At 43.2% G+C, this 286,998-nt stretch overlaps 9 protein-coding genes, 3 non-coding genes and 1 pseudogene across 18 annotated transcripts; 5 read left to right on the plus strand and 8 right to left on the minus strand.

Annotated features, from left to right (window-relative positions):
* Positions 1–1,706: 1,706 nt before the first annotated feature.
* CATSPER2 (cation channel sperm associated 2) lies at positions 1,707–19,079 on the minus strand. Its single transcript, XM_070358837.1, has 11 exons — positions 18,240–19,079; positions 17,313–17,486; positions 16,652–16,720; positions 10,016–10,188; positions 9,324–9,479; positions 8,924–9,048; positions 7,412–7,590; positions 6,724–7,198; positions 3,737–3,948; positions 3,200–3,367; positions 1,707–1,823 (listed from the first exon to the last, which is right to left on the minus strand). The coding sequence occupies exons 1-11, from the start codon at positions 18,382–18,384 to the stop codon at positions 1,792–1,794; spliced, it is 1,908 nt and encodes a 635-aa protein (XP_070214938.1). The 5' UTR covers positions 18,385–19,079; the 3' UTR covers positions 1,707–1,791.
* Positions 19,080–19,241: 162 nt separating this feature from the next.
* PDIA3 (protein disulfide isomerase family A member 3) lies at positions 19,242–41,304 on the plus strand. The gene is made up of 13 exons (XM_070358836.1): positions 19,242–19,548; positions 25,254–25,332; positions 27,142–27,259; positions 32,422–32,529; positions 34,025–34,154; positions 37,134–37,250; positions 37,403–37,528; positions 38,017–38,199; positions 39,040–39,148; positions 39,673–39,801; positions 40,332–40,411; positions 40,760–40,817; positions 41,032–41,304. Exons 1-13 carry the CDS (start codon positions 19,382–19,384, stop codon positions 41,092–41,094), a joined length of 1,467 nt encoding a protein of 488 aa, XP_070214937.1. The 5' UTR covers positions 19,242–19,381; the 3' UTR covers positions 41,095–41,304.
* On the plus strand, positions 26,054–26,160 carry LOC138984537 (U6 spliceosomal RNA). The gene has a single exon (XR_011461823.1). It is a non-coding gene; the product is annotated as a U6 spliceosomal RNA (small nuclear RNA).
* A 123-nt stretch (positions 41,305–41,427) lies between the features above and the next one.
* Positions 41,428–46,900, minus strand: ELL3 (elongation factor for RNA polymerase II 3). Its single transcript, XM_070358835.1, has 11 exons — positions 45,663–46,900; positions 45,394–45,429; positions 44,930–45,045; positions 44,603–44,804; positions 44,434–44,513; positions 44,227–44,302; positions 43,874–44,048; positions 43,751–43,793; positions 43,473–43,644; positions 43,208–43,252; positions 41,428–43,130 (listed from the first exon to the last, which is right to left on the minus strand). Exons 1-11 carry the CDS (start codon positions 46,122–46,124, stop codon positions 43,020–43,022), a joined length of 1,518 nt encoding a protein of 505 aa, XP_070214936.1. The 5' UTR covers positions 46,125–46,900; the 3' UTR covers positions 41,428–43,019.
* Positions 46,901–61,564: 14,664 nt separating this feature from the next.
* Positions 61,565–63,407, plus strand: SERF2 (small EDRK-rich factor 2). Of its 2 annotated transcripts, none has more exons than XM_014477258.2 (3): positions 61,565–61,721; positions 62,341–62,449; positions 63,043–63,407. In XM_014477258.2, exons 1-3 carry the CDS (start codon positions 61,715–61,717, stop codon positions 63,326–63,328), a joined length of 402 nt encoding a protein of 133 aa, XP_014332744.1. In that variant the 5' UTR covers positions 61,565–61,714; the 3' UTR covers positions 63,329–63,407. The 2 variants fall into 2 exon arrangements, with proteins under 2 accessions (XP_014332744.1, XP_005892668.1); XM_005892606.3 differs by having other exon boundaries at positions 61,567–61,721; positions 63,066–63,288.
* A 957-nt stretch (positions 63,408–64,364) lies between these two features.
* SERINC4 (serine incorporator 4) lies at positions 64,365–69,034 on the minus strand. Its single transcript, XM_070358212.1, has 12 exons — positions 68,933–69,034; positions 68,277–68,453; positions 67,929–68,107; positions 67,448–67,527; positions 67,124–67,217; positions 66,658–66,869; positions 66,235–66,330; positions 65,987–66,113; positions 65,527–65,599; positions 65,058–65,106; positions 64,766–64,919; positions 64,365–64,572 (listed from the first exon to the last, which is right to left on the minus strand). Exons 1-12 carry the CDS (start codon positions 69,032–69,034, stop codon positions 64,365–64,367), a joined length of 1,551 nt encoding a protein of 516 aa, XP_070214313.1.
* Positions 66,932–70,871, plus strand: HYPK (huntingtin interacting protein K). 2 transcript variants are annotated; one of them, XM_005892608.3, is made up of 4 exons: positions 66,932–69,808; positions 70,127–70,182; positions 70,535–70,586; positions 70,719–70,871. In XM_005892608.3, exons 1-4 carry the CDS (start codon positions 69,647–69,649, stop codon positions 70,812–70,814), a joined length of 366 nt encoding a protein of 121 aa, XP_005892670.1. In that variant the 5' UTR covers positions 66,932–69,646; the 3' UTR covers positions 70,815–70,871. The 2 variants fall into 2 exon arrangements, with proteins under 2 accessions (XP_005892670.1, XP_070214939.1); XM_070358838.1 differs by lacking the exons at positions 70,127–70,182; positions 70,719–70,871 and having other exon boundaries at positions 69,609–69,808; positions 70,535–70,594.
* Positions 70,872–72,138: 1,267 nt separating this feature from the next.
* MFAP1 (microfibril associated protein 1) lies at positions 72,139–83,539 on the minus strand. The gene is made up of 9 exons (XM_005892609.2): positions 83,308–83,539; positions 79,504–79,723; positions 78,261–78,390; positions 77,784–77,971; positions 76,935–77,043; positions 76,671–76,831; positions 75,602–75,761; positions 72,913–73,002; positions 72,139–72,819 (listed from the first exon to the last, which is right to left on the minus strand). The coding sequence occupies exons 1-9, from the start codon at positions 83,384–83,386 to the stop codon at positions 72,637–72,639; spliced, it is 1,320 nt and encodes a 439-aa protein (XP_005892671.1). The 5' UTR covers positions 83,387–83,539; the 3' UTR covers positions 72,139–72,636.
* A 105-nt stretch (positions 83,540–83,644) lies between these two features.
* WDR76 (WD repeat domain 76) lies at positions 83,645–137,065 on the plus strand. 5 transcript variants are annotated; one of them, XM_070358843.1, is made up of 15 exons: positions 83,645–83,760; positions 85,451–85,550; positions 85,680–85,859; positions 86,668–87,078; positions 97,490–97,582; positions 98,632–98,687; positions 108,944–109,070; positions 110,424–110,525; positions 110,613–110,656; positions 113,081–113,234; positions 120,824–120,982; positions 128,281–128,498; positions 129,093–129,245; positions 131,158–131,211; positions 136,518–137,065. In XM_070358843.1, exons 3-15 carry the CDS (start codon positions 85,803–85,805, stop codon positions 136,771–136,773), a joined length of 1,884 nt encoding a protein of 627 aa, XP_070214944.1. In that variant the 5' UTR covers positions 83,645–83,760; positions 85,451–85,550; positions 85,680–85,802; the 3' UTR covers positions 136,774–137,065. The 5 variants fall into 5 exon arrangements, with proteins under 5 accessions (XP_070214944.1, XP_070214941.1, XP_070214942.1 ...); XM_070358840.1 differs by lacking the exons at positions 83,645–83,760; positions 85,680–85,859 and adding an exon at positions 84,097–84,119; XM_070358841.1 differs by lacking the exon at positions 83,645–83,760 and having other exon boundaries at positions 85,533–85,550; positions 85,765–85,859.
* Positions 137,066–138,179: 1,114 nt separating this feature from the next.
* TRNAR-UCG (transfer RNA arginine (anticodon UCG)) lies at positions 138,180–138,249 on the minus strand. The gene has a single exon. It is a non-coding gene; the product is annotated as a tRNA-Arg (tRNA).
* A 3,916-nt stretch (positions 138,250–142,165) lies between these two features.
* On the minus strand, positions 142,166–186,883 carry FRMD5 (FERM domain containing 5). Its single transcript, XM_014477252.2, has 13 exons — positions 186,770–186,883; positions 182,737–182,779; positions 182,432–182,510; positions 172,392–172,489; positions 170,050–170,173; positions 167,275–167,362; positions 159,049–159,137; positions 156,022–156,085; positions 155,384–155,475; positions 152,721–152,795; positions 152,096–152,164; positions 151,105–151,211; positions 142,166–144,828 (listed from the first exon to the last, which is right to left on the minus strand). Exons 3-13 carry the CDS (start codon positions 182,491–182,493, stop codon positions 144,251–144,253), a joined length of 1,446 nt encoding a protein of 481 aa, XP_014332738.1. The 5' UTR covers positions 182,494–182,510; positions 182,737–182,779; positions 186,770–186,883; the 3' UTR covers positions 142,166–144,250.
* LOC106700701 (large ribosomal subunit protein eL39-like) lies at positions 165,769–166,827 on the minus strand (annotated as a pseudogene).
* Positions 186,884–254,030: 67,147 nt separating the features above from the next.
* LOC138984486 (small nucleolar RNA SNORD113/SNORD114 family) lies at positions 254,031–254,104 on the minus strand. The gene has a single exon (XR_011461778.1). It is a non-coding gene; the product is annotated as a small nucleolar RNA SNORD113/SNORD114 family (small nucleolar RNA).
* Between the last annotated feature and the right edge of the window lie 32,894 nt (positions 254,105–286,998).

The following is a 286,998-nucleotide window of genomic DNA, read 5'->3' on the forward strand; positions in this document are numbered from 1 at the left end:
GAGTCTTAGCCACTGGGCCACCAGGGAAGTCTCCCTCTCAGACTTCTTTTTTTTCCCTCGCAGACTTCTTCCTGGCTCCTCTTTCTCTTCCTGTCCTTCAAACGTTCCTGTTTCCCAGGCTTCTGTGTCCAGTCCACTTTTCTTCTATTTGCACTAAATGGAAATCTTCTGTCATCTCTAATTCTGGCCGATTCCTTTGGGGTTGCTAGGTACACAAGTGCATCTAAAATTGTATCTGTAGTTCTTCGTTCCAAATACTGATGCCATCTTTCTTATTATACGATTTTATAATTTTATTTATGTATTTTTGGTTGTGCTGGCTCTTCACGGCTGCTTGGGCTTTTCTCTAGTTGTGGTGAGTGGGGGCCGCTCTCTAGTGGAGGCGCACAGGCTTCTCATTGTCGTGACTTCTCTTGTAGCAGAACATGGGCTCAATAGTTGAGGTGCATGGGCCTGGCTGCTCTGTGGCAAGTGGGATCGTCCCAGACCAAGGACTGAACCCATGTCTTCTGCACTGGCAGGTGGATTCTTTACCACCAAGCCACTAGGGAAGTCCATTATTACAAGATTTTAAATACAATACTGACGTTTATTTTTCAAACATTTGTGTTTTGTTCCATATTTTATGGGAAATGACTAAAATGCTTTTCCTTGAAACATAGTTAGTTCTTAGTTTTAGAAAATCTTTACTTACTTTATTTTAAAAATTGAGAATTCATATAATATAAAATTTACCAGTTTAGAGTATACAATTTAGTGTTTCAAGTATTCCTCAAAAATATATGTTCATACATGTTAACACTCAACAAGTGACAGAATTTTTAATAATAAACATTTCTAAAGATTTGAGTCATCCAACAGGATCCTCTCTAGATAATGTTACCAGTAACTAGAAACATCAAACATTGGATAACCCCCTTTCAGTGATGTTCTGTAAAGTGTTGCTACTTTGATGGGAGACAGATTAACTCTGAGGGCCCTTCTAACACTAAAAATCTGTGGGACATACTGATCTGCCCTGCCCGCTACAGAGTGGACTCAATGCCCTCAGAAATAGCAATGGAAAAAAGGGACGCAGTTTTGGCCCAGAAACAGGTGAAAACACTTTGATCAACACTTTGATTAAAGTTAACGGTGCACAGGAGAAGCAATGTTCTTAGAGTAGCAATGGGAACAACTGTTGTTGCTGTTCAGTCGCTATGCCCAACTCTTTTCGACCCCATGGACTGCAGCACACCAGGCTTCCCTGTCCACTATCTCCCAGTTTGCTCAAATTCATGTCCTTTGAGTCAGTGATGCTATCTAACCATCTCATCCTCTGTCACCCCCTTCTTTTGCCTTCAATCTTTCCCAGCATCAGAGTCTTTTTCCAGTGAGTTGGCTCTTTGAATCAGGTGGCCAAAGTAATGGCAACAAGAGTTCTCAATTAGTCACACTCACAGCTTCTGGGGTCTCCTCACCCCCAACCCCCAGGGACTTGTACTCACTAGTGAGGTAAATTAGGACTCTAGTAGGAAGTAGACGCTTCAGAAACGATGGGCTGTCGTGACAATGCCAAGGGCAGAGTGAGACTCAGGAGCTGTGGGAAGGGTAGAAAGCCAAGGACCGGGGCCCCCAGCAGCATCTGAACCAACTTTTCACCTGATCTGGTTGTCTTTCAGTATCCCCTCTGTCTCCGAGACAGATCACTGCACAATTATTAACAGGATTTATTAGATTTTGAATTCTACATTTCCAGCTATTTCCTTCATTTATGTTGGCCAAAAATAGTGAAGCCATCCACTGTCAGCTCTACTTGTCTTCAAAGTTCATCAGTGCCCGCACTGTAAAGAAACAGACTGTAAGGCTGGAGACCTAAGAATATTCGGAACATACAAATGTTTGGTGAAGATCCTGCTTCTCTGGGTTCCAGGTTCCTACTCACATCTTTACTAATCTTTACTCTAAATTAAGCTGTATGAGTCTGTCCTCTTTGCCACAGATGAATTAATCCGTATTTAAAGAAACCACCTTGCTACCTTTACCTCCCCTTCACCTTGTTCTCCCCAGAACACATTGGGAGGCAGGGCCAGGACCACTGGAAAAATGCACCGTTTTGAAGCAGGCAAAACCTGTCTGACATCCTGCTCTCAATTCCATGTTTCATTGTTACAAATTCCTCTTATTGCTCTCCTGTGCCCACCTCTGGGAGTCACATTCCTCTTCCCTCATTGATATTTTCACTTTGGGTTGATTTTAGCCAGGTATTAGGCGGAAAACACTAATAACATGCTAATAAAAGGAGGATAGGTATTAGGAGGTATTAGGAGGATAACACTAATAAAAATGCCCCTAACTCTTCTAGTTTTTTTATTTTTAGAGGAAAAACTCATTGATCCAAATTAATCTCCAGGTAGCTAAATCTCAAGTGAGAAAATTAGGAAAAATAATTTTGAGTAGGTAGTTCTCAGCTTAAATCAAACTCTGCTATTTCAATCACATATTGTCTCTGCATCGGCCGACTCTAGAAAGGACTGAAAGGAAGAGAATTCATAAATCTCTTGAGGACAGTGGGCTCTTGAGAGCTTTCTGCCAACTATCCAATCCTCACAGCTATCAAACTTGAGCCTGAGGCCCTTACTGCCTGGGCCTGAAAGGTGACCTTCAAAGAGAGGAAACTCGCATTTCAAAAGCGGGTGGGCTGCCCAAACAGAGCAAAAGCCCACCTTACTATCCTAATTCTCAACAGCTGGAACTGGGTACTTTTCTCTTGGGAAATCAGCTCTCAGACATCACAGGATTTGTGTCCCCTACCAGGGAGATTCCCACGTGGCACAGTGGAAAAGAACCTGCCTGCCAATGCAGGAGCACAAGAGACACAGGTTCGACCCTTGGGTCAGGAAGATCCTGGAGAAGGGGATGGCAATCCACTCCAGTATTCTTGCCTGGGGAATCCCATGGTCCATGGGGTCACAAAGAGTCAGATACAACCTAGTGACTAAACAATAACAACCAGAGAAGCAGAGTTGCCAGGTCCTCACTAGGTTAGAAGAAATCAGGACATATGCCCAGAAAGTGATATGCCAAATGCTGAATTTGCCTTTTTTAGGTGTGAGGTAGAAATTCAGAGGCTGAGATGCCACAACAGTGAACATACTCTCTCTCCCCAGGTATATATATGCTGCTCTGATGAACTTAACTCCTAGCATCCATGGCATACCTGCAAACTCTTGTAACTGCTTACGCTCCTCCAGGTTATACTGAAGCTTCTCTAGCAACTCAAAATACCGGAAGAGTGAATCTCTAGGCCAGACAACACGTTCATCCTGATCCATGTCCATTAGCCCAGGCAGATTCTGGTGCACGTGAGTCTCCCAGTCCAGCTGACCTGGAAGGAGGAATGCTTCTTAAAAATATATTGAGATTCATGGAAGTTGGATAAAAGCTGATAAATTCTATGGGGGTAGAGGTGGAGAAAGCAGGGATGAAAGACGATGCGGGAAGGAGAGAAGGAAAAAATGTGTAGCACCAAGAAACCACTTTTACAGTAAACAAAGAAAGCCACAACCATACTTTTAAAAACTGCAGCAGAATCACAGAGGAAATGAAGAGGTGTGAAGAAAGTAATCAAGGCCACAACATCGGACTGGTGGCGAAAATGGGGAAATACACACAGTGGGAGAACTCCTATTAAGATTTTGGGCTGTCTCATGGAAAAGAGGGGTCTGAATTCAACTGGAAGAAACCTTCTGCTTACCGATAAGGTCACAGTATCTGGAGCTAGAAACCGACGAGCAGGAGGAAAACGAAGAGGAGGAAGAAGAGAAGGAAGATGTAGACTTTCTCCTTTTGGACAAGGACTTTGTTCTTGACTTAGATGCTTTTGAACCCTTTCTAGTGGCACTCTGCTTAGACTCTTGTTGAGAAGCTTCTGTTAAGTCTGAAGGTCTCCCTTGTTGACTGGCATCTCTGGAAGTGAAAAGGGAAATTTCATTGCTTCAAATACATCTACACGATATGACTAGTTCTATCCCTATTCTAGTCCTGGCCCTGGCCTAAAAGTAGAACTTAAAGCGATGAGGCATCTCTGTTGTGGCATCTCAGCCTCTGAATTTCTACCTCACACCTAAAAAACTGCTGCCAAGATCTAAGTTTAAGCATATCCAACCTAAATTAACCAATGGGATGCGCTCCTTTTAGTGCCCTTCACTGCATAACTTCTGTGCTCACTCTTATCCAGGCTTTCACATTCCACACTCCATCTTATTTTGCAGAGTCTTAGCCCCACCCACAGCCCTTGGCCCTATGTCTATTACACCACAACTATGCCCCCTGAGCCCTCGATTCCATCTCATTATTAGAGGGACAGTGGCCTCAGGTCTTTATGTCTTCTCCATTTACGGTTGCTCCTTTGGGGATCTCATCTCCTGAGTTTAAATGCCTCCTAGATCTCTGGTGGCTCAGATGACAAAGAATCGACATGCAATGCAGGAGACCTGTGTTTGATCCCTGGGTCAGAAAGATCCCCTGGAGAAGGGAATGGCTACCCACTCCAGTATCCTCACCTGAGGATATATAGACAGAGGAGCCTGGCAGGCTACAGTCCATGGGGTCACATCAGACACGACTGAGTGACTAACACTTTCACTTCAGATGCAAATTTAAGTCCCTTGTCCAGATCTCACTCCTTAAACCAAACTTGTATATATAACATTTACTAATGTAGAAAGCTTGAATTTCTAATGGACATCTTAAATCCAATCAAAACTAAATTCTTTTCCCACCAATCTTCCATTCACAGTCTTCCCCATCTCAGGTAACTGACCCTTCCTGCTCAGGTCAGACTCTCATCCTTAAATCTTCTCTCATAACCTACATCCAACCCACCAAGAAATCCTGTTGACTCTATCTTCAAAATATATCTTTTCTCATTAGTATTGGTGCTACTCTGGCCTGAACCATCAACATCTCTTATTTGGACAGCAGCATAGCCTAACTCATCTCTACGCTTCTCTTTTTGTTCTTCTTATAGTCTATCATCAACACAGCAACCAGACCAATCCTTTTCTCTTTTGAAAAATATTTATTTATTTGGCTGCACTGGGTCTGAGTTGCAGTGTGTGGGCTTAGTTGCTCCAACACATGTGGGATCTTACTTCCCAGAGCAGGTATCAAACCTGCATTCTCTGCTGCTGCTGCTGCTGTTGCTAAGTGGCTTCAGTCGTGTCCGACTCTGTGTGACCCCATAGACGGCAGCCCACCAGGCTCCCCCGTCCCTGGGATTCTCCAGGAAAGAACATTGGAGTGGGGTGCCATTTCCGCATTGCAAGGTATATTTCTAACCACTGGACCACCAGGGAAGTCCCCAGACTAATCCTTCTTAAACGTAAGTCATTACATGTTGTTACTCTGCTATGTTCCCCTTTTCACCCAAAATCAAAGCCTAAGTCCTTACAGTGGTCCCCCCAGCCCTACAGGATCAGGTCCCCATTGTCTTTCTGACCTCATCTCCTATCACTCTCCCCCCTGTTCACTCTACTTCAGTCACAATAGTGTCCTTGCCATTTCTCAAACACCACCAGGCATGCTTCTTGTTTAGGACCTTTGCACTAGCTGTTCCCTCTGCCAATAACACTCCTCCCATAGATATCCATGTAGTAATGCCCTCACGTCCTCAAAGTCTTTGCTCAAATGTTACCTTCTCAATAAGGCCACTCTGTTTAAAATTAAAACCCATAATGAATCCCTACCCTATACTCCAATCCCCCTTAACCTGTTCTACATTTTACTTTTTCATAATGCTTATTATATTTTAAAATTTTTTAATTGAAGTATAGTTGATTTGCAATGTTGGGTTAATTTCTGCTGAACAGCAGTGACTCAGTTTTGCACATATACACTTTTTATATTAAATGCTTATCATATTTTAACATGTTAATTTTCTTTTTAATATGTTCATTGCTTATTGTCTCTTTCCTCCTCCTACTTCATATAAATTCTATGAAAACAGGCATTATTGTCTATTTTGTTCACTGATATGTTCCAAGCAACTAATAAGTATTCAATAATTATTAGTTGATGCATTTCTTCTTTTTCTTTCTGCTCTCTTGTCTACTGCTGCACATTCATGGCTTTGAATAGCATCTGTTTCATGGAAGGTACTGTTACTAGTTTCCTATGGTTGTGATAACAAATTACCACAAACTTGGTAGCCTAAAACAACAGAAATTTATTCTCTCACAATTCTGGAAGCTGGAAATCTGAAATCGACATGTCAACAGGGCCATGCTCCCTTTGGAAGCTCAAAGACAGAAGGTTCCTTGCTTCTTCTAGCTTCTGGTAGAAGAAGCCTGGCATCCACTGGCTTCCTTTGGCTTGTGGTTGCATCACTCCAATCTCTGTCTCTGTCTTGACAGCTTCTCCTATTCTATGTCCATGTCTTCTCTCCCATATCTTATGAGGCTCCTAGTCACTGGACTTATGGCCCACCTGGATAATCCAGGGTGATCACATCTCAAGATCCTTAATTTATTTGCATCTGCAGAGACCCTTTTTTCCAAATAAGGTCATGTTCACAGGTTCCGGGGGTTAGGACATGGACCTATCTTCTCGGAGGCCACTGTTCAACCCGATATGATAAGTGGTTATTGAAGGAATAGAATCCTCTCTCAAAGCCAATCTTCACCTTTGGTTTTTCTACCTCTTTCACGAGTGTGCATCCCACTTCACATATACACTCCTAACCTGGCATCCAGTTTGCTAATGCTTGACCTCTGTGCCTCAGGGATTAGGTTTTGTCTCCTGAAAAGAAAAAAAAAAAGCAAAACAGTGAAGACAGTTACACTGAAGCAGGAGGGTAGTAAGCAAAAAATAAAAGAATTCTGATCATTAAGTGAAGAAAAGTGGGTGAGAACAAGTTGCAGTAAAGGAGTGAAAAAGAGTAGGAAAGCCCTGAAAGTGGATAAAGAGTCAGGCAGTATTTTAGAGCTGGGGAATTCTAACTCTGAGGCAAATCTGTCCCACAGGGGGAAACGGGATGAAGGCCAAGGAGTAGAAATAGAGGGTGGGATCGGGAAACCCTCGAGAACTGAAGGTGTGTATGAAGATATGGCAGCAGACCTCTGGATAATCTGCCGCTTGAATATGTCGGCTTTGTGCTGGACCTCCAGGTGTGTCATCTCCTCGTTCAGCTCATTCCTGATATTCTGGAAGTTAGTAACTGCCCCAAAGGGCCATTAGGAGTCGGAAGGCAGCGGTGACTAGACCTGGGGAGACCGCTTGGGTGGGGTGAAACCAAGTGAAACATCCATTCCAGGGCCCACGCTTTCCTATTACATCAGATTCTCTCCCTCTGTAATCCAGCAAACCTCGCTTTCACTCTAACTTCTTCCCAGCCCCGCTGCCCACCAAGTTTCACCTCTTCTATGCTTACCCATCATGGCTACTATGATATTTCGAAAGATAATGGAACCAAGTAACAACCAGAGGATGACATAGATGCTGCTGAAGGTGCGGCTGACCTCAGGCACCTTCCAGGTGTCCTGAAGCAGTGCATACCAGTGGTCCAGGGTGAAGAGAATGAACACGGTTACTATGGAATTCAGTAGGTCCCTAAAGAAAAAGGAGATGTGAGTACAGAGGGAGCTAATTCTCTACGAAACACTACCATTTGTACTCTCACAGCAACATATGAGCACTTCTTTGCAGTTTGCTCTGACTTTGGCTCCTTTTCTACCATACTGGTTTTTTTTTTAACCTAATCTTCAGTTTGAAATTGCTTTACTTGCTTTTCCTTTGTTATGAATAATCTATGAATATCTCTAAGTATTCCATCAGTGCCTGAGGCACAGTAGGTACTCAATACATAGATATTAACTGAATGTTTAAAAATTCAGCATGTGATTCATGCTGATTCATGTGAATGTATGGCAAAAACCACCACAATATTGTAATTAGCCTCCAATTAAAATAAATAAATTTTAAAAAATTGAATCACCAACTACACATTATTTTTGCAAGTTCATTCTACACTGTTCTTTGGACTTCACCTGGTAGAGTCACAAAGTTAGCAAACATCATGCCTACTTTGTTTGCTGCATGAATTGATAGCCAAGTAAGTGGATGGATGTGTAGCATAAACATGTGATTCCAAATAATGAATAATGATAAGTATATCACAAAAGATCTCAGAAGATATCTAAATTTTCCCTCTTATCCCTCCATATACAAATTATTGAAAACATCAGAGCCTGAATAGAATGAATTCTATGACTTCCCTAAATCAATACTCTTACAAAACCACCTGTTAGTCTAAGATAGAGAGCTGAGAAGTGCTGACAAGATTGGATTCCAATTCATAAATAACTTTGTATCCTCTAAATCCAAATAGACTTTCTACTAGTAATCAGAGTTCTCTAGACAGAGATTACTAGGAGGTTTTACTTTTGAAAGAATGTAAGTGTGTTCATGTGTAATTTCTACACTGAGAGATTGCAGTAAAACCAGTGACCATGCTTGAGAGTCATGGTAACATTTATTGATGTGTGTGAAATGTGTGAAATGCTGTGTAAGTGCTTAAATAAATTACATCATTTATCCCTATACTCATGAACTTATGCTACTTTTAATCCCATTTTTCAAAAGAGGTAACTGAAGCATAGAAACCAGGGCTTAACCATGGGAGTATACTGCTTTTTAAAGATAGTTGATAAGGGTAAGTTTGAATTTGCAAAACGCAGAGCAAACCAGGAACTAGCTGCCCTATTCTCAAAATTGGAGCTAATACCACTCACTATTCTTTGCTTTCTCTTTCCTTCTCCCTACTGTGTTCTATTCCCATTTCTTATAATAGACTATACTTGTATTACTGCACTTTGGATTCGCTTCCCAGTCTCATGTCCAGATTCTCTCCCCCACCCCCGAGGCTCCCCCTGGTCCTGCCTACGAGAAGAACTCATGATACTCCAGGTCCTGGCGAGTTGAACGGGTGTAATTCTCGAAGAAGTAGACACCAGCCACAGCAAAAATGTAGAAGAAGATGAGCAGCAACATCAAGAGGAAGGTCATGCTCTAAAGGTCATGACCTTGAGTCAGAGCTGGGCCAGACTAGGCTGATTTCCACCTACAGCCCAGTCAGGCCCACCCTGGAAATCCCCCACCAGACCCTCACTTCTAGCCTGAGCCCAGTCATCTCTAGAACACAGTGGCTTGTCCCCAGCCCTTTCTCATGGACAACATTTCACAGGGTCACTTATTGCCTTCTTTCACCCACCCAGACTGTTTCATGTTATATCCCCATGTTTTTCCACTTTGCCCACCTGATAGAGCTGCAATAGTCAAATTACCTTGAGGGCCCTGACCAGGGCCAAAATGATGACTCGAACTTGATGGAATCGTGCAAAGAGTTTGAGAGACCTTAGTACCCGGCAGATCCTCAGCAACTGGAGCCATACAGGTTTGCTTGTTACCCCTGCCAGCACCACAATCTCAGGAATCAGGGACTGTAGGAAACACAGACTGTGAGTAAAATACACCCCTCAAAGCACCCAGTACAGCTGCCCTTTTTTTATCTCTTCTTTTCATAGTTCTTTGGTCATTATCCTTTGAATAGCATTTTCTGGGCACTGTTTCCTATTCAGTCTTCCTATAAAAAATTACTTAAACTCTGCATTTCAACTTGCTCAGATGTAAAAAGGGGATTATCTCAGTGCTTATCTCATTAGATTACTGTGGAGCTCAAATGAAAAAAAAAAAAAAAAAGCAAGTAAAACAGGATAGTTCCTGACATTTAATAAGTGCCTAGTAACTGGTAGAAGTTATTGCTGAGGTTAATGTGATTAGATTCTTCCTTGCTTCTAATAACAACTCCTGCAATGCCTGACTTTTAGTTTTAGAGAAAAAACAACCAAAATAAGGAAGTTAGGTACATTTCTATTTGTTTCTTCCTATACTGTAACCATCTTTTCTTGTCTTTGATTCACCTAGGCACATTTCTCCGTCCAGTAAATTAACCTTCAGGATATCTATCTATCCTTACCAATACTGTGACCACAAAGTCAAAAACGTTCCAAGCATTCTTCCAGAAGAGAAAAAAGCTGGATAGCCACATAAGAAGGATCTCCAAGATGAAAATAAGCAAGATGAACCAAGCTGCCACCTCCAGAGTCAGCTTCAGTGGCTCCAATTGGGTATTTGCAGATTCGAGCAGTTCTGTGAGAATAGAGCAAAGGATGAGTAGAGCTTAAAGAAGGGGGAAGTTGAATGATAGAGAATGATTAGCAACTGCTAAAAAGCCACAGTTGTGCCCACTGCTATGCCATTTTTCTTTTGGAAAATTAAGGAGTTTCTCTCCTTAATACTGTTGTTGGTTCAACCTATGAAACAGAACTGAACATGAAAAATAGCTTCAAGTCATCTACTGTTGGTTCTGGTACGTGTTAACAGCTACAAGTTACTGCCTTCTCACTCTGGGGTCAGAAAGTCACCAAGGAATTGCTTAACGACCACCAATGCTGTCTGCTGTCTGTTGTTTGGTGTTACCGGAACACCAAACTTCACAAAGCAGCAATGGGCCTTCAGAAAAGAATGCAAATGTAGGGCCATGGTATGGAAAGTGTTTTATAACGTATCTAGGAACAAGAAACCAAATTCATGGGATGTATTAGGCTATAACAAGAAATTACCTGGTTGTTATTTTTATTTATTTGGCTGTGCTTGAGTCTTCACCGGGGCATGTGGGCAGCACACAGGCTTCCCAGCGCAGGGGCCTCTCTCTAGTTGCGGCGCGTGGGTGGGCTTAGTCATGCAGGTGAGTTTACCTGCCTCTCAGGATGTGGGATCTTAGGCTCAGACCAGGGACTGAACCTATGTCCCCTGTATTGGAAGGCAGATCCTTAACCGCTGGACCACCAGGAAAGTCCTTTTGTTAGTTTTAAAACTTTCCCTTTCTATTTTGACTAAAATTGATTTTATTCTGCAGACTGAATCCAAATTGAACCCTCTGTAGAACCTATTTGCTAACTTTGATTTCTTAACTCATCTTTCAACCCTCTTCACTTCTTCTATACATTTAATAGATGTATATCATGCTGTAGAAAAAAGCATTAAGATCAAAATAGGTTTAAAAGCTAAATAATAATTTGTTTCTCTTTGAAACAGAATAATCTGAGAACCTCCAAAGGCACTATGACTGATATGCCTGGCGGTTAATAGAGACAACAAGAGAATAATCAATCACCTTGAACAACACAAACTGCTGTGTAATTTTGATACATACTCAGTTATAAATTGTTATTGTTTTTAGCAATGTTTTGGCTAATTACATCTATTATGAAGTAAGGAACACTGATATTCAAATACAACTTCATGGAGAGCAAAAGAATAATCCTGCAAGTTTATTTCAAGACAATCTTCATCAGATTCTATAAATTGCATTCATCTGATAGAAAATTTTATTTAGCACATAAAGATATCTCTAGAACCTCAAAAACCAGTGTTAAAATTGTGTTATACTCAGGTTTTTTTTTTTGTTGGAAATAAGGACTATTCACACTCATGATGTGTTATTTTCAGAGAAGGGCTTGCAAATAAGCCAAATCTTCTTTCTTTTCTCACTCTCACCATTTAGAAGCAAAATATGAAAAGTATAAAAATAAGCCAATTGGTGTCTGAAGTGCAAAGAATTACCAATATCATTCTAAAAGAAGATTAGTTCCTATTTTTTTATGCCCGAACACATAATTAAATTTTCACCTACACTTTAACATATATAACATGTATTTAACATATAATACATAATGTTGTAAACCTAAAACTAGTACATATCTAATTTTTTTGAAAGAAACAAAAACTATAAAAATATAATACATAGGGAATTCCTTGGTGACCCAGGGTCCAGTGGTTAGGAGGCACTTTTACTGCCACGGGCCAGGGTTTGATCCCTGATCAGAGAACAAAGATCCTGTTAGCCATCCAACACAGCCAAAAAAAAAAAAACAAACCAATAAAGTAAATATATTTGCTACCCAAACCAAACTTAACATATGTTGTTGTTCTTCAGTTGCTAAGTCATGTCTGATTCTTTGTGACCCCATGGACTGCAGAACGCCAGGCTCCCCTGTCCTTTACTATCTCTCGAAGTTTGCTCAAACTCATGTCCATTGAGTTGGTGATGCCATCCAACCATCTCATCCTCTGCCTCCTCCTTCTCTTTTTGCCTTCAATCTTTCCCAGCATCAGCGTCTTTTCCAATGAGTCATCTCTTCACATCAGATGGCCAAAGTATTGGAGCTTCAGCTTCAGCATCAGTCCTTCCAATGAATATTCAGGGTTGACATCCTTTAGGATTGACTGGTTTGATCTCCTTGCTGTCCAAGGGACTCTCAAGAGTCTTCTCCAACACCACAGTTCAAGAGCATCAATTCTTTGGTGCTCAGCTTCTTTATGATCCAACTGTCACATCCGTACATGACCACTGGAAAAACCATAGCTTTGATTATATGGACCTTTGTTGGCAAAGTGATGCCTTTGGTTTTTAATACACTGTCTAGGTTTGTCATAGCCTTCCTTCCAAGGAGCAGTGAAAGTCGCTCAGACTCTGAAACCCCATGGACTGTATAGTCCATGGAATTCTCCAGGCCAGAATACTGGAGTGGGTAGCCTTTCCCTTCTCCAGCAGATCTTCCCAATCCAGGAATCAAACCAGGGTCTCCTGCATTGCAGGTGGATTCTTTACTAACCGAGCTATGAGGGAAGTATAGGAGCAAGTGTCTCTTAATTTCATGGCTACAGTCACTGTCTGCAGTGATTCTGGAGCCCAAGAAAACAAACTCAGTCACTGCTTCTACTTTTTTCCCTTCTATTTGCCATTAAGTGATGGGACCAGATGCCATGATCTTAGTTTTTTGTTGTTGTTGTTGTTAATTTTGTACTTTGTAGTGATCTTAGTTTTTTGAATGTTGAGTTTTAAGCCAGCTTTTTCACTCTTCTCTTTCACCCTCATCAAGAGGCTCTAGTTCTTGTTCACTTTCTGCCACTAGAGTGATATCATCTACAAATCTGAGGTTGTTGATATTTCTCCCAGCAGTCTTGATTCCAGTTTGTGATTCATCCAGCTCAGCATTTTGTATGATGTATTCTGCATACAGATTTATAATCAGAGTGACAATATACAGCCCTGTATTCCTTTCCCAATTTGGAACCAGTCAGTGGTTGGGTTCTAACTGTTGCTTCTTGGCTGGCATACAGATTTCTACAGAGAGAGGTAAGGAAGTTACCTGTTTGTTGTGATACACACAGTCAAAGATTTTAGCGTAGTCAATGAAGCAGATGTTTTTCTGTAATTCCTTGCTTTCTCTATGATCCAACAAATGTTGGCAATTTGATCTCTGATTCCTCTGCCTTTTCTAAACCCAGCTTGTTCATCTGGAAGTTCTTGGTTCATGTACTACTGAAACCTAGCTTGAAGGATTTTGAGTATAACCTTCCTAGCATGTGAAATGAGTGCAACTGCACTGTAGTTTAACATTCTTTGGCATTGCCCTTCTTTGGGATTTGAATAAAAATTGACCTTTTCCAGCTCTGAGGCCACTGCTGAGTTTTCCAAATTTACAGACATATTGAGTGCATCACTTTAACACCATCATCTTTTAGGATCTTAAATAGCTTAATTGGAATTCCATCACCTCCACTAGCTTTGTTGAGTCAATATATAATGCCACATAAAAATTAATTTCTAGACAAATAATATACTTTCTTTTAAAAAAGCATGATCACTTATAAAATGGAAAAAGTATAAATTTACTCACATTTTATTATTAAAATTATAACACTAAAATAAAATAGTAACATGTTACTTTAAAATATTTTTACTTCAATTTACTTCTCCATATCACAGAAAAAAACATGATAAAATAAAATGATTATAATTACTCAGGAGGTTTTCAAAGTTATATATGTTTTCCTGGGAAACAAAGTCATAGGACAACAAAGATTGGGGAGCTTTGATCTAGAGAACTGTTACTTACATTACTATTTTTCTCCCTATCTCTAACAGTAATATTTATGATCTGGAAAACTGCTTTTAAAAATCTAAACAAAGTCTTAATGTTTATCACACAAATAAGTCTATTCAAAAAAACTGTTAGTCACAAATTATTTCCCTCTGCCAACTCCCTCCTGCCTTTCTATCATGCGTGCATGCTAAGTTGCTTCAGTCCTGTCCAACTCTTTGCAACCCTATGGACTATAGCCTGCCAGGCTCCTCTGTCCATGAGATTCTCCAGGCAAGAATATTGAAGTGGGTTGCCATGCCCTCCTCCAGGGGATCTTCCAAACCCAGGGACTAAACCCCCACCTCTTATGTCTCCTGCATTGGCAGGCAGGTTCTTTCCATGAGAAAGTATTTAATGAGCTTGCCAGGTGGTTGCCACATAGGCAGTCCACCGTTCCTTTGACACAATAATCATATTTCATATTCAGCTATTTTACCAAAAAGAATGGTTAGTGTTGTTCTATTTTGATTTGCCCATTAGATCCAAGGAATTCCATATAATTACTGCCCATTAGATCCAGGGAATCTCATATATTTACTTTATATTCTAAGGCTTAAGTCTATATCCCTAATCCTACAAGGTAAACACTTGCCAATTATCATGATTAACAAGAAATAGGAAATGTGGGTAAAATCCTCACCACTGTGGGGAGGAAATAAAAGAGTTCAAAGCATATAGTATACTGGAGTTGGCCAATGACACCAATTACTGTTGGGTCTTAAAATACTTCTGACCTGACTGCATTAAAACACTACTGTTAAGGTGGGAAACGTCTCCCAAATAGTGATGAAACGAGGAAGTGAGTTCTTCTACTCTCCTTTCTGAGTGGTTTGTTTGAGATGTAACCAAATGAGTTCATTGATTTTCCAAACATTCTTTTGCTTTTAATACGTTTCATAAAATTTATGACTGGTTTTAGAGTCATTTACTTTTTAAGCCACTCTTCTGGCTCATCTAACATCTTAGTTGTACCTTTACATACATTGTGAGCTTTCTTATTTGTACTTAATCTTTCTAAATCTATTTGTAAAAATGTAAATGTTGGATCACCTGCTGATAGGCACTCAGTATCTCTATTAGGAGATCCATTATATTAAAAACAAAAACCAAAAACCAAAAAACACCAGTATGTCCCCTACACACGAACCTTCAAGTTGCAAACTTTCAAAGATGCCAATTTGCGTTCACACATCCAATCACATAAGTTAGCTCATGTGTCTGGTGTACACGGTCATGTGTGTGCATCCTTTGCAAGTGGTTGTGCTTTTGTGTACTTTACTGTACAGTACCACATAGAGTACCGTATCTTTACTTCAAGACCAGGATGTCCAGAAGCAAGTGTAAAAACAGTGGTAATGTAGCTGGTACTGCTAAGAGGCACCAGAAATTGGAGGTCCAGAGAAAGGAACGAAGAGAGACAAGAGAAAGAAGTAACTGAAGAACCAGAGAGAGTCACAACGCAGGAAATGGCGAGGGGATTTTCTTTATTTGAGATACTTTTAGCTTTTGAGGCACAGAACCCGAACATAGAACAGTACACAAAGGTTGCAGCAGCCGTTCAGAACACAATCCAGTGCCCCCGTGTCATCGAAAACAAGAAAAAAAAAAAAAAGAGCTACGACCCAGACATCACTGGATTGTTTCTTTCATGAGCATAGATAGAATTGAATTCAGCAAGGAACCATCAACATCAGGCATGAATGAAATTGCAGCTTGCCCTCCATCTCCTATGTTTAATGATGCTTCAGCTCTACCATCTCCCACCTCCTCTCCCTCCTCCAGTCAGTACCTCTTCTTGCTTGTTCACTCGATGCCAACTGCTGTGTGCCAAATCTTGTAGTGTACCTTTCAGGGTACTGTACTGTGAGATTTAAAATGTTTTATTTTTTTTCAGTTTAAAAATTTTTTAATTTATTTTTGGCTGTGCTGGGTCTTTGTTGTTGCATGGGCTTCCTCTAATTGTGATGAACAGGGACACTTTCTAGTCGAGTGTACAGGCTTCTCGCTGTAGTGGCTTCTCTTGTTGCAAAGCACAGGCTCTAGGGTACACAGGCTCCAGAGCACAGGCTCAACAATTGTGGCACACAGGATTGTTGCTCCATGGCATGTGGTAGCCTCTTGGACCAGGGATCGAACCTGTGTCTCACGCGCTGGCAGACGGATTCTTTACCACTGCGCCATCAGGGAAGCCCTTATTTGTTTTTTCTTTACATATTATTTGTGTGAAAAGTATCATAAACCTATTACAGTATGTTAGCACTATATAGCAGATGGTGTTGGGTACCTTGACTAACTTTGTTGGACTTATGAATACACTCTCGGAATGACTCGTTCATATGTAGGGGACTTACTGTATTAGACTAAACTAACTAACACAAGAAATACAGGTGGTTTTCCCATCTCCAATTTCTTAGGAGCCTGCTACCCCTACCTCTAAGTGTCTGGACTACCTTAGACTACTTTTGAGAGCCCTCCCAATGTTTCTAGGTCTTAGCAGTTGCACAAATCCAGGGGACTTAATATAATTGTCACTATCACAATTCAAATAACATTCAAAAGTGTAAAGTGATCAACTTGAAGGAACAATGACCCCCATCCTTTCATTCAATGTGAGTTCTCACCTATTTCAACCATCAGTACAACTGTATTCAAGAAGATGAGGAAGATGATAAAGTTTCTGAAGATAGGACCTGTCTTCTCTTAAGAAAACATACAGAATGAAGTTCTTTCTAATTTATGCAGGCGACATAATTAGGGCAATAGAACCCTAATGAGAAGAAAATGGAGTTTGGGAAGGAAAAAATAAGTCCTTAGGCAGATGATGAGGCAAGAGTGAGTAAAATGGGATAAAAATGAGTGGCAAGAGGAACCTCCCTGGTGGTCCAGTGGTTAAGACTCTGCCTTCTAATGCGGCAGGTGTGGGTTCAATCCCTGGTCCGAGAACTAAGGTCCCACATGCCATGGGGCATAACCAAAAAAAAAAACAACAACACAACTCTTGTGGGGGGTGGGGAGTTTGGGAGGAAGGGACAGTTAGGGAGTTTGGGATCGACATGTACACACTGTTATATTTAAAATGGACAACCAACAGGGACCTACCGCATAGCACAGGGAACTCTGCTCAATGTTTTGTGGCAGCCTGGATGGGAGAGCTTGGGAGAGAATGGATATATGTTTATGCATGGCTGAGTCCCTTTGCTGTCTGCTATCACAACACTGTCAACTGGCCATACTCCAATAAAAAATAAAAGTTAAAAAAAAATAAGTGGCATGAAAGGATACGCTCAAGGACCCATCCAGCCCATAAGGAAAGAGGTGGCCTCTCGCTGCATCGCACTCGAAGGGTGCTCATTAGCCTCTGGGCATGTGTAATCCGTTCTACATGACGAGGTTTTATGGAGAAGCGTACAAGCTGGTGTTGATCTCCCAACATAAGCTTCTTCTGACGGGAAGAATCTACATCAAACATAAAAAAGGGACAGTGGATAAACATAAAAAGAAATCTTTGGGAGTATCAAGAGCAGGTAGGGTTGAGCGGCGGGAACACTTGTTAAGTAATGGACCCCTCCCACACCCCCCAGGGCTTACCTAGCTATTCCTTCACATAGCAACTAACACTAGTTTGAAGTAAGAGCTAACCTATTGCTTATGACCAACACTGTTCATGCCCAAGATAAGTTACAGGTTCAACCCTCAAAGTTCTCAGTGTCTTTGGTGGAAACATCCAGGCCAACCAGGGCTACTAGCTATCCTAGGCCTAAAAACGAGTGACATAGTTCTATCTCCTGGATTCAGAGCTTTATTTACTAAGTCTTTATCAAGTTTGGTGTAACTTTTTAAAAGCTGCAACCAAACCAATCTCCCTGAATTTTCCACCTTTAAAATTTTCTCTGCTTCCTACTCTTCGGAGGGTGTGGTTACATGTGTGTGTGTATTCAGTCACTCAGCTGTGTCCCACTCTGCGACCCCACGGACTGTAGCCGCCCACCCTCCCTCCCCCCGCCCCAGCCCCGGGCTCCTCTGTCCATGGGATTTCCCAAGCAAGAATACTGGAGAGGGTTGCCATTTCCTCCTCCAGGAGATCTTCCCCATCCAGGGATGAAACCCGCATCTCCTGCATTGGCAGGTGGATTCTTTACCACTGTGCCACCTGGGAAGGGTGTGGATGGGAGCCTTAAATGCATCTTAGTGAAGAAACAGGCTGCTGACCAAGTATCTCTCGGATTGTGTGCCGTGGCACAGCTTGGCTCAAGCCTTGCAGATGCTCGATGAGAGAGAAAGTATCAATGAGCCGGGAACGAATGGCATCAGCCCGGGGTAGTTGCATGTGTCCTGATGGGTGATAAGTGGCCATGTCTGTTAAGAAAATAAAAGTGTCATTTCATTTTTGGAGTTGCACCAAGGCTTAGAGATTCTCTTCCCTTTCTCCCAAGGTCTTCGCCCTTAAGAGGACAAATACATTGTACTCAGACTCAAGGCCTTTTGAAACAAAAGGAGACGGGATTCATTAAAGAATCTGCGTAGTTGACTAAGCGGCCAGGCGCCTTCACCCGTGTGACAGCAGTTCTAGTTAAATGCAGCAGCCACAAAAGGTAGGAGTCCCGGGTTGGACAAAGAGGAATTCAAGCACTACCTGGACCTGAGGGAGTCAGGTAATGCAATGAGATGGGACAGAGGGAGGGCTCAGGAACTGGCTCCGAAAAGAAAAACCCAGTTCCATGAGGAACTGGATAAAAGGCAACAGCCTGACATTTTGAAAATGTGTCCGATCCCAAGCGTGACCACTCCAACGCGCTCCCTCGGGTGCCAGCTCCTTCTCTCAATTCCCGCTCCTGGGCCTCATCTCAGCCCAGGCTCTCTTCCGCCCACTCAGCCCTGACTTCAACTCCTCCGCCTCCGGTTCTGGCGCCCCCTGAGCTCGGCTGTCCGCAGGCGGGACGAATTCAGGGTCGGCTCCCAGCTCCGCAGCGCCACACGTCCGGCTCCCGCCCGGTCCCGCCCGGTCCCGGGTTCCGGCTGGTCCCCGGACCCACCCCCAGCAGCAACCAGCGACCCGGGCCCCCCTTCGCGGCCCCGGTCGCCCCGGCGCTCGCCGCCTCGGCCCCGCCCCACGCTCCGGCCACTCGGCGGTTACCAGCTGGTCCCGCCCGCCCGACGCGGGCGCCGCACAGCCAATCGGCGGCTGCCACACTGCGGCCCGAGCCGGGCTGGGGGGTTGGGACCTCCGGGTGCAGGTCCGCCTGGGCCAGACGCGCGATCGCAGGCTGAGGGTACGTGGTTGCCGGCCCGGTCTCCGCAGTCCCCACCGAGCCCCGACCCTCCTGGCCGCCCCCTCGCCTTACCTCGTCGCCATGCGCCTCCGCCGCCTAGCGCTGTTCCCAGGCCTGGCGCTGCTCCTCGCCGCGGCCCGCCTCGCTGCTGCCTCCGATGTGCTGGAACTCACGGACGACAACTTCGAGAGTCGCATCACCGACACGGGCTCTTCTGGCCTCATGCTCGTCGAGTTCTTCGCCCCCTGGTGAGGCCACTCAGCCGGGGCGGGAGAGGGGCGGCCGGGTGGGCAGGGGGCGAAGGCGCGGGAACGGTTGGGCCTACGCAGCGTCGGCGCCCTCCATCATTCCGGAGAGCCCGGCTGCGGCCGGCAGGTTTTCCGCCCACGGAGACCCGAGCTGCCTCGCCGAGAGCGGAGAAGTCGGTGCTGAGCCTCCTGGAAGCGAGAGCCGAGAAGGAGAAAGCGAAGGCCCCTCTCGCGCAGGGCCACATCCTTACCTCGGTGCTCTTGCGGCACTTCCTATTTGCAGAGGGTTTGACCACCCCCTCCCCCGCAGCTTCGATGGTGTCTTTAGAGTTTCTGCGTGAGTCAGTGCTACTGTTTTCCGTTCTACAGACTAGGCTTCGCGAGGCCTTATATTGGAACCTAACGTTTCACCAAATGCAGAGGCCCTGCGCCCCAGGGTACTTCCTTTCTTCTTGCCCCAGGCAGCCGTTGGTTTCTAGCCAAGGTCACTCAAGTGGCTGCAGAATGGTCATTTGTGCTTCCTTAAGGCAGGCAGTTATTTTGTCCATCGCCTGGTGCACACTTTCTTCGTTCAACTGATGCTTCTCAGCACCAGCAGAATTCAGTTAGAAAGAGTAGATGGACAGAGTAATTCCACCAGAAGCTGTCTAAATGGTCAGTTTCAATTAGGATTTCTGGAAAATGCCGAAGAAGACCCCAATGAGAAAGTAAGCAGTGTTGGAGAAATACTCCACTTAAGGGTGACTTAACTAGGATGTAAGTTCCTTAGGATACAGCTGACTGGGGGTGGGGGTGGGGAGAGAGCAAATAGAATTTGTGGCTCAGGAAACTTGAATGTTGGCTTTTTTTTTTTTAACCCCAAGATATTTATCATAGCAAACAATGATTATCTTAACGCTGGTGATGGCTCAGTATAACCATGCTAATTACAGTACTTAATTTTTCTCCTGCTACAGTGACCCTTAATTAAAAACTATTTGTATTCAGAAGTCTAAGTAAAAGAAAGTTAGTGGATAACTTGCATTTACTTCTGTCAGTAACTCTGGTCTTCACTCTACAGGGGCTCAGCCGACTTGAGGGTACACTAGAAATCCTGTAATGAAGACCACCTGAACCAGAAGGGTGTGCTTAGCAACACATTTTCAACTTCTGATAGACTTTGCATCTAGGGTGTTCCCTCGACTAACTGGCAGTACTGGTTACACATCACAGGTGGTCCTTATACATCTCTAGAATTCACATTCTCTCAGAAACAACTGGTCTCAATCACATAACAATGACTTTGAGGGGGTGTTCCTGTAATTAGAATGGCTGTATGGAGCTGTATCAAAACTGGGAGGTGCCTGTGTGACTAGAGGGGTCAATATGAAGTGAATTGCTGGAGAATTGTGGGCTATCAGACTGTTAGTTTAAAGAAGATTTTTATTTTTACAATTGAGGTGTTCTCTGGTACTTTAAGGGCTTCCCTGGGGGCGCTAGTGGTAAAGAACCGGCCTGCCAATGCAGGAGATACAAGAGACTCTGGTTCAGTCCTTGGGTCAGGAAGATTCCCTGGAAGAGGGCATGGCAACCCACTCCAGTATTCTTGCCTGGAGAATCCCTTGGACAGAGGAGCCTGGCGGACTGTAGTCCATGGGGTTGCACAGAGTGGGACATGACTGAAGAGCCTCAGCACGCATGCACATGCTGCTTTAAATTGTTGCACGTGCTTCCCTAAGAACTGCACAGCCCATTGTACGCTAACTGTCCCTAAAGTTGGGTGGACCTCTGCTGTGGTGTCACCTTTTAACTGGTCTGGAAGGTAAAGAGTCATCCTCTGTAATGCCTGCAGGAAGGATCAGTTTGCTGAATGAGTAATTTGGAATCAAGGAAGTTACCTGTTGATGATGTCCTTATTTCTTCACATTCAGCTATTTATTAATATTTTAGCTGAAAATATTTTCCAGCTGCTATTATTCCTTTGTACTCTTGTTACATGTGAGATAGGAACAGTTAAAGAATCCTTGTTAAGAGTAAAATGGACCTGTTTTGAGCAAGTTGTTTTTCTCATTTGTCTTAGGGTATTGTTTCCACTTTCGTTTTACAAGTGAAAGTGACAGATATCTTTGCAGCTGATTCTGTAGCCTAATATTTCCATTATGGAGTCATCATCTATGTAATTTGGAAGAATGGGAGTATCTGAATTTCTGTGGGAATAAATAGAACTATTTAAATGTGATAATTTTTGAAAATTACTGGTCAGTGTGAAGTTTTAAGTCTTCAGCATCTGCGTGTGTTGTAGGTTTGTGCCCTGTCCTCTGGGGCAGTAGTATTAATTAATGATACTTGATACTGTTTTTATAGAAGAAGACTATGTGGATAGTATAAAGTGGAATAGTTAATATTTTTCTTACACATACTGATTTCTTTCCTTGGAATTCCCTCCTCCTCTCCCTCCCCAATTTGGTCTTTTCAATAGGATTTAGCTCAGTAGTTAATGTCTTACTTCTCTGGACCACTAACTGGTTGCTCCCTCTATTAGGATCTAATAATACTATCACCCCTGCCAGACTGATGTTTCTACAGGGTGAGGACTATATCAGTTTTTCTTCTGTCAAAAGCTAAAATAGCATATGGCACAGTGCAGTCATGAAGTAATGGTTGTTGGGTGAATATATGTTGGGATTCCTAATTTAAACTACCTGGATTAGTTGCTAGGTAGCATCCCTGAAGGTGAATGGGATTATTTGTGTTTTAGTATTATCCAGTAGTAGGTGAAAGAAGTAGTGGTAAAACTTGATGATCACCTTCAAAATCTACCTAAATTCTATTCCTGATGAATTTTAAAGAGGCAGTCTCCTCCACTGGAACTTGTCAGACAGGTCCTTCCTTTGGGTATTTGATGATATTGTGGATAGCAGCAGTGCTTAAGGCAGCGGTTTTCAGTCCCAGCCCAGTCCCTCTGATTATCTCCTGGATTCCCAGAGGAATCATTCAGTAAGTCCCAGGGTGGTGCCTCAGCACAGGGTTTTGGGTTTTTTTTTTTAATGCTTAATTGATACTTTGTATATGCATCTGTGTTGAGACCCACTGCTACTACTGCTGCTGCTAAGTCGCTTCCATCTTGTCTGACTCTGTGGGACCCCATAGACGGCAGCCCACCGGGCTTCCCCATCCCTGGGATTCTCCAGGCAAGAACACTGGTATGGGTTGCCATTTCCTTCTCCAATGCATGAAAGTAAAAAGTGAAAGTGAAGTCACTTAGTCGTGTCTGACTTTTAGTGACCCCATGGACTGCAGCCTTCCAGGCTCCTCCATCCATGGATTTTCCAGGCAAGAGTACTGGAGTGGGGTGCCATTGCTTTCTCCATGAGACCCACTTGTCTGGCCTAATTATTTTATACTATTCTCTTCAGATGTTTAAAGGTAGCTGAAGTGAAACTATTCATAAATCTGTTGCCTCATTCTTTTTGGACAATTACTACATATGTATTCAACAGAAATCTCTTAATACGTATAACACATTGTCTCTTAAAAAAAAAAAAAGCCCTTCGTAGTTCTCTTGAATGAATCATTCTTACTAGTAATTTTACTTTTGCTCTACTATTCCCTTCTGTAAAATACCCTATCCTGTCCTGTATGAAGCCTTAAATCTTTAAGACCCAGATCAGTTCCTTAACACACATTCATTTTTAACCTTTGCACCCCTGTATTATGTTCCCAGAAGCCTAGATTTCTCAGCTAATTTGGTTATTTTTAATAATCATTTGGGATTTGTGTATTTTTGTTACAATGCATGTGCATGAATTTTTTTAATATATTGTGGAATACAGAGGATATAATAATACCATATTTTATGTCTCACAAAGTGAGAAATGCTACCACTGAAACCATGATGTGATTGCAAGACATATCCCAGTTTCTGATGTTCTAATGCAGTAAAATGTGCATCTGTGAAATACAGTATAAGGAATACCATTAATTCACCACCTGCCCAGTCTGAAAAATAAAGCGAGGACAGTTGAAGTTTCCTGTGTACCCTTTCCCCAGGTTACACACTTCCTTGTCCTGAATTTGTTTTTTATCATTTGGTTCTTCTATACTTTTAGTAAATATGTCTGTGACCCTAGTTCTGTTCAGTCACTCAGTCATGTCTGATTCCTTGCAACCCCATGGACTGCAGTACGCCAGGCTTCCCTGTCCTTCACCAATTTCCCGGAGCTTCCTCAAACTCATGTCCATCGATTTGGTGATGCCATCCAACCATCTCATCCTCTGTCGTCCCCTTCTCCTGCCTTCAATCTTTCCCAGCATCAGGATCTTTTCCAGTGAGTCAGTTCTTCTCATCAGGTGGTCAAAGTATTGGAGCTTCAGCTTCAGTCATTCCAATGAATATTCAGGGTTGATGTCCTTTAGAATTGACTAGTTTGATCTCCTTGCAGTCAAAGGGACTCTCCAAGAGTCTTCTCCAACACCACAGTTCAAAAGCATCAATTATTCAGCGACCCTGCTGCTAAGTCACTTCAGTCGTGTCTGACTCTGTTCGACCCCATAGATGGCAGCCCACCAGGCTCCCCCCGTCCCTGGGATTCTCCAGGCAGGAACACTGGAATGGGTTGCCATTTCCTTCTCCAATGCATGAAAGTGAAAAGTGAAAGCAAAGTCGCCCAGTCATGTCCGACTCTTAGCAACCCCACGGACTACAGCCCTCCAGGCTCCTCCCTCCATGGGATTCTCCAGGCAAGAGTACTGGAGTGGGTTGCCATTGCCTTTTCCGTCAGCGACCCTAAGCAACATGTTATAGTTTTTTTTAATATTACTCTCTTTCTGTGTCAGCTTTCTAGTGATTATTTTTGAGTAGCACTTCTACGGACCTTGAAGAATATAAATTCTTTATTTTGTTTTAAACAAGTTTTGGGGGGCAAAGTGTTTCAGAGTTACTTATTCATCCATTACTAAATGTGTGACTTTTGACTATGAAATATGTCAGCTCAAATTTCTTCCTTGTTTCCTTCCTTATGTTTTCTGATTCTATTTTTGCTGTCTGTGGGGAGGTCAAAGAACTACGCACCTTCTCTAAGGGATCCCTCTGCAACCTGTTGGTTTTTGAAGAGATGATATATAGTGGTGCTAGATCTGCGCTGATATACTGCTCCCCACATTGCATGTACAGTGTGCCTAAGGGATTGGTAGGGCTTCTGGGCAGAGGAGCAGGTGTTATAATGGCCCTCTGGGAAAATACTCTAATTGACATAATGCTTTATCCTCATGAGCTGTTATAGTCAGGTGAACTGTGTAGCCATAAAAATCAGGCTTGCTTCTTAGGTACATCTTTTAGATTCTTTCCCATTATAGGTTATTACAAGATACTGAATATAGTTCCCTGTGCTATACGGTAAGCCCTTGTTTACCATATAGTATTGTGTATATGTTAATTCCAGATTCCCAGTTTATCCCCCCACCCCCATTGCACTTTTAATTGAAGATAGATGCTGTTCTGGACTGAGCCAGTCCTATAGAGTAGATCACAGGCTTGAGATAATAGTACCTTTACTTCTGAGGGATCTGATTAACCTTACCAGTACTGGATGTTGTTCAGATGATGTGTTTTCTTTTGGAAGCAGCTATTAGTCAAAAGTAGTAGTATAATTCGAAGTCCTTCCTAGAGAAACAAAATTAACAAACTTATAGGATATATAAGCTTTTTCTTTAATATATTTACGTAGGTGTGGACACTGCAAAAAGCTTGCCCCAGAGTATGAAGCTGCAGCTACCAGATTAAAAGGAATAGTCCCATTAGCAAAGGTGAGTATAGGCAAATTCTTCATTAAAGGAAACAAAGTATTTTAAATAGTAAGTGGTTAACAATTAACATTGATTTTCTTTGTTCATAATTGCTAAGAAGAGAGAAAAGGAGGTTCTGGGCAAATACACAACTGACTATTAATTATGGCTTTGAAAGATTAAAAGTGGTGAAACTGGGAAATACTGGTGTAATAAAAAAGTAAGATATATGGTAAATTAGAAGGGGCAAATGTGGAAAGTAAAATTACAGTAGACAAGGTTAGAGGAAAATTATCATTGAGTAAATGAGTTCCCTAAATTACCATACGCTAGTCACAGTGATGGGAATAGGAAGATGACAAGAGGATGTTAAATGAGTAACTGGTCAACTGTAAACTTAGTATTTGCTTTTACAGTCAAAGTAATGCTTCCAGAATTTTGTCATTGTTGTGTCGCAAACTCCTAGTTGCTCCAGTCTAAGAGTTCATATCTTACCAGTCTCTAGTAAATAATTCATACCTGTATAGGGCTGTTTTTGAAAACTGATTTTTTTTTTAAATTTATTACTTTGGCTGCGCTGGGTTTTAGTTGCAGCAAGTGGGATCTAGTTCCTGACAAGGGATCGAACCCAGGCCCCCAGTATTGGGAGCATGGACGCTTAGCCGCTGGACGATCGGGGAATTCCTGAAAGCCACTTTTAATCCTGATGTTCTATGGCAACTTGCCATAGAAAAAGAGTTCAGTGCTTGCTTCGGCAGTACATATATTAAAATTGGAACGATACAGAGAAGATTAGCATGGCCCCTGTGTAAGGATGACGCCCAGATTCATGAAGCGTTCCATATTCTTTTACAATACCATATGTAAAATGGATAACCAACAGGAATTTGCTGTATGGCTCAGGAAACTCAAATAGGCTCTGTATCAATCTAGAGGGGTGGGATGGGGAGGGAGATGGGAGGGAGTTTCAAAAAGGAGGGGATACATGTATACCTATGGCTGATTCATGTTGAGGTTTGACAGAAAACAGCAAAATTCTATAAAGCAATTATCTTTCAATAAAAAATAAATTAATTTTAAAAAGAAAAAGAGTTTCTGTCATGACTTTGTTCCTGCCTCATGTAGCTGTAGCCTACGTTACTGGAGATACATTACTTTTCTGAACTTCAGTTTATGTTAAGGCATTGAGATCATTCCTCAGAATCTTGTGTAGATTAAATGAGGAAATACATGCAAAGTGCTGGCTGCATTACCTTGCTTGGAAGAAATGGCTAAATAGATGGAAAATTGTTTTTCGTCTTCCTGGTAGGTCTCACTAGATCTATCTGTCATGTTTTAGTTTAGCCCAGATTCAGACTAGCTCAGGGAGCTTGTTTAAATATCAGTACCTTTGCTAATAACCATTTGTGACTTGCTAAATCAAATTATACCCCACCTGATGGTGATATATCAATCCATACATCCCATTGATGATAGTCATTATCAAAGTAAGCCATTATTACTAATTTAAGTGATTTATCTCTCACATATTCTGAGGGACGGGGAAAGGGTGGAATAATTGCTTTAGACAGTAGAGACTCCCAGAATAGAATTTCAATAGTCATTTGTGCATTTTATATGAGGCCCAGGAATCTAAATTTTAGAGTTCCTGTTAGGTGGTTCTGATGTAGCTAGACCAACACCAGTCTGCCTTTAAAATCTAGTGTCTGTGGGATGTGTGTCATGAATTGCTTGATATTTTGATTTGACCACTCTTCGTGTTTTGGGAATGTGGGAAAAGCCTGCAGTAGACTTTTGGATAATAAATGGTTCATGTATTTTCATCTTTAGGTGGATTGTACTGCCAACACGAACACCTGTAATAAGTATGGAGTGAGTGGATATCCAACCCTGAAGATATTTAGAGATGGTGAAGAATCAGGTGCCTATGATGGACCTAGGACTGCCGGTAAGGAACCTGAATTACATTTTGGAAACTGGAACTCTTTGGGTCCTCTGTTCTTTGTAGTGGAAATGACATTTTCTATACAACATACTTAAAAATTCCTCATCTAAGAGGTCAATTTGGACACTTGACAAAAGACTTCTCTAACTAAACAGATTACGTAAGTAATATAGAAAATACTTGAGGTTGATTTATAAGGTTTACCAGGCATTTTTTTATTTGACAAATATTTATTGAGTACTGACTCTGGCACAGATACTATAGTATGGTGCCCAGAGTTTATTGATGAATAAAGCAGCCATGGTTCTCACTCTTATGATGCTTACATTCTGGGCAATGAAGGCAGCACACAGGTTTAAAAATATACATACATAGATAACCACATCACATCCATCAGGATAACTACTACTAAAAAAGAAAAGAACAAGTGTTGGCAAGGATGTGGCGAAATTGGAACTCTTGTGCAATGTTGGTGTGAACTTGACATAAAATAGTGCATGCAGCCACTATGGAAAACAGCACAGCGGTTCTGAAAAAAATAAAAATACAATTACTGTGTGATCCACCGGTTCCACTTCTGAGTATATACTTAAAAGAATTAAAAGCAGAGTCTGGAAGAATTATATAAAAATTGTATATAATACAATGGAATATTATTCAGTCTTAAAAGTTAGTTCTGATGTGCTGTGACATGGGTGAACCTTGAAAACATGCTAAGTGAGATACGCCAGTCACAAAAAGACACATACTGTGTCATTCCACTTGTACGAAATTCCTTGAGTGGTCAGTTTCCTAGAGACAGAGTAGAATGTGCTTCACAAGAGTGGTGGGGAGTTGTTTATAATGAATAGAGTTTCAGTTTTGCAAGATGAAAGCAATTGATTTCTGCAGTCTGGAGATTAGTTGAACAGTGGTGTGAATGTACTTGATGCCACAGAACTATATACTTTAAAATGGTTAAAATGGCAGATTTTATACTATGTATATTTTACCACAATTTTAAAAGTGTGTATGCTATGTTGTTATACACATCAATAATCTATATGGATAAGATAAATTCAGTTAGTTATAAGAGCATTAAAAAGAAAAATGAAACTATATGATGTGATAGTGATTGGGGGTGGGAGTACCACATTATTATAACGGTGATTAGGGACATAACCTTTGAGGTGAATGCTCGGAAGGAGCTAGCCATGAGAATATGTGGACCAGAGCTTTCCAGGCAGAGGGAAAACAGGTGCAAAAAGACCCTAAGACATCACTGAGCTTGATGTGTTCAAAGGACAGAAGGACCTTGTGGCTGGAGTATAATTAGCAAGGATGACAGGAGAGGTTTGGGAGGTAAATAGTCTGGCCCTGTTGGTAGGGCCCATAATGGATGAGAAAATATATTTTGGACAGTTTGATCTTGAGTCTTAACAATTAACTGGGCATATTTTAACAGCTAAGAGGAAGGTTTGCTCAGTTCGGGCATTTTAGGTGACGTGGAATTTTTTCAGCATGTATGATTGTTACTTGTACACAAAGCTCTACATAACATGGCCCCTGCCTAACTCGAATGTCACCTCAAGACTGTTTGACTTTAGGGCCTTTGTCCTGGTTGTGTTCACAGTCTGAGATGATCTTCCCCCATGTTTGCATGGCTTGACTCTTTTTGTCATTCAGATCCTGGCGTAAATTTCACTTCCCAGGGAATTGCCTGGTGGTACACTGGTGCTTTCGCTGCTGGGACCTGGGTTTAATCCCTGGTCAGGGAACTCAGATTCCACAAACTGGGTAGTATGCCATGCCCTACCAAATTCTCTTTCTACCAGACTATCAAATCTAAGGTAGCCAGCCAGTCATATACTTAACAGCCTCTTCATTCTCTGCATAGCACTGGTTACTATCTGATATATATATTTTAATATTCTTTGTTTAATTTGTTAGCTGTGCTGGATCTTAGTTGCAACTCGTGGACTTTTGAGTTGCAGGATGCATGCGGGATCTGGTTCTCCAACCAGGGATCAAACTCCCTGCATTGGGAGCCGGAGTCTTACCCACTGAGCTACCAGGAAAGTCCCACTATCTGATATTTTAAATTGCTTGCTTATTTGGGGATTTAGTTGGATATTTACTTATATTGTAAGCTCCAGGAGATCAGTAATAAAGTGGTTGCTCAGCACTCCCATTATACCTCTCAGAGAATTGTAAATACTCAGGGAAAAAAGTAACACTTTTCATCATACCCCTGAGGTAAAGTTCTTTGTCTGGAGAGGCCTTACAAATAGCTGTGAAAAGAAGAGAAGCGAAAAGCAAAGGAGAAAAGGAAAGATATAAACATCTGAATGCAGAGTTCCAAAGAATAGCAAGAAGAGATAAGAAAGCCTTCTTCAGTGATCAATGCAAAGAAATGGAAAACAACAGAATGGGAAAGACTAGGGGTCTCTTCAAGAAAATCAGAGATACCAAAGGAACATTTCATGCAAAGATGAGCTCGATAAAGGACAGAAATGGTATGGACCTAACAGAAGCAGAAGATATTAAGAAGAGATGGCAAGAATACACAGAAGAACTGTACAAAAAAGATCTTCACGACCCAGATAATCACGATGGTGTGATCACTGACCTAGAGCCAGACATCCTGGAATGTGAAGTCAAGTGGGCCTTAGAAAGCATCACTATGAACAAAGCTAGTGGAGGTGATGGAATTCCAGTTGAGCTATTTCAAATCCTGAAAGATGATGCTGTGAAAGTGCTGCTCTCGATATGCCAGCAAATTTGGAAAGCTCGGCAGTGGCCACAGGACTGGAAAAGGTCAGTTTTCATTCCAATCCCAAAGAAAGGCAATGCCAAAGAATGCTCAAACTACCGCACAATTGCACTCATCTCACACGCTAGTAAAGTAATGCTCAAAATTCTCCAAGCTCAGCAATATGTGAACTGTGAACTTCCTGATATTCAAGCTGGTTTTAGAAAAGGCAAAGGAACCAGAGATCAAATTGCCAACATCTGCTGGATCATGGAAAAAGCAACAGAGTTCCAGAAAAACATCTATTTCTGCTTTCTTGACTATGCCAAAGCCTTTGACTGTGTGGATCACAATAAACTGTGGAAATTGTGAAAGAGATAGGAATACCAGACCATCTGACCTGCCTCTTGAGAAATCTGTATGCAGGTCAGGAAGCAACAGTTAGAACTGGACATGGAACAACAGACTGGTTCCAAATAGGAAAAGGAGTACGTCAAGGCTGTATATTGTCACCCTGCTTATTTAACTTATATGTAGAGTACATCATGAGAAATGCTGGGCTGGAAGAAGCACAAGCTGGAATCAAGATTGCCAGGAGAAATATCAATAACCTCAGATATGCAGATGACACCACCCTTATGACAGAAAGTGAAGAGGAACTCAAAAGCCTCTTGATGAAAGTGAAAGAGGAGAGTGAAAAAGTTGGCTTAAAGCTCAACATTCAGAAAACTAAGATCATGGCATGTGGTCCCATCACTTCATGGGAAATAGATGGGGAAACAGTGGAAACAGTGTCAGACTTCATTTTTCTGGCTCCAAAATCACTGCAGATGGTGACTGCAGCCATGAAATTAAAAGACGCTTACTCCTTGGAAGGAAAGTTATGACCAACCTAGATAGCATATTCAAAAGCAGAGACATTACTTTGCCAACAAAGGTTCGTCTGGTCAAGGCTATGGTTTTTCCTGTGGTCATGTATGGATGTGAGAGTTGGACTGTGAAGAAGGCTGAGCGCCAAAGAATTGATGCTTTTGAACTGTGGTGTTGGAGAAGACGCTTGAGAGTCCCTTGGACTGCAAGGAGATCCAACCAGTCCATCCTGAAAGAGATCAGCCCTGGGATTTCTTTGGAAGGAATGATGCTAAAGCTGAAACTCCAGTACTTTGGCCACCTCATGCGAAGAGTTGACTCATTGGAAAAGACTCTGATGCTGGGAGGGATTGGGGGCAGGAGGAGAAGGGGACGACAGAGGATGAGATGGCTGGATGGCATCACTGACTTGATGGACGTGAGTCTGAGTGAACTCCGGGAGTTGGTGATGGACAGGGAGGCCTAGAGTGCTGCGATTCATGGGGTCGCAAAGAGTTGGACACGACTGAGCGACTGATCTGATCTGATCTGATAGTAATTACTGTCCCTTTGCAGGCCCGAGAATTGTTACCTGATTCAATGTACCTATTTTTAGAATGTATTCCTTTGCCTTCTGGTTGCTGCACACAGGCTTTTTCTACCTAGTGCTGGGGTGCCTCTCTAGCTGTGGCGCACGGGCTTCTCGGTGCGTGAGCGCGGGGCCCTACGCACAGGGGCTCAGTAGCTGCGGCTCTTGGCCCTCAAGCATGCAGGCTTTAGTAGTTGTGGTGCTTGGGCTTACTTGCTCCTCAGCATGTGGGATCTTCCCCCGACAAGGAACCAAACCCTTGTCCCCTGCATTGGCAGGTGGATTCTCACCTACTCTACCACCAGAAGATGACATTTTGAGTGAAGACCTAAAGGAGGAGGAAGTGAGGAAGGAAGCCAGGTGGTTATCTGAAAGACTGAGGCAGAGAGCAGCGTGCACAAGGGCATCGTTTATGTTGTAAACACTTCACTACATGACTGGTAGGGATATAAATAAGTACTGTCTATTTGGGAGCCAGTTAAACAGTTATAAATGCATGTCCTCTTTTTGACCCAGTGAATCCACTTTTAGGAAGTTACCCTATAGATACACTCAATCATGTGTAGAAGGACATTAGTACAAGGTTGTTTATGGCAGTATCATAGCAGCAAGAAATTGGAAACAAATGTTCATCAACTGTGGCTGGTTAAATAAATTATGTTACATCCATACAGTGAAATACTATGTGGCAATAAAGAAGATTGAGATAACTCTTTATGTTTATTGACGTAATTATCTCTAAATTGTGTTAAATGGCAAAAACAAAATACAGAACAGTGTACATGTATGCTGCCTTTAGAGGAGCAAAGAAAGCATGTCTGGAGGGATATATAAGAAACTGATGTTTTATCCTGTGGGGAGGAGACTGGGTAACTAGGGACGGAAGAAAACGTAATTGTGTATGTTTTGTAACTTTTCGAACTTTAAATCATGTGAATGGTTGGTTACTTTTCAAAAATTATAAATTTGGGTTGCTATCATCTTTTGTCTTTTAAGATGGAATTGTCAGCCACCTGAAGAAACAGGCTGGACCAGCTTCAGTTCCTCTCAAGTCTGAGGAAGAATTTGAAAAGTTCATTAGCGATAAAGATGCTTCTGTGGTGGGTAAGTAGCAAGTTTGATTGTGCCACAAAATCGTCAACATGGTTTCAAAAGTCCTCTAAGTCTGAGTAAACAATCAAGTTAAAACTGTTTAGGAAGCCTTGTGGGCAGTTAAAAGACAACTGGCAAAACTAGGTCAGCATTACTATTAATGTAATATGGGGGGAAAGTGGTTTTATTTGAGTGGCTTGGTATTCTTACAGATGTAAGGATTTAGTCAAAGAACTAAAAGAGGAATAGCTTTAGTTTTTCCTGTTGCTTCTTAAACTCCTGAGATTTAACTCAAATAATAATATAAGACTGAAAATGGGGTTTTAAAGGGTGAGGGTATAGATAAATGATAAACCTCTGTAGCTGCTACTTCACAGTTGTAGAAGAATTTACAATTTAAGATTGAATTGCTGGCTTTGTGTGGCTTTGTGTGTATTTTTACAGCAATCTTTGCTTTTTCAGATGTTATCATATCTTATTATTTTTAAAATAACTTGAACCAGTTAAACACATTCTACATCTTGAGTGTTCTTTGTTTTGTTTTAAATGTGTTGTATAATACATTTGACTTAAATTTAAACATACAGTCTTGTGCTTCTCTTAATCTCCTCGTTATTGTAATAAAACTGATTTTCTGGCAGTAGAGGATGGTTTATCATTTAAGTTTGACCAAAAGTCACTTCTTATCCAGATTTTATTCATTCTGTGTATGTGTTTTATTTTTTTAGGCTGTTCTCCGTCTTTGTTGCTATGCAGACTTTTCTCTAGTTTTTCCTCTAGTTGCAGGGGCTACTCTCTGGTTACGGCGCAAGGACTTCTCATTGCAGTGTCTTCTCTTGCTGCAGAGCATGGGGTCTAGGGCACTTGAGCTTTAGTAGTTACAGTTCTCGGGCTCCAAAATCTAGGCTCAGTAATTGTGGTGTGCAGGCCTAGCTGCTCTGCGGCACGTGGGAGCTTCCTAGCCTAAGGATCGAACCCATGTCCCCTGCATTGTATGTGGATTCTTTACCTCTTTGCCACCTGGGAAGCCCTGAGTCTGTATTTTTTACAAGGAGTTAAACCATAAGTTGACATTTAATAAACACTTTACTAGATTTGAAGTTCTAAAGATATAAGACATAGAAAAAATATGGTGAATTAATTTACATTGTATTTTGACATACTGCCTTATTTACTCCTCTGACACCTAAAATAGTCCCCGAAGCGCTAAGGAGTTAAGCAGTATGCTCAAAATTTTCAACTGTGAAAATCTAGAATTAAGACTTGAACCCTGACAAATTATCTCCCTCAGCTTCCTCAAGAACGTTTTTTTTTAAGGGTAGAGAAAGAATAGTTCTCCTAAATATTTTGTTGAATATCCTCAGTAGTCATGGCAAAGCAGAACTGATCCTTCCTATCTTGCTTTGCTTATCCATAATAAAGGCTTTGAAGAATAGAGGAGTTTTAAAGTTTTGAATATGTCTCAGCACTTACTGTTTCTTCCTTGTGTTTGACGTTTTCTGTATAGGTTTTTTCAAGGATTTATTCAGTGAAGCTCACTCTGAGTTTCTAAAAGCAGCCAGCAACTTGAGGGATAACTACCGGTTTGCACACACCAATGTTGAATCTCTGGTGAACAAATACGATGACGATGGAGAGTAAGTAACTGAGTTGAATGCCCTTGTAGATATACACCTTGACCAAGTACTATTGTGTGAACTGGTGTTGTTTTTATTTTTTTAAGATTATTTTTTAATCTTTTGGCCATGCTTCATGGCATATGGGATCTTAGTTTCCCAATCAGGGATCAAATCCAGCCCCCTGCATTGGAAGGTGGAATCCTAACCACTGGACTGGACTGAACTGGTGGTTTTTAAGCCTAGTTTTTCCAAAAGCTTTATTGAGCACATATTAGGCAGTAGGCTAAGTTCTGGAAACTGTTGCTGCCCTTGAGGGGCATCTAGTAGCAGGAGATAGTAAATATATTTAAAAATACAAGTGTCAGTGAGCATTACAGGTATTGTGATAGAAATTAGGCAGAGTACCAGAAGTACATAGGAGGGATCAGGAGTAGTATCAGGGGGAAAAAAATCATAGAGAAACTCACTCTTGAGGTGTATCTTGAAAGATAAATTTTTCTGGCAGGTTATGGTGGGGGATAAAGATTATTCCATGTAGAGCAGCAGGAGGGAAGGCCTCGAGATGTGAAATAACCTAGGTGTGTTGGAACCTGTATTACTGCTGAAGTATTGTTCATAGATGAGGTCATCGTGAAAGGTAAGGTTGGAGAGGTCAGCAGAGACCAAATTAGAGAAGACCTAAGTGCCATACAGAAAAATGTAGATTTTATCTTTTAGACACTTGAGAGCCATTGAAAGACTTTGAGCTAGAGAGTAATGTGATGAATTTTGTGTTTGAGAGGAAAAGTCCCTGGCACTCATATAGTGGACGTTTGAAAGGGGAGGGATGGCAAAGCAGTCAAGAGAGTCTAAGGGTGGCACACAAGGAGGTTAAGCTTTACACGCTATACGTGGCGGAACTAGGGTAGAACCTTTGCTGCTAGACGATCTGGCTGCAAAGTTGTTGGGCTTTGCCATGAGGCTCTATGCTCATTAAGCACACCACATATCAGCTTGTTAACCTTAGATTTGTTCACTGTGTCCGCCTCTCACACTTGCCATTAAAGGTGGCAATCAGCCTCTGATCAGAAGTCTTATTTAGAAGACCTTATGAGAAGGGTGTCCTAAGGCCTTCATGTGTATCCCAATGCCATATCATCATTAAAGATCATATCTGGAACTGATTTCAATTTTTTGACAGCAGCTGCTCTGAAACTTGGTCAGTCAGTCAGTTCAGTCGCTCAGTCGTGTCCGACTCTTTGCAACCCCGTGAATTGCAGCACGCCAGGCCTCCCTGTCTATCACCAATTCGCGGAGTTCACCCAAACTCATGTCCATCGAGTCGGTGATGCCATCCAGCCATCTCATCCTCTGTCGTCCCCTTCTCCTCCTACCCCCAATCCCTCCCAGCATCAGAGTCTTTTCCAATGAGTCAACTCTTCACATGAGGTGGCCAAAGTATTGGGGCTTCAGCTTTAGCATCTGTCCTTCCAAAGAACACCCAGGACTGATCTCCTTTAGAATGGACTGGTTGGATCTCCTTGCAGTCCAAGGGACTCTCAAGCGTCTTCTCCAACACCACAGTTCAAAAGCATCAATTCTTCGGCGCTCAGCTTTCTTCACAGTCCAACTCTCATATCCATACATGACCACTGGAAAAACCATAGTCTTGACTAGACGGACCTTTGTTGGCAAAGTAATGTCTCTGCTTTTGAATATGCTGTTTAGTTTGGTCACAACTTTCCTTCCAAGGAGTAAGTGTCTTTTGATTTCATGGCTGCAGTCACCATCTGCAGTGATGTTGGAGCCAGAAAAATAAAGTCTTCCACTGTTTCCACTGTTTCCCCATCTATTTCCCATGAAGTGATGGGACCAGATGCCATGATCTTAGTTTTCTGAATGTTGAGCTTTAAGCCAACTTTTTCACTCTCCTCTCTCATCAAGAGGCCAACACTGCTTTAAAAAGTAAAAGTCTTAGATTTAGATTCTTGGTTGCCAGCATGTTTGTATTAGGTCCTTTTTCACTATGTAGTTTCCCTGTATGCTATGAAAATACCTGTGTTTTAAAATTGACATAAAGTTCATAGTTAATGTTGGAAGAGTTGAGAGGGGGCTATAAGGACTTAAAGGTGCTGACACCTAGCCCAAAACAAGTGATCTAACTATATATGGGTGTGTGTAGTATGGAGAGGAGGAATGAATTGAAGGAGAAGCAAAAGCAAGAGGCAAGATATTAATGGTTAGAACAGTGATATTTTCTGGGAATGTTTGTATTAGATACAAATCTGTGACTCAGAACCAAATTGGGGTTCAGTGTTATCTGAATAAAAGGCTAGAAAGTAAAAAGGAATTTCCTTCAAATGTTCAGTGGAATGAGGAAAACTTGGCTTAGGGAGAGAGGCAAAGTATTACCAGCAAGGGAAAATTATGTGAACTGGATTTACTGGGATAGAAAAATCTAGAACCAAAAAATTTCTAATGAATTCAACCTTAACATTATCTATAATCATATAGAATTATACCTATAGAATTTCTATAACTGGAAGGGATCTTATCTATATTTTCTCTATTGAAGTAATTTTCTTACTGTATGGGAGAGTTGAATTTTCAAGGAGAGTGTCAGGGCAAGGTACCTTCCAATAAGAGCAAGTTCTACTTTCTCATATTTGTACATATTAGGGCTTTGGGGTAAGTTGGGTACTTTTTTCTGTTGTTTTTAAAGGTTTGGAAATTGTCTACTCTAACCCCCTTTTGTACTGATGTAAAAGCTGAAGCGCTGAAGAATTAAACTGATAGCTGGCCCAAAATCTTTGAAGTTAGTTGGTAGAACAAGAATTAGAACTAAGGTCTCCTAACTTTCCAACCTAGGTTTATTAAAACCAATTTTTGCATTTGAGATTAAAGTGGTAAGCTCCTTAGCGTTGATGAGAGGATCATGTTGTAGATAGTTTGAGCTTTAAATAATAAAAGGTGGGAGATAGTTCTTCTGCTGTCTACCTACTAAATTTTTTTTTTAAGGGGTATCACCTTGTTTCGTCCTTCCCATCTGACGAACAAGTTTGAAGACAAGACTGTGGCATATACAGAACAGAAAATGACCAGTGGGAAGATTAAAAGATTTATTCAGGAAAACATGTGAGTACATCTTTATACTTTTTTTGGCCTTTCTTGGCTTCATTTTAGTTTTTTTTAATCTTGGTTATTAAGCATACTATCAGTTACTTAATGTTAATTTCATAATATAGATAAAAACCTGCCAAATTTGATGATGGATTCTGTCATTTCAGTTTTGGTATCTGCCCTCACATGACAGAAGACAATAAAGATTTACTACAGGGCAAGGATTTACTCATCGCTTACTATGATGTGGACTATGAAAAGAATGCTAAAGGTTCCAACTACTGGAGAAACAGGTAATAAGAATAATTTTTCCCCTTTGTAGACAAATTTACACAGTACATAAACAGTTTCTTCTAACTATCCTTTTACCATGTGTGATCATTTGAAGCTATAAGGACAAATTATTTCCAAAAACTATCGGGCATAATGTCCTTTAACACATTGTGCCTTGTTGCCCATTGAGACCCTCAGTGCACTTGATCCTTAGAGATTTTCATTCTGGATTAGTTATTAATGCCTGCAGTATTTTATATTATATAATATGGCAGCATTCAGTGGGAATGGACTGTTTGCTTGAATACCACTAGTTTGGCAGTGAAGTTCAGTAGGACATCAGAGTGCACCATAATCCTATGTCAGTGCACAAGAATACAAGTTCACACTGATTCCAGAGGGCTGCAGGGACTCTTAAATGTTGCTTTCTACTTTCTTGCTTCTTGGTTTCAGAAGTGATTTACCATCCTGGTGTACTCTTCGCATAAATCTCCCTTGTTTCCCACAGAGTAATGATGGTGGCAAAGAAATTCCTGGATGCTGGGAAGAAACTCCATTTTGCTGTAGCTAGCCGTAAAACCTTTAGCCATGAACTTTCAGATTTTGGCTTGGAAAGCACTACTGGAGAGATTCCTGTTGTTGCTGTCAGAACCGCAAAAGGAGAGAAGTTTGTCATGCAGGAGGAGTTCTCGTGAGTTACAAGTTAGCGTGGGTTTGGGATTTGATTCTGCAAAGACACCGTTAAAGCCTTAGACACTACTGAGGATGTATAAAGAAGAACATTGGAATGTGAAGCTAGGTGAAGACCCATGACTGTCATTTTTCTCAATTAGTTATAGATATATTTTAAGGATCATGATTCTTAATAAATTTTGAAAAGCAAAAAAGATGGCAGCTTGGAATTCTTACATGACTATTTCCACCCTGCCATTATATATAGTAAATAGAGAACACTAGATAGCCTCTTTGAGACTGATGTAATTTCAGACCAAACCAGTCCCCTCCCATCCCTACAGAATGTCTTTGTTCTTGGAATACCACATTGGCCTAAAGTAAACTCAGGAAATTGGAGACATCTTAAGACAAAATCAGACAGTTTTGACCATCACCTTCTGAGACTTCGGGAGATTAAAACAAGAGAAAATTTTCCTGTGAGTGAAGCCAGTAAAACAAGATACCATAAATAGGCACTGTTCTCCAGAGCAACAAAGTAAGACCTGGTTCTTTTGCAGAATTGAATTTCCAGAAGGACCGATGTGTTCTTCTTTCTCTGACCTTTCTAATCCACAAAGAACACACTAGAAATACAAGAAGGTGGTGGTTTCTTATTCAGTCTGTAGTTCTGCATATTGAAAAATGAGGGCTCCCTTTTTTTTTTTTTTTTTTAAACTTCCAGTTACTTCCTAGGGTTGAAACTTAAGCTAAAACAGAAACAATTAAGCTAAAGTGGAAACTATTCTAAAAAACTGCCTTTAGTTCTCTCATTGGTAGGAGTATGTTCACAAGCTCATCCTTGCCTTTCTAATACCAGGCGTGATGGCAAGGCTCTTGAGAGATTCCTGGAGGATTACTTTGACGGCAACCTGAAGAGATACCTGAAGTCTGAGCCTATCCCTGAGAGCAATGATGGGCCTGTAAAGGTGAGGGGTTCACAGGGTCCTCAAACCCCTACACAGCTGCCTCTCCTCACTTTTTTATTCCCAAAATGCTGGGTCTAAGTGAAGATGAGGTTGGCTGTTGAGTTCTGTTTTGGTTTGTCCTTACGTCTCTCATCATAAATTAAGCATTGGCAGAGCTCATAATGCTTAATAGGGGAATTTTATGATATTTGTATTAGGGCTCGGTGACTTTTTGGGACAGAACAAGCTAACCCCTGAGAGTAGTTTTAACATTGTTGCTGTAAGATTATTTTAAGGAAGAGTTGGGTAGCACTTGTTCCCTGTGATTTCTTGAACTTAGTCTGATAGGTGACAGACATGGGAGTGAGTTGCTTTCTGGGGAAATGGTAACATCTTAATAAAGCCTGTAAGTGCAAGTTGGGTTTCAGTAATGTACTTTGAGTGGCAACACAACCAATTTGAGAGGGATTGAGTCCAGAAACAAATACAGCTCATGAATGTATTCAACTGGCCTTACCAACTAGAGAATCTTCTGTGTTTTCCAGGTAGTGGTAGCAGAGAATTTTGATGAAATAGTGAATAATGAAAATAAAGATGTGCTGATTGAGTTTTATGCTCCTTGGTGTGGTCACTGTAAGAATCTGGAGCCTAAGTATAAAGAACTGGGAGAGAAGGTAAGTGTGAAGTATATTATACAGTTGAATTTGAGTTGGAAGTTAGCATTGGCTGTTGATTAATAGTCACCCTAATTAGTTCACAACTTAGGCACTGGTGGATTTTCTTTCAGCTGTCTCCTATGTGCTGTCTCCTGACTGCGTTCTGAGCCTACTCAGTGCCTTAGATACCTGCTTTAACTTTCCACTCCTCAGACTCAATCTAGATTATGATTAAAAGTACTTTGGCTTCTGAATTTGGTAATGGCTTATATGAATTCGTTATATTCCTCCATCTTAAATCACTTGTCTTAGCTGATGTCTTCCTTAGGCCAGGTAATTTTGCAGGTGTCTGTATATAGTCTTAATATGTAGGAACCAAGAGCGAAAAGGGAAGTTTATGGGAAGTTTGATACTTGTGAAAGTATCACTACTCTTTCCATCTCAGCAGCAAAACCTATCCAGCTGTTAATGGTTTTAAGTCCTAAATTGACTGTGTCCCTCTGTCACTGAAAACTTGAAACTTAAAGACCTAACCTTTTTATTAACAGCTCAGAAAAGATCCAAATATTGTCATAGCCAAGATGGATGCTACAGCCAACGATGTGCCTTCTCCATATGAAGTCAGAGGGTAAGTAGATTAAAAGCTGGTAAAAGTGTCTAGGCAATTGATAGGAAAAAATGAGCTTGTAAACCATGTGTGTATTGGGCATGGTTTGGAGAGTCCTCATATTCCAGTTGAACACAGAACCACCAGTGCCTTCCTGGCTTAGAGTTTGTGCAGCATGGGCCCTCATGACTGCCCCAGACCTGTGAGCTCTCATATTCCTGTGTTCTAATAGGATGTAACCTCGTCACTGATGGACAATAGTATCTGGTCAGATTAGAAATCATGAAGAAAAGTTATTCCTAGAAACAGTTATTAGGGAAGTGTACATTAGAGTTACTCTGAAATTTCATCAACTCTTTCTTTTCCCAGTTTTCCTACCATCTACTTCTCTCCAGCCAACAAGAAGCAAAATCCAAAGAAATATGAAGTAAGTGCATTGTCTTATCTCCCCACAAATACAGACACACACATACAGATCCAGTTCTTTAACTGAGTTTATATAAGTAGAAACTCAACTCTCATGGTCAATATATGTGGTTGCTAATGTGCTTTTTAAAATACAAAAGGCTTCCTATTGAGGGGGGAGAAAATCCACAGTTTTTTAAAAGGTTAAATTTTCAGAGTTATCTTTCTGTTTTCAGGGTGGCCGTGAATTAAGTGATTTTATTAGCTATCTAAAGCGAGAGGCTACAAACCCCCTGTAATTCAAGAAGAAAAACCCAAGAAGAAGAAGAAGGCACAAGAGGATCTCTAAAGCAGCAGCCAAACATCATATCACTTTGTCAAAGGACTTTTCCACCAGAGATGGGAAAACCAATGGGGAGGACTGGGACCCGTATGGAATTACTGCCTCTCAGGGCTGAGAGGGCAGAATGGTTATAATCTGAGTCCTGTTAAATTTTCTCTAAACTGTTTCTTAGCTGCACTGTTTATGAAAATACCAGAACCAGTTTATGTTTGTGGTTTTGGGAAAAATTATTTGTGTTGAGGGGAATGTTGTGGGGGTGGGGGGAATTGAGTTGGGGGGTTATTTTCTAATTTTTTTTGTACATTTGGAACAGTGACAATAAATGCGCCCCCTTTATACTGTCTTTTCTCCATGAGGTGGGAAACCAAAGGTTCTCTAGACCAGCACTGTCCAGTAGAACTTTATGCTATGATAGAAATGTTCTCTAATCTTCATTGCCTAATACCTATTGCTGTTGAGCATTTGAAATGCAGCTAGAACCATATTTTAGATTTTCATTAAATAGTTATGTGTAGGGCAAGTAACTACCATGATGGTCCGTTCAGCTGTCTGCACTGGGTCCATAGTTAATCACCTGCAAATGATTTCCAAATTTCATCTCCTTCTATCCTTATGTGTTTATTGCACAGGACCCTAGCCTGATGATTAGAACAGGTGAAGGACCTTTCTTGTTGGGCTGTTGCTGGCCTCCCATGCCCTAAGGTTGGGTTGCTATTTATCCTTGCCATGCAGCTGAGCATGTTTATACCTCCCAAGGGCTATTCCTTGCCCAGAAATGCCCTGTGTGGGTGTGGCACCAGGTTGGGGTTCATTCAAGCTGTTTCAGGAATTGACAGTGCCGGGTACAGCTCTCTCCCGCAAAGCCCAGGGTGTGTTTGTTAACTTCCTTCTCCAGTGGAAACGGGAAAGGCAGTGTCCTTGGTTGTGAGTGAAATATCCACTTTCTTATGCAGCAGTGAGGAACAAAAAGGATAGGACTGGCAAAAGAATTGAACCATTTCCCTCTTCCTTTTTTGGGTAAATCCAAATCCTATCTACAGTTATAGTTTTGAGTTACTGGATAATTGTAGATAGGAGCCCTAGTTGCAGGTGATCCTCATCCTCCATGTTTGGAGAAGGAGAGTATACTAACGTTCCTAATGCAGAGGGCCCAGGTTTGATCTCCCTGTTCAGGGAACTAGGTCCCACATGCTGCAACTGAGAATTCACATGCCACAACCAAGACTCGGCACAGCCAAATAAAATAATAAAATACATATTTTTTAAAAAAGACCTGGGCTGGGATCTAAGGATCTAATTTTTTAGAGAGCCCCAGAAGTGGTTCATATACACAAGCAAGGGTGAGAACCGCTACCTTGGAGGATTTAAGGAAAACAAAACTTGACACAGAAGCAATCAGTTTTAATTTTTTTAGCCATGTTTGTAAAAGAATTCACTTCTAATACATGGGTAACGCCCAAGCCCTTTCCCATTATGTCCTGTTGTATTACAAGTTCCTTTAGCTTTGTTACCAAAGGTTTTTTCAGGGAGGCTACCAGGTAAATTCTAATGTTCTCAAGGTATCTTGTCTTGGAAACGGTGTCATTTCTCAGGATTTGAAAATGACTTGGCTGAACTAAAGGTGGAGAAGCCAAGCGTCTGCTACTTTGCCTAGTTTTCATTACTGGATAACTCCTGGGCACAGCTGTGGAGTCTTGGCACTGTGCCCATGCCCTAACAATTTAAATATGGTAATAATGAAAACCAAACCTCAAGAACCTAGAGCAGCTCTCCTAGTTGCCATTATGGACTCAGCAATATGAACAGCAGACAACTGTCCTCTTAGTTAATAGCTGCTTTTTTCTTTCATATCATACAAGGGTAAAGAGCCATGTGTCAGCTTCAGCTGCCCCTGTTCTTTTCCTCAAACTCCAAGATGAGACCTTTGATGTGGGACAGTTTCTGATGCAAGTACTCACAGCGGCGCTTCTCTTCCCTGTAACCTGGGTACCGCTGCAGAGAAAAAGCGCCCATGTCAAAAAAAAAAGTCACTTCTGCCTTCTTGCTGCCATTCCCAGGCCCGGTCTTACCTTCCTGAACTTTTTATATTCCTGGACTATCTTTTCTTCCAGCGCCTGAAACAGAAAATGTTAGCACCAAGTTTAACCTTGAGAAAAAAATCTCCAGCTCTCTTAGCGACTAAAGTTACTTCTCATAAATTAGGCAGACTAATTTTTCTCTCAAAACAGACTTGCTTGTCTCTTTGGTCATTGAACAAACACACTTATGGGCAATTAGCAGGGAGTTTATGGCCAGTAGAACTTGAAAGCCAGCCTGGGTTCATCCAGCCCTTACCTTGTGTTCTGGAGTTCCACGCTGAACATTGTTCATCTCAGCTGCCAGCTCTATAAACCTCTGGCTTGCAGCCGCAACGCGAGCATGCAGGATGCGGTATTCGGCATAATCTGTCTCAAAGTCCTGCTCATAGGCATGTTGCTGTTCTGCACTGTGGATGGCCCTGTATTGCCTGCCAGGAGCAGAGTGTTGTCACCATCAGTATCATTGACCCCCAAAGCTTCCAGCTCCCAGGAATGCACAAGGCTTGAAAAAATTAGAAATGGCAAGGGACTCACAGGAGGTAATCTGGTACTTCTTCAGGGCTTAGGGATTCAGAATCTAGAAAGGAAACAAGACATGAAGGTGATAACACTTCCCCCCCCCCCCATTATGGCAGTTTCACCCTCTCTTTAACTCACCTGCTTGAACTGAGGGACTGTGCTCCAGCCTGGGACCCATGTCTTCATCTTTATCTTCTTGCTCCCAGTCTTCCTCTTGTAAGTCCTGACTGGGCAGTCCTTGTAGGGGACTTGGAGCTAGAGTTCTGAGCCTCTTTTGTTTTAATTCTACCATAGCTGCAGGCGCTGGACGTTTCTGTTGGGAACATATCCGGAACATAAACAGTAATCCAGAAGCCTCCTATTCTGCCCTTCTCTCAAAAATTACTTCCATATAATGATCTCTGGGAGTATGAAAATGGTAAGCTCTCAGTTCTAAAATGTTAGCCTCATTGGACACAACTCTTAGAAAAACCCTTGCTATTACAACTTACCTTGTCCACATGTTTCTGGCTAGCAGAGGGAGGCAGTGCCTGATCAGGATCTCTGTTTGGAAGAAGGGTCTGGTTCCTAGGAGAGGGAATAGGAGAGATCAAGCCCAGGGTAGAAAGTAGGGCTCCATCTCTTACCACAGCATTTAGAGTGGTGATTAGAGAAGAATACCAGAGCGTCCTGGGTTAGTCCCACCCTGCCCCAAGTACCTCACTTCCCACTGTGCCATGTGTTCCCTCGAGGATCCTGGGAGTGACTGTCCTTGGCTGCTTGCCAGTGGGTCTGGCACCTGGCAGGGAAAGTGGCAGGGGCACATGGCTCCCTAGGCTTCAGGCTTTGCCCCACCTTATCCTAACTCCCTGCACTTTCTGGCCTCACCTCTTCTAGTCCCATCTGTGACTGTGAAATTGTGTCTGCTTCAGGATAGTCTCCCACATTCTGCCAGCTCTCACGGTCCCTGGCATCTTCAGTCCGGTTGTGTCTCTGAAGTGAAGATGGAGCTGGGATAGAATCCATAGCTGCCCAAATCGTGAGGCGCTCCCTGAGTGGACCCAGGCAGTGGAGGCGGTTAGGCCCAGACCTGGGAAAAGGTGGTTAAAAAAAAAAACCACACATAAAACAGGAGGGTGGAGAGCTTTTAAGCAACTGTGGACATCCCCTTCCCTGACCTACCACAAATTCTTACCTGCTACCCATTTTCCTTACCTGCCTGGGCACTGGCACACAAGGTCCAAGCCTGGACCACCAGGGCCCTCCTGGCCACACTGAGACACTATGAAGGAAAAGAGGCAGGACCAGTGGGGACCTGGGAGCCTCAGGTACTGTGGGTGAAAGGAGACAGTAAACCCCATGAAAGTCAGTTCCTCCTCCCCAACCAATGCTGTTCCTCCCTGAGCCAGCGGAAGACTGAAGATGGGTCCCATGGGGCTCGTTAGCACACGAGGTGCAGCTGGGCCTGAGTTCCTCAGGAGGTTAAGTCGCCGCAGTCTCCTCAACTGCAGCCTCTTGGGACCAACTCCAGCAGCCCCGATTTCCCCCATTTTGGGTTCAGTTCTCGAAACTTCATCAGACCGTGACTGCTCTCAGCCTCCCGCCCTGACGATCCCTTCGTGAAGCCCATGTCTGTTCTCCCTGCACTTCACCTCCACACACCCCAGACCCGCGCTTACCCCTCGGTTGCCTTGGAAAGCAATCACTGGCCGAACCTGCGGGCAGAGCACAGACTTGAGCCAAGAGCAGCAGAAAAGGCGTCCCCAGGATCCGGCGTCGGGAGCCCAGGGTGGGGGGACTTGCCTAGCGGGCTTCACTTGGAGAGTTGGGAAGGCCAGAGCCGAGGATGCTGCTCTCCACCCCCAGGTCCCTTCGCCAAGGTCGCCGGCTGAGACCCGACCTCCGGAGAGGCAGGGGGTAGAGAGGATGGGGCCCGTGCTAGCCGTACCTGTTGCCGATGACACTCTTGCAGCGCTCGCAGCGCTGCGTCGTTGAGCTTGAGCAGTAGGAAGCTGGTCCGGGCAGCCGGGGTGAAGCAGAGCCGGAGCTTCCCACTCAGAAGCTCCTGGGGTCCCTCCATGGCTGCGAGGTTCAGGGGCAGGTAGAGCGCGAGCCACAGACCCGGGCCACTACCACCTCGGCTGTGCAGGACTAGGCTGGCACACCCTGGCGCCCAGGTAGGCCCCGCCCTCCACCGGGACCCCACCCCGGCCCCACCCACAGCCGGCGCCACCCCAGGATTTCCCAGTAGCCGGGGGTGGCACCTCGCTCTCCCCCAGATGTTAGCAGCACCAACCCCAGCAGTTTTTTCATGGATGAGCGGGCAGCTCTTTGGGCTTTCCGAAGAGGCTCTCCCAGTTCCGGAGAGAAAGTCTGCGGCCAGCTTCAGACACCTCACCCGAGTCCCCATTCCTGCCTGTGTTTTTCTAACTAACTTGAACTCAGGAGCTGCGGTCTCTAAGTGAAGCTGAACCTGCAACCCCCTAGAGGGTTTTAGGTGCAGAAGGGCGGGAGACAGCGACTGGTTGCTGGGCAGGGCCGGCTCATCACGCCAAGAGCCCCAAGGAACCAGAGGAGGGCAGACCCGAGGGGCGATTCCCGAGGCCAGCACCTGGCGTAGCCCTTTGGCTTTTCCCAGCCAACAGTACCGCTGCTGACCCGAAACCGGCTTCTAACTAAGAATGAAGAGGAAATCGAGCCCAGTGGGTGTGGCGGCAGGAGAGAAGCTTGACTTCTCAAGCTGGAGCGCCCCCCATCGATCGACAGAGATGCGAGCAGTGGTTGATGGCAGGGGGTTCCTCCAGGTTCCTTGCCTGTTGCAGGACAGGCAAGAGAACTCAGTCCCAGGTCTCCCCTCGTGGCCTGTACACGAGAGATTGGTGGAGACTGGTGTGAAAGAGAGCTGGCTCACTCCCTCGTGAAGACCAAGAGGTGCCGCGAAGTTGCCAGACATCCCAGAGGTTCAGATCCTGCTGCAGTGAAGCCCCAGGACCAATAATCTCCTGTCGGCCCTTGACGTCTCCACTTGGTCCTGTTTCCCAAAAGCCCTGGTGGTGTTCTCTTTCCTGGCCAGTATACCTCTGCTAAATCCCTGATGACCTTAATGCCCTTACATTTGTGAAAACTCATCAAACTGTACACTTAAAATGTATCTATTTTAATGTCAGTAAATATACCTCGATAAAGTTGCTTGGTTTCTTTCTTTTTTTAAAGTGAAAGCTCAGAGTCGTGACTACCAGGGAACTCCCTAACGTTGATTTTTAAATCTAACTTCAACAACAAAACATTGACCTAGCCCTCTCCTCAGGCTGTCTACTTCTCTGGGTAACAATTTCCTAATTTGATAAACAGTTGTGGCAGTGGGTAGAGCTGGTCTCCCAGGGTCCTTTTGATTCTCAGATGATATCTGTGGCCTTCTGTTGGATTTTCCTGGATTTAAACTTTAAGTTGGTTAAAATGTCCAAAGAGGCGGGAAGAAGCAATGCTGTAAGAGGCAACTAGGGAAGACATATGAGGAAGAGATAAGGAAGGTGGGTATCTAACAGTGTGTCAGGATCTCTGTATGTTACTTAATCTCTACAGTAACTTTTTAGAGTGAGTATCATTATCCACATTTTTCATTTATTCATTCAACAAATATTTACTGAGCACTTACTCTGTCCCTGACACTGTACTAGATCCTTGGGATACATCAATGAACAGATTCTTGTTTGGGGACAGCTTATATCCTAGAGGGGAAGGAGACACTGATGCTGCTACTGCTGCTAAGTCACTTCAGTCATGTCCGACTCTGTTCGACCCCATAGACGGCAGCCCACCAGGCTTCCCCGTGCCTGGGATTCTCCAGGCAAGAACACTGGAGTGGGTTGCCATTTCCTTCTCCAATGCAGGAAAGTGAAAAGTGAAAGTAAAGTTGCTCAGTCGTGTCCGACTCTAGCGACCCCATGGACTGCAGCCTACCAGGCTCCTCCGTCCATGGGATTTTCTAGGCAAAAGTACTGGAGTGGGGTGTCATTGCCTTCTCTGAAGGAGACACTAGATATGCATCAAAGAAATAAACATAAGAAATAAGGTGAATATTAGAAAAAAGATAAAGAAAAATTTAAAAAAAATTTTTAAGTAAAAACAAAACAAAAAATATAGTATATGTTAAAAGGTAATAAGAGCTATAGTTGAAAAAAAAAAAAGAGAGAGAGAAAGCAAGGTAGAAGGTAGAAGGTTTGGAAATGGAGGAGGAAGAAGAAGGTGGAGAGGGCTGACTGTATATTAAGTAAGATGATCCAAGAAGGCCTTCTGGAGAAAAGGAAATTTGAGCAATGTCTTTTTTCTTTTTTTTTTAATGGCCATGCTGCGTGGCTTGCAGAATCTTAGTTCTGCAACCAGGTTTTGAACCCAGGCCCTCAGCAGTGAAACCACTGAGTCCTAACCACTGGATCACCAAGGAATTTGCCCCACACACAGGCACTTTTTTTTTAGTGGGAGCAATGTCTTAAGGGAAGTGAGGGGACTGGCCAAGATACACAGTTGGAGGAACTGTTTTCTAGGCACAGGAACTAAGTGCTGCTGCTGCTAAGTTGCTTCAGTCGTGTCTGACTCTTAGCGACCCCATGGACTGCAGCCTACCAGGCTTCTCCGTCCATGGGGTTCTCCAGGCAAGAACACTGGAGTGGGTTGCCATTTCATTCTCCAATGCATGAAAGTGGAAAGTGAAAGTGAAGTTGCTCAGTTGTGTCTGACTCTTAGCGACCTCATGGACTGCAGCCCACCAGGCTCCTCCATCCATGGGATTTTCTGGGCAACAGTACTGGATTGGGGTGCCATTGCCTTCTCCCAGGAACTAACTAGCCAGTGCAAACTCTGTAAGTCAGGAGTATATGTGGATAGTGTGAGGAATAGCCGAGGCCAGTGTAACAGGAACAAGGTAACTGAGGAAGAGAGTAGTGAGAGATGAAGTCAGGAAAGTAAGAAGCAGGGGTGGGTCCTTGTGGGCCACTGTAAGGACTTTGGCTTTTACTTGGAGTGAAATGAGGAGTCAAAGTAGGGTTTTGAGCAGAGGAATCACATGAAGTCACTTCTATTTTTAAAGGCTCACTGTGGCTGCTGTTAAGAATAGACTGTAGGGGACAAGGATAAAAGCAGTATGACCTGTTAGGAGACTATTGCAGTAAGCCAAGCTAGAGATTGGAGAAGGAAATGGCAACCCACTCCAGTGTTCTTGCCTGGAGAATCCCAGGGATGGGAGCCTGGTGGGCTGCTGTCTATGGGGTCGCACAGAGTCGGACACGACTGAAGTGACCTAGCAGCAAGCTAGAGATGGTGGCAACTTGCACCAGGACCAGACGTGGGAGAAGGGATAGGGTTCCGAACATATTGAGGGTAGAGCTGACAGGATTCCCTGATGGATTGAATGTGATATGTGATAGAGAAATGGCATCACGAATAACTGGGATTTTTGGCCAGAACAACTAGAAGGATGAAATTGTCATCAACTGAGGTAGGAAACACTGCTGGTGGAATAGGGTTAGTTCTGAATATGTTGAGTTGTCTGTTAGAATCCACATGGGGGTGTGGAGCATGAAGTTGTATAGATAAGTTTGGAGATGGTGAGGGATGACTGGGCTAGAGATGTAAACTTGGTAGCATTAAACAAATAAATGGTATTAGGTTGGTGCAAAAGTAATTGCAGTTTTGCATTGTTGAACTTCACCATTTGATATTGGAACCACCAATTGAGAGACTCACTGAAGCTGATCCTCTTACAACTACATGAGAAGTCACTCAAGAACTCAACGTCGACCATTCTACAGTCATTTGGCATTTGAAACAAACTGGAGAGGTGAAAAAGCTCGATAAGTGTGTGCCTCATGAGCTGACAGAAAATTAAAAAATCATCATTTTGAAGTGTCGTCTTATTCTGTCATCAACAACGAACCATTTCTTGATCAGATTGTGATGTGCAACAAAAAGTGGATTGTATACGACAAACAACAACTGGCAATGACCAACTCAGTGGTTGGACCCAGAAGAAGCTCCAAAGCACTTTCCAAAGCCCCACCTGCACCAAAAAAAGGTCATGGTCATTGTTTAGTGGTCTGCCACCAGTCTGATCCACTAGAGCTTTCTGAATCCCAGCGAAACTGTTACATCTGTAAAGTATGTTCAGCAAGTCAATGAGATGCACCAAAAACTGCAACACCTACAGTTGGCATTGGTCAACAGAAAGGGCCCAATTCTCCTCCACAACAATGCCTGACCACACGTGTCACATGCTTCAAAAGTTGAACAAATTGGGGTACAAAGTTTTGCCTCATCCGCCATATTCAACTGACCTCTTGCCAACCAACTACCACAACTTTTTTGCAGGGAAAATGTTTCCACAACCAGCAAGGAGGCAGAAAATGCTTTCCTAAAGTTCCTCAAATCCTGAAGCACGTATCTTTATGCTACAGGAATAAACCAACTTATTTCTCATTGGCAAAAATGTGTTGACTGTAATGGTTCCTATTTTGATTAATAAAGATGTGTTTGGAGCCTCAGTATAATGATTTAAAATTCACAATTGAAAACCACAATTACGTTTCCACCGACCTGATATTTAAAACCATAGGACAGGATGACTCATCCAAGAAGAGAGAGACGAGACTAAAGGACAACACCCTAGGGCACTCCAATCTCTAGAAATAAGTCAGGGGGAAGAAAAGTAAAGGCGATCGAAAGGCAGGGAGAAAGGAGGGAAAAGAGAGTGCGATGTTCTGAAAGCCAAGTGAAAACCACGTTTCAAAGAAAAGAGAACTGTGTCAAATGCCACAGCGACTTCCCTGGTGGTCCAGTGGCTAAGACTCCAAACTCCCAGTGCAAGGGGCCCTGGCCAGGGAACTAGATCCTACATGCCACAACTAAAGATCCCAAGTGCTACAACTAAGACCTGACGTGGCCAAAGAAATAAGATATACATTTTTTAGAATGCCACAGACAGGCCAAGTAAAATGAAGATTAAGAACTGGCCATTGTGATGAAAATATTTTAAAACTGACAGCAGTGGTGGTTGCACACATCTGTGGATTATACTAAAAACCATAAAATTGTACGTACACTTCAAACGGGTTAGTTGTATGATATGTGAATTACATTTCAACTATTACAGAAGGAAAAAAGAATTGATCACTGGGTTTAGCAATGTGGATTCACTGGTAACCTTCATAAGAGCAGTTCTGGTGAAATGATAAGGTGAAAGCTGATTGGAGAAGGTTTAAAGAAAATGGTAGATAAGGCATCTACAGAGGATGTAAGGAACTTAAGCTTTGCTAAATATAGAGCAAAGAAATAGGGAGTCAATTGTTAGGGGAAATAGGATCAAGAGAAAGGTTTACGGTGGGAGAAAGTTCATATTTGTATGCCGGTGGGAATTATTTGGGGAATATCCCCCAAACTTTGATGATGGAGGAAAGAGAAGAGGGTTGCTGAAGTTGGGGTTCTTGAGTAGAATAGAGGCAGTGGGATCTGTTCAGGACTGGCTTTCTAAAGGAGTATTGATGGCTCATCTACAGGAGAAGGCCACATGGACAGAGAAGGTAGGTGCAGGTGAAAAAGATTGGTAGAGGTCTGGAGTTCCCTGATGGCACAGTGGATAAAAATCTGCCTGCCAATGCAGGGGACATGGGTTCAATCCCTGGTCTGGGAAAATTTCATGTCCCATGGGGCAACTACTGAGCCTGTGTGCTACAACTACTGAAGCTCAAGTTCCTAGAGCCTGTGCTCTTGCAACAAGAGAAGCCACTGCAATGAGAGGCCCAAGCACCGCCACGAAGAGTAGCCCCCGCTCACTGCAATTAGAGAAAGCCTGTGCAAAGCAACAAAGACCCAGTGCAGGCAAATATAGAAATAATAAATAAAGTTATAAACAACAAAGACTGGCAGGTGTGGAGAAAGTCTAGGGGAGTGCTCTTCTGATTGCTTCTGTCTTCCCGGTGAAGCAGGAAGCAACTGAGGAAGAGTATGAGGATGACGGAGGAGCAACAGGAGTTGACAGATAAAAATGGTGTGAAGTTATTGCCTAGAAGGGTGAGTGAGTTAGGAATGTGCCCAATACTAAGGACTGAAGAGAAAACTGAAGTATAGAGAAGCTTATCCAGGGTCACGGGGCAGAGGTTCTAAAACTGTGTCTGCAGACCATAGAACTCAGGAATTCTGTGAGCTTGGAAAGGGGAAAATTATACCCTTTATTTTCACTAACCCTAATAAAATGTAACATTTCTTTCAGTTATAAATGTAGGCACAAACCACTTGTACTGGCAGTAATGATGTTCTCACAAAGAGAAATGAGAAATATTTTCATTTCATATCACATTTATTGGAGCGATATCTAAACCCAATTTGCACTCATCAGTTCAGTTCAGTCGCTCAGTCGTGTCCGACTCTTTGTGACCCCATGAATCGCAGCACACCAGGCCTCCCTGTCCATCACCAACTCCTGGAGTTCACTCAGACTCACGTCCATCAAGTCAGTGATGCCATCCAGCCATCTCATCCTCTGTCGTCCCCTTCTCCTCCTGCCGCCAATCCCTCCCAGCATCAGAGTCTTTTCCAATGAGTCAACTCTTCGCGTGAGGTGGCCCAAGTACTGGAGTTTCACCACTTTATAATTACAATTGTTATTACCATTACAATTCTTATTGCCTCGATCTTTTATATTATGCTTTGATAAAAATGCAGTTACTATATACCAGAAGCATTTTAATATTTTGATAACTATATATGAATATAATCAATTATACCATTTATGATCCCATGTAGTCTTAATTTTTTATTTTAATTGTGGCAAAATACACATAGCAAAATTTACCATCGTCACCATTTTTAAATGTACAGCTCAGTAGTTTTAATAGTACAGTAGTGTTAGTAGGGCTTCCTAAGTGGCTCAATGGTAAAGAAACTACATGTTAATACAGGAGACCCTGGAGACACAGGTTTGATCCCTGGGTCAGGAAGATCCCCTAGAGGAGGAAATGGCAACCCACTCCAGTATTTTTGACTGGAATATCCTATGGACAGAGGAGCCTGGCAAGGTACAGTCCACGGGGTCGCAAAGAGTTGGACATGACTTAGCAACTGAGCGCACACACAGTGTTAGTTGTACAGAGCTTGCCGTTGCTGTGCAACCAATCTTCAGAACACTTTTCACCTTGTAAAACTGAAACTCTGTACTCGTTAAACAAGAACTCTTCATTTCCCCCTCCTCCCAGTTCCCACCAACAGAAAGTCCCCTCTCCTTCCTGTTTCACTGAATGTGACTACTCTAGATACCTCGTACTGCAGTCATATAGTATTTGTCTTTTTGTGACTGGCTTATCTCACTTTGCGTACTGTCTTCAAGGTTCATCCATGGTGTAGCATCTGTCAGAATTTCCTTCCTTTTTAAGGCTGAATACAATTCCATTGTATGTCTATCCCACATTTTCTATGACCATTAATCCGTCAATAGACGTCTGGGTTGCTTCTTATTGTTTGGCTATTGTGAATAATGCTGCTATGAATATGGATGTACAGATACCTTTAAAAAATATTTTATTTATTTGTGGCTGTGCTGCATCTTCATTGCTGCCCTTGGGCTTTCTCTAACTGCAAAGAGTGGGGGCTTCTCTTGAGTTGTGGTGCATGGGCCTCTGCTGGGATGGCTTTTCTTGCTGTAGAGCACAGGCTCTAGGGTGCTCAGTACTTGTGGGGCACAGCTTTAGTTGCTCCACACATGTGGAATCTTCTCGGAGCAGGTATTGAACCCAGGTCCCCACCATTGGCAGGTGGATTCTTAACCACTGGACCACCATGGAAGGTCCCCCACTGGTGTATTTTAAACCTTTTTTTAGAAGGGATCCTTAAGCTTTACCAAACTGTTTTTTGGCCTAATTGTCTGGACTATTTCTTCAACTTTTATCTTCCAACTCTTCTATCATATTTTTAATTTCCAAGAGCTGTTTATTCTCTGAAAGTTTTATTTTTTTCCTAGCTCCCCTGTTTTTGTTCAATATCCTCTTCATTTCTAAGTATACTAATTATAGTCCCCTCTCCATGCCCTCTCCCCCGCAACTTTTTTTTTTGTTCCTGGAATTGTTTCTAATCCTCTGAGAGCTTACTTTCTGTTTCTGTTTTGCTTTGACCTATTTTTATGTTGAGTGTTTTCTTCAGTGCTTGCTGATCCTTGGCTATCTACTCATCTCTACAAGGCACTAAAATCTAACTAGACGTTTAGTATGCATGGAGAGGACTGATTGCACTTTACAATAAATTTACTGGATCATTTCATTATGTGATCCCTCCAGTTAATATATTTATTCAAGCTTTTCCTCATCTCAGGGCCTTGGCATATGCTATTTCTATTGTTTGTATATTGCTTTAAAAGTATTTGGAGGAAGTAACAGAAATCTGATTCAAGACACTTTACTCAAAAAACAAATATGGTGGTTTTCATAGCAGGAAGCTCAGAGAGAGAACAAATGTTACAGTTGATTTATTCAGTGGCCCAAGAGCATCATCAAGGACCCAATTTCCTTCTGCCACTCACTTTGCTTCAACTTAAGGATTGTGCTTCAAAGTCAAAGAAGCCAAAAGCAGTTAAGGGCTATGTGAATGAATCCTTATTCAAGTTAATGAGAAAGAGCTCCACGGTGGAAAAAAAGTCCCTCCCTTTGGTCTTGTTACCAAAAGCTAGGCTTCTCTGTACACTGGTGGCAAATCAAATCCTTGAGACAGGGTTTCCCTCATGGTTCAGTGGTAAAAAATTCCTCTGCAATGCAGGAGATGCTAGGTCAGGAAGATCCTTTAGAGAAAGAAATGGCAACCCACTCCAGTAATCTTGCCTGGGAAATCCTACGGGAAGAGGAGCCTGGCAGGCTACAAGGGGTTGCAAAAGAGTCACACATGACTAAGCAACTTAAAAAACAGTAACAACAACAACAACAAATCTTGGAGACAGAGTTTTGGGGTCGATTTTGTAGATCTTTTTTTCTTCTCTTGTATTTCTTGACTATATAAGTCCCTTTAACAGGACATAGAGTTTTGGATGAAGCAGAAAAGGATAGCCTTATTGATGCACTGGGCTTCTCTCTTGAAAAACTGTGTCTCCACCCCGGAGAAGTTGATGAGGGTTGTTAAAACAGTGGGTCAAAGGTGGGGTCTGACAAGATTAGGGTGAGAGCAGGGCTTGCACTCCTTTAATATCCTCTCAGGTGGTAGATCTCCTAATCTTTTTTAAAAAAAATCTATTTATTGTTGACTGTGCTGGGTCTTCATTACTGGGTGGGCTTTTCTCTAGTGAGGCAGGGCTCTAGGGGCTAGTTTCAGCAGGTGGATTCAATAGTTGCAACTCCCAGGCTCTGGAGCACAGGCTCAATAGTTGTGGTGAACTAGTTGCTCCGAGGCACGTGGGATCTTCCTGGATCAGGGATTGAACCTGTGTCTCCTGAATCAGCATGTGGATTCTTTTACAACTGAGTCACCAGGGAAGCCCCTCAATCTTATGAGCTTCTCCGGTCCCTTTAATCTTGCCTCAGCTGGTTTCTTGGCTTTTCCTCCCTCAATTCTCAAGTGTTCCAAACACGGAGGCTGGAGTCTTGCCTACAAGAAATGGGGAACAGAAAGGCTTCCATCTTTGGGAGCCCCAGAGGGCTCTGCTAGGTTTCACTCTGATCAGACCTATTTAGGTAACATGCTAACTCCTGAACCAATAACTGTCACCAGATGAATACCATGCACGGTTTAGGGAGGGATTCCTGAGCTAATCAAAGCTAAGAGTGATGAATTTACTTTGATTGACTTAGTGATTCAGTTCCACCCTTGGAACTTAGGGAGGAAGGTAAGAAGTTCCTAAAACTATTGCTCTTCCTTGTTAAAGGTGATATGTTAGAAATGTTAGGGATTCAGCTGCATGGCTGGAACCCTCTTCTACTTTCCCTACAACTGGCTCCAGGCCTCAGTTTAAAAGTGACCACAGGGAATTCTTTGGTGGTTCAGTGGTTAGGATTCCATGCTCTAACTGCAGAGGCCCTAGGTTTGATCCCTTGTTGGGAAACTAAGATCTCATAAGCTGTGTGGCACAGCCAAAAAAATAAACAAAAAACCGTCAACACGGAAGTGAGTTTTTCCCATTATTCTTTGTCCTTACGCTTTTGTTTCTCTTCTAACACTTAAAGTAAGCTATAATTTCATATTTGGTTTGGCTACTTGTAAATTGTTAAGTCTCCTCCACTAAAGTGTTGAGCTACCTTGCTAGCTCAGATGGTAAAGAATCTGCCTGCAAGGCAGGAGACCTGTGTTTGATCCCTGAGTCAGGAAGATCTGGAGAAGGGAAATGGCTACCCACTCCAGTATTCTTGCTTGGAGAATTCCATGAAGAATATGAATGAACCCAGGAATCAATAGTATCTTTCTCTATAACTGAATCTCCAAGTATATATATATATTAATATTTCCTTTTATTTATTCATTTGGCTCCATCGGGTCTTAGTTGCGGCACACAGGATCTTCATCTTCATTGTGGCACGTGGGATCTTCAGGTACGTCACGCAAACTCTTAGTTGTGGCATGTAGGATCTAGGTTGTGAGTTCAGAGTCTTAGCCTCTTGGACCACCAGGGCAATTTCTCCAAAAATATATTTTGAAGCTGTACACTCTTGCCATTTCTGCTGCCACCATTTCAGCCCAAGTGACTATCTCCTGTGCCCTGAGGGAATGGACATCTTTTATCTGTCTAGCATCCTCCTTTTCTGGGGAGCAAACCCTCTTTCTTTGATAAACCTGTTCCTTCCCCATACTAACCAAATAGTTAGCAGAAACAAATGGTTCTGCTGGGAGCTGCTCTCATTATATTTTCTGCTTCACAACCACCTTCCCACCACAAAGGTGGGCACCTAAACCATCAGAGCTCTGACCTGGGGTTTTAAACACTGAATTTAAAGGAAGAGACTCAGAACTTCTCTCTTGGACATGGTGTGAAATTTGAGGGTAGGGACCATTTGTAGCCATTTGCTATCATGTCAAGGGATCTGGATCTGAGAAAACAGAGCAAAAATAAGAGATGGGGAGGCATCCCCCTGTTATTGGTTTTAGTTTCCCCTACAATCATTCATGGAATTCCAGTTGAGCTATTTCAAATCCTGAAAGATGATGCTGTGAAAGTGCTGCACTCAATATGCCAGCAAATTTGGAAAACTCACCAGTGGCCACAGGACTGGAAAAGGTCCGTTTTCATTCCAATCCCAAAGAAAGGCAATGCCAAAGAATGCTCAAACTACCACACAATTGCACTCATCTCACATGCTAGTAAAGTAATGCTCAAAATTCTCCAAGCCAGGCTTCAGTAATATGTGAACCGTGAACTTCCTGATGTTCAAGCTGGTTTTAGAAAAGGCAGAAGAACCAGAGATCAAATTGCCAACATCTGCTGGATCATGGAAAAAGCAAGAGAGTTCCAGAAAAACATCTATTTCTGCTTTCTTGACTATGCCAAAGCCTTTGACTGTGTGGATCACAATAAACTGTGGAAAATTGTGAAAGAGATGGGAATACCAGACCACCTGACCTGCCTCTTGAGAAATCTGTATGCAGGTCAGGAAGCAACAGTTAGAACTGGACATGGAATAACAGACTGGTTCCAAATAGGAAAAGGAGTTCGTCAAGGTTATATATTGTCACCCTGCTTATTTAACTTATATGCAGAGTACATCATGAGAAACGCTGGGCTGGAAGAAGCACAAGCTGGACTCAAGATTGCCGGGAGAAATAGCAATAACCTCAGATATGCAGATGACACCACCCTTATGACAGAAAGTGAAGAGGAACTCAAAAGCCTCTTAATGAAAGTGAAAGTGGAGAGTGAAAAAGTTGGCTTAAAACTCAACATTCAGAAAACGAAGATCATGGCATCTGGTCCCATCACTTCATGGGAAATAGATGGGAAAACAGTGGAAACAGTGTCTGACTTTATGTTTTGGTGCTCCAAAATCACTGCAGATGGTGACTGCAGCCATGAAATCAAAAGACACTTATTCCTTGGAAGGAAAGTTATGACCAACCTAGATAGTATACTCAAAAGCAGAGACATTGCTTTGCCAGCAAAGGTTCGTCTAGTCAAGGCTATGGTTTTTCCAGTGGTCATGTATGGATGTCAGAGTTGGACTGTGAAGAAAGCTGAGTGCCAAAGAATTGATGCTTTTGAACTGTGGTGTTGGAGAAGACTCTTGAGAGTCCCTTGGACTGCAAGGAGATCCAACCAGTCCATTCTAAAGGAGATCAGTCCTGGGTGTTCATTGGAAGGACTGATGCTAAAGCTGAAACTCCAATACTTTGTTTGGCCACCTCATGCGAAGAGTTGACTCATTGGAAAAGACTGATGCTGGGAGGGATTTGGGGCAGAGGAGAAGGGGACGACAGAGGATGAGATGGCTGGATGGCATCACCGACTCGATGGACATGAGTTTGAGTAAACTCTAGGAATTGGTGATGGACAGGGAGGCCTGACGTGCCGCGATTCATGGAGTCGCAAAGAGTCGGACACGACTGAGTGACTGAACTGACTGACTGACTGACAATCATTCACATTGCAGCCCATGCCCTAGTTTGGTTATATAAACCAATAAATTCCCCTTTCTGCCTAATTGGTCTGAACTTCATTTCAATGATCTGTTACCGAATTAGGCCTAGCATCCTGCATGTCTGTGAGAGCCTCCTGACTGGTCTTCCCATTTCCATTTATCTGTTCTAATCCACTTTCCTCCCACAGAGTGATCTCTTAAAAAAAAAAAAATTACATCCTGATGAATATCAGTGGCTGGGTTAAATTTTCAGCCTCACCTTTTACTATCTGTGCTTCCTTGGGAAATTTATTTAACCTGACTGTGCCAAAATTTCTAAATCAGTAGAAAGGGGATAATGACACCTCAAAAGGTCATTGTAAGGTCCAAATAAGAAAAGTATACTTAATATACTTAATAAGCACTCACTTAATGTTAGCTAGTAGTGAGGGGTATTAGCAATAGTGACTCAGATCATATAACTACCCTGCCTACTTCCTGACCTAGTTTCATACCATGCTCACCAGGCATCAGTTGGCTTGCCTATTACTTGTCTCTACTATCTATTACCTATCTAACTAACCCAGGTGGCATTAGTGGTAAAGAACCCACCTCCCAATGCAGGAGACATAAGACATATGGGTTTACACAGGTTTGATCCCTGGGTTGGCATGCAACCCGATCCAGTATTCTTGTCTGAAGAATCCCATGGACAAAGAAGCCCGATGGGTTATGGTCCACAGGGTCGCAAAGAATTGAACACAACTGAAGCAACTTAGCACACATGCATGCATACTTATATGTGTATTATATATATAGAGAGAGCTTCTTCTTTTTCTCTATATGTTCCATGAGTCTGGTGATACATATGTTTTGTTCATCACTGTAAACCTAGGGACTAATACAATAGATCTCTGGTTCCTCTGCCTTTTCTAAAACCAGCTTGAACATCAGGAAGTTCATGGTTCATGTATTCCTGAAGCCTGGCTTGGAGAATTTTGAGCATTACTTTACTAGCATGTGAGATGAGTGCAACTGTGTGGTAGTTTGAGCATTCTTTGGCATTGCCTTTCTTTGGGAATCAAAACTGACCTTTTCCAGTCCTGTGGCCAGTGCTGAGTTTTCGAAATTTGCTGGCATATTGAGTGCAGCACGTTCACAGCATCATCTTTCAGGATTTGAAATAGCTCAACTGGAATTCCATCACTTCCACTAGCTTTGTTCGTAGTGATGTTTTCTAAGGCCCACTTGACTTCACATTCCAGGATGTCTGGCTCTAGGTGAGTGATCACACAATCGTGATTATTTTGGTCATGAAGATCTTTTTTGTACAGTTCTTCTGTGTATTCTTGCCACCTCTTCTTAATATCTTCTGCTTCACCTGCTGCAATTTATGGGGTTGCAAAGAATCTGATGCAACTGAGCGACTGAACTGAACTGAACTGAATACAATAGATGATACATCCTTGGTGCTTAACACAATGAATATTTGTTCAAAGAATGAGTGACTTCTTTGGCAATTTCAGGAAAAGTTAGATTGGAAGGAGTTGTGGCAATCAGCCTAGGTTTTGTTAGGATTGGAAATAGACCCTTGAACAAGGGGATAGTGTTGGGTGAGTTAAATAAGAGGAGACTGGTCACAGGGTTGTTTTACTCTCTCTCTGCTGGAGCTGATAAAGAGGTAGCATGTGCCAAGAGAGAAATTGCTTCCTCATCCTGCACTATTTCACTCATCCTTGGCTAGCCAGGCTTTCTCCATGGGGCTGGCTCTGTAGTCTCTCTAAATGCAAGGGGACCATGGGAAGCTGGGGCTAGGAAACCAGAGCGTCCAAATTCTTTTTGTGAACTATGGTCAGTCTGCAGCTCTAGGTCTGCGATGCTGTCCCTATCCTTGAAGTCCAGTTTTCTCATCTACTCACTGTATATGTGGGATCCTTAAATCCCACCTCACCTCCTTCTCTGCTTCAGAGCCTTGGATCTCCATTTTCTCTAATTTAGTCCCTAACTCTCAACTCCAACTTCCATCCTGAATTAAAGTGGAAGTACTTCTCTACCCTCTGACTGTTGGCCAGTGACGATAGTTCTTCACCCAATGGGCCTCTCCTCCTGACACAGCAGCTGACTCTCCATGAGCCAGTAATCTGAGAGAGAGGAAAGCAAAATTCACTGTGTCTTTTAACATCAGAAGTGATGAATCACCAGATGCTTTTTTTTTTTAATTTACTAAAGAAATATGAATTTTGCATTATATCCTGCATTTGAAACTGATACAGGGAGTTCCCTGGTGGTCTTGTGGTAGGATTTGGTGCTTTCAGCCCAGGTTCAATCCCTGGTCAGGGAACTGAAATCCCCACAAGCCCTGCAGGGCAGCACAACTTCTGCCCTCCAAATACAAAAGTTTCAAGTAATAAATAGTAGTAGTTCAGGTGATACCTGGGTATGGAAAAACATGGGGTTCAGAGCGAGAAACGACTGAGCAACTAACACACTTCTCCTTTATCCAGTGAATTCCTCTCTACTGGTGGGGAGTTTTGCAGACATATTAGTGAATCTGGGAATGAGAGGGGGAAATCTAAGCTTCCCGCCCTATTCAACTGCCAATTAAAACAGGTGTTGCTGGTAGATACAGTATAGTGGGGGAAATGCCGAAGGAGAAATGAACATAGTATGTGCATTTCCCAGTCTCTGGGTCCCTGATACAAGGCCACAGTCTGTGACTTTGGGGTCCTCAAATACTTCCAAGCTGCATATTTAGAGCTTCTGTGGGCAAATGAGCAGGGCCATGATTTTTGTACATACTGGATGTGGCGGCGAATTTCTGTATTGGTGTTTGGGATGGGCGAACAATAATGTTGGAAGGGAGTTTGTTAAGTTGTTCTGGTACATGATTTTGTGCACTCAAGTGTTCAAATAGGTGGTTAGTTGGGAAGGATCCCAAGTAATACCGGCGTTTTGTTCCAGTCTTGGTTAACAGCACCAGTCAGACCATCTCAGTCCCCGCGAAGCCTCCCCACTCTGTTCCCCAGGCGTTCCCTCTGGGTGAGTTTGTCTCCCAAACCGTCCCCGTATGAGGTCACTCTGCCAGGTCACGTGCCCGAGCCCGCGGGAGTGCCACATCGCCAGCCGCACCCCTCCCTCCCCCGACCCTGGTCACATGACCTGGCCTACTTTCTCTCCACCCGACCTATCGACTTGCTCGGAAAGCCCCGCCCCACGCAGCGCGCTCGGCCTGCGAACCTCCCCTTCTCGTCCGCCGGAGTTCCAGCGTGGCCCGCGGCCACATGTGTTTCTTCCTGGCCAATAGGAATCGGCGCCCGGGCGCGAAGGGGCGGGGAGGAAAAGACGACTTCTTACGTTGCGAGAGAGGGGCGGGGCCTGTAACGTCGTACTGAACGAGGGGACGCGACGGAGGCAGGCCGGAGCCGTTGCCGTCGCCATGACCCGTGAGCATTGAGATCCTCTCTCCTTGCCCTTTTCTTCCCCTTTACCCTGAACACGACTGCCGAACCTCGGCATTAACCTCCTCTTGGCTTCCCCAGGGAGACCTTTCTCTGGGAGCGCTCTTTAGCCACCCTCACACTCGGAGCCCGGAAATCGACCCTTTGCCCACCGCCACTTCTTGAGAACCTTCCCCGCCAACCCTCCCGCTCCTCGGCCTGCAAAGGCCCTCCTCGATTCTCCGCGGTGTGGGAAGAGTTGCGCGCCTGTGATAGACCCAGAGCCCCCTACTCCGGATCCCTGCCCATCCCCCACAGAGACCCAGACCGTCTGCAGACACCGCCACTACCTGTCTGGGTCCTCATGCTGCGCCGAAATTCGAAACACGCCTCTAGCAGGCTCCTCAGAACCGTCCTCTGTCCACTCTCCAGTTTGACCTGCCCCGTGGCAGCTCCCCCCACCTCACCTCCCCCGCCGAATCTGCAGCCCAGGGCCCAAACGGGCCGGTGTCGGCGCCCCGGGAATGAAGTGTGGGAGCCTACTGGTGTCTGGTGAGGGGAGAGGGTCGCCGGTGTGCGACCGCAAAGGCCCTCGCGTCTCATCTTTAATTTTTTTTTTCTCTAGGCGGTAACCAGCGCGAGCTCGCCCGCCAGAAGAATATGAAAAAGCAGAGCGACTCGGTTAAGGGAAAGCGCCGAGATGACGGGCTTTCTGCTGCCGCCCGCAAGCAGAGGTAGCCCCAGGGAGGGGAGGGGAGGCTGGGGTGAGACCTGGGTTTAGACCGAGGGTTGTACCTGGAAAAGTTAGCTCTGAGCTTACATCTGGACTAGCCGTGAGGGGCAGAGTGCATTGTTTCCTCTAGGGTTTTATTCCTCTCACCCTCTAAATTGTTAGTTCACAGAGTTACAGGAAGGGACTGGGACGGGTGCTGCCCTCGGTCTGGTTTCTGAGTGCCCCCGGGTCTGACCTTAAGGGCAAGGGCAGGGAGTTTCACATTTCAAATGCAGTAGTGGTTATGACAGCCCCGTACTTTTGGCCCTCCTTGCTGTTCATTTGCCCTCCCTTCTCCCAACCTTCTCACTGGTGTGGCGGGGTGTGGTACTCGGCACAGAATAGCCTTGGGCCTGTGTGGCCAGACTTCTGACCCCTTGGGCAACAGCCAGATAGAGACTGATTGCCTTTTGAGCCTCAGCTCTCTTCCTCTTGTTCTCCTAGGGTGGGAATACAGCAGCCATATGCTGAATTTTGTCCCATCCACTTCCATCTTATCCTTTGTGCCCTTCATACCCCTGCATCTTGTCCTTTTTGCCCTCTGGTACCTCCCAGTGCCCCATCATCTCTACCCCTAGGGACTCGGAGATCATGCAGCAGAAGCAGAAAAAGGCAAACGAGAAGAAGGAGGAACCCAAGTAGCTTTGTGGCTTCGTGTCCAACCCTCTTGCCCTTCGCCTGTGTGCCTGGAGCCAGTCCCATCACGCTCGCGTTTTCTCCTGTAGTGCTCACAGGTCCCAGCACCGATGGCATTCCCTTTGCCCTGAGTCTGCAGCGGGTCCCTTTTGTGCTTCCTACCCCTCAGGTAGCCTCTCTCCCCCTGGGCCACTCCTGGGGGTGAGAGGGTTACCCCTTCCCAGTGTTTTTTATTCCTGTGGGGCTCACCCCAAAGTATTAAAAGTAGCTTTGTAATTCCTTGAGCGCCTGGTTTGACTGGGGATTTGGGGGGATGGGGATGGAGGAATGGCTGCCCTTTCCCACCAAAAGGGAAGGGAATTTCACACTCTAAAAGGTTGTGAATATGTAGGTTAAGTTTAAACATCACAGAAAAATTCTTTATTGTACTGCAACAGACAGGTATTGGGTATGTGGTAGAGAAATCCTCTAAGAGCTGTAGGGACTTCTTTTTTGTGGTTTTTGTCCCCCACTCAGACCTGGAACATCATCCTAAGGATGGAGTTGAGGTCCTGAGAAGGAAGGCTGCAAGACCTAAATTTATGCTCCCTCTTCCTCATTCTTCCTCAGTTTGTTGCTATGCTTGAAAGTTGGCCCAGACCCTGCTGTTGCCGGAGTTCCCATGGTTAGCTGCTCTCAAGTGTTCACATTCTCTTCTGTCATTCCTCATGGAATGAGGGTAGATTTTGTCTTCCCATTTCCTTTGCCCTCAACATCAGGAGTAAAACTTAGGGTAGTATCTGTGCGCCTTTCTTCCTATGTCCTGGTTTGTTCTAGGGTTCTGGGCTTCTTACATCCCTGTACCCAGAGGTGGACTCCTGTTTTCCTTTTTATCGCCAAAGGCAGAGCCAAGTAAGTCTTTGGTCCCCTTTGGTCTTTCCCTGCCCACATTTCTACCATAAGAGCCAGGAATGAGCTGGTGCCCACTGTCTGCTGGGTTAGCAGTGATTGCTGAGCTGCTGACTTGGAATCAGGCTCTTGAGCTGGGTTGAAGAAGTAACGGTAGCTCCAGTGAGTCAGATACTCTGCCCAGGGTATTAGGGTGTGTGTGGCCACTTTTTTCAAGTCAGACATACTACTGACTTCAACTTAAAGGGAGGTAACTTCCCATTGTGTCTTCGAGGAATCTCTTGGGCTGGACAGCTCCTTTGAGTTAAGACTAGGGGTACACATTCAAGGGAACTCCAGTTTGTTGAAAGTACCTAGATTGGATATTTGTCATTTGGCAATACACGATGACAATGTCGCCTTAAGATAGGATGCTGGGGGTCTGGGGTTGGGGACCAACAGAATGGTGCTAGTAGCAGCCCCAGATAGAGGAATACACAGGCCCAGCATGAGGCAACCTTGACCCAGAAGGTAGCCCAGCTACCTGTGATGAAGGTCTTTTCCAGCTCTGCTCCCTCATAGCTGTGGAACCAAAGTCTCTGGTTAGAGAGTCGGCAGGTCCATGACTTTCAGAGCTTAGAGCTATCCTGCTGCCCCACCAAAGAATATGGTAGACTCGTGTGTCTCGGGAGAACTCCGGACTGGCCTTGAAGTGCTCTTTTCCCTAAAACAACTAGGTTTTCGGAAGAGTATCCCAGGCCCCCCTCCATCCTACCTGAACCAGTTGGTGAGGGTAACCATGACATAAAGTGATGCAAGGAAGAAGACGAAGTGGAAGGCAGAATAGCTATAGGAAAGCTGCTGGACTTGCACTGGAGGAGCTGGAGAGGTCTCTTGGTCAGCTGGTCTTGCAGCCACACCTCTTGGTCCTGGAGAGAGAGAAAAGAAGTGCTGGTAGCAGAGCTGCTGAAACACCTCTTCCCTTCTCCAGCCTCTTTCACAAAGGCATTTGCACTCTTTGGCATTCTACAGAAGTCTACACTTACGGATCCTCACTTGACACTCGCCTTCCTCTGGCTCCCCTGTTTCAGGGCAGCAGAAGCAGAGTGAGGGCTTCTGTGAAATGAAAGGCAGCATGTTGGAAAAAGAATGTCTGGGAAATAGTACAGGAAACTCCTCCTCTAAAAAGATGGGTGTGGGGTGACAAGTGGAGGCACACCTGGGTTCAAATTCTAGCTCCAGTATATGACTGGCTATGGGGACTTTGGTAAGATGTTTAACCTTCTGTGCCTCAATTTCTCCATTTGTAAAATGGAGCAAACACCTACCTCACAGGGTTGTTGTGAGGATTAAATTAAATGAGATTGTGTATGTAAAGTATCTAGCACAGTGCCTAGCATATTGTGGGTACTCAATAAAAGGTAACAGCAGCTAGAATCTGAGCATTTTGGGTAGAGGTTGATAGGATGTGTGTGTGTGTGTTGCTATGTGTGAAGGGGGTTGGGGTACTGGGGATATTGAGCTACCCATCCTCACCTGGAACTCATAGCTGTAAACCTTGACAATCCACAAGGGCCCAAATACCTCAGCCAGATAAGAAGCCTCGTTGCTGAGAAGAGATGGTTTTCAAGTTGATACAGTCAAATAGCAGGAGGGTTACCTGACAGCATTTACTGCCAGCTGGTCCATATTAGTAACTCAGGAGGGTAGTGATCTCCCAAAGCCCTTTCCCCGCCAAATTTTGAAATTTTTTCATGTGAGGGCCCTGAAATCTTTTGTGCTTTTAAAGTTTCTCAAGTCATTTCCCTTGTCCCCTTCCTCAAATACAGATCATCTGATGGGTGCTATTCTTAGAAACTGTTTTTGTTCGTGGGGAGATTTCCTCTTACCTTCCTTTAAAGTTTAAATAAACCATGGCCCCAGACTATCTCCTAACCATCCCTGTCCTTGTGAGCATCCTCCCTTCTCACACCTTTCCCTTGACACTTTTACGCACCAAGCAAAAAGCACGCAAGCATACATGATGCCAGCACTCATCACTGCCAGAGAAGTATCTGGTGTGTGGGATTCCATTTTACTCAGGCCAGGCAGGCACAGAGTGTGATTCTGTCCTTGAAGGATTACTGAGAAAGGGCAAGGCAACAGAAGAGAAAGATGATGAGAACAAACAGCTAGGTATTTGGCAGGAGCGAAAACGGTTTTAGCATGGGTAAACCTTGTTAAGAATCCGGGTCCTTTCCTTACCCCTCTCTGGAGGACGGCTGGACAGTGCAGAGAATGTCAGGTACATGATATAGCAGCTGATGATAGAGGCTTGTAGAAGGCCAGAGCGAGGTTGCTCTGGGGAGAACGGAAATCATTGCTTTAGCCTACTGGGTTCTAGTTTCCTTCACCCCTACCCTCATCTGTGCTTCTGTCTCCCCACCCTTTGGAGGAAGCAGAGAATGGTTGAGATTAGGGAGGCAAATGAAATTTGCTATCTGGGCTTCCCTGGTGGCTCCATGGTAAGTCTGCCATGGGAAAATCTCATGGACAGAGGAGCCTGGTGGGCTGTGGTCCATAGAGTTGCAAAGGGGTTGTAGAGAGATGACTGAAGTGACTAAGGATGGTGGAATTTGCTATACTAAAGGCCTCCCAAATCTTTAATGCTGTAAGGCATGTACCCACTGAGGCGGATGCAGGGAGCGATGGAGAGGAAGGAGAGGAGGCCACAGAAACAAAGGTGCAGACTGAGCAGCATCTTGTTGAGCAGGCAGCCAGCAGGGTGCGTGTAGTGGTGGAATAGGAGTGCGGCTGCTGCGCCCGCCATGCTGTAGAATCCTAGGGTGGTCAGCAGCACAGCCAGGAACCAGCGGCAGTCTTGGGCTGCACCTGTTTGCCTAAGGGTGGGAGGTGGGCAGTGGCTTGGGGCTCCAGCTCTTGTTTTTACCCATTATCAGCTATTCCCCCTCTCCCAAAAGACTGGTGAGACTTGCCTATCCCACTTGGCCTACAGCCATCATATTCCTGAGTTTTTCCATACTGCTTAATTGGAAGCTTTGGGATCATCAACCTGTCATGTCCTTTGCCCAACCTGACTGGGTCTAGTAATGTCACATTTCCCAGGAAGCTTTCAGGGTTATGTGCTCCTTACCAGTTCTTGTTCCAGGAATGAGCAAAGGCAGTAATAAGCACCAACTGCAGCAGGATGAATGTGAAGCCGCCACATATGCCAATGTAATGCCAGGCTGCAGGTGAGGCACCAGTAGGAAAATGTAACTGATCATATCATTACTCCTGGTCGTCTTCCTACCTTTTTTTTTTTTGGCTGTGCCACAAGGCTTGTGGGTTCTTAGTTCCCCAAACAGGGATCAAATGTGCATCCCTTGCATTGGAAGTGTTTGGACTGCCAGGGAAGATTTTTTTCTTAGAAAATCTTTGAGCTTACACCTGTTAATTAGGATGAAATAGAACGTACCTGGAAAGAGATGCTCATCAGGGATGCAGAAGGCAACAGCACAGAGACCTAGCAGGAGTAGCAGCTTGAGGAGCCAGAAACTGGTTAAGAGGGAAAGAAAATGTCTCAGAATAGGCAGGAGAAAGCAGAACTATAGGAAAGGGGAGAAGAGAGACTAAGTAGAGGAAGGGAGGAACCGACAGGCTGATCACAGCCTATTCCAAATTCTGACCCTGATACCTAAATGACATCTGGACAGTGTTCTAGAGTTGACAGAGGGTTTGCATATAGTAACTCCACTGTTACCTCCATTTCAGAAAACTAGAAGATCAAAGAGGGAAAGTGTGTGGCTTGTGGTTACACAGCAAGTATAGTGGAAGCAGGGACTTAAACCTGTTCTCTGTCTTTTTACAGTGCTATGACTTCATCTGGAAATTTCCTTTACTCAGCTTGTGTCTACTTCCCTCCCTGTCCTCTCCCCACCCAAAGAGTACACACAGACCTATTATGTAGCTGTGCTCTTAGGCTGGTGCGGGAGTGGAGGTCGATCAGCAGCACAGCCTGCAGCAGGTGGAAGGTGGCAGTTCCTGCACATAGGCGGTATACAGCCCCAGAGCCGCGCAGCACTGGGCAGTGAGAGTGGCCAAACAGATGGGCACACAGCCCTGAGGGCATCTGGATCTGAAGGGAAGGCACATGTGAGAAATGGCTGGACAAGTCGTCATGCACAGAGAAGTACCTACTCGTGGGTGCGTCCACTCATCTGTCCCCTACCCTCAGTCCAAATCTCGTTTACCTCAGACTTTTCTCCTGTTATCCTTTCCTGCTGCAGCCCAGCCCTCCCACGTACCCCATGTGCCTTGCCCCAAACTCTCTCCACCACTGTCCTTGACAGCAGGAGGCAGCAGACTGCTGAGGTCCCCATGTGGAGGAGGATGTAGAACAGGCGGCTACAGGGAGGCTCTGTGAGAGGGGGCCGCTTAGAAGGGCAGCAGCAGGTACAGGGAACAGGCCCGCAGCAGGACACCTGAGGGTAGAGCAGATGCAGGGCAGCAAGGTAGAGACTTGCTGAGGATAGGCTTACATCACTACATTTGTGAGGTCAACCCATGAGGCTGAATTCCAAAATTTTCCCCTCCCCTCTCTTTGATTTAGGAATTCTCAGACTGTTTGGTTCCAAGCTATTTAAGATTGCTTTACACTGACGTCAGGTAGAGCTTTCATCGTAAGAGCTTAACATAACTGGCAGAACTTCCTAAGAGCCTGTCACATCTGGCCTCTTAATCTTTCCCAGGACCTAAACATCTGGTACCAGGAACATGGGAGGAGAGGTTTAATGATCAGTAGTCTTAGACCCAAAGCAGCAGAAGGGCCTCAGCAGTAAATGGCAGGTCAGCCATATTTACCAGCTCCCGTGGGTTTTCCTCCACAGCTTCAGCCACCATTCCCTTCCCCTTTTCAGACAGCTCTTGCTCGGGGGAGTTCTCTGCCCACGTACCCTCTCACCTGATAGAAGGGAGGACTCACTATGACACTGTTGACTCCCCTGCGTTGCGGTGCCAGGCGGAGGGAGGTGTTGGGACTTGTGACCGCTTTTTCACCCACCATCCTTATCCCAGGGATTAAGCCCAGGTCCACCAGATGGAAGGCAGATGAGAAAGTAGAATCTTTCTTTCGTCCTCAGCCTATTGGACTCCTGCAGTCCCGGGTTGTTTAAGGCAGTTTAAGGCAGAATGGGAAGGGATACCAGGAAAAGAACACCGACCCCCCGGGTGGTGGAAAATGCAGATATCCCTGTGAAACTACTTTCTTCCCAGGGCCCTTGGGTTTCTCAGGCTGTTCTCCCCAGATTAGGGAGCAGTTTGCCTATCTGGTCTACAGATTAGCATTCTTAATTGGTTTAGGATTAGACGTCATTCATCTTGAACAGAGTTCCTTGCCGTGTGTGGGCTGGTCCTAGTTTAAGAAAGGCTGGGATGGTCTGCAGTGGTGATGGGTTAGGTCTGGGACACGGCCTGGCAGAAAACACTGTACAAACCCGAAAGGAAGTCTGAAAAACGAACTGCTTTGCTTGCTGAAGCTTCTAGAACCAGCGCACTAAAGAAGGTGTGGCCCAGGGCCAGCCCCGCCTCCCCGCCGTCCCGGCGGAAGTTGCGAGGTAGTTGCCGGAAGTCCTTCTAAGGCGGGGCCGGGTCCGTGGGGCTGCGCGTTGGGATCGATATGGCGACGGAGGGGGACGTGGAGCTGGAGTTGGAGACAGAGACGAGCGGTCCGGAGCGGCCTCCGGAGAAGCCACGGAAGCATGACAGTGGTGCGGCGGATCTAGAGCGAGTCACCGACTATGCGGAAGAGAAGGAGATCCAGAGTTCCAATCTGGAGACGGTGAGGTTGGCCGGGCAGCGTGTCTGGGCGGGATGAGAGCAGACGGGGCTCGGAGGCCGACACGGCAAGCCTGGTTCCAGGAGGGGCCCGCATCCCGCTGGTGGGAGGAGGCGAGAGGGAAACTGAACCGTCACTGGGCCCCTCCGCTTGATGGAGATGGGGTTTAAAATGGGTCTCAGGTGCGCAGAATTGAACTAAACGTAGGCCCGAATCCTACGTTTGTGAATTGTGAATCCACACCTCACTCGCTTGTTACTGGTATTAGGTTGTTAGGAATTGTGAGTAGCAGAGCAGTAACTTGATCTGTCTTTCCTATAGGCCATGTCCGTGATTGGAGATAGACGGTCCAGGGAGCAGAAAGCCAAACAGGAGCGGTAAGTCTTACCTACCCGCCCCACTCTACCCCAGAAAAAAAAGGCATCGTTAGGCTTTTGTACTACGTACTGTTTGTTGTTCTTCAGCTCTATCACCAATTTCTGAAGACCTAAGATTTACAACTTTACTGTTTTGTTGGTGGAAGGAAAGGCCACCTGGCAACACCTGCCTGCTATAAATATTCCAGGGGATGGGGTGGGATGGGATGTTAGGCGAGGGGGAGTCCTTTTGTATTTTCAGTCAACAGTGTTTATCAAGTCATTTATTTGTAAGGCACAACTGGGCATGATCCTTTCTGGGAGTTTATGGTGGAGGTAGAAAATGAGGACTAAAGTACCTGAATATTTTCAGGGAGAAGGAACTGGCAAAAGTCACCATCAAGAAGGAAGATCTGGAGCTGATAGTGAGTAGGAATGCCTAACTACTGTGTGGGTGGGGAGTATGTCTTGTTTCCTGAACAAGTGGAGTCTTTACGTTTTGCTGGCACCTTATTGCCCAGGAGACTTCGGTAAAATCATTGATCCTTTCCCTGCAGATGACAGAGATGGAGATCTCCCGAGCAGCAGCAGAACGGAGCTTGAGGGAACACATGGGCAACGTGGTGGAAGCTCTTATTGCCCTAACCAACTGATGTGGGTTTTCTCAGGCCCACTGCATTAACTTATTTCAATAAAGACGTCTTTTTTAAGTTTCAGTTTTATCATTTTGGACCAAGTATGATGCATATTTTATTTTACTGTGGGAAGTTTACATCTTGGAGTATAACCCTTAATGAACCTATGTTGAGGATCAGTGTAGAAGAGTAACTCATGTTCAGATGTTAGGTAGCAGACCAGGCTCATTCATATGACTAATTCTCAGCAATATTCAAGGTGCACTAATTGGCTCAGTAAAGTTTACCCCATGGCATGTGTCTCTAGGGTAGCTCACCAATAGCTGAAAGGCCAACACCTGTCTAGGAGCCACTGTATACAGATAAAAGTCACCAATCCAGTTCATAAGCCACTGTGAGTTACAGTTTAGGTACTGAGGTGGGAACATGGTAACTTCAATAAGAAATTATCAAAGGTTATGTCTTAGAATTAATTTATGAAAAGATTTTAATCGATTTAATATTTTAATTCTGAACCACAGCACTTACACCTTGAGATTGCATTTTCTAAGGTAGAAAGCAGTTTAAAAGCTGATCAAGTTCGGCCAAGTCACCCTTGCTAAGCTTCTGTTTCCTCAGCTGTAAAATGGTACATATCTGATAGATTGTTTTAAGAAGTGATGAGCAGGCCAGTAGCTCTGACTTTCATTTTGACTCTAGGATAATTCTTAGATTGTATCTCCTGGCACATACAACAGTGACTTACATACATCTTTGTGTTTATTACTTCATAGTAATTATTGCACTCATTTTTATTCTAGGACATTTAGGGATTTATGGATGATTCTCCTAGTGGGGCATTGAAAGACTGTGAAAAGACCTTGCCCTTCTCATTTTTAAATGCAATATAGATACGTCTTCCCACTGGTTAAATGTCATTCTTTATAACCCCCAGGCCTCCTAATGTTCTGCCGTATGCAGGGTGGTTATGTAGTACATATTAAATGAAAAATGTAACTCTGCCAGTGATGTCACTACATTCCAGCTCAAGAGCACTGTGCCCTCCTTGGTACACGAGCCGGGCAAGCAGGTACTGGTGTGCTGCTTGGATTCTGTGTTTTGTGTGTCCTGTTTTCTATATACAGCTACGATTTAGACAGCAATGACAATCACATATTTGCTCATGGAATAAATCTAGGTGCCACTTACAATATAGCTTATCTTGCATCTGTGCTTATTCCTGAGATGAAAGGGTATGATTAAAATGTGAAACATCCTTTGCCTGACAACTCCCTGCTGTCTTTTGTCTTAGTTAATATATTTGTCAGCTTGCACATTTTATTTCTGATATGCTAAAAAAACCTCTTGGTGTATGATTTTTTTATTTCTTGACACTTGCACATAAATGGATCAAAAAGTATGTTTGCCTAGAAAAATTTACCCAAAAATGCAAAACAGGTTTTCAATGACTTTAGATTTCCTGTAAGGTAGAAATAATACATTGTCCACTTAGATGCCCATCCATGTTTCTAACCCAAGCTCAGAGCTGGTAAAAGAAACTTGGAACAGTCCCAAGTGAATATGGGAAGCCAGAGCAGTAATGACATTCAAGATTTCTCAGAAATAGTCCTAAGTGGGAGCCTCTAATCCTACCTGACAGTGCTTTTTTGCAGGCTTCTCGGCATGAGTCCAAACCTCACAAAGCACTTTCAAACACTGGGTTTGCCCAGTGCCACAAGTATGGCAGTAGGTTCAGCAGGCCAGATACAGGGGCCATGTGAACAGTAGTAAAAACAAATCAAGGACCAGATGCTGAGATTTCCCCTTGTGTCCAACAGCTGGAAGAATAAGTAGTTGAACTCTAAGTAGTTTTCCGCTTCTTGGCAGATGGCCGTTCAAATACATCTCGTACCCCGGCTGCCTTTTGTTTAAAGAACTTTGTATTCTGGGCACTCTCTTGGCCCCATGCTGAGTCAAAGGAGGTGGTGTCTTGATCCACGAGGTGGGTGTATTTGGTACGACCAGAGCGTCCAAAGTTCTTGACCTGTATGGACAGATGATGAGTTATACCACCAGATTTATCATGGTCCGGCCTCAATACGTTCCTTTTCTCTCATGTCATTAAGGTTCCCCATACCTGCATGACTTTGGGAAGAATGGTTTTGTTGAAATGATCCTCCAGGGTAGGTGCACTGAAATCTCTCTTGTATACTTCTTCATCCTCATCCTGTAAAAAAGAGTCTTATCAATCTTGTGGTTTTATTTCTCATGTATCTCTCATTTTTTAAACCATTTAAAATTATTTTTATTTATTTATTTATTTGGGCAGCATATGGGAGCTTAGTTCCCTGACCAGGGATCAAACCCACACCCCACCCGGCAGTTTAAGCACAGAGTTGTAACCACTGGACCCATCAGGTAAGTCCCTCAAACTACAAATTCATTAAATTTTACAACAAAGGATAAAAAGAAACCAGAGGGCATTGAACCTACTGGACCAAAAGCTTACATCAAGTTAAGGAGATGATACTCCTTGTTTTCCTTTGTGTTGTCTTTTTCCTTCTTAAATGTAGCTATTTCCTGAAGGTTGGCTATATTCTTTTCACTCAATATGTTCATTCAGTCACATGATTTCAACTTCATACAGGCCTCTCAAATCTCCAATCCTGATTCTTCTACTGCCCAATATATATCTTACGTATTGTTGGGATTTCAAACTCACAACTAAAGTGAAAACTACATCCCTGAAATTTTCCAAATCAGCCTCTCCCTGACTTAATTTCTGTAATAGGACCAACATTCTCTCTAGATTCTCATTACTTTGGTTATTACAGTTTTTCCCTGCAATCAACCTTACACATTTCTTTAGATTAATGTGTTTCCTAAAACACAATCCTCATTATACCTTTGTCCTGCTCAAAACCTTTCAGAGGTTCTCTCTTTTATTAAATAAGCATAATCCCTCTGTGTACTGCTGCTGCTAAGTTGCTTCAGTCGTGTCCGACTCTGTGCGACCCCATGGACCGCAGCCTATCAGGCTCCTCCGTCCACGGGATTTTCCAGGCAAGAGTACTAGAGTGGGTTGCCATTGCCTTCTCCACCTCTGTGTGCTAGTCAAGGCCAAATGCTACATAGCCTTAATGTACTCCTTGCCTTGACAGATGATACTTTCTGCCTCCATTTCTTCTGGTTCTTTTACATGGAATATCTTCCTACCACTGAATGTCAGAAAGTTTATACATCTTACATGTCATCTCCTTGATATCCTTTTCAATCCTACCAAATATAACACCTCTCTCTTCAGAAGTCCTTTAGTACGTTCAATCTTCCTTATGTTACAGTACGTATTTGTCTTAGCTCTATTATTAGATTGTAAGCCTTCTGAGGGCAAGGAGCTATGGCTGTGTTAAACAGTACTACCCTTCATACACTAAATGCTCAAAAGGTTTACTTAATGAACTGTATAAAACAACTATAGAGAATAGTTTCAAATCAACATATAAATACAACTATAATGTTATGATACAGACCATAAACATATGTACTGAAAGAACATTAAAACAGTACCATCTTAAGGAAAGTTTCATGGAAGAGCTGAATCCTTTAACTGAACAGTTTTGGGATACTCTCTTCCTATCAGCTCTTGAAAGGCCCAATTTAAAGGTAGGCCTTTCATGAGACCAATTTTTCTCCTTGTTAGAGCCTGAAAGTCCCTTATTTAATCTCAGAAGCTATTTCCACTTCACCCTCCTCGTCCAGATGAGAAGAGTTGATATTTGAGTATGTGCACCAAAAGACTTATACATGAACCTTTCCTTATGTATCTTAGGAATGCACTGCTTCTCTAAGGAGCTTGATTATTAAAACTGTTGAAATGCTAAAGCAATGATATTTTATGACTTTGAAGCAATCTAAGAAGTAATTAATCTCCACTGACTCCTATCTAGAAAGCTACGTGGGCTGGAAAACTACATAATAAGCAAATATTTCCTGCTGACTAGATAAGACTGATTTTGGTGGGAGAAGAATAAGGAATCCTCCTTATTTTTACAATTTTTTAAAGTTTTACAATTTTACTGGTATCTACAGCAAAAGGCAGGAATTTAGCTGCAGTGGAGATACTAAGGTTTGCTAAACAGCATCTCAAAAAGCTATATTACTTTTTGATACAAACTTCTTTAATATCAGGAAATAATTTAACAAACCACAGGCCATTGGAGTAATAACTGTCATCAATTCTCCCATTTCCTTTCCTGCTATCTCTCTATTAAGGAATTACCACTAGTGCTAATCCAAATAATTTGGAAGCAGTCCTTTTCATTTTATACAGGGTTAACAGACTGCTGTTTTGACTTACATAAAGAACAGAGATCATGGCATTACAAATAATGGTTAGATAATTAACAACTTTTGGGTCAGATTTAGTCACTTTCTGTCTGCTGAGAAGGAAGTGAATTAAACTTAAATCACCCAAACATGAGTTAGTGTAAAGCTCTTTGCAGAGCTTGGTTTTCTCATAATCAAAATCTCTCAGCTATGCAAAATGATATCTAAGTGATCTGGGGGACCTAAATCGTCTAGTCTAGTCTAGATCACTCTCTCTTTCACTTCCTCAATTCTGCAGTTACATCATTTCCTCCTGAGAGCTGGGGCCAAAAGGGAACAGTTGCTGCCATTTCTGAAATCCTGCTGCCAATGCTTTCCTCTATTGGGTTTTATATTCTTCACAGGCAAAAAGCAAATAAGAAAGCTGACCACTGGTAAGTGGAGGTAACATCCCAGGACTAGGAAAATGGGGGTTATTCCAGTCTCTTTTCACTTCTTACCATGAAGAAGGCACCCCGGTGATAATACTTCTGTAGGAACTTATATTTGCCCTTAACAGCTTTGTTGGTAATGACTTTGCCATTTGCCCGAAGCTCAGCTCGCCTCTCTTCCTCAGTTAGGTTTCTCATTCGTTCAATTTCTGCTTTCTCCTTCTCGAGTCTGTTCAGAGAATGAAAACTATTTATTAGTTTCCTTTTAGTTTCATAAAGACCCAGTTATCTGAATATGACACAGTCCCACCTCCTTTCAAGCATTACTTATCTTCATTGATTCTAGTTACGATCTGTTAGGAATTAAGATTTGAAGTTTAATAAATAAAAAGGTCAGGGAGTCTTCATTACGCTCGCAAGACCTGGTACTGCAAACTTCTGAAAGTTTATTCTAGTCTTTTTGAGGTTCAGACATAACTACTACTGCTTGATTTTATAACATTACGAATTTCCCTTCCCTGAAGAGCCTTCTTTGTTTAAAAAAAAAAAAAATCAGAATTAAATTCTGTGTAAGACTTGACTGGTATTTTTTAAATAATGTGCTTACATATCACAAACCAAGGGTCACCATCATTAACTAGATTGCAGCAGTTTTAACCTTTTTTAGGGGGTGGAGAGTCATAGGTCCCTTTTCTTCAAAAAAAAAGCATTCCTAGTAGTTTTTAGGAATTGGGTGGTGCAGCTCCAAGATGATTTTGGTCTAACTGAGTGTGGTAGAGGAACTGCATAGCAACCTCCAAAATTGTGAGAAATAATTGTTTTAAGTCACTTACTTTTGGGTTGGGTTGTTATGCAACAGAGAACTGATTACAGCTAGTTAACTAGTTTGTGTCTACTAGGAAACTACTAAAGGGAGTATCAGCTGCACTCTTACCGTGGAGAAACACTGACAAAATGTGTTTCTCTTCCCTGATTTTATTATAATAAGCCACATTCCAATTATGGGGAATACACCTAGCTGTAGGAACCCTAAAGAAAGCTAGAATGGAACTCACAGTAGGTGTGGAGCCTAAGAGCTACCCTACTAGGAATATGACCACCCAGTGGTATTAAGCTCTAAGCTCATCCTGTTACTCACGCTTCTCTGTCTTCTCTGTCCCTCTTGATTCTCTTTAACTCCCGAACTTTCCAGGCCTCATATTCCTCCTCATCATTTTCATCATCAGTATTGAGTGCATCCAGGGCAGCCAGAGACCGCTTGTTCTCCTCCAGCTCTTTCTTGGTTTCCTCCTCTACAATCTGGATAGGGAGAACAATTCAACTGTTGGACTTCCTTATTCTCCCTCAGACAGACCGAAACACACAACTCCTCACACTCAATCCTCACAGCCACGCCCAGCACCTTGAGTGTGTACTTGCGCCTCTCCTCAGCCATGTGTTTGGCCTCCTGCTCCAGCTCCTTCTGTTTCAATGCTTCAGCCTCACGTTCTTGAACTGTCACCCGGTCCTTCCTGCAGCACAGAGGTCCTGTTAATTGCCCAAAGTCCTTTGAGTAGTGCTGTTTGTTCCCTAAATCAAGTCTCATTCAAACCAGACAAAGCCAAATGGTCTCTGGCTCTATTATTTGCAAAGAGCTAAAAGTGGGAATCATTTCTGGTCTTTAGAACATCAAAATTCCATTATCTTTGAACTGCCTGAATATCAAGAAACCTGCTGGACTGTAGGATTTCTAGCCATTAGGAAAGGAACAGGAATTTGCTCTTAAGCTTGATTTTGTATTTAAAATAATATAAGACCTTGGCAAGTGTGTTTTAAGTGGAAAAGGAGACGTGAAAACTAACTCAGACTGCCACCAAGATGCGTGTGTGCGTGCTCAGTCGCTTCACTTGTGTCTGACTCCTTGCGACCCCATGGACTGTAACTTGCCAGGCGCCTCTGTCCATGGGATTCTTCAGCAAGAATACTGGAGTGGGTTGCCATGCCTCTTCCCCCTGCAAGAGGATCTTCCCAACCCAGGGATCGAACCCATGGCTCCTGCAATGGCAGGTGGGTTCTTCACCCACTGAGCCACTTGGGAAGCCCAACACCAAGATACTCCTCAGCAAATGCTCTGCTGAGCTGGGGCACTGGGCAGAAGATTTTTACTTAGTGCCTACATTTCAGAAGAGCATGAGCGAGAAAAGAGGCTTCCATCTTCAGACCCAGAAAGCAGTAATTATGTGGATTCAGGCCTGGTTTGTGAAATACTTACTTCCGAATGAAGACTGGCTTAAGGCGAGGCTCCATCTCATCCTCACTGTCTGTGTACTCCTCATACTCAGACTCTGATTCGGACTCCTCCCCAGAACGTCCCTCGTCTTCCACCTCCATGACTTCCAGCTCTTCATTTTTTCTCTCCTGTGCTCTTTGGCGCATCATGCCACGGCGCCGCTCTATTTCCTATCAAGTTACATGTCAAACCAGTCAGCCAAATGGCCTGTGCTCTGCGGTGGCTTTTTATTCTTACCTCATCAAGCTCAACAAATTCTGGTTGAGTAAATGCAACTTAGTACCACTCTATTTCAATCCTATCCAAAACAAGTAGGGAACACTGGATCAGACTTCTGCCAAAAGCAGATATCTTGCGCTTCTAAGGCCTTAACAAAGGAGCACTGGCCCTTAACAAAGGAGCACTGGCCCTAATTTCTTCTGCCACCCAGAAAGAACTTCCCACTTTCCTTAATCATACCTCTTCATCAATCTCTTCTTCCTCTTCTTCACTGCTATCTTCTCGTTCCATGCGCCAAGGATCTCCTTCTACTTCGGAGTCACTTTCTCCAACCACTTCAGGCTCCACTATTTTCCGATGTCGAGCCAATCTGAAAGACAGTGTCCGACTGTAATACCAACCTCACAAAAAGGACATTTCCTGAGTCACAGAGCACCAGGACATTATGTTTCCTTTTATTAGTACTGAAGCCTTGAGATGAGGAAACTGAGATGCAGATTAAAGAAACTAACTCAAAGTGTCAGAAGAAATAGTCAAGTTGGATCTAAAACATTACGTGTATGCTGAGGCACCCTGGGGCACTGTACCAAGCTTAGATGGGTGCACTGGGATATACTATAAAGCTCAAAGTAGTTGAGTTTCAATGGCAGATCACATTATGTTTCCTTTCAATGGTATCGTGTCTTTATAAAACTGTTTTTTTGGGCTGCTGTGATAAAAAGCAAGTTCTGCATGAAAGTCAATATAGAACAGGAAATGAGTGACTGTGCCAATGTGACTCTAAGGTTTGAGAAGTTGTTAGTGCCCAAGAGGCACATAAACCCCAAAAGTAATTGTGGTTATGTAAAAATGAAATAAAAATGTTTTTTCTTTTATAGGTATTAAAGTTTTTAAGTATCTAAGTTGCTAGGACATAAATATTTATTAAATCACTTAGCTCTAACTACTTAATAAAATAAAGAGAATTGTTTGGGCCCAGAGGCTCTGTGAAAAAACTCCTGAGACTATGTGAACTGTGAAAGTTGGGAACCTCTGGCTACTCTGTAAGGTAATGTCTCAGTCAATACAAAATAAAAATCCCTCGTCGGAAGGGGTCCCTTTCTGACATGAGACCACTCATCAGTCCTTTTCTCCTACTTTATCAGTATCATTTCTCCTCCTTAGCTTTTAGAATAACTACCTGGAAAAGATCAATTTCTCAAATTTTAGAAAACATCTCTGTGCGAAAAAGACCCCTCAACAAACCAACCAGCGATCTGTGCTTTCAATCCCCTTAATGAGTCATTTTCCAAACCCCACTCTGCTTTAGTTTCCTGGCTTGTAAAAATGGGGATAATCATACCCTCATAAAGTCATTATGTGGATTACAACAATTAGTTAAAGTAATATACCAGGAACAGTGCCTGGTGCACAGCAAGTGCAACTCAAGTATTAGCAGTTATTGCTGGGTTCACGCCCAGGATAACAGAACCCTCGTCATTACCTCTCCTCCACATCTTCACTAATACGGTTCTGCAGACGCCGCAGCCGAGGGTCACTAGATGAATCCTCCTCCTGTTCCTCGGGCTCCGCTTCTTGTTCTTTGGCTTTCTTAATGAACTGAAACTCTTCATCCTCCTCATCTGAGGACTCCATAGGGGCATAGTCTGGCCTCTTTCCCGACACATAACGTTTTACCTTCACTTTTTCCATCGAAATCTCACCTGGGTAAGAAACAGAACTTACGTTTCAGTAACCTCTTTCCCAGTGTCCCTCAACCCTTGGCCTTTCCAGGTAAAAAAGCCCTGTATTCCTGGCAAACCAAGTCCAAGGAGGAGAAGGAGCCCTGACCCAACCATCTATTCAACTACATCTTTTTCCTACAAAGGCCAAGGCATGAGAAGGCGTTCCTGTGAACACCAAAACTAATGATAATGAGGTTTAGCTTGGGTACAATGAGTGGAGGAAGGGTGGGCAGTGAAACAATACAAAGTCCCTCCTAATAGGGAGACTACATCCACCTTAACTATATGCTTAAGTGAATTATTTGTTTAACAGTGCCCAGCACACAGGGTGACTTCAGTCGGAATATAAAATTAAAATAGTGTTCAGTCATTCTTTTAGTTCCTCAAGATATTTCTCTGGCAGTCTTTATATAATCTATTACCACATAACTCCATCTTCTAATCTTTATTTCTACCTTTTCTTTTAGCTATGTGCTACCAAACCTGCAAGAGTAGATTATATTTCTTTTACAAATACCAACAATTCCAGTGAACAGAAAATCAGTGAAAACTAAGCAACACATTTTCTAAGAGGAATATCACCTGGATAACCAAGCTGGACAGTTCAAGGGAAAACTTTAGGTGGACTTCACTTACAAACATAGATACAGGCAACATAAAAACTAACCAAGAAGCCCCTCTAAGCTATAGGGACATAATTAAAATTTAGCCCAGGACTACAAGGATGGCTTAACCTTAGAAAATTAACAGGGAAAAAGTAATATACTTTTTAAAGTTTATATACTTACAGTCACACAATCTTAACAGTAGATACAGCAAACATTATATTTAATGATAAAATATTAGAAGCACTCCTTTAAAAAACAGTAGGCATCGTTACGTTGTCCCTATCATACCTTCTAATCAACATTGTATTATGGTTTCAGGGCAATAAGAAAGAGATAAAAGGTAAGAATTAAAAAGGAAGAAACTGCCAAATTTGCAGCCAATATGATTACTTACGTAGAAAATACAAGATTACCAGAGAAGCTTAAAAAATTCAAGTGGAAAGGTGTATAAATGCTAGATAAAAATAAATGTACCTGTATATTGGCTACATATAATTAGAAAATACAGTTTAAAAATTCTATTTACAATAGCAACTAATCTATAAGATACTAAGAAGTAAATATGTCTTCGCGCATGCTCTGTGGCTTAGTTGTGTCCGACTCTTTGCGACCGCACGGACTGTAGCCCACCAGGCTCCTCTGTCCATGGGGATTCTCCAGGCAAGAATACTGGAGTGAGTTGCCATTTCCTCCTCCAGAGCATCTTCCTCACCCAGTGATCAAACCTTTGTCTTCTTCATTGGCAGTATTTTTTTAAACCACCTGGGAGGCCCTTATATGTCTTCAGGGAATGCAAATTAAAAAAAAAAAATACAATGAGATGTTGCTACACACAGAATGGCCAAAATCTAGAGCTCTGACAATACCAAATGCTGGTAACAATGTGGAGCAACAGGATCTCTGATTTATTGTTGGTGGGAGTGCAAAATGGTACAACAACTTTGGAAGATAGTTTGGTGGTTTCATACAAAACTAAGCATCAGATCAGATCAGATCAGATCAGACGCTCAGTCGTGTCCGACTCTTTGCGACCCCATGAATCGCAGCACGCCAGGCCTCCCTGTCCTCCAACTCCCGGAGTTCACTGAGACTCAACATTCTCTGTCGTCCCCTTCTCCTCTTGCCCCCAATCCGTCCCAGCATCAGAGTCTTTTCCAAAGAGTCAACTCTTCACATGAGGTGGCCAAAGTACTGCAGTTTCAGCTTTAGCATCATTCCTTCCAAAGAAATCCCAGGGCTGATCTCCTTCAGTATGGACTGGTTGGATCTCCTTGCAGTCCAAGGGACTCTCAAGAGTCTTCTCCAACACCACAGTTCAAAAGCATCAAACTAAGCATACTCTTACCATATGATCTAATTTCTGCTCTTTGGTATTTATACAAAGGAGCAAAACACAAAAACCTGCACATGGATATTTATTGTAGCTCTGTTCATAACTGCCAAAACTTGTAAGCAACCAAAGTGTCCTTCATGAGGTGAATGGATAAGTAAACTATGGTACATCCAGATGATGGAATATTACTCAGCAACAACAAAACAAAAAGAGCTATCAAGCCATGAAAATACATGCAGGAACCTTAAATGCATATTACTAAGTGAAAATACTGTGTGATACCATAATGATGGATATATATCCCTATACATTTGTCCAAATCCATAGAATGTACATCAGAGTGAATCTTAATGTAAACTACCGACTGAATGATAAATGATGTGTCAGTGTAGATTCACACTACCCTAGTAGAAATTTTTACACAAGTGCACTAAAGAGACATGTTTAAGCACTATTTGTAAAAGGAACAAAATGACAACTAAATGTCCCTCAACAGGGATCAAACTGTGGTTTAATTATACAATGGAACTTATAAGCAGTTAAAGGGGCTTCCCTGGTGGCTCAGAGGTTAAGAATCCACCTGCCAATGAAGGAGACACCGGTTCTATCCCTGGGTAGGGAAGATCCCCTGGAGAAGGAAATGGAAACCCACTCCAGTAATCTTGCCTGGGAAATCCCAAGGATAGAGGAACCTGGTGAGCTACAGTCCCATGGAGTCCCAGAGTCAGACAGGACTTAGCAACTAAACAACAAGCAGTTAAAATGAATGAATAAGACCTTCATGTATCCAAAGGACACTTCTCCAAAGTCATGTTGACTTAAGAAAAAAAACAACAAAAGGCAGAATGCACAAAGATAGATACTGTATATTTAAAAGATAAAAAGAACTGACATTATTTTCCAAATACTTTACTGAAAAAACTCGGACTTTCAGTCTGACTCCCCAAACAAGTACAGTTTTCCTTCATCCATCTGCACTCATTAGAATCCTACCCATCCTTTAAAGATCAAGTTAAATATTCCAATCTGAAGAGATTATTTCTTCTCTGTCCTCCCAAAGCATTTCGTTTATATCACCTATGTGACAGGTTTTATAGGTGGGAAAGACCATAAACTTGTTCAGAATGTGCGTCTTTTTACATGTCTCACAGACTATGAGTTCCTTACACCACTGTTTTACACCATTCTGTATTCAATTTAACAAATACAGTCACTGCGATGGCTGAAAGGGATAAAAAGTTTTAAGATAGAGTTCCTGCCTCAAGTAGGTTCTTAACTTACGATATAGCAGACGGAGGTGGACACGTAATTACAATGATACGAGTTATAAAAGCACCATAAACAGACAATGGACAACAAAACGTATGCCACACAACGCCACGCAAATAGCAGGCATTCACTATATTAGCTTAACTTATTGGTGGAGGAGAGAGCACACGGGTTCTACTAACGAGATGAGTTCTAAGTAGCAACGCGATCGGATCCGATTTTGACAGGGAAAGTAGAAGAAATAGGGGCAGGGTCTTAAGGATCGTTGGAGATAAGGTGGTGGGCCCGGGGTAAGTTTGGAATATATTGGCGAAAGAGATAAGATCCGACTGGAAAACCGCTCAACACAGTACCTTTCTCATTGCGAACCGGGACGGCCCCAGCCGTTGACTGAATGGGCGGTTGTTTCATGAGTGAGCTTGGGACAGACATGTTGACGACAGCGTCGGTGACTCCCGAAAGTCGACTGATTTCAAAGTGAACAGCTACAATGTCAAAGAACAGATAAAACCCACTCCTCCTAGGACCACTGGAAACTGCTGCGCGACTGATAGAAAGAAACACCACCTACGGCTGAGCTAGAATAACCGGAAGTATACGACCAGAGGATTGTGGGATTGTGGAGGACTTCTAGACGCCTACGACTAGAAGGTGGAGTCTGTTACTGCGCATGTCCGTAGGCTGCCCCGGCGTTCTCAGTCTTGCAGTGTTTGTACGCGTCATCCCGGCGGGAAGTTGGTTCCACTGGGATTTGCTGTTAAGACCCTGCGACGAGGGAAGTCTCAAGTAAAGGTTTTGTTCGTTAGGTTGGTCTAAACCCGAGTATTACAGGGTAGTGATGAATGATGAAACTCAGGAGATAATGAACTGCAGTTTGTAAAGACTGTCAAATTTGAAAGCTCAGAGTTTAATCGGAATAGAAATCCCGTTAACAGCACTTGATTAGCTCAGTTGATGAGGCTGAGCGGATTGTGGTGAGGTATTTTTTGGTCACTTGAGGGCAAGTGGTGGTAATTTAGGCCAGTGGCAAGAAAAAAAAAAAAAATCCCCAAGCGGCTTAGAATAATGTCTGAAATCCGAACACTATTAAGCGTTCCAGTTGTGTCCATTTCTGGAGACTGCCTATTATAACATATTCCTGGCTGGAATGTTTGTATATGAGTCCGTAAGTAATTATTAAGCACTTGTGTTTACATCACTTAGATCTCTCTAAGGAGTATGGAATATTGTTAAAAGGCTCGTGTCCTCCAGGAACTTGAATTTTATTTAGTAAGCCTTAATGGGAGGCCTGCTAAGTCGTTTCAGTCGTGTCCGACTCTATGTGACCCCATAGACGGCAGCCCACCAGGCTCCCGCGTCCCTGGGATTCTCCAGGCAAGAACACTGGAGTGGGTTGCCATTTCCTTCTCCAAAGCGTGAAAGTGAAAAGTGAAAGTGAAGTCGCTCGGTCGTGTCTGACTCTTAGCGACTCCATGGATTGCAGCCCACCAGGCTTCTCCATCCATGGGATTTTCCAGGCAAGAGTACTGGAGTGGGGTGCTATTGCCTTCTCCAATGGGAGGCCTGGCATGCTGCTGTTCATGTGGTCGCAAAGAGTCGGACACGACTGAGCGACTGAACTGAACTGAAAGGGTTTATAGAATAGGAACAAATAGACCCAATTTTCTAGGTGGATCGTGTTAAAAAAAAAACAGGCTAGTTGGTAGAACACATGCACTGTAGAAAAGATATTATAATTGCTGTGTAGGGAGAGAAGGGACAGTGTGAGCAAAGTCTTGAAGTCCAGAGATACGGCATTATATCAGGCGCTGTGAAAAGTTTGATTTTATCAGTAATTTTTGAGTCTAGGAGTGAAAATTGCTGAAGCGAACTTTCCTGAAGGTACTGTTAGTAGCATTACTTCTCAAGTGGTTTCACCTGTGCTACAGTTGGGCCTCAGCTGGGAGAAGAAATAAAATTGGGCAAGTCTCAAAGAACAGTGCACGACAAAGTTTTGAGCTATAAAGGACTGTAAAAGTAGAGTTGATAGAAATTTGTATTGTAAATTTATCAGCTCCAAAACTATGCTATCCCGAGTGAGTAAATCTGACGGGAAGGCAATTCTTTCTGCTCTTGGCAACCCAGAAAATAGAAAACAACAACAACAAAACAACTTTTAATATGGCAACGACTAAAATACAGTGTCCTAAAATCTTATTTATGATGCTTTGTGATACAAAAGTTATTTAAGACTTTCCCCCTGTCCTTGGGCTTTGTAAGGTCATCACTAGAATCTTAGTTAACTGGTGGGTGAAGTTTAAATCACCTTATTAGCTCTTGGGGGGAAAAAAATCAAAATACTTCCCTTCCTAGGAAGAAGAGAATACGGTAGCCATAGGGCATAATTTTCTGGTGGCGGGATCACAAGGAATCATCGGGTCGAGGTAAAGCCTGCAGGTTGATTTCATTTCTTCTCTAGTTCATCTGGCCAACTAAATGCCCCTGAATCTTTTCCAGGCTCACTGCTAGGCGAGGTGGTTTTTCTTTAGGAGAAGCGCAAGTGTTTTTCAAAGTAAGATACAGGCATCAGCAGCGTCAAAAACCACCGGGATCTAAGGTAAAAATGGCGATTCGGTCCCTTCGCTTCCCTAAAGAATTTGAGTTTGGAGTGAGGCTGGCAAGCTTGCGTACCTAGGCGAAAATGTAACGCCCCGTGCCCCTTCCCCCTCCCGTCGGCTGGGATCAGCGCCCGCCTTCGCCGCCCGAGCCTCGCGGGCGCCGGGCTCCTCCTCGCCCCTCCCATCTCCACTCCTCCCCGCCTCTCGCCGCAGTCTTGGCGGGAAGACGCCAGCGGCTACGCTGCGGAAAGATGTCTGGGTCCCGCGCGGAGGCTGAGCAGAAGGGGGGTTCCAGACAGCGACTTCAGGTGAATGTTAGAAACGGCTTGTCCTTTTCGGGTGTGTTGCTGCCTCATTGTTCGTGAGGGATATGCGTGGCGTAGGCAGGGGAGGACTTGCCAAACGGCACCTCCTCGCTGCAAAACTATTTCCTGCTCCTTGGGGCATCTCTCAGTGTAACGGGTTTTGGGTTTTTCCGGGTGTTGCTTCAAAAGATAAGCGGGGATGCCTGTCCTGGTTCTCCTCTGTGGAAACTGGGCCCTTAGCCCCAAGGAAGATGCCTGTCAGTAACCCCAGAAATAGTGTCAGGCTGGGATCAGAAAGTCTGCGTTTGTTATTGCAGTCGTTTTGGTCAGTTTCCCACTCTTGGAACAATTCCAGTTTTCAGTTTCCTCAATAACAAATTGTAGTCATTTTTATTATTGGTCTGGCGGACTCATGGGTCAGTGCCCAGTATAATAATTCTATTTAGGTTAATGAATAGGTATCTAGATTTTGGAGGGGAAAAAAGTTTCCTTACAGGCTGTCAGCTGGGATTTATGTTGTTATTTTGAAATAGGAATTAGATTTATTTACACAGATCTCTGGGACTTCCCAGGTGGTGCTAGTGCTAAAGAACCTGCCTGAGAATGCGGGAGACCAGAAGAGACGTGGGTTCAATCCCTGGGTTGGGAAGATAACCCTGGAGGAGGGCATGGCAACCCACTCCAGTGGTCTTGCCTGGAGAAACCCATGGATTGAGGAGCCTGGTGGACTGTAGTCTATGGGGTTGTGAAGAGTAAGAAAAGGCTAAGGACCTGGAATTTTAATACTGTTTTCCTTTATTGACCTGAATAGGTGAATGAATATAAGGAAAACCAAAACATCGCTGATACATCTCTGAGACCGGTACAGACTACAGTTTTAGGAGTAACAGCTAAGGTGTGTCTTGTCCCCTTTTCACTCAGTAACTACAATACAGGCCAACTTAAGCGCCTCAAATCTCTATTAGATAAGAATTCTAACAGTGAAGTGACATGTAAGAAATCTAAGAAAGCTGAAATAAAGAAAAGTTGCAGAAGGATTTTAACTCCAAAGATGGAAGCCACATCTTCCAAGGAAGAATCCACTCTGCAAAAATCATCCTTGGATGTTCATGCTGAAAGCAACAAGTGGCAGTACAAGAGCCCTTCAGATACGGTGGTTCTCAGTCCTGATACAGAAAGCAGCCAGGAAGGAGACAGTGACGAAGATGCCACACCAGGCCTGGTAAGGATCTAATTACTAGCTTATTCAAATTTTCATGTGTAAAAATTTAGAGCTTTGTTAAGCTATGGTTGAAGGGCCTCTTTAGCTTAAACAGATTATTTTATCATCTAATTTATATTTAAGTGAAATTTTATTTTTTAAATGTACAACAGATAATTTCCTTGGTTTTATTTGGCTCTTGTTTTCTTTTTTGTGGGGGGCTCTTGGTTTTGATTTGTGAAGGAGAGGATTGTCTTTGCTTCTCATTCTTTCTCAGTTTGCTGCACTTATTTTTGAGCTTACTCCTACTTAATGGTGTCTTGCTCGCCTTTACATGTTTATGCATGGTATACCAGAAGAAGTTGACTTGTAAAGGACATATAGAACTTGAGTAACTCTTGATGTTAAGGTGGGAAAATCATCATTAATTGACTGCATTGATGTGCTGAATAATTCCCTTAATTACTTAAAGGAGACAAACGATGGAATAGAGAAGATACATGAAAAACACTAATTCTGTTTGAAATGATAGTTCGAATCAGTTTAAGGAATTAAGCATCTAATTCTTTTGGCTCTTATTGCCTACCAGGAATGTTGTACCTCATTTAAAGTGACAAATTTTATGACCCTGTCACATGGTAAGAAGTAGATGGAACTGGAACAGAAAATGATGGTAGGGAAAGGGATATAGGATAATTGAGGCGGTGTTGTAATGAATTAGGACCCGTGGTGGGACAGTGTGGGCTAAGTCAGAAATGCATTGGACTGGGGGTTGGACGCCTAGGTTTTAGGCATGGCCACTTCTAAGAAACCTTGTACCTTTAAGCAAGTCACTTCTGTGGTGAGAGAATTAGATAAGATTGGTAGTTCTCAAACTTTAGTCTGTATTAGAATTACCTGGGGGGCTTGTTAAAACCCTATTGCAGGGCTTCACCACCTGTTTCTGATTCAGACGTTTTGTGTGAGTGTTGAATTTGAATGTCTAAAATAGCTTCCTAGAGACTGGTCCAGGACTGCACTTTGAGAGCCAGTGGACTGGATTGTCTCTTTTTGCCTCTTAGACTCTAAAATTCTGAGTGTTTGAGGCTTAATATAAAGCAGATTTTGTTTTGATGTAAAATAAATAGGGCTTCTCCCTATGGCTCAGCGGTAGAGAATCTGCCTGCCAATGCAGGACACTCGGGTTCAATACCTGGGTTGGGAAGATCCCCTGGAGACGGAAATGGCAATCCACTTCAGTATTCTTGCCTGGAAAATCCCTTGGACAGAGAAGCCTGGCGGGCTACGGTCCATGGGGTCTCGAAAGAGTCAGACACGGTTCAGCAACAAGTAGGGTCAGAAATTAGAACATGAGATAGTGAATACTGGAGATAGTCAAACAGGGCATAGATGCTCAGCATACATTTTCTTACAACAAGCTGAAAGATCTCACATCTTTTTTAGAACATTTCATTCTTTTTTTCTCTTCCCTTTCATTAATTATCGTTTGGGGGTAAAAATTTATGGTACCATGGTTTAGGATCAGTATTTAGTTTATAAGCATATTTCTTTCTAAATGAAGGATGGCTTTTGTCACATCAAAGACATATAATGACGTATAATGTCCCTCAGTTTGTGTTGTTAAGTCAGTAGGTTGTGTCTGACCCTTGGTGACCCCATGGACTGCAGCCTGTCAGCCTCTTCTGTCCATGGGATTTCCCAGGCAAGAATTACTGGGGTGGGTTGCCATTTCCTTTTCCAAGGGATCTTCCTGACCCAGGGATTGAACCCAAGTCTTCTGCTTTGGCAGTGGATTCTTTACCACTTAGCCACCTGGGAAGCCCTCAGTTTGGGTTCATCTGCTATTTTCTCATGATCAGATTAAGATTTTGCATTTTGGGGAAGGATACCACAGAAGTGAAGGTGCCCTCCTCAGTGTATCATATCAGAGTGTACATGATGTTGTTGATACTTTACTGGTGATGTTGACCTTCATCACTGCTACAGTGGTGTCTGCCAGGATTTCCCAGTGTAAGCTTAGTATTTTTCCCTTGGTAATTACTGAATGCTTTGAGGAAGGTACTTTGAGACTATGTGAATATCCGGTTTCTGTCATCAAGCATATATTTATTTCTTTATTAAGACAGAATTCACATAACATATACTAAAGTGTATAATTCAGTGTTTTTTGCATATATACATGAAGCATATATTTATTTTTTTATTAAGACAGAATTCACATAACGTATACTAAAGTGTATAATTCAGTGTTTTTTGTATATATACATGAAGCTGTATAGCCATCATCACTATCCAATTTCATAAATTTTTATCACTCCAAAAAGAAACTGCATACCTGTCAGTAGTGATTATAAACCCTTCCCCTCCCTCTCTCAGCCTTGGAAAATCACTTATCTACTTTCTGTCTCTATATATTTGCCTATTCTGGACATTTCATAGAAATGGAATTATACAATATATGGCTTTTTTGGTCTGGCTTCTTACATTTAGCATGTTTTCAGGATTCATTCATGTAGCATGTATTGGTACTTCATTTCCTTTCATGGCTAAATACTATTCCATTGTATGGATATACCACATTTTGTTTATGCATTCATCAGTTGATGGACATTTGAGTTTTCATTTTTTTTTTTTTTTGCTGTTAAGAATAATGCTGCCATGAGCATTTACTTGTGAGATTTTATGTGATGTTTTCCATTCTCTTGGGTGCGCACACACACCTTGGAGCAAAATAGGGTAACTGTGTTTAGCTTTTTGAGGCATTGTCAAATTGTTTTCCAAAGTGACTGCCCCATTTTTACATAACCAATAGCAATGTATATATAAAAAAAATCCAATCTCTGTATACCCTCAGCAATACTTATGTCTTTTGTAACATTTAAAATTTTTAATTGAAGTAAAATGCGCAATGTAAAATTTACCTCTTTGCCATTTTTAAGTGTACAGTTCAGTAGTGTTATGTAAATGTATATAGTTGTAAAACCAGAACTCTTCATCTTGCAGAACTGAAACTATACCCATAAGGGTTTCCCAGGTGCCACTAGTGGCAAAGAACCTGCCTGCCAATGCAGGAGACGTAAGAAACGCAGGTTTGATCCCTGGGTTGGGAAGATCCCCTGGAGAAGAGCATGGCAACCCATTCCAGTATTCTTGCCTGGGGAATCCCCAGGGACAGAGGAGCCTGGTGGGCTACAGTCCATAATGTCGCAAAGAGTCGGACACGACTGAAGTGACTTAGCACACATGCCCATACCCATTAAAAAACTCCTCATTCTCCAGCTCTTCAGCCCCTAACCAGTCTACTTTCTGTCTCTATGGGTTTGACTACTGTAGGTACCATGTATAAGTGGAAGCATACAATGTTTGTCTTTTTGTGACCGTTATTTCACTTAACGTAAAGTCCGTAACTATTTTGGTTATAGCCTTACTAGTGGATATGAAGTGGTATCTCATTGTGGTTTTGATTTGCATTTTTCTAATGACTAATGATGTTGAACATCTTTACATGTGCATACTTGCAATTTGTACTTTGGAGAAATGTCTATTTAAGTCATTTGCCTATTTAACAAATTAGGTCGTGCACATTTGAGTCAGGTCTAAAGAGGTGGATGAACCTAGAACCTATTATACAGAGTGAAGTAAGTCAGAAAGAGAAATACAAAAAAAAAAAAGAGAAATACAAATATTGTATACTGATGCCTCGGAGAAGGCAATGGCACCCCACTCCAGTACTCTTGCCTAGAAAATCCCATGGACAGAGGAGCCTGGTGGGCTGCAGTCCATGTGGTCGCTAAGAGTCGGACACGACTGAGCAACTTCACTTTCACTTTTCACTTTCCTGCATTGGAGAAGGAAATGGCAACCCACTCCAGTGTTCTTATCTGGAGAATCCCAGGGATGGGGGAGCCTGGTGGGCTGCCGTCTATGGGGTCACACAGAGTAGAACATGACTGAAGTGACTTAGCATAGCATAGCATAGCATACTGATGCCTATATATGGAATCTAGCAAGATGGCACTGATGAATTTATTTTCAGGCAGCAATGGAGGAACAGAGAAAACAGACCTATGGACGTTGAGGGAGGGGAGGAGGGAGAAGGTGAGATGTATGGAAAGAGCAACATAGAAATTTACAATACCATAAGTAAAAAAGATAGCCAATGGGAATTTGCTGTGTGACTCAGGGAAGGCAAACGGACTCTGTGACAGGCTGAAGGGTGGGATGGGAGGGAGGTGGGAGGGAGGTTCAAGAGGGAGGGGACGTGGATGTACCTATGGCTGATTATTGTTGATGTATGGCAGGAAACCACAAAATTCTGTAAAGCAATTATCCTTCAATTAAAAAATTAAAAAAGAATTAAGTTGTCCTTTTTTTCTCTCTCTTTTTATTGTTGAATTGTAAGAGTTCTTTATATATTCTGGACACTGGATCTTTACTAGGTATATTATTTGCAAATATTTTCTCCCATTCTGGGACTTTGTTTTCACTTTCTTGACAGTGTCCTTTGTACAAATGTTTTGAATTTTAATTTAAATTTAAAAAATTTATTTTTATTTTTGGCTGCTCTATGCGTTTTTGGTCTTCATTGCTGTACGTGGGCTTTCTCTGGTTATGGCACATGGGGACTACTCTTTGTTGTGTGTGGGCTTCTCATTGTGGTTTCTCTTGTGGGGCATCGGCTCTAGGCACACAGGCTTCAGTAGTTGTGACACTTGGCTCGGTAGTTGTGTTGCATAGATCTGGTTACTCCATGGCATGTGGGATCCTCTTGAACTAGGGATCGAACCCATGTCCCCTGTACTGGCAGACAGACTCCCAACCCTGGACCGCCAGGGAAGTCCTTAAATTTAATTGTTAAAAATGTTATCAGTAGTTTTAATTTGAGTCCAGTTTATTTTTTCTTTTGTTACTGATGCTTTGATGTCATATCTAAGAAACCATTGGCAAATCCAGGTTTATAGAGATTAAAACGTATATTTTCTTCTGAGAGTTTTGTAGTCTGGCTTTTAAATTTAAGTCTTTGATCCATTTTGAGTTAATTTTTGTATATCACATGAGATAAGGATCCAAATTCATACTTTTGCATGTGGATATACATTTGTCCTAGAGCAATCTGTTGTCAAAACTCTTCTTTCCCATTGAATGGTCTGGACTTCCTTAATGAAAATAAATTCACCATAGGTGTATAGATTTATTTCTAGACTCAGATTTATTCAGTTGATCTATCTGCCTATCTGAATGCCAGTATCACACTCTTTTAAATGCTGTTAATGTTGTTCTTTAGTCACTAAGTCGTGTCTGACTCTTTGCAACCCCATGAACTGCAGCACACCAGGCTTCTCTGTCCAATACTTTCTCCCAGAGTTCGCTCAGACTCATGTCCATTGAGTCAGTGATGCCATCCAACTTCTCATTATCTGTCACCCCCTTCTCCTCTTGCCCTCAATCTTTCCCAGCATCAGGGTCTTTTCCAGTGAGTCAGCTCTTTGCATCAGGTGGCCAAAGTACTGTAGCTTTGTACTAAGTTTTGAAACCAGGAAGTGTGAGTCTTGTTTTCAAGATTGTTTGGTTGTTATGGGTTCCTTTCAATTCCGTATGAATTTTAGGATCAGCTTATCCATATTTGCAAAACTGACATTTAAAATTTTGACAAGAGATTGTATTGAATCTATAGATCTATTTGGGGAATACTGCCATTTTAAAAATATTAAGTATTTCAGTCTATGAACATGAGCTGTCTTTCCACTTATTTAGATTTTCTTTAATTTCTTTCAATGTTTTATAATTTTCTGTGCACAAGTCTTTACTTCTTTGGTTAAATTTGTGTCAAAGTATGTTCTTTTTCAAACAGTTTTTCTATGTATTTGTGGCTGAACGGGGACTTTGTTGGCTGTGTATAGCTGTGGCTTCTCATTGCAGTGGCTTCCTTTGTTGTGTCTTGAGGGCTCAGTTGCCCTGCAGCCTGTGGGATCTTCCTGGATGAGGGCTGGAACCCACGTCCCTTTGGCAGGCAGACACCCAACCGCTGGACCACCAGGGAAGTCCCCTAAATATATTATTTTTTTTGATACTATTATGGTATTTGTTTCTTAATTTCATTTTCTGATTGTTCATTGCTAATGTACAGAAACACAACTTATTTTTATATGTTGATGTGCGATTCATGGGGTTGCAAAGAGTCGGACACGACTGAGCGACTGATCTGATCTGATCTGATCTTACAACTTTGCTGAAATTGTTTACTCTCATTTTTTTGTGTGTGGATTCTTTTTAAGATTTTCTACAGATAAGATCATGTCATTGGCAGTAAAGATTGTTACATTTCTTCCTTTTCAATCTGGATGTCTTTTATTTCCTTTTTTGCCTAATTCCCCTGGCTAGAACTTCCAGTACAGTGTTGAATAGAAGTGGTGAGAGCAGACATATTTATCTTGTTCCTGAGTTTAGGGGAAAAGCTTTCAGTCTTTCACTGTTAAGTATGATGTTAGCTGAGCAACGTATATTTCTTAAAATTTTTATTTCGAAGTGCTTAACAGATTCATAGGAATTTGCAAAAATAGTACAGAGTGGTTTCATTTACCCTTCACCCAGTTTTTCCCCAATGAGTACATCTTATTTTATTTTTGATCAGTTAGTTAACTCTTTTGGCTGTGCCACACAGCTTGTCGCATCTTAGTTCCCTGGCCATGAATTGAACCAGAGCAGTGACAGTGCAGAGTCCTAAGCACTAGGCAACCAGGAGATTTCCCCCAGTGAGCACATGTTAAATAACTACATTGCAGTATCAAAACCAGGAAATTCATACAGATGCTAGGTGTGTGTCCTGTTCTGTATCATTTTATCACATGTGTAGATTCATGTAACCACCACCACAATCGTGATACAGAACTGTTCCATCTCTGCAAAGATCTCCTTTAGACTACCCCTTTATAGTTAAGGCCACGGCACTCCTTCCCACCAGCCTTAACCCCTGGCAACCACTGATTTGTTTTCCATCTCTACACTTTTGTCATTTGGAGAACATTATATATGTGTTCATACAGCTGGTAAATTTTTGGCATCAGGACATTTTTAATTCAAGTTATTTTTCTTTTGTTTTTTAAAGGTAGCATTTTCCCTCTTATTTTATATATGCAGTAACTGCTCAAATGTCTCTGAAGATAAAACATTAATGGGGTTAAAAACATTTCTATTTCCTATAATATATATTTACTTTGAGAACCCACTTTGATATTCTTTGCTTGGTCTTTGATGTTGCAAGTCCTGGAGGGGCAGATAATGGGTGAGAATAGTTTGAACGATGCATACCTCGAAAAAAGTCTTATTTTTCTTAATAAATTTTCTTATTTTTTCCTGTGGTAATTAGAATCATTTAAATTTTGTTCCTTTGATCTCCAAATGCAGCGTTTTAAGATAGATTCTTAGGAAGTCTGATGATGGTGGTAATGTTTTCCTCTGAGAGGCATTGTTCAAGGCAGTGACGAAATAACCATTCACCTTTGCTGTCACTATGATGTGTGTGAGAAGATTCTTCATTTTGGTCACACTGATACTTGTACATACTTGTTTAGGTCATAGTAAGTCATAATTCTGTGTGTGTATATATATTTGTTGTTGTTCAGTTGTTCATGTCCAACTCTTTACAGCCCCATGAACTGCAGCATGCTAGGATTCTCTGTCCTTAACTGTCTCCTGAAGTTTGCTCAGACTCATGTCCATTGAGTCAGTGATGCTATTTAACCATCTCATTCTCCTCTGCCTGCTTCTCCTCCTGCCTTCAATCTTTCCCAGAATCTGGGTCTTTTCCAGTGAGTCAGCTCTTTGCATCAGGTGGCCAAAGTATTGGAGCTTCAGCATCAGTCCTTCCAGTGAATATTCAGAGTTGATTTCTTTCAGGATGGACTGGATTGATCTCCTTGCAGTCCAAAGAACTCTCAAGAGTCTTCTCCAGCATCACAGTTTGAAAGCATCAAGTTTTCAGCACTCAGCCTTCTTTATGGTCCTACTCTTACATCTGTACATGACTACTGGAAAAACCATAGCTTTTACTGTATGGACCTTTGTTGGCAAAGTGATGTCTCTGCTTTTTAATACAATGTCTAGGTTTGTCATAGCTTTCTTCCAAGGAGCAAGCGTCTTTTAATTTCATGGTTATAGTCACCATCCACAGTGATTTTAGAGCCCAAGAAAATAAAATCTGTCACTGTTTCCACTTTTTTCACCATCTCTTTGCCATGAAGTATTGGGACTGGATGCCATGATCTTAGTTTCACACAAAGGTAATTCCATATGTGATGGTGGTTTAGTCTCGGTGTCGTGTCCAGCTCTTTGTGACCCCATGGACTGTAGCCCACCAGGCTCCTCTGTCCAGGGGATTTCCCAGGCAAGAATACTGGAGTGGATTGCCGTTTCCTTCTCCAGGGCATCTTCCTGACCCAGGAATTGAACCCGCCTCTTCTGCATTGCAGGTGGATTCTTTACCACTGAACCAGTGGGGAAGCCTCAATTCCATATGCACACACATGTATGTATACACAGAACCAAATCAAAACAGCCAGCAATTTTCTGTTATATACCTATTTGTGATCACTGCTCAACAGACAAATTAGACTTTAGGCCATTTTAGCTTTTTTCCCCCACATCGCCTATTGACTTACTGTAGAAGATTAAGTTTACACATGTGCTGTTTCCTCCTCCTTCCCATGTTTTACCTTCCGTGTTACATATAGTCCAAGCTTTACCTCAGGTGTAAAATTTTTCTCAGTATAAATCGATGAATTCTAATGGCTTTATATATATTATATATATGTGTGTATGTATGCTGCTACTGCTAAGTCACTTCAGTTGTGTCCGACTCTGTGTGACCCCATAGACGGCAGTCCACCAGGCTCCACCGTCCCTGGGATTCTCCAGGCAAGAACACTGGAGTGGGTTGCCATTTCCTTCTCCAGTGCAGGAAAGTGAAAAGTGAAAGGGAAGTCGCTCAGTTGTGTCCGACTCTTCGAGACTCCATGGACTGCAGCCTACCAGGCTCCTCCGTCCATGGGATTTTCTAGGCAAGAGTACTGGAGTGGGGTGCCATTGCCTTCTTTGGTGTGTGTGTGTGTATGTATGTATATAATTCATGAAATGTTTTCTGGTACCCTCCATCATTGTGGACCATTTTCTCTTTCTTGGCCTTCTCTTTACTGTTTTTCTTTAAATTTCTTTTTTCTCTCTCCTGTGTTGGACTTCTGTAGCCTGGATCCTGTCTTTCTTTTTCTTGGTTTATTGTCTAATTTTGATGAAGTGCAGCTTATAGTAACTTCCTGAAAGCTGGTGTATGACAGATAGTTTTCTGCTGGTAAGTGCTCAGTCATGTCTGACTCTTTGCAACCCCATGGACTGTAGCCTGCCAGGCTCCTCTGTCCAGGGGATTTTTTCAGGTAAGAATACTGGAGTGGGTTGGCTTTTCCTTCTCCAGGTGATCTTCCCAGCCCAAGGATTGAACCTGGGTCTCTTGCATCTGCTGCATTGGTAGGTGGATTCTTCACCACTCGCACCACCTGGGCAGCCCGACAGATTGTTTGCATGTCTGAAAAAGTCTTTATGCTTTACATTTGATTGTTGGCATTATTGGATTTAGAATTGTAAGTTGAAAATAATTTTTCCTTAACATTTTTAACATATTCTTCCTTTGTCTTCTAGCTTCCTGGATATTGTGAAGTTATCATTCTTGGTTCTTTGTGGTCTGTTTTTCCCTCTGCAAACTTTTGGGATCTTCTCTTTATTTCACTCATCTTCAGGTATTGAGAAATTTTGTGATGATATGCCTGGGCTTGAGTCTTGTTTTCATTCATTGTGTGGTATACACGTTGGGCCCTTTTAATCTGGAAACTCATTTCTTCTGTTTTCAGAAGCTTTCTTGTATTATTTCTCTAATGATTTTCTCTCCTCCATTTTCTCTGCTCCTTTCCCCGCCCTATAGTAACTATTAGTTGGATATTGGACCTCTAAGATTCTCTAGTTTAAAACTGTCTTTTCTGCTCATGTGATTCTCTTTTTTATTGAATTTCTTTAATCATCTCAGTGAATTTAAAAATTTCTGTTTTTGAGTTCTTTCTTGTTTTGCTTAATAAAAAGGTCAGTTTGTGAAAGGGCCAGTAAAAAGTAATGTGCTATTGGGCTGTCCTACTTGACTTCTGATATCAGATCACTTGTTATTTAATTGGGAAGCTGTGCATATATCCTGCAATTATCCCAGACCCAAACTCTTTCTCTCAGTATCCAGTGCAGCAAAGTTTATGTGCTGTTTGGTAATACAACATAAAATAACCATAGTAGGTGCAATTTGAAGGAACATATACATGTGGAGAATGCAACAACTAGTTTTGTGGGGTATTTTTGCTGTGGATTATGTAAATAATAGAATCTTTTTGGTGTGATTTTATAGGATGATTTTTCAGAATTGTCACCATACGAAAGGAAGAGACTGAAGAACATATCAGAAAATGCAAACTTTTTTGCTTCTCTTCAGTTGTCTGAGGTTTGTTTGAAGTTTCTAATCTAAACTGAGACACTATTCCTCTTGCTAGTAGGTCCATAAAATACTCATTATCAGGTTTCATAGTGTCAAATGAGGGAGGGTAAAATTAGCAAGATCTACACTTAATACAGTTTACCGTATTTTATTGATTCCAAGACTTTTTTTTTTAAACTGTTGTATTAAAGCTGTAATTGGAAGCTTCCCCTCACTCCTTTCTATCCCTGATCAGGGAGCTAAGACCCCACACGCCTCGAGGCACAGCCAAAATAAAGAATAGAGGAAAATATGGTTAGTATTGGAAGCTTTAAGGGTTAATGGCCATAAGTATGCTAATGTTTTCTAATCATTATTACTAAAGGTATAATTTACATTGAAGGTCTTCACACTGCGGTCAAGCTTCTATGTGTGTGAGAAGAGCTGTCCAGGAGGGTGTGATATGTTTCACCCCAAAATACATTAAAACCCTTGGCTTTATTAAATAGTTTCTGGGCATACCAGATTCCTAAATATTCACTGTGTATTTGCATCTTGAGGGGAGGGAGGGTGAGTTAATATAAGGCACTAAATTGCTGAGTCACTCACTAACAGTTGAAAATTCATCAGAAATGGAGACAAAAATACCTCTGATTTTGACTTTAGTTAACAGAAATTACTATTGATTTATGGAAGTATAACCTGTAACTTTTCTGGAAAACACCCACAAAGGATTGCCTGAAGTGGAAGTTGAACTTGGAAATTTGTAATAGTATATTCAGTAAATGTTTGCTTATGTCAACTTGTTAGTAGCCTGGTCCCAGGAATCAGAATGTCAGTACTTTAGATAGTATTATATACTACTCTTTATTATTGATAGTGTATTTGTCTCATGTCTGCTACCAAGAGCAGTTGTCACATCCCAAGGTTCTTTACTTCCTGTATAGATCTTGGCTTAGTGTGCATACAGTAGCAGATACTCAAATGTTTTAGAAGGTAAGCTATGTAGTTACAGTATTACTTTTTTTTTAATAAGATAGTATTTTTACATGTATTATGTTTTGTGTATTTTACAGTCAGCCGCAAGGTTCCGTGAAATGATAAAGAAGAGACAGCCTCCTGAGTCCAAAAGGTAAAAGATTGGGTTTACATTTCCTATACCATGATATATTGCTGAGTTGTTTTATAATTTGAAAAAATGGTTCTACATAGTACAATAAGTAGCAGATCAGAAACAGTAATTTGGTTTAATCGTTTATATCTCTAAGGGAATACTATCTTTAATAACTCTAAAGTTCTCATCTTCATCAAAGGACTGTAGAGGAAATAAAATCTTGAGAACTGAATTTTATTTATATTTATTATCACAGCTAATGGAGGGAAATCTTTTTTTTTTTAACATTTATAATTTTTTTTGGTTGTACTGGGTCTTCATTGCTACGTGGGCTCTCTAATTGTGGCAAGCAGGGCTGTTCTCTAGGTGCAGTGCGTGAGTTTTTCATTGCAGGGGCTTCTCTCGTTGTGGAGCATAGGTGCTAGGCACACAGGCTTCAGTAGTTGTGGCACACGGGCTTTGGTTACTCCGTGGCATGTGGAATCTTCTTGGACCAGGGATCGAGCCCATGTCCCCTGCGTTGGCAGGCGGATTCTTATTTTTTTGTTTTTTCTTTCCCGTTCCTAGAATAAAGGAAGGAAATTAACATTTGTTGCACATCTGTGAAATACAGTGCATGCACGCATGCTAAGTTGCTTCGGTCGTGTCCGAGTCTTTGTGACCCTATGGACACAGGCTTTGCTGTCTGTGGGAGTCTCCAGGCAAGAATACTGGAGTGGGTTGCCATTTCTTTCTCTGAAATACAATGCAGTGACCTAAAAAATTTTTAGGTCCTATATTATCTACAGGACCTAACATCCTATATTATCTCATTTAATTCTGGCAAAAATTTTGTGAGATATAAAACAGACTCAAAGAGGTAAAGTAATTTGGTCAAGGTCAAAGTAGCTCTTAAAGACTTCCCCAGCAGTCCAGTGGTTAAGAACTCCCCATTTCCAATGTCGGGGGTGCTGGTTCGATCCCTGATTGGGGAACTAATAGCCTACATCTCATGTGGCATGGCCAAAAAAAAAAGGTAAAAAAAAAAATCAGCTTTTAAGTGGAAGCTTCAGGATTTGACCTCCAGGATGCCTTAGGTTCTCTTCTCTGCATTTTAACAATGCTGATGTATAAATGAAGAAACTGAAAATCTTGGCATCATTAGATCATTGTTTTAGTACTAGATGCTAATGTAACATCATTTAATTGATTTGATTCTGGTATAGGTTAACTAGCTTGAGAAAAGCTGAACCTTTAATTATGACCAGGTATTTGCAAGTGTGAAAAATTGTTATAAGAGGAACAAACAGTGTTTGACACTGGAAGATAATAGCAGCCGTCCTGTTGTCAGTTGATCATTAGCTTTATATTTGCATGCATCTATATATTTTTGGCTGCTGCTCAGTGTTGCATGTGGGATCTTACTTCCCTTAGTATATTATTTTATTAGTAGAGATGAGTGATTTTTTTTTCCCCTAAATCACCTAAGTCACAAAGTTACAGCACTTAATAGTTGTGTCAAGATAAGTGTCCAGCAGCTAGAGCAGAAGTTATATAGAAAAAAGGGCATAACTTCTGAAATTTCGCAAACTTACTTTCAAGCTTCAATTCAGCAACTTATAATGGTGGTATTAACTTTGGACAATTTATATAATCTTTCCTTATCTATAAAGTTGAAGTTATGCCAATCTAGAGGGGTTTTAAAAAATTACTAAATATACATACAAAGAAGCACATATGAATATTTATGTAATTTAAACAATAATAATAATTGAAGGATCCATCCTTATACCTGCCATCCAGGTCAGTAGAAATTTACAGTACCTTTTAAGGCCCTCCTCGAGGTAAGAGTCATTATGCTGAATTTTGTGATAATCACTCCTTGCATTTATTTATAGTTTTACCACCAATGAATGTATATTAATATTAATATAATATTAATAGTAATACAGTGTTTTACTTATTTTTACCTGTTTTTTATATTAACGTATAATATGCCATTTTTATATTCTGGGGTTTTCTTTTGCTCACTTTTACATCTTTATATGTTTTAAAATTCGTTCATGTTGTTGTGTGCAGCTTTATTCATCCTGTTTTTTCTGCTCTATGAATGCACTATGTTGACTTGAGTATGGACAGTTGAATTGTCTTTGTATTTCCTTTATTATAAAGACTGCTGCTCTGATCAGTCTTAAGTCTGTTGGTGTTTATGTGTGAAGAGTTTCTCTCTGAGGAGGATTCTCTAGGAGGATTATATATTAGAACCCCAATTTTTGCATATGCTGAGGATTTTTTTTTGAAGGTTAAATGAGGTATTAAATGCTTAGTATAGTTTCTACCACACAATATACTTTAAATAAATAGTTATCACTCATTCTTCTAAACTAATGTGGACTGTTGGTGAGATTTATGCATGTGAATTTTTGGAAGTAATTTCAGAGGCCTCTCTTTCCCCAACATTTTTTAATGAACTACTTTTTTTTTAAGATTTAATTTTTTAAAGAACAGTTTTAGGTTCACAGCAAAATAGAGAGGAAGATACAGAGATTTCCCATTTATTCTCTACCCCTGCCCCTTCGAAGCTTCCCCTATAATAAACATCACGTATTAGAATGGTACGTTTGTAGGTTACCAAGGCTGAACCTACACTGACACATCATAATCACCTAGAGTCCATAGTTTATCTTAGGATTTGTTGTTGGTGTTGTATTTTCTGTTGGTTTTTACAAATGTCCAATGACATGTATCCGTCATTAAGACAGCATACACAGTATTTTCACTTCCCTGAAAATCCTCTGTGCTCTGCTTTTTCATCCCTCCCCACAACTACCCTCCAACAACTACTGATGTTTTTACTGTTTCCACAGTTTTGCCTTTTTTAGAATGTCACATAGTTGGAATGATACAGTATGTAGCCTTTTCAGGTTGGCTGCATTGCATTTAAGTTTTCTCCCTGTCTTTCCATGGCTTGATAGCTCATTTCTTTTTAGTGCTGAATAATAGTCTGTGGTCTGCATGCATCACACTTTATTTATTGGTTGTTTCCCAGTTTTGGCAGTTATGAGCAAAGCTGCTGGAAACAACCGAGTGTGTGCTTCTGTGCGGAGTTTTCAGCTCCTTTGAGTAAATACCGAGAAGCACGGTGGCTGGACTGTATGTGACAAGTTTGCTTAATTTGGTAAGAAACCACCACACTGTCTTCCCAAGTGACTATATCATTTTATATTTGCACCAGCAGTTAATGAGAGATCCTGCTGATACACATCTTTACCAGCATGTGGAGTCATCAGAACTCTGGATTCTGGCTATTCTAATATGGCTGTAGTGGTCTCATTTCTCTGATGAGATATAATGTGAGGCATCTTTTCATATGCTTATTTCCCATCCGTGTATCTTCTTTGGTGATATGTTTGTTAAGGTCTTTGGTCCATTTATAAACGAAGTTTTCTTTATTGTTGTTTAGGGTTTTTCAAAACAGTTTTTCATTTATTTTGGCTGTGCCTGGTGTGGGATCTTTAGTTGCAGCATGTGGGATCTAGTTCTGTGACCAGGATTGAATGTGGGCCCCCTGCATGGGGAGCACATAGACCACCAGGGAAATCCCTAGTTTTAGTTTTTTAAGGAACTTCCGTACTGTTCTCCATAGTGGCTGTATCAATTTACATTCCCACCAACAGTATAAGAGGGTTCCCTTTTCTCCACACCCTCTTCACCATTTATTGTTCGTAGGTTTTTGGTGATGGCTACTGACTGGTGCCATCACATATTTAGAATCATACAGTATGTAGCTTCATTCAGATTGGCTTCTTTTTCTTAGTACTATGCATTTAAACTTCCCCCATATCTTTTCATGGCTTAATAGCTCATTTCTTTTTTTTTCCCCATATATTTTTATTATGAATCTTTTGTTATTTAGATCGTTTTAGCAAAAAGACTGAGGCTAAATTACATTGGAACTGCCATTGACTAAGTAATGTGACAGATCTACTTTTCTCCAACTGCTAGTCTTCTCACTTTTTTCAGAGTTCAGTTACCATAGGTCAAATCCTTTTGGAAATAAATGTCAGTTTTAGTAATATGTGATATTAGGTTTTAGTTCTGTTTATGATGCTATCATTATCTTCCTGACAAAAGATTTAGAGGACTCTGAAGTTGGCATATTACCTATAATATTTTAATACTATGTAAATTCAAAGGGATTCCCTGGTGGCTCAGATGATAAAGAATCTGCCTGAAATACAGGAGACCTGGGTTTCATCCCTGGGATAGGAAGATCCCCTGGAGAAGGAAATGGCAACCCACTCAAGTATTCTTGCCTGGAGAGTCCCAGGGAGAGAGGAGCCTGGTGGGCTGCAGTCCATGGGTTCACAGAGTTGGACGTGACTGAGCAACTAACACTTTCACTCTCATGAAAGTTAATAACGAATGTTAAATCTACCAAAGACTGCTACAGGAATCTTCGGTAAATTTAACCAGTATTTAACTAAGTATATAACAAGTATACTTGGTTTTGTTTTATATTAATACTTCATTGTTAAGCTAAAGTGATAACATTTATTTCTTAAATTATATATTTTTGGCTGCACTGGATCTTCTTTGCTGCAGGTGGTCTTTCTCTCGCCACGGAGCTTGGGGGCCACTCTAGTTGTGGTGCACGGGCGTCTCGTTGCAGTAGCTCCTTCTGTTGTGGAGCACGGGCTCTAGGCACACAGGCTTCAGTAGTGGCAGCATGTGGGCTCAGTGATTATGGCTTGCTGGCTCTAGGACACTTGGGCTTTAGTAGTTCCAGTGCACCGGCTTAGTTGCTCCATGGCATATGGAATCTTCCTGGACCAGGGATTGAACAAGTATACCCTGTGTAGGCAGGCAGATTCTTCTGTGCCATCAGGGAGCCCTAAAGTGGTAACATTTAAGTTAAAAGGAGCTGGTTACAGTCCTTTTAAGGCCTTGGGCAAGAAATCAGTCCCATTTTTGGACTTCATATTAGATTTCATAGCAGTACAGTTTGCTGTGCTGCACTTAGTCGCTCAGTTGTGTCTGACTCTTTATGATACCATGGACTGTAGCCCACCAGGCTCCTCTGTCCATGAGGATTCTCCAGGCAAGAATACTGGCTTTGGTTGCCCTCCTTCAGGGGATCTTCCCAACCCAGGGACTAAACCCAGGTCTCCCTCATTGCAGGTCTGAGCCACCAAGGAAGCCCAGCAGAACAGTTTAAGTACATATAAATAGGTCATATACTTCATTAAATTGTGAACCTCTCTCACCAGGGGGAAAAAAAGCATTACCTCTGGATCTTATTTACTCAAGATCATATTAAAATTCCCAGTATGTGCTCAGTTCCTGTTGACTGATCATAATAATGATGGGAATGAATGGGAAGCCAGGCTGCAATTGTAGTCGGTTCTCCTAGGATTTTTTTGTTAATGTATATGATAGTTCCATATAGATGGAATTCCAGTTGAGCTGTTTCAAATCCTAAAAGATGATGCTGTGAAAGTGCTGTACTCAGTATGCCAGCAAATTTGGGAAACTCAGCAGTGGCCCCAGAGCTGAAAAGGTCAGTTTTCATTTGAATCCTAAAAAAGGCAATGGCAAAGAATGTTCAAACTACCGCACAGTTGCACTCATCTCACATGCTAGAAAAGCAGAGCTCAAAATTCTCCAAGCCAGGCTTCAGTAGTACGTGAACCATGAACTTCCAGATGTTCAAGTTGGATTTAGAAAAGGCAGAGGAACCAGATCAAATTGCCAACATCCGTTGGATCATCAAAAAAGCAAGAGAATACCAGAAAAACATCTGCTTCTGCTTTATTGATTATGCCACAGTCTTTGTATAGATCACAACAAACTGGAAAATTCTGAAAGAGATGGGAATACCAGACCACCTTACCTGCCTCCTGAGATATCAGTATGCAGGTCAGGAAGCAACAGTTAGATCTGGACATGGAACAACAGACTGGTTCCAAATAGGAAAAGGAGTATGTAAAGGCTGTGTATTGTCACCTTGCTCATTTAACTTACATGCAGAGTACATAATGCAAAATGCTGGGCTGGATGAAGCACAGGCTCAAATCAAGATTGCCAGGAGAAATATCAATAACCTCACATATGCAGATGACACCACCCTTATGGCAGAAAGTGAAGAAGAATTAAAGAGCCTCTTGATGAAAGTGAAAGAGGAGAGTGAAAAAGCTGGCTTAAAACTTAGCATTCAAAAAATGAAGATCATGGCATCCGGTCTCATCACTTCATGGCAAATAGATAGGGAAACAATGGGAACAGTGAGAGACTTTAGGGAAACAATGGGAACAGTGAGAGACTTTGTTTTTTGGGGCTCCAGAATCACTGCAGATGGTGACTGCAGCTATGAAATTAAAAGATGCTTGCTCCTTGGAAGAAAAGCTATGACCAACCTAAATAGCATATTAAAAAGCAGAGCCATTACTTTGCCGACAAAGGTCCATCTAGTCAAGGCTGTGGTTTTTCCAGTGGTCATGTCACCCTATTTATTTAACTTATATGCACAGTACATCATGAGAAATGCTGGGCTGGAAGAAGCACAAGCTGGAATCAAGATTGCCGGGAGAAATATCCATAACCTCAGATATGCAGATGACACCACCCTTATGGCAGAAAGTGAAGAGGAACTAAAAACCCTCTTGATGAAAGTGAAAGAGGAGAGTGAAAAGGTTGGCTTAAAACTCAACATTCAGAAAATGAAGATCATGGCATCTGGTCCCATCACTTCATGGGAAATAGATGGGGAAACAGTGGAAACAGTGTCAGACTTTATTTTTCTGGGCTCCAACATCACTGCAGATGGTGATTGCAGCCATGAAATTAAAAGACACTTACTCCTTGGAAGGAAAGTTATGACCAACTTAGATAGCATATTGAAAAGCAGAGACATTACTTTGCCAACAAAGGTCCGTCTAGTCAAGGCTATGGTTTTTCCATTGGTCATGTATGGATGTGAGAGTTGGACTGTGAAGAAAGCTGAGCACCAAAGAATTGATGCTTTTGCACTGTGGTGTTGGAGAAGACTCTTGAGAGTCCCTTGGACTGCAAGGAGATCCAACCAGTCCATTCTGAAGGAGATCAGCCCTGGGATTTCTTTGGAAGGAATGATGCTAAAGCTGAAACTCCAGTACTTTGGCCACCTCATGCGAAGAGTTGATTCACTGGAAAAGACTCTGATACTGGGAGGGATTGGGGGCAGGAGGAGAAGGGGACGACAGAGGATGAGATGGCTGGATGGCATCACCGACTCAAAGGGCGTGAGTTTGAGTGAACTCTGGGAGTTGGTGATGGACAGGGAGGCCTGGTGTGCTGTGATTCATGGGGTCGCAAAGAGTTGGACACGACTGAGCGACTGAACTGAACTGTATGGATGTGAGAGTTGGACTGTGAAGAAAGCTGAGCGCCGAAGACTTGATGCTTTTGAAATGTGATATTGGAGAAGACTCTTGAGAGTCCCTTGGACAGCAAGGAGATTAAACCAGTCAATCCTAAAGGAAATCAACCCTGGCTATTCATTGGAAGGACCGTTGGTGACGCGGAAACTCCAATACTTTGGCCACCTGATGCGAAGAACTGACTCACTGGAAAAGATCCTGATGCTGGGAAAGATTGAAGGCGGGAGGAAAAGGGGACAACAGAGAATGAGATAGTTGGATGGCATCACTGACTCGATGGACGTGAGTTTGAGCAAGCTCCGGTAGTTGGTGATGGACAGGGAAGCCTGGTGTGCTATAGTCAATGGGGTTGCAAAGAGTCAGACACTGACTGAATGACTGAACTGAATTTTCTGTTGTCTGGAGATACCCCAGTTTATCTGTCCATTGGTTTGTTGAAGGATATCTTGGTTGCTTCCCAGTTTGGCAAGTTGTGAGCAAAGCTCCTATAAACATATGTGTAGGTTTTTGTGTGGACCACCCTGGAGTTTGTTTTTATTTGTTCTGTTGCATATCTTTTTTAAAATTTATTTTTATTTTTAATTAAAAAAATAGAGGTATAATTTATTTACAGTAATAATTTCAGGTGTACAACATCGTCATTTAAAATTCTTATAGATTATACTCTATAGTTATTATAAAATATTGGCTATATTTCCTGTGCTATAAATATATGCTTATAGCTTATTTTTTACAAAGTAGTTTGTACCTCTTACTCCCGTACCCTTATATTCCCCCTCCTCTCTTCCTTCTCCTTACCAGTAACCACTAATTTGTTCTCTGTATCTGTCAGTGTGTTTCTGTTATATTCATTCATTTTATATTTTAGAGTCCATATGTAAGTGATAACATACAGTGTTTGTCTTTTTTTGTCTGATTTATTTCATCAAGCATACTACCCTCCAGATTCAGTCATGTTGCTGCAAATGGCAAAACTTTGTTCTTTTTTATGGCTAAGTAGTATTCCTTTGCAGAAAAGGCAATGGCAACCCACTCCAGTACTCTTGTCTGGAAAATCCCACGGACCGAGGGGCCTGGCAGGCTGTAGTCCATGCGGTCGCTAAGAGTCGGATACGACTGAGCGTCTTCACTTTCACTTTTCACTTTCATGCATTGGAGAAGGAAATGGCAACCCACTCCAGTGTTCTTGCCTGGAGAATCCCAGGGACGGGGGAGCCTGGTGGGCTGCCGTCTATGGGGTCACACAGAGTTGGACATGACTGAAGCGACTTAGCAGCAGCAGCAGTATTCCTGTGTGTGTGTGACTGTGCTGGATGTTTGTTGCTTTGCCCAGGCCTTTTTGGGTCTAGTTGTGGTGCGTGATCTTATCATTGTATTGGCTTCTGTTGTTGCAGAATTTGGGCTCTTGGTCATGCTGGCTCAGTAGTTGTGGCACATGGGCTTAGTAGTTGGAACTCTCAGGCTCTAGAGAGAGAGCTTCAGTAGTTACAGCACATGGGCTTAGTTGTTCCATGGCATGTTGAATCTTCCAAGACCAGGGATGGAACCCGTGTCCCCTTTTTTGGCAGAAGGAGTCTTAACCAGTGTATCACCAGGGTAGTTCTGAACTGTTTTCTAAAGTTAATTTCGGCTGATTATAATTATTGTTTCATAATTTTATTTAGTTTGTTTACTTTTGGCTGTGCTGGGTCTTTGTTGCAGTGCAGGCCTTTCTCTCGTTGCTGTGGGTAGGGTCTGTTCTTCACTGTGGTGTGGGCGCTTCTTTTTGTGGTGGCCTCTCTCGCTGTGGAGCCTGGACTTCTGGCAAGCAGGCTGCAGTAGTTGCGGCACGTGGGCTCAGTAGTTGTGGCACACAGGCTTAGTTTCTCTGTGGCGTGAAATCTCCCTTGAGAAGGCATCCAACCCATATACCCTGTGTTGGCAGGAGGAATTCTTATCCACTGTACCTCTAGGGAAGTCCAAAAGCACATTGTTTTTATTTCATAATTGCTGCATCTTATCTCTCTGAGGTTTTTAATTTATATTTTATTTATTATTTATTCATTTATTGGCTGTGCTGGGTCTTTGTTGTGCACAGGTTTTTTTTTCCTCTTGTTACAGAGCACGTATTTGGGAGTGTGTGGGTTCGGTAGTCTTGGTTCATGAGTTCAGTAATTGCAGTTAACAGGCTCTAGGCTGTGAGCTTTAACAGTTGCAGGACATAGGCTTAATTGTTGCACAGCAGGTGGAATCTTCCAAACCAGGGATTGAACCTCTGTCCCTGCATTGGCTTATGTATTCCCCACCACTGAGTCACCGTGGAAGCCTCTGAACTACTTTTTTAAATGAAAAAATAATAAATAAAAAGTAGGGTATCTATGATTTTACAAGGTAAACGACATGGAAGCAAATGCAATGAAATAGTCAAGGCTTTTTTTTTTTTTGTAAGTTTAGACCTTAGTTCTCCACCCTTCTTCCTAGAGTAATCCACTGTTAATATTTTCATGGATATTCTTCCATTGGTAATTTTACCAGTTACACATGTATATATTTCGTAAAAAAGCAAATGTAACCATATTCAACATATACTGTACCTTCTCTTTTGCTTCTTATATCTTAGAGTTCATGTCGCACATAGAGATCTATTTCATTCTTTTTTTTATGGCTGCTTAATAGTTGACTAGATATATATGTCTTAATTTAATACCCCTTACCTCCCCATAGTGAACAGTTACCATGTTTCCAAACTTTTAATTAAAATTAATGTAGGTATGTATATATATCTTTGCAATGTTTGACTATATGTGTGAGATACATTACTAGAAGTTATCTCCTTGGTAGTAATAAATACATATAACTCTTCTATGAGTATAACATGATTTTCCTTCCACTCCTTAGGAAGAAACCCAAGAAAAAAGAAAATGAAACTGGATGTAGAAGGTCAATGCGATTACTAAAAGTTGATCCTTCAGGAGTCCCATTGCCAGCAGCCCCAATCCAGACAGTATTAGAAGTAGATGAAAATGTAAGAAAGAGTACAAATACAATATACTAATAAAATACTGAAAAATTTGAAGTGTTTGAAAGTAGAGTAAAAAGTCAGTAAAGTATGTTTAATTTGTACTTCATTAATTTAATACTTGGCTGTTATATGGTTTAATATGGTTGGATGACATCACCGACTCAATGGACATGGGTGTGGGCGGACTCCGGGAGTTGGTGATGGACAGGGAGGCCTGACGTGCTGAGGTTCGTCGGGTCGCAAAGAGTCGGACACAGCTGAGCGACTGGATTAACTAACTAACTAATATGGTTTAATGAGTAAGATTTCAAACTCATGAAAGACTGGATTATATATTTCTGCAGACTTACCTATGTCGGATTGTGGGTAAATTGCTTAGCCATTCCGAGCCTCAGTTTCCCTATTTTTAAAATAGCAACAATAACAGAAACCTCTCACAAGGGGTATCATGAGGGATAAAGGTCCTTACATTATATTGAATGTATTATATTATTTAGTAAGCAATAAATGGTAGTATTAATAATAATACGTGATAATAATGATGGGGGTCCTATACTGTGGTTTAATTTATGCTGTCAGTGAGTGGAAAGAGTTTATTTACCAAATTTATTGTCTGAGTAAGATTATTTTTTATTCAGGAGCATCTACTGTTTTTAATACTCTACATCTAAGTGCTTAGTTATAACTTGGAAGATAGTACTCATTAGCCTGGTGCTTTGAGAGCCAATTGAAAATTAAGTTGCTACAGAGAGAGTAGCTCATTTTTTGAAGCCTCTATGCATCCATGATAAGAAATAATTTACATTGAATCCATTCCACGTGCGTGTGCGTGCGTGCACACACAGACAAAACTGAAACAAACCTTTTGTGAAATGATGCTTAACCCTTACTACATATGATGTACTTTTGAATTTTCTGGTCTATTCTTTTCTCATTCAATAAAACACAGTGTTGGTTATAACATATTAAAATGATTTCATGACTTGTGGGTTATAATCCTTGATATAAAAAAGTGATACAGAGTAATAACTTTTGAGTAATGAAATTGAACTGATCTGAATCAATTCCTAGCAACTCTGTTTATAGGCAGTGTAACTATGGATAAATTAACTTCTGTTTCATTCCACTGTTTTTGAAATGTGGTATCTCATTCACTGGATTATTAAGGGAATTAAATGAGATAATACATGTTTTTACTTTACAGGATACTTGGCATTCATTCATTGAACAACTGTTTTTGATTGCTAACTATATGGCACCCCTGTTGTAGATGTTGAAAGTAAAGAGAAACCTTAAGCTTGAATTCTAAGGCAGAGTGAGAACCAAGTTTTTTTTTCTTCTTACTTTTTATAACAGCCTTTGATACCTCCTGGGCCTTTAGAAATGACTCCTGAAAATCAAGATGATGACAATGCACTATTTAAAGGATTTTTGCAGACTTGGGCAGAAATGAGCAAGGTATCACTTGGGAGGGTAAACCCAAGCGTTTAAGCAAATTTCAGTGCATATGTTAATTTAGTACTTTCGTTTCGCTCGTTGTTTCAGACAAGAAGTAAAAACACTGAGAAGGAATTATCTAGCATTAAAAGGTGAGTTAAAATCCCTTGCTTTTGTTTTACATTTCCTGAGATCTTTAAATTATAAAGACTATATACCATTAGAGGGAATTTGAAAATGAGGTGAAAAGAATTATCCATCATGTTTCTACCCTAACAAGATTTTGTGTATTTCCTTTCACATATTGCTATATAAAAAACCACTGGGACACAAGCTTCATGAATGCATGGATTTTATCTCAGTAACCAGAAAAGTACATGGCGCATAATATATATATATTCAGTGTTTAATAAACGAGTATAATTACATACATTTTTGCTTCATTATGTTTTAATATATGTACAGTTTTGCATTATGCTTTTCCATTAACATTGTGGTTGGATGTTACTAGAGTCTTTAAATTTATGGAATAATTGAGTAATATTTCATTCAGTAGATGAAATTTGCTTAACCTCTTGATATTTGGAGTTGTTTTCTGTTTAGTTTTGAGTGTTGTGTGTTTGTGTATCTGTTGAAGTTTATATTGTGATAGTGGATTATTTCCTTAGGATAGATTCCAGAAGTGAGGTCAAACATTGTGGATGTTTTTATAGCCTTTCAGTTCAGTTCAGTCGCTCAGTTGTGTCCAACTCTTTGCGACCCTATGGACCAGAGCACTCCAGGCCTCCCTGTCCATCACCAACTCCCAGAGTTTACCCAAACTCATGTCCATTGAGTCGGTGATGCCATCCAACCATCTCATCTTCTGCCGTCCCCTTCTCCTCCTGCCTTCAATCTTTCCCAGGATCAGGGTCTTTTCAAACGAGTCAGCCTCTTTGCATCAGGTGACCAAAGTATTGGAGTTTCAGCTTCAACATCAGTCCTTCCAATGAACACTCAGGATTGATCTCCTTTAGGATAGACTGGTTGGATCTTCTTGCAGTCCAAGGGACTCTTAAGAGTCTTCTCCAACACCACAATTCAAATGCATCAGTTCTTCGGTGCTCAGCTTTCTTTATAGTCCAACTCTCACATCCATACATGACCAATGGAAAAACCATAGCCTTGACTAGACGGACCTTTGTTGGCAAAGTAATGTCTCTGCTTTTTGATACACTATCTAGGTTGGTTATGACTTTCCTTCCAAGAAGTAAGCGTCTTTTAATTTCATGGCTGTGGTCACCATCTGCAGTGATTTTGGAGCCCCCCAAAATAAAGTCTGACACTGTTTCCACTGTTTCCCCATCTATTTGCCATGAAGTGATGGGATCAGATACCATGATCTTCGTTTTCTGAATGTTGAGCTTTAAGCCAACTTTTTCACTGTCCTCTTTCACTTTCATCAAGAGGCTCTTTAGTTCTTCTTCACTTTCTGCCATAAGGGTGGTGTCATCTGCGTATATGAGGTTATTAATATTTTTCCCAGTAATCTTGATTCCAGCTTGTGCTTCCTCCAGTGCAGCATTTTGCATGATGTACTCTGCATTTAAGTTAAATAAGCAGGGTGACAATATACACCCTTGACATACTCCTTTTCCTATTTGGAACCAGTCTGTTGGTCCATGTCCAGTTCTAACTGTTGCTTCCTGACCTGCATACAGGTTTCTAAAGAGACAGGTCGGGTGGTCTGGTATTCCCATCTCTTTCAGAATTTTCCAGAGTTTGTTGTGATACACACAGTCAAAGGCTTTGGCATAGTCAGTAAAGCAGAATTAGATGTTTTTCTGGTATTCTCTCTCTTTTTCGATGATCCAACGGATGTTGGCAATTTGATCGCTGGTTCCTCTGCCTTTTCTAAAATCAGCTTGAAAATCTGGAAGTTCACGATTCACGTATTGCTGAAGCCTGGCTTGGAGAAATTTGAACATTACTTTACTAGTGTGTGAGATGAATGCAATTGTGTGGTAGTTTGAGCATTCTTTGACATGGCTTTCTTTGGGATTGGAATGAAAACTGACCTTTTCCAGTCCTGTGGCCACTGCTGAGTTTTCCAAATTTGCTGGCATTGAGTGCAGCACTTTCACAGCATCATCATTTAGGATTTGAAATAGCTCAACTGGAATTCCATCACCTCCACTAATTTTGTAATGATGCTTCCTAAGGCCCACTTGACTTCGTATTTCAGCATATCTGGCTGTAGGTGAGTGATCAAACCATTGTGGTTATCTGGGTTCCCCTTTAGGACATGCCAAATTGTTTTCCAAAATCTTTTTTTTTTTTAATTTCTGAAAATCTTATATGAATTTACTCTGCTGTTAGTATATATGAATGTTTAGTATATATGAATGTTTAACTATAGCCTATTAACTTTTATGAGTGAAAAATAGTACTCTGCTGTTTAATTTGATTTCCTTGGTTGCCAGGAAGTTGAATATTTTCCCACATTTATTGTTACTTTTCTTTTTTGAATCACCTTTTATTGTTTTGACCATTGAGTTTGGTTTTATTTCTCAAGTTTAACTTTTTAATGTTCTCAGCTACAAAGTCCATTTAAATGGCATGGTCATTAGTGAAGATACTGTCTGTAAAGTTACCAGAGGCTCAATTTCCTCAATGGCCATCCACCCATCGGAAATGAGAACTTTGGTGGCAGCTGGGGCCAAATCTGGGCAAGTTGGACTTTGGGATTTGGTAAGTTATTATTAATTTTTTGAAGGTACTGAAATTCGACTAAAGGAAATAGTCTGCGGAAGAATAGCCTAGAGCCATGTGTTTCTAGATGTTACTTGAGATATATAGTTTTGTGCTTTGTGATTTCAAATTTTAGAAACTTAGAGGAATTTAAATTTACTTTATAAAACTTCTAACATTTTTAGCTTGAATATCATTAGTCATCTGGGCATAAATGCCTGCCAGGAAACTTTATTACAGCTTTAAATGTATATATGAAAAGATCATAGCAAGTTCTTAGTTTTCTAATTATGTTTAAAATATAATTTTCAAACTGGATCAAAATATCTTCCCAGGGATGATCTTAGGATGATCCTAGTCGTTTTTGATGAGTCAGAAACTGATATTAAATTTCGTTCATTGCATATATAATAATGCATTGATTGCTTTTAGTGGTTACAAAATTGAATAAAGTCAAGTTAATATTCTCTGAATTTATGTATTTATTTATTTTTGGCTTTGCTGGGTCTTCGTTGCTATCTGGCCTTTTCTCTAGTCTCGGTGAGCCGGGGCTGCTCTCTAGCTGTGGTGCTCAGGCTTCCTATTTCGGTGGCTCGCCTTGTTGCAGAGCATGGGCCCCAGGGCGCTCAGGTTTCAGTATCTGTGGCACATGGGCTCAGTAGTTGTGGCTCCCGGGCTCTAGAGCACAGGCTCAGGAGTTGTGGTACACTGGCTTAGTTGCTCTGCAGCATATGGGATCTTTCCAGATCAGAGATTGAACTCATGTCTCCTGCATTGGCAGACCACTGAGCCACCTGGGAAGCCCTGAATTTATTTTCTAATTGGGGAAGTAGAACAAAGACATGAAAAATGCCTTAAGGACAGTTAATGGAGACGGAGAAGCCATTGTGACTTGTTGAGGGTTGGGGTTAATTTGTCGAGGGTTGGGGTTAATAAATAAAATGAATTTTGTGAGAAGAGAAGAAATAACAACCAAGTTCTCTTTTATTTTGAGTGCATAGGTTCTTGCTTATTTTGATAAGATGTTAGTAGGGGTAGGAGGCGAAAGGATTTGGTAAAGAAAACAGAAGCAGGGAAGTAGGACGAGGACCAGAAATAGTATAAGATTGTATAAGCTAAGAGATGAATTTCAAGCATGAGAGTCTGACAGGGCTTTTTTTCAGAGGAGGTAAGAAGAATGGGTGGCTTCACTTGTAGATCAGTTGGTAAAGAATCCACCTGCAATGCAGGAGACACAGGTTTGATTCCTGGGTTGGAAAGATGCCCTGGCAAAGGAAATGGCAACCCACTCCAGTATTCTTGCCTGGAGAATCCCATGGACAGAGGAGCCTGGAGGGCTGTAGTCCATGGGGTCATAAGAGTTGGACATGACTTAGTGACTAAACGACCACCAAAAAGAATGGGAACAGAAAAAAGGGATGTTAGTTTCGACATAGGGTGTGATTAGTGAGTTGAGAGAATAGCTTCAACAGTAAGGTAAGGAAGGAACAGAGACTTATAGGAGATTAAAAAAGTATGGGGTCGGGGACTTCCCAGGTGGTGCAGTGGATGAGAATCTGCGTGTGAACGCAGGGAACACGGGTTCGATCCCTGTTCCAGAAGAGTCCACATGCTGTGGAGCAACTAAGGCTGTGAGCCAGAACTACCGAAGCCTGAGTGCCTAGAGCCTGTGCTCTGCAACAAGAGAAGCCACCGCGATAAGAAGCTTGAGCATCCCAAGCAAGAGTATCCCCCACTCACTGCAGTAGGGAAACCCGCATGCAGCAATGAAGACCCAGTGCAGCCAAAAATAAATAAAACAAAAATTAAAAAAAAAAAATGAAGTAGAAGAAGAAATGAAAACTGTGGATAGACTATTTGTTGAAGAACTTAGGAAAAACAGAATTAGCATAGTCAAGTGAGTATCTTTTCAGGGTGCATGTTGATATATAGCACAGAGTTGAAGACATGTAGAACAGTCCATTTGTCATGTCTTTTCTGATCTCCAAAAATCTTTTTTACTGGATGTCTGCAGTCCAATGTTTTTATCAACTTTCTAGTTTTTCAGGACACCTGGTTATCTCAACAGACTGAGCAAGTCTAAAGCCAGTGTCTTAGCTATCCTGTTCTCACTCCCCAACTTCCTTAGGTTTTTTTTTTTAAATATTTATTTTTATTATTTAACTGTGCTGAGTCTTAGTTGTGGCACATGGGTTCTTTGCTCTTAGCTGCGGAACGCGGGATCTTTAGTTGAAACATGTGAACTCATAGTTTTGGCATGTGGAATCTGGTTTCCTGACCAGGGAACAAACCGACCACCCTGCACAGGGAGTGGGGCATCTTAGCCACTGGACAGCCAGGGGAGTCCTCCCCTAGTTTTTGTTTTTAAATTAGTTTTGTTGAGGTATAATTCATATTTTATAAAATCCACACATTTAAAATGTACAATTTAATGATTTTTAGTAAGTTTATTGAGTTGTGTAACTATCATCATAATTCTGTTTTAGAACATTTTCATCATTCTTGTAAGATTCCTCATGGCTATTTACATTTAATCCCTGTTTCTACCCTTATCCCTGGGCAAATCTCTACAAATTTGCATTTTTTTAGGTAAATTTCATATAAGTAGAATCATAGAATACATGGTCTTTTATGTTGGTGTTTTTCTTTTAGTATGGTTTTAAGGTGTATCTGTGTTACTATAACATGCTCGTAGATGCTAATCTATCAGCACCTCTGTCTTTTATTGTTGAATAGTATTTCCTTGTTTGATTATACAACATTTTGTTTATGCATTTATTACTCGGTAGACATTTGGGTTGTTTCCACTTCCTGGCTGTTCTGAATAATTTGATTTTATTTGTGTACACATTTTTGTGTGGAAATGTGTTTTCATTTCTTTTGAGTGGGTCCCTGGGAATAGAATTGCTAGGTCATATGGAAACTGGTTAACATTTGAGGAACTGCCAAACTGCTTTCCAAAGAGTTTGCACCATCTTCTGTTCCCACCAGCAATGTATGCGGGTTCTCCATGCTCACCAACATTTATTATTGTCTGTCTTTCTGATTATAGTTTTTCAAGTGGGTGTATTTTCCTAGTGAAGTTTTATCTCCCTGTGGTTTTGATTTGCATTTGTCTAATGAATAATGATGTTGAGGCTCTTATCCTGCCATTTGGATGTCTTTGGTGAAATGTCTATTCAGATCTTTTGTCAATTTTTTTAATTGGATTTTTTGTTTTCTAATTGAGTTGTTAAGAGTTCCTTGTATACTCTAGATGCGAATCCTTATCAGGTACTTGATTTACAAATATTTCTCCTTGTCTTTTCATTTTCTTAATGCTATTGAAGTGCAAAGTTTTGAGTTTTGATGAGGTCCAATGTATCAAATTTTTAATGGATTGTGTTTTTGGTGTCATCTAAGAAATCCATGTAGCCCAAAGTCAGGAAGTTTTTCTCCTATGTACTTTTCTAAATATTTTTATAGTTTAAGCTTTCACACTTAGTTCACTGATCCACCTTGAGTTAGTATTATTTTTATAATCTTTGAATTGTTTTTGTATATGCTCTGAGGTAAGGGCCCCAGTTCCTCTTTTCATATGTGTATGTCCAGTTGTCCCAGCACTGTTGAAAAGACTCCTTTGTTGCATTGAATTGCCTTGGTACGCCCTCAGCTTTCCACTTAACTTTTCATAAGATTCCTAGTCTCGCCTAGGGTCAAAAGTTGCGTTGTCATTCATTTGGTCACCCGTGTACCCATTCATTCATTCCACACTAACTGAGTGTTTTGTGTTAAGTACTCTTCTAATGATGCCCCAGCCATATTTGTGAGGAAAGACTGTCCATGTTCTCATAGGGTTTGGAATTTAGTGGCAAAAGCAGCATGAATGAAGTAATTATATGTTTGATAAGTGGAGTGGATTATATACTCTGATTAATGGAGTGAAGGAAGAGTGGTATTATCACGTAACAGGTAGACTGGCCTAATTTGGAGGATCAGGGAAGGCTTCCCTGAAGAAGGGAGAATTGAGTTGAGATTTGAAAGCTAAGTAGGAATAAACCAAGCAAAGAAAGGGAAAAGAGCATTTCAGGTAAGAGGGAACAGCATGTTAAGGACCTTAGGCAGTAGGGTGCCGGCTTGATACATTCAAAGACCTGAAAAAATGCCTGTGTGGCTGGAGCATGGACAGCAAAGGCATAGATGGAGGGGATGAGTGGAGTAGGGGGGAAATACAGAGGTGGGAAGAGGTCAGATGTATACCTTTATACATTTTGTTGAGAATTTTGCTTTTTATCCTAAAAGCAAGAGGAAGCATGGAAGAGTTAGGTTGTCCCTTCATTCCTTGTGTCTAGTAAAACCCTGTAATGATTTTGCCCTCTCTTTCCTGTCCTGGCTAACAGCAGATTAGTGAGGGCTCCATTTTCTTTTTTGGGATTACTGTAATCGTCTTTACTGGTACTTGTACTTTCAGTTTTCATATCCAATCCAGTGTGTACAGTCATTTCTAGGCACAAAACAAACTGGTCCTGGACACATTTTGGTTTGAAGTTGTTAGATGTACACCTAACTTGGTATTTTTGGACTGAAATGAAATTTGAACTGCAGGTTTCCCTCCTTATCCAGAGTGAAAGTGAAGTTACTCAGTCGTGTCCGACTCTTTGTGACCCCATGGACTGTAGCCTACCAGCTTCCTCCTCCCATGGGATTTTCCAGGCAAGAATACTGGAGTGGGTTGCCATTTCCTTCTCCACCTTATCCAACAGTAGAGTATTACTGTGAAACAGTTTGTAAGCTCAAATGGTGTAATGCAAGAAGCAATTACCTTAAGGTGTCTTGCTAATAAATGCACAGAATAAATCAAGATAAGGTACAGATGCTGTCAGACACAGTTCAGAGCTAAGAGCGGCTTCATGCTGAGATCCTGAGTGTAAGTTCCCTGGGACAGAGCTTGGTGGTGCCACTCTTGCTGCTTGGGGTGCGCTGCCTCTGTAACAGCTTCCTGCAAAACAAATGCTGAATACTATTTTCATTTTTCACCTTTTCTCATAAAAACGAAAATCCTTTTTGGATTCCCTTCAGTTAGCGAAAATAGTTGTTAACATAGGTGTTTTGTAAGAGCGAAGTGGTATAAAGCACAAAGCAAACTTTTGAAAAGCAAGGTTACCTGTGTTTATTTTTAAAGTAATTAAAATAGAAAATTCAGTTCTTCAGTTCTACCAGGCACATTTCAAGTGCTTAATAGCCACACATGAATAGTGGATACCATATTGGACAGTGAATACATATATCATTTTTGTCATCTCAGAAAGTTCTTTTGGACAGTGATGCTGTGGAGCAAGTTAATAACAGCATTAATTTTGGTAAAATAAGGCTCAAAGATAAGATAACAAACAACGGAATGAAGGAGACAGCAAAACTAAGGAAACAAATTGAAAATCAGTGAAACTAATAAATTAGAAGGAACAGAATAAACATTGCTGAAAATAAAATTACTGATATTAAAGGAAAGATTTGAGGTTATCTTAAATACAGATGAAAAAAGTCTTAAGGGAAAAGCCAGAATTGGATTGGCACATTTGAAAATGTATGAAATGTTCTCGGAAACTTTGGAGCTTAAAGGACAAAGAATTCTTCAGGTAGGAAAAACAAATTATATTCAAGGGGAGAAGCCAGGCTTGCCTCAGTTTTCTACAACATTTTATGTAATGTCTACAAAGTTCTGAGGGAAGGAAGTGTGGCCTGGAATACATAGGTAGCCCAAGATATTATTCTTATGTAAAGGCAGCAGGTAGGTATTTTCACATGTGAAAAAACTCAAGAAATTCAAGACCTATGAGTTCATCTGGAAAAAACTACTTGATAGAAAATCTCAGCCAGTTAAAAGTAAGTCAAAATTAAGAATTCACAAGTGAAGAAGCTTGACAGAAGAATCAATGATTGAGTATTGAATCCATTTAAATGAAGAACTAATATTAAACAGCAATATGAATTATGGTTACAGAACTAGATATGAATGTTGTTAAACTGGACAAAATTAAATATAGAGATGGAAAAAGGGGAGATTGGAGGGTGGGAGGAAATAGTGTCCTCAATCAATAGAAATTTAAAATTGAGACATCCATAGTTAAATTTAAAAATAAAGCTTAATGACTGTAAGGGCTTTATGCTTTATACTGTTTCCTTCTTAGATAACTCTTGTAAAGAAATACTTGAAATTCAAAAATTCCTTCAGCTTGCTTTTCTTTTATTATTTTAAAGTATAGTTAAATTTAATACTATTAAAAGTGGCCTTCCCCATCCCACCCCCCAAAAAATCTTCTCTGTCCTTCTGTCTATATAAGTAACTACATGTAAAGACATCTATAATGATTGCTCAATATTTCAGTGATAATTTTGGTCAATTTTGGGTTTTGAATGATTTTTCAGAACTTTTGTCTGGAGCGTATTGTTTTTCTAAAAAATATATGCTGTGGACAAATATGCCAAAGTGTTAACAGTGGTTAACTCTGGGTAGGAGAAGGAGTATGTGTGGTTGTAATTTTTTTCCTTTTTTTAAAAGGAATTTTTCTTTCTTTCCTTTAAAATTTTTTTCTCTTTAAAAACTTAAATAAAAAAGACAAAAACAGTGCTTGAGTATTTCAGAGCAGACCAGGCTAGATTTGGAGATGATAGTTGTTGGTTCATAGTATAACATGTGGTATAGGAATATAGTGTGGAAATTCGAAACATGATGATTTCAGAGTTGATAATCCAGTAGTGAGAGGATAATCTTTAGAAGCAGTAATATTACTACAGAAATTCAAATACATGCATTTTTCATGGGGTATTTAGGTTTTTTTTTTTTTTTCCAGTTGCTAAGTCGTGTCTAACTCTTTGTGATTCCATGGACTGCAACATGCCAGGCATCCCTGTCCTTCAATATCTCCTGGAGTTTGCTCAAACTCACGTCCATTGAGTCAGTGATGCTATCTAACCATCTTATCCTCTGCCGCCCCCTTCTCCTCTTGCCCTCACTCTGCCACCCCCTTCTCCTCTTTCCCTCAATCTTTTCCAGCATCAGGGTCTTTTCCAATGAGCCAGCTCTTCGCATCAGGTGGCCAGAGTATTTAGGGGATAAAATATTTTAAAAACTATCATTTTGGGCCAGAACCAAACAACTTAGGAAAATTGTGCTCAGGATGATATACTCATAGAGAAGCATACTTAGCAAGCAAAGTAGAAGTAATGTTGATGTATTTTAGTAGGAAGGAACTATCCTGTGTGTGCAATAAAAAGTAAATCTCACATTTCCTGAGGATTTCATGAAATGAAGTCAGAATAAGCAGTAATTATTTCCCCTCTGCATTATGAAAAACTAGTTGTCTAGTGGTAAAAAACTGGAAACTTAAAATAAATGAGACTTAATTCTGTTGGATTGAAAATTAGGAAAATAGCTTAGAGTCTAAAGTTTCTAGTTCTGACTTTCTAATTGGGAGGTTGGGTATATAATAGACTGAGAAAAGACTGAATATAATACAGACAAAAATATTTTAATGACTTAATGACATAGAATATATTACTGTTTCTCACCAGTTTTTGTCTCTCTCTCCCTACCCCTAACTCTCTTCCAGACTCACCAACCTAAAGAGGATGGAGTTTATCTTTTTCAGCCCCACAGTCAGCCGGTCAGCTGTCTTTACTTCTCACCTGCCAATCCGGCTCACCTGCTGTCACTGAGCTATGATGGCACATTACGCTGTGGGGACTTTTCCAGGGCTGTTTTTGAAGAGGTAAATGTTAATGTGTTTACTTATTGACCTTAGATGATATTCTAGATTCTTTATGAAATGCCACATGAATGATTATTATACCATCAGACTGGATGAGATGGGATGGAACAGGGACTTTAGAACTATTCTGCCTAAATTCATATCCCATCTGGTACTCTTTGTGTGACCTTGGCAAGTTCCTTTACCTCTTTGTGTCTCAGTTTCCTTAGTTTTGAAATGAAACAGTAATAATATTTACCTTACAGGACTGTCACGAGGATTAAGTGAGTTAATGTAGATAAAGTACTTAAAACAGAGCCTGGCACATGAGAGATTTTTGCTCTTATTTTTTATTTTTGCAAAAATCTTTTAAAGACAATAACCTATTCTTCTGTTTTAAGGCTTAAAACTTGTCTTTTATTCAGGAAAAATATTAGAATATTATTATATTTTTGTTTATTATTTCTAGCCTTTGCAGATATGAATTTTGTGAGGCTGATTCTTAGATGTGACAGAAAAGACTATAGAGAAATTCATCACATAACAAATAGTACTATAGCACATTATATCTAAAACATATGGCAAGTCTACATTAACTCACTTAATGTATCACAGAAACTATAAAATTTGTTTTTTTTGTCTTCTAGCTAAGATTTATCAGGCCTACATGCCATATATATATCTGATAATAGATTAGCTCAGCTATTTTTATCTGGTGAAGTTAGAATGAAATACTGCAATTGGATGTGATAAAATTGTACTCTGGCAAGAAATGGACACCCAGGCAATTTCGTTCAGAACATCTTAGGCCAGGTTTATTCATAACCACCTGTTGAGGATAAGGTCTTTTCCTGGGCTAATCTAGCCTCTATGAGGTCAGATTAAGTTGAAGTCTGTTTAAGAATAGTTGAAAGATGTTAGGCTCATACTTGTGACTATCCATCTGCTGAAAGATACTCTACCAAGATAAATAGCCTTTACCCCTTGAAGGTTTTCTAATCCATTTGATCTCTGGTTGGGTAGACCAGAAGCTTCCAAAGGCCTGAGGAATCCTCACAGTATTTGATCCCAGTGATTACATTTGGTCTCCTACTTAAATATCTGCTACTTAATGCTTACAACAAACATGTCATTTCAAGTGAGCTTTCACATTTGCTCATTAACCATATTAGATTTCCTCATTAAGAGAATTCTTATAAATTAAACCCTTTTTCAATGTGAATTTTAATCTTTATGAAGTTTAGGATGGTTTAGATGTAGGTTTCTACCCTTTAACTTATTTTGAATGAAACTTTTGGAGTTTTTAGACATCCTCAGTATAAGGGCAATTTTATGTGTGAAACAAGAAAACATGATATCATCACTTATGGTTTATTGTCATAAATACTAATTTAATTGATCTAATTTTATGTATGCCTTAATTTTTTATGTAAGCCAGTACTCAAAATTAACACATTCTGATGTCTTTGTAATTATTCTAATGTTCTGTGTACAGATTATTCATAATTACTTACATGAGTTTTTCTTAATACATGTATTTATTGAAGTAGAGTTGACTTACAATGTTTCAGGTGCACAGCAAGGTGATTCAGTTATACATATTATTTTTCAGATTATTTTCCATTATAGGTTCTTAAAAAATATTGACTATAGGTCCCTGTGCTATACAGTAAACCTTTGTTACTTGTTGCATCTATTTTTTTTAAATTAGAAATCTAGCATTCTCTTCATACTAAGTCAAACAAGTGGAATCAAAATGTCATAAATTTTTTAGTTAGGTGAAAATTCATAAGTTTTCTAAAATACATATATTATGCATAACATATATATATGTATACAAAAGTTTTTCTGCTGTGCTTGATAAAGGCTTGAGAGAGAGCATAAAAAAATATAGATGGAGAAATTGGAAAACCTAAACTGAATGAAATGGAGCACTGAGTATGAAGAAAAGATGAAACAAACTAGATGAAAGTAAAAGATCATCATCTAGTCTGGTTGGTTTTAAACATGGCTGCTCATTAGAAACATATCTGGAGCTTTGGACAAAAAAAGCAGTACCTAGGCATTTGTAATTCTGATATGCATCTGGATTTTAAAAAGTGATTATAGGTTTTCTTATTAAATGGTAGCTTTGGTGATAGAGAATTCTATTATTTTTCTGTTGATCAATCATGATACAATGGTATTAAGTGAGTAATAGTTCAGTTCAGTTGCTCAGTTGTGTCCAACTCTTTGCGACCCCATGGACTGCAGCACGCCAGGCTTCCCTGTCCATCACCAACTCCTGGAACTTACTCAGACTCATGTCCATTGAGCCAGTGATGCCATCCAACCATCTCATCCTCTGTCATCCCCTTCTCCTCCCTCCCGCCTTTGATCTTTCCTAGCATCAGGGTCTTTTCCAGTGAGTCCGTTCTTCACATCAGGTGGCCAAAGTGTTGGAGCTTGAGCTTCAGCATCAGTCCTTCCAATGAATATTCAGGACTGATTTCCTTTAGGAGGGACTGGTTTGATCTCTTTGCAGTCCACCCTGTCCACCCTTCAGCCTTTCCCAGAATCAGGATCTTTTCCAGTGAGTCATCTCTTTGCATCAAATGGCCAAAATATTGGAGCTTCTGCTTCAGCATCCGTTCTTCCAATGACTATATACAGGGTTGATTTCCTTTTGGATTCACTAATTTGATCTCCTTGCAGTCTAAGGGATTCCCAAAAGTCTTCTCCAGTATCACAGTTTGAAAGCATCAATTCTTCAGTACTCAGTCTTCTTTAGGGTCCAGCTCTCACATTTGTACATGATTATTGGAAAAACCATATCTTTGACCATACAGATCTTTGTTGGCCAAATGATGTCTCTGCTTTTTAATGTGCTGTCTAGGTTTGTCATAGCTTTTCTTCCAAGGAGCAAGCGTCTTTTAAATTCATGGCTGCTGTCATCGTCTACAGTGATTTTGGAGGCCAAGTAAATAAAATATGTCACTACTTCCACTTTTCCCCTTCTACTTGCCATGAAGTGATAGGACCGGATGCCATGATTTTAGTTTTGAATGTTGAGTTTCAGGCTAGCTTTTTCACTCTCCTCTTTCAGCCTCATCACGAGGCTCTTTAGTTCCTTTTTACTTTCTGCCATTAGAGTGGTATTATCTGCATATCTGAGGTTGTTGATATTTCTCCTGGCAATCTTGATTCCAGCTTGTGCTTCATCCAGTGTGGCATTTCACATGATGTACTCTGCATATAAGTTAAATAAGCAGGGTGACAATATATATCCTTGATGTACTCCTTTCCCAATTTGGAACCAGTCCATTGTTACATGTCCGGTTCTTACTGTTGCTTCTTGACCGTCATACAGGTTTCTCAGGAGAGAAACCATCTTTTTAAGAATTTTCCATAGTTTGTTGTGATCCAAACAGTCAAAGACTTCAGTGTGGTAAGTGAAACAGAAGTAGTTGTTTTTTGGAATTCTCTTGCTTTCTCCATCATCCAGTGAATGTTGGCAATTGCATTTCTGGTTCCTCTGCCTTTTCTAAACCCAGCTTGTACATCTGAAAGTTCTCTATTCATATGCTGGTGAAGCCTAGCTTGAAGGATTTTGAGCATAACTTTACTAGCATGTGAAATGAGTGCAATTGTACAGTAGTCTGAACATTCTTTGTCATTGCCCTTCTTTGGGGTTGGAATGAAAACTAACCTTTTCCAGTCCTGTGGTCACTGCTGACATATTTTCCAAATTTGCTGACATATTGAGTGCATCACTTTAACATCATCATTTAGGATTTTAAGTAACTCAGCTGGAATTCTGTCACCTCCACTAGCTTGTTTGTAAGTAATGCTTCCTAAGGCCACTTGACTTCACATACTAGGATGTCTGGCTCTAGGTGAGTGACCATACCATTTTGGTTACGTGGGTCATTAAGACTTTTTTTTGTACAGTTCTTCCGTGTATTCTTACCATCTCTTCTTAATCTCCTCTGCTTCTGTTAGGTCTGTATCGCTTCCATCCTTCATTGTGCCCATCCTTGAATGAAATGTTCCCTTGATATCTTCACTTTTCTTGAAGAGATCTTTAGTCTTTCCTATTCTGTTGGTTTCCTCTACTTCTTTGCATTGTTCATTTAAAAAGGCCTTTTTTATCTCTCCTTGCTGTTCTCTGGAACTCTGCACTCAGTTGGGTATATCTTTCCCTTTCTCGCTTGCTTTTCACTTCTCTTCTTTCCTCAGCTATATGTAAAGCCTCCTTAGACAACGATTTTGCCTTTTTGCATTTCTTTTTCTTTTGGATGGTTTTGGTCACTGCCTCCTGTACAGTGTTACAAATCTCTGGCCATAGTTTGAAGAACTGTGGCACTCTGTCTACCAGATGGAATACCTTGAATCTATTCTTCACCTCCCCTGTATAATCATACAGGATTTATTTAGGTCATACCTGAATGGTCTAGTGGTTTTCCCTACTTTCTTCAATTTAAGTCTGAATTTTGCAATAAGAAACTGATGGTCTGAGCCACAGTCAGCTCCAGGTCTTGTTTTTGCTGACAATATAGAGCTTCTCCATCTTTGTCTGCAAAAAATATAATCAGTCTGATTGCAATATTGACTACCTGGTGATGTCCATGTGTAGAATGGTCTATTGTATTGTTAGAAGAGGGTGTTTGCTATGACCAGTGCATTCTCTTGGCAAAACTCTATTAGCCTTGCAGTGCTTCATTTTGTACTCCAAGGCCAAACTTGCTTGTTACTCCAGGTATCTCTTGACTTCTTACTTTTGCATTCCAGTCCTCTCTGATGAAAAGGACATCATTTTCTTTTTGGTGTCAAATCTACAAGTTCTTGTAGGTTTTCATAGAACTGTTCTGCTTCTTTGGCCTAAGTGGTTGGAGCATAGACTCAGATTATTGTGATGCTGAATGGTTTGCCTTGGAAATGAACCAAGATTATTCTTTCATTTTTGAGATTGTACCCAAGTACTGTATTTTGGACTCTTTTGTTGACTATGAGGGCTACTCGTTTTCTTCTAAGGGATTCTTGCCCACAGTGGTCATCTGAATTAAATTTGCCCATTCCCGTCCATTTTAGTTCATTGATTCCTAAGTTGTCCTAAGAGTTTTTAAAAAATGTCAGTGTTGTGAATGAAGTCATAGTTTAAAAAACATGGTGAGAGTGAAGTTTATGGTATAGGAAATACTACATCTCAGTAAAACTGTAAAAAGAAATTAAGAAGGGGAAAAAAGAAATAGCCCAACCCACGTGCAGACTTGATTCTCTCTGACAGATGTCAACAGACAGCTGTCAGACGCCTTGAAGTTGAGGCAGAGGTGTCAGTAACTAAAGCTTTAGTCTCCTGGATTGTGGTCTAGTAAAATGGTGTTGAGGATAAATAACACCATTTTGGGGATTCTCGATCTGTAGATCAATCTTGCCATCTCCTACTTGAGTGTGTCCAGTTTACCTTGATTCATGGACCTAGCATTCCAGGTTCCTATGCACTACTGTTCTTTATAGCGTTGGACTTTACTTTCACCACCAGACACATCCAAAACTAAGCATCATTTCTGCTTTGGCCCAGCCGCTTCATTCTTTTTGGAGCTATTAGTAATTGCTCTCTGCTCTTCCCTCATAGCATGCTGGACCCTTTCTGATTTGGAGGGGGGCGGTGTCCATCTTCCGGTGTTCTGTCTTTTTGCCTTTTTATACTGTTCATGAGGTTTTCCTGACAAGAATGCTGGCTTGGGTTGCCATTTCCTTCTCCAGTGGACCATATTTTGTCAGAACTCTTCAGTGTGACCTGTCTGTCTTGGGTGGCCCTGCACAGCATTACTCGTAGTGTCATTGAGTTAAACAAGCCCCTTCGCCATGACAAGGCTGTTGTTCATGATGGGGATTTGCTTATTAGTAATTATTGTAATTATTTAAAGAAATGTCTGTCTGGATCTTTGCCTGTTTTTAATTGGGTTATCTGTGTTTTTAGTATTGAGTTGTCAAAGTTCTCCACTTATTTTTTTAAAAGTCAGGTTTATTGAGGTATACAGTACATGCTATAAAACTTACCTATTTTAGGTGTGCAGTTTTATGAATCTTGGCAAACTTATGTAACCACCAGTGCAATCAAGACACAGAAAATTTCCTTCACCTGAAAAAAATTACCTCATGACCCTCTGCAGCTAGTCCTCTTTTCTTTCCCAAGCCCCTGGAAACCAGTGATGTGATTACTGTCCATATAATTAAAAAAATTTTTTATTGGTGTATAGTGGATTTACAGTGTTATGTTTCAAGTGTATAGCACAGTAAATCAGTTATACATATTATCCACAAGATTCTTTTCCCATATAGACCTTTACAAAGTATTGAGTACGGTTCTGTGTGCTATATAGCAGGTTCTTATTAGTTACTTTATATGTATTAGTGTGTATATGTCAGTCCCAATTTATCCACCCCCCCATCTCCTGGTAAACACAGTTTATTTTCTACGTACATGACTCTACTTCTGTTTTGTAAATAAGTTCATTTGTACCTTTTTTTTAGGTTCCACATGTAAGCAATATATGATATTTGTCTGTATCTGATTTACTTAGAATGACAATCTATAGGTCCATCCATGTTTCTGCAAATAGCATTAGTTTGTTATTTTTTGTGGCTGACATTCCATCAGGGTGTTCCTGGTGGCTTAGATGGTAAAAAATCTACCTGCAGTGTGGAGAGACCTGGGTTCGATCCCTGGGTTGGGAAGAAACCCTGAAGAAGGGAATGGCTACCCACTCCAGTATTCTGGCCTGGAGAATTCCATGGACTGTATAGCCCATGGGGTCACAGAGAGTTGGACATGACTGAGTGACTTTCACTGAAACTGAATATTCCATCATATATATGTACCACATCTTCTTTATCCACTCCACTGTGGATGCACCCTTTAGGTTGCTTCCATGGCTTGGCGATTGTAAATAGTGCTGCTGTGAACATTGGGGTGCACATATCTTTTTGAGTTTCAATTTGTATTTGAGTAGAATTCAAATTCAGTCCATTTCCTAGTAAGTTTCAGGGTAGATCTGCAACTGAGTTTTATTGGATTTAAGAGATTTAGGATGTAGCCCCAACATGGGTGGATGGGCCGTTTGATTGCAGGCAAGTCTTAGAGTTGATCAGTGCCTTCGATTCCATCTCTGCAAAAGAGGATGACCGTTTTGTCCTGTGTTTCTTGTGGGGATGATGGGAGGATAAATGAGGTATTTGGAGTAAAGTGTTGTATTACTTTTTTAACGAAGAATTTATGCATTGGCTTTTTTTAAAAGAAGAGCGTTACTTAAGTTGATTGTTCCTTATATCCTTAGGTATATAGAGATGAAACAAGAAGCTTTTCCTCCTTTGACTTCTTGACAGAAGATGCCTCCACTTTAATAGTAGGTCACTGGGATGGAAGTATGTCACTAGTGGACAGGCGGACTCCTGGAACTTCTTGTGAGAAACTCATCAAAACTTCTTTGAGCAAAATAAGAACTGTTCATGTGCACCCGGTGCAGAGACAGTATTTGATCACTGCAGGATTAAGGTATGTTCTTCATCAAATTTTATGATACAGATGTTTTAACTTTAGGAATACTGTTTTAGTTTGATTGACAAAGACTTTTTTGTGATACCCACGGACCAAATAATTTTCCTTTCTATGCTAATTTCAGGGTGTTTTTTTTTGTTTTGTTTTAGTTTTTTTGTGATTCTTTAAAATGAGATTTAATACATAGTAAAAATATTGAAACAAATATACATTTTTGTTTTCCCTGGTCTCGTGCATTTACTTCAGTCTTTTGAGAAGAAAATCTGTAAAAAAAAAAAAAAAAATATATAAGTTAAATGGGACCTACAGTTTCTTAGTCTGTGTTAACTTTTTTCTTGAGGCGATGAGAAAACTAGCTAGAATCTTGTCTCTCTATACCCACCTGGTTACATAGATATGCTATAATTTTGGAATTTTTCTAATTTTTAATCTATGCCCGTGTTCTTAAAATGAATACCGAAGATTAGAGGGGCCTGTCTTAACTGTTCTTCAGCGTAGTGTGTATTTGAGTGTCTGATTTATGTTCCGTGCTATTGTAGAAGCTTACTCTGTGTACTGTGATAACACTGAGAATTATTCCTCCTGTTACAGGGACATTCATGTTTATGATGCAAGATGCCTGAATCTCAGTAGAAACCAGCCTTTGATTTCTTTAACTGAACACACAAAGAGCATTGCTTCAGCCTATTTTTCACCTCTTACTGGTAACAGAGTAGTAACCACATGTGCTGATTGTAAGCTGAGGTAAATTGGGAAGACAGAATACGTTGTTAAGAGTCTGTAATTACTGTGTTAACCAGTAGCTTTCTTTACTATTACTCCTTATTAAATCACTAGCGTTAACTGTTTTGTAGCCATGTCTAGGTTCCCAAAGATCAACTATTTGTACTTAATAGCATTTCAGCAGTTTTGGAATCTGTAAATTTCCTTGAGATTGGCAAGGAAGGTCTGTAGCTACCCTGGGGAATGATGTCAGGCTTTCCTTTTAGCACTGAAATCTGATGAAATCAGGCTTGTGATATCTTGTGTGAAAGTCACTCAGTCGTGTCCAGCTCTGTGACCCCATGGATTGTAACCTGTCAGGCTCCTCTGTCCGTGGAATTCTCCAGGCCACAATACTGGAGTGGGTAGCCGTTCAGGAGATCTTCCCAACCCAGGGATTGAACCCTCCGCATTGCAGGAGGATTCTTTACCATCTGAGCCACCAGGGAAGCCTAAGAACACTGGAATGGGTGACCTATCCCTTCTCCAGTAGATCTTCCCGACTGAGGATCAAACTGTGGTCTCCTGGATTGCAGGTGGATTCTTTACCAACTGAGCTACCAGGGAAGCCCTTCTGTGTGATATCTTGGACAGAAGATAATTTTAGCATAGGAAGAAGCTCTTACTCTGGGGATAGTGGGATCCCTCCCACAAGTCAAGTGCTGAATTGAAGTTTCAGAGCCCTTAGCCATGGGCAGGCAGAAAAGATAGCAAAAACTGGGTCTCTGTACAAACTACTGGATAAAATTTTATGATTTTAGCTTTGGTACCGTTCTATAGCTACTACCTAAAAATAGATTTTAAAATGTAATATAAGCCAGTTGAACAAAAATAGAAAATAATGCCAATTTTTAAAAATGTGGAGAATGTTAACGCAACAATGAAGGAAATAATTTTGTTCTCTTCTAAAATCCACAATTTTGCTTAACATTGCAAGCAGTTCTCAATTTATGAGACTTTTACCTTAAGTGATTTTGGAATGTGTTCATTATTCACTCAACAAGTATCTGTTGAATGTATACTGTGGGCTGGGCTCTAGAAAATCACCTAATTTCTGTTTAGACCCATATATTGGGAAGAACATGGTTTATAGTGTGTGACAGGTGCCCTGTTATTTCCTAGTAAAGTCTGTGAGCATTACCAGGTAGTACATTAAGAAATTTCATCACTGGGCAATGACAGCCCAGTGTCCCCTTTCCACCCATGCAGTTTTCTTTGTCTTAAGGACCACTTAACTTGTCCCATTCCTGTTCATTTGCACTGCAGACTTTACTCTTGTGATTTGGCTTTCTGGTAATCTCATTAGAGTTCTAGTGCCAAGAAATGGCAGTGGGATAGCTAGGCACAAGGAGAAGGGTGAGGTGGTGATGACATGGCTACTTTCTGCCAGGGTGCTTAGTGGAGGCTTCTGAGCTCCTGCAGTTGCCCCACAGAGTTCCTCCCCTTAGTTGCTGGCCAGTCAGTCTTGCCAGAGCCTGGAAGTGACGGTAGGACGCCTTCAGTCGATGAGTCTCATAGGCAAACTGCTCGTGATACATGCCTGCACTTTTAGGTTATTTGTGCATTTTCAGACAACATCCGTTATGTGTGACCTATATTACTGTGAATCTGATTATAGAGTCTGGATTATCACTGTAGAATGTACACTTAAGTTTGGAATAGTGTTTAGTTTCCATACTAAACTCTAAGAACTGAATTTTACGATATTCTTTGTAACATTTATAAATATATTAGCTAGCTGAGGTTTGTTAGAACCTGATCCTATATATTTTAAAACAACAACCATTATCATAAACCAATGAAAAGCTTGTTAAATACCCTGATGATATTTCAGAAAAATCTCAAGAAATAATAAAAAGAGTGTGCTTCTTTATTCTTGCTGTTTATTTTGCAGAATCTTTGACAGCAGCTGTATATCCTCGAAGATTCCTCTTCTTACCACCATCAGGTCAGTGCCCATATGCCAAATAATGTGGACCCTGGATTACTATGAGCTCTTTGTTGGACTGCATACATTAGACATCTGATTATCGAAGAGATGTATAGGTCTGATTTTATATTACAGTGTTCCTGGTTACTTGTTCCTATCCCATCCGGAAGAGTTCTTGCTTCCAGGTTGCCTGTGTCTACAAAGAGGTTCTGTCTCTTTTAGTCTGTAGCTGTTCTCCGCCTCTGAGTGGTTATTTTTGGTTAAGGTGAATGACTTTATTCAAAAACTGAATTAGTCATGTTACCATATTGAGACTGACCTGCTCGTGAGACTAACTGAAGCACTCTTTATTTGTGCCTGTTTGTTCTGGGCTTAGCTTCCCCATCTTCCTGTTTCTTTGTTTGGTTATCCTCCTTTTGCATCTGCTACTTTTAATATATGTATTTTACATCAAACTTTACTCAATGTCTGCTTCCTACACATACTTCTTTATCAGCATTTATAAAGTTGGGGACAGGGTATGCAATATATGTTAACTGTTGCTTCATGAGTTTTATAATCTGTAGCTGCTGCTGCTGCTAAGTCGCTTCAGTCGTGTCCGACTCTGTGCGACCCCAGAGACGGCAGCCCACTAGGCTCCTCTGTCCCTGGGATTCTCCAGGCAAGAACACTGGAGAGACTATATTTAATATGCTTATTTTCTTTGTCACAGAATTTCCCCTCTTTGTTTCCTTTTTCAAACTTTATTAACTATAGTTTATTGACTTCTAGTGTGTATTTTAAAAAAATTATCTAGGGTGATGATTCTGGGGTCAGTAGAGATACGGTCATTGAATGGCAGTGGGAAATGAGGCTCTCCATTGTTCATCCTTCTTTAATAAGAAAGGGCTGTTGGTGGTGTTGCAATGCAGAGAATAAAAGGGCAGTGCTTTGTTTTTTGTTTTGGAAAGCAGTGAAGAGCCCCACATATATCTAAATGGTTTTTTACCTTATTTTTAGTTGTGATTATAAACACCTAACAGTAAGTCAGCCACCTTAACTATTTATATGTATACAGTTAAGTAGCATTAGGTGTGATCACGTTGTGCAACAGAGTTCTAGAATTTTCTATCTTGCAAAACTGAACCTGGCCCATGAGACATTAATTCCTCTCTCCCTCTTTTCCAGATTGTGGCAGCCATCTGTCTAGTTTGCGTTTCTATGATTTTTACTACTTTAGGTATTTCATATGAGTGAAATCATATAGTATTTGTTTTTTTGTGAAGGGTTTATTTCACTTAGCATAATGTCCTCGATGTTCATCCATGTTCTGGCATGTAACGGGATCTTCTCCCTTTTTAAAGGCTGCGTAATAATTCCATTGCATGTATATGCCATATTTTCTTTATCCATTCACCTCTTGATTGACATTTGGGTTGTTTCTACCTCTTGACTATTGTGAAAAAGGCTACAGTGAACAAATGGGTGTAAAGGTATCTCTTCAAGATCCTATTTTGAATTCTTTTGGATAATACCCAGAAAGGAGATTTTAATGGATCATCTGATAATTCTATTTTCAATTTTTTGATGAACCTCTATACTGTTTTCCCATAGCTGCCAAACCATTTTACATTCCAGGAGTGCACTAGAGTTCTAATTTCTCTTTATATGTATCAATACTTATGCTGATGATTGTGAGGTAATATATCATTGTGATTCTGATTTGCATTTCTCTAATGATTAGTGATGATAAACATCTTTTCATATGCTTATTGACCATTTGTCTATCTTCTTTGGAGAATTGTCTATTTAGGTCTTTTGCTTATTTTTGAATTACATCATTTTTGTTGTTGAGTTACAGGAATTCCTTACATATTCTGCATACTGGTCCCTTATCAAATATATGATTTTCACATGCTTTCTACCATTTTGTGGGTTGCCTTTTCAGTCTGTTGATTGTTTCCTTTGCACAGTTTATAAGTATGATGTAGATTTGTCTATTTTTGCTTTGGTTGCCTGTACTTTTGGTGTCATATCCAAAAATCATTGCTAAATCCAGTGTACTGAAACTTTCCCCTTCTATGTTTTATTAAGAGTTCCAAGTCTTAGGTATAGGTCTTTAATCAACTTTGAGTTGATTTTAGTATATAGTATAAGGTTATGCTTGGAGAAGGCAATGGCACCCCACTCCAGTACTCTTGCCTGGAAAATCCTATGGATGGAGGAGCCTGGTAGGCTGCAGTCCATGAGGTCACTAGGAGTTGGACACGACTGAGTGACTTCACTTTCACTTTTCACTTTCATGCATTGGAGAAGGAAATGGCAGCCCACTCCAGTGTTCTTGCCTGGAGAATCCCAGGGACGGGGGAGCCTGATGGGCTGTTGTCTATGGGGTCGCACAGAGTTGGACACGATTAAAGTGACTTAGCAGCAGCAGCAGCATAAGGTTATGCTGGTTTAGTCACTGCATCATCTGTGACTCTTGCAACCTCATGGACTGTAGCCCGCCAGGCTTCTCTGTCCATGGGATTTTCCAGGCAAGAATACTGGAGTGGGTTGCCATTTTCTCCTCCAGGGGATCTTCCCGACCCAGGGATCAAACCCCCATCTCCTACATTGCAGGCAGATTCTTCACCACTGAGCCATCAGGGTTACTGTCCAATATTATTCTTTTGCATGTGGATATCTAGTTTTGCCAGCAGAGGGACTCTCCTTTCCCCATTTTGTGGTCTTGGCACCCTTGTTAAGTATCATTTGACCGGGAACGTGAGAGTTTCCTTATAGGCTCTATTCTGTCCCACTGGTCCGTAGCATCTGTCTTTATACCAGTACCATGCTGTCATGGTTTCTGTTGCTTTGTCTAGTATATTTTGAAATCAGGATATATGAGGCCCCCAACTTTGTTCTTCTCTTTAAAGATTATTTTGGCTGTTTGTAATCTCTTGAGCTTTCATATTAATTTTAGGATTTTTTTTCTATTTCTGTAAAACATGCCCTTGGGATTGATTGCATTGGTTGAATTCTATAGATCACTTTGGGTAGTACAGACATTTTAACAATATTGAGTCTTCCAATCCACAGATAATTTATTTGTGTCTTTATTTGTTTGTGTCTTATTTGTGTCTTTTATTTGTTTTAGTAATGCTTTGTAGTTTTCAGTGTACAAATCTTTCATATTTTTGGTTAAATTTATTCCAAAATATTTTATTCTTGTTGATATTATTATAAATGGGATTTAAAGAAATATATTTATTTACTTTTGACTATGCTGGGTTTTTGTTGCCGTGTGCAGACTTTCTCCAGTTGTGGTAAGCAGGAGCTACCCTTCACTGTGGCACATGGGCTTCTTCTTGTGGTAGCTTCTCTTGTTGAGGAGCACGGGTTCCAGAGCACAAGCTCCGTAGCCGTGGTGCACGTTCTTTGTTGCCCCATGGCGTGTGTAATCTTCCCAGACCAGGGATCGAGCCCCTGTGCCCTGCACTGGCAGGTGGATTCTTGACCACTGGACCACCAGGGGAGTCCTGGAGTTGTTTTCTTATTTTCCTTTCTGGATTGGTCATTGTTAGTATGTAGAAATGCAACTGATTTTTGTGTGTTGATTATATCCTGCAAATGTGCTGAGATTTAGTTTTAACTGTGTGTGTGTGTGTGTGTGTAGTTCCTACCCAGTTTTCTAACTTCTACCAAATTTCCAGTGTTAAATATGTTGACTAGATGGCAAGAAAGGCATCATTGCTTTTTACCAGATCTTACAGGAAAAGCTTTCAGTCTTTCATCATTGAGTATAACGTTAGCTGTGGGCCTTTAATATATGACCCTTATTTTATTATATTGAGATAGTTTCTGTCTGTTCCTGGTTTGTTGAGTGTTTATCTTGAAAGGGTATTGAATTTTGTCAGATGGTTTTTCAGTACCAGTTGAGAGGATCTTATGATTTTTGTCCTTCGTTCTGTTTATGTGGTATGTCAATTAGTTAGGTTTTGTGTTTTGAACCTTCCTTGCATTCCAGGTATAAATTCAACTTAGTTATGGTATATAACCCTTTTAATGTGCTGTTTGAATTTTTTTGCTGGTATTTTGTTGAGAATTTTACACCAGTATTCATCAGGAATATTTGTCTGTAGGGCTTTTTGTTTTTTTTTCTCCCAGTAGGGTCTTTGTCTGGCTTTGGTATTAGAAGTGTTTGCCTCATAGAATAAGTTAGGATGTGTTCCTTCCTCTTCAGTTTTTTGGAAGAGTTTGAGGAGCATTTGGTGTTAATTCTTACTTCAGTGTTACGTAGAAATCTTTAGTGAAGCCATCTGGTCAGGGGCTTTCTTTGATGGGAAGTTTTTGGTTATTATTTTAATCCCCTTACTAGTTACAGTTCTAGTTAGATTTTCTGTTTCTTTATGATTCAGTCTTGGTAAATTTTATGTGTTTGGGAATGTATTCATTTCTTCTGGATTGTCCAGTTTATTGGTGTATGATTGTTCATAGTATTATAACCCTTTTTCTCTCTGTAACATAAGTTGTAATGTCCCACTTTCATTTCTTATTTTAGTTATTTGCACTTTCTATTTTCTTAATCTAGCTTGCCAGTTTTGTTCTCTTAAAAAAACCAACTCAGTTTATTTTTTCTATTGTTTTTGTATTCTCTAATTCTTTTATCTTTAATCTTTATTATTTCCTTCCTTCTGCTGAGTTTTGGTTTTGATTATTCTTCTTTCTCTAGTTCCTTGAGATGTAGTTAGATTGTTGATTTTGATATCTTTCTTCTTTTTTGATGTTTACTGTTAAAAATTTCCCTCTTAGTATTGCTTTCATAGCATCCCATAGATTTTGATAGTTGTATTTTTATTTGTGTACAGATATCTTCTAATTTCCCTTGTGATTTTTTTCTTTGAGCCTCCAAAGTACTTTTTACCTTAAGGTTGTATAGACTATATAAAACGATTGCAGGGTTTGGTTATTAGGGGAATACAAATATGGGAAATAGATTCTGTTAAATAGCAATAACTTAGATTGTATATTCCTTTATTCTAGGTCTTGTATTTGCATGTGTTAAAAAAAAGGAGGGGCGTGCACTGAGGAAGCTGAACAAAAATGTTGCCATTTCAGTGTGTTCAGTGACCATCCACTGAGCACAAACCACTGCACTCAGCACTGGAGATTCAAAAATGCAGACATCATCTCTCTCCCAGGTTTCAGTCTTGTAGGAAGGATAAGATTAGGTCGTTGATGACTCAGTAACTTGAAACTTGGCAGCGAAAACCAGCATTTAGGAGCAGTGCCATCTTTACCCTCTGCCCATGCTATTCTGAGTTTCTTAACACTGTCTTTCAAAAAAATTGTTTTTTCATTAGGCACAACACCATCACCGGGCGATGGCTGACCAGGTTCCAGGCCGTGTGGGACCCTAAGCAGGAAGACTGTATCGTCGTTGGCAGCATGGCCCAGCCGCGGCGGGTGGAGGTCTTCCACGAGACAGGAAAGTGGGTGCACTCTTTCCTGGGTGGAGAATGCCTTGCCTCTGTGTGTTCCATCAATGCTATGCACCCAACTCGGTATATTTTGGCTGGAGGTAATTCCAGTGGGAGGGTACATGTTTTTATGAATTAAGAAAGTTGTGGAGTTTTGGGTTTGGAAACACCAATTTGTTCAAATTAATCTGTCTAAGGAGCCTAGTAATTCGTGTGGCTTATTCTGTTTGCTTGGTAATATGTACTCTTTAGCGAATGTAAACTTGCTTTGTAAATAGGAATTATGAGCAGAATGTACTCTTAGGAGGACAGAGGCCTTGAAGGTGTTTCTGTAGGATGTGGAGGGCACTGGGGGGGACTGTGATGCTTTCAGCACTTTTAACCAGGCCGAATGTTGAGAAATTCTAGCATTATAAATTACAAAGCTTTGAGTGATCAGTGTTTTGGTTGTTTTTGTCTCCTTGATTCTATAGTCATATATAGATTTGTGGTTTATTTTACAGTTTGAAATACATATTTATTTCTAGACTTATATACACTGGAAGGGATCCTGAAAGGTTATCTCATCTGAGTGATTTTGAAACTTAATTTTTTAAACTGAGCACTTTTTCCCCCTTGCCTCTAAATTAAATCTTACATGAAATCCCAAGATAATTGCTGAGAAGCTGTGGTTCACTTGGGCAGGGCCTGGGTCCCTGTGTTGACCTTCTCCTCACTCCTCTCCGTGGCTCCTGAGACACAGCCAGGAAGTCCCAGGGCTTGTAGGCACAGGGTGGGAATATACTAACCCCTGTCACCCAGCATGAGATTACCGTCAGACCAATGTTTCCCAGACTGGGTTGTAGCTATTGATGTGAGTTAAGTGACCATGACCAGTGTCTAAAAAAATGAAAAGGAGATGAATAGTAAAGAATAGCAAACATACTTAGAACAAATATTCTTTTGTGAAACTTAGTTCCATATGCATACATAGCTGTAGGTGTACATGCACATGTATTTTATGATGTAAAATGTATTTCTTTATTACTGTGGTACTGTGGGTCATGGTTAAAGAAGTAAGAGCTCCTACCCTAGAAGGTCCTGGCCAGCTTTATGTGTCCTTGTCTTTTAAACTCTCCAGAGGAGATTTAGTAGCCTGGGAAAGTGTTATGGAATACCATTTCTGGCGTGTATTCATTAAAAATACTTGTTTTCAGAAGCTGTGGCAACTTGAATGTGTCTGTTGGACCCTACTAAATCAGCGACAGAGAGTACTGTGTGTTATTATTGATGCAACTTTTTCTGTTGTTCTTCATTGCCAAACGACTACTGAAAGACTGTTCTAAATAGTTTCAGCAATATGCCTGATTTCTAAGAGGAAATACGATTTTTTCAGAATTGTATGTCACAGAAATAAAGTGATGTGTGTAATTTCCTTGAATAACGTTTTTTTCTTTTTAATATTTATTTATGCATGTGGCCAGGCCATGTCTTAGCTGTGGCACGCAGGATCCTCAGTCTTTGTTGCAATCCACAGGATCTTTAGCTGCAGTATGTGGGACCCAGTTCCCTGGCCAGGGATTGAACCTGGACCCCTGCATCGAGAGCAGTGTCTTAACCACTGGACCACCAGGGAAGTTCCTCCAACGTTTTGCTTCAATAATTTCCTTCTCTGTAATTAAAGACTAAGCAAGTTTTGAAGCTGATTAAAAGGTTGTGGGTATTTATAAGGAATAAGGTTTCTCTGTTTTCTTGGTGCTGGAATACAGGAATTGATAAGCAAGGTGGAAATATTCATTTATGAAACACAAAGTAAGGCTGTGTGAAGTTGCATAGGTGCATGTGCTTAAATGCTCAATTCTGTCAGACTCTTTGTGACCCCATGGACTGTAGCCTGCCAGGCTCCTCTGTCCATGGGATTCTCTCAGCAAGAATACTGGAGTGGGTTGCCATTTTCTCCTCCAAGGGATCTTCCTGACCCAGGGATCGAACTAGAACTCACACCTCTTATGTCTCCTGCATTGGTGCCACCTGGGGAGCCCTGTGTGAGGTTGAGGTATGTTATAAACTGTTCTGGAAATAGTTAAATAAAGACTTTAGGCTCCCTTTCCCTTTTCCACATCACTTAATTTTATAGGTTCTAGTCGTGGCTGGTTCAGTGGGAATTGTTCTTTTTCTTAACATGTTGAAAACTACTCTTAATCAAATTAGTACTGTCATTTAAGCCTTGAATACTTCGTGGTAATTACCTGGCTTCTGCTATAAATGTTAAAAAATTCTTGATGGTTCTCACTTTTGTGGTCTCTTGCCATTGAAACTTCATAAGCTGTGCTATTGATATCCATTCAAGAGTTCTGTCTTCTTGAGGCAGTGCAGGAAGGAGAGTGAGTAGGGGGCTTGTTTCTTCATGGTAAGCTCTACAATGAAACAGCTGTTTAAATCTAGAAAGCACATAAAGGACAACTGTTCCCTTACGACATCCTTAAACTGTATTCTGTTGTGAAAGGCACTTTTCCCAGAGACTTGCTTAAAGCCATGTGGCTTCTGTCATTCTGTGTATGTTATGTTTGCTCTCTCTCCTTCCCAGATAAACCTTTTGTGTGTGTTGGCCTTTATAATATCTCATAACCATGTAAGCCCTGAATTCTACTGGTGTTATTTTCTTTGCGATGCCTTTTTTTTTTTAATGTGACATTAAGGAGGAAGGAGATGATCTCGTTTGGGGTGAATGGAGACTTGGTCAGACTAAGAGAAACTGCAAGTGACTAAGGACTGATAGACTCTTAATTGCTTAAGACCTGTTTTAGTATTCTGGCTTTTGAGTTACCTTTCCACAGAGATTTTGCAAAGGCACTTCTCCAGGAAAGCAGAGAGCTTTAGGGCTGTGGTTCAAAGATTTAAATATTTCCTCATCCAGGGGACGAGGAGGAGGGCAGAGAAGTGCCTTCTGTATCAAACGTGAAGGAAAAAATAGATGCCCTCTGTCTTCAGATTCCAGAAACTTAGGCATCTCATTTGTTAGGCTGTCCCTTCTGATTTGTTTTGTTTTTCCTTTTTAATACAGAGTTGGGCTTCCCTTGTGGCTCAGCTGGTAAAGAATCCACCTGCAATGCAGGAGACCTGGGTTTGATCCCTGGGTTGGGAAGATCCCCTGGAGAGGGGAAAGGCTACCCACTCCAGTATTCTGGCCTAGAGAATTAATTCTATGGACTGTATAGTCCACGGGGTTGCAAAGAGTCGGACACAACTGAGCGACTTTCACTTCACTGATGGCCAATCTAAGACAGCATAGACCCATAATTCTGGTTCATTTGGCTGTGTTTGACTTTTCAAATGAAAAGGTGGAATTTTGTGAGGAAGGTAACATTTAGTACAGTTACCCAGAGTGAGAAATAAAACATCTTAATATATGTTTTCCTAAAATAGAATCTATGTGAGGAAATGTTTTGTAAGTATCTTTGGGGTGTCTTACTCCACTCCATCAGCAGGTGGTAGGGGTGTATAGAGGAATCCTGTTCAGGAGCTGAAAGCAAATGTGTTCAGGTGCAGCAGCGTGGTGGTGGCTGAGGAACCCCAACGGACAGGGGCCCTGAAAGGATGTGCACACAGGTGAGTCCTCATCAGTTATCCAAGGGCGGCAGCTGTGACTCTGTAGCATCATGGGAACCCACTCTCATCCAGTGGTTCTCATGCTTTTTCCTCTTCAGCTCACTTTAAGCAAAGATTTTTGTCGATTAGAAAAAAAAAAAAACTTCACTGGGGACAGGACACTGGATATCATTTTAAAGCTAATAGGAATCTCTTAAAATGAGGTAACTGCTTTCGGAAGATGATCTAGTGGCAGAATGGAGGGTTGGAGGACAGGTAGAATTGAAAACAAGATTGGGTAATAAGTAGCACAGTGGACCTTAGTTTCACCTTTTATGCTCATGGAGTTTAGAAGACCATTACCAGCCTGTAGTCATAGAGTGGTTACAGAATGAGATGAGATAGCGTTAAAGGAATGGATGCTGAAAGTACTTGTGAGTATGAGGTTTGTCACTGTGGTGGGGAGGTCATCCTGTTCCCTCTATAGGAGGTGTTTTCTGTTCTTTTTCTTACTCCAGGCTTAATACCAGTTCAGAAGTTGGACCGTCTAGGTTCTCCTCTGGGCTCTAAGACTATGTAACCTTGGGGAAATAATTTGTTTTTTCCTCATCAGAAAAACGAGGTCCAATTCATATTTAAAATCATTCCACACTTACAGCTTCCAAGTTCTTTTTTTAAAAAAAATTTTTTAATTGAAGGATAATTGCTGGTACAGAATTTTGTTGTTTTCTATCAAACCTCAACATGAATCAGCCATGGGTATACATATGTCCCTAAGTTCTTAATAGTATTTATCTGGGGGGGGGGCCAGGAATAAAGATAGTAGATGACTCTAAGCAAAGTGATTCTTTTAAATAACTTCAGTCACAGACAGCAGTCAGCTGTGTAAACCCCACTGGTGTCCTCTTATCTATGGGCTGTTAACTTTAAGGAGGAGAAAGTGAGACCGGCTGTCAGTTAAAAAGAAAAAAAAGAGTCCACTCTCTTCTATGATATTTAAATATTTATTTAAGTTTAAAAATAATTTTCATGGCACCAGTGATTTTATGCTAACTACATACTGCATATGTAGAAAAAGGTACATTGCTTTGAAGGAAAATGTAACTTAGAATTTTTGGCACACGAAAGGTTAACAACTATATATATATTTTAATGAAACTAAGAAATTCACATTTGCAGGTAGTTTACCTTCTACTGCTTAAAGATGCAGTACACTATTCTTCAGTAAGTTTTATTTCCTCTGATAGATGAAGCTATGGAAACCATTGCTTTTTCTACAATGAGATCAAACTAATTTTGAGAGAAAATAGACGTAGTGGAACACAGTAAAGCTAGGTTAAAAAACGTGAACAACTTTTGATGATGGGGGAGATAGCAAAAAAGACTAGTCACCAACAGAGGAGGTTTGTTGTTCAAGCATTATGTGAAAAGCAAATTGAAGGAGACTTTTCTATCTGTATTTTGTAGGTGGGATAAGCTCTGGAGAAATATAATCCACAAGTTTCTGTTCAGAAAGCAAATCCCTCTGTTGGAAGTGGTGTGGACTATTGTACCGTTGGAACTCTAGATACAAGTAACATACCAAGATATGGAATACTGCATCTTCCGTTAATGTGAATATGAAAGGTCAGAGTTGAGTCTATCACTCACTGCATAGAAACACCATATTCTACAGACTGAGGTAGGAACACTACACTAAAAGGTAATCTGCTATGTTGCATAAGACAGTAGATATCCAGGGTAAAACCAGCCCCGTGTCTCCTGACAGCCTTGTCGTCTTTGAGTCTACTTTTCACTCAAGTCCTCTGCTAGTAAAGCCTTTCCTGTGTAGATGACAAGTGGCAGTGGCTATCTGGTTCTGAGTGATCCCTAATCTTTACTAGGATCTCCCTCAGTTTTTGTCTTGTCACTTGGAAAACAGATGTTTGTAATTCTGCCCAAATTGTTGCTGGTATGGAAATGGTCAGACAGGCTCTCCTCTTCCAGGCTTCGATTCTGGCTGCATATTAGCATTACAGTACTTGATCTTGCTCATCGTGGCATCAGGCATCTCTTTGCTGGTTGGTTGTTCGAGCACCCTTTAAACAAGCAAGCCCAGCGTCTCTACTGGGAAATGATCCTGGATCTCTACCTGTCAGAAATCACAGCAGAGCTGGCCCTCCTGCTCACACACTGGTAAGAAACAGTTCTGTTGTCTAGATCGGGGTTGGCAAATTCTGGCCTGTGGGCCAAATTCAAACTCACCATCTGTTTTATAAATAAAAATTCTATTGGAACAGAGCCTTGCTCCTTTATGTATTACCTGTGGCTGTTTTTGTGCTCAGACAGCAGAGTAGAGTAGTTGCCACAGAGTATGGCCTTCAAAACCAAAATTTTAAAATATTTACTACCTGGCACTTTACAGAAGAAGTTTGCCGACCCTTGGTCTAGATAAAAGGGCGTTTAAAATTTCGTAATACCCACCTTAAAAAAGAACTCTGTTTATTCCATGGCTGTTATATTCTGTACATGGATATGGTTCTGCCACCTCAGAGGACACACTAGGGCAAAGCAGACCTGCACGTGACTCTCTGTTCTGCGCGCCCCAGCAATCTGTCCACGGACCATCTACCTACGTCCTCCAGCCCCACATGACTTGGAACTCTCTCCCTGAGATGAAAACAAGTTCTTGTGTGTGAGCGGCTGTAAGTGTTGCAGAGCTTGGGCCGCGGACCCCACACTCGCCCTTCACACTTCTGCCTGCTTCCAACGGCTCTCAGCCAGGACAGCCAGCGTTTTCCTACAGCTTTCGTCTTCCTGGTGAAGAGGATGACCCTAGGGGGCAGTGTTTCTACAGCTAAGTGTTGGTCTCTGCCACGTTCACCTTTTGGAGGCATCTGTTAGAACTCTTATTTAAAGAGATTCTTTTCCTGGTCCCTTCCAAGGCTGGTTGATCTTGGAATTCTATTTTCTGAAGCTTTTCATTCTCAGGATCAGTTTCTTTCTTGCATCTTTTAAGTTCATCAGGCTCTCTTTTTCTTACTCCATAAAGTAAAAACAAAAGGTGAATTGATAAGAAAATAATATTTTGTTGTTAAAATATAAATTGAAATAGTCTTTTCTAGGGGGAGAGGGGTGTACAAAATAAGTACTGCTGTGTGATCTCAACAGTCTCTCCGGTACCTCAGCTCTGGTTTCTGTTAACCGTACTTAGTCCAGCGTCTGACAGTGCTGTCTACTGCTGGCGCCACTGAATTCACCTATTGCTTCTGGAGCACTGTAAAAGTCTTGAGGTCCTTAGAAAAAGTCACAGGAGTCTAAGTTGATTATACAGAACTCATGGTGATGCTCCCTAGGATCTAGTCTAAGGGGACAGACTTATCCCACCCCTGCTGCTGTAGCAGTGGTCGTTTCAGATCCCCACTCTACTCAGATTTGAAAGAAAGAAAAGGAAAAGAAAATCCAACTCAGACCGTCATAAGAAGCAACTTTCCATTTAATCGTTCTACATGGATGTTTACTTTTTTTTTTAAAAGCTCTGTCTGGGAAGAAAACCTAGACAGTCCCCATTGTCCAGGCCCCTGACCTGCCCTGCTGAGGCTGCAGTGATGAGTCTGCTGGGCCCCCAGCAGGGAAGCTCCTGCGGTAAACAGAAGACGACAGCCCTCTAGTCTTCAACTAGTGTCTCATCTGCTGGGTGACACTACTGTGAGAATCAGTAATAACAAAATAAATTATTTTTGATATCTTCAAAATAATACACATCTATGAAAAATCAAAATTCAGAACCAAAAATTATCCTGCAAATTGGGAGGATGAGAAACGGAGTTGCTGAGCCTTTCTTGAGAGAACCTCTGAAGGAAATGAGTTTTCCCAGTTAGTTTAGACAAGGCGTGTGCCTAGCCCCTTTCTTCTTCTGGGAAACGACCCTCCTAGGCTGTGGACTTTCTGAGTCATGAGAGGAGGACTTGGAACATGTGCCGATGGTTCCGCGATGGGCCCCATTGCTGGGAACGGGTAGCCGGGCTCCTTGGTCCACCTGGCTAGTTATTGGGAGGATTCATGCCTTCTCAGGTGTCAATGAGCAGGCTCACCACTGAGCGGATTTTGCAGGCAAACCATCGCCTGAGGGGACAAAAGTATTGATAGTGGAATTGTTCAAACTCGGGGGTCTGGCGGATATCGCGGAAAAAGGCAATGTCAAGGTCAGACTCAGTAAGGATGATCAGGAGGAGGAGCAAAACAAAGAGGAGTCCCATGGTCACAAGGAGCAAACGGAGGACACTTAAAACAAACTTATTCACCTGTTCCTCCTCCGGCCTGCCGTGCCCCTGACACAGGGCCCTCAGCTCGCCCCCAAGGGCCTCCAGCTCGGCAGCAGTTGGGGTGCTGGCCTCAGACTCCTTCTCCTCCTCGATGCTGCAGGTTGCCCCGTTGATCTGCCGGGAGAGCAGCATCAGCTCTAGGCTGTGCTCGGCCACAGGGGTGGGCAGCACGCTGTCCGCAGGGCTGTAAGCCTCGTCCGCGATCACGGCGACTCGCTCGTTGCTGTCTGCCCGGCTGCTTCTCGCGTGAGGCAGGAACGTGTCCCCGTGGGAGGAGGCACGTACTGGGGTGGAGTGGGCGCTGTCCCGCAGGGACTCGAGGCCTAGAAAGACAAAGGGGAAGTGAGCAGGCCTTTGTGTACCAGCGCGCTTTGTGTGGTGGAGGCAGCCCCGTTCCGTTTGGTCACTGATGTCTTTGGAAGCCCCTCTGCAGCCCCACGTCGTCGCCCCTGCTCTCTGTTTTGATGCATCAAGAGTATGACCAGAGAAGCAGCAGGAATCAGGGTGTCACTGGCTGTAAGTTTCTGTTTTGTTTTTTTCCTCTCTTTGCTTATAGTTTTGGCCATAGTCGTTACAGACTCTGCCTTTCCTGCCTTTGGTGTCCTGGCTCAGCCCAACCTGAAAGAGAATTGCAAACTATCTCTGACCCAGAGCTGGGGTTTTGGTTCAGGGAGCTGAGGGTCTTGAGAGGCAGGAATGAAGAGGAGACTGTTTTGCCCAATGGGGCCTCATCAGTTACCTATTCTGGAGCTGAGTGTCCTCCTGACACCTGAACACACTGCTCCTTGAACTCGTGAGTTCATCTTTTGGACTTCTGCAGTTGCTGTCAGTCTCTTCAGCCTCCACTCTTAGCTGTACTGACCTAGAGTGGGGTGAAAACCCAACCTGCTCTTCCTAAGTGCTTGCCCTCTCTTTTCACCTTCGAATGAGCCGGGTCCAGAACAGGTGAAGCCAGGGGAGTCAGCCTGGAGTGTAGACTGGTCTCTGAGAAGAGGACCAGTGGGAAATTCCCTTACGTTTGTCTGGAGGAAGGGTCTTCTGGCCCTAAAAGTGCTCATTATTCTCTTTCTCAGAACATTTCTCACTTTCCAGAGCTTAAGCTCTGGTAGGGAAAAACAGAAACTGGTTACTTCCCTCAACCAAACAGCCGCCACCCAGGCCTGAGGATGTGGACTCAGACTGGCTGAGCACCCTGTCACCGTGCTCTCTGTCACCAAGCTCCCAAGAAAAAGGCTTCTTGTTTCAGGCTCAGTGTCTGCATTTCCCACTCCTGGACACACTGGTGCTGCCGGAGTGGCCCTCCCTACCTTTGTGGTCCACATCAAGAGAAGCTTGTCCCTTTCTATTGCTCTGAAATTGACCTTGACTGCCCCAGACTGAACCAGATTCCCAAGTAGTAAAGATCTGACCTAACCAGGGCTGCTTAGGGAGTTTTCTGGCTCAGGGTTAGCTTCTTTTAAAAGGTGCCAGTCACCTTTCAGAAGCAGTGTGTCTCATCTTCGTTAGCTTCCTTGTAGGGTAGTCAGTTGCAGCCAGGCCGCCTGCCTGCCCAGGCTGCTTCAGCCGTTCTCAGCATATGCACAGTTACAGGTTCTCCAGAGGAATGAACGAGTGGCTGGGGTGAGTGGGGCAGATGGCAGCCCCCCGTTCTCCGCCTCTGCTCCCCATCACATCACCGTTAGTGTACTCGCCACAGCTCTCAGCTCCTGCTTTCAGAAGGTTCATGGGTCCTGGCTGTATTTCCTTTGTCCCTATGCTCTAAACTCTTAAATCTGTATAATGTTTTAAACATTTCAAAGCACTTTTATCTTTCAACATTCTTCATGAAGTAGATAGGGCAAGAGGTTATAAAACTTTCCAGAGTCATGTGGTTGGTTGGTACTGGCAAAGGCGATGGTAGCGTCCTAGCATCTTTCTATTCCATGGTGCTGACGACCATCCAGCTGGATTCCGGGGAGCGGAACAGCGGGCCAGGATGAATTAAGTGAACAGCCTGCACCTGGCTTAGATTTAAGTTGCCCAAGAAACTGTCATGAAATAAGGTAGAATTAAGAGCCTGTCCCTTGTTGCAGCGCCTTCGATGTTCCTCTGCTCTCTGTTCCCCTCTTCTGCCCCCACTGCACGTGTAGCCTGAGAAACACGTGCCTGCGAGTGTGAAGTGGGTTCCTGATAGAACAGAAGCCTTTTCAGGCCCTGACTACACGTGATGCTGGCTCAGCTCCTTTCCCAAATCCTCTTGTGGCTCTCTGTTCTCGGGAACCTCCTCTCCCTTGCACCTCACAAGGACAGCTCTGATGGCAGATTTTCCAGCACATGACCAGATTAGCTGCCAGAAGCCACTTCACTGCAATCTCAGCTTGGCCTACAATTCAGCTCTGAGCTTGCTGGGGAAGGTGAGAGGCAAAGGCTGTGACATGAGAAAGCACAATCAGAGGGACCGCAGAAGCCACGTCACCGTGAGTTGTTGGTGCTCTCAGTAAGCAAGATACTGGCTACGCATGCATTTTTCCCCTAAGGAGAGCGCCCGACAGACAAAATTATTCAGTAAATATTAGTCTTCTATTCCCCCAACAGCAGGCTTCCCTGGTGGCTCAGACAGTAAAGATTCCACCTGCAATGCAGGAGACCCAGGTTCACTCCCTGGAGAAGGGAATGGCCACCCACTCTCAGATCCACCTGTAAGGTGATCTTAAATCATCACTCCTATGCCACGTTAGTCCTGTACAGAGCTTCAGGTTTCAGTAGAAATCATCACTCGCCTCAAGCCTGTTGTTCTGGGATGGCTCAGGTGGGCGGCACAGCAAGACAGAGGGTGTCTCTTTACCTTGGAGGTGCTCCAGCTGATCGCCTTGCCTGGAGTCGGCTCCCAGTGGGCTGGGGGGCACAGCGGTCAGGAGCCTCCCCTGAAGCCGGGGCCCCAGCCTCAGGATGCGCACGCTCAGGGGCCGGAGGCAGTGATTAGTCAGCCGGAGCTGAACTCGGACTCGCGTGTGAATCTTAATCAGGCTTTTCCCCATGGTGGCCCAGGAAGGCAGGCACGTCTTCAGTGGAAACCAGCTGGTCTCCTCATGGGACCAGCCAGGAAGAGAAGGTACAGGGGGTCACGGAAGGAAACCCAACCAGGGACGCAGGCTTTTTCACTGATCACACGCCATGGCAGCCCCTTCACAGTGCCTCCCGTGCTGGAGACAGCAGAGCGGCTCTGAGAGGCCAAGCTTATCAGGGCCCTGGATTCAGTTAGAAGCACTTAGACCCATAAAAAGTAATGTTTTCCCAGCCTGTAGAGCTGGTTCCCTGAGGCCCGTTATCAGGGCCCCAGGCCTCTCAGAGGGTTAGGGACCAAGAGGGTAGGGGTGATGCCAGAGGGGAGAGGAAGCGGGACCGCCCCAGAAAACCCAGGATGTGAAGCCACAGAGGCAGGGGGCCTTGTGATGTGAGGCTCTGATGTGTGAGGAGGGGGCTCTGCGGCTGGAAATGGGCCCTGTCCTCTGCTGGGCTCTGTGCAGGCTGGTTGCTGACTGGTGCCCCCGGGGGTACAGTGAGTGACAGGAACGGACATACCTCTCTGGGTCAGGCCTGTGCTAATGTGTTATCTTGGCATCCCTGAGAGCAGAGGGCAGGGCCAACCAGTGCAGGCTTCTGTTTAAAGGTTTCAGTTCAGTGAGATTACATGGTTTCATTCAAACTGCAATGTTACGTTAATGTTTTTGCTGTTTACCCCCATTTTTGGAGAAAAACAAAGCTTTCCCCTGGAAAAGGCAAATGGTTTCTGTGATAACAATTTATATGGTGTATGGACTGCAGGAAAGACAACCCCTGATGGAGCATGAGCCCATGTCAAATGTCCATAACTTCCTGAGAGTTGTGCTGGTTTGTGCCCTTCTCTGAGGCCCCCGTCACGTCCCTCCCACCCTTCCCTGCCTGGTTGGGTGGACAGTGGGGATCAGCCATGTTAGGGGCTTTAAAGGCAAAACTGCCCTCAGAGATGATGCAGCTGAACTTTCTCCTCCTGAAATGATCCATTCTTTATTTCACTAGGTTTCATGACCCCTGTACTTCCTAGGTGGCGCAGTGATAAAGAGTCTGCCTGCCAGTGCAGGAAACACAGGAGATGTGGGTTCGATCCCTGGGTCGGGCGCCAGTCCATGGGGTTGCAAAGAGTCGGACGTCACTGAGTGACTAAGCACATGGCTCATACCTCTCTCCTGCTCTGCTTAAGAAGTCATGTACTGTCTGGGCTTCCCAGGTGGCGCTGGTGGTAAAGAACCAGTGCCAGTGCAGGGGACATAAGAGACGTGTGTTCGATCCCTGGGTCAGGAAGATCCTCTGGAGAAGGAAATGGCAACCCACTCCAGCATTCTCATGGAGAATCCCATGGACAGAGGAGCCTGGCAGGCCATGGTCCATAGGGTCGCAGAGAGTCGGACACGACTGAAGTGACTAAGCACGCATGCACGCACTGGTAAGAGCCACTTAACTGCTGAAGTCTTGTATTTTTTCCAAGGCAGATGTCCATCTGCCTCTTCTCACACTGACTTTCATTCTGCCTGTGAGTTTATTCCCACTGGGGCAGTTCTGAGCTGCCTGCTCCCTCCTGGGTCTAAATGGGCCCTGGGTGGGGATGGAGGCTGTGCTTGACTGTAGGCAGCCTGGGGCACAGGGTGTGAGGAGCAGGGTGGCTTGGGGAGGAGCACTGGGACGGAGGCCTGCTGGGCTGTCATCTGCCAGGTGTCAAGTTCTGAGGCTGAGCTTTTGAGGCCAGGCCCTGGCCTTTGGGGGAGAGGGGTTCTCTGCTCTAACGGCTTTCATGTGGCCTCTGCCCTCTGCATCCTCCTTGGCCATTTTGCAAGCTCAGGTGACTTTTGGATGTTGAGGAGCTTACTGCTGCTACGATGGGAGGAGGCTGAAGGCATAGCCAGCGCTGGCTGGGAGCTGAGGCGGCCCCATTGCTTGTCTTGGAGAAGCCTGAGAACAGTGTCCCCACCCCTGGGGTGTTGCTAACCCTGCTTGCAGCTACTCCCGATGACCTGTATCCCCACCTGGATGGCCCCAGTCTCCCCTCTTCTGGGAATGCTGGTTTTCTTGATATTCTTCCCTATACTGGGGAGCAGTAATGCCCGAGGCTGCTCTGTGATTCCTGTATTAGTGCCAGCTCCCCCTGGGGGTGGCCCTTCTCTCTGGGAGGACAGCTGTCCCGACTTTCTGCAGGAGTCCTGGGATGGACCTGATGGCAAAAAGGGCCTCAGAGAGGGGAGGAAGATATGTATCCTCAAAAGATGAGAAGACATTCCGCTTTGCTGAGATGCACACCCCAGAATGAGAGAGCCGGGCTCAGTTCTCCACTGAAGAGTCAGATAGGAAAAACCCAGGGGCAGTGTCTGATGACAGCCAGAACTCAGTAATTCCATACCTGCTTGGTACTTTACAAGGCCACCCCACCCATGACACCCATCCCCCCCTACAGTGGGGTCAACAGGCTCAGGTTAAGCAAGCTGCCCCAGAAAATGCACGGCAGAGCTCCTGTGCTGACCTCAGCTTTCTGTCTGGACCAGGGCTCTCTGCAGTGCTTGCTGCTGCCAGTCAGTGCTTTCGTCTCTTTACTTGCACAGGGACTGATCCAAATCTGCCTGCCAACGCAGGGGCCATGGGTTTGATCCCTTGTCCGGGAAGACCCCACATGCCTCGGAGCAACTGAACCTGTGTTCCACAACAGTAGACCACCACACAGAGAAGCTCGAGCACTGCCACAACTGGAGAAAGCCCGCACGCAACAAGGAAGATCTGGCGCCACCAAAAATCATAAAATAATAAAGTACTCGCACATACACCAGCTTCTTCACAGCCCCATGGAGTTTTACAAATGGAGCACTATGGTACTCCCATAATTAAGGCAGCTGATGGTGGCTGCCCGGCCGGGGCTCTTAACCCCTAGCCTATTAGTAGTTCTGTGCCATACTCAGGTGATGCAGTCACTGACACATCATTAAATTCTAAGCACAAGCCAGGGATCCTCCTAGAGGAGCAGCAGAACAATGTCCTTCCTAACCTAAGGGATTCTCCGTTTTCATTAACAAACAGCATTCCCACAGAAAGGGCTGAGGGCCTTCCCTCCCCAGCCTCCAGGACAGAGAGGTATGAAGCAGTCATATTCCGTGTCCTGTTCCTTGACACCTTCTGAGGCCTTCCAAAATGTCATCTTCAGGAAGGAAAGCACTCAACTTTATACCCGTATCAGGCCTGTGGGGCAGCCCGGGTCAGTGACCACAGCTGACAACAAGAGTCCTAGAGTCTCCTCATGTTATTAACAGTCCAGAGACTGGAGGGGTGTCAGCCTCAGCTACGGGGGTGTCTGGTTTGGTGAAGATACATAGACTTTGTCGTTCTTCCGCCTCCACCAAGAGGACAGATTTCTACAAAAGGAGAAGGTGGTGGCAGCTACTGGAATGCTTCAGGACCATGCAAACGGGTTTTCATTTCCTGGTGAACTGCCTCACCCACCTTGATCCTTTAGGCTGTAGAGACCGGGTATCAGATCTGGAACACCAGTGAAAGCCTGCAATGTGGAGGGACCCTGGGTCACCTCCAGAGCTCGGGCTCACCTTCCATGATGGAGATGTGAACAGCTCTCCTGCGGGTCCTGGGGACGCTGCTCAGCCTTGGGCCGTGGGTTATGGAGGGACAGCTGCGGCTGGGGACCATCCCCGCTCTGAGGTTAAAGAAAAAGAGAACTCTTGACTCAGTGCACAGACAGATAGAGAGTTGACTAGTTGTATTCTAGTTACATAGAATTGCCTGGCTGTGTTAAGTTTTGTTTTTTAAAATCATTATCCCCTTTAGTCCCTGGATCCCAGTCAGAGACACTACTTCAAACCTGTCAATCTCCTAACATCCCAGACCCACCAGAACCTTTCTTTAGTGTGGCAGTGGTGCCACCAGTCCCTGGGCAGGACTCAGGGGGGTAGAGCCCAGGATATGCGGCACTCCTAAAAATGTGCCTAAGACCGATTCTGCAGCCTCCCCTGACTTCCCACAGGGGCTGCTGGTGGCTGCGGCTCCGTGTGAAGGCAGGAGTAATGACCTCTCCCATTCACAGAGGTCAGGCTGGCGGCAACCCCAGCCCTCTTAGCCAATCGTCTTCTCCCCGGGTCTCATCAGGTTCTAGGAGATGGACTCCTGGACATGCCTGATTTACACTTACACATAAAGCATGGATCCTGAAACTATTTCAGACCTAGTGTGACTGACTTCCTTTCACGGACTGTTTACAGAACCCATGAAATCTTGCTGCTTAGGCGTGTCCGCTGAAGTCTGTGACTAATCTGAGGACTTGGGATGACAAAGAGAATTACCCAGGAAGGAGGCTCCTGGGTCCCATGTATTGTCTTGGCTGCATTCACCCACCTGCCCTCATTCTCCATCAGGGCTCAGGGAACCAGGGTCAGCCTGTTCTGTAGGCCTTTGGCCGAGACTGGTCTCCTCAGCCTCCTGCCTGGTTTGGGAGCTGTCATGGCCAGAATCTTCATAGCGCTCAACTTAAGATCCTGAGATCTGATCTGGGACCTGGCTGGGGGTAAGCCCCTGGCAGCTTACCTGTGTATTTCTGGTGGCTCCCGCTTGATCTTGGCACTAGACTCCATTACTTCTTTCGCAACTCGGCCGCTGTAAGTAGTAAAATAAAACATGCAGCAGGAAGTGAGACAGTGTTCCAGGACGCGCTCTCTCTAAGATCTCAGATAACTGGCTGCACTGGGAAGTAGCCTCTTTGGCTTACCCCATCCCAGTGTTCAGGCCACTGAGAAGGGCTTGCTTGTGGGGGTAAAGAGCCCTAAGGCGTCCTGAAAGCTCTCTATCTGGAGGCTTTGGGATCTTCCGTTCTCATTTAAAGAATGATTCTTCATTGTCCAGCATGTTCCAAAAATATTGCCTCAAAAAAAGATCTTTAGACAAAAATGAGAGGCATCACTGTTACAGTTCTTATTTTGCTGCTTTTGTAAGAGGAGGAGGAGAAGATACATATTGTCAAGCCCTACAGGCAAACAGCTGCAGAGAAGGAAATAGTCAAAGGGTTAGGAGATAGGAGAACCGGATGGAAACCACAGGCTTTTCTGGAGGTTCCCAGCATCTCTGTTCTCAAGGGTAAGGACCACTGAGCCACTGTGCTCCAGGGAAGGGTCTGAAAATAGGTCCATAGTGGTTACTTACTGTCACTATTTACCTGTATCGGAACCGGCTCCCTTTAAAGAATAAATTGCTGCTGGACACTGTGCGCACTTGGCTTGACTTCTCCAGCCTGCAGCAAGGCAAAGTCCAGTGTGACAGACGGCCTGCGAGGCCTTACCGCCTAAGGCAGCGCGTCCCCAGCTCCTTCCAAGGGCTACTTGAGGAAACCCTTTGGGAAAAGGCCCTTCACAGCCCCACTTGTTTCTGACTCTCCTTCAGCCCCTGAGGGCCACACTCACGGCCTCAGTGCTGGGGGTGGGCAGGCTGCAACCTGCTTCCATATCAGGAGTGTACGGGCTCCTCAGGAGTGCCGGCTGGGGCTCCCCAGGAGGACCGAAAGAATAAACGTTAGGGCCAGGGGCTGGCCGAGTAAGAGAATGCCACCCGCTGAACCTCAGCCAGGCCTCTGTTAGCAGTGTGCCCTGGGCAGGTGTCTCTTTCCTCTCCCAGTCTTCTCTATAAAATAGTGGAGCTGGGACTTCTTGACCTCAGGAGTCCCTCCCAGAACCAGCATCTGAGAGTTCATGTGGATATCTGGGTAACTGTGGGTGGAGAAGAGAGGAGAGTCTGCCTTCCTATTCTGTCTCCTCCTTGGAGAGAATCTACAGTGTGGTATCACTTTAGAGACTCTGAAAAGCCCTGAAATGAAAAAACTAGCTGAACTTTAGTACAAGTTCCACCATTTATTTGAACTCGGACCCATTCGCCCTCTCTCAGAATACCTACTAACACCGCTGTCCAGGCTGTGGACAGCCTATCTATCCTCTTGAGTGACCTCTGTGACCTCTTTAGTCCTCTCACACTTGGACAAGAAAGCTTGGATAGAGCTCCCCAGATTGAATCTCCTAAGACCCAGCTCCACCCACAACACGCCCTGGGTTGCATGTCGTGCTAACCCAGCTGGGAACCAATCTGGTCCAAAGCCTCTGTCCTGAGCGGTCAGTGAACATTTAGGGAGGCGTCCCTATATCCAGGAACAGCAGTTCCTGGGGACACCATCCCCACCTGTGTCAGGGCTCCACGAGCCTCTGAGCCTACCTGCCCTCCTGCCTAAGCACATTTTTTTTTTTTTTTTTGCTTCAAAATATTTAATACGTGTCAGATATGCAGTTACATTTTTATCGGAGCACGTTCTTGAGTCTGACCCAGCCAGCACCTTGTGAAACACTAGGCCAGACACAAAGCAGGGATCTGAACGCATGGCAGATGCTGAGTGAGGCCAGAGCGGCTCTTGATAGAGACTGGGCATAAGTGGGGATCGGACCCAGGATGCAGGCTTCTAATACTTAATTAGTAGTCAGTGGAAAACAGTGGCAAGCAGCCCTGGTTTCCACTGTGGGTGCTGTCAGGGTGTGGAGATCTATTCATGAAAGACTCAGAAACTGAGTTTGGTCACAGGTTCAGACCATGGCACAGAGGGAAAAGCAAAGGTAGGCCTCCAAAAACAATGGTGAGATGTTCTCCTGGCTTTCCTTGGACAGCCAGGGATTGAAAAGGAGGGAAATGGGACCACATGAAAGTCTTCCGCGTGCCTTCTCCATGAGAAGAAAGAAGCCCACTCAGGTGAGAGTTCTGGCTGTCAATTCAGTTCCTCCCCCCAATTCTGGTATCAAATGCACAGAAGTTATTACACAGCTCAGAAAACCTGCCCAAGGAATAGCCTCTGGGGAGGAGGGAGGAACAGGGAGGAGACATCCCACAGCAGGCAGCAGAGTCCTTGGAGTGGGGAGGATGGGGCCCCCTGACCCCCTCCAGCCCCCTTCCCCTGACAGGGAGAACTATGGCCTGTCAGAGGAGAAATATACTACACATCCTGTCTTTGTTGTTCTGATCAAGATGCAGCTTATTAAGGGATAAATCACTACATTCTGTTTTAAAAACAAGACCAAGAGTTTTAGCAAACATACTTTTTCTGGCATCACCCCAGTTTGTTGATGGGCTATTTCTTTGCTTCTTGATGCTTTTATAACCACTTTCTTAAAATTGGGCACAAAAGCCTCAGTATAACTTTACAAAATCATTTAGTAAGCTGTGCTCTAAGCTGGTATCTCAGTAACAGACAAGTCCTTGCTCCCTCCAGCTACCCCAACGCCGGGCTCCCGGGCGCTTGGCCTGTCACTGGCAACATCTCTGTCAGTGACACGCCAGGAAGGGCTGGGCCTCAACTGCAGCTCAGCACCAGGCCACCCACTGGGGAGTGGGCCCCAGAGTCTCTCCAAGACTTAGGAAACTGTTCTGGGTTGTGCCTGTTCCTTCATGGAGCTGTTGTATTCTGGGTCGCCCATGCCTCTGAATGGCTCCACAGGGCTAGCTTACAGATACCCATGGGCTTTCTCTGGCCCAAGCCTTCCCCTAGGAAGACATAGAACTGCTCTGCCACGGGGGATGCGGTGGGTGCGGGGGGCGGGCAGCTGTCCAAGGACATCACAAGGTAGACCCCTTGGGCAGCTCTGCTGAGGCACTCTCCCAGACCTCAGCTTTGACCCTCCAGCTGGTACAGTCACCTGGAAAGGACTCTGGGTTTTATAAGGAAGCCCAGCGCTGTCATCTCGTGTTCGCCTTTGTCAGTTTCTTGGTTTCCTGCCCATCATTGCTCTAAAAGTTGATTCTCTGACTCTGCCGTGATCAAGGCAGTCCCCACCCCAGGTATCCACTCACTTGTAGAAGGCTTGGTTCTCGATTCCACATTTCCAGAGGTGCTTGCAGGCTTCTGGAGTTGGAGCAAAATATGTGAGAATAATTTTCTTTTCCTACAAAAAATCCCACATAGGAACAGCTGAGTGTGGATGGAGACGCGAAGGGTGAAGTGGGCCAGGACACTGACCCCGGGGCTGTCTGAGGGTTCCCTACCGCTCCCAGGGATCGGCTTCAGGTGGGGAGAGCAGCCTCAGCACCCACGGGCAGAGCTCAGGTCAGTGTGCAAGGGCACGCCTGGCAGTCAGGTCCCGTCGGAGTGAGTCTCCGCTGGCCTAGCGTGAACGAGACGAGCCCTCCCCAGAGAGAGTGGCACTCTCATCTGGAATTTTCTTCTTCTTTTTGGGGGTGTTTATTATCTTCCTGGAATTTTCATATGGAAGCAAAAGAATCTTACTTTGTACTTTCTGGAGGTATGGAACCTTAGGGGTCACCAGCGTCCCTGACGAAGTCCCTGTGCTCCAGGGCCTAGCCACCTCCATTCCTCACCTCCATATCTTGCCCTTGGTCCTGACTTAGCCTGCAGGCGGCTTAGCTCTACCTTGGTGGGCCACCTTGGTTCAGCCCCGGCCCTCCCTGAAGAGAAGGAAACTAGCACTCACCTCTTTCTGACTTACGTATAAATAAAAGGTCTTTCCTTCAAATTTCAGCTTGGTCACCTCATTCCTAGAAGCACAAAGAGAGCGCCTGTCAGCTCGCTGTGGGCCGCCTGTTGACAGCTAAGTCTCGTAGATGCACAGCCCACCCCGACTGGAAGGGGCTCCAGGCACAGACACAGTTTTAGCCAAAATTAGAACCGAAACAAGACAGCAGCGCAGGGGCCTTAGAGAACAGTCGCTGAAACAGTTCACCCCACAGTTTCTGGTCAATCACTATCATAATAGGGTGATAGGAGGATTTCGGGCTCATCAACAGTGGCTGTAAAAGGGAAATGTCTGCACGGGCAGTGAGTCTAGGTAGAGTGGTCCTGGGCCATTTCAGGATTTGGTTCATAACACAGGTGCATTATCTAGGTGGGACTGTCAAATGTAAGGTGCCACAGGTAGCTGATGAGGCCAAAGTTCAAGATACAGCAAATAATGAGAAACAATGCAACCGGGTTCTGAGGGAGCTGAGTCTTTCAGGTGACGGTGCCACTGGATGGAGAATGCAGTTTAATGCAGACAAATGTCAGACGATCTCGGGGAGGGGGCAGGGCAACATACCAGAGAGAGGACAGATTACATGGAACAGTCATGCAGCGTACTGACCAGGAAAGGGGCTTAGGGGTTTGTGTAGAAAAATCCTTGAAGCCACCAGCCCAGTGAATGGCTGCAGTAAAAGAGGCAAACAGGATACTGGGGTACATCGCCCGCAGGACAGACACAAATCAGAAGAAGTGACATGGTTACTGTACATGGCACAGCTTCGACCTCACCTCCACATCCTGCTCTCAGCCTTGGTGACATTTACAAAGTGGGAAAACGGACCGGGGTCTTAGCTTAGGTGGTTGTCCCTGAGAGCCAGAGGACCAGGCCTCTGCATCGACCGAGGCCTCAACTTCCCTTCCACTGATCTGCCTGACAGCTTCCCTGTGGAGCCCGAAGGCCCCCTCCTACCTCACTGGGGCAGAGTCTATTTTTCTACCCTCTCCCCGCGCAGGGAGGTCTGACCACGCATATCTGCCTCCACTTGGCTTCTTCCTCTTTGCGATTTCTAGGGAGCTTTTCCTCAACATCCTAGAATGGCAGCAGAAATAAGAACAGTGTACCCGGCTTACTCCCGGACAGAACTCCTGGGGCAGAGGAAGGCCACTTGTTCCCTGGAAGCCACGGCCGGGTCAGGATGAGAGCTCGCACTGCTGACCACCAGTTCCGAGCTCATACGAGCCACGTGGGGTTCCTTCCCTGTGAGGCTCCCTCCCAGGCAATCCACCTCTCGTACACGTACAGAATACCGTACTTATCAATCGACTGATAACATAAACAAGCACATGGATCATCTCGGCTTCAACAAGCAAGGTAGGAAAGGAGAAAATTTTCTGTTGGGAGTCAGATTGAAGTTTACATCTGTTACTCTGACGTTGAGAGAGATGAAGAGACTTCCTGAAGAAGTGGGCTGTGAGAGAAGCCAGAGAAGGAAAAGGGTCTGGGGCAGCCTGGAGAGCTGCAGTAGGGCTTCTGGAGGGTGAGGGTCCTTTAGGGACCACCGGCCCTGGTGACAGGCGAGTCCTCCATGTTTTTAGCTAAAATGTTCCCTACCAGTTGCCTCATGTGACAGCTGGCCTGGTCGGAGTGTGGCCAGGATGTGGGTGCTCTGGGAACGTCAGACCACCCAGAGGCTCCATGTGGCAAGTGCCCCTCACGAGGAGAGCGGTGCCTGACTCTGCTCAGTGTCTGAAAAGATCTGGTTGGACAGAAGACCCCAAACCCTCACCATCTTCACCTAGAGAGTGCAGTGAGTGAGGCCAACTTGGGAAGGTCGGGCAAACTGGAGTGTTGGGGTGTACCCCAGTTAGTGCAGTGCAGCAGGCCCACCCTGGAAAGGGGTTTTCTGGGGAACGCGGCCTGATTGGGCACATTTGGGGAGCAGTTTCATGAGCACTCTCATGATGACTGTGTCTCCAAGCTTCACAAAAGTCACGAAGGTTGGAAAGGGGGTGTCTGGCCTGCAGCACCCCCGGCAGAAAGCTCGCCAGGGAGAGCTCTGTCCTCGGGTTTCCCACCAGCTCTTCTGGAGAAGGCCAAGGGGATAAGCCAGGAGCAGGCTTCCGTGGCTAGCCCTGCTGGGCCAAGGAAAGCTGCTTGTCCAAGCCCCTGAGGAGCGGACCAGCTCAGACCTGGCAGCCTAAAGGGAGGTTCAGGGGTCGCAGGGGCCGAGGAGAATGTGCAGCATGGTCTGATGAGGCTGCACGGTGTCTGCGTGCCCCCGAGAAAGATTCTCTTAGAGAGCCACGTGTCCATCAACAAACCAGAGTCTGCGGCTTCAGCTCACAGAGCCCTGCCGCAGAACAGACCTCGGCAGATGAGCAGGGAGGAAGCAGTCCGTGCAGCTGCAGTGGGGGCTCCTGCCTGCCGGAGACGGGAGTGGGAGGGGACAAAGGGGAGGCATGTGACTCCTGGAGGCCGAGGACCCCTAAGCCCTGAAAGGGGATGGGAGACAGCAGCGTCTGTTTCCATAGGCAGTGCCCCCCGAGAGGTTCAGTCTGAGGAGAGTGTTTTGCAGAGCACCAGGGTAACTTCTGTCTGCTCCAGGGTCACTGCAAGCCCTCCTTTGTTAGGAGAGTGGGTAAGAAGTGACCCTCCCTGAGATGCTATTGCCCCCAGGAGAGGTCAGTCCCAAGGACTCGGTTCTCATAGGAACTTTGCTTCCCTGACACTGGCTCCAGCTCTAGACCTCATCCTACACAGGAACCAAGTATCCACACCCTTTCTCTCTCTGGAGAGGCTGATGGCTCTCAGGAACACCCCTTTGGAAGAACAGGATCCCTAGAAGAGACCGCTACCTTCACCAGTTACCATTACGGACGCAAGGCTTAGGAGAGGGTTCAGAACCAGAACTCGCCCACTCACAGACAAAGGACATGGGAACCACAGCCCTCCCCAGCTGGTGAGGGGTAAAAAGCCTGTTTTGGAAATGAAGATACTCACCATTTAATGAAGTGGACCCTCTTGTTTCCTTGCAGAACAACAAACCCAAAAGGAGTGAAGGCCAGAAACGCAGCATTTCCTGACACGTCCTGTAACATAAAGATTTCTCATAGGACCGTGCAGGCATAAGAACACAGCTGTCCTCTGAGGATATAGGGTTAATACTTGGCAACCAGTCACAGAGGGAAGAGCTTGGCATTTGAAAGGAACAGGCAAGTTTCTTACCTTTCCTGAGCCTCAGTGGCCTTAATTTAAGTTGTAGATTATAATACCAGTCTTAGAAAGCTGTTGCGAATATCCAGAGAACACATTGCTGGGGGGATTGTAAAATGGTCCAGTCACTTTGGAAAGCAGTTTGGGAGTTCCTCAGATTGATAAAGGTAGAGTTACCATGTGACCCAGCAATTCCACTCCTAGGTATGTGCCCAAGAGAACTGAAAACATACGTTCACACAGAAACTTGTGCATGAACGTTCAGAGCAGGACTATTCATAGCAGCTGCAAAGTGGAAATAATCTCAATGTCCATCAGCTGACAGATGAATAAACAAAATGTGGCACATGCATACAATGGAATATTATTTGGCAGTAAAAAGGAATGAAGTTCTGACACCTGCAACAACACAGATGAACCTTGGAAACACTGTGCCAAGTGGAAGAAGCCAGTTAATCAGAGAGCACACGGTGTACGCTTGCGTTTATATGACTTGTCCAGAACAGGCAAATCCACAGAGACAAAAAGTGTGTTTCCGGTTGCCAGAGGCTGCGGGGAAATGGGGGTGGGGAGGGACAGCCAAGAGGTACAGGGTTTCCTTGGATGACGGAAATGCCCCACAATTCAATCGCTGTGACGGTTTCACAACTGTTAACGGGCTAAAAACCATCGAACTGCACACTTTGAAAAGGATGGGTTGTTTTGATGTGTGAATTGTATTTCGAGAAGGCAGCTCTGAGTGAGTGAGAATAGCAGTAATCAGTATCATGATGGCCTTACACACTGGACTCCCTCAGGAAAGTTTAGCTGAAGAAAATGTAAGACGCAACCAGCCAAGTGGAACAGTTACCGCCAGCCCTGTGTCGCCTGAACCAACCAAGAGATCACCTGTCACTTTCAGCCGGTGAACAAGAGGCTTGAGGCTCTGCTGGGCAGAAAGGGGAGAAGGTGCGGCAGAAGCTGTAGGTCCTGGTTCCCTCCCATGGGATATGGGCTCCAGAAGGCCCGGGCCTTTTCAAGGCTGGGACGGGGCCCAGAAAGCTGGCTCCTGGGGTACATTCTCTCAGAGGTGCTTCCTTCCTAATAATGGCCACAGGTGAGCATCTCTTCTGCTGGGGGGTGAGGGTGTGCAGGGGGCCAGAAATTATGCCTGGATGCTGACTGAATGGGACTGACCGCAGGACAGTCATCTGAGGTGCAACTCAGATGGTGCCGCAGGGTCAGAGTCGGGTCCCTGGTGTGATGTGTGCAGATGGGAGCTGTGGCTGTGGGGTTCTCCTAGCCTCTCCCACCTTCCAGCTTTGCCTCACTGGCGCAGACCTTCAGCCTGATCAGTCCTGAGAACAGTGGGGGCTCTGCAGGGGCTCTGCAGGGCCTCACGGGCCTTGCCTCAAGAAAAAAGTACAGTTTTGCCTTAAAACTGTCTCTTCGAGCCAGGGTTACAGGTGTGAACACTGGGCCCAGGGAGTAAACCAAATGTACATTTTGCAAACATCTGAACGAACATACAGCTGTTACTGTCCTTTCCTCTCGGTCTGTTGTGACCCCAACACTTGGCTGCAAACACAGCATCATTCAACCCATGGGCACAGCAAAAAGCTGTTTAAAAATAACCTGAATGGAGATACTGTGAAGCCATGGGGCTGGGCTTCCCCCTGCCTGTCATCAGGGCTTGGTGGTGGGTGCTAACGGCTGAATACACAATGCAGTGTGCCAGGGGGTGCCAGCACTAACTGGGCGGGCTGGAGGAGTCAGACCTCTGTGAAGGTCATCGTGGTGACAGTGAAGGGAAGGGCAGGCCCTCCCATGAGCTGGGTGGCGCTGGCTGGGTTCCTTGGTTGGCATTGGTCACCGCACCATCCAGATACCCCAGGGCTGGCCTCTGAGTGAAGGATGTGTTGGACTTAGAAACAGTCTCTCCTGACCAGACTGGCTGACTAGGAGCAGGGAGCAAACATGCGAAGAAACCCCGATTAAACGCCAGTAAATATTACTCATCTTTCCAATAAATAATAATAGCACCTGTGCTATATCCCCATCCACCCTCTCATTGGAAGAGAGCAATTATCCAGACTGTTTCTGATGCAACAGCTGCAGACAGAGCTGCTGCAAGGCCCTGGCACCTGGCATCCACTGGGCGGGGGCCAGGCAGCTGGGGGGTTTGCTACTTGTCTCTGCACGTGAGGAGCGGGACTGGAATTACAGCATGAAACCTCACACCTGGGCCAGCGTGAAAACGCACAGGCGGCCACAACGACACCATCTCTGGAAGCTTCCTGGTTTCCTTCCTCTAACGAGCCATTCTCCTTGTGAGCCTGCCCCTGGGGTTTATATGTGAAAGGCCTGCCCCTGGGGTTTATATGTGAAAGGACGAGTTACTGACAAGAGAAGGAGATGAAGACAGGGAGAGAAGTGACAGACGGCCATACCCTGTCCCTCAGGCTCCCATCTCAGCCATCTTTCCTGCCTGTCCCCTCCATGCTGACGTATCAGCGCCCCCCGGACTGCGCCATCAGTGACCTGGGAAGTGGAGTAAACACCCAGGCCTTGCCAGCCATGCAGCAGTTACCACCAGCCCTGCTCCGTATCCGTCCTGCGCCTCATCCCTGTGGAAGGAGCTTCAGTCCTGGTTTAGGACCCTAGCGATGCTTCTTAATTTGCTCCGTAACTTCCTTGCTCCTCTGGGCCTCAGTTTCCTCATCTGTAAGATGAGGACCACCATACATACTTCAAAAAATACTACTTTCAGGACTTCCCTGGTGGTCCAGTGGCTAAGACTCCTCACTCCCGATGCCAAGGCCCAGGTTCCATCCCTGGTCCGGGAACTAGAGCCCACATGCCGTAACTGAGAGCCCACGCGCCGTAACTAAAGATCTTGCACTCTGCAGCAAAGATTAAAGATCCCACGGGCCACAACTAAGACCCAGGACAGCCAAATAATTTTTTAAAAAATCATTAAAAAAGGAAAAAAATATATTATTTCTGTCTAATTTTAGGAAGATGGCCTAAATGATGTACTGCCAGGACAAGGCCAATGGTGATTTGGGGAGGGGATGGGTTTGCAGAGTCATTCACGTGTTCATATGGAACCCATCATGAGACCTAACCTGCATCCATCAGTCATCAACTGTTCACCCTGAGATGATCACTCTGCCCAGAAAAGGAGTTTTGGAAATCAGTCCTGACAGCTTCTTGGAAATGGGAACACTGGGCCACCTTTGCCCAGACCCACCTCTGAATACAGTTGAAATAGGCTCTGTCTGTACCACCACCCCCCGCCCCCGCCCCGGCCCGAGGACATCCTGGGGGTGACTGGGTCAGGACCACAGCATTCTCAGTTGTTAATGCTGCTCAAGGTCACACAGTCCTTCTTCTGGACCTGACGGAAACTAATTCAATCTGGGTGGATGAAGCCTCTATTATTCTTAAAAAAAACAAACAGAAAAAACCTTAGCAAAGAAGATTGCACATGCTCTTCCAGACAGTGATGCCCATTCCTGAAAGAGCTTGGAGCTGGGGGACCTTCACACTAAGCCAATCATGAGAGTCACCCAGTTTCAACATACTTAAACACAGTCATGGTATTTTCCTGGTGGTTTAGTGGTTAAGACTGCACTTCTACTGCAGGAGGTATGGGTTTGATTCCTGGTTGGGGGACTAAGGTCCTCCAAGCCATGAGGCATGTCCAAAAAAAAAAAAGTAAGTCTAAACAAACAAACAAAAAACACGGCCACAAGAATGTACAGTGGCAATAAGGAGAGCAGGCAGCCCCCTCTAAGAGGCTTGGCATCCACCCACGAGAGCTCAGAAATGCAAACCTTGGCAGAAACTTGCCACTTAAGTGACTTTAGTCAAGTTTTTCATTTGGGCAGTAAACCTAACATTCTCTGCATGGTAGCCAAGAGGGGCCAACCTGAGGGTGAGGCGAGTCAGCACTGATCCCTCTTGTTCTGCTTTTCTAAGGTCGGGGGGCGATGTGTCAAGATAGGGGGTGGCTTTAGAGAGGAACCTGCTGCTGCTGCTGCTGCTAAGTCACTTTAGTCGTGTCTGACTCTGTGTGACCCCAGAGATGGCAGCCCACCAGGCTCCCCCGTCCCTGGGATTCTCCAGGCAAGAATACTGGAGTGGGTTGCCATTTCCTTCTCCAATGTATGAAAGTGAAAAGTGAAAGTGAAGTCGCTCAGTTGTGTCCGACTCTTAGCGACCCCATGGACTGCAGCCTACCAGGCTCCTCCGCCCATGGGATTTTCCAGGCAAGAGTACTGGAGTGGGGTGCCATTGCCTTCTCTGAGAGAGGAACCTACGCAGCTGGATTATGAACACAAATGATCCCACTTTAAGAGCAAGGAAACGGCACCACCTTGCATTTGTGTGGTTGATCTAATCTAGATCCTATTGAAGTCAACTTTTTTCTTGGTCTGTACAGAACAGGCATAAAACCACCTCATCAATTTCTGTTACATTTTTCTACAATGATTTCAAGTCTCATGGGCCTTTTTGTCCTCTCTTGATCAGAGGTGGTGTGAGTCCTGCTCTGTTCCTAAATAAACGCCATCTCTCCAGGTGGAAGACCATGACGACAACTGAAAGAGCACAGCACGGAGACATCGAAGCTTCGTGTCCCAGTACCGTCCCTGCCAGTAACTCTGGACATGTTAGTCCCTCAAAGCTCAGTGTTCTTATCTTAAAGAGAAGACAAGAATGAATTCTTAGCAGAGTTGTAAAGATGAAATGAGATACTGTGTGTACGTGCCTGGCATGTGCTGGCTCTCAATAAATGGCACCTTCAAGACTCATGATAAGGAGGGACTCATGTGATGAGTTCGACCAGTCCATGAGCCTCAGCAGGGCAGGGGGCCACAGTCTGGAGACCAGGGCAAAGCACCAGGCTCAGGCTCCCTGAAAGGAGCAAGATGGTATCCCCTGATATTGGAGAGGTGTCAAGCTGGGGGGGCAGGCACAAGGCTGGGCCATCAGCAGTTTGCTCCATTTTTCTCCTCCAGCAGCCGTAGGCTTGGTCTGTTGGGGGCTTCTGCCGGGAGCTGGGGCCCAGGGAAAAGGCTCTCTTTTGCGAATTCAGGGTTCGTGTATTAGTGTAAGACAGCTAGCTAGAGAGGAGCCCTCTGGCTGTTCCACCCAGAGTTGGTATGATCTCCTCTTCCTAGTCCCAGGGCCAGGCAAGGACATCCTGGGCAGAAAGAAACCATCAGCATGGACAGGAAGAGCAGCAGCTTCTTAATCAGTCCAGGAGAACAGAGCCCAGCCGAAGCCTTGTTCTGCTCTCATTTAATTATCGAAACGATTCTTTTTCTTCTGTCCTCCCTCGGGCTGCGTGCCCCAGATTCCCAGGGCCCAGTAATTGCCTCTCTGTTAATAGAAATCATCAGTATTTATTACACCGAGTGCTCCAGCTTATTTCGGCTCCCCTTGTAGCAACGTCAAGGCGAGTGCTTGGGAGCCTATCACCAAAGTGACTCTACTTAGTGGCAAGAGTAAAAGGCTCCCAGACTGTTCTCCTTGCCCAGAATGGCTGAGGAGATCCTAAGCTGGAACCCAAGGAGATGAGCCGTGGGGCCTGCAGCAGGGCCCTGCACCAGCAAGAAGTATGGAGCCCAGGAACACGGGCGTGGAAGCCCAGTGAGATGACTGCTCCCACCTTCTCCACGAGGAAGTCTCCTGGGCGCTTCTGCTCCTTAGAGATGCACAACAGGAAGGGACCTTAGTTCATATTCCTGCTCTGCCACTCAGGGCCTTGCGCACTGCGGCCTGCCGGAACCTTTATCTCCTTGTCTATAAATCAGGAAGAATAATATCCACACCCCAGTGCTGGCATGAGGATTAAATGAGAAAATAATGTGAGAGGATTCCAGTGGGCCTGCCTGGGAAGACATGCCACAAGCCTCTCCTCCCTCCCTCCTCCTTGGAGTTGATGCCGCGGGGGTGAAATGATGTGATACATGGGATTGGGCCTCGTGCAGTGCCTGGTATGAACGCTGGTTCCTTCACCTCTGTGTCTGATGGTGGACAGGCTCAAAGACAGGGCTGAACCAGGAGCCCCACAGTCCCAGGGTGCATGTGGATTTGGGCTGGACACCAAGCGGGCTGCTCCTTGGCTTCCAGATCTCCGGAGACAACAGGAGAGACCTTCATGCCTTCCACTCAGTTGTCATGCTCAGGTTACATGCCACCAGGTGACGGCCCTACCCAGGGACCCTCCTCTCCTCACAGGGACCAAACAGATGTGGGGTCACATGCAGAGGTGACCTGGTATCTTCGGTTGACCATATGCATCTTTAGGCAGCTATGTCTTTTTTTTCCCCAACAAAAGGCCTCACGTGTTTATTACTAAGCCAAAAGCACTAGTGCAGAAACACTTGACACAGAGAAAAATCATTTTCCCAATAAAACACCCAGCAGGTCAGACAGTACGTGCTCTCAAAGTGATAATGATAAGACGCAAGTGACCTTGACACAGCCTAACGTGTGCCGCTTCACGTGCAAGACTCCTCAAAGACCCAGCTTGGTTCTTCTCCAGTGTCTTCTCCTGCAGTGGTACCTGATTTTATTACCAGTTTTCATTTGAATCCATTGGGAAATGGGACAATTCTGTTTTTGCTTCTTGGCCAGGAAACTGCTCAGTCCTGAAAGTCTTGTGAGAAGACCTGGAGCAAATTCAGCCATGCACAGGGTGGCGGAGAAGAAAAGAAGGCAGCGGTGTCTCCTGAGGTCCTGAAGTGACTCAGGAGTATCTGCTGAGGACTTTCACATGGACAAGGCAAGGGAGGCTCAGAGAAGCCTCTGAAGGCCCCAGTAAGGAGGAGACCAGCACTAAAACCAAGGCCAGTTGACCCCAAAGCTCTCTTCGGTCCTCTGCAGCCCTCTGCCGTTGGTATCCAAGCCATCAATGCAAGTTAAACTACGCTGGTGGTGCAGAAGGCATTATTCGGGAAGCTTTGCGAATTCACTTGCACATACCCGTATGTCATTTGTTTTTTCGGTATAAACCGGCCTGAATGTGTTTTCTGACAGTGCCCTCAGGAACACGGGTTATCTGTCAATCGGCTGTGCTGTGGACAAGGAACTGTGGAGGTGGGAGGGTGGCCAGGTTTCTGAGTGCCAGAATGTTCTCAAAGTTAACTGAAGTTTCGGCATATAATCCTATGCAAGAGCATCTCCTCACCAAGGGGCCACGAGAAAGGTAATTCTGTCTTCTTTGGTTTCTGTTCTGTTCTTTCTTGTTGGAAGCCTACACTACCCCTCACTTTTTAGGAACAAGAGGTCAATGTTAAGAGTCAGTTTTGCTGGGGTCTCTCTGGTGGTAGAAAGAGGCACAGATCTGGAGGACTGAGGCAGAGACCAGAAGCGTCAGAGCTGGAATGAGATGACATGCGGGGGGATCCAGCCACAGACAGACAGGGAGAGAGGGCCACGGTCTCCACCGATCTCCTCAGTGTCCACGGCTGCCCGAGCTCATCTCCCAAGTGCCAGACGCATGTGAGTAATTACAGAGGGTTTCTCTGGGCAGAGCCTCCTGGGCTGGTCCCCGTCCCGCCCTCACAGGCGCATAATGGAATTAAGTGCGACTCCACTGCAGCTCTACAGTCAATAAAACCCACTCCTGGACAGAAACTAGATTACGGGTCACAGAAGGGTGGGCTGTGCGCTGAGCTGCCTCTGATCATTCCCTGGGAGGGGCAGGGCGCCCACCTTCCGCCTCTACTCAGTTCCACCAAATTACCCACGGCTCCCAAAGGGGGGCCCTGGTTTCAGATTTGTTATCTAGACGGACTGTGCCTGTATGCTTCAGCTCTGATGTGGCACAAGATTCCGCAGAGTGGAATCCAGAGGAGTTTTCACAATGAGATGTTTTCTCTGCCCTCTGTCACTAATGAAGCCAATCATCCCAATATTGAAGGGGTGGGGGGGTGCAGGCATGAGGTCCCTCCCTGCCTGTCATCCTCTGGTGGGCGGGGGGCAAGATCGGTGCAGTCTCCAGCCACAGGGGTGCCTTACCTTACACGGGTGCGGGTCCACTCCATACGTCTCCAATGTCTGAGCTTTCCTTAAAAAGTTCAGCTCTGAAGTTGCTGGTGTTTGACCACTGGAATAAAGAAAATGAAGCAATTCAGGATTTCCTGCTCCTATAGGTTCCCCTGAGATGAACTCAATTAAGAAGTGCCCAGGGTCTCTCACGCTCCTATTTTTTCATGGGGTGTGCTCCCGGCTCTGTCCTAGGAACGACTTCACAGACCCTCTTCTAGGGTCAAACCCTCAGATGTCTTCAGAATGAGGCAGGCTGTGTGATGAATGACATGGGCTGAGTGTAACACCATAGGGAGTGGTGGGGACTGTGGCTAACTGGGAATGCCGCCCCATCTATAGAGGGAAGTTGCTCTCCAGCTCCAAGATGGTAGTGTTGGAAAGCACGGCCCAGCATTGCTGGGTGTGATTTTTAAAGAGAATTCAGACATACTGATTTTTACGTGGCATTTCCCAGTTTTAAATACGATGGGGGCAGGAAAAAATACATCTATAGGCTGGCTGCAGGCCATCTGATCTGGACTGAGACACCAAGACAGGACCTGTGTATCTTGTTGCCTAACCGTCTTCCTTTACAAAAAGGGAACATGGGACTGGGGAAAAGAGACGCAGCGACAGACGCTGCTGAGCTCCCCAGACTCCACAATAGCTCTGTCTGCCCACAAAGTGATGACTATGAAGAGGAAACAAACAGAAAAAGGAAGAAACCAGTGCTGGCACCAAGCCCTCTGAAGAAGGAGCCTTGAGCATCGTCCCCCTCCTGCTGGCTCCTCAGCAGAGGTGTGGACAAGCTCCGAACAGGACCGGGGCAAGCAGGGTCACATGGGGTCTCAGTGTCCAGCGCCCTGGCAAGCTGACGTCCTTCCACTGATGCGGGGTGGGCTTCAGGGTCAGGAGGGGGCGGGCAGTTTGTGCAGTCAACAACTCCGACGGCTGCTGGACAGGACTGGAACTCTCTAAGTTCATCATCTGCCTTAAGTCCTATGGCAGGGCAAGAAGACAAGCCCGCCCAAGGAGGAACAGCCCTGGATTCCCGCTCCTGTCTTTCTGGAGAGGCAGCAATCCATCAACACCTCAGCAGCCTTTGGGCGGCCAGGTGTGAAACATACCATAGAATTTAATGCACAGCCGGGGCCCTCAAGGATCTCAGAATCCGGGCGAGGAAATGCAGACCAGTTCTATGTGATGAAGATGAGGCTGAGCCTGTGTGAGCAGTGAGGGTTCTGTGGAATGCAGATGCGTACCTCCACCAGCGCACCAGAGACACAGGGAAGGTGTTGGGAAAACGCTGGCACAGCAGACAGAAAGCCAGGTCCCAGAGGCCACTGAACACTGACACCCCTTCCAGGGAGGCTCTGTTGCCTGTCTGGAGGCTGCAGGGCTCCGTGGGCTCCATTCACCCGGGGAGTCAGCCCAACCCTCTGGGGTCCTCCAAGTGGACATCATTTCCTGGGGGATCCCCCTGACTTCTGTTAGGTTTCTGGAGGACTGTCTCCACTGCTCTGACGTCTCTTAAAACCTTCCTGGCAGAGACTCCAGGCAGCCCCAGCACACCCTGGGTCTCTCTTTGAATGAGCCATGAGCCCTCATCATCTGTGTCTATTCTGACTTTTACCACAAGGGGCCGCTATTCGCTAAGAGTGATGGGAGGAGCCGTGGGAGGGGCTGGGGTTCCACCTCTGATGGGGGTCTTCATTCCTCTAGGCGGGGTGGGGTCCAATATGGCCACACACGGCGGGCAGGAGGTCTGTTTATAAAAGGAGGCTTTGGGGACATATTTCTTGGTAAAATTTTTGAGTGAAGGTGAAGGATTTTTTTTTTTGGGGGGGGGTGGGGAGCCATCAGTTAGGAATTAGTTTAAGCTTAATATTATCATTAGGAATATTTTTCTCCCGCTCCCCTTGAACACTGTCCTTCCCCAGAAAGGTAGTTACAAAATATGTTAAAAGAGTAAAAAAAATTGTACTGTATTAATATGCTGTATTGTATGTAAATTTTTTCTTCACAGTTTAGCAGTTGAGCGTCTGCTCCAGCATGCCATACAAAGTAGAGCCTAAATACCCCTTTGTTTTGCTTTTTTAAATAAAAACCTTTGTAGAAAACCCTATTTCATATGGGTGAAAGGATGCATTAATACTATTTTTATGGACTTGGGTATATTCTGGGTGAACTAGGACAATCTGAGGAGGACAGTTACCTCCTGTTTCTGGCTGCTTCTCCCCTCTTCCCTGGGTACAGCCATGTGGGGTTGAGGGAGGCAGTGTTAAAGTCACAACCCCCGAACCAGGAATCTCCCGGCACCCAGAGCATCTGGCCCTGCTCAGTCCTATCTGCTGACCCAGAAGTCACAGACCAGGGGTGGAGGTGTGCCCATTTTCTTAACCCTCCTCTCTTCTCTCTGTTCTCTTTTGCTATTTCTTTTATTTTTCCCTTTTCCCCAGTTCATGCTTCTGCTCCACACCCCGCTACTGCCCTGCCCCGACCTCCTCCCACCCCCACCCTGGTCTCTCTCTCCATTTATCTTAGTGAAGCAAATACCTTTCAGAGGCAAATCCTTCACCGTTTTCCTTATAGTATAGCATCTCTCTTGCCTCTAAGCCTCAGCCTACACCACTGTTCTTAGAGAGGGAGCCTTAGGGTTGTACCAGCAGTGGATCACGGAGGATGGAACATCGTCACATCCTGGAGTGAGGAGGGCTGGGTCTACCGGAGCAGACAGTGGCCTGGCCTGAACCCAGGGACACGCACCTGAGCTCTGTCTTGTGAATCTCAGCAATCTTCCTTTCCAGCTTCTCTGAATGTTTAGGGAAAAACTGGAACTTGGAGCTGTAGCCTTCGGGGTGTTTTCCTGGGTCATAATCCCCGATCTCCGCTTGCAAAAGGAAAGCAGAGGAAAACAATAGGAGACAGGACAGGTAAATCGTCACTGGCAACACAACAGGAGACTAACACGCAGAGCAAAAGGCAAAGTCTGCACCAGATTTGCCAAGAACAGTGGATCCTGAGCACAACTGTGGGTGGGGCGGAGGGCAGGTCCTCAGGAGCAGGCCCAGCTTTGTTTTCCCTCATGTGTCCATTGACTGGGTTGGTTTCAAGGCCACGTGGAGACAGTGGAGCTGAGCCCGTGTTCTGAGGCCACCACATGGAAAACTGCTGTGAAAGCTCAGACCCCTGCACCACGCCCACATCCATTCAGCCACTAGGAGAGCACCTGGGAGCGAAGCTCTTTGTGGCAGCGAAGAAAACTGAGCTGGATCAGGAGATCAGAACCTTCTGGGCCTGTGGCCACATACAAAGTCTAAATCTCGTTTTGAAGATTTTAGCAGGGACACAGCCAAATGATGACTGACTCATGATCCAAACTCAGAACTCAACTCTTGGTCCAATCAGATCAAGTGAATATATTTGAGTAACTATTCACTGAGGGCTGACCAGGTGCCAGGCCCCTTGGAGAAGCCTGTAGAGTGGGAAGACTGGCTGTAACCAGATAGTGCCACGGAGTTCAGGAGCATCGGGTCCCAAGGCTGACTTCCCAGTTCCCTGTGGGGGTGGGGCTGGGCTTTCTCCCCCTGAAAATTTACAGAGTCCGTCCCCTAACTGCTGAGACCTCAGATCAGTGAACTTCGGGGGGTCACTGGGCCCACACTACTCCTCACAGTGTGTCTCCAGGTCAGAACCCAGCCTTCTCCACACGGAGCATCCCGCAGGGAACGCTGTGTGTGCGTGAGGAGGAAGGGTGTTGAGCAGTTCAGCCGCTGTGCGCTTGTCTTTTCTCCTTCCCTAGTGAGAACCACAGCCAGTGCAGGTGAGAAGTCTTGAGTGAGGAGTAAATATTAAGGGGAAAAATGTGCCTTTTTTCACAACTGAGTATTGTTCTGTGGCACTAGTCTCCTGATAGTATCTTCCAAATTACTTGGGAATTTCTATCATTTAGAAAGAGACTAAAGGTTTCCTGGGGCTTAATGTCTGAAATGACCTTGAGCCATGGGGTCCTTTATTATAATTTTACTTAGAAAGCTCCCAGTGGGAAACATCGATGTTGGATATCAGTGACTTCTTTAAAACAAACAAAAAAATTTCAATATGGCTGTCAGGGTAAAACTAAAGAAAAGACTAGAGTTTAAAATTTCACTTAGATGGGACCAGCTTTTCCTTTAAAAATGAAAGGGATCTCGTTGGGTCCCTTAAAGTTGGCAAGCACCTTCTAGACTTCCTACTTGGGTGGTTTTTTAAAACAGGAGTCTCAGAAGTCAAAGTTGCAATAAAATGACTTTTACATTCATAACGCAGCTGTGACATTTTTCTTGCCGGAAGAACTTTAGTTTCTTATTGGCAAGCATTTTTTTTTTAGGTTCTATTCACAAAATAGCTTCCTGGAGTTCACAGATTTCCGATTACGAGTTCAGTTTCTTTGGGAGAAACTTCACGATTTTAGCGCTATAGTCCAAAATAACCCAGTGACAGTTTCAGGCTAAAGGACTAAGAGAAGTCCAGGAAGTGGCACTTAGGAGTCTCCTGCATCTCATGAAAGGAGAAGGGATGATGTATGAAGAGTGCATACCTTTCCCTCTGTTTTGCAAAAAAAAAAAAAAAGCCAGTCTGGGTATCGGCTGGGTACAGCCCCAACTCTTATTTGCGTGTAGAAAATGGGTTTGTAACTTGGAAACATTTTCAACTTTGAGCAATCTGAATGGGAAAGTCTCTGAAACTGACACCAGAATCCCAAGGCGCTTCACATCTTTGAGATTTGCACAAAAGGACAGGGAAAAAACAGAACAAACAGATTCGGATTACTCTCCAGAGGCTTAGTAACTTTATCAACCAAGGGTGCAGGGAAACACTCCCTCCTCCCGACACAAAGAGAGTCTGAATGACTTGAAGGGGCTTCCAGAAAGACTTGAACTGTGGACAACTTGAGGCTGAGTGGTCAGAGCTTCTTGGATCAAGGGAGTCCAGGCAAAGCCCTTTAACTTGGACTCTGTTTCAAGTTAGATACTGTTTGTATCCAAGAAGTAGTCATCTGTGGTAACTGAAATAATGTAATCAGTACTTAGCATGAAAAGCAAATTTATCCTGTCAAAAGTCATTACCTTGAAGGATATAAGCGGCTAACAAGGCTGCATCTGATGTTTTACAGAGGAGGCGGCCATGGTAGAGATCCCTTTTGATCTGCAGGAAGACTAAATACCTGGAGAGAAAACAGAGAATGAACTATAAAGGATTTCTTTGATTGCTTTAAAGATATAAATATGTAGTATCAGCCTATCAAAATCTCTGTCAGGACACTTTTACTACCTCAAAACAAAAATCTCAAAACATGTCCCAGAACAAATACATTTTTCATATCCCTGAGGACTAGACTCTTTCAAGCGCTTTGCCCTGAACTGATTTTGAGGTTCAATTCCAAATAACCTGTCAGTTTCCTCCTGCAGCTCAAAACAGAAATGGTATCTTCTGGTTAAAAGCACTGTGCCCAGTGTTGGACTCTGGAAGGAGCCAACTCCAGTCTCTCAGCACCAACAAAGCAACCTGTGTCATGAGAGGGGCTGACGGAGCCGCTCTCCTCCTCGGACTCTCGCTGATATCTCCTAAGAAGCAGGGGACTTCCCTGCTGATTCAGTGGCTAAGACTTGGTGCTCCTCATGAGGAGCCCAGGTTCGATCCCTGGTCGGGCACTAGATCCCATGTGCCGCAAGTAAAGATCCCGTACGTCATAACAAACGTTGGAGATTCTGCGTGCTGCAACTAAGACCCAGTGCAGGTAGGTAGACAGGTAAGTAAGTAACCAATAAACAAGCAGAAATGTGGGGAAGGAACGAGCCCATGGGAGGGATCTGCCTCTGCTCGCCAGTGGACCTGTCCTTATGTGGAACAGCCCTCGTTATTGGCAGAGGTCAACCAGATCTCTTAGAATTTGAATAAGGTGTAATAAGAGGCACCGGTGAGGGATGGACAGAAACCTGTGGCTAGCATTTCTTCAACCACAGGGCACTCTCACCTCAGGTGGAAGTAGGCTGATTCTCAAGAGCAACCCATAGCAGCTGATGCGTATTGAGCACTTACCATCTGCCAGTCCGGGGATTATACACTTTACTGCAGCCTCTCAGCTAATTTGCACATACCACTCTGAGAACAGATACTGTTATTGTCCCCTTTTTATAAGATAAACTGAGGCTTCAGTGATTTTCTCAAGGGCACATAACTGGAAGATGGCAGAGCCAGGATTCAAGTTTAAGACGGAGGTTGGCTCTTCATCACCATGTTATTCCTCCCTCTCGGTGCTGTGCTATGGCTGCTTCGTATTCTCACAAGTAGTTAGGTGGACCCTGTGACCACAGAATTGTTGACGCTCCATTTTGAAAGCTCTTTGCAAGGAGTGGAGTCTCTGCTGTACATTACATCACAGATCCCCTGAGAAGAGCAGAAGCCAGGGGTATCAAGCCCTTAAGTGAGTCACCCACCACAGCAGTTCTTTGGCCAGGGGGCATCTGTGGTGGTTTAAAACCATGTCCACAGGGAATTCCCTGGTTGTCCAGTGGTTAGGACTCTATGCTTTTACTGCTAAGGGTGCGGGTTCAACCCCTGACTGGGGAACTAAGATCCCACAAGCCATGCAGTGAGGCAAAAAACAAAAAAAAGTCGAGAAATTCCCTGATACTCCGCATTTCCAGAGGTAGAGCTTAATTTGCTCCATCTGAGTGTGGGTTGGACTCGGTGGCTTGCTTCAAACAAGCAGAATAAAGCAGAAGTGATAATGTCTGACGTCTGAGACCAGGTCATAACATCCCTACAGCTTTCTCCTCATTCTCTCTCTCTCTTGGATCACTCATTCTGCTCGAGGATACTTAAGCAGTCCTACAGAAAGGTCCATGTGGTGAGGAACTGAGGCCTTCTGCCAACAGCTAGAAGTGAACTGAAGCTTTCTGCCATGTGAGTATACCATGGTGGAAGTGAATCAGTCAAGACTTCAGATGACCACCGGCCCAGCCCACCTCTTGGCTTCAACCCCAAGAGAGACCCTGAGCTGGAGCCACCTAGCTTAACTGCTCCTGAATTCCTGACCTGCAGACACTCAGAGATGAGAAATACTTGTGATTTTAAGCTAAGTTTTGTGGCATTTTGTTAAACAGTCATAGATAACTACAGCATCCCTACAGGAGTAACGGGAATATAGTGAAAAGGAAAATGAAAATCACTTAGTCATGTCTGACCATTTGCAACCCCCTGGACTATCCAGTCCATGGAATTCTCCAGGCCAGAATACTGGAGTGGGTAGCCCTTCCCTTCTCCAGGGGATCTTTCCAACACAGGGACCAGCTGAGCCACAAGGGAAGCCCTGGGAATATAAGTAAAATTCCCTTAAATTCCATCAGCTTGAACCAAAAAGAAATTAGGCTCTTCCTGGACAACTCGAGGTTTCCATTGCTTCTGTTTTCAGGCAGAAGAATAACACCGAGGATTCCATGCCCACCGGATCATGTGAAAATGCTCAAAAGCAAGCAGACCAGTGACAGCACAACTTCTAGGGTGAGGAGGGTCACCAGCAGGTGACTCAGAGCCCGGGGCTTGGTGATTCAAGTAATTAAATAGAAACAGAGTAATCTTCATTCTCTTCTAAGCCCTGCTACCCGAAGTGTAGCCCACCTTACAGAGGTATCAGCAGCAGGTGGGAGCTTGTTGGAAATGGAGAATCAAGCCCATGTGAGACCTAATGAATCACTGTAACAAGATCCACAGATGATCTGGACATATATTAAAATCTATGAAGCACTGTCCCTAAGAAATTCAAAAGCATCCTTCTAACCACATTAGGGTAGACCACCCTCCTCAAACCAAAGGGAAGATGACTGCTGTAGTGTGGAAGTTAGTAAGAATTCCCCTCCTTTTCCCACCTACTATACCCCCAATCGACCCAATATTTGCCAAGGAAAACCGAAGGAAAATTACATCATGCAGTGAATAGTAATTTTTTAAACTGAATCTAGCACATCAACCCTGAATATTCATTGGAAAGAGTGATGCTGAAGCTCCAATACTTTAGCCACCTGATGTAAAGAGCTGACTCACTGCAAAAGACCTTGATGCTGGGAAAGATTGAGGGTAGGAGGAGAAGGGGGCGACGGAGGATGAGATGGTTGGATGGCATCACTGACTCAATGGATGTGAGTTTGAGCAAACTCCGGGAGATACTGAAGGACCAGGAAGCCTGGCATACTCCAGTCCACGGGGTCGCAAAGAGTCAGACATGAGTGAGCAAGTGCACAACTGCTAAGTCACTTCAGTCGTGTCCGACTCTGTGCAACCCCATAGACAGCAGTCCACCAGGCTCCCCCGTCCCTGGGATTCTCCAGGCAAGAACACTGGAGTGGGTTGCCATTTCCTTCTCCAATGCATGAAATGAAAAGTGAAAGTGAAGTCACTCAGTCATGTCCAACTCTTAGCGACCCCATGGACTGCAGCCCACCCAGCTCCTCCGTCCATGGGGTTTTCCAGGTAGGAGTACTAGAGTGGGGTACCATTGCCTTCTCTGAAGTGAACAACCACCACCACCAAATCCAGTTTGTCTACACTCTGCTTCCCATGGTGGAATATCACAAGATGTGTGGAAGGGAGGGGCTGAGCCCTTTTCTTCCTCTTGCCCCTCCAGCCCTACCTGTCCCAGGCTTTGGGAGGGCATGATAGCAAGCCTTTGGCCTCCTGCTCGTGGATCACTTCCTGGACCTGAGTTCATGCATTACTCCGCCCACAGCCCTCTGCTTGTCCAACATTCAGTGACAGCACATACTGGACTGAAGGAGAGGTTTCAGAGGCCCTGGGCAGCAATCCTCAATGTGGTGGTGAGGACAACACCCCCGGGGGGGTGGGGAGCATGTGACTCTGCATATGAGTGGTCCTGGGTTTGAAAAGGCTCCTCCGGAGCTTCTGATTTGCTCCCCAAGGACCCTCCTCACAGCGAGAACCACGATTGATGCACGACAGGGACCTCGGGTGAGCTGGAGCGGAAACATGGCTTTCCACTGCTGGGCAGGCTTCCTTCAACCTTCTGAAGTTGGAAGAGCTACAGGGAGCTCAAGGGGAAGGCTGTGGGAATACGGTCTGGTGACGGGGTCATCACAGGATGGGAGGGTCAAGGGAGGGGCAAGTCAGCATCCTAAAGCAGCACACCGCAGTCTTCAGAGGACAAGAGACAAGCTCATGAAAGAACCAAATGATGGCTCCACGGAACGGAGTTCCACAGGGGTCCCCCCTTCCTTTTCTGCCCCAGCGACTTCCATCAAGCTTTGTGTTTTGTTCATTTGAGAAGGTAACCAGTGACTCAGTGTTGTCGGTCATGAAATCCATCCCACATGACTCATAGCATCCTTACACTTATCCCCAAGATGCCGTGACACGTTCTCCCCTGCCACACAAGGGCCTAAGGAAGCCTGTCCAATTGCTGGGGACACTGTCACCAGGGCTGCTGGGCTGCCAGGCAAGGGGTCAGCTTGCTGGGCTGCCCAGACCAGCTGTTCATGACGATCAGGCAGGTTGGGGTACCCAGGCTCAGAACCTCATAGGAGGAGTCACACAGCCTAATTCCCACATTGTATAGCTGAGGAAACAGAACCTTTTTCTACCTGATACTTTTTCTACCCCTGTGGTAATTTAGTGAGCTATGGTTAGGGAGATCAGATCAGATCAGTCGCTCAGTCGTGTCTGACTCTTTGCGACCCCATGAATCGCAGCACGCCAGGCCTCCCTGTCCATCACCAACTCCCGGAGTTCACTCAGACTCATGTCCATCGGGTCAGTGATGCCATCCAGCCATCTCATCCTCTGTCGTCCCCTTCTCCTCTTGCCCCCAATCCCTCCCAGCATCAGAGTCTTTTCCAATGAGTCAACTCTTCGTATTAGGTGGCCAAAGTACTGGAGTTTCAGCTTTAGCATCATTCCTTCCAAAGAAATCCCAGGGCTGACCTCCTTCAGAATGGACTGGTTGGATCTCCTTGCAGTCCAAGGGACTCTCAAGAGTCTTCTCCAACACCACAGTTCAAAAGCATCAATTCTTCAGTGCTCAGCCTTCTTCACAGTCCAACTCTCACATTCATACATGACCACAGGAAAAACCATATAGCCTTGACTAGACGAACCTTTGTTGGCAAAGTAATGTCTCTGCTTTTGAATACAGAGACATTCCTCTGTTCAGAGGAAACAGAACCTTTTTCTACCTGATACTTTTTCTACCCCTGTGGTAATTTAGTGAGCTATGGTTAGGGAGAGAAAGGTCCTAAATGAAGTCAGGGGAACTCCTTGTCATCAGAGAGAAATTCTCACTGGAAAAAAGAGAAATCAGCTTTAGATCAGATTTAAGACAGAAAGGCTTGCTCTTTAGCACACCTTTTTGGTTGAACTCTGCCTCTCTCCTTTTTCGCTTCAAAGAGGCTTTACCTCATGTCCAGTTTTGTTTAGATGCCAGGCTGTCCTAAAGTGATGGAGGACCATGCAAAGGCAGAATGTGTGAGAGCCTAAAAGATGACGGAGGAAAACCCGAGCGTTTCTGGAACACGCACATCCAAGGTATTGGCATTGGCACTGGCATTGTGATTTCTGACATCAGAGGGTAGGGATTAATCCAGAGATATTCCCACAATTAGAGGTTCTGAACTCTGGAAAGCACTGGTGGCCCCTGAAGAGTTTCTTCCAGAAGACCCTTTGGCCCTGTCTTCCTCTCTGCCCCTGGCTTCCTCTATTTTCTGCCCTTCTTTTCCCTGACTGTAATCAAGTTTAGTATATCTTCCACACCAATACTAGATTGTGGGCTCCTTGGAATTAGAGATTCATGTTTCATTACCTTTAATATTCTTCTAGAGAGCCTATGACTTCCCTGGTGGCTCAGACTGTAAGGCATCTGCCTGCAACGTGGAGACCTGGGTTCGCTCCTTGGGCTGGGAAGATCCCCTGGAGAAGGAAATGGCAACCCATTCCAGTATTCTTGCCTGGAAAATCCAGTGAACAGAGGAGCCTGGCGGGCTACGGTCCATGGGGTCACAAAGAATCAGACACGACTGAGCGACTTCACTTTCACTTTTGGAGAGCTTATACATCCTGTGCCTCTTCACCTTCCCTCCTTCCCACCCACCCATCCAGTTCTGAGCACATGCATGTGCCAGGCACTGCCACAGCGGCTGGGAATGCAGCAGAGAACCACAGTCCTCCTTCTATGGAGCTGACATTCCAGTGATTTACTCAGGTTTTCCTCTGTCATCTTTTAGATAGGCTGTATGCCGTTTAACATGCACTCTTTCATTTCATCCTCACAGCAACTCAATAAGGTGATTACTGTTTTAATCCCTGTCTCATACACGAGGAGAGGGAATGATCAGAGGCAGTGTTGCTTGCTTTGTCACATATCCAGCTAAAGAACGATCTGGGATTTGAACTTGGGTCTTCTTGATTCCTTCGCTCAGAGCTGGCAAACCAAGCCTGCCACCAGAATCCCGTGAGATAAAATAACCTTTGATTGGAACACAGCCATGCTCATCATGTATGTGTTGTCTACGGCTGGTTTTGCATCACAATGGCAGAACAGAGTAGTTGTGACCGCGACCATATGGCCCACAAAGCCTAAAATACTTCTGATCTGGCCTTTTCCGGAAAAAGTTTGCCAACTCATCTTAGCCTAAGCTAAGCTCAAGTGACATTCACCGTTGGAATAAATTACCTATACGCTTTATTAACATTTTTAAAAAATGGCCTAAAAAAATCTATGAACATTTTTTGAGCACCTGTTCAAACATGTGTCGGGGCCCTTTGCTTCCTGGGAAGGTGGGGCCCCATTTGCACTCAATCGCCTTCTATCACTTGATCTTTCAACCAGTTCGAACACCTGCAGCCGTTGTTAAAAGCTAAGTCTGTTGCCTAATCCCCATTTTCTCTGCCTTGTCTCTAGCTCAGACAAGAAAATCTATTTATTACTTTAAAAAATGACAAAAGAGATTAATCAGGATTTGGCAACTAAATTTATCATCTGGGAAGAATCCAAGAGATAAATTGAAGCACAGTTCTTTACTCCCTACTTCATCCCTCCTCTCAGCCTGGCTTTATGGGGACAGCCGAGACGGTGGTGAAATTTAGGACCAATAATGCCCGGAAAAAACACACTGATGGCTAAATTAGTCTGGCAGGAAGGTGGGGTACAGGGCTCTAAGCCAGGAGTGAACTGTGGGCATTGAGTGAGGCGAGGGCAGGCACCCACTTAGGTGCAGCTGAGCCCAGGCCTCCACAGAACGCCCCAGGGAGCGGGGACACAGACTCCAAAGCAGACCCAGGCGCCCTGAGAGCCACACTCCTGGCAACGCCTGGAAAAAATGTGCCCGAGGGAAGGAGGGCTACTGAGGCGGAGAGCAGCAGGAAAACAGTAGAGCGGTGGTCCCCAGCCTTTTGGCAGCAGGAACTGGTTTCATGAAAGACAATTTTTCGATAGACCAGGGAGGGTGGGGGGTGATGGTTTCTGGATGATTCAAGCTATCACCTTCTTATGCACTTTACTTCTGTTATTATTACCTGAGCTCCACCTCAGATCATCAGGCATCAGATCCTGGACGCTGGGGGCCCCAGTGGAGGATGGTGGGCATGATGTGTGCAGAGAGGGGTGGAGTTCACACTCTTGCCAGTGTCTTTAAAGTCTGCTGACTTGGAGAGAAGCCTGACCCTGGCTTTCTCAGGCCTCAGTTGCTTAAGTGTCAGGACGCTAGCTGGGACAGAAGAGGAGTGGGGATTATCACAGCAACAAGGGAGCAAAGCCAGAACCAGGTGGACTTGTGCCCTCTGCAGAGCTGCTGGGGTCCACAGGCCATGTGACTGATCTGGCAATGAACAGTGTGCCTCGGCTCAATGCCAGGCTCCCTGGGGGTGCATTAGAAGTACAAGACCCCGTGTAGTGGTTAATCCTCCCGACAAAGCTGTGGGGTACTATTACCATCCTCATTTTATAAATAAGGAACCTGAAGGTCAGAGAAGTCAAGGATTTTATGCTCAAGGCCACACAGAAGTAACAGAATAGGATCTGAGCCCCCAGGTCTCTGCTGCCTTTAGTCGGGGGGCACATTAGTATTATGCAGTGACATTTGCTTTAGAAGAGTCTATGGTTAAGACCTCCTAACGCCCGAGAGAACCGTGTACTTTTGTCCTTCAGTCAAATCAGAAGGCCATGTGTCTGCCGTGCTCTCGCAGGCAGCCCTCTGGGTTGTTAGACCAATCCTTCTCATCCTCTCTGTTAATCCACGGAGGTGTGGACAAGGTGATCCTAACGCTGGGTGTTAGAAGGCGGGGAGTCAGGCTTTCAACAAAGATGTGTTAAATGTTTCTGCCATGTGGACAGGAGCCTGGTCTTCAGGGTTGACCCTGGCCTCCTCACCTCTTTCCAGAGGGAAGAGGGAGGGAGGGAGGAGAGAGAAGGGGTAGAAGGGGGAGGTAGGGGGGAGAGGCAAGGGGGAGGGGAGAAGGGGGAGGGAGGGGGGAGAGGCAAGGGGGAGAAGGGGGAGGGAGAGGGAGAGGCGAGGGGGAGAAGGTAGGGGAGAGGCACGGGGGAGGGGCAGGGCTACGACAAACACTCTGGAAGTCACGAGCAGGGCGTGCTCAGTCACTTCAGCTGTGTCTGACCCCGTGGACTGCAGCCTGCCAGGCCACTTTGCCCATGGGATTCTCCAGGCAAGAATACTGGAGTGGTTGCCATTCCCTTCTCCAGAGGGATCTTCCCAATCCAGGGACTGAACCTGTGTCTCTTGCGTCCCCTGCCTTGGCAGGCAGGTTCTTTACCACTAGTGCCCCCTGAGCAGGGCAGGCCAGTGCTTTGCTCAAACTCTTCTCTGCTTAAATGGTTAAACATCATGGTTCTCCCCTCACTCTCCTGCCTGAAGCTACAGGTTTGCTCTTGAATATGGATGAGCTTGGTTTTCAAAAGACAAGTGGGAGCCACACCCACTTCCGTGTGGCCGAGCGGGGCCTGCACTTTGCAGGCGCCCAGTTCCGGAGCACGAGATTTGGCTCTAACTACACAGGGCACTGTCCTCAGCGCTTCAGGCTGGGCGGGTTCAGGGTTTAGAAACAGGTCTCAAGGCCTTAGAGGACAAGCAGTCTCTGCACTGGCAACGGCCTCCTCCAGTCTTGGCTGTCTCTAAGGTTTTTTGGTTTTGTTTCTCACTGCACTGCTCTGTATGTGGGATCTTAGTTCCCTGACCAGGGATTGAACCCACGCCTCCTGCAGGGGACCACTTGGGAAGTCCCTGTTGTCTCTAAGACTTTAGGGAAGGGGTTAGAGCTGGCAGAGCCGTCTCCTCCTCGGCTCTAGGACTTCCTAGCATCACATCTTTACCGAGGGCTCCACCCTTCACAGGGAAACGTAAAGGTTTTGCTAATGTCAAAATCAGATCTTTCTAATATAAAAATTAAGAGTCTCAGTTCAGAGAGTGCCTGAACCTTTAAGGCAAGACTTTTAGAGTGAATTCGGCTCCCATGTACCAAGCCCTCGAGGAAGCGGTGCCTCTCCTGCTCGCTGAGCCTCTTGTAGCGTGGCGTGGGCACAGAGGCTTTTTCTCATCCTCAAGTGGTGCTGGATGAGATGCAGTTCATGCCATGCAGCTGCCTGCCTTCCCTGCAACATGATCCCCACAATGAAGAGTTTATCACGAGCCTGGGCCATCAGCACCCTGGAGGTCACCCACTTGAATTCAAAATCTTCAGTGTTTCCCGGCTTGTTTTCCAGTTTCCTGCTTTGCCATTTAGGCTGCTGGAGTCTATTTCAAGCCCCCAATAAGCAGCAATACAGCCCTCTCCCAAAACATCCCCGGTGGCCACATCACTGGTGAAAGAAAAAAGTGCTTTTGAGTAATTACATTACTCCAGCTACCTTTGCAGATGGCCAGATTAAGGTGAAGCATTCACACTTCTTGAAGGAAAGAACCTCACTTTGTTGCAGTTCTACTGAGGAGATGAGCAAAGAGAGCATGCGGAAGTGAAATGCAGAAGTAAGGCTATATTTAGGAAGAATTCTTGCCTAGGAGCTTTCCAGGGGACCTAGGATGTTACGGCCCCTCTTTCCTATCCTTCCCAATAGGTCTTGGAGGCTGAGGGATGTAATAACCAGCCTTACCTGGTTATTTCTTCTTTCAGGGCCGCAGGGTCTGCAGGGTAAAACTTCACACGGAAACACATGGTGAACGGAGGCTGGGCTGCACAGAAAAAGAGGTGTCCATCAGCAAAGACCCTCCCCGGCAGATGACAGGACTCACTGCCCCCCTGGATGCACAGGACTCTGAACCATCAGAAGATCCTCTCGTGTTTAGGGCCAACTTCTGCTCAGAACAACAGAAGGTTCCCAAGACACATTACAAGGAGGTGGTTTCCTCCCACCCTCCCCAGGGGCGAGGCTTCTGTCTTTTCATGGACAGTACTTACATCTCAATTGCTTCACCACAGACTTTGTAAACTCCAACCAATGCTGAAACAGAACACAGACCAAGAAAACCCTAATGAGAAGCAGTGTCAAATATATCTCGCTGTATTCGATTTAAATAGCTAGACAGATTGTAGCCCAGGGTGAACGCGGCTCAGAAGCCTGTGATATGTACGTTTGGAGAGTAGAGAGTGATAGGATTTTCTGAAATAAGCTCCCCATGGAACCAGCTGTGAAGGGGGGAAGAGTTCCAGCTTCAGATGCCATTTTGGGGCTCCCTGGCAATGTCGCCTTCCAAGATGGGGCGCCAGAGTTCTGAGCCATGTTTCTGGTGTGCTGATGGGCAGCAGTGAATGCACGGATGTGTTCTGGGGACAGAGCTCCACCTGGCCTGAGTGGCGAATGGCTCCCTTTCATGGGCTGTGCGTGTCTGTGTGATGTGGTGGGGTCGTGAGGACACACAGAGGCGATTGGGAGCAGCTCTCGAAAGCACTGGCAGGTGGAATTTCATAAATGGTGAGAAGGCAGGGATGGCTGGTGTATGTTTCGTTTTTGTTTGAGCAACACATTGCCAGCCCTTGTGTGAGGGAATACATACTCAGAATTCCTTGGCATCCAGGGATGTTTAAAATGTAAGTCTTGTAAGATACCCAACCACAACTAATGTAGTATCCTGTTTTCCCTGGATTTTCACAGAGGCTGGACACAGTAGCAACACATTTCCACCCCCGCCCCCTGCCATGGTACTTCTGTTTGGGTCAGGAAGCAAGGAGATGGTTCTATATCATTTTCCCACTTCTACATGGATGCCTTATAAAATGCATTATTGATATTTGCTGCTTTTGTGCTCATCAGGAAACTTGACAATTTGCAGAGAGCTAGAATAGCTGATATTTGGGGCTTGATTATCGGGAAGCAGCTTAAAAGCACTGACCATAAGCTCTGGGAGGGCGGGAAATTCTGCCTGTTTCCCACTGTGTCACTGGTGACCAGCTCAGCGTTCAATGTTCAGCTGTAAGACGGATGGAGGAGCTAGTCCTCACCTCCCTCTTTTCTGGCGACTTTTGCTCAGTACAGTGGAGCCTCTTGGCTGAGTCCTCTCTCTGGCAGGAGAGCAGCCAGGGCTGTGCAGACACATCCTGGCCTCCCTCGGTTTCCAGCTCTCACCTTCTGGGCTGGACCGTGGTTCGTGCAGTTAATGGACCCACTAAGAGCCAGTTCTTCCATCAGCGCCACATGGATAATCTGAGCTGACACTCTGCTCTCTTGCTTCCCTCTGATCCGAGTTCCCACGAGGCTGGCAACTCATTATAGCCACTCAATGTGGTTAAGAGGTCCTTCTCACATTACACGGCCCACCGCAGCGTGGCTTCCCAGGGAAGGAAAGGCAAGGGATGAAATTGCATGGAAATGACTGGGGTTCCAGGCCGTGCCTGGGAAGGCGGCGGAGGCTGGCCTGTGCAGAGCACACCGGGACTGTGGACAGTGAGATGAACACAGCACATGTCTGGGGCTCAGAAGACAGAACGCCCTGGGGCACGGGACCCATAGGTTAAAATGAACAAAGGGAGATAGACAGTGGGCTGCCCCGGTGGCCCAGATGGTAAAGAATCTCCCTGCAATGCAGGATCCTGGGTTCAATCCCTGGGTTCGATCCCTGTGCCGCCCCTGGAGGAGAGCGTGGCAATCCACTCCAGTCTTCTTGCCTGGAGAATTCCATGGGCAGAGGAGCCTGGGCTACAGTCCATGGGGTCGCAGAGAGTCGGACACGCCTGAGCGACTGACACAACAGCAACCACACAACTAAATGCAATGACAGATCCATTAGCAGCAGAAGGCAGAGAGGATAAACGCAAGAGGCTACTCCTCTTGGCAATAGGTGGAGACAAGAGTTTGTACTGGAGTGAGACTCCTGAAAGAAGTGAGGCTGGAGGAGACTCAGAGGGGTGGGCAGGCAGTGGAAAGCTTGTCTAAGAGACTTCAAGGGTCTGGCAGAAAAATCTTGAGAGCATCCCCCGAAATATGGTGAGGGCCAGGGTGACCTTTTGCAGCTGTCTGGCTAAATCCAGGTCCCAGAATTACTAGCAAATTGATAACACTGGCTTGGGGAGGCGGGGTTAGGAGAAGAGTAAAAAGAAGGTTCAGAGACGGGAGCTTCCACCTGTATTTGGGTGAGTGGACCAGCGTGGTACAGTCTTCAGATTTGGGAGGCTTGAAGGGCAGGCTGAGATCAGGATGAGCCCAGGGCCTGAGGGGCAAAAGGGAATAGGGAATGGGGAATGAGGGTAGCTCATCCAAGAGTGGCCAGAGGAATCCCAGACCCTACAGAGACCCCTGAGAAGTGGGCAGGGACAGCATGGGTGTGAGCGCCAGGTTCTGCCTCGCTGGTGCTCAGGGGAAGGGGTCTAGGGGGAGCCGGGGAGCTCACCTCCTCCATCTCTACTGTGATCAGTAGATACAGAAGGACAGTTCTCTACTGGTCCATTTCCTCACAATGCTCAACGACCCTTGCAAGCCCCCCTGCTTGGCTTAAACCCTCAACAAAGGCACAGAATCAGGTCACTTTAGAGGCCATAGAGCAGGAATTCAGCAGGGAACCCCTGAAACCACACAGGCTCTGGCATCAGGCAGGTCCAAGCAGGACCTTTGTCACTTGCCTTGGGCAAGTTAGGCAACCTGCAGGAGACTGTTCACTCGTCTGGAGAGTGGATGGTCAACTGCCGGTACGCATCTCATTCATGGGAAGGATCCAGTAACTTATGTGAAGCTCTCAGCTTTGTGCATGATAACACCTCAGTGCTCAACATCCATCGGCTCAAAGCTCTAGGTGTGTGTCCAGCGTGGAGCCTGGCACATGGCAGCCACTCCATCAAAGTTTATTTCTCCTTTCCCCTACTTCCTTATTTTTCTCTGTCTCTGTTGGCTTTAAATCTTTGCAATCTCAACACACTCTCTTATTTTCCTCAAACACATTCTAAGTGAAAAACAATGGACAGGACACACTTTACGCTTGAACAGGATACATTTTACCCTTTTTTCTTCACACGTCACTGTCTTTGGAAGGTGAAGAACTGCAGGATTTGCAAGGGCCGAAAAGCCTGTGTCAGTTGGGCTCCACCTCTGTCCTGCTCGGGGAGGGTTGCTGTGGCACTCAGGCAAGGCCCCTCCTAACCAGACCAAGGTGAGCATGCCCATTTACCAGGGAAGGGGCAGGACAGCCTCAGCCTGTGACCTGGGCTCTGGGGCCACCACACCAGCCCAGCCGCTCTGCCTCTAACTGGGCAGCTTTGGGCAAATCTCTTCAGCTTTCATGCATATTAAAAAGCAGAGATGTCATTTTGCTGACAAAGGTCTGTATGGTCAAAGCTATGGTTTTTTGATTTGTCGTGTATGGATGTGAGAGCTGGACCATAAAGAAGGCTGAACACCAAAGAATTGATGCTTTCAAACTGTGGTGCTGGAGAAGACTCCCGAGAGTCCCTTGGACAGCAAGGAGATCAAACCAGTCAATCCTAAAGGAAATGAACCCTGAATATTCCCTGGAAGTACCGATGCTAAAGCTGAAGCTTCAATACTTTGGCCCCCTGATGCAAAGTGCTGACTCACTGGAAAAGACCCTGATGCTGGCAAAGACTGAGGGCAAGAGGAGAAGGGTCGACAGAGGACAAGATGGTTGGATGATCATTGACTCAATGGACATGAGTTTGAGCAAACTCTGGGAGATAGTGAAGGACGGGCAAGCCTGGTGTGCTGCAGTCCGCAAAGAGTCGGAGACGACTGAGCAACTCAACAGCAACAACAACTTCAGCTCTCCAAGTTGCCATTTCAGTGTCTAGCAATCGATGGAGCACGCCAGGTGAGCTCTGCTGCGGGGTGTTCCAGGTCTCACAATATGATCCGAAGAGATGATATCCAACTACAGGGTCCAGTTGGTCCCCTGACTCCTGAGGCTAAGCTCTGAACATGAATGACAGTTAGTGCCTCAGGCTAACCGACCGACCCTCTCCCCCATCCATGCTTTGAATATGGACTTACCCGCTGCTTATCAGGGTCCACAAAGCGGATCCCAAAATAGTCTTTCTCCAGTAGATTCAGGTGGTGGCAAAGAAGGTCAAACAGGTATTGGCCTTTGGCATCTCTCTGCAAAGAAAGCAAGCTCCACTGAGAAACAGAGTGTAACTGTGTTTTGATGGTCATTAAAGGTCACTTGTGACAGTTCCGTGAGGATATGAAAGGGATACATGTCCATAACCGTGTCCTCCACGTTGTGATGGATTCAACATTCTTGGGAATTCTGAAGCTTTTAGCACCTGGAAGGAGCCCAAGAACCCTTCCTTCCACAAAGATAAGGCAGATAGATTCAGGTAGGCCCAGTCCCCGTTGGGTGGAACATGCTGAGTCTAGCTTGTCTCCATCCCCATCACCCACCCCACAGGTGAAGAAGAACCGTCTCTCACCGCGGCCCCGGCCAGAGCCTTCTAGCCGGTCCTCTGTTTCTGGGTTCACCCTCGCTCCACATGATGGCCGGGGTGACTACCATTTAGACAAACTTTTTTTTTTAACTGAATAAGTAATGCAGGTACATGGTAAGATATTCAACCATACAAAAGCATATACTACTAAGAGTAAGTCTCCCTTGGACCTCACTCGCCCTGTGCCTTGGACCTCACTCCCGACCCCAGGAGCTTTTTGGGCATCTTTTTTTTTTTGACTTTTTTCTTTTTAATTTGAAGAGGATTATCTGGAAGAGAAGCCTGATGAGGAAACTAAGACAGAAGTAAAGGAAACTTAGTGAAAAATCACTAAGTCACGTTTCTCAACTTTTCTACCATGAAGATCCTTAAGATATATTTTTCAAACATTTTCAACTGTAACGCTTAGTTTAAAACATTTTATACCAAAGGAACATTTCATGCAAAGATGGGCTCGAGAAAGGACAGAAATGGTATGGACCTAACAGAAGCAGAAGATATTAAGAAGAGATGGCAAGAATACACAGAAGAACTGTACAAAAAAGATCTTCACGACCCAGATAATCACAATGGTGTGATCACTGACCTAGAGCCAGATATGCTGGAATGTGAAGTTAAGTGGGCCTTAGAAAGCATCACTACGAACAAAGCTAGTGGAGGTGATGGAATTCCAGTTGAGATATTCCAAATCCTGAAAGATGATGCTATGAAAGTGCTGCACTTAATATGCCAGCACATTTGGAAAACTCAGCAGTGGCCACAGGACTGGAAAAGGTCAGTTTTCATTCCAATCCCAAAGAAAGGCAATGCCAAAGAATGCTCAAACTACCGCACAATTGCACTCATCTCACACGCTAGTAAAGTAATGCTCAAAATTCTCCAAGCCAGGCTTCAGCAATATGTGAACCGTGAACTTCCTGATGTTCAAGCTGGTTTTAGAAAAGGCAGACAAACCAGAGATCAAATTGCCAACATCTGCTGGATCATCGAAAAAGCAAGAGAGTTCCAGAAAGGTATCTATTTCTGCTTTCTTGACTATGCCAAAGCCTTTGACTGTGTGGATCACAATAAACTGTGGAAAATTGTGAAAGAGATGGGAATACCAGACCACCTGACCTGCCTCTTGATAAATCTGTATGCAGGTCAGGAAGCAACAGTTAGAACTGGACATGGAACAACAGACTGGTTCCAAATAGGAAAAGGAGTACGTCAAGGCTGTATATTGTCACCCTGCTTATTTAACTTATATGCGGAGTACATCATGAGAAACGCTGGACTGGAAGAAACACAAGCTGGAATCAAGATTGCCGGGAGAAATATCAATAACCTCAGATATGCAGATGACACCACCCTTATGGCAGAAAGTGAAGAGGAACTCAAAAGCCTCTTGATGAAAGTGAAAGTGGAGAGTGAAAAAGTTGGCTTAACGCTCAACATTCAGAAAACGAAGATCATGGCATCCGGTCCCACCACTTCATGGGAAATAGATGGGGAAACAGTGGAAACAGTGTCAGACTTTATTTTTCTGGGCTCCAAAATCACTATAGATGGTGACTGCAGCCATGAAATTAAAAGACGCTTACTCCTTGGAAGGAAAGGTATGACCAACCTAGATAGCATATTCAAAAGCAGAGACATTACTTTGCCAACAAAGGTTCGTCTAGTCAAGGCTATGGTTTTTCCTGTGGTCATGTATGGATGTGAGAGTTGGACTGTGAAGAAGGCTGAGCACTGAAGAATTGATGCTTTTGAACTGTGGTGTTGGAGAAGACTCTTGAGAGTCCCTTGGACTGCAAGGAGATCCAACCAGCCCATTCTGAAGGAGATCAGCCCTGGGATTTCTTTGGAAGGAATGATGCTAAAGCTGAAACTCTAGTACTTTGGCCACCTCACACGAAGAGTTGACTCATTGGAAAAGACTCTGATGCTGGGAGGGATTGGGGGCAGGAGGAGAAGGGAATGACAGAGGATGAGATGGCTGGATGGCATGACTGACTCGATGGACGTGAGTCTGAGTGAACTCCGGGAGTTGGTGATGGACAGGGAGGCCTGGCGTGCTGCGATTCATGGGGTCGCAAAGAGTCGGACACGACTGAGCGACTGATCTGATCTGATACTGCAAGCCAACACATGTACACATATGTACATGAATGTATGTACATGTCATTTATATACATGTACACACGTTATGTATCTACACACATAAACAATTAAAACAACTTTCACAAAATGCTCTCCTTACTATGCAAGATGGAGGTTGATATTTTAAGTGCTATCTGTGACTTCACTAAGGTAATTTCAGAACCTCTCCTGAGTTGTGACCTACAATTTGAAACTCACTATGTTAGAAGTTCTCTTCCCAAAAGTTCATCTCAAGCTTGGATCCTCTTTCTCCTTCATTTCTTTTTTCTTCTTCTTTTCTTGTGTATCCTTAATGTGGTTATATTTTATACCCAGGCAAGCCGATATATACATATACATCTTCTCTTAAAAAAAAAACGTCAGCGGCCTATTTTATACTGTGCTCTGTTTCTTGGGATTTTCCCCCGCGTAGGGTCTCTTGTGACTCTTCCTATAGCAGCACATATACATAAGCCTCACAGTTTTGAACTGCAGTGAGGACCCCGTGATCTTTAATTACATTATCGCTCCTGCATAACGCTGTCAGCAAGGAGCCTGTCTTGCTCTCAGAACAAAATCCAAACTCTGACCGTGGCCTCAAGGCCCTGCATAACCTGGTTCTGGCCTCCTCTCGGAACTCCCCCAAACCATTCTCCCTCCTCTCCGGCCACAGTCTCCCCACTCCTGAGCATGCCAAGGCTCTTCTGCATCTTTGCATCCTCTCTGCCTGGGATGCCCTCCCTCCACTCATCTCCCTGAGGTCTCAGCTCAGATGTCTCTGGTGCAGAGAAGTCTTTCCCCTACAGAATGACCCCTCCTCGTCTCTTTACAGGTCCTTTGTTTATCCTGTTTATTTCCTTCTGGCACTGACCAGCCTGTCAGCGTATTGTTCATTATTTGTTTACTGATGTATCATCTTGCTCCCTTTCTAGACTACAGTTTTCATGAGGGCAGAGCCATCCCCCAGAATCCAGCACAGGGCTTGGCATATGGCAGGGACGTCCTCAATGCTTATTTGCTGAATCAATGAATAGCAGGTGGAGGGGTGGCCAGAAGGTTTTACAGACTGTCAGGAAATTAGGTCCCTCGCTTCTAAACCCATAACCTTCTTCTTCAGGGACCTTCCTGGAGTGAGCTGGGAGGAGAATGGCTTGCAGGTGAGTGTCAGGACAGCAGGAGCTCTGCAAGGCAGCATCTCTGGGCCTCTCCCCAGTGGTCTCCGCAGCTCAGCCAAGATGCTCGTCTCTGGTGGATCTATGTTTAGTGCTGCACCGAAATCAAGGTGGTCTTGTAAGATCCGAACCATCTCACCTGGGGCAAGGCCCAAGGCCATGGGGCGTTATGGGAGGGCCTGGCCCTGCTCCAAGAATGGGCAGGTCTTCAAGACCTCTTCAGAAGATTTACCCCTCAGGGACTTCCCTGATGGTCCCGTGGCTAAGACTGCATGCTCCCAATGCATGGGGACCAGGTTCGATCCCCAGACGGGGAACTAGATTCCACATGCCGCAACTAAGAGTTTGCATGCTACATCTAAGACGCGGTACAACCAAATAAATAAAAATACATTTTAAAAATATAAAAGAAAATAGTTTACCCCTCACTATTTCCCTTCTGCCAGCTTACCCGATACTTTTCAAAAAGAACTAGGGCAGGATAGCAAATCTCTCAGCGTGTATATTAAGAAGCTTATCCTTGCAGGACTGGAAGGATGAGCGAGGGGACAGCTCAACTAAGGAAGGTGGTGGCACGTGGGCACCTCTCCCTCCTCTTCTGCAGGCCTTGCGCTCCCTCCCACGACACAACCCTGAGGCAGTGGTCCCCATTCTTACACCCTCGGGTCTCCCACCAGAAAAAGCTACTCTCACAACAGAGCCTTGTCGTGAATCACCCTGGAACTTCAGCGTGACGGGCCATAAAACCAGGTCTTTCAAAGGACTCTAAGAACAACGGTCATTGTGGGCATGGCTGTCAACTCTTACTGATCCACCTGAGGGTGAGAAGAGCTTAAACTCATTTTTAAACAGAAGAAATAGGCTTAACCCTATCTCAAGCAGCATATCCTGTACTTATTCTCTCTCTTAAAGCAACTGAAATGGAATACTAAGAGACAGTGCATATTATGAACATTTTTCTCTACAAATTTTCCTTTGTACCAAGCTGGTTACTACACTGTGATCAGCTGGGGGAGAGGTTTCTTTCTTTTTTTTTTTTTTTTAATAAAAGTATAGTTGATTTATTAATTATGTTAGTTTCAGGTGAACAGCAGAGTGATTCAGCATTTTGGCAGGTTATACTTCATGACAGGTTATTTCAAGGTAATGGGTATAATTCTCTGCACGATGTAATACATCCCTGTTGCTTACCCATTTTATATATGGTGGTGGTTTAGTCGCTAAGTTGTGCCTGAGTCTTGCAACCCCATGGACTGTAGCCTGCCAGGCTCCGCTGTCCATGGGAATTCTCCAGGCAAGAATATCGGAGTGGGTTGCTATTTCCTTCTCCAGGGGATCTTCCTGACCCAGAAATTGAACCAGGGTCTCTTGCATTGCAGGCGGATTCTTTACCAACTGAGCTATGAGGGAAGCCCTATAGTCATCTGTTAATCCCACACCCCTCATTCGTCTATCCTGGGGTGAGTTTCTTAGATGTATTATTTATTTAGGCTGTGCTGGGTCTTCATTGCTGCGCCCGGGCTTCCTCTAGTTGCAGGTTTCTCATTATGGTGGCTTCTCTTGTTGTGGAGCTGGGCTCTAGGGTGTGTGGGCTCAGCAGTCACAGCAGACAGGTCTAGCTGGCCCTCGGTGTGTGGATGTCCCTGGACCAGGGATGGAACCTGTGTCTCCTGCACTGGCAGGTGGGTTCTTAACTTCCCTGGCCCTGCTGCTGCTGCTGCTAAGTCGCTTCAGTCGTGTCCGACTCTGTGCGATCCCATAGATGGCAGCCCACCAGGCTCCTCTGTCCATGGGATTCTCCAGGCAAGAACACTGGAGTGGGTTGCCATTTCCTCCTCCAATACACGAAAGTGAAAAGTGAAAGTGAAGTCGCTCAGTTGTGTCCGACTCTTAGCGACCCCATGGACTGCAGCCTACCAGGCTCCTCCATCCATAGGATTTTCCAGGCAAGAGTACTGGAGTGGGGTGCCATTGCCTTCTCCTCCCTGGCCCTGGGGGGAGTTTTAATAGCTGAAGAAGTTGGCTTTCTTGCACACAACAACCATATTAGCACAGGAGCCCAAGGCAGCCATGGGGAAATTGTGCTTCTGTGATAGAAATCACATGAACTTTTAAACAAGAACCATGTCTTCCATAAAAATAACTTAGTCACATGAGTTGGTGGCTCAAATACACTTGCATGGCTCTTAGCTGGTAAGAATGTTAAGTTCAGTAGATCCAACCTCGGAGTTGTTCCACTTCACAGGAAGAAAAAGGAAGCACTGGCTTTTCTCCAGGTAGTCATAAAAAACAACAATAACAGCCACACATGTACATCGTTTATATCAGTACAAAAGGGTCTTTTTCTATTTCCCAGCATCTGGTGAAAGCCCTGCTCCCCACCATGAAGTGACCCCTCCCTTGGAGCACTGGGCCTGTGGCTGGTGGCCGGGCCCCAGGCAGCCTTTGGGGGAAGTCACATTCAGGTGGAGCTCGTGGTGGGTTCCCACAACAGACCTCTGGCAGGGCCTAGTGTTTGGAGATTGAAAACTTCCTGGCCTGCACTGACAGATACCCGCCGTGTCCTAGGAGTCCCTCTCTGTGGTCTCCCCACCTGAAGCTGGGGCTTTCTGGACTATCCTCTGGCAGCCAGCCTTCTCCTCTGGGGGGACGGCAAAGCCCAGTGAGCCCACCTCCTTTCCCCTTGGCCGCAGTCGCCCTGGCACTACTCCCACCCGGGTGCTCCGAGCTGGATGTTGTGCCATTGATTACACTGGGGACACAGGCGCTCACGCTGACAGGTGATTACGGTTTAGTCACCGAGTCGGGGCTCTAAGCCCCAGGCCGTTTATCTTCGGGACAAGCGAGTGGAGGCAGAGCACCTGAATCCAGCTAAATCTCGGAGGTTATTCTCCTCACAAGGACATGAGTAAGGGCAAAACAGCGCATGAAGCACCCATCTAAAACATAAATATACATTTTATGAACCATAGTAGTACCTACATACATATTTTAAAATGGTAGTGCATAGACAGGCCACCTCTTAATTCTGTCTAGACGGTGCCCAGAATGATGCATGAGCCCCTCGGAACCGCTCTGCAACTCTGAGGTCTGGAGAATTCAGGTGCCTTCCTGGAGTGCCTGGTCCAGTGAAGGCATGAGGCAGGAGGCAGGCTTGGGCTAGTGACCTATCCTGTTCAAGGTTCATCACATTTTCTGCCTCACAATCAATAGCCCTGGGCAGGAGAACAGCTTTTTTTTTTTAAACCCATCACAGGGTTGATTCCAGGGACTCTGGCCTGGTGCACTCTGATCAGAGGGGCTAACATGTAGAAAGCCCCCTACTCACTGGGCCTCACCCTGGGCAATCCCATTTACCCAGAAGGCAGGCAGACTGTAAGTGCCAACTACCTGAGTCATGAAGAGGGCAAGAGACATCACAACCTCCTCAGATCCTGGGTCCCAGGCGGTTAAGGGGAGCTGCCATGGCTTCATGGCCCTTCGAGAAGGCAGAGGGGAGAGGGAGGGTTGCAGGAGGTGGCACCAGCTTCCCCATCCCCAAAACACAAGAGTCCAGGGGTGTGGAAAGGCCATGCCAGGATGGAGGGAACAAGAGTGGATGGAATGAGTTGTCCTTGGGGTGGGATGAGGCACCAAGGGTGGGAGGAAACCCCAGCCTCTGTTCTGACCTAACTTTACACTTCTTGTGGGCCCAGGACTGGCTTTCTCATCCGTGTCTTCCAAGGGCATGCGGGTGCCGCCAGCTGCCGGGTTCAGGAGCAGATGCTGAGAGAAAGCACTTTAATGTCACAGGGGGACAGCCACGGTAGCTCATCTTCTCAGGGCCGGGGCACGAGCACGCGGAGCGGAAAGTGTGAATCAATTCCCGGGGCGCCATTCTGCCCTGGTGTTCACACACTACAGCGGCCGGGCTTCTGGGGCACAGGGAGGAGAGGGGCACAGACACAACCAGCAGGGCACTGGATTTCTTCACTGCTGCACTTTCCATTTTCTTTGAAGGGCCCGAACTCCTGCCAAGCTCCGGGCCCAGGAGCCCACTTTTCTTTCTTAGTGGTAAACCAACAAAATATGTCCAGGAACTGCTGAGGCTGCAGCTAGACAAGCAGCCGGCTCCCTCCAAGAGGAGATGGGGGGTCGGGGGAGATGTTCAGCTCCATGGAGAAATGCCAGGCAGCTCAGCACAGGGCTGGAGAGGAGCCCTCGCTCCTGACTCTCAGCGGAGACAGACTCCAGGGCTTGGCAGCAAGGCTGGGGCCCATGCAGGCAGTTGGTATCTAGACTGTAGCACCAGGAGGTCCCAGCACTGCAAGGGGACCAGTGGCGATGTGGCTCCTGGGGGGAGAGACGAGGGCCTAAGGAGGGAAGTCGGAGTTCAGATGGAGAAGGAATGGCACGCACCCGGACTCCTGCAGCCACCTGCCCGGCTAGTCCTTAACAAACGCAGCGCCTTCTTGAACCAATAGCCTGCTCCTCCCCACTCAACAGGCAGGACTGAGAGAGTCGGGGTGCTTTCCATGATGCAAAGAGCTATCTGTAGGTTCCGATGCCAGGCGTGGAGCCCCAGGGAGCCCTGCTGGCAGTCCTGGCTCGGGTCAGAGAACTGGCCGAGCTCGGCGCCACGAGGTGTGGTGGGCAGAGGACTTGCACACAGGGCAGGGCAAACGCATTCCATCTGCAACACGGAGGGCACCGTGCCAAGTCAGCGTCACGGGAGGGAGGGCTGCATGTTCTGTCAGCACAGGTGACCCACGCCAGACTCCACAGGGGCCATCAGGATCTCTGAGCAGACCCCTCAAAGCGGCTGTCAGCTCGTAAGAGCAGGGCTAAGGACAGCGCTAGACTTACTGAGTTATCAGTGATGATGTTTCCACAGCCAAGGCACCCCTGCTCCTGTGCGGATTCCTTGTACTTGGGGAAGTTACCAGAAAGAAAAAAAAAAAAATCTGAGCTGAGCCTGAAAAAGAGCAAGCGTGTCCATCTTTCCTACAGCGAGGCCACCTTTATAGTAAAGTGACTCTCAGAAGTGTCATTGTTTCTTGCTGCTCATTGCATAAGTTTCGGTTGTATTTTTCCAGCCAGTATTGAATATCTCAGTGGACTAGTCATGTCACAGCTATAGAATTACAAAAACTCAGCCAAGCTTGTTAGGGGGGGAAAAAACAACAACTCAGCATTTTGTGTGAAGCTCATATTCTCTCTCTCTCTCTCTCTCACACACACACACACCCTCTCATAAAACTATGCCTTCTCTACAACATGACGTCAGATGTCAGATAATTTGTAAGGAAAGCCCAGCATTTGGGGGGCAAATAAACACTCCCTCGGAATGTAAACTGGTACAGCCACTACGGAAAAGAGTGCGGAAGTTCTTCAAAAAACTAAAAATAGGGTCTTCCTTGTTGGTCCAGTGGTTAAGAATTCACCCTGCACGCAGGGGACATGGGTTTGAGAAACTCAGCCTTCATGCTACAACTACTGAAGCCCATGAATCGTAACTGGAGTCTGTGCACAGCAGTGAAAGACCCTGCACACAGCAGCTAAGACCCAGCACAGCCAAATACATAAATTAATGTAAAAAACAGAAAAAACTAAAAGTAGAGTTGCCACGTGATCTAGCAATCCCACTCCTGGGCACACATCTGTACAAAACTACAATTCAAAAGACGGTAAAGAATCTGCCGGCAGTGCTGGAGATCTGAGTTTGGTCCCTGGGTTGGGAAGATCTCCTGGAGGAGGGCATGGCAACCCACTCCAGAATTCTTGCCTGGAGGAGAATCCCCATGGACAGAGGGACCTGGTGGGCTACAGTCCCTGGGGTCGCAAAGAGCTGGACACGACTGAGCGACTAGGCACACACAACTCAAGAAGATGACATGCCCCCCTACACTCACAGCAGCTCTATTCGCAACAGTCAAGACGCGGAAACCTAAATGTCTGCTGACCCACGAGTGGGTACAGAGGACACGCTGCACATACCCAAGGGAATACTACTCAGGCATGAAAGGAGGGGATTCTGCCACTTCAGCTACGTGGATGGATCTAGAGATGGTCATACCAAGTGGAGTCAGAGAAAGACAAATACCATACAATATCACTTTTATGTGAAATCTAAAACATGGACAAATGAACTTATCTACGAAACAGAGACAGACTCACAGACAGACAGACTTGTGGTTGCCAAGGGCGAGGGGGGAGGGGGCACAGATCGGGAGTCTGTGATTAGCAGATGCAACTGTTATATACAGAATGGATAAACACCAGGGTCCTGCTGTATAGCACAGGGAACTATACTCAATATCTTGTGATAAACCATAATGGAAAATTATATGAATAAGAATGTATATGTGCACAACTGAATCACGGTGCTATACAGCAGAAATCAGCACAACACTGTGAATCAACTATACTTCAACAAAACAAATTAAAAAAACAAATTACTTAAAAAAAACAGGCATCCCCTTGCACCCAACCCTAAAGACAGTAAACTGACAATACATTTTATTGTCCTTTTTTCCCCAAAGGACAAATGCACATGCTCTTTGACAAGCCCTGGAATTTCTGGGGTTAAGGGGAGTGGCCTGTGTGGCCAGGGTCAGGAGCGCCGCGTCAAGCTCACATTCTCACTGGTTCTCATAATCCTGCAGCCTTTCTCTCAGCCTCTCTGACCCTCAGCGGGAAACTGTTTATTGGCTACTACCAACAAACGTGGTGAATTCTGAGTGGGACACATCCCGTGATGAAGGAGGCCAGGATTTCTGAGTCCTGGTACAATCTCCTTTTCAATTTTCCTATCAGGTCACTTGTATTCCCTTGGAGTTGAGGTGGAGGCAAAGAGAGCAGAGAGGGGAAGGGCCCTGGGAAGAGTCACTGAGGATGAGCCCTGGGCTTGGAGCCAAAGCCCTGCTCTGACACTCCTCAGCTTGTGACCTTGGACCTGTCCCTTAATCTATCTGAGCTTCTGTTTCTTTAGCTACAAAACAAGGTTAACACTACATCTCTCAAAGGATTACTGAGACATAACAAAACCAGAGACATAACAGGCATAAGGACCCTGTGCATTTTTCCAACTAACTTCCTCTGCCTCCTGTAAACTCTTCTTCCTTTAGGCGGAGTGGACTTGTACATGACAAGGCCTTAGTGACGAGGCTGTGTTCTCCCCAGACAAGAACACTCAGGTGGGGCCTGGCTACACGTTCACCTTTGCAGCACCCCTGAGCTGGTGGGGATGGCCACCACTTTGGAAATGTTCTGCAGGGGCTCTCAAGGCACAGTTTGCATCTTTTCCTTATCCCAAAGTTATTTTTCCCAGACAAGGTCAGAAGTAGAAAATATCAAATATATGCAATTAACCCAAACCCTTTGGAGGCTTGGCAGAACAAATAAAACTCAAAGTTAGTAGAAGAAAAGAAATCATAAAGATCAGAATAGAAAGTAGAGATGAAGAAAACAATAGAATGGATCAATGAAACTAAAATCTGGTTCTTAAAAAAGATAAACAAAATTGATAAACCTTTAGCCAGACTCATCAAGAAAAAAAGAGGTCTCAAATCAAGAAAATTAGAAACAAAAAAGAAGTTACAAGGGAAGCACAGAAATACAAAAGATCATAAGAGACTACTACAAGCAACTATAGGCCAATAAAATGAACAACCTCGAAGAAATGCACAAATTCTTAGGAAGGCACAAACTTGCAAAACTAAAGCAGGAAGAAATAGCAAATATGAGCATTCCAATCACAAGTACTAAAATTGAAACTGTGATTTAAAAACTCCCCCAAAAAACAAAAGTCCAGGACCAGATGGCTTCACAGGTGAGTTCTATCAAATATTTAGAGAAGAGTTAACATCTATCCTTATGAAGGTCTTCCAAAAAATTACTAAAGAAGGAACACTTTCAAGCTCATTCTTCAAGGCACCATTACCCTGATACCAAAACAAAAGATATCACAAAAAAGAAAATTATGGGCCAATATCACTGATGAAAACAGACATAAAAATCTTTAACAAAATACTAGCAAACCAAATCCAACAACACATTTAAAGGATCATAAACCATGATCAAGTGGGATTTATTCCAAGGATGCAAGGACTCTTTCAGTTCCGTTCAGTCACTCAGTCGCATCCAACTCTTTGTGACCCCATGAACCACAGCACGCCAGGCCTCCCTGTCCATCACCAACTCCTGGAGTTTATTCAAACTCATGTCCATAAGGACTCTTTAATATATGCAAATCAATCAATGAGATACACTGCATTAACCAACTGAAGAATAAAAACCATATGATCATCTCAATAGATGCAGAAAAAGCTTCTGATAAAATTCAGCACCCATTTATGTTAAAAACTCTCCAGAAAGTGGGCATAGAGGTTTCTCCAGAAATCTACCACAACATAATAAAAGCCACATACAACAAACTGAGAGCTAACATTCTCAACAGTGAAAAACTGAAAGCATTTCCTCTAAGTTTAGGAATAAGACAAGGGTGCTCATTCTCACCACTTTTATTCAACATAGATTTGAAAGTCCTAGCCATGGCAGTCAGAGAAGAAAAAAAAAAGAAAAGGAATCCAAATAGGAAAATAAGTAAAACTATTAACTATTTTCAGATGACATGATACTGTACATAGAAAATCCTAAAGACACGACCAGAAAACTACTAGAACTCATCAATGAATTCAGTAAAGTTGCAGATACAAAATTAATACAGAAATCTCTGACATTCCTATACACTAACAGCGAAAGATCAGAGAGAGAAATCAAGGAAACAATTCCATTTACCATTGCATCAAAAAGAATAAAACACCTAGAAATAAACCTAAGGAAGCAAAAGACCTGAATGCAGAAACTGTAAGATGCTGATGAAAGAAATAAAAGATGATACAAACAGATGGAGAGCTATGCCATGTTTTTAATTGGAAGAATCAATATCGCCAAAACGACTGTACTACCCAAAGCAATACATAGATTCAATGTATTGTCTATCAAATTACCAATGGCATTTTTCACAGAATTAGAACAAAACACTTTACAATTTGTATGGAAACACAAAAGACTCCAAACAGCCAAAGCAATCATAAGAAAGAAAAAAATGAAGCTGGAGGAATCAGGCTCCCTAACTTCAGACTATACTATAAAACTACAGTGATCAGAACAGTTTGGTACTGGCACAAAAACAGAAATATAGATCAATGGAACAGGATAGACCAGTCCAAAGATAAACCCATATACCTATGGTCAACTAATCTATAAAAAGGAGGCAAGAATATACAGTCTCTTCAATAAGTGGTGCTGGGAAAATTGTAAAAAATTGTAAAAAAATGAAAATTATAAAAAATATGTAAAAAATGAAAATTAGAACACTGTAACTCCATACACACAAAAAATTCAGAATGGATTAAAGACCTAAATGTAAGGCCAGACACTATAAAACTCTTAAAGGAAAACATAGGCAGAACATTCTCTGACACAATTTCGCAGCAGTATCTTTTTTTGATCCACTGCCTAATGAAAATAAACACAAAAATAAACACTTGGGACCTAATTAAACTTAAAAGTTTTTGCACAGCAAAGAAAACCATAATCAAAATGAAAAGACAACCCATAGAAGGGAAGAAATATTTGCAAATGAAGTGACCAACAAGGAATTAATATCCAAAATATACAAACAGCTCATGCAGCTCAATATCAAAAAAAGCAAACAACTCAAGCAAAAATCCCTGATGAAGGTGAAAGAGGAGAGTGAAAACGCTGACTTAAAACTCAATATTAAAAAAACTAGGATCATGGCATATGGTCCCATCACTTCATGGAAAATAGATGGGGAAAAAAATGGAAACAATGGCAGATTTTATTTTCTTGGGCTCCAAAATCACTGCAGATGGTGACTACAGCCACAAAATTAAGACACTTGCTCCTTGAAGAAAGCTATGACCAACCTAGACAGCATATTAAAAAGCAGAGACGTTACTTTGCCAACAAAGGTCTGTATAGTCAAAGCTATGATTTTTCCAGTAGTCACATGTGGATATGAGATTTAGACCATAAAGAAGGCTGAGCACCGAAGAACTGATGCTTTCTAACAATGATGCTGGAGAAAACTCTTGAGAGAGCCTTGGACAGGAAGGAGATCAAACCAGTCAATCCTAAATTATTCACTGGAAGGACTGATATGGAAGCTGAAGCTCCCAATACTTTGGCCACCTGATGTGAAGAGCCGATTCACTGATAAAGACCCTGATTCTGGGAAAGACTGAGGAAAGAAGGAGAAGGGGGCAACAGAGGATGAGATGGTTGGATGGCCTCACCGAATTAGTGGATATGAGTTGGAGCAAACTCTGGGAGATGGTGAAGGACGGGAAGCCTGGCATGCTGCAGGCCATGGGGTCATAAAGAGTCAGACATGACTCAGTGACTGAACAGCAACAAACAAAAAGTAGGCAGAAGATCTAAATAGATATTTCTCCAAAGACACTCAGATGGCCAAAAAACACATGAAAAATGCTCAGTAATTGCTAATTAATAGAGAAATGCAAATCAAAACTACAATAAGGTATTACCTCACATGGGTCAGAATGGCAAAAAAAAAAAACCCTACAAACAATAAATGCTGGAGAGGGTGTAGAGAAAAGGAACCCTCCTACACTATTTGTGGGAATGTAAATGGATACAACCATTATGGAGAACAGTATGGAGGTTCCTTAAAAAACTAAATATAGAACTACTATATGATCACAATCCTACTCCTGAGCATATATCCAGAGAAAACCATAGTTTAAAAAGATACATGCACCCCAGCGTTCACTGCAGCACTGCTTTCCAGCCAGGACACAGAAGCAACCGACCTGTCCACTGACAGAGGCGTGGATAAAGAAGGTGTGGTACATATATACAGTGTAGTATTACTCAGCCACAAAGAAGAACAAAATAATGCCATCTGCAGCAACACGGATGGATCTAGAGATTCTCACACTGAGTGAAATCAGTCAGAGAAAGACAAATATCATATATTGCTTATACGTGGAATCTAAAAAACAATGGTACAGATGAACTTATTTATAAAACAGAAATCGAGTCACGGATGTGGAAAACTAACTTATGGTTACCCGGGGGGGATTGGGATTGATATATACACATTACTATATATGAAACAGACAACTAAGAAGGACCTTCTGTACGGCAGAGGGAATTCTACTCTATACTCTCTAATACCCTACACGGGAAAAGAGTCCAGTGGACTTCCTCCTGGAGTCTGCAGACGACTGCCCATCCTCATGGCAGGTGAAGGGCGAGGGAGGGACAAGTAGAGCTTACGGCTCCCAGTCTGATGCCCGAGTTCCCCAGAGCTCACCCAGTCATTCACACATGCTGGCATCCTTAGCTAGGACCAGACTGGTCGTTCTCACTGTTTCCCCTAAGAAGGACAGCCAGGCCTCCCTTGAAAAGTCTCTCCTCAGAGCAGACAGGACTCTGAGCGCTGGCTCCAGGGCTGGCTCTTGCTCTACGGTCCCACTGATGGATGCCCTATGCCCTTTCCCAGCACTAAGTGGAGACAACCTCATTGCAACAACAAAACTGAAGTCCCAGGAGAGGAGTGAGACAGCTGGGGCCAGAAGACAAGCAGGTGGTGGGAAGATGGTTTACTGTGCAAATGCTGAGACCCGGGGAAGCAAAGGGCAAACCCCTAATCTCCCAACAGCAGCTATGTCAGTGGTGGAGCGGGGTGGAGAGGAGAGGTGAGGTCGGAGGCAACGGCTAGCTCTCTTGAAAACAGTTTCCTTAATAAATTCAGCACCATACCATGCTCTGGACCAGTGGTGCCAACTGGAGCCTGCACTGGAGTCACCTGGAAAGTCGTTAAAACAGAATGCTGGGCCCCTCTTCTAGACTATCTGGTTTTGTGGGTCTGGAGGGGGCCTAACGAGATCCAGTGATGCCAAAGCTGATGGTCTGGGCTCACAGGACTAGATCCACCCTTCTCCAGCACCTGGCGGTCACCAGCAACTTACAGGGCAAGGCCTGCAGGAGTACGGGGAAGAGAAAGTAGGTATTTGAACTCCATGACAATCCAGGTCTGTTGGTACAATTCTCACTTTTATTTATCTTTCACGTTCTCCTGTACCAAGAGTACCAACTTCAGTGCCCTCGGCTTGGGAATTTAATACTACAGAAGAACTCTGTCCCTCCCTGCCAGGTTTCCCAATTCTGCCTTTTATGCCAGTGGGCAGCTGCCCAATTCTGGCTGCAAAGTTCAAGTCCCCAATTACCATCTACTTTCAGTGGCTAAGCAGCACAAAATTCACTGCCCTTTTGCCATGAACTAGATCATCAGAAAATAAAGCTGGCAGGTATCATCAAACCCAATTCGGAGAAAGAGCTGCCTTCTCGCCTCAGTTCTGCCAGTGGCCAAAGTCTGTTCCAGAACATTTCTCTCTTGGCCTGCAGGATCTCTTGCCTAGGAGGTGGGCTGGGAGCCGCCCCAGACCTCTGCCTGCTGCTGCCTCCTCCCCAATCTGTGCTCCTTCAGCTTCTCAGTCCGCCCTGTGTCTGGGCTGTCATGACCAATCAGTCTTCTCCTTCCTCTTTGCTAGGCGAGGATACAGATGTGCCTCTATCAAGGGATGGGGAAGTGGATGGGTATGAGATGGGTTCCATGCCAGGGAGGCAAGTCTTCTGTGTTCAGCTTTGAGCAGGGAGCTGGGGCATGAGGGAGTAAGGAAAGGTGAATCCTGAGTGCCATCATCTCTCTCTCTCTGAGCCTCAGTTTCCCTCTGTCTAAATGATCTCATGTCCCCTTGTGGCCCAGAGTCTTTGATTCTCTTTTCAGTTGACCAGAGTTATCACACTCTAGGTTTGTCTTAAGTGAGGATTAAAAAAGGAAGTGGGAAAAAAAAGGGTAATCCAGTAATTTTACAAAGTAATGTTTATTAAGACATTTATCGCTAGTTTAATTAATTTAAAAAAACTCAGGGCCATTGCTCAAAGTAAATGGGAAGAGTAACTAAACAGAATTCATTCAATTCTGGAAACTGCCTCTAGCAGGTCTGAGACAGTGAAGACCATTTACGTGAAACTTATAACACAACAAGTCTGGTCATTTTACATTCCGCTGTGAACTAGGAAAAGTCCTCTTAGATCCTTCCAGGGAAAGGGAAACACAGCTCTGCTTCCAGGAAGGTCTCTAGCTGGGTCCCTGCCATTGGAAAGGGAATTAAACGTTCAATACTGGGAAAGACTAATCATTACATCTGTGTAATTATATTGATGTGAATCTCAGAGCCAAGTTCCTTTCAGGGAGCTGATGTTGGGAAACACTGCCCTACTCCTAGGATCATGGGGAATAGGATTTAGGATGTTTTTAATTTCTAGAAATTATCAGACATCTTCCTACGGGCAAATTTCATGTCTCTACGTGTTTCTTCTTTCTCTCTCAGTTTTTCTGATGTTCTTCCTGTCTTTCTAAAACACTTCCTGACAGCTGGCCAAGATGCCCAGGATCTTTGGGCTTTAGATCAACAGGAGATAAATAACACAGGATTGAATACCTGCCTTATCACTTGTCACAGCTTACACAGGAAGTGGCTCTGGAATGGGGTTTAGCACACAGGATGTTTTTAAGGAGGGCTCGTGGAATTGACACTCATGGCAAGAAAGCTGGACTAGGCAGAGGGAGAAGGCGAACTGTGATGCAGGCCTGGTGTCAACCCGGCTGAACCACATTGAGCTCTGGAGCTAGAATGGTCCTTCAGAACCAAAACAGCCAGGCCTTGTATAGCCCTCCCTGGGCAATCATGGGATATGGACCGCTGCCAATGGCAGCACCCCCCGGGGGATTGGGTGGGACATCAGAATCCATTATGTCACTCTCAACACAAAACCCAAATCATAACTACTATTTCTTAAGAGAAATGTGCAAAACATTCTACAAACATTCTAATGTTAACAATTCCGTTAGAAAGGTTTCTATTAATCTTATTTTACAAAAGAGAAAACCAAGGCCTAATGAGTTAAATGACATATCTAGGGCCATACAGCTAGTATACGGGGCTCAAATTCAGGCTTGCCTTGCCCCAGAATTCACATGCTTCCATTATGCTGGACTCCCATCTATCGATTTTTCTCATGTGGCCCCTGTGGAAGGAACCTACGGCTCCATCCTTCATGCACTTTGGGGTTGAATTTATAATTCTTGGACTTTACGTCCAAATGCATAGCTAAAGCCCACTGCTTGAAATTTTTTATGACTCTCAGACCTGGGCACTATGGGCCTGCTTCAAGCAGAAAACCACTCCTGGGACCTGCTCTGGTGGCCCTGTGGTTAAGAATCCAGTTTCCAATGCAGGGGACATGGGTTTGAGCCCTGGTCGGGGAACTAAGATCCCACATGCTGTGGGGAAACTAAGGCTGTGTGCCACAGCGAAGACCCAGTGCAACCAAAATTACAAAAAAAGAAAGCCCTTTGTGCTGGAAAAAGCGATGCCAGGCTTTTCCATGAGGCTAACCAAAGGGGGAAAACTCTTCAAAACCTAACAGGAAACCAATAACTTAGTCGACAGTGTTTGAAAATGATGAATAAGAAATAAGCAGCATTTAAAGCCAGATTTCTTACGTTTTTTTCTTTTAGATTTTTTTTTTGAGGGGATCACAACATTTTCAAATCTTTATACACAGGATGTTAGAGATCGTCTGGTAACGAACCCTGAATCCCCTAGATGGGGGAGCTGAGCCAGGCTCGGTGTCACGAGAGGTCACATGCATTCTTTCCATCCCCCTAAAGGCTATTATCAATCTTGTTATTCCTTTGCACACTCTAGATATCCTTAATCTTTAATACAAGTATAGGCCAGAGGAAGTTATCAGCTCATGGCAAGACATGTTGCTGCCCCAGAAAAACGACGCATCGATGGCAAGTTTATTGGGCTCAGTGGGTCTTTCTCCTCAGGTAGAGTGTCTAATGTTGTTCTCCAAGGTGTTTTTAACTTATCAAAGGTGCCTACCTAGGAAAGCATGTGACATCAGACTGGGTAAGAGGACAGAGCCAATGGAACGGGGTCTAAGCAGCCTCTCTGTGTGTTCAAGTCCTTCCTGCACCTCAGGTAAGAATTCTTCTGAAGCTGTATGATTGATACCTCATCTCCCTGCCCAGGAGGACTCCAGAGATGAAGAGTGAAGGGGTGATCCTTTCCATTTTCCCTTCACTAGAGGTGAACCTTATTTTGGCGAGGGGAAGAGTTTCTCACACATTACAGTGAGGAGATCGATTTCATAACAGAGGTATGTGCAGGGAAAGTGGGACGGAATGAGACTACCAGAAAGATCTCACAAAGGAAGGGACTGACACACGAGTCCCGTAGGAAGCACAGAGCTCGCCAGCCCACGAGTGGGAGAAACGCATGGGGAACGGCATGTGCAGAGCAGCGCATGTTCTAGGAATTTTACCACCTGCCATGGCACAAGGTCTGTTGCAGGAGATCAAGGTGAAATACAGAGAGGCAGATAAGGCTCAGGTGCTGAATGGTTGCATACGCTATGCTAAGGACTTTATTCTGTCAGCGATGGCAAGGAGTGCCAAGATTTTAAGTGGGAATAAGATGTAAGCGGGTTTCATGTTGGTGGAGGATTAGAAGATGGTAAGACTCTAAGAGAGTGAAGTAAGTCAGAAAGAGAAAAATGAATATTGTATATAAATGCTTAATATGGAATGTATAAAATGGCACAGATTATCTTATTTACAAAACAGCAAGAGACACATAGAGAACAAGTGTAAGGACACCAAAGAGGGAAGGGGGTGGTGGGAGGAATCAGAGATTGGGATTGACCTATATACACTATTGATACTCTGTGTAAAACAGATAACTAATGAGAACCTACCATATAATTCTGGGAACTCAACTCAGTGCTCTGTGGTGACCCAAATGAGAAGGAAATCCAAAAAAAGAGGGGATATATGTATAGCTGGTTTACTTTGCTGTACAGTAGAAACTAACAATATTGTAAAGCATCTATATTCCAGTAAAAATTCATTTAAAAACAAGAACATGACTCTATGTTTCAAAAGGGAAGATCAGATAGAAAGTCACTGTAATAATCCACATGAGCTTTTTTTTTTTTTTTTTTTAATTATTTCCAAGTTTTTGTGGGCTGTGCTGCCCAGCATGTAAGATCTTAGCTCCCCATCCAGGATCAAACCCATGCCCCCTGCAGTGGAATCACAGAGTCCTAGCTCCTGGATGGCCAGGGAAGTCCCCAGATGAGCTTTGATGGACACACAGACTAAGATAATGATGACGAGGATAAAAATGGGATAGATCAAAGAAATATTTAGACGGCAGGATACACAGTGTTTCAGTAACAAATCTGAAGAGAGGTGTGACTGAGAAGCAGAACTGGAAGACAAGGTCCACAATTTCAGTTCAGTAAGGAGGCTGGGAGAATCGGTTGAAAAGTTATCTTTAAACTGAGCATTATCACGACGACTTTGGTGAGTGGGTCATTAACTCTTCCAAGACCCGACTACTGAGTTAATTAAGGAAATAATTAAGATTTCCCAGATCAGTCATTACACTGATTTATTTTTAGAGCACAGTGGTTTTGGAAAATCTTATTTTAAAAAAATTAAGTTTACTAGAATGCATTTCCTCCTTATAGGTAACATTGTTGAGTTCAATTATTAAGACATAGAAGTCATGTTTGTATGAACAGAGCTCTGTACACATCTTTAAAGTTAGCTTTAGGTGCTCTCCTGTGATCTTCCATAGTATTCTGGACATACTACCCCTCTAAGATGTTGTAATGATCTACTAATTTGTCATGGGGGCAGGGTGGGGGGACAGGGACCTTGTCTTATTCCTTTGGTATGCCTAATTCTTGAAACACAGCAGGCACTCAGAAAAGAAATCTTGACTGAATAAAAGCTGTAAAACTAAAAGTAGTAAAGTATATCTAACAAATCCCATTAAGAGTGCCTTTTCCTTAGACTGGCCTCAGCAGAACTGAGACTAATTGTGCACAAAATCCTGCGGGGATGCTCCTCTCGCGCCAGCAGCTGAGTCTCAGCACCAACTTCGAGTGTTATGTCAGTGATCACTTTCACACCAAGGAGAGTCGATTCCAGGCATGGGGAAATACAAAAACACATCTTACAATTTAGCCCATCAGCAGGCACTCTGGAGGCAATGTTTTTCTCATCGTTAAGATTCTTATTCAAGAAATATATTAAGAGAATGACTGGTACTTATATTTATTATCAAATTAGCCATGACAACTGCAAAATGTTTTCACTTTAAGCTGAATCTCAAAAGCTTCATTTGCATTTTCTCTAACTCGGGGATATAGTTAAGAAAATGCCAGGGTGGCTGGCATAGGGGTGGAGGGGGGGTGAGAGAGGATGTTTCCTCTTTGGTTCTTCTAAATTGATTTAAATATTTTAAATCAGTCATCTCTGATCTGTCATTAGGTGATCTGCCCATATACTTTTTTTTCCCCCAAATTCAGTTCAGTTCAGTCACTCAGTCGTGTCCAACTCTTTGCGAACCCATGAATTGCAGCACGCCAGGCCTCCCTGTCCATCACCATCTCCCAGAGTTCACTCAAACTCATGTCCATCGAGTTGGTGATGCCATTAGAGCTGCTATGAATTTACAATTTAAGAATTTGTGAAGGTCAAAAATATGGAATTCCATAATCTCTGAAATGACAGCCTCAAAGACAAGAGTCCCTTACTGCCCCCTCCCTCTCCGAGAGCAATCTAGAGCAAAGGCCAGCACTGAGACGCAGGCATTTCCAAATGCAGCAACACTGAAACTCATTATAAGTTTTAACAACCAGCTTTTCAGTCTATGGGGCTTTGACAGCCTAAATATAGGTCTCCTTAATGGAATAGCTTTGCTTTAGAGAACAGATTATGTCAAGGGCTTTATAACCCTATTCTCCCCCAAATTCATTTAACTTTACTCATTTGGAACAATGGAAGGGAGAAATAGCCAGGAGAAGGCCAGGATTACTTAGCAGAGTCTTAATTTTAAATGTTAACGATAAAATTAAACTGTTTTTACTTCTAATGACAACATATAAAAGTTAAAATATAGATGAGTCATGAGTAATTAGGTATTCATCATCATAACACACAATATACTTTCCTGAATAACAGAGTTTCACGAGATGGAGAGAGCACTTCAATATTTAAGGATTATTGAGACCCAGAACTTATAGTTCTGGATATTTCATAATACTTTTTATTCACCTCTGTACTGAGTAGAAAAGTGTCCCCTTACCACCTCAAAAATTTATGTCTAATTAAGAACCTCAGAGGGTTTCTCAGGTGGCTCAGTGGTAAAGAATCTGCCTGCCAAGCAGTAGATTCGAGTTCAATCCCAGGGTCAGAAGAACCCCCAGAGGAGGAAACGGCTACCCACTCCAGTATTCTTGCCTGGAGAATCCCATGAACTGAGGAGCCAGGTGGGCTACAATGGGGTTGCAAAGAGTTGGATATGACTTAGTGACCAAACCACCACCACCAAGAACCTTAGAATGTGACCTTATCTGGAAATAAGATCTTTGCAACTAGTTAAGATGACGTCATCCTGGATTAGGGTGCGTCCTAAATTCAATGGATCGCGTCCTTATAAGAAGGCCACGTGGAGACAGATGCGTAGACGGAAGACAGACAGAAGAGCTAGATGAAGATGGAGGCAGGGCTGCTAGTAACTGCTAGAAGCTAGCAAGAGGAAAGGAAGGATTCTTCTGAGACTTCAGAGGGAGCAAGACCCAGTTGACACCTTAATTTCAAACTTCCGGTCTCTAGAACTGTGAGAAAGTAAATTTCTGTTGTTTCCAGCCACTTAGTCTGGGATTATTTATTACAGCAGCCCTCGGAAACTAATACAACTCTTTCAGGGCAAAGTCCCACTTTGTGCATGACAGACCTTTGGCCCTGAATGTGGCCTGTGTTGTTTCATGTTTTCACACATACATTCTTGTTATGGTTTCATGTGTGTATGGAATTTCACTAATATCTGAAATGATGGTCTCAAAGTCAAATTTCAGCCATACTTAACTTGCCCCAGCACACAGCTGCACACCAAACCAAGAGCTCAATAAACCAAGAATTTACTTGCATCATTTAAAAAAGGAGATGCTACCTAGAGAAGATATAAAGTTTTGAGTTTTTAAGGCTTAGATGGGCTCCTGGGAGTCTGTCCCAGGCATGCATACATAGTCAAGGGTCAGCCAGAGATTTGGGGAGAATTTGTGCACAGAATCTGGGGTTGCCTTATCTGTGTCTCTCCTTATTAGAATTTTCTTCTCCACTTTCCAGCTGTTGTGGTTATCCCAAACTATGACCTCTGTGGGTTTGATAGAAACCGTGGTTTCTATGAATTTTTTCTGCCTTACATGACAGTAAATGGGACATAACCCTCAAGCTAAAAGCCGTAAAAGAATGGGAAGATCCCCCTCTGCTATTTCCTCCCCACCAAAGTAGACCCTCCTTGAGTTTCTGCTGCTTTCCAATCATGCCCTGGTGGCTTGAAGTGGTTGTGTTTTATACTTTGTCCAGCATCTATAGTTATTATTTGTGGTGAGTTAGCTCAATAGGAAGTACTTGGCCATTCAAGGAAGCAGAAAATTTTCCTAAAAATTTTGATGCTTTTTTTTTTTAAATAAAAAATTTTCCTGAAGGGCTTCCCTGGTGGCTCAGTGCTAAAGAATTTGCCTGCCAATGCAGGAGACACGGGTTCAATTCCTGGTCTGGGAAGATCCCACATGCCTCGGAGCAACTGGGCTCGTGTGCCACAACTACTGAGCCTGTGCTCTGGAGCCTGGGAACCACAGCTACCAAAGCATGTGGCCTGCAACAAGAGAAGCCACTGCAACGAGAAGTCCACGACTAGAGAGGAGCCCCACTTGCCACAACTAGAGAAAAGCCCATGCAGCAATGAAGACCCAGCACAAAAGCAAAAAATATAGGTTGCTTCTGAACCCGAAGAATAAGAAAGAGTACTACACAAAAGCCAAAGCCATTGCCACCTGCAGAGGGGAACTGATTTAAATTACCACTCAGGATGTCTCAATTTTTAAAAAAATATGAACTTAGATTTTCCTATACCATTAAATATCAGTAGGAAGGGAAGAGGCTGCTGAAACCTGAGCCTTTGATGCCTGCCACTGCTGTTTTGTGTGCACTGCGACGACACCGATACCAAAAACACCTTCAGCGCCAAGTACGATCAACTACAGGCACCCAGCTCCTAACATCCCGGAGTGTAACACAGCCCTTGTGAACATTTCTTAGGGAGTGGAGTGGGGGCTACACAGCACGACAGAGAGTAAAGCTCTCCCCAGGTCTTCTCCCAAGTCTCACCTACACAGGTAGCTAACTCAAATCCTCCCCTCTCACATCTCCCTCTTTCAGGTCCCATCCAGCCCCCTTTCCCTTCTCTCTCTTTTGGAGGTAAAGCTCTCAACTGCTTCAAATCTGCAGCTCTATCCAGTTCTCTGCTCATCACAGCAAAGTCAGTGCAGTCCAGCTTTTCAACCGCAGGGTGCTCGTCCTCGTGGTGTGGTGGGGTGTGTCTGTGTGTGTGGGTGTGTAGCATGACTGTAAATAGTTATCATTTAATAGCTTTCTCCTGTCACAGTTGCATATTCATAGACATGTGGAAAGAACAGGAAGGAAAGGGGAGCATTTTAGGGCGACAGGGTCTGAGCTAACCATGTGCCAGGCACTGTATGCGCACATACCGTTTCTAATCCTCTCCATCTTTCAGATGAGGAATTTCAGGCTCAGAGCCCCTGTTCACTCTCCTTTGTCCTAGCCCACAGCCTCTCCGATGTCACTAATGTATTAATATAAGATGCAAGAGAAAACATGAAAGATACGTCTGGGAGCTGGTGGGAAGGGGAAACGGAGTAGAGGCTGGGTTGTGCTGGGCTCCAAAGGAAGGTCTGGGCGCTGGGGCAGCAGAGGGAAGAGGTTTTTTAAAGGAAGAGTCCTGCTCCATGAGGCAGGGACGGAGGGGCTGACGAGGCTCTTGGGTTCATCCTGTTCCCGTCGCTCCCCTTCATGCCCACAGGGTGGTCACACAGCCGCCTCTCTGTGCCTCAAACTCTCTCCCAGCTCATTTTTAAAGACAGAGGTACTCTGGGTGGTGACTTGATTAATTTATGCACTAAAGCTAATTAAAGTAGATACTTTGGAAGTCTCATAGGAAATTTTGGTCTTTCAAATACTGAATGACACCATTTCAAATGGTAGTTAAACTACTTCTCCTGGTTCACCACATGCTAAAGAGGACAAGTTTTTAAATTTATAACCATCTTGTCAATTTGGGGTGAACAAGTCCAAAAGAAAACAAAAACTATCTATAGAAGTGACTGCTTTTAAATGTATCACTTGAGTAGAATTTAATGAACACTGGTACTTAAGTGACTTTTGTTTTATTGTATGATACGCTTTAAAATCTAAATTTCCTGGCATAAATGTCTTGAATGATTCATTTTTAGCAAGCCTTCCACAGGGATGGCTGCTGGATATTTATCTTGGATCTGAGCATATGTGTGAAGAATATTAGCTTGGAAATATACTACTGGTAGATTACAAAAAGCCATGCATGGCTACAAAAATTTCCATTTATACTGTGTTCCAAACTCCACATATTTAAAAGCTGTCATCTCGATTTCATGCTGACAACTTCAAGTTGGGCAAAATATGACAGTTAGAACTGCTTTCCCATGGAGTTTAGGTGTTGGGTGCTAAGAAGCAATTTACAAAAGAAAATCCATTCGAAATTTAAAATTCCGATTTTAAAACGATGGTTTTTATGATCTCTGGTTTTAAGGAGGTTTCCAGGAATGAAGAAGGCATGAAAAAGAGGAAGAAGAATAAACAAATGATGAAGGATGATGGAGACGGAGTCAAGGGAACTGGTGAGCTGAATCACTTACAGAGCGATTCAGAAAGGCAGGGGCAGCACAGACCTCAGATCCAGGGAGAAAGCTCAGCGGCACGTTATGCCAGAGAGAGAGAGAGTTGTCCTGGGGGAGTTAAAGTTTTTGATAAATTAAATTTTCTTGTTGATGAGACAGAGGCAGCTGGGATAGTTGAAAATTAGGAGACAACTCAAACCCGAACCACATGTCAAAGCCCTCGACCCCAGCTGTTAGCAAAAGCGAAAAAGCGGCCAGGCTGATGCTCTTCAAATAGCCGCCATCTCATTTTTATCCTCCTGCAGGTGGATAAGTAAGAGAGGCGGGGAGGGAAGCACAAAGAAAGCCAGCTCTGACTGAGTGTTATGTGTCAGGCCCCGCATTAGGCATTTCACAAGTACTGCTTCATCGTCATGGCAACCGTAAGAGAGGCATTATTATCAAGCCCATTAAACAGACGGAAAAGCTAAGGCACAGGGAAGGTTGGTGACGCGATGATTAGTACACAGTCAGTGACTGAGCTGGTAGCTGCAATCAGGCAGTTTAACTATAGAACCCAAATACATAATCACCGTGCCATATGGCATTTTCTAAAATAACCAAAAATTGGTTGACAGGCTAAAAAGGGACTGAGAATGTGTGGTACTTTAACACCTGGCTGCCACCTGGGAAATCTGTTAGGACATCATGGCAGAAGTCCTGAGTCCTCCTGGAGGTGAGTCTCTGACCCCCACCATTATTTTTAAGTCAAGAAAAAAAAAAAAAAAAGAAATCTACTGGAAGCTCTTCTTCCTTCTAAAGTCAAGTATGAATAAGTGAAAGAATTTAAAATGTTTGAATTTTTGACATATTCACTTCAGTCTATTAAAATTTCTACAAAATGTCAAATACTCCTTGAGGGGAACGTTTCAGTAATTTGGTGGTTGAATCATGTAGCAATTATGAGCCTAACTTCTAAAGCAGTTTCCAGAAAGAGGGTGTCATTTTTTTTTGAAGTATGCATAAATACACACACATACCAATACTCTCTCCCTATAAGACATCTTCAAGCCAAGTTTCCGTTTCTTCAGGTTCTATTTATGTGCAAGCAGTTCTAAGAATTCTCAGCAAAGGACAGGCCCGACACTGTCCCTTCACTAACATCCCTTAGAGTGAGAGTCCTCATCCATTTTTCAGGCATTGACCCATGTGAAGGGTTCGGACTCTGTGATGGGTCACATGCACATCCTCTAAGGCCCTGGACGGTCTGCAAATGAGATGAAATGAAAATGACTGAAATGTTCAGAGTCAGCCACCTTAGTTTCCTTCCTATTTGCCATCTGCCCACAGATCATTAGGTTCAAATCACATTTTTGTAAATAAATATCTAGAATTCGGGGACACTCCTCTGGCTTCACAGTCTTACAGGCCCAGAGCAGCAGCAAGCTGCGCAGGGCTGCAGCGCTGGGAGCAAAGCCTGCAGGGCAAGGACTCCAGGAGGCTCACAGGTGGGGGCGCTGCCGGCCCCAGAGTGAGCTCACCTCCTCATGCTTGTGTGGGCGACTTGGGCCTCGCACAGCCCCCACAGGGCTCCTGACAAGCTCTGTGTAACTTGCTTGCTCCCGGTAACTGCAAGCTCCTTACTCCCTGCCTTCTTCCCCTCAGGCCCATCCACACACTCATGGTCCACGCGAGGCCCCTTCACAATGGCCTTTCCTTCTTTAAATCGGTCTTAAGGTCCTCCTTCTAACCTTCCACCCAGTGCTGTAACTATTCATAAACATATTCCATGTCCCACTAGACTATAAGCTCCCTGTAGTAGGGCCCACATCCAGTCCCCTTTCTACAACTCGTGGGGCCTTGTCCAGTAGATGTTCAGGAAATACTGAATTAAACAAATGGTTCTGCAAACTGAGAAGACACTGCAGCTCAGTGGAAATCATAGCTCTGGATGGGCATCATTTGAGTTTCAGGATGTTCAATCCTTGTACAACGCGGGAGATGTGGGATTACTCTGCACATGCTGATGGCGTCTTCTGTACATCTGTTTTGAATACTCACTCGCGTCCCAAAGGTGAAACAGTCTGATTAGACAATGACTGTTTAAGCACACATGAATCATGCATTAGGAGTCCTAAATTGAATAGCGTGATACACAAGGAAAATAGCTTGGACATACGGACCCATTACAGACAAGTGATCGCTCACATCCTGACATGTACATGTTTAGAAAGTGAGTGCACTTCAGGGAGCTCTGCTTACTTGTAAGAAAAACAAAGATGAGGAAAGAAAGAATACAGCTGCATGCTGCGTGGAGACCACAGCTTGGCAGGGAGGCCCAGGCGCTTTGGAACCTGTATTGGCCGTTGTGACGATGAGCTGCTCCACGCGAGGATGCCTCAGTGTCTTTAACTGCTTCCTTCTTCCCCTCTGGTGTACAGAGGGCTAGGAGGCCATCTTACACTGCAGGTTCTGATGACCAACATCCCCACACTGCTCAGGGGTCTCAACCCTTCCTGCAGAGGTAGCAGCAGCTGATGCAGCCCCTGCAGAAAGCCCCTCAGATCTCCTTGAGCACACAGGGTCCAGAACCTTCTGCAGGATAGGGAGGCTGGAGGGGTGAGGGCAGGAGGAGCATGTGACCAGGGAGGGGCACGTCCTCCTTGAATGAGATCCTACACCCACTCCCATTCTCAAGAAAAAGGACAGCAAGTCTTCTTAGTCTGGGGACAGACACTGGCTTCACCCTTTAAAAGATGCATCCGTGCAGATGAACACCTATGCCTGAACTACACCAGGACAGATGCTGACAACAGGTCCCTGGTGATGGATCTGTGCCCTCTCTCTCAGCTGTCTCAGGCATGCCTGGGGACAGAAGTGTGCGGGCACATGCACACACACACACACACACACACAACCCTCTTGGCAGGGTCACAGTAAGAGAGGCATCAACTGTGCTTCTTAGCCTCAGTCACCTGCAGCTCCTAAATGACAGAGGCAGAGGCCAAGCATTTTCATCTGATGGAGCTGAGTTGTCCCCCCCACCCCCACCCTCCCCAGAGCAAGCTCAGCTTGGAACCTGGCATCCTGAGATGATGAAGAGATCTTGACCAACAGGCACAGCTGGGGCATCTGTGCCAGCGACAGCAAACTCCAGATTCTTGATGGTTCTCTCCAGCTGCCTTGCTCAGCTATTTTCATAACCAGAGGGGAGCTGGGTGCTTAGCAGAATGCTCCCCTAACTGCCTTTTTGGTACTTTGATTATGGACCAAGTGACACTGATTTTGAACAAGAGGGATACACATGCTACGATATAATGCTCTTCATATAAACAGAGACTGAGTAACCTTAGTTTCTTTCCTTTAAACATGGCATGTGACCAGATAAAATTCAAGTGGGGCCATCTGGCGACCTGTGCAGGGGAAAAGGTTAACAATATAGAGCATTCTGATTACATGTACAAGAACGAAGATGAAAGCAGACTAGAAGGAAGTAAGAGCAAATTATATCAGTGTTTTAAAATGCTGAAGTTGAGAGCTTTTCTCATAATTTCTAAATGTTCCATGAGGTTGACTTTTTGTGTGATGAAAAATACTTAAAGTAAAAGAATTCATAGTGCTCTCAGACTTCAGGTATTAGATGGTTGGGGCCCTAGATAATTAAACACAGGCAACTCAGTTCTTAAAGCATGTCACACACAGGAGAGGGTACAAATATATTGGATATTGTTGCTCCTCAGTGCTTTTGAGTATTAGGCTGCCATATCAGAAAACTATGTAGAATAGCTCTTTTTTTTTTTTTTTAATTATTTTGGGCTGTGTCGGGTCTTTGTTGCTGCACACCGGCTTTCTCTAGTTGTGGCAAGTGGGGGCTGCTGTCCAGTTTCGGTGTTTGGGCTTCTCACTGCTGTGGCTTAGTTGCCCCGAGGCATGTGGGATTTTCCAGGACTGGGGATGGAACCCATGTCCCCTGCATCAGCAGGTGGATTCCTAACCACTGGATCACCAGGGAGGTCCTAGAATGGCTCTTGTTTGTTATGGTGAGTGGTATGCAGTAGGGATAATTCACAGGCCATCAACCAAGAACATTCTTGTACTAAAAAAGAGCCTGCCCACTATACCTCTTTGAAAATCAACACTAACCCGTGATGGATTCTCTCCCGGCCGGGCCTCTCTCCCATCCTAGAGGGAAGGCTGAACTGTGATGGCGGCACACTTGTCCAGGCCCAAGTCCACCAGGGCATCCATCTATGCGTGTGAGTGGTTCAGAGCCGCTGCGTGGTCGTCCTGTCCCAGCTGGCCGAGCGGCTCTGCGGGGAGGAGGAGGATCAAGCAACAATCTGCTCAGCACAGCGAGCAACTTCCTCCCCAGGTGGGAAAATCTGACTCTCTCTCATGCCCCACATAAGCGTGAGCTGCACTAAATATATATTCCAAAGACATTTCATCAGGAAGCCAGAGAATCATCGGCATTCGTGCTCAGGCTAATGCTCTATTACATGGATCAGAGTCAACTGGAATAAAACGAATATTCTCCACCACAACTCAATTGTTCTTTATACAGTTTTTTTTTTTTTTAAATGAGATTGCACCCAGCATCACAGCAGTACTTATGTAATGACTCTATAACTCGGCCAGCAAGGAGGGAATGAAATCTCCTTATCAGGGTATGGCAAACCAAAACCACCTCAGCAGTCTGTCTCTCTCAGTGCACTGCTGCATTTTGGATGGTCTGGGAGTGCAGCCATCATGCAGAGGGAACGCCTGGTGACCCAGGCTTCGGCACTGCAGAAAAGCTTTCAGGAATGAGGACTGCACTTTCCTGAAATGCCTCAGGAAAATGTTCTATGCAAATAAAGGGAGCCTGCAACCTCTGAGCTGGGTCCTCTTTGATCAGGATGGTCAAAGGGACACATGTGGCAGGGTGCACCTCAGTCGGAGGCTGCTGGAGGCAGCTGGAACCTGGACAATCCATCAGGGAAGAGGGGTGAGCAGGAGAAGTGGATGGAGTTGAAAAATAGTTTACTTGCCTCCTTGAGGAAAACTGGAGGTCAGCAGAAAGCAGAATGAAGAAAGAAAGGGCCGCTGAGAAGCATGTTAAATCTGGTCTTGGGAAGTCACCTAGATCAGGAAGATGGGTCTCTGCCTGCTGCTGCTGGGGAACCCCGGAAGCCAGGGGCTAGACCCTGAGAAGTTCCATGGAGCCTCTGTCCTGTGGTCTCAGGAATGACTTTCTTCTCTACTGCTGTCCTGCTTTGGGCCATGAGGCAGAGCCCAGTCTCGGTTTCTGCTAAAGCATTCTCAGAGCATTCCCAGGGAAGCACAACTCCGGACCCTGCCGAGGTAGAGTAATGGAGAAGGGATGGGACGGCTGCATTAAAAGCCTCGCTCCGGGCCTTCCCTGGTGGACCAGTAGTTAAGAATCCACCTTCCAATGCAGGGGACACAGGTTCGATCCTTGGCCTGGGGACTAAGATCCCATGTGCTGTGGTGCAACTAGAGAACCCGTGTACCACAACAGAGAGCCCTCATGCCAAAACAAAGACCCAGCAAAGCACCCCAACTCCCTACATAAGTCCTTGCTCCTGCTTTCTGGGCTTCTCTCTGGTAGCATCGCCCCTGCCCCCCATCCAAGTAACACCCAGTCCTTGGTGGCAGAGGCAAGCACACCTAGGAAGTAAGTGCCACTTCTATGCCACAACCTAAAGATCAGCAGTGAGAAGGCCTGGTCAGAGAGCAACAGGAAACACAAATGGAGAACCTCTACTCCTTTGGTCTACACTGCAGACACTTTGTTCTACGCGACTGACATCCCTCATTAACACCACAGACCACGCTGCTCACCAAGCCTTGTAGATTCTTCTTTGCTTCCTACGTACCTGCTCTTCACACCCATTTCCCTCCCATTTCATCTTCAACTTTCCCTGCCAATAACAACAACAACAAGAACCTCACACCTTAGTTACAATTTACACTCCTGTGTAAACAGAAAGACAGCTTAGCAAGTTTCCACATTGTGCCTTTCGTTTGTTACCTGCATGGGTGTGTTATTTGCACTTAGGTGTGTTAACAGTAAGACTCCAGTAATAGCAATATTCAGCACATATTTAACCTTTCAAAGGGCATTCTCAGCTATTATGTGGTTTTACAGTCTCATGAAAAAATTCATGGCGACTGGCAAGGTGGGCATTCTTTCTAATTTATAAATGAAGAAAATGTAACTGACAGAAATGAAGTGACTTGGGCTCCGGTGGTAAAGGATCCGCCTGCAATGCAGGAGACCTGGGTTTGATCCCTGGGCCAGGAAGATCCCATGGAGAAGGGAATGGCTACCCACTCTAGTATTCTTGTCTGGAGAATTCCATGGACAGAGGAACCTGGCAGGCTACAGTCCATGGGATCACAAACCGTCAGACACAACTGAGCAACTAATACTTTCTAAACTTTGTGACATGATTGAAATCAGTTCCCAGGTTTCTTGATCCTCACCCAAGGACTCGTTCTCTGGAAAAGTTCTGGGCTACCTCAGTGGAATGATCATTACAGAAGCAATCTGGCAGAGCTGAGCGGCTTGCGATGGGAAGCAAGCTCCTCAGCCAAGCCTGGTTAGTGCCCAGATTCAATTAAATATCACCAGGAAGAGGGCTATTCAGCTTGTGCACTTCTTATCCCTTCCTGCTCCCGTGCTGTCATGGGGACAGGCACAGAACCACACGGACGGTGATCCACGACCTTCTTCTGGGCCAGAGACACCTCCGTCTGTCCACTGATGAGACGGAGGTCTGCTGGAGGCTGAAGCCCAAGGCAGATGAGCAACATCATCAATGCGAACGGCATGGCCCCTGGCTTACCCAAGCACTGTGGGAGACAGTGACTCAATGGTTGCCTTACAGACCCCAAATTATTCAGCTGCCCCATGTGATTCCTTATCCCAAACACAGGGGCTGAGTGAGAGGACGAAGTGAGAATCTGGGGGCCAAAGTAAGATGAGTAATATTAAAGGGTAGGCCAAAGAATGATTCCAAAAGGTGCACAGTGCTGCTTTTTACTCACCCCGACGCCATCCCAAAATATGTGTTGGGTGACAATGTGTGTGGGGAAGGGGAGGTGACTCATCCTGGCTTGCCATATCTGAACAACAACTATGACATTTTCCTTGCATTCCTGTAGCACCTCTTTTCTATTGAGCTTGGCACCGGCCACATCCGCCTTCCCTTGGCTAGATGAAATAGGCTTGTCTGGCAGGGTCCCGTTAACAAGACTGTTCCTACCATCCTGCTAGGCCTAACATGAATTTACCTTTCTTCATGAAGTCTTTTCAAATTCCTTCCGAATGTCAATCATATTTCCTTCCTTTAAAGGCTCAAAACATTTGTCTCTAAACTCATGTGTTTTTTTTTTTTTTTTGGACAGACATTCACGCAGTAGGCTCATTACCCCACAAGGAATAATCATTAAATTATGTTTCTTGGGGGTGGGGACTGTGTCCCACTCACTGTTTGCCCACCCTAAAGCCTGGAAGCCCTAAAGCCCTGACCGTGGTGGGTACTCCGTGAATGCTGTGCAAGAGACATGGGTTAATTTTATCTCATCTACACTGGAACCTCTCTCAGTATTCTCCTGCTATTCTCCCAGGTAGTCTCGACCACACCGAGCTCACCTCTATGGCAATAACTAAGCAGATGTAGAGTCCTCCTGTCTCAGAGGCATGGTGTAAGCAAAGCTGGACAAACTGATCAGGAATCAGGATTAGATGATTGCTGAAGTTCCTTCTAGTTATGAAAAAATGAATTTAATATGTTGGATAAATGAAAAAGGAGTTGTGTATGTTGTAGGGCTTCCCTGGTGGCTCAGACAGTAAAGAATCTGCGTGCAATGCAGGAGACCCGGTTCAATCCCTGGGTCTGGAAGATCCCTTGGAGAAGGAAAGGGCAACCTGCTCCAGTATTCTTGCCTGGGAAATCCCATTGTCAGAGGAGCCTGGCAGGCTACAGATCATGGGGTCACAAAGAGTCGGACACGACTGAGCGACTAATAGTAACAGTTCAGTATGTTGTAGGCTCAGGGAAAATACAAAATACTCAGGAAAGACTTTCTGGGATAATATAATTTAAGATGCTCCACAAATAACGGGAAGAACAATTCCCAGAATAAGGGAGGAGTTTCTTGTAAAACAGGGTCTGGTTTAGGGAATGTCTTGAAATGAGATTAAATGCATATAAAATAGTGTTGAGTAAATCTGACAAGGAGAGTACAGGAAAGGCAATAAGACAGTCTGAAACATGACAATCTGAAAAGATAGTGAACTCAGACTGTGTGTGTGTGTGTGTGTGTGTGTGTGTGTGTGTGTATGCATGCGTGTAGGTAGGTAGGTAGATGTGATTAAGCATAGGTTTTGGAGTCAGATTAGTGTGGAATCCTGGCTGCCATGCTCAGTCGCTGTGTGACAGTGGGTAAATTGTTTAATTGAAGTTTCAGTGTCTTTTATGTTTATCATGAAGATATATATGCATCTTCATGTGAAATTAAATGTGACAAATGATATAAAATACTTAGCATAGCACCTAGCACTCATTCATTTAACAGATATTTATTGAGAATCTTATATGTGTTAGGTAGCTTGCTAAGCATTTTACATGAGAAATCACCAGAAAATTGAAGCTATAATTGTTATCAGCTAAGGGGACAATTGCAACGCACTCCAGTACTCTTGCCTGGCAAATCCCATCGACGGAGGAGCCTGGTGGGCTGCAGTCCATGGGGTCGCTGTGAGTCGGACACAACTGAGCGGCTTTACTTTCACTTTTCAGTTTCATGTATTGGAGAAGGAAATGGCAACCAACTCCAGTGTTCTTGCCTGGAGAATCCCAGGGACGGGGGAGCCTGGTGGGCTGCCATCTATGGGGTCGCACAGAGCTGGACATGACTGAAGCGACTCAGCAGCAGCAGCAGCAGCAAGGAGACTATGCCTCCTCCTCCTGCATCTCCTGCTGCAAATCATGTCCCTGTTGATTCTGGAACTTAGAAGGGAAAAAATGTCATTTTATTGTATATGAGAATCCACTTATTTGTCTTTGGTATATTTTACTTAAAAATAAAAAAAATCCAAAATTTTATCCCAAGCTTTAGGTGCACTGTAAATGCAAATTAAGTAATAAGAATTTTCTTAAAATCTCAGATTTTTAACACGGTCTCTCCTTTGTGCACAGAGGCATAATAAAAAAAAGCCAAACACAGATCCTTCCCTCCTCTTGGAAAGTCACTTCCTGACATGGTACCCAAAGAGACATCTTGAAAGAGACGTGCATGGTTATGTGTCCCCTCTCAGGGGACAGTCTTCTCCCGTGGATATAAAACAGGCTTTGGCAGCTGCTCAGTATCATTAGATCAAGGGCAAGTCAACTGCTCTCTCAGGCTTAAAATAAAGTTATCATCTCAAACCAAAAATGCTAAGCATTTGACCAAGCAGAGAAAGCCAGTGGAGATTCAGTTATCATGAGGGATTTTCTGTTGATCTTATGAGCTTTCTACAGTGAATGGCTGAAAGTCTGATTTCTATTTTTGTACGTATGTACATATATATGTATGTACATAGAGTGATATAGAAAAATTGCTGAAGGAACCTGCTTTGCAAAAGGGGCTGTTTTTGTGTGTAGATCAGCAAACCATGAAACTTAAGTGAGGTTTGTCTTGCTCAGCATACAACTTCTTAATACATTTTGCAAGCAATCAATCTCTTGGTAAAGGAACACATTATTTTTCTGTTCTATATGTTGCTTGTTTTCCAATGGGCTGTATCTACTCTGGTTATAACCAAGAATAAGGTGGCAGCTTCAAAGAGTGTTTTCCTGAGGTCTTGGATATATAAGAGAATCCAAATGTTTTCAGAATTTTAGATGGATAACTTGGGGTTCATTTGGAGTTCGTGTATTTTGGGGGGAAGTTCTCGACAAAGAAACCAAAGATATAAGGAAAAGTAACTGGGACATGCAAACAACGAGTCTTCAGAAAGTCACTCGCAGCTACACTCATTCAAGTTTTAGATAAGAAAGGAGAGCACACACTATTTCACTTAATAATCTGAATATGATCCCATCACACTCAGGGCAGATCCATTTCCAAACTAATGCTTGGTTTTCTCTAATCCCTGTTTTTTCTTATTTGACACAATAATCTCTAGCTAGGGTAAGGTATTTTCTCTCATAAATTTATAAACCTTTACAAAGGAAATTTCTTTGGGGAAATTACTTCAAATGTCAAATAACTCAAGAGACTTAAGTTTTGGAATTTATGTTTCTATTTTTAATGTTTTAATCCAGACACATTTTTTTCCCCTTAATACTTGAAGGGACTGAATCAGCTCTTGTACAAAGAGCTCATCAGAAGGGAAATCAGAATTTTCCTCCTCATTTTTAGTTCTTTTAAATTCAGCTGTTTTGTGTAAAAAAAAAATTAAATGAAATCAAACCAATTAAAATACACATGATATGAGATGACATTTTCTGCTCCAAAGTTTTCAGCATCTCAGTTACTTAGAAACATCTGCTCAATTAAGAAAAATAGATTGAACGAAGGAATCTCAAGAAGCCATTCAATCTATGATACCATTCCTGGGTCACATGTCAACTAAAACATTCCCAAATGTAATTGCCTATCTTATGGTCTCTGAACCTGAACTTGGCAACTTTCCAAAGCATCAAATAAAATGAATTTGAAGTCATTTTCATTTGTTAAAGATGCTACATAGCACTTTACTTGTGTGTGTTTGTCTCCTTCCCCAAAGGCTGGAAATTATGAATCTATAAATTTTAGGACTATACTATTATCAATTCATTTCTTTCAACTCTCCGCTCTATGAAAACAAGAATTACCATCATCTACTCCTTATCTGTTATTTTACTTATAATATCAGGAAGGAGTTTAGTCAGCCTTTTTGGGGGGGAGTAAATATCTTCCCCTATTACCTCCTTAAAAAGTGATTCATATAGTGCTTTGCAATTTACAAAGTGCATATTTATAGAAATTATCAGAGATTTTTAAATTATCCTTAATCTTTATAGATATGAAAATTAAGTGAGATTGTGTGTTGCCTATTAAAGCATTTGTGATAATTTCTAGTTTGCTGTTGTTGTTTAGCTGGTGAGTCATGTCTGATTCTTTTGTGACCCCATGGACTGCAGCCCACCAGGCTCCTCTGTCCGTGGGATTTCCTAGGCAAGAATACTGGAGTGGGTTGCCATTTCCTTCTCCAGAGGAGCTTCCCAACTTAGGGACTGAACCCAATTTCCTGCATTGTAGGAATCCAAATTACCCCTGGGCCACCTTAAGTGCCGAGCAGAGGTTCACATCCAGGATTTCTATGTCAAATCTTTGATTCTCTCCACTGTTCCTTATGGACCTTCCAGAAGCCATGCAGGCATTTGTATAACTCGATTTAGTTCTCTCAGGGCTTTAAAGGCTTGTAGCTCCAAACCGAACTAGCACTCCAGTGATGTACAGTCACAGCATGACCACCTGATGCTGAATGCCACGTTCTTGCCAAACATGCTTTTAAAATAGCCTCTTCGCACTGATTATTAATACCACTACCAGTCTGCCTTGATTCCTTATCATTTTCCCAGTGTTTCCTGTGCTAGCAAGCAAGTAGACATCACCACCTACTTACTTAGTTTACTTTTCTTTCTAAACACAGGAAAGATTTACTGAATCCTTACTGTGAGTGACACACTGTGCTTAATTCTTGTGTAACTCCACGGGGTATATATTATCCTATTTTATAGATGAAGAAACTAAGGCTATGTCTAGAATAGAAAATATTCTAGAATATGATGAATCTAGAATATTCTAGAATAGATATGATCATTTCTAGAATATGTCTAAGAGGATTTGAAATTTTTATCAGATTTTTCGTCATTCCATTTATGATACAATGTATGTTCCTTTTTTTCTACATAAATTAAAGAAGCCACTGCACTCCAAAGAATGACTCACTTGTGCAGACACTAGATTCAGACTATTAGAGGGATATTCAATTAGCCAGACTCATGTTAATACAGGCTGGCACACAGATGCTGAATAATGTGCTGAATGCTGCTCATGCTTGAGTACCATTGATGTACCAAAGTAAAAAGGTAAGGAAAAGTAATCTTGGAAGGAAAAAAAAAAGGAAAAGGTGAAAGAAAGAGGAAGAAGGGCATAGGTTTTGCATGTTTCTGTTGCCTCTGATGTGACGCTTTTTAAAAGCAGGTTTTGTCGGTTCACACTCTGTTACCGAGTTCTTATTGACACCACTGTTGCTCGAGGGCCTGTTCTTTCCTGCGTGGTGGTCTCTGTGACCAAGGATTTGCAGGATGACAGGCTCAGTAGACACAGAACATCCCAGGGCTGGACTTTGCGTCTCTCTGCTGGCCACTCATGTTAATCCAAGTCACACGGGGCATACCGGCAACACTGCTGTCGAGCCTTCCATCCATTCTCTGAAGAGAGTGGAAATGACGAGGCCTTTATCCTAGTACAAAGCCCACTCCCCACCATCACAGAAGACTGCTTTCTTACAAATTCAAACACCTTCTAGTGACTAATTATGTAAGAAGTCTCTCTCCTTGGACCTTGTAGCTCACTACCTCAGTTCCTCTCAACGGAGCCATCTGTTAGCCAAGGACTCAACATCAAAACATTCTTTGATGAGTCACAATTGATGACAAGTACAATGTGAGTACTGCCAGGATGATAAATTTAACACTATTCAAATATTCATCACGGACTAAATAAAGAGCATTTTAGGTTTTGAAAACGAAGTATTTTAAGGTTTAAAAAACTGCTTGGCTTTAAAAATAAACCAAATACAGTCCTGGCAGTTCCAAAGAAATCGATTGATACTGAGGTAGTGTTAGCAAAACTGCCATATGTGCCTGAAAATAATTGCAATGGACTTATTTAATTGTTGATATGGAAAGCTTTGCAAATAGAGCAGTGGGATGAATGCAGGGTGAACTGGGATAGGAGACCCAAGGGTTCTTAACTCTGGTTAGGACACCAACTAGTTTATGTCTCTAAACCAGATGATGACCAAAGTCCCTACCAGGACTAATGCTCCATCATTCTGGGGGTGTGTTTAGATCCATAGACACATGGCTGCCTTTTGGGTTCCAAGGGGACCTCACTGATAGTAATACTGTGTGCTGAGATTCCTGGCAATCGTCTAAAATTTTTTCTGGACCTTTTTGCTTGTTAAAAGACCAGCAAAATACAGTGAATGGACTTAAGTTCAATATTTCTCTTCTCTTTTAATGGGTTCTAGTTGGTAAGACCCATTGCTCGGTACTAACGAAAGAGCAAGTTATTTCTATCCACACTCACTAAAATTCTCCAATAAGATTATTATTTTTAAAAAATGAGGTCCATATAATGGAAACCAACAGTTTTCCTTTGGTCTGTTTTACAATCAATAAAAGATGAGTAAAAAATGATCAGTGATAATGAGCAGTAGAAAAACAAATATAACTTAGAATTTGAGTCCCTTTTTATGACTCAAGACTGAGTAGCCAAAGTGGACAAATTGAAGACTAATCTTGTATCTGACAAAAATATAACCTATTTTTAAAATTGCCCTTTTAAAAGCATTTGTGAATGCAACTTCTGTTATAACCACAGATTAAATAAGATGACCACTTGCTGGTTATAGATCAATTTTAAATAGATTAGCCACAAGGGATCCATCTCAGAAATGCACTCCACATAATGGGTAGGACTCAACAATCAAAAGTCCTTATATATCATAATATGATCCTCTTATGATTTGATTTTCCCTGTTCATTTCTTTGATTAACTAATGTGTCTATGGCCATTTTTCCTGAGCTTTTTTTTTTTGGTTTGTTTGTTTTAAAGCATGAAAATAATATAGTATTAAATGTTTTTAAAAATTCCCATAACAGAATCCTGATATTAACAAGGTTTTTCAATTATGGCATATTCGATTTTGGCCTTTTCCACGAACTGATGCTTTTTCATATGTGTAAGCAAGCACGTATCCAGAAGCATGCTCTCAAAGGAGAGAGCGTGGCCAATTTCAGATTATGATAATTCTCTTTTGACCTTGTATTCTGCTAGTTTTATATCCACAAGTATAGACAATATTGTGTTTTATGGCTGAAGACTGTCTATATCATCGTTGTGGGTCTTGTCTAGAAGAGGCAACCCTGGATCACTAAATAAATGAAAACATGATGATTTACAGCCCATGGTTCAGACTGAGAGCTGGCAAACCTAATATAACTGCAGGTAGAAGAATGCATGAAAACTAAGTACGATTATGGTTGCTATGAACTAAAAGAGCAAGCAAAAAAAGAGGGTATAACTGAGCTATGGTTTGGGTTGAGGGGGTGCTTCCAAATAAGCACTAAGGGAACTCACCTGCTACAGAATAGGATGAAAAATGGTCTGGGGACCTAGGACTTTTTAAATTGACAATTAGGGATTCCAGCTATATTCAGCCCATAATCCTTAGGGCTGAGGATGCGCAAGTGCAAACAGAGAGCATGGAGGCAAGGCTTGGAGAAGTGGGTGGAGGCTTTTTCTGACTCTGTTCTATATTTGCTGCATCCTAACCCACAAGAGTTAGATACAACCATGATCTTTCACTTTGACAATCTATCAAAACCATACGATGTGCACTAAGATTATCTGTCTCTTATTGGCCAGGCACTGTACACTTACTGTGCTCAACTGTGCAAAGCAAGTATTGCTACTGTTTCCACTTTATGACTGAGGAAGATAAGCAATAAAAAGGCCTTGTAAGTTGCCAGGATTTCACATAGCTAATGTGTCTAGGTTGGGATTTGAATTTAGATCTGTGGAATACGTAAGACTGAACTTTCCCCTACAACTCTACTCTATAAGGTAGCACACAAAATTTTTTTAAAATTGAGGTCATTTTTAAGATCCAAAAAAAATACAAATGAGGGCAGTATTAATACACTAACTACTGGCCACACCAGGGACTATACAATTCTACCTTAGTTCAAGTGATATTTAAAACTGTTAAAGTACCTGCTATATGCAAAGCACAGGGTCTTGACACAGACACAAAAGTCTTAATTCTTGCCTTCTACGAGTTTGTAATCTAACTCAACAGGCTAGGAAGAAAGTTAAATAACAGCAGGTATAACTATTTAATATAACAATGAAAGTGATATCATGAAACAATACACAATTAATTGCCAAAGCAAACATATTTAAGACTGTGAAAAAGGAGACATCATATGGTCTCAAAAGGTTTAGGAAGACTTCCTGGAGGAGGAAGGATTTAGGCTGACTTTTAGGGATTGATAAAATCTGGGCAGAATATACAAACATAAACTCAAAATGGATTAAAGACCTAAATGTAAGACCAGAAACTATAAAACTCTTGGAGGAAAACATAGGCAAAACAGTCTACAACATAAATCACAGCAAGATCTCCTATGACCCACCTCCTAGAGTAATGGAAATAAAAACAAAAGCAAGAGGGACCTAATTAAACTTAAAAGCTTCTGCACAGCAAAGGAAACTATAAACAAGATGAAAAGATGGGAGAAAATAATAGCAAATGAAACTGACAAAGGAATAATTTCAAAAATATACAAGCAGCTCATACAACTCAATACCAGAAAAACAAACAACCTAATAAAAAAATGGACAAAAGACCTGAACAGACATTTCTCCAAAGAAGACATATAGATGGCTAATAAACACATGAAAAGATGCTCAACATAGCTCATTATTAGAGAAATGCAAATCAAAACTACAATGAAATATCACCAGTCAGAATGGCCATCATCAAAAAATCTACAAACAATAAATTCTGGAGAGGGTGTGGAGAAAAGGGAACTCCCTTGCACTGTTGGTGGGAATGTAAATTGATATACCAATCTGGAAGACAGTATGGAGATTTCTTAAAAAACTAGGAATAAAACCACCATGTAACCCCAGCAATTCCACTACTAGGCATATACCTTGAGGAAACCAAAATAAAAGACACATATACCTCAATGTTCATTGCAGCACGATTTATAACAGCTAGGACATGGAAGCAACCTAGGTGTCCACTGACAGATGAATGGATAAAGAAGCTGTGGTACACATATACAATGGAATATTATTCAACCATAAAAGGAATGCATTTAAGTCAGCTCTAATGAGGTGGCTGAACCTAAAGCCTGTTATACAGAGTGAAATAAGTCAGAAAAAGAAAAACAAATATCATATACTAATGCATATACTGGAGAAGGAAATGGCAACCCACTCCAGTGTTCTTGCCTGGAGAATCCCAGGGACGGGGGAGCCTGGTGGGCTGCCGTCTATGGGGTCACACAGAGTTGGACACGACTGAAGTGACTTAGCAGCAATGCATATATATGGAATCTAGAAAGACGGTTCTGATGAACTTATTTGCAGGGCAGCAATGGAGACGCAGACATAGAGAACAGACTTACAGACACAGTAGGCTGGGGAGGAAGGAGAGGGTGGGATGTATGGAGAGAGTAACATGGAAACATATACATTACCATTTGCAAAACAGATAGCCAATGGGAGTTTGCTGTATGATTCAGGTAACTCAACCAGGGCTCTGCAACAATCTACAGGGGTGGGATGGGGAGGAAGGTGGGAGGGAGGTTTAAGAGGGAAGGGACATAGGTAAACCTATGGCTGATTCATGTTGATGTTTGGCAGAAACCAACCCAATACTGTAAAGCAATTATCCTTCAATTAAAAATAAATAAATTTAATTATAAAGAAAATAAAGAGAAGATTAATGCATCCAAAGGAAAAAAAAATCTGGGCCAACAGTGAGGAAAAGGGTACTGCATTCCGAGAAGAGAAATGAGGAACAGAAGTACCACAGAGAAAGCCTGTCACTTGGAGCTGAAGGTTAAGAGGACATGAGCAATGTGAGGCAGCTGGAAAGGGAAGTTAGAGTCCAAATGTTGGAAACTTTGAGAGGGTTGTTAGGTAAACTGTATTTAATCCTAAGGGGCTGTGGGGATCCAGGAATGTTTCTGAGCAAGGAAATCACACTATCTAAGTGGTGTTCTAGGAGGACCTCTCTGCCAGTAGATCTCAGGAAGACTGCAGAGGGGCAGAAGGAAAGCAGGAAGATCAGTTAGGAGTTGGCTAGAACAACAACTCAGGGGCTTCCCAGAGGGTGGGAGTGGTAAAGAACCTGCTTGCCAATGCAGGTGATTTAAGAGACGCAGGTTGGATCCCTGGGTCAGGAAGATCCCTTGAAGGAGGGCGTGGCACCCCACTCCATTATTCTTCCCTGGAGAATCCCACTGACAGAGGAGCCTGGTGGGCTATGGTCCATAGCGTCACAGAGAGTCAGACACGACTGAAGCGACAGCAGGAATGCGTGCAGAACAACAGTTCAGATCTCTGACAGAAACAGAGGGAAAGAAGAAGAGATTTCAGTTTTGTTCTGCTGCTCTAGATAAAGAAAAACTTGAGCTTGGTTCTGGATGGAATTGGTTTAATTAAATCTAAATTTAGGGAAAGTAATGCACAAATAACTTTGGATGGGTTTATAGTTCTATTAAGAATTATTTAACTTTACAGTTTTGGATAAATTTGCAAGTTACATAGTATTTTTAGAAATATTCATTCATTTATCCTTATGACACCCCACGAGCTAGGTAAGTTTTTCAGATGTTGAAACCATGGTTTGGAGACCTGAAGTAACAAACCCAAGGTCACACTGTTAGTATTGATACACTTTGGGGCTGACACCTGCATAAGAAGTATTGGGCTTCTGATTCCATGTTCCATCTGCTATTTACCATGCTAATCTCAAATTTTTTTTTTTATTTTGGAGGATTAATGTTTAGGTTTTTTAATGGAAAATTTCAAATATATACAAAAGTAGAGAGACTAGTACAATGAACTCCTATATGCATATCACCCAGCTTCATCAATAATAAACTCACAATCATTCTGGTCTCATCTGCAGTTTCCCATTCGGATTATTTGCAGCAAATCCTTCAAATCACATTGTGATTCTTTTATGTTTAAGGCCCAGCTGATGTTTTAAGGAAGAACTCAAAATTGGTTGTATTCCTTACAATGGAATATTTTCTATCTTTAATTGAAAAACTGAGGAGGATGTATGCTGTCTTGCAGAGCACTTTTCTTACCGAGATGTGAGAAAGTGAGGAACAAAGCAACTGACCCCTTTCTCAGAAGAATTTCCTGGGAATTTCATTTTTTTCAAGCCTCTGGTACATGAAATACATTTCTTTTGTTCTCCTGATTCCCATTCTACTCTGTATGTTTCTCATTCCAAGCTGGAATGATGACAATCCATTTACTATACATAAAGTGCTTACAGCTTTCCTAAAGGCGGTTTAATAGAATGCCTTGGATCCATCCACATTATTCTACTGTGAATGGATATGGAAGATGCAGGGTAATTTTAGGGACTAAAGGAAGCTGTTTTTCTTTCTGTACTCTAAGGGAAAAATATATTTCTATGTTTAACAAGTTTTTCCTAAAATTGCAAAAAGATTTCCTTTGCTAAGGGCATAATAACTTCATAATCATTTATTCTTACATTGCTCAGGAAAAATTCTATTTAGAATTTTAAAGTTAATAACTGAACGACACTGAAAAATCTTTGCTTTCATCCCAAATCCTGTTAGTTGTCTTTTTATTCTGAATTTGTACCTAAAGTAACATTACTTTATGCTACCGGGGGTGTGACAGGACTGTGGGTGAATAAGAACTGATCAATTTTATCCAGAGGCCTTAATACAGATTTAGAGGGAAGGATATACTTTGTTAAAGACACCCCAAAAAAGAGGTTTAAATTGCTTTGATTCTTTATTTGGAATTTGATAGCCTTGCAGATTCATTCATTCATTTGATCCACATCTACTGTGCCCAGGTTCTGTATGAGATTCTGAGGATGCAGATAAAGAACAAGACAGATATGGTCCTTCCCCCTAGGTGGCATTTCTCCATATAAAGTACTGCTGCTGTTAAGTCGCTTCAGTCGTGTCTGACTCTGTGCGACCCCATAGACGGCAGCCCACCAGGCTCCCCTGTCCCTGGGATTCTCCAGGCAAGAACACTGGAATGGGTTGCCATTTCCTTCTCCAATGCATGAAAGTGAAAAGTGAAAGTGAAGTCGCTCAGTCGTGTCTGACCCTCAGCGACGGTAGTGGGATTTCTACAAATACATACTGCAATCTTTTGATTGCAATCTACAAATACAAATTGTCTTGTATATTCAAAAACACTGAAAGGTCTTCTTTAAAGGGGCTCATTTCAAATGTCTTAGCCAATAAATAACTGTAACTAGGACTGAGAGGATCGTATGTGGCCTGTAACCAAATCCATAAGACTTTCCAGATAGAACATATGCCACTGATAAGCCTGTGACTATGGGAATAGGAAGGGTCTATACTAGTTAACTGGATGTTTTCCTGGTTACGAAAAGATGAATGATACTAACACTCTCCGCTAAGATTTTCTGGAGGTAAGAGCTATAATCGTTATAGATATGCTTTTGTTGGAGCAATGTAATTTCATTTCTTCTGCTTTCTAATAGGACTACCTCCTCTCTCAGATGGGGCCTTTCATCATGAAACCTGCCAACTGGCTTTAATTATTGCCAGTTTTTCTGTCCCTTCCCCACAGTGAGGGTCCTTTTTCAGTGCCAATCAGTAGGAACTTGTGGCAAATCTCTGTCCTGGCAGTGTGTCAGCAACTGGAACAAGCCCTGTCGCTGGCGAGGCCCCTGGATCACACACAAGAATGAAGTCAAAGCAGACTGCTGCACACACACAAAGTCACAAGAGGGTCCTGACTGAGACACCGGCTGCATTTGACAAAATGCAAATCATAAAAGGGAGAGTAAGAGAAAAGGGGGAAATCGGATTCTGTGCTTAATTTTCTACAATTACTCCACTGTAACCTGATTGATGAACTAGATAGAGTTCTAAAATTCAAATGGGAACTAGGTGGAGATTTAAGATAAACCTCTATTCCCAGAAACATGACAGACACCCGGGTCGCTGGCCTGATGCTCAAGGCCTACCTGCTGCCAGCACGTCTGACAAGTCACTCTCGCTGAACTGCTTCACGCTCCTTTTCTTTGTCTTTGAAATGCTCCTCTTCCAGGGTTGGACTGGAGACGGAACACAGCTTAGGGGTCAGACGCACTGCAGCGGATGTTTGTTTTCAGCTTACGCCTTCTCCTGCTTCAACATGTATGGTATCTAGGGGAACTCACTCTTCTTGGACGCACCATTTACCCCGTCTGTTTCTGAAGCTCATTTTCAGGAGCATTTCCTCAGCCAATGAGGTGTCATTTTCTCTCAAAGATTTTAATTGCACTTTGTTTTGGTAGTATGCAGTAGTAATGCAATCAAAGAAATGAGAATGTAGAAGGTGTGAATCCCATTGGTGAGTAATCTTCTGATGGGGTGGGCGGGTGAAACCAAAATCAAATTCGGATGTGCTAGTGAGGTAATTTAACTATAATTCAACAATCAGTCTAGACATTCCAACCAACCCAGTCCACCAACTCAGTATAACAGACAAGTTTGGGTCATGGGAAGTTGAAAAGGAGAAGAACATTTTTTTTTTTTAATATCATATGTGGAGACACAGGATGAAATGAAATGTTTCAATGTATAGTTTTCAAAGTGAAAGAAAGATTGTTTTAAAGTATTTGTTTTCTGTTTACAAAATACATAAATCTCACCCATGATTCCATCCTGCAGAGAGCAGATCTCTGTTTCTATTTTGTTGTTTTGGTTCAAGAAAATTTCTATGCAACAGAGTTGAAGTGATATTATATGTACAATTTTATATCCTGCTTTTAAAAGTGTACACTTAAATATAAGAATTTTTAGCAGGGAACATTTGAACGGTGCTTCATCTCCAAAGAAAGATATGGCCTGGCACTGGGTATGCCTCAAACATAGCAGAGCTCACACCTTGTTATCGGGAGCACTTACTAAGCATGGCCAACCATCCAGCTCCATCCTTCTAATCCCCTCCTGCACAGCTCAGCAAAGATGCTCATGGGGAGAGAGTCAAGGAGACCTTCGAATGCATCAACATTTGAAAAGTATAATTAAATTATGCTCTTTGGGGTTAAATGAAATCTATTTGCTTTTTTTTTTTTTAACTTTTTCTTCTTGAATGGTAAAAGTTATTAGGGAGTTATATGTTCTCTTACCTGATGAGAAAATCTTTCTGTATCTGCTAGATGTGGAGCACCTTTTGGTGAACTAAATAAAGGTGCCTCTTCCTCTAGGGTACCAAGGCCAGGACACATGATGTAACCACTGCGACACTGGCTGGATGCCAGCCTTAGTTGCCCCTTGCCCAGCTGCCCTGTGCACTAACCAGCCTGCACGACTGCACAGCTCGGCTCTCAGGGTGCTTTCCAGTCGCTCCTGGGAGACAGAGAAATCATCACCTCACACACTAGTCCCCTGCATCTCTGAACAGTGCTGACTGTGGCAAGTTCTTGACAATGAGAAGAAATGCCTTCTTTTAAGTTCTGTCCACTGATTCTAGTACTGCTTCTAAAGGAATGGAAATATCCTCTACTCAGGCTTCTTGAGATTACCCTTCAGATACTATACTATAGCATGTCTTCCCTTCCCCAGGCTGAATACCTAATTCTTGTAACTGGATCTTCACATGACTTATTTCTAGGTCTTGGTGAAAATATCCCATGTTATTTTCTAGTTTGCTCATGTTCTTTAACTAAGAAGATCATACTGAACATGATACTCCAAGAATATTAACAGCTTTCTAATACAGTAAAGCTATCAAATCTTGATCTGAACACTATAGTTCCCTTAAAAACACCCTAAACCCGTATTTGGTTTTAGAGAAACTCACATTGTTCAATTTGTGGGTATCTAGAACCCCATTTCAAGCATTCCTTTACTAAGCCAGACATTCCCAATCTTCGATTTGTGCAATTAATCGCTAGAACTAAATATGGGGCTTATTATGCCTAGTACACTTCTTTACATGGACGTTAGCCTACTGTTTCAGTATATCAGGATCCTGTTGAAACATATCAAATTAACTTTTTTTTGGAAGTCCCTCCACAGCTCAGCCAGAGAAAGGTCATAGCTATGGTGAATCAGGCTTTGAACAAAGCATGTCACCAAGATAGACAGTCATCTCTCGGGTGAGTTTGATTTATAGCCATTTGAACAACCATTTGCTAAAAGGTGCTGCTTAACAGAGCAAGTAGATCTAGAGAGGAGCTCTATGTTTTAATCCTATCTCTTCCAGTAGTCCCTTCACTTAGGTAACGACAGAAGGCACCAGCCTACTCTCCAGGAGAGACCGTAATTCCCAGGACATGTAGGACACAACCAGGCACATAATCGGCTTTGTCTTTTCCTAACTGAAGAATATTTGATTTATATCGGAGAAGGCAATGGCAACCCACTCCAGTACTCTTGCCTGGAAAATCCCATGGACGGAGGAGCCTGGTAGGCTGCAGTCCATGGGGTCGATAAGAGTCGGACACGACTGAGCGACTTCACTTTCACTTTTCACTTTCATGCATTGGAGAAAGACATGGCAACCCACTCCAGTGTTCTTGCTTGGAGAATCCCAGGGACAAGGGAGCCTGGTGGGCTGCTGTCTATGGGGTCGCACAGAGTCGGACACGACTGAAGCGACTTAGCAGCAGCAGCAGCAGCAACAGTGCACATAATCAATTTTTGATAACTCTCGCCAAGTCTTTAACCTGGACCGTGGAGGAGATGGGGACCAATACCAATCAGAAACAAAAAGAAAACGAGACCCTCCTCCACTTACTGATGCTCCCTAATAGTATTTGTCCCTCCAGTTTCAGTCCCCTCAGCCTTATTCTTATCTTTAGGCTTTTTCTTTCTTTGGGCTAAACACTCCCCCTCACCACCCTTCATCTGTTCATCATCATTCAATTACTCATCACATAGTTCACTGTTTATTCATGTCTCCATCAGACATTTCATGAGTGCCTGCCACAGGCCTTATGCAGTGCTAGGCACAACACGGTACAATACGACGGTGAGCAAGACGTGTCTGTGGTCTGCTGGGAGGAGACACACACGTAAGAGGCACCTCTGATGGAGCGTGGTAAACGGAACAGGGAGGGCATACGGCAGGGTGCAGGAAAGCCTTCCCAAAGCAGATAAAATCTAAGATGAATCCTTACGGAGGAGTGGGACCTGGCCAAGTGGAAAGGGTCCTAGAAAACCTAGAAAGAAAAGAGTGTGAGCAAGTGTCTGGGAGCACAGAAATCTGACTGCCAGTTTCTTTCAATGTCTCTTTTTTGGTCTAACAGTCCAGTTGTCCAGAAACCACATGTTGCAGGTATTCATCTGATTCCCTAGAGCTATTCTTTCTGACCAAGTTTCTATAAGTAAAAACTGCTTACTTTTTGTGTCTTAGAATGGCGCTACTCCTGCCTTTACCTTCCCATTTCTTTCTCTGAGAAAGCACTGGAGTTAATTTCTGCCTACATTCTGGCATCTGTTAGCTAGAAGGACCATCTTCATCCTGATAATGCAGGTCTCTGACACACTGCTCGGCACACAGTAAGTGCTCAACAAATGTTTGAGGTATTGAAAAGCAAAATTAACCGATTTATAAGCTGTAATTCATATAAAGAATATTCTGTAAGACACCACCAGATCCAGGTAGCACTGATTTAGAAATCACAGAATGCCTCTTTTATAGCCTACAGAAACCAAACTTTTAAATCAAAATCAATCAATCAATGTTTGGCAATTTACAGTTCTGTAAAGCAATTATCCTTCAATTAAAAAATAAATTAAAAAAATCAATCAACAAATTAGTATGGGCAGATCCCTTCTGATGCCAAAGGCAAGTTCACAGAACAATGACTGAGGCTCTTGTGTCTTCCAATCATCACCACCCAGAGTCGCTGAGCAAGCTGCCAAGGTGCCTGTTGCCTCAAAGGTGAGAACCCCAGGCTACCCAAGTTCTGCCCAGCGACGCACAATTGTCTCTGTCTTTTAATGTCCTCGGTTGCAACAGACTCGCAGAATGTCCAGAGCAGTGAACCATGAGGAATGAACAGATTAGCTGAGCAAAGAGATAAACTAGGCATCGCCCAAGGGACACTGACAAGTGAAGTGACCTCCTGCTTTGCTTTCAAATCAGAGTTCTCAAAAGTTATCTGAGCTAGAACATCTAGGACACAGGAGAAAGACTGAACTGGCAGAAAGTAGGAGAGGATAAAATTAATAAGGAATGAAAAGATGTAAAGAGGTATTTGCACCTAAGCCTAAATTACTATATCAGAATTGAGAGCTAAACAACAACAACAACAAAAATTAAACAATCAATAAAAACAAAAAAATAGTTGAAAAACAGGAGACCCTAAAAATACCCAAATGGAGATATTCTTGCTGAATATTATGTAGGGTCAACATGAAAGCAATCCAGGGAAGAGGAAACCTGAAGGGCCAATAATCACTCAAAAGATGCTTGATCCCAGCGGTGATCAGGGACTTCCACTAAAACCTAAATTAGATAACATTTCACATGCAAGTGATAAGCAATATTAAAAACTCTAACAATTACACCGAAACCAACAAAACATCACTGAGAGAAATTAAACAAGGCCTGAGCAAATGCAGGGATGTGTACCTGGGTTTTAAGACTCAGTTTTGTTAGGATATCAATTCTCTCCAGACAGATCCACAGATTCGGTGTGATTGCTGTCAAAATCTCAGCAGGCTTTCTGAAGAATAACAAACCAATTCTAAATTCATGTGGCAATACAAAGGACCTAAAATAGGCAAAACAATTTTGCATAAGAAGAACAAATTTGGAGGACTAATACTACCTGATTCCAAAATGTATTATAAAACTATATTAATCAGGACAGTGTGGTTCTGACAAAAACGAACACAGCAGAACAGAGAGCCCAGAAATAGACCCACACATTTTTCCTAGGTTGCTCTCAGTTTGCATCCTCCTGATTCATACACTGTTCATCACACTCTTTCTAAACCACCTTTGGAGGGAGAAAGCTAATTATGACTTCAGCCTTGTGGAGGTGGGAGAAAATTATTCTCCCCATGTTAAATATGCAATTAGTTTTACTAGGTGAAATTTGTGATTGGTTTGTACAGCACTGTGGGCCTGTAATGATAAGGTTGATGAATAGAGACTACCATTCTTGTCGGTGCCCATAATCCTGCCAGTCAGCAGGGAGAACCTTTTCCTTACCACCAATCAACGGAGAGTGTCCTGGGAGTGTAGAAGGAATGGTGTTGTTCTTTGAGCCATGCCTGTGAGCACCCCCAGCCTCTCCTCATCTGTGGATAATGGACAAATACTTCCTCCTTAAAGCATTCTTCCATGTCAGCTTCTAGGATAGTATTCTGGCTGGTGTGTCTCCTGTGTACTATTTCAGGCTCTTTTTCTTTTTCACCCCTTAAACGTTGCTGCTGTCCATTGTTTCTTCTTCCAATCTCTCTCTCTTTCCTTATTCTATGAAGTCTGAGATTTCCCATCCACTTCTTTTCTTTTCAGTCCCACTCTGCAGCTTGTGAGATCTTAGTTCCCTGACCAGGCACTGAACCTGGGCCTTGGCAGTGGGAGTAGAGAGTCCTAACCACTGGACTGCCAGGGAATTCTCTCCCATCCACTTCTATAGCTTCAACTGCCCCTGTAAAGTGATGACCCATCTCTCTCCTGAACTCCAATTAATACCATCTCAGCAGTGTTTTCCTCATTCTACACATTCTTCAAAAAGAAATTAAAAATTTTTTCATCATAAAAGTAAAACACATTTACTGCTAAAGGATTAATAAAGAAAAGAAAAACCTGTCCACAATTCCCACAATTTATCTTATCATACAATTTTTCCAACTCAAAACATTTTCATCTTTCCCTTTCTCCTCTTACTCTTCATTCAGCTTGTAAACACAAAGATGATCCAAATTACAGCTATAAGAATAAGATCTAGTTATATGCTGGTTTCAGTAAACATGAAAGTGACATAATTTGAAGAAAGGATAAATGAAATATTAGTGAGTCATGTATACAGCCTCTGAAAATGTCCAAAAGCCTACTTCAAAATCACGGTAAGACTTTCCATCAACTTCCATACTAGCCTCTGATAATGTGATTTTCACTAAGCACCACATCAAAACTTTAAAAAACTGTATTATTCAATACTGGGTTTCATTTTTTTTTTTTTTTAACAAACTGTCCTGTAACTACTGGCATTTCTGCTGGTTTTCATTACAAAAAATACTGTTCATTAGTCATTCCATGAGTTCAATGATATTTTGTGGGCTAACCTAAAAATCCCATAACCATTTACAATATTACATCTTTGGAATGATATAGGTTTCTATAATATGAACCAATTTAGCATAAAGTTTTGGAATACGACCTGTGTAAATCGGGGAAGTCCCTGTTCATTCATAGGCTGTGGAAAATGATAGTATTTATTATTATATCTAATTTCATTTAAAAACTTTTATATGATCCCAACTGAAGTTTCAGGGACTATCCTTTATATAATTAGCCCTATCCAAACTACTTATTTGATGATATTTATGTCTTCTCTATAATTCATACTGATAATTCACCTTTGAGCTGGGGTATGGGAATGTTTGCAATGACCACATTCTGATTCCTAATCCTATCTTTCATCTACCATTTACTCCTTCTCTAAGATTTACACTTTCTAGAATTCAGAGTCTAAGCAAATTGAGATGTGGTAGGATGTGATGCCATCTTATTTCCCTTCTCTCTCCTTTTACCCTCATGTAGCCACACTAACTAATATATAACTGAAGATGTGTTTCTTTGTCCCTTAAGATTTTCTTCTTTAGATTTTCCTTCTCTTCTTTTCCTTTTTGGAGACAGTTAGTCATACTTATTGGGGGTGCCCTTCACATGCCCATACAAACAAAGCAAGCAAATGCCTCAGGCTATTTTCCATGAATTTCAAGAGTGACGGCAACGTGTCTCACTCCACAAATGGGAAAGATAAGCGGACTTAAGGTGTGCCCTCTTTTATATAACATTTTCCTGAAAGAATTGTAAGTTAATCAGAAATTAACTGAATAATTTAAAATGCACTGAGAAAAATGGACACGATTCGTAGTTCTAACAAGGTGGATGAACCCACAGCCTATTACACAGAGTGAAGGCAGAAAGAGAAAAACAAATATCATATATTAACATATATATATGGAATCTGGAAAGATTGTACTGATGAACCTATCTGCAGGCAGCAGAGGAGACACAGGCAGGGAGAGCAGACGTGTGGACACAGTGGGGGAAGAAGAGAGTGGGATGAACTGAGAGAGTAGCATGGAAGCATACACATCACCACACGTAATATTAGATAGCCAGTGGGAATTTGCTGCTATGATGTAGGGAGCTCAACTGCTGCTCTGTGACAACCTAGAGCAGTGGGATGGGGTGGGCGGTGGGAGGGAGGTTCAAGAGCAAGGGGACAAAAGCATACCTATGGCTAATTCTTGCTGATGTGTGGCAGAAACCAGCACAACATTGTAAAGCAGTTATCCTCCCATTAAAGATAAATTTAAATTTAAAAAAGAAAATCATAAAGAGAAAACAACAATAAAATGGACACGACTCAAATATAGAGTCTAGGAATGCACACTGGGGTGATAAGATGATAAAAATGCAAGAGAAAGTGATTTCTACAGGAGTCAGAACAGTAGTTATTTATCAGGAAAGGAAAGGGCTATGATTGAGTAAGGGCATACGGATGGGGACATGGACTGGGTGACCTGGATGGTTGTTTTGGCCAGCTCAGGCTGCTGTAATAAAGTTCTGGCCTACACAACAAACTTTTTATTGCTCACAGTTCTGGAGGCAGGGAAACCCAAGGTCAGGGTACCAGAGTGGCTGGGAAGTGGCAAGAGCCTACTGGTTTACAGACGGCTGTCTTCTCTCTGTGTCCCTACATGGCAGAGCCAGGCCATTTCTCTCTGTCTCTTCTTATAAGGGTCCCACTTCCATTCATGAGGGCCTTCCCCTCATGGCCTGATTATCTCCCAAGGGCCCCAACTCCAAACACCATCATATAGGGGATGGGGGCTTCACTCTATGGATTTGGGGGAGGATCAAACATTCAGTCTAAAGTGGTGGTGTTCACTTTATAATAATTTATTGCGCTATACATTTGGTTCACATGGTCTTCCATGTCTGTGTTTTATTTTATAATAAAAGAGTTTTAAAAACTATACCAGGAAATTTGATTTTTAGATGAAACATTTGCTAACTTTAAAACAAAAAGTTCTTTAATCTTCACTATTGAATAACGTAGCTTTTACATATGAAGTTTGCTTAGAGGAATATGAAAGTACTGTTCCCTGAACTGCCAATAAATAAGCCTGTGCTTCCGAGGGCAACACACTCTATTTCTGACACTGTAGAAAGTGCTTCCACAAAGGGTTCAATTTATTTCCCTTGGCATGTTCATGCAGCTTCTATAATCCTTGTTGCTGTTGTTCAGTCGCTAAGTCATGTCTGACTCTTTGTGACCCCTGGAGTGCAGCACACCAGGCTTCTCTGTCCTTCACTATCTCCCAGGGTTTGCTTTACGATCCTAGGCTTTTATAGACATATTCTGACCCATAATGACTTGGAGTCTATTCCCAGGAGAAATGACAGACACTAGAGTCAAGGAACTGGGAATTAAACTCAGCCTTTCATGACTGAAAAAAGGTAACCTCCTTCTGGATTCAAAATAGTTTATTCCACATGGGCTGGGGCAGCGGTCAGGGGAGGGACAGCAAATCTGCAAACATCACCTCCACTTCTGACCAGAAAGAAACCTAAACAGTGATACACAAAACTGCGGGTGGCTTCGTTCTCTTGGTCCCCAAGGTCCAAACAGATTGTCATGAGGCTTTAGTGGAGGTGCTGTGAATATTTTGTATATTTTCTGCTTCATTAAGAATTTATGCAATGATTTCTGCTCACATTTACCCACTGTTCTTCACAAATGTTAGGTAAGTCTGGAAAATATCCCAGAATGATAAAATAGTGAGATGAGGCAGAACATTTCTTATTCAAAAACACAAGAATTGGGCAATGATGTAAAAACCAAGACTGAACAACAAAACCAACCTCCAACTGGAGAACAGAGTATTTAGGATAAGGGAACCGGGAAATATCAGCTTATGGTTGAATTCAAAGTCTATTTCACTGCTCAGAATCTTATATTTCCATTTGAATTCCTCCAGTTGCCACTTGGAAATAGTGGTCTATAATTTAATTGATTATTAGCATGGTTTCCCAAGATACTTGTTTATTCCTTTTATGTAGCATTATATTGCTTTTATATCTCACATGCTAGCAAAGTAATGCCTTTACATCTCACAGGCTAGCAAAGTAACGCTGAATATTCTCCAAGGCTTCAACAGTATGTGAACCATGAACTTTCAGATGTTCAAGCTGTATTTATAAAAGGCAAAGGACCAGAGACCAAATTGTCAACATCTGCTGGATCATCAAAAAAGCAAGAGAGTTTTAGAAAAACATCTACATCTGCTCTACTGACTATGCCAAAACCTTTGACTGTGTGGATCATAACAAACTGTGGAAAATTCTTTAAGAGATGGGAATATCAGACCACCTAACCTTCCTCATGAGACACCTATATGCAGGTCAAGAAGCAACAGTTAGAACTGGGCATGGAACAACAGACTGGTTCCAAATCAGGAAAGGAGTATGTCAAGGCTGTATATTGTCACCTGCTTATTTAACTTATATGCAGAGTACATCATGACAAATGCCAGGCTGGATGAAGCACAAGCTGGAATCAAGATTTCCAGGAGAAATATCAATAACCTCAGATATGCAGGTTACACCACCCTTATAGCAGAAAGCAAAGAAGAACTAAAAAGCCTCTTGATGAAAGTGAAAGAGAGGAGTAAAAAAAAAGTTGGCTTAAAATTCAACATTCAGAAAACTAAGATCATGACATCCAGTCCCATCACTTCATGGCAAATAGATGGGGAAACAGCGGAAACAGTGTCAGACTTTATTTTTGGGGGGCTCCCAAATCACTGCAGACGGTAACTGCAGCCATGAAATTAAAAGACGCTTGCTCCTTGGAAGAAAAGCTATGACCAACCTAGACAGTGTATTAAAAATCAGAGACATTACTTTGCCAACAAAGGTCCATCTAGTCAAAGCTATGGTTTTTCTGGTAGTCACGTATGGATGTGAGAGTTGGACTGTGAAGAAGGCTGAGTGCCGAAGAATTGATGCTTTTGAACTGTGGTGTTGGAGAAGACTGTTGAGAGTTCCTTGGACTGCAAGGAGATCCAATCAGTCCATCCTAAAGGAAATCAGTCCTAAATATTCATTGGAAGGACTGATGCTGAAGCTCAAACTCCAATATTTTGGCCATCTGATGTGAAGAACTGACTCATTTCAAAAGACCCTGATGCTGGGAAAGATTGAGGGCAGGAGGTGAAGGGGATGACAGAGGATGAGATGGCTGGATGGCATCACTGACTCAATGGACATGAGTTTGAGTAAACTCTGGGAGTTGGTGATGGACATGGAGGCCTGGTGTGCTGCAGTCCATGTGGGTCTCAAAGAGTTGGACATAACTGAGCAACTGAAGTGAACTGAACTGCTTAAGTGTAACTAGGACTCAATGGTCTCAGCTCCTGTAACAGAAGGTTTTGCCTTCCACTTGTGCAGAAGTCCTTCAGAAAATGGACAGTACTGGTTGGGTATAAGAGATTCAATCTTTAGGTTATTGGCATTAGAAAAGCAATTGTGTCTCTCTTCAGGAAGAGTTACTGTAAGTGAAAATAACCTATTATCTTTACCACAATATCCCCATAAGTCTTTACCATTTCCCTATTCACTGACTGTGGCCCAGACCATGAACTCCTTATTGCCAAATTCAGACTTAAATTGAAGAAAGTAGGGAAAACCACTAGACCATTCAGGTATGACCTAAATCAAATCCCTTATGATTATACAGTGGAAGTGAGAAATAGATTTAAGGGTCCAGATCTGATAGATAGAGTGCCTGATGAACTATGGAATGAGGTTCGTGACACTGTACAGGAGACATGGATCAAGACCATTCCCATAGAAAATAAATGCAAAAAAGCAAAATGGCTGTCTGGGGAGGCCTTACAAATAGCTGTGAAAAGAAGAGAAGCGAAAAGCAAAGGAGAAAAGGAAAGATATAAACATCTGAATGCAGAGTTCCAAAGAATAGCAAGAAGAGATAAGAAAGCCTTCTTCAGCGATCAATGCAAAGAAATAGAGGAAAACAACAGAATGGGAAAGACTAGGGATCTCTTCAAGAAAATCAGAGATACCAAAGGAACATTTCATGCAAAGATGAGCTCAATAAAGGACAGAAATGGTATAGACCTAACAGAAGCAGAAGATATTAAGAAGAGATGGCAAGAATACACAGAAGAACTGTACAAAAAAGATCTTCACGACCCAGATAATCACGATGGTGCGATCACTGACCTAGAGCCAGACATCCTGGAATGTGAAGTCAAGTGGGCCTTGGAAAGCATCACTACGAACAAAGCTAGTGGAGGTGATGGAATTCCAGTTGAGCTATTCCAAATCCTGAAAGATGATGCTGTGAAAGTGCTGCATTCAATATGCCAGCAAATTTGGAAAACTCAGCAGTGGCCACAGGGCTGGAAAAGGTCAGTTTTCATTCCAATCCCAAAGAAAGGCAATGCCAAAGAATCCTCAAACTACTACACAATTGCACTCATCTCACACGCCAGTAAAGTCATGCTCAAAATTCTCCAAGCCAGGCTTCAGCAATATGTGAACCGTGAACCTCCTGATGTTCAAGCTGGTTTTAGAAAAGGCAGACAAACCAGAGATCAAATTGCCAACATCTGCTGGATCATCGAAAAAGCAAGAGAGTTCCAGAAAAACATCTATTTCTGCTTTATTGACTATGCCAAAGCCTTTGACTGTGTGGATCACAATAAACTGTGGAAAATTCTGAAAGAGATGGGAATACCAGACCACCTGACCTGCCTCTTGAGAAATTTGTATGCAGGTCAGGAAGCAACAGTTAGAACTGGACATGGAACAACAGACTGGTTCCAAATAGGAAAAGGAGTTCGTCAAGGCTGTATATTGCCACCCTGCTTAACTTAAATGCAGAGTACATCATGAGAAACGCTGGACTGGAAGAAACACAAACTGGAATCAAGATTGCCAGGAGAAATATCAATCACCTCAGAAATGCAGATGACACCACCCTTATGGCAGAAAGTGAAGAGGAACTCAAAAGCCTCTTGATGAAAGTGAAAGTGGAGAGTGAAAAAGTTGGCTTAAAGCTCAACATTCAGAAAACGAAGATCATGGCATCCGGTCCCACCACTTCATGGGAAATAGATGGGGAAACAGTGGAAATAGTGTCAGACTTTATTTTTCTGGGCTCCAAAATCACTACAGATGGTGACTGCAGCCATGAAATTAAAAGACGCTTACTCCTTGGAAGGAAAGTTATGACCAACCTAGATAGCATATTCAAAAGCAGAGACATTACTTTGCCAACAAAGGTTCGTCTAGTCAAGGCTATGGTTTTTCCTGTGGTCATGTATGGATGTGAGAGTTGGACTGTGAAGAAGGCTGAGCACTGAAGAATTGATGCTTTTGAACTGTGGTGTTGGAGAAGACTCTTGAGAGTCCCTTGGACTGCAAGGAGATCCAACCAGTCCATTCTGAAGGAGATCAGCCCTGGGATTTCTTTGGAAGGAATGATGCTAAAGCTGAAACTCCAGTACTTTGGCCACCTCATGCGAGGAGTTGACTCGTTGGGAAGGACTCTGATGCTGGGAGGGATTGGGGGCAGGAGGAGAGGGGGACGACAGAGGATAAGATGGCTGGATGGCATCACTGACTCGATGGATGTGAGTCTGAGTGAACTCCGGGAGTTGGTGATGGACAGGGAGGCCTGGCGTGCTGTGATTCATGGGGTCACAAAGGGTTGGACACGACTGAGTGACTGATCTGATCTGATCTGATCTAATGTCTTTTCTGTTACCACTGAAGTTGTTTTGGTCCCTTAAAATCAGAGTCAAGAAAGCACTCAATTAGAACCTGCCCTGGCAGCCTTCCTGGTGGCTCAGTGGTAGAGAGTATGCCTGCCAGTGCAGGAGACATGTATTCAATCCCTGATTCGGAAAGAGGCCTCCATGCCATGGTGCAGCTAAGCCCATGTGTCACAACTGCTGAGCCTGTGCTCTAGAGCCTGGGAGCCGTAACCACTGAAGCCCGTGTGCTGTAACTACTGAGTGCCCTAGAGCACTCTGCAACAAGAGCAGCCACTGTGACAAGAAGCCTGTGCTCTGCAACTAGAGAGTAGCCCCCACCTGCTGCAACTAGAGAAAAGCCCATGCAGCAATGAAAACCCAGCACAGCCATACGTAAACAATTTTTTTTTTTTTTTAAAAAAAGAACCTTCCCTAGCTCTCTCTCAATGCTCCCTGGCTTATGGTGTTCCACTTTGACACCTCTCTAGTCTTTTGCCTCTTACATGTGAAACAAAGTAATCATGTAAACATACAAACACCCAAACACCCAAACCATGTATCAGATATCAGAGTCTTCTTCATCTTAAGACTGGTTCCGGGGACTTCCCTGATTGTCCAGTGGTTAAGACTCTGTGCTTCCAATGCAGGGACCCAGGTTTGATCCCAGGCAGGCAACTAGATCCCACAGGCTGCGACTGAGTTCATATGCCACAATTAAAGATCCTGCCTACCGCAACTAAGACTCAGTGCAGCCAAATAAATTAATTTAAAAAAATAAGATTGGTTCTCAGTTGCAGGCACTCTAGGAAACTGAAGATATATGTTATTTTAATGAAGGAAAGGAGTTTCCCTGGTGGCTCAGAAGGTAAAGAATCTGCCTGCAGTGCAAGAGACCTGGGTTCAATCCCTGGGTTGGGAAGATCCCCTGGAGAAGGAAATGGCAACCCACTCCAGTATTTTTGCCTTGGAAATCCCATGGGCAGAGGAGCCTGGTGGCCTACAGTCAGTTCATGGGGTCAAAAAGAGTCGGACATGACTGAGTGGCTAACACCTTCACTTTTAGTGAATGAAAAGGTTTTGTTAAAGTTAAGATCGGAGCTGACCCTGGCTAGACACCGTGGGTGCTCATTTCATGTATTCATTATATATATACTATATGTAAAAGGCATTTGTTTATTCAAAAACACTGATTCAGCACCTACCCTGACAGGTACTGTGCTTGTGGCTGCAAACAGAGTAATAAGCAAAATGGTGTAACCTCTGGTGCAACTATTATTATAGTAATAATGCACAGGTCTACAGATCCTCAAATCTACTACGACAGTTTCATACTGGAAAACTACAGGGACAACAGAAGAGAAATAATGAGGGAGACCTGACTTGGTATGGGGTTTAGGGAAGTCTTTGAGGAAGAGCTTTAACATGAAGGATGTATGGAAGATACCCCAGTGAAAGGAGAATGGTGAGAAGAGCCCTCCAGGCATAAAGAACAGATGTGCAAAGAGCTTGAATAGAAAAGCAATGAGATACATTCAAGGAGATGGAGGAGCAGATGGTTGAGCCCTGAGTGGGGCAGATGTGGAAGAAGAGATAGAGGCCAGGTGCTACAGAGCCTTGGAGACAACGTTAAGGATCTGAGTTACTACCCTAAGAGCAAAAGAAAGCCCTGAAGAGTTGTTAAGTAAAGGAGTTGACAGGCTCAGACTGAGTGATCACAAAGCAACAAGATTATGGAGTCTAGTTAGGAGGCTCTTCTAGGTGGTGCAGAGGTAAAGAATCTGCCTCCCAGCGCAGGAGATACAAGAGACTTAGGTTCAACTCCTGGGTCAGGAAGATCCCTTGGAGTAGGAAATGGCAACCGACTATGGTATTCTTGCTTGGAAAATTCCATGGACAGAGGAGCCTGGTGGAGGACCGTCTATAGGATCGCAAGAGTCAGACACAACTAAGCATGCACGCCATCCATCTATTCAATGGCTCTGGCAAAAGATGAGAAGTAGGCAGATTTGACAGTTCTTTAGGAACTAAAATGGACAGGACTTGGTGATGGAAGGGTCATGAGAGGAGATGGGGAGATGGAAGGTCCATTTATTGAGACAGAGCTTGCCTAAGGATATTTCTTTCAGGACGGGGGAAAGTACATTTTCATTCTAAAACTTACACAACAAGTCTTAATAAATATCTATATTCTACATGAACAGTAAGATTGGGTGAGCTCTTAGAACCATCTTGTATTCTGGAGAAGAAACAGAAAAATATCTCACAGTAGTAGAAAAATTATCTGATAAGCATGTCAGAGAACTTTATAAAATGCCATATAATCTACTGCATTAAAGAAAGCATGGATCACAAGAATTTTAAAGTAGAGAAGAAAAGGGCTTACTTATAGAAAAATTAAATGCTTTTATGTAGGATGAAGCCAGGACACTACAGCTTTTAATCTTTTTTTTTTTTCCATGATCATTTTTCTTTGGAGAAAATTTGAAAGATGCACTGAAGACCTGTAAAGGTATCTTTAAAGCTTCTCTGGAAAGACCTCGCTTCCAGGAAAATCCCAGGCTTCCCAGGTGGTGCTAGTGGTAAAGAACCCGCCTACCAATGGAGGAGATGTGAGAGACATGGGTTTGATCCCTAGGTCAGGAAGATTCCCTAGAGGGGGAGGGCATGGCAACCCACTCCAGAAAATCCCAAGGACAGAGGAGCTTGGTGGGCTACACCCCACAGAGTTGGAAAAAGTCAAACACGACTGAAGTGACTTAGTCATGCACACATGACTTAGCATGCCAAGTTTTGTAACTCTTGAACTAGTGACCAGCTAAAAATACCAAACTGAGACTGGATTGGTCTCTGCTTCTGCAAAGTCAAGGACTAGAAAGATACAGAAAACTTCAGGTGTCTAAATATAGCATAGAGATGGCAGGACTGCTGAGAACTAGGCAGCATTCATAGAACGGGGTGAAAATACCTGGTTCTATATACAGCACAGGGCAGCCTAATGGGCTGCCGTCTATGGGGTCGCACAGAGTCGGACACGACTGAAGCGACTTAGCAGCAGCAGCATATACAGTAGTATATGCTATATACTTTGCTTTCTGTTTAGAGTTTTCATACTTCACTGGGAAAGAAATGAGGCTTCAGGAACCTGACTATAAGCTCTTAAAGAACACTTTATTGTTGTTGAGTCACGAAGTCACATCCCACTCTTTTGTGACCCCATGGACTGTAGCACACTAGGCTGCATGGGATTTCTGAGGCAATAATATGGACTGAGTAGCCGTTTCCTTTTCCTAGGGATCTTCCCCAACCAGGGAGCAAACCCATGTCTCCTGTACTGGCAGGAGGAGTGTTTACACTGAGCTATCAGGGAAACCCCAAAGAACACTTTGACTACTCACAAATTACACTGAAAAGCTTTGAAAGAAAGCAGAAAATAGAAAATTATTACCTAGAATCAGCTGCTGAATAGAAGGTAATGTTTCTTTGTTGATGACGGTATATGACTTCATGTTAAAAATATTTATTAATTGATGCTAACCTTTACTGGGAAAGAGAAAACTGAGCATTCACTTGCAAATTAAATTTCCCTAGGTTTCTTTTTCATCTCTTCTAGCTTTTTAAGATCTTTCCTTCTCATTATCCCAGGATTGGATGCATCTACATATAATCAAAATAGATGTTTCTGTACATTTTGGTCTGTCTTCAGGGTGAGCTGTAACTTAAATAAGTAGTGGAATCTTTTCTACAACTTCTCAGTAGGGCCTGTGAATATTTTTAAAAGAGTATGCTATTATGAAGGGGGCTTCCCAGAGGGGGCTCGTCAATAAAGAATCCATCTGTCAATTCAGATGTGGGTTTGATCCCTTGGGTGGGAAGATCCCTCTAGAAGGAAATGGCAACCCATTCCAGTATTCTTCCCTGGGAAATCCCATGGACAGAGGAGCCTGGTAGGCTATAGTCCATGGAGTCACAAGTAGTCAGATACAACTGACTGACTGAGCACACACACATATATGTGCAGACACACACACACGTTACTGTGAAAGGTACTCATGGATAATTCTTTATGGTTCCAGGAACTTTCTGGAAAAACTTGAGTCATATAAAAGAATGTGGAGGGTAGAGTCTGCCACCTTAATAGTTTCAGCCTGCAATCCTGACTGAGCTGGTAATGTCAGAATAAGTCAGAGACGGAACACACCAGGGATGTGGAGGAGACGACATTCCAGAACTGATCCTTCCAAGAACCAAGCAAGGGCGATGGCAGTCTATACAGGGAACCCACCCTCAGGGAAGCTGGGCGTGCTTTTAGAAGCTGAATGGTGTTTATACATCAGTTCTGGTGAAGATAGGGAAAGACAAAAACAATTTACAAGGGGGAAAATCACCATCACCAAGGAATACTCAATGGATTCAAACCTGATTTGCCTGTAAAACTAATCCCAGAAACACTACATTTTGGGTAAATATCTCCACCTAGAATCAACTGGATAATGAAGAACATCCTTTCTAATGTCCTGTTCTTAAGTTTCTTCCTTTGCCTCTTGAACATTTTAAGCGAACTTATTCTAAAGTTTCTTTCATATTGTTCTGTTAGCTGTAGGTTCTTGGTTTTGTCTGCAAATGGGTTTTGTTTTTTCTGTGAGCTCATCTCCAGGGAGAGCCGCCTTGTGTAAGAATCCTTCTGGTCCCCTGAGTTGAAAAGTCATCTCAGTGGATAGGCTGTGGCCATGGCTGTTTTTTGTTTTCTCCTTTAGTCTTTGGACCAGTTTCACATTAATTTCCTTGGCTTGGGGCTTCCGCGCTTTACAAGTAGCCTAACTCTGGGCCCCACCCCGAGTGAATGGACGCTTACCAGAATCTGGACAGTCCCTTCTGGCCCCTGGCTTTAGGCAAGGAGCCCAGGTCCATCTCCCAGACAGCAGGGGCCTCGAGTCCAGTCACACAGGACACTTTCCAAATTCCATCTTCTATTCAGTAGAAAAGTACTGATCTGGTTTCTCCAGCTGCAGGCATGCAGTCCCATCTCCTCTAAAAGTCTGTCATAGAGACCAAAACTCACAACTGCCAAATCACTAGGATTTTGTATTAAAAGAAGCCTGAAAAATGTGTTTTATTATGTGCAATACGATGCAGTCAAAACCACACTGGCCTGGGAGTCAGGAGCCCTGCACTAGACTCTAGTCAGGTCCAGCTCCAAACAAGTCATGTGATTGTGGCCAAGTCGGTCGACCCCTTGGGCCCTCAGAGGAGAAAACTAAGAATCTGGAATTGAAACACAATATTAACGCCTATTCCAGCTCTAAAATGCCATGGTTCAATGAAATACTCTCTTTTATCCTCTGGGGTCTAGCGGGAAGCTGAGGTGGGGGCAGCATGTACTTGAGAGAAGGTGAGAAAATGTAGAAGCAAGGCCCCGGATTTCAGCTTCACAGGGATAAGCAGCAACTCCTTCTTTAAAATGGCTACCAGACACATTAACATTTCAAACGCTGTTGCCTCTGACAGGGGAGCTCAGGGAGATTAGGAGGTAGACAAATTCTGTTTTTGTTTTGTTTTTTCCATGCCAGGCTTAGAATGTAAACATTAACTGTTCACACATTCTCTTCGGCAATCCCCATTCATTTTTCATGAACTCATAAAACATATCAAAGGGATATATGCTTGACTCCTTAGTTCTTCTCTCAGAATGACAGACAGACTCAATTTCCTCTGTCAGCAAACCTGAAAGCTGGAGTCTTAGTTTAGCTGTAAGAACGTCTCGTGGAAATAGAAAAAGCTTCACGGAGTAGGACGTCCCCACCTCACCCCGCGTTCCTCCTCTCCTGTCAGGAGGTGTCGGTAGTTACACAAACAGCCTCTGGAAACAAACGCTGTGCACAACTCAAGCAGATATCTAAGCACATCAGAGGCAGAAGGCTTGGTGCCAGCGGGCAGGCACACAGCAGACAGGGTACAAGCACCAGAGCCTGAGGGAACCGAGGCCCCCAGAGCTTCTCCAGGGCCCACAGCACCCGTGACGTGAGAAATCCTGACCTCCACCCTGCCCATCCATAACAGAGCACCTTAGTTAAGCACCTCTCCTCAGAAGCTAATACACAGACTCACTCATACCAAGAAAAAAAAAATTACCACAGCAGAGCTTGAAGATGATAGTCAATGATTCTGATTAAGACCCAACTGATGGAAATCAGGGAGAAAGAGTACTGAATTCAGAGTCTGGAAACATGGCTTCCAGTTCCCACTCAGTCTGTAACTATGAGACCATGGCCAAGGCATTTGGCGTCTCCTACTTTTCTCACTTCTAAAATGAGTAGGTTTGACAAAATGATCTCTAATGTGTGGGTCAGTTCTGTTAGTTTAGGATAAGGTCACTAAGAACTAGGAAGATACGGTTTATATTATAGACCAAACCTAGCTAATTATATGGGGGCACACAGACTCCCAGATCCTTCCCCAGACCCTCAAAGGGCTTGGGGAGCTGTTTGTAAAATTCCTTGGAAGATCCTAATGCTGAACGATAACCAGGAACCACTGGCCTTGAGCTAACAGAACTGACTGAACCGCATGACCAAAAGGATAACTCTGAACTGGCCGAGTCAATCTGGGAGGTAATAAGGAACTGACATGTTGTGAGGATAGTTAGTGTTCACATTAATGCATGGGGAAACGTCTAATTTGCAAATGCTAGTAAACTTGGGAAGGCAATCAATTCCAAAAAACTTCAGAGACTGAAGGAGTGTTCCCTAGTAGAAACAAAAGTACGAAATCAAAGAGGAAAGACCTAATGGAATATCCCTGGTGAGAAAAGAAAACATTACTATGATGAAGTTGGCAGGGCTGTATGTCAGAAAAAGACCTTAAGTGTCAGCATGGATAACAAACAGCAGGAACCAGAACATTAGCACCGACCTGGGGTACACGTAGGAACTGAATAAGGCCATTCTTATTTTGTGTGGTTCTAAAATGCCAGAATTTCAGTTATAATCGTTTAGCTAAACAAGTCCTCCAAGAACAGGGTTCAAATGTCAGCGGCCAAGGGACAGCAGCTGTACTTGAGAAGGTACACATTTCACTGCTTGCTCTTCAGTTCACATATCACAACATAAATAACGAATATGTGTCATGATTGGTGACAAATCACATCTCTTCTTCCAAAGTCTGTTGGTGATTGGTCACTGTGGGTCTGTTACACACAAACAACAGAGTGTTCCATGGGGTGTCTCCTTGCCTCCCAGTGATGAACTCGACAATGGAAAAACAGAACTGGTCAACAAAGATGAACATGTAGCAAAGAATAAAAAAAGGGGCGACCTCCCTGGTAGCCCAGTGCCTGAGGCTCAGCACTTCCACTGCCTGGGTTCGGTCCTCGGACGGGGAATCAGATCCCACGTGCCGCAACTAAGAGTTCACATGCCATAAGATCTGGTGCAGCCAAAATAAATACATAAACGCACGTTAAAAATAAAGAAGAGGAAAGTGATAATGCTGGAATGTAAAGGGAGTTATAGGAGAGGGAGCTAAGTGGGAGCTGTTGACACTGCTGCATGAGAGACTAGACACATGCGCCAGAGGAACTGAGGGGAGGCAAACCAATCAACGTGAGTGAGGAAAGTGGCTGTGATGAGGAGTAGAAGATGTCCCAGAGGAAGTGAAGCTGGCAAAAAACTTCACATTAGAGCAGCTCTTGGAGCTATTTCATGACACTGATAGCACAAAGGAAAATAAACGTTGGAAGCTGATCCAGACTTAGGAAGGAGTGTAACAAATTGCCAGAGCGTGCAAAGGATGTGTGCCCAGTGTGTGAGCCATACGACAAGAAGGCAAGCACTATTCAAACTACTCTGGATATGTTGTTTGGGTTTGTTCGGTTTTGCCTCTTTCAGGACTTTTTCGTCTTGGCCCTATTTATTTATTTGAATTTAAAAAAAATTTTGGCCTCGCCGCTTGGAATGTGGGATCTTAGTTCTGCAACCAAGGATCAAACTCACATCCCCTTCAGGGGAAGTGCAGAGTCTTAACCACTGGACTGCCGGGGAAGTCCCAGGAAAAGTCTTTTTACACAGAAGTGAAACACTTAGATTTTTAATGTTTTATTTATTTTTTTATATTTTACATTAAGATATCAGTTTAATTAGTCTTTGAATTCCATGTTCCATTTAATCATTTAGGTAGTGAATTGGGATCATTTATACTTTAGTTTCTCCTAAGTAAATGAACAATATCAATCTTGACACTGACACAGATCATAGACACAAGACATAGAGAACATAAACAATTTACTTATCCATAACTATATCATTCTTAGCCAAAGAATAACATCCCTGTACCATAAATTTCCTAATTTACATTTGTTTTTAATGTATATTAATAGCATTTCTTGCCTAACTACTTTTCTATGGTTGAACAAAGTTTCACCAATTTCATCTTTATATATTATTTCATTGATCCAATTATAAACATAAAAAGAAAATATATGAACATAAAACAAGATACTTGTATATTCCTGACAGATGTCTATAGGGTTACCTGGAACAGAGGCAGTGGGTCTCCATTTGCATTGGACCTCAGAGTTCCAGACACGTATTCATCGTATACGACTCATACATGCACCAAAAAACCATCATTGATAATTTTTAATGTTTTAAATTACAGTATCTTAATACTCGGAGAAGGAAATGGCAACCCACTCCAGTATTCTTGCCTGGAGAATCCCAGGGACGGCAGAGCCTTATGGGCTGCCGTCTATGGTGTCACAGAGTCAGATACAACTGAAGCGACTTACCAGCAGTAGCAGCATCTTAATACTAGTTAGACCATGGTTTTTTAATTTCTCTGTACATATATAGCCAACAGCAACAGTTTTTTAAAAAAGGTTTCAACACACATTTATGTATCAATTTTCCCACCAGTTATTAAAACCACACTCTCCAGTCTCAGACTGCATGGTCATTCTTAGTCTCACACTAATGTGCAAAGCAATAATCTCTGGTGTTTAGGAACTGGAGGTGAGTTTCTTATTACTATGTACTTGTCAGATATTTCTATGGCACTGGATTCAGTTCAGACATTACAACCAAAGACTGACATGGATAACTTGAAGGAGAAGATGAAAACAATAATTAGTAAGAGGCTAAAAAACAGGCCATCAGAAAATATGTAAAGAAACTGAGATTTCCGTCTGAAAAGAAGGTTGAAGTGCTAATTTACCTATGGCTGATCTTTAGGGACTTTGTCATAAGGGATACTGACTAGTGATTATACATCTCCAGTAAAGAACGAACCAATAAAAACCAGTTTTAACTGCAATAGGACTGATCTGGGTTCACTGAAGAATGAACTTACAAACCGTGAGAAAGGTACTACAGATCAGAACATTTTCCACAGGGAGCTGTGTCATTTTCTTCCCGGAGGGCCTACATCGCAGAATTGGTTCTTATCCATCTAGAATGGTTTAAGTTTCAAAGACAGGCAAATGGAAGATGGTATGACCTTTCAAGGTCTCTGCCAGAGCTAAGATGCTATGATTTTTACCATTATGGGACTTCATCTTACCCTAAGTGGCCAATTATTTCTGAGCACTGTACTTAAATTGTTCTATGCTTTGTACATTCAGGGCTCTTTCTCCCAGATCGTCTCTAGTTAAAGGGTGCTAGATTATGAGGTAGAACTCTGAGGGGAAAGCAAAGCTGCAGAACAATCCTGTTTTCCACGAGGCTCTATGATGGGGACTGCAGTAGCTTTGATGTATGCGGCTCCCAGAGCATCCGTGCATCCATACAAATGAGCCCCGAGTGCCTGGGACAGGTCCTTCCCGCTGCATTCTGTGCGCTCAATCCAGCACTGCTTCAGAGCCCTGGGATGGGTTTGAAGCACAGATATTCACAAAAACCGATTCCCAAGCCAGGCTTATAAATGCCCTCCCGGGACAAAGCATTCACAGTAAAGACAAAAGCAGACCTTTCATGCTCTCTTCAGTTCTGACAATTCTTGAACTATAACCCAGACAACTGTTGCCACAAGAAACACAATCTCTTCACCTCTAAGAATGATCAGGCCTACCAGGTGAGGGAAGACTTGGTGTTTTTAAACAGGACACAGAGTTGTTCTTCATTCTCCCATTCACTGATCTCCATTTAAAGATCAGCTCTGCTAAAACTTGAGATCTACTCCAGTATTCTTCAGGAGATGGCTCGATAATACAATCTCTAATACAGTGTAATGCTCTAGCCCTGCAACCTTCTTCCAATTACTGGATTTCCAGGGGGAAAACATGTGATAGACGAGACCCAAACTCTGACTGCCCATAGCTCCCAACGAGATGAAGTATGGGAGACACAGAACTTCATTAGTTGTGAGTTACTTGAAAATAAAGTGTCTTTGATTTTAAAAATATATATATGATTGGAAGTAGAATACTTGCTTTCTGTTATAAATTTTGATTCAGAAATACTACAAATATTCTCCATTCTGGAGTCTCACACCAGAATTGAAATTGTTCTTTCAGTGGACTTCTAAAGGGAGGTTTTTCTGAGTTTGCTTTTGTTTAATCTGATGTGTAGTTTCAGACTTGAGCAGTGGTCCCCAACCTTTTTGGCACCAAGGACAGGTCTCATGGAGAACCATTCTTCCACAGACCGGGGGGTAGTGGATGGTTTCAGGATGATTCAAGTGCATTACATTTATTGTGTACTTTATTTCTATTATTATTATATCAGCTACTCCTCAGGTCATGAGGCATTGGATCCTGGAGGCTGGGGACCCCTGGACTTGAGAATAGTCCCTACAGCAGAAAAACAAACCAATTTTGGCTGGACATGACCTGAGTATGACCGATCATCTATTTGAAGAGAATGTTGTAAAAGAAGAAAATTTTAGATTATAAAATTACTTACTTTTTCTTTTAAATTTAATGTTGTCATGTCACCAAACACTTAGAGTTTAACAGACAGATGTTTTAGCCCACATCCTATCACACGTGTATAAACCTTGCTTCAACTTCTAACACAGGTATCTCTATTTATAAAGACCGGACAGCACTGATCAACCAACGTATTTTTTTACAAGCTCACAGAACATTCTACTAGGAGGTGGGAGAACAGGGTTGTCTGAAAATGACTATTATAAACTAAAACAGTTTATCTGGCCTCTTTTTGGATGAAATTTGATCTTTTTAAAACTAAGAAAACAGAATGCAACAGTTTTAGAAATAAGAGCACTTCCATTTTCAGTCTATTTGTTGTATAGAGCTGCTCTAGAGTTTTCGGTGCTGGCTGAAGCTTTGGGTTAACGGAAATGTTTGATATCTGCACTATCCAAACCACTAACCACTTTGTGGCTTGATGCACCTTGAAATGTGGCTAATGCAACTGAGAAACGGAATTTTTTGTCTAATTTAATTTTAATTTAAACACCCACAAGTGGTTAGTGGCTAGTAACAATGCAGATTTGGGCCTTCCCTGGTGGCTCAGTGGTAAAGAATCCACCTGCCACTGTAGGAGACGTGGGTTTGATCTCTGGCTCAGGAAGATCCCCTGGAATAGGAAATGGCAACCCATTCCAGTATTCCTTCCTGGGAAATTCCATGGACAGAGGATCCTGGCTGGCTATAATTCACAGAGTTGCAGAAGTGTCAGATATGACTTGATGCTCAAACAACACCACAATGCAGATTTAGAATGAAGGGTCCCATATTTAGTTATAGAGTGGAATCAGAATGTTCCCATATTTAGTTACAGAGTGGTGGAATCACTAGGAGAGCCTAAAAAATATCCATGCTTGCTAGACACTATCTCCTATTGATTCTGACTTCGTAAGTCTGAGTAGGGACCATTATTGGTCTGTTTTCTAAATTCACCAGATGATTTTATAAATTTTTACAGCAGTTTTAGATTCACAGAAAAATTAAGACTAATATATAGAGATTTCCCATATTCCTTCTGCTCTCCAGTAAGCTCCCATTATAGAATCTCCCATTATCAATATCTCCCAGCAGACTGGTACACAATTACAATTGATGAACTTATGCTGATACATCATAATCATCCCAGATCTATAGTTTACAAAATCCAGGATTGTTTCTCTTTGATTTTTCTGTAATGTGAAAATGGTATGACTAAGTGTAGTCTTTTCTGCATTTGTCTTGCTTGGTGTTCTCTAAGCTTCCTCGATCTTTGTTTTGACATTAATTTGGGACAAATTTTCAGTCATTATCATTTCAAATATTTCCTTTATTCCTTTTTGTTATTACCATTATGCATGTTACACCTTTTGTAGCTGTCCCAAAGTCCTTAGATACACTTTTTTCCCAGACTTTTCTTTCCTCTTTGCTTTTCAGTTTTGGAGGTTTCTATTGAGAAATCCTCAAGTTCAGAGAATGTTTCCTTAGCCATGTCTAGTCTGCTAATAAACCCTTCAAAGGCATTCTTCATTTATGCTATAGTGGTTTTTAATCTCTAGTATTCCTTTTTGGCTCTTAGGATTTCTTTTCCTTTGCTTTCAATGCCCATCCATTCTTGCATGGGTCTGTTTTATCCATTAGAGCCCTTAATAATCAATTGTTTTAATTTTCTAGTATGATAATTCCAACAACTATTATGTCTGGTTCTGAAGCTTGCTCTCTCTCTTAAAATTGTGTTATTTGTCTTTCAGAATGCCTTGTATTTTTTTTTAATTGATAGCTAGACATGATGTACCAGGTACAGGGAACTGTTAGAAATAAGTTTTTAGTAATATGATGATAAGCCACGTGTGAGGGGAAGCATACTAAACTCCTATGATTAGATCTCAATCTTTTTGTGACCCTGTGCCTCTGGACTGTGAACTTCAGAAGTATTTCTCAGCTTTTTCCTCCCCCTTTAGGTGGGATAGGATGGCTAGAGTGGGTTGCAGTTGGATATTTTCTTTCCCTAGGTCAGTTAGGCTCTGATAATATCTGAGTAGGTTGCGTGTGTGAGTGCTCAGTCAGTCATGGCCAACTCTTTGGACCCCATGGACTGTAGCCCACCAGGCTCCTCTGTCCTTGGGATTTCCCAGACAAGAATCCTGGAGTGGGTTGCCATTTCCTATTCCAGGGGATCTTCCTGACCCAGGGATCGAACCTGTGTCTCCAGCAGTGGCAGGCGGGTTCTTCACCACTAAGCCACCAAGGAAGCTCCGTCTGAGGGTGTTGCTGCTGCTGCTGCTAAGTCACTTCAGTCGTGTCCGACTCTGTGCGACCCCATAGACGACAGCCCACCAGGCTCCCCCGTCCCTGGGATTCTCCAGGCAAGAACACTGGAGTGGGTCGCCATTTCCTTCTCCAATGCATGAAAGTGAAAAGTGAAAGTGAAGTCGTTCAGTCGTGTCTGACTCTGAGCGACCCCATAGACTGCAGCCTTCCAGGCTCCTCTGTCCATGGGATTTTTTTTTTTTTTTTTTTTGTCCATGGGATTTTCCAGGCAAGAGTACTGGAGTGGGGTGCCATTGCCTTCCCCAATCTGAGAGTGCTAGCTCTGGTTAATTAGCTTCTCTTAGGGTCAGCCTTATTAAGAAGAATAGAGTGCTCTGATGTATGTAAAAATGGTCCCTTTCTCATCCCACTTTCATCCCTCAGGCCCGCCTGCAGGAAACGTGAGGGAATTTTTCTCTGATATTTATTGTGTGAGCCTGGAGGAGTTCCTGGTGGCAAATCTCACAGTGTTATGGGAAACATATGTATTGATCCCCTAGAGTTTAACTCTCATAGTTGTCCATACTGAACGTTCTGCAATTTGTCAATTATAGTTCAGGTTTTTCTACTAGGACACTAGCCCTTTGGCAGTTTCTGCTCTGCTAAGTTGTGACTCCTTATATTTGCTAGTCTCTCCAGTCTTGGGGAGGGGCACTGATTTGCTCTGTATCCTCTTCTCTCTTTTGGATCCAAGAAGAGCGGTTACATTTTCAGTCTATTCAGCTTTTTTTTTTTTAACTTTCAGGACAGGATGGTGACTTCCAAGCTCCTTACATGCAGAACAGGATACTAGAAGTCTTTCTAGGTGATCTTGTTACTTGTCAAATTCTTGTAACCAGAATTTGAGAATCCCTGTTGCAGAATACTGCTACTCAAAGTGTTCTGTATCACCTGGTAGCTTGTTAAAAATGCAGAAGCTCAGGCTCTAGCCTGGATCTACTGAAACCAGAAACTTCCGTTTAACAAGATCCCTAGATGACTGACTTGCACATCAAAGCTTGAGAATCACTGCTCTTGAACAGAATTCTCCACTTTGGCTACACATTAGGATCATGTGGAGAGCTCTTTAAAAAATCATACATTACAGCAGTATTTTTTTAAAGCTCCCAATGATTTCAGTGTGGAGTTAATGTGAGAGACACTGAGTTAGACAGCACAAACACAGACAAGAACTGCTTGGGTATACTCTGGTCAGGGTGGGTCCAAGGAAAAGAGAGAAGGATTGAGCTCCCACTTTCAAGGGATGAAACACAGGGGCCTATCTTATGAGAAGAATGTTGCTGGTACCAGAAGGCGAACGAGGAAACAGACAGAGCTGGACTCCATCTTAGGCCAGGCTGCGAACATCAGGCTACACGCGTGGTCACCCTCCCAATGGACTCTAAACTTTGTGCCTGGTGTCTATAGAAATGGCATACCAATGGAAAACCAGACCCTCCCAGATAAAAGAGCCTCAGCACTTGGACTCTCCATTGCCTAAAAGAATATGCTAATTATCTCTGTGACAGAAAAAGTGGTAAATTCCATTATGTTTATCGGGATATGACCACAGTCCTATTGATAAATATCCACTGTTTATCTAGTCTTGTGACACATGAATCATGGGCTAACGTTGATCGTATCTCTCTTTTACCTTGTCCAGACTAGTTTCAAGGAGTTTGGGGAGGTGGGTTTGAGCAAGTACACTTAGCGTATATAAGGTTTTCACAAAAACTGGTCGGGGTCCTTGGCTAAGAGGAGATTTTACCTTGGTCCCGCCAGTGTAATAAACTGCACTCCACTATCTGCATTGTCCTTCTGAGTGAGTTTGTTTCCCGGAATGCATGGCTACAGCAAAGGAAAATGATCTTTGTGATAATAAAGGCCTGGACAGTGTCTCTCAAGTTTTATTTGGTTTTCATCAAAAATGGTGTATTTCACAGCATCTTTGCTCTACATCTCTACATCGTTCACCCAGGTGTTTGCTCCTCTCCCCAAACCACACTCAAAGAGTACTCTTGACATTTCTCGAGAAAACAAATTTCTGGTTCTAGGAAAGCAGAATGGATCACAATAGAAATTCCTCATTCTTTACAGTAAGGCTGTAAAGGATATATTCTTACCAATGCATTCTCTTGTATCATTCATCACATCCCCTTCAGCGTGCTTATTGGCAACAACCCAGGATGCCAGAACCGCTGATGCAACCTAGTCTTTCTCCATATAAGAAATTCTCTTCTTGCCTACGGTCTCCCTTCCCCTGCCTTTTCTTGATATAGCTCTGTTGCCCAAGTGAATGACTATAGTCCCTGGGCTTGAGCTCCAGTGATAAGTCTTTATGATGCTGAAGTCTAACAGTGATAGTATTCTCCCTGTAATTTAGAGGATACTTGCCAACAATGATAAGAAAACATCTCCATTCTTTCAGAAAAAATCATGATGGTCATATACAACACACGCAACAATCATTTCAGTTCATATGATTCTGTTGCTTCCAAACAACAACAAAAGATACATTTCTCAAGTTTCACGAGACTGAGAAGTTCCATCCGTCTCCAGTAGGTCTTTAGAAGCTTTTTCTCGATGTTGCTTTTTCACAAAATTAATTCTTGTTGGAGTACACTTGCTTTACAACTTTGTGATAGGGAGTACAGTTGTGGTAGTATCTGGTACTACTGCTGTTAAGCTGCTTCAGTCATGTCCGACTCTGTGCGACCCCATAGACGGCAGCCCACCAGGCTCCCCCATCCCTGGGATTCTCCAGGCAAGAACACTGGAGTGAGTTGCCATTTCCTTCTCCAATGCATGAAAGTGAAAAGTGAAAGGGAAGTCGCTTAGTCGTGTCAGACTCTTCGCGACCCCGTGGACTGCAGCCCACCAGGCTCCTCCGTCTGTGGGATTTTCCAGGCAAGAGTACTGGAGTGGAGTGCCATTGTAACTACTGTACCACAAAACGAATCACGACATGTACACATATATCCCCTTTCTTAGACTTTCTTCCCATTTAGGTCACCACAGAGCACTGACTTCCCTGAGTGATACAAGAGGTTCTCATTAGTGATCTATTTTATACATAGTCTCAATAATGTGTGTATGTCAATCTCTCCTGTATGTTCTGTATGAGGTATTTCCTCCATCACACTGGAGATGATGTAATGATGTTAGATGGTTAGATTTATTAGATGATGTGATTAACACAACTATACTTCCTCAACTGGTTCAATGTGGAAACTCAAATACATTCTATACCAATCCACCAGGGAAAAGAGAGTCACAGCTGCTTCTTGATGGTATATGATCTTAGCTATGTTTCTTTCTCTATAAAATGGGGATAAGGTGCTCTCTAGTTCTGTTGTCAAGATTAAATGAGACAATGGATGTACAAGGGCTTGTAAGTTACCAAGTGCTGTATGAGATTTATGCTTATTACTGGTTGGGTGGAAAGAATGATGCTTCCTGGAAGATAAGCACAGAAATATTTTCCAGGGCACAGTGAAGGTATCAAAGGACAGACAGGGGTTCCTCTGATGGCAAATCTTTGGACCGGTGAACAAAGGGTTCATTTCTACTTTCTTGTCAAAAATTAGTGCCAACACTATACATTGTCTTTGACATTAGTTTCAAACAAGTATACCAATCAGAGACAGTGTATACGTGACCCAGCAGTCGGCGGGGAGGATATCTCTCAGGAATGTTAGGCTCACTGGTTCACTCACTTTAAATACAGCCCCCCAAATCCCACTGCCATTCACAGTGGCTGACACTGAGGCTTGCACACTAAAGAGGAAACAGGGGGGTGCTCTTTCAGATCTAATCACGGCCAGCCGCTGGTTTCTATCTGCGGCAGCACAGCCGCTTTCTACCGGGAAACTGACGAGAGGAACTTCTGCGAGGAGGGCTGATTTCAGCATCCCAAAGTTTGCCTGGGATTTCTGAATGGAAGACTGTTTGCATTCCCAAGTTCTGCCCTGCTGTGAGATAGGCAGGCCTGTTTCTACCCAGCTGCCATTCACCACGCAAGATGACACTGCTTCCTAGAACACAGATAATCTCTGTGGACAACCTGCTGGTAATCAGGCACCAAAACATCTGCAGAAAAAACTGAGCTGGGGGTCATTGAATACTGCAGATAGGAAACACACAGTAATTCCATTCCGCAGCTGTTAACAGTGTTCCTTTTAGCTTTACAACTGGCTTTTAGACAAATCCGAAGTTCTTCATCTCTGACAACCGACTAAAAGTGAAGTAAAGAGCATTATTGGGGGGAAATATAAATTATTTAATTGTTTCAGGACTCAGTCCTTGGTTTTCGTCTACCTTAACTTAATCCCTTGGTAGTCTGGTCAATTCTCATAGCCTTCAGTTCAGTTCAGTCACTCAGTCGTGTCTGACTCTTTGCGACCCCATGAACTGCAGCACGCCAGGCCTCCCTGTCCATCACCAACTCCCGGAGTCTACCCAAACCCATGTCCATTGTGTCAGTGATGCCATCCAGCCATCTCATCCTCTGCCGTCCCCTTCTCCTCCTGCCCTCAATCTTTCCCAGCATCAGGGTCTTTTCAAATGAGTCAGCTCTTCACATCAGGTGGCCAAACAATTTGGTTTCAGCTTCAATATCAGGCCCTCCAATGAACACCCAGGACTGATCTCCTTTAGAATGGACTGGTTGAATCTCCTTGCAGTCCAAGGGACTCTCAAGAGTCTTCTCCAACACCACAGTTCAAAAGCATCAATTCTCAGGCACTCAGCTTTCTTTACAGTCCAACTCTCACATCCATACATGACCACTGGAAAAACCACAGCCTTGACTAGACACACCTTTGTTGGCAAAGTAACGTCTCTGCTTTTTAATATGCTGTCTAGGTTGGTCATAACTTTCCTTCCAAGGAGCAAGCGTCTTTTAATTTCATGGCTGCAATCACCACCCACGGTGACTTTGGAGTCCAGAAAAATAAAGTCAGCCACTGTTCCCACTATTTCCCCATTTATTTGCCATGAAATGATGGGATCAGATGCCATGATCTTAGTTTTCTGAATGTTGAGCTTTAAGCCAACTTTTTCACTCTCCTCTTTCACTTTCATCAAGAGGCTCTTTAGTTCCTCTTCACTTTCTGCCATAAGGGTGGTGTCATCTGTATATCTGAGGTTATTGGTATTTCTCCCAGTAATCTTGATTCCAGCTTGTGCTTCATCCAGCCCAGCATTTCTCATGATGTACTCGGCATATAAGTTAAATAAGCAGGGAGACAGTATACAGCCTTGACATACTCCTTTAGCCTTAAACTCCATTTATAATGGAGACCCCTCAATTGTTTATCTTCAGCCCAAACCTTTATCTCAAACTCCAGGATATGGTACTGTCTGTGTGACATCTCCATTTAGATGTCTACTACTCAAACTCTGTATGTCCAACATCGAACTTCTCTTTGTAATTTTTTGTTTTGAAATAATTTCAGGTTTACAGAAAACTTGCAAGAATAATACTAAGAAATCCTCTATCCCCTTCACCAAGATTCCCTGTTACCATTTTTCCATATTTATTTAAGCATTCTTTTTCTACCCATATATGTGGTGATATATATCAGTGTTATTTTCTGAGCCGTTCGAGAGTAAGTTGCAGACATGATGGCTCATTACTCCCCCAATACTTGTGATGTTTCCTAAGAACAAGGACATTCTTCAACATAACTACAGTGTAATTATCCAAATCAGGAAAGTAACCCTGATACAATAACATTATCTTATCTACAGGTCTTATTCATATTTAAGCTAATGCTATAGGCCCAGATTTGGCCAGTGGAATCCTTTCAAGTTTGTTCCTGTGTCTTCTCAACATGCCTGTATTATTATTTGAGTCCTTCCTTACTTCCTGGCACAGTAAGATGTCCTGGGCTCATCTACCCTTTCTCTGACCCCGTCTGGAATCAGCTATTTCTCCAGAGTACCTGATCTCTCCAGTGGAGAATGATATTTAAAAACCTAGGTGTTGTGTGCTCATTGTTTGTGGAATGCCACTCCTTTCCAGTCTTTTCAGTGATGGAGTTAAGAAAATATGTTTGAGAGTGTATATTTATATCCATTTCTATACCTATGTATCTATATATTAAAAACGGTGAGTTCATACTGATAATTACAATTCTAATCCAACATCACATGGTCCATTCCAGTCTTCCCTCTTTCCGCTCTTGTGACTCCCTTCTCTGACGGGGAGAGACCTGGCTCCTATTCGTCTCACCTTTACTTCTGAGCTGAATCCCAGATGCACCAGACACAGTTTGAGAATTCCCGAGTGATGGAACACTGGGAAATTAAACTCCAGCTCTTTCATTCCGATTGGGCTCCACCCACAGCCTTTTCCATCTCAGTTGATGGCAGCTCTATCCTTCTAGTAGTTCAGGACAAAATCTTGTATTCATCCCTGACTCTTCCTCTCTCTCTCATATCAGCTCAGTTCAATTCAGTGGCTCAGTCGTGTCCAACTCCTTGTGATCCCACGGACTGCAGCACACCAGGCCTCCCTGTCCATCACCAACTCCTGGAGCTTGCTCAAACTCATGTCCATCAAGTTGGTGATGTCATCCAACCATCTCATCCTCTGTCATTCCCTTCTCCTCCAGCCTTCAATCTTTTCCAGCATCAGGGTCTTTTCCAAGGAGTCAGTTCTTCACATCAGGTGGCTAAAATATTGGAGTTACAGCCTCAGCATCAGTCTTTGCAATGAATATTCAGCACTGATTTCCTTTAGGATGGACTGGTTGGATCTCCTTGCAGTCCAAGGGACTCTCAAGAGTCTTCTCCAACACCATAGTTCAAAAGCATCAATTCTTCAGTGCTCAGCTTTCCTTCTAGTCCAACTCTCACATCCATACATGACCATTGGAAAAACCATAGCTTTGACTAGACGGATCTTTGTTTGCAAAGTAATGTCTCTGCTTTTTAATATGCTGTCTAGGTTGTTCATAGCTTTTCTTCCAAAGAGCAAGCGCCTTTTAATTTCATGGCTGCTGTCACAATCTGCAGTGATTTTGGAGCCCCCCAAAATAACGTCTGTCATTGTTTCCATTGTTTCCCCATCTATTTGCCATGAAGTGATGGGACTGGATGCCATGATCATAGTTTTCTGAATGTTGAGTTTTAAGTCAGCCTTTTCATTCTCCTCTTTCAGTTTCATCAAGAGGCTCTTTAGTTCTTCACTTTCTGCCATAAGGGTGGTATCATCTGTGTATCTGAGGTTATTGATATTTTCCCCTGGCAGTCTTGATTCCAGTTTGTGCTTCATCCAGCCTGGCATTATACCCTGTCATATCTAATGTGACATAATGTCATATCTAATATGATATTATACCCTGTAATATCTAATATGACAGGAAACCTTGTCACTTCTGCCTTCAAAATACATTCAGAATCTAACTCCTTCCCAACACCTCCGCTTCTACCAACCATGCTGATCTAAGCCACCACCAGTATCCTGGGCTTAGACTTCTCCCACCTGACCTCCTTGCATCTTAGTCTTATGTCAACACAGGAGCGAGAGTTGTCCTTTTAAAATGTAAGTCACCTATTTTAAATATAGTAGTGTGTACTTGTCAATTCCAATCTTCCAATTTATCCCTCCCCACTTTCTCCCCTGGTAACCGTAAATTTGCTTTATGCATCTGTGACTCTATTTCTGTTTTGTAAATAAATTTTTACCTTTTTTTTTTTCAGATTTCACATACAAGCAATATAATATGATATTTGTCTTTTTTTGTCTGACTTACTTCACTCATAACTAATAAGGACCTATTCTATAGCACAGGGAACGCTCAATACTGTGTCATGACCTACATGGGAAAAGAATCTAAAAAACACTGGATATGTGTACATACGTACATAACTGACACACTTTGCTGCACAGCAGAAACTAACAACATTGTAAATCAACTCTAATAAAGTGTTTTTTTTTTTTAAGAAAATAAAATGTAAATCACTATTCTGCTGCTGCTAAGTCGCTTCAGTCACGTCCGAGTCTTTGCGACCCCATGGACTGCAGCCTACCAGGCTCCTCCGTCCATGGGATTTTCCTCAGACAAGAGTACTGGAGTAGGGTGCCATTGCCTCCTCCGACTCTTCTGCTAAAACCCTGCAATGGCTACCAATCTCACTCAGAGTAAAAGCCAAAGTCAATGGCTTCAAATGGCCCTACATGATCTAACAGCCTTCATTTCTCACTTTCGTCTCAATCATCTTAGCCCAGACATGCTGGACTCTTTGCTGTCTGTCATACACTCCCATTTAAGCCCTTTGCTCTGCAAAAAACAGCTCCTCGTTTTCTTCAAGTGCTGGAGCTCACTTTCTCAATGAGGCCCATACTGACTCCTGGGTTTGAGACTACACCTCGCCCACCAGGGCTATCCTCCTCATGCTACCCTAAGGTTTTTTCTTCTCTAACAATAGGCACCTTCTCACATATCATATAATTTACTCATTTATTATGTTAATTATTTATCATCCACTCGTGGCTGTCAGCCAGAATTTAACCTCCCTGAGAGCATGAATTCTTGTCTGTTTTGTTCACTGATGTACTCCACATGTCCAGCATGGTGCCTGGCATGCAGTGGACATTCAACAAACATTTGGTGATGTTGAATGAATAAATTAGTGAGGTTCCAGCCCCAGGAATTAGTTCGTCTCCTATTTTGGCAGTATAGCTTGATTATAGATTTTCTGTAAGCCATAATTTGATTTTTAATGCATAACAGCAGTTTGGGCCAATGATTCTCAAATTTATACTTCAAACTAATATTCTCCCCCAAGGAGGAAGGTGTTCTTACAAGAAATTGAGTAAGTAATATATCCATACCAGTGGTTCAAGGGGCTTCAAATAAATACCAAATAAGAGTTCCAGAGAAAACTGGATCACTTTTATATAACTTGTGTGAATCTACGTATGAGGCTTCTGCTTTTAATTTCTATAATAGTGTGAGGGCCTAGAATTTCATTTGGAGTTAATGTACACATTTGACAAATTTTCTCATTTTGAGAGCACTATTTAAAAAATCTTCCAGTTCTCTGTCTGCTGATGAAAATGGAGATTAACATCCTAACACTGCATTTCCTAGCACCTACAAGACCAGATTTTTTTTAAATTCATTTTTAATTGGGGGATAATTGTTTACAATATCGTGTTGGTTTCTGCCATACAACAACATGAATCAGCCAGAAGTACACAGATGCTCCCTCCCTCCTGAACCTCCTCTCCACCCCACCGCCACCCCGCTCCTCTATCAGACTGTGCTCCCTGAGCTACACAGCAGCTTCCCACTAGCTAGCTATTTTACATATGGTAATGAAGGCCAGATATTTTCACATGGGGTACATCAGTGGTTTTTGTAGTCAAAATTTTGTATGTATCCACTTTCAGTGGTGGAAGGAGAAGCTAATTCTCATTAAATTCTCAAAGGAGGGGTTTTCCCTGGTGGCCCAGTGGTTAAGAAGCTGCCTTGTAATACAGGGGACATGGGTTCAGTCCCTGGTCAGGGAACTAAGATCCCACATACTGCAGAACAATGAAGTCTGCACGCCGCAACCAGAGAGTCCATGCACTGCAACGAAAGATCCTACATGACACAGTGAAGATACTGTGATCCAATGCAGCCAAATAAGCAAATATTTTAAAAATTCTCACAGGAGTCTCTGACCTAAACAAAGTTAAGAAACATTACATTTGACTATTTAGTGACACTCTTCCATTAACAGTAAGTTTTCTGAGGGCAGGAACCATGTCTTTCCCATCCTCAAACCTCAGTGCCTAGCAAATAGTAAATAACATGCTTGCTGAACAAAAAGGAGTGAATAAATAAAGAATAAATGAATGAATCACTGCTGCCTCAGCTCACACTCTCTCTCCTTTCTCCAGGTTTCTGAGGAGATGAATCATAGCAGCACATCAAGGATATCTAAGTGATAATGTTTCCAAGAGTAAGAACTAATCCCAGAAGTTATCACCAGGTTTGAGTCGGGGAACCTTCATAGGAGTGGAAAAGAAATCGCAAAGATGGGAGAGACGTTTGTCTCTCTGCAGCTCTTTAAAGTTATGGTGTTTTTTGGGGGGGGCGGGCAATGAGCTCCTAGGGACCTTGAGGTACTAAGGCCCAGAGTATAGTTTGCAAGAGTTTGTTTCAGGTTTTAGGTTTAAGGGGAAAAGGTGATAGATAACATGTTAACGTTCCTTTCTAAGTCATTCATCAGGATAGGAAAGAAGGCAGAAATTCAAATAAGAACCCTGTCCAGGAATAAACACTGGATTTATGATGCATTGTTTTAGAATCTGAATGTATTAGTCAGGGTAAACAGGCTACTCCTCTAATAGCACACCCTGAATTTCGAAGGGACTTTGAAATATTTATTATACAATTTATGCACCATGTTGGCCACAAGGATTCATTTCTATTTATAAGAGAGCTATCCATGAAGATTGATCAGATTCAATCTCTGGAATTGGCTGCATCTGTTCTGCCAAGGGAACTTTCTGCCATGGATGGCTTGGCTATGAATTATCCGAAATACTCCAGAGGGCAGCAAGTCGCCTTCTGTCCCCACTTTACACTCAGCAATAGACCAAAGTGGCTGCAGAATACGGTGGGTTGCCTGGAAATAATCATGACAGAGGCTCTACATGGCTTCAGTGATGCCTAACCTCATAGAGGAAGGAAGCCACACAAGAACCTCCCCTGCAACATCAGACCCCACAAACCATGTTCCCGACAGAGGCAAAGAAAGAGGTAAACCTCAGCCACACACAATGGCGACATCTTCCATTTACCCTTTATGCGGAGCAAAAGAGCAGTAACTGGGGGCAGGTGCAGGCAAGGTCACACCTCACTAGTCAACACTTCCGTGAGTATCTACTAGGCGTTAAAGCACAGTGCTGGGTTCAGTGGGGGCACTAGGTGAACAAGATGAGAGCCCATGATCTCTCACAGTAGAGAGAAACATAAATGCTAATAACTGAAATGCAAGCGAGAGATACCCAGACACACATGTGTTTAGAGAGGTCATGAGTGTGTGTGGCCAGGGGCAGCAGAGGTCTGTTGCTTGTCCTTGGTGGATCAAGGAAGGAAGGAAGGAAGGAAGGAAGGAAGGTTGGGGTCTTGGGTGCCCAGTTAAGGAGGCCTCTTCTCCTTTCTTTCTTTCCTCCCTCCCTTCATTTCTTTCTTCTTAATACTTTATGTCCTTTAAAGTTTTGACTAGAGAATTAATGATGCTCAGAGCTACTCTCCGGAGAGATTAACCCGGTAGTAATGAAGTTTGTGAGAATGGAAATTAAGCGACAGAGGCAATGGCTATTTAGGACATATCGTCAACAGGTCCAGACTGCTGACTACTGTAGGGATCAGCAAGAGAGACGAGTCAAAGGTCACTTGGAGAATGCTGATGTCTTTCAGAATAGGGGGTCCAGGAGAGAAACAGGAGGCTTGAGAGAACAGATGATGTGTGGTTTTGGATATACTGAAGTGCTAGTCGCAAAGAGTCGGACACGACTGAGCGATTGAACTGAACTGACTGAAGCTACCTGACAGGCTGTTGGAAACATGGGACTAAAGCCCTGGGGAGAGGTCTGGATTGCTGAAGCTACAGATGAGAGAGCATCCTGAATACAAATGGGAGCTGACACCATGAAAACGGATGAGAGCTACCAGGGAGAGAGTTTACAAGGAGGAGAGACGAGGGTCAAGGGCAGAACCTGAGGGCATGCCTGCATACAGGATGAGAAAAAGGGCCGGACGAGGAAACAAAAAGAGCAGTCGTCAGGGTAATGATCGGAGACTCAGCAGAAGGTCACAGGGAATCACCGAGGCAAGAGGCTCGGGAAGCAGTGGGAGGTCACAACCGGAAGGGCACACGGGGATGAGAGGACAGGACTTGGGGAAATGCTGGTGGGCCTTCGAGGAGCAGTTTCACTGGACGTGCGGTAGGGTCACAAGTCACGTTTCCACTCCAAGGGTTAAAGAGGGAATGATGGCTACCTAGTTTCTATATACAGTGGTGCATGTACGTGAATCCCAAACTCCTAATTTATCCCCCCTCCCCCACACTTCCCCTTTGGTAACCACAAATTTGTTCTCTAAATCTGTGAGTCTGTTTTTGTTTTGTAAATAAGCTGTATCATTTTCATAACTAGATTCTACATAGGAGTGGACCTACTGCATAGCACAGGGAACCAATATTCTGTAATAACCTATATGCGTAAAGAATCTGAAAAAGACTGAATATTCGTATATGCAGAAATGAATCACTTTGCAGTACATCTGAAACTAACACAGCACTGTAAATCAGCTGTCCTCCAACAATTTTTTTTTAAAAGAGAGAACAAATGAGTTGTTCAATTCATATTTGTGAGTATCCATCTGTCTTTACTGCTTGCCTCTTCTTTTCCCTCCCTGAACTCACCATCTGTCCACTTCCACACTTGTGTGCAAGTTTCTAAAGCCTCTTCCCATTAAGGATTCAATAGATACTGACAAATATTGACAAACTGAATGAATAAGTCCCTCTAGGAATCCCCAGGCTCCTAGAAGGTTATTGCTTATCTAGATTTTTGTCCCCCAGGCAAAGAAACACCGAAGACAAAGGAAATGCAGTTGTATATTTTCACGGGCTGTGAGTCAGACAGGTCTGGATTTACATCTTTGCAGCCCTACCACTTACTACCTGTGTAATTTCACTGAGTGTCAAGTGAAAAAAAGGATGTAATCATAGTTCTCATTTCATGGAGTCGATAGGAGGACTAAACAGGATAATGTACACGGTGCCTAATACAGAGTAAGGGCTCAATAAATTCTAGGAGGACTAAACAGGATAATGTACACGGTGCCTAATACAGAGTAAGGGCTCAATAAATTCTAGGAGGACTAAACAGGATAATGTACACGGTGCCTAATACAGAGTAAGGGCTCAATAAATTCTATCACTATTATGTCCCTGGGTATTACCAAGGGCTACTTACTGCGTAAGTATTTATTATGGATAGAGACAATAAGGAACACAAAAGCAGCATTTGAAATCCTTTCTGGCCTCACAGGGGTTTATGATCTCATTAGAAGACTCAAGGTTGACAGAGAAAATACAGGAACAACACCTGATAAGTGTGGTAATGTCTATAAGTGAAATAGAAAATGAGGGTGCGGTGGAGATCACTGGAAATTCCAAACAGAGGTGGGACGCTTTTCATAGGCTATGGAAAGAGAGAGAGAGAACATGAGAAAGAGAGAGACAGACAGAGAAAGCAGTCCAGAGGATGGGAGAACGTGTTAAAGCAGAAATGCCTATGCAGGGACTGGGGTCACCAGCTTCCTGTACATGGAAGATAAGTGACGAGGAGTAATGAGACACTAAAATGGTTATGGCAGGATGGAGACTGTCAAGATCTTAGCACCACAGTTCTTGGTGTTTGGTGGCTATTGTTGGGAGGTCTGTGCAAGTCTATTTGGAGGTGGGCAGAAAGACCTGGTCGGAGAAGGTGATGGCACCCCACTCCAGTACTCTTGCCTGGCAAATCCCATGAACGGAGGAGCCTGGTGGGCTGCTGTCTATGGGGTCGCACAGAGTCGGACACAACTGAAGCGACTTAACAACAACAACAAAGACCTGGTAGGGAGACCAGCCTCACTCGGTGGAGTTGCTCAGGCAGACTAAAGGCTGATGCTCATGCAAGGCTCCAGAGGACTAAGCTTCTTTGAATGCCAGCCAGGATTGGAAGCAAAAGACTCATTCCAGACTGGACTTCCTCCTCATGAAGCAGTACATCTGGATTTTGAGCCTTTTGGATAAGAGGGGGCATCATGGGTGCTGGGACAGGCAGAGATCAACACCACAACAAGCATGCTTGTGTGCACCAGTGAATGAATGAGCGTGAGTGCAAATTTCCACAGTCTTCCTGGGTATTGCACAGACTCTAAATCTCCCTCAAGACTGCAGAGAGCATCGTTCTTTGGACACCTTTAGGTTTTGCAAAGCTACACACTTTTAATTACATTTAGTGAGGAACCATCTTAGAACTTAAGTGTATTTAACCATTTCAAGTCTGTAACAGAAAATGGCATTAAATGATAAAGCTTCCCTACCAAATTGAACATGCCTAGCCATCCTATTTATAGATATAAGAAAAACTTAAAACAGATATACCTCTTTCAAATTCAGCGACCAATTTCCCAAACATCTGCACTGAAAAGATATGATGTTAAGAAGCGTTGGGGGAAAGAATCACAGTATATGCCCCTAGTGTCATTCACTGGTCTCAATTAATAGGATGTCCACTGGCCGGGGAGATAAATTAATCCAGGTTTAACATGATCATCTTTGGGGTTTACCTAAACTACTACTCTGTAGACAGAGTGTGGGCCATCTCAAAAGGTGAGAGGTCCCAGGGTACAGGGTTGCCAGTTTTTATAGGAGTGGGTAATTTTATAGGTTAATAAGTGGGAAGGTTATTTCAACTATTTTGGGGAAGCAGGGGATTTTCTGAAATTGGGCCACCACCCACTTTTGGGCCTTTTGTGGGCTGCCTTGGAACTGTCAGAGCGCCTGTGAGTGTGTCATTTAGCTAATATATTACAATGAGCATATAATGAGACTCACGGTTTAGTGGAAGTCAACTTGTCCACCATCTCAGACCTAGTTGGTCCTAACTAGCTTATGTTGTGTCCTCCGGGGCTACGTCATTCTTTTAAAGGTTGTGCCCTGCCCCCTTCCTGCCTCATTCCCCACCTCAGAGATTTTGTAAAAGTTTGTTCTCCAATGAAAGCACACAATGATTTCTGAAAGTCAATATTTTGCAGTTTGCATTTCCAACTTTAAAATTTTTCTCAAATACCAGACATTAAAACTATTACTGGAAATATCTAAATTATGAGAAAGGTATATTCCCAGAGTTTATCAGTGCTTCTCTCATAGATAATCAATTGTGCTGTGACCACTGTTTTCAACTTATAAAAAAAAAAATTGTGCCAAATTTTCACCTAGGAATAGGAATTTTAAAATGGCATTATGAGGTTCTCAGTGAGAACCAAGCAAGTCCTACTGAGATTATTTTAGGAGTGTATTTTCTTCTGATAACAAAAAATATAATTTTTTTTCATTTTTTTGACAGCATTGCACTATGAACAACTACTCAAAATGGGTTCCATTAAAGTGTTCCTTTCATTTCACTAAGTGAAATAAGGTCATCCTTTTTAATTTTGGAAATGTCTGTGCCCAGCCAAATGACAAATGTCATTTAAAGCCCTGGCACATAAATTGCAATAATTTTTTAGACACAAACTTCAGGGTTCAACTGCCAAGTCTACATGCTTCCTTTCATGGTGTGCCAGCACCAAGAGTTACTAGGGGAAAATGTTTGTTAAATGAAAAAGGTTACATCATATTGAAGGACTGTGTGCTTAGGAATGGTTTCCTTTTGCCCAGTATTCGAAGATCAGAGTAGCTGTCATTTCCTCCTTTACTGCAGGATTATCCTTTTAAGTAAATGAAAGGTTGATTCATATGTGCATTACCCTTATTATCTTGCTAGAGCACAGAAAAAGGTTTAGAATGCAACATTCGGGTCTAGGAAGTGACGAGATGTGAAGAAATTCCTTGTTGAGAGTCTGACAGAAAAGACTAGCCAGCTCACAGGACCCAAAGCAGCACTGCTCTCTGCTTTTTGGCTATGCTAGCAGTCCTCACCACTGTCTCATTCTCTACAGAGCAACTGCATTAGACAGCATCATCTGCAAACCCAAAGTGATGGCAAAGTGTGGCAGAACCGATCAGAGAGGGGGAAATACTAACAACCACTAAAATGGCTTAGAACACAGACCGACAAGTACCAAGCCATGTAACAGAAATTTGTTATGCTAATGAAGTAAGAAACCATTATAGTCTTTATATAAGACAGTTAATGTTTTTATATGCAAATACTCTATTTCTTCAATATACCCTGAAATAGGTGATATTCCAATGCTTGCTTCTTTGAAGAAAAGCTGTGACCAACCTAGACAGAATATTAAAAAGCAGAGACATTACTTTGCCAACAAAGGTCTGTATAGTCAAAGTTACAGTTTCCCCACTAGTCATGTATGGATGTGAAAGTTGGACCATAAAGAAAGCTGAGCGCCAAAGAATTGATGCTTTTGAACTGTGGTGTTGGAGAAGACTCCTGAGAGTCCCTTGGACTGCCAGGGAGATCAAACCAGTCAATCTTAAAAGAAATTAGTCCTGAATATTCATTGGAAGGACTGATGCCGAAGCTGAAGTTCCAATATTTTGGCCACCTGAGGCGAAGAACTGACTCATTTGAAAAGACCTAGATGCTGGGAAAGATTGAAGGTAGGAGCAGAAAGGGACAACAGAGGATGAGATGATTGGATGGCAAGCTCCGGGGGTTGGTGATAGACAGGCAAGCCTGGCATGTTGCAGTCCATGGGGTCACAAAGAGTTAGACAGGACTGAGTGACTGAATTGACTGACGTAATAGAGGCAAAGCATGGCATTATGGAAACTGCACAGGCCCTGGAGTGTGATGACTTGGGTTCAAGTGTAGCTCATTAGAAACAGGGGGCCCTTGGATAAAAGGGATGATAATCATACCTGCTGTATTGACTTCACAGGATTTTGGAGGGGCTCAAACAGGATCACGTATGTGCAAGTACTTTGTAAACTGTTAAGACCTTTCAGATCCAGTTCTTTATTATCATGATTATATTTGTCTGCTTCCTTACTATATTAATCAGTATGGATCACAGGGTATACTGTAAATCAGGCAGCATATGTATCAAGTACTGATTTTGGCAAGTCATTGATCTAACAGCATGAAGCCTTTGGGAAGTTAAACATGGCTCTCAAATCCTGCTGCAGGCTGCAGAACAAGTCCCACTGTCTAGAAAGGCTAAATGTTCATCCATTTTTGTGTAGAAGGAAAGAGCAATAAGCAAATAGAACCTTGTACATCTATATTAGCATTTAAATCAATATTTTATCTGAGAATATATTAGACAACAGGATTATTTAGGTTAATGTTATCTACTTGAAATATTTGTTCAAAGCACAGGCTGCCATCAAAGTATTTAATATGGTTTAGATCAAGGGATTAGACTTTGAGGCTTAATGGAAATAAACTTCAAAAGACCCTTTTCACAGAAGTTAATATAAGTAGAATATATAAATATAAAATATCATTTCTGTCCCAAAGGAACAGTTAAGCAGTAAACACAAATCTGTTTGTTCCATGTCTCAGTGGGATTTAGACTTTTTAAAAGGGGAGGGCCAACTCCTTTAATGTGGAGCTACTCTTAATACCAGTCTGTATAAAGTGATGAGGGACAATTTGATTAAGGTTAGGCATGTGGGTAAACAACCCTTAGAAGGAAAATCTGACTGAGGTCTGTGCGTATGGAACCTTGAACAGAAAGAATACAAGTTTGGGGCATATCATTAAAAATGTCCTGTCACTAACTTCTCAAATTATGTACTTGTTTAATATCAAGACCACGAGCACCAGCCAGGGACTGTACCCCTAAGAGTTATAGTCTGATTGTAAGGGGTGAGACAAAGTATACAGGGGTGGAGGAGAGAGTCCTAGCTTCCTCGACCCTAATCCTCTTCTTTTCCATTATATTTTCTCATATAGAAAATACAGAGCTTTTCCCCCTGTACATCCCTTGGCCCCCCATGTTTTGGTCCTCCTGACACAGACAGCTTATTCCAGGGCAATAATTTTTGGTAAAGTAAGACAGACTGTTAAGAGGCAGAGAGATGGCTAACAGTTTGTGTGGATATATATTTCTAATGCCTCTCTGCTGTCTATTTTTATTCTCTAACAGACTGTATTTCACCCAACTTTGTAAATCATAACGTTGACATTCTTATTAGCACAGTGAGAGCACACAGCAATCACCTATTAAATGCTTACTGATGATGATCACATACCAGCATTCAAGATGCTCTGGACAAGAAAATCTATGCTACTTCAGAGGTATTACAAAGAGTTTTTATAACCAGAAAAATTATGCTATCCACAGTATCTTTAGCATCTTATTAAGGAAGAAAAAAAGAATACACATTAAAATCCTTGGCAGAGTGCCTAATACCAAACATTACTTAATTTTTTTCTGTTCTCTAGATTAGTTAATGTAAATTATCATTATAAGCAGATTATACACCCATTCAGTGCAAGTAATATATTTCTCTGGTATTTTCTAGAGCACCTAGAGCTGAACCAGGCAAAAGAAAAAGTTGCCAAGTATTCAGAGAAATAAAGTGAGTAATATATGTTTTCTTTGGTTGAAACAAATGATCTGTATAAAAATCCTTATTTCATTAAAGAGTCCTTTAACCAACATAGAAAGAAAATATATGCTCAGTGTATATTATCATATCACATCATATCTTAATCACACACTTGACATTTGTTTAGTGCTGCTTGTTTATGAAGCACTTTCATCTTTATCATCACCTTGGCTTTCCCCTCACCCCAGTGTGACAGGAGCTTAGGAACACTGTCCTTAATTTACAGGTGAGAAATTGAGACACTGAAAGTTAAATGTCTTCATTTGTTCAACAAGTCAGGTATTTTCTAGGTTCCCTGTTTATAGTGATGAGCAGGACAAAGTTCCTGCTCTTGTGGAGCCTACTCCGTGGTGTCTGTAAATAAGGAACGGCCAACTCTTTGAGCGTAAGTTCACCATGAAGGTATGATTTAACACTTTCCTTCACTTTCATGAATATGACAAAATTGAAATAGCAAAGTCCTATGTTGGAATGTCACTCATTTCTCAATAATCTGAGTGACTTCTTTGCTAAATTAATAGTTTTCAAATGTTAGAAGATTTTCTCAATTTTTGTGCTATTCCTGTGACAGTCATAGACAATAAATTATTAGCATTTTATTCATCATTTTCTTAAATTCAGATCATCAACAAAACAATAAACCAGATCCTGATTTGTAGTGTTGGATGATTTTAGTGCTATAAATACTCCTATCAGGACCAATTTTATGCTATCAGTACAAAGTCACTGAACTCAGAGTTGGGAAAAAAAGCACAGCAGCACACCACTGTAAATTACTTTTGCCACTCAGATACATAGATGTAAACACACGCAAGAGCACAGATAATTAGAAAATGGTAAGTTTTGAGCATTTTATATTTTTAAAATATAAGTTAATTTTAAGCTTATATAATTTAATTTGTAATAGCTTCCATGGTTTTTTTTTTTTTTTTTTTTTTTTTGTAAAAAGGCAATGCACAGGAGAAAACATTGGCAAATCACATATCAGATAAGGGATTAATATCTAGAATATGTAAAGAACTTCTAACACTCAACAACAAAAAACCAAACAACCCTAGTAAATAATGGGCAAGGGGTCTGAATAGAGATTTCTCCAAAGAAGACACACAAATGGCCAGTGAGCACATGAGAGGGTGCCCACTATCACTGACCATCAGGGAAATGCAGGTCAGAACCACGTGCGACATCACATCACATCCACAGGATAACTCCTGGTACACAAGAAACTCAAAACAGAACCAGCCAGAAATAACAAGCGCTGGCAAGAGTACAGACAAACTGCAACTCTCACACACTAAACAGGAATGTAAAATGGTTTAACTGTAGTGGAGAACAGTATGGTGGCCCCTCAAAAGTTAAACAAAGAATTATCATATGACCTAGCAATTCCACTTCTAGCCCTATACCCAAGAGAACTGAACAATATTTGAACCAGTGTTCTTGGGAGCATTATTTGCAGTACTCAAAAACTGGAACAATGGGCAAACAATGGAAACAGTGAGAAAGTTCATTTTTGGGGGCTCCAAAATCACTGCAGATGATGACCTCAGCCACAAAATTAAAAGACGCTTGCTCCTTGGAAGAAGAGTTATGACCAACCTAGACAGCATATTAAAAAGCAGAGACATTACTTTGTCAACAAAGGTCCATCTAGTCTAAGCTATGGTTTTTCCAGTAGTCATGTATGGATGTGAGAGATGGACTATAAAGAAAGCTGAGCACTGAAGAACTGATGCTTTTGAACTGTGGTGTTGGAGAAGGCTCTTGAGAGTCCCCTGGACTGAACGGAGATCAAACCAGTCAATCCTAAAAGAAATCAGTACTGAATATTCATTGGAAGGACTGATGCTGAAGCTCAATACTTTGGCCACCTGATGCGAAGAACTGACTCATTGGAAAAGACCCTGATGCTGGGAAAGACTGAAGGCGGGAGAAGAAGGGGACAACAGAGGATGAGATGGTTGGATGGCATCACCAACTTGATGAACATGAGTTTGAGTAAACTCTGGGAGTTGGTGATGGACAGGGAAGCCTGGTGTGCTGTAGTCTATGGGGTCGCAAAGAGTCAGACATGACTGAGCCACTGAACCGAACTGAAAAGTGGAAACCTGGAGGGGTGGAATGGGGTGGGAGGTGGGGGGGGAGGTTCAAGAGGGAAGGGACATGTATATACCTATAGTTGATTTATGGTTATGTATGGCAGAAACGAACACAGCATTATTAATTATTAATTATAATTGTAAAGTAGTTATCCTCCAATTAAAAATAAACTGATTTTTTAAAAAAGAAAGTAGCATAACTGTTACCAGGGGCTCAGGGGAAGAGAGAAGGGGAATCATTGTTCAATGAATACGGAGTTTCAGTTCAAGATAATGAAAAGTTTCTGGAGCTGGAAAGTGATAATAGTTGTTCAATAATGTGAATATACTTAATGTCACAGACTTAAAAATTATTAAAATAAAAATTTTACGTATTATATACATAAATTTCAACACAATTTTAAAAAGAGGAAGAACTAAAATAAGGAATATTCTGATGCCTGAATAATTAAAAAAAAAAAAAAAAGCAACAGCTGACAATGTTACTGAAAATTTAACAATCAGATTTTGTGAGCCAGGACAGGCTGGCACCAGCATATCAATGAGCTTGACTTCCTTCTAATAGGGAGGTGTAAAAGAGACTGGCTCAGGGTCACACATGAAATGGAAGATCCAGTCCAACTCTAGATCCTCCAGTGGTCTAGCCCTATTTCTACAATAGCAAAAGACCCTAATGCCAGGGAAGATCGGCAGCAAAAGGAAAAGAGGGTGGCAGAGGATGAGATGGTTAGATAGCATCACCCACTCAATGGACATGAATCTGAGCCAACTCCAGGAGATAGTGGACAGGGGAGCCTGGTGCGCTGCAGTCCATGGGGTCGCAAAGAGTCCGACACAACTCAGTGACTGAACGACAACATACTGTTTTCCATATAAGCAAGTAACTATCAGATTAGTATCAGAAAGTTCCAAGGTATATCTGTTTGTTTAGAATGGCTGCATGGAGATCAGAAAAACATGCCTCAAAGGTAAAGATGGTGAATTTGGGAAAAAGGGATGCAGCAAGTTCTGGAGAGAATAAAGATGGGAGAGTAGAACAGAAGGAGTCAGTAGGTCCAGTAGCTGCTCAGTCTGTAGATATGCAGGAATGTTGCAGTGGGGAGAAGGAAGAAGCCCCCTTCTAAATGGATTAAACTCAAAAGGAAAAAAAAAAAAAAATTGTAGCACAGCCAAGGAAACCATCAGCAAAACAAAAAGACAACCTAAAGAATGGGAGAGGGACTTCCCTGGTGGCCCAGTGGTTGAGAATCGCCTTGCAACGCAGGGGGCATGGGTTCGATCCCTCATCGAAGAACTAAGACCATGCACCACAACTAGAGAACCCCTGGTGCCGTGATTCAAGAGGAGCAACGTGGATGGACCTGGAGATCATCATACTAAGTGAAGTGAATCACATGGAGAAGACAAATATATGCTATCACTCATGTGGAATCTAACTGTTTAAAAAGTGATGCAAATGAACTTACTTACAAAACAGAAATACAGACTTAGAGAATGAACTTATGGTTATCAGGGAGAAAGGGTGTGGGGGGTATAGATTGGGAGTTTGGGATTGACATATACACACTACTATATTTAATTAATTTTTTGGCCACACTGCACAGCATGTGGGATCTTAGTTCCCCAGTCAGGGATCGAACCTGTGCTCTCTGCAGTGGAAGCATGGAGTCCTAACCACTGGACCACCAGGAAATCCCCCATATTACTATATTTAAAACAGATAACCAACAAGGATCTACTGTATAGCCCTTGTCTCAATATTCTACAATAACCTAAATGGGAAAAGAATTTTAAAAAGAATGGATACCTGCATGGATATAACTGAGTCACTTTGCTGTAACCTGTAACTAACACAACACTGTTAATCAATTATACTCCAATATAAAATAAAAATTTTAAAAAGACATACAGATGGCCAAAAAAGCACATGAAAAGATGCTCAACATCACTAATTACCAGAGGAATGTAAATGAAAACTATATCCTTGGAAGAAAAGTTATGACCAACCTAGACAGCATATTGAAAAGCAGAGACATTACTTTGCCAACAAAGGTCCGTCTAGTCAAGGCTATGGTTTTTTCAGTGGTCATGTATGGATGTGAGAGTTGGACTATGAAGAAAGCTGAGCGCCAAAGAATTGAAGCTTTTGAACTGTGGTGTTGGAGAAGACTCTTGAGAGTCCCTTGGACTGAAAGGAGATCCAACCAGTTCATTCTAAAGGAGATCAGCCCTGGGTGTTCTTTGGAAGGAATGATGCTAAAGCTGAAACTCCAGTACTTTGGCCACCTCATGCAAAGAGTTGACTCATTGGAAAAGACTCTGATGTTGGGAGGGATTGGGGGCAGGAGGAGAAGGGGACGACAGAGGATGAGATGGCTGGATGGCATCACTGACTCGATGGATGTGAGTCTGGGTGAACTCCGGGAGTTGGTGATGGACAGGGAGGCCTGGCGTGCTGCGATTCATGGGGTTGCAAAGAGTCGGACACGACTGAGCGACTGAACTGAACTGAATGATATAATACCTCACCCGGTCAGGATGGCCATCATTAAAACGTCTATAAACAATAAACGTTAGAGGGGGTATGGAGAAAAGGGAGCCCTCTTACACTGTTGGTGGGTATGTAAACTGGTACAGTCACTATGGAGAACAGTATGGAGGTTTCTTCAGAAACTAAAAATATAATAGAGTTACCATATGGCCCAGCAATCCCACTCCTGAACATCTATGAAGACAAAACTGTAATTCCAAAAATATGTGCCCCCCAATGTTCAATGCAGCACTATTTACAATGACCAAGACATGGAAGCAACCCAAATGTCCACCGACAGAGGAATGAATAAAGAAAATGTGGTACATATTTACAATGTAATATTATCCAACCATAAAAAAGAATCAAATAATGCCATTTCCAGCAACATGGATGGACCTACAGATTATTATATTAAGTGAAGTTAAGTCAGACAAAGACAAATGCCACATGATATCACTCATATGTGGAATGTAATTTTTTTAAAAGAAGTGATATAAATGAACTTACTCAAAAAACAGAAACAGACTTACAGATATTGGAAACAAACTAATGGGTATCAAAGGGGATGAACATTCACACACTACTATGTATAAGATAAGATAACCAACAAAGACCTACTATGTACCACAGGGAACTCCATTCAATATTCTGTGACAACCTACATGAGAAAAGAGTCTAAAAAAGAATGAATATATGTATAATTGAACCACTTTGCTGTACATCTGAAACTTACCATTGTAAATTAGATATATTCCAATTTGAAAAAACCCAATTAAAAAATGGGCAGAAGATCTGAATATTTTTTCAAAACAGACAGACAGATGGCTAAGAGACATACAGATGGCTAATGAAAAGACGCTCAACATCACTATTTATTAGGGAAATGCAAATCAAAACTACAATAAGAAATCACCTCATACCTGTCAGAATGGCTATCATCAAAAGTCTACAAATAACAAACACTGGAGACGGTGTTAAGAGCAGGGTGCCCTTGTACACTGCTGGTGGGGATGTCACTGATGCAGCCACTGTGGAGAACAGTATGGAGCCTTCTTTAAAAACTAAACAAATAACTACCACATGACCTAGCAACTCCACTCTAGGGTACATTATCTAGAAAAAAAACGAATACACTAATTTTAAAAGAAATATGTACCCCAATGTTCATGGTACTATATACTATGAAAGTGAAAGTCACTCAGTCACGTCTGACTCTTTGCGATCCCATGGACTATACAGTCCATAGAATTCTCCAGGCCAGAATACTGGAGTGGGTAGCCTTTCCCTTCTCCAGGGGATCTTCCCAACCCAGGGACTGAACCCAGGTCTCCTGCATTGCAGGTGGATTCTTTACCAGCAGAGCCAGAAGGGAAGCCCAAGAATACTGGAGTGGGTAGCCTATCCCTTCTCCAGAGGATCTTACTGACCCATCGAACTGGGTTCTCCTGCATTGCAGGCGAATTCTTTACCAACTGAGCTACCAGGGAAGCCCAGTATATACTATGGAAGCAACCCAAATATGCCTCGACAGATGATTTCATTTAGAAGACGTCTCTGTCTCTCTCTGTCTCACACACACACTCTGGAATATTACTCAGCCATAAAAGATCAAATACTGCCATTTGTACCAATGTGGATGGATCTAAAGAATATTATGCTAAGTGAGATAAGTTGGAGAAAGACAAATACTGTATGATATCACGTCCATGTGGACTCTAAATATAATACAAATGAATATATATGCAAAAATGTAGACTCACAGATAGAGAAAACAAACTTGTGATTACCAGAGGGGAGAAGGAAGGGGGAGAGACAAATTAGGGGTAGTAAAATGACAGATACAAACTACTGTATATAAGATAGATAAGCAACAAGGGTTTACCGCATAGCACAAGGAATTACACTTATTATCTTTTAATAACTAATAATGGAGTACAATCTGCAAAAATACTGAATCACTACGCTGTACACCTGAAACTAACACAATATTATAAATCAACTAAACTTCAATTTTTTAAAAAAGCCCCTTTCTTCGGTCTTCACCAATTATGTACACTCCTAGGTTGTGATCAAGGATTTTCTGAGAGATGTCCCTGCCTTGTCAATGTAGCTACTACCAAGGATATCTTGATCTGTCCTAAATTTCCTCAGATCCCCCAGTACCTCCTATCTGGAGGGTGTCTTAGGAAATGCTGCACATGAGGCATTACCAGTGATAGCCTGATGCGACGATATTGAGAAAAAACATTCTGTTCAGAGAAAACGGTATGTACAAAGGCTCAGAGGCAAGAACAAGAAAGCCAAGGGCTTTGGATAGAAAATAGCTTTGCCAGAACAGGGAGTTAGCAACAGGCAGACCACTGCAAAGCACTCTGAACCTTGTGATGAAGAACATGTCTTATTGTGAGAAAGAGGCTGTTTTAGCACATTTTTTCATCTATTTTCTGCAGGAAATAAGTCCCTCTCTCAACATTTGTTTACATCTAGACTGAAAAAATTGTAGACTGAATTTTGAAAACCCTCTTTGAAGGAAGTTGGACTTATTTACGGTCCACACACTCCCAACAAAGCAGTGATCCTTCCAAGGAAGGATGAAAGGAAAATGAAATTATAAGGGGGATTAACAAATATGAAAGTCTCTGAGAATATACCACTGGCAGCATTTGAATTTCACTTTTTACTAATATTAAACTAGGCTCTTCTGAGAGATCAAGTTATTTGCTGATTGTAAAATATGGAACATTAATGCTTTCAATATACAAAGGTAATACTTAGTGCATTTCTGAGAATCAGCATGATCAAAAAAAGAAGACATACTTTACCTCCCTGGGCCTCATTTACTAGCTGGTCTAACAATCCCTGCATTGTAGGGTTGTTGGAAAAACAGAGTGTGAAGTATATATGGCACCTAGGAATAAGAAAGCATTCAGTGTACTGCAACTGCTGTTAGCACTGTGCACACGCATGTTTAATTCAAGAAACAATTATTAGGTGTTACAATATACAAAACTTGGTCTAAAATCTAAGTCTTATTTCAACTTTTATTCTGTTATAAAATATTTCAATCACAGGAAAAAATAAAAGAAGAACCCTCCAGATATCTGGCAGACCATTTGTTTTCACTCCCTATGATTTTCAACTTTATGACAATACTACAATTTATCCAGTTCCCCAAATAATACTGGCACTGAACATGCCTCCTAGGAGAATCTCTCTGGGGTATAGATCTAAAGGTGGAATTGCTGGTCACAGGGTATGATTATCTTCCTACCACAAATTGCTCTCCAGATTGATATAGTATCCTCTTTTGCATCCAACATTGTAGGAGCATTTTCATTCTCCAACACTAGATGTCAGGCGTTTTAATACTGCCAACACTATGGGTATGAAGTAGTATCTCATTGCTTTAACTTACATTTCCTTAATTATTAAAGAGGTTGAATATCATTTCATGTGTTTTTGTCTGTTATAGGGTTCTCCTTCAGTAAACTTCTGTTCATGCTTTTAATTAGGAAATTGGTCTTTTCCTTACTGATTATATTCTGGCTCTCAAATCTTTCCCAGTTACACATGCCATAAATATCTTTCAAAGTCTATTCCCTGACTTTCTAGCTTTGTTCACTGTGAACTAAAATCATCTATAAATGGAGACGATAACATTACCTCATATGATAATGTACCTGAAAGCTCAGACTCAAGCATCAGGTACAGATTAAATATTTAGTAAAAGTTCAGTTTCCTCCATTCTCTCTCAACTCCCAATCTTAAGAAGTTCATAACTTAGTAACAGAGGAGTGATTATAAGCACTGGTTCTGGAGTTGAATAGACTTTGCTATATTTAGCTCTATGATCTTGGCCCACCTTGCTTAAGCTCTTTTAGCCTCAATTTCCTCATTTGTAAAAGTGAGATGATAATATACTTAACTCAGAGTTATTGTGAGGTATAAGGGCCTCCCGGGTGGCACAGTGGTAAAGAATTTGCCTGCTAATGCAGGAGACGCAGGAGACAGGGGCTCAATCCCTGGGTCAGGAAGATTCCATGGAGCAGGAAATGGCAAGTCACTCCAATAATCTTGCCTGGAAAATTCCATGGGCAGAGGAATCTGGCAGGCTCTTGTTCATGGGATCACAGAGTCAGACATGACTGAGCACACCCGTTATATAAAGTGTTAGCCCAGGGGCTGGCAACATAGGTCTCAGCATATGGTAGCTGCTATCACCACCAACACTATGAGGAGAGACACACAATGAATGCAGACAACTGTAATATAGAGCCAAATATCACTAACATTTCTATGAGAAAAACAGTGACTCAGTGCTAGTAGAATGCAGAGATAAGAGTGATAACATCCAGCTGGGGTTCAGAAGAAGTGACCAAGGCTCCACAGAGAAATGGTGTGTGAACAGGCCTTGGAGGAAGATAGAAATGAAAGAGAAGGACATGCCAGCAAACAAAGCAGAAGCATGGAAATTAGAAACATCTATCTCCAGTCTGCCAAGATATAGGGACAACTGACTCAGGAAGTGAGCGTTCACTTTTCTGGTTATCAGAGTATTCTATGCACTAAAAGGTAATTCATGGCTTAGGTATTTTTCTGAGTATAAATATGGAATACTGTTGGCTTTGGAATAAAATATGGTGCACAAGACTCCGTGGAAGAATTACTCAGAGAAAGGTGGGTTAGGAGAATAGGAGACAGAGCATCTGACTGGTACAGAGGTAGCAAATAGATGCAGATGGCAAACGAGTGACAGGCTAGGGGACCGCTGGTCTAGAGAGCCAAGTTTGGTGGCTGCTCACTTGACGAGTGACAGGCTAGGGGACCGCTGGTCTAGAGAGCCAAGTTTGGTGGCTGTTCACTTGCTGACTTTCAGGAGATCAGCAAGGCATGATTTTCTTTCTTAAGGTGCATACTGAAATTTGACCCAGAAAAAATACAGCCTTTTCTCATGGCCTTTGCCTATATAGGCCCAGGAGATCATTCCCACTCTAATTTTTTTTTAAAATAAAACAAATTTCATTAAGTATGTTTTGTTTTGAGTAAAATGTGCTCCACTTATACTTTTATCTACTTATAATTTAAAACAGCATTTGGCTATACTGGAATATACCAGAATATCTATTACTATATTTCTCATGAGCTAGTTTCTTTCCAAATTCATAGCATGTGATCAATTATTTTAGAAATGATTAGGCCTTACTTTACTCTTTTCTTAAGTTTATAATTTAGTTACTCACAAGATTTGTATAGATCAGTTATCAGATCCAGCTGTAAACTTTGTCCAACACAACAAAGTATCTGAAGTTGGACCTCAAAAATATTAGGACTGTTATTTTTGTTGTTGAACCTAAGTTTGTGTGCCTGATGCATAGTGGGACCACATAAATAAAAATGTTGG

Source organism: Bos mutus, chromosome 21 (genome assembly GCF_027580195.1).
Source record: "Bos mutus isolate GX-2022 chromosome 21, NWIPB_WYAK_1.1, whole genome shotgun sequence".
Classification (NCBI taxonomy): Eukaryota; Metazoa; Chordata; class Mammalia; order Artiodactyla; family Bovidae; genus Bos; species Bos mutus.

Coding starts and splice junctions, on each gene's coding strand:
- CATSPER2 (XM_070358837.1), bottom strand. CDS start 18,384: ATGGCCACTTATCACCCATCAGGACACATGCAACTACCCCGGGCTGAT. Junction 7,591..8,923: donor GAGTATCATGAGTTCTTCTC/GTAGGCAGGACC, acceptor CTTTTTCTTTAG/GGACCTACTGAATTCCATAG. Junction 7,199..7,411: donor TATCATAGTAGCCATGATGG/GTAAGCATAGAA, acceptor CCTTTGGGGCAG/TTACTAACTTCCAGAATATC.
- PDIA3 (XM_070358836.1), top strand. CDS start 19,382: ATGCGCCTCCGCCGCCTAGCGCTGTTCCCAGGCCTGGCGCTGCTCCTC. Junction 38,200..39,039: donor GTCATGCAGGAGGAGTTCTC/GTGAGTTACAAG, acceptor TTCTAATACCAG/GCGTGATGGCAAGGCTCTTG. Junction 39,802..40,331: donor ATAAAGAACTGGGAGAGAAG/GTAAGTGTGAAG, acceptor TTTTATTAACAG/CTCAGAAAAGATCCAAATAT.
- ELL3 (XM_070358835.1), bottom strand. CDS start 46,124: ATGGGGACTCGGGTGAGGTGTCTGAAGCTGGCCGCAGACTTTCTCTCC. Junction 43,645..43,750: donor GAAGTACCAGATTACCTCCT/GTGAGTCCCTTG, acceptor TGCTCCTGGCAG/GCAATACAGGGCCATCCACA. Junction 43,131..43,207: donor AATATAAAAAGTTCAGGAAG/GTAAGACCGGGC, acceptor TTTTCTCTGCAG/CGGTACCCAGGTTACAGGGA.
- SERF2 (XM_014477258.2), top strand. Junction 62,450..63,042: donor GCTGCCGCCCGCAAGCAGAG/GTAGCCCCAGGG, acceptor GGTACCTCCCAG/TGCCCCATCATCTCTACCCC.
- SERINC4 (XM_070358212.1), bottom strand. CDS start 69,034: ATGGTGGGTGAAAAAGCGGTCACAAGTCCCAACACCTCCCTCCGCCTG. Junction 66,114..66,234: donor CAGCCGTCCTCCAGAGAGGG/GTAAGGAAAGGA, acceptor GCCCTTTCTCAG/TAATCCTTCAAGGACAGAAT. Junction 65,107..65,526: donor TTTACAGCTATGAGTTCCAG/GTGAGGATGGGT, acceptor TTCATTTCACAG/AAGCCCTCACTCTGCTTCTG.
- HYPK (XM_005892608.3), top strand. CDS start 69,647: ATGGCGACGGAGGGGGACGTGGAGCTGGAGTTGGAGACAGAGACGAGC. Junction 69,809..70,126: donor AGAGTTCCAATCTGGAGACG/GTGAGGTTGGCC, acceptor TCTTTCCTATAG/GCCATGTCCGTGATTGGAGA. Junction 70,183..70,534: donor CAGAAAGCCAAACAGGAGCG/GTAAGTCTTACC, acceptor GAATATTTTCAG/GGAGAAGGAACTGGCAAAAG.
- MFAP1 (XM_005892609.2), bottom strand. CDS start 83,386: ATGTCTGTCCCAAGCTCACTCATGAAACAACCGCCCATTCAGTCAACG. Junction 77,972..78,260: donor AAGAAGAGATTGATGAAGAG/GTATGATTAAGG, acceptor GTAACTTGATAG/GAAATAGAGCGGCGCCGTGG. Junction 72,820..72,912: donor TTCTTCCCAAAGTCATGCAG/GTATGGGGAACC, acceptor CTGTCCATACAG/GTCAAGAACTTTGGACGCTC.
- WDR76 (XM_070358840.1), top strand. Junction 109,071..110,423: donor TATTAGAAGTAGATGAAAAT/GTAAGAAAGAGT, acceptor TTTTTATAACAG/CCTTTGATACCTCCTGGGCC. Junction 113,235..120,823: donor AAGTTGGACTTTGGGATTTG/GTAAGTTATTAT, acceptor ACTCTCTTCCAG/ACTCACCAACCTAAAGAGGA.
- FRMD5 (XM_014477252.2), bottom strand. CDS start 182,493: ATGTGTTTCCGTGTGAAGTTTTACCCTGCAGACCCTGCGGCCCTGAAA. Junction 172,490..182,431: donor CTGAAAGAAGAAATAACCAG/GTAAGGCTGGTT, acceptor TTTTCTCTCCAG/GTATTTAGTCTTCCTGCAGA. Junction 170,174..172,391: donor AGCCGCTTATATCCTTCAAG/GTAATGACTTTT, acceptor TCCTTTTGCAAG/CGGAGATCGGGGATTATGAC.